This window comes from Crinia signifera, chromosome 6 (assembly GCF_055691185.1).
Source record: "Crinia signifera chromosome 6, ASM5569118v1, whole genome shotgun sequence".
NCBI lineage: Eukaryota > Metazoa > Chordata > Amphibia > Anura > Myobatrachidae > Crinia > Crinia signifera.
The window spans coordinates 208,449,125-208,737,482 of record NC_139222.1 but is presented as its reverse complement, the minus strand read 5'-3'; the positions used below and the strand labels follow the sequence as shown (position 1 = coordinate 208,737,482).

At 44.4% G+C, this 288,358-nt stretch overlaps 3 protein-coding genes and 1 long non-coding RNA gene across 8 annotated transcripts; 3 read left to right on the top strand and 1 right to left on the bottom strand.

Moving 5' to 3' along the window:
* Positions 1-14,615: 14,615 nt before the first annotated feature.
* RPL38 (ribosomal protein L38) lies at positions 14,616-20,196 on the top strand. 2 transcript variants are annotated; one of them, XM_083148743.1, is made up of 5 exons: positions 14,616-14,777; positions 14,949-14,975; positions 15,143-15,203; positions 17,658-17,780; positions 20,130-20,196. In XM_083148743.1, exons 1-5 carry the CDS (start codon positions 14,631-14,633, stop codon positions 20,153-20,155), a joined length of 384 nt encoding a protein of 127 aa, XP_083004869.1. In that variant the 5' UTR covers positions 14,616-14,630; the 3' UTR covers positions 20,156-20,196. The 2 variants fall into 2 exon arrangements, with proteins under 2 accessions (XP_083004869.1, XP_083004870.1); XM_083148744.1 differs by lacking the exon at positions 14,616-14,777 and adding an exon at positions 14,790-14,814.
* Positions 20,197-62,473: 42,277 nt separating this feature from the next.
* TTYH2 (tweety family member 2) lies at positions 62,474-191,346 on the top strand. The gene is made up of 14 exons (XM_083148742.1): positions 62,474-62,814; positions 93,238-93,410; positions 122,135-122,246; positions 140,861-141,081; positions 143,677-143,772; positions 161,693-161,765; positions 174,900-174,969; positions 179,242-179,297; positions 180,358-180,450; positions 183,657-183,749; positions 184,157-184,299; positions 184,432-184,617; positions 185,316-185,394; positions 190,134-191,346. Exons 1-14 carry the CDS (start codon positions 62,686-62,688, stop codon positions 190,212-190,214), a joined length of 1,605 nt encoding a protein of 534 aa, XP_083004868.1. The 5' UTR covers positions 62,474-62,685; the 3' UTR covers positions 190,215-191,346.
* LOC146008918 (uncharacterized) lies at positions 103,947-222,526 on the bottom strand. The gene is made up of 3 exons (XR_014444585.1): positions 222,443-222,526; positions 221,963-222,078; positions 103,947-104,311 (listed from the first exon to the last, which is right to left on the bottom strand). It is a non-coding gene; the product is annotated as an uncharacterized LOC146008918 (long non-coding RNA).
* A 930-nt stretch (positions 222,527-223,456) lies between these two features.
* On the top strand, positions 223,457-277,424 carry DNAI2 (dynein axonemal intermediate chain 2). 4 transcript variants are annotated; one of them, XM_083148738.1, is made up of 15 exons: positions 223,457-223,605; positions 228,159-228,346; positions 233,832-233,993; positions 236,297-236,418; positions 236,568-236,710; positions 237,213-237,326; positions 244,872-245,011; positions 248,031-248,153; positions 249,407-249,630; positions 253,542-253,677; positions 263,800-263,946; positions 265,103-265,339; positions 270,410-270,448; positions 270,702-270,908; positions 277,289-277,424. In XM_083148738.1, exons 2-15 carry the CDS (start codon positions 228,164-228,166, stop codon positions 277,292-277,294), a joined length of 1,983 nt encoding a protein of 660 aa, XP_083004864.1. In that variant the 5' UTR covers positions 223,457-223,605; positions 228,159-228,163; the 3' UTR covers positions 277,295-277,424. The 4 variants fall into 4 exon arrangements, with proteins under 4 accessions (XP_083004864.1, XP_083004863.1, XP_083004865.1 ...); XM_083148737.1 differs by lacking the exon at positions 277,289-277,424 and having other exon boundaries at positions 270,702-271,173; XM_083148739.1 differs by lacking the exon at positions 270,702-270,908 and having other exon boundaries at positions 223,458-223,605.
* Positions 277,425-288,358: the final 10,934 nt, after the last annotated feature.

The window sequence follows — 288,358 nt, the reverse complement described above, 5'->3', positions numbered from 1 at the left end:
ATTTTAATTGGTCGCGACCGACCGATTGACCCGATTTCTGTCAATCAAACGGAAAAAATTGTAAAAAATCGGCCACATCGTGAGGATCGTGTCCCTTAATTAAGAGCCACGATCACTCACGATTGTGGCCGTTCTAGGAAACAAGTACCAAAACAAAACCTACTGTGCAGATCTAAACTACGTAATTGTGCAAAATATGAGCTTATTTGTTTCATAATCAAATACACATTCTGCATTGGGTAACAGAGCAGTATTTTAATTAAAAAATATATTTCTAATTAGTCCTACAAATTCCTACATTCCTTCTTTATGGCATCTAAACGTATTACACTATGCACAGAAATTCTTTTGCTTCTAAATCTCCACTCAAAGATTCCCATCTGCACAACAGGGCCCTGTCTAATAAGCACTCCAGACAATTACTCATTCAATTTTTGTACATATGAATTAATCATTTTGTATATATGTAGCTGCATAAGAACATGTCTGAGAGCAAGGCATTAATGATATGTTGAAGCCAAATGATATAGTATACTTTCGTCACGTCTGTCCACCACAGTTAAAAAGCTGTATTGATTTCATTTTATAATTGCATTGTACTCTATGAATAAATTTGAATAATTGGTATTATATTTAGTTTCGCACCAGAACAGACTTAATAATATGCTCTTTGAAAAATATTGAGGCTATGATAATTTTCGACTGGAAAAAAAATCTGCTTTGTGTTCTTGCATCGGTTCATTTTTAATGTATACTAAAGTGTAAACCGCTATTTGAAATTTGCATTACAAAGGTCAATAATGTGAAAAACGAGACAAAAAGCTGTTGCTTTCAAGTTCTTTTATTTAAAAAAAAAAAGAGTTGCTTTATATTAGCAATTTTCTCTTGCAAATTTTTCTGTAATTATTTTCAAATGTCAAAAAGGGCAGATGATTACGTATAGACAGTCTTTGCTACCTATCTTTCACATTCATATTATAATCATACTGTCTTTTCTCAAACTGTAATCAGTGTTCCGTGAGAGTGATTTGATATAGGAAAGGTACATTTTTTTATATTATATGCCTGTGAAAAAAAAAAAAAAAACATAATTCTTTTTTTTATTGTGTTAGAATTTTTCAGGATTACACAAATACTTGATTCTTTTTACGATAGAAAATGAAGAAAAATGAAGGAAATCATCAAAGAAAATGCATCCAAGCGTGCAAGGAAGTGAACAGGCACAGTCTGCTAGATAAAAGGTTTAGGTGATATTTAAAGTAAACAGTAGTGTTAATTTGGCATGTCAAGAGTTTTACAGTTTTCATGCATGATAATGTAGTAGTAGTAGTACTTTTATTTATAAGGTGCCGCAAAGTGTCCGCAGCGCCATACATAGCAAACAAAAAACAAATTACAAGGTAACGTACAGGGTGTGTTGAAAAATACAATATAAATAGGGGTATAGCTGGTAGAACTAAAATCAGCATCAGTTCAGAAGTAGGTGTCAAAATTGTCGAGGAGACTGAAGATGAAGTAGAGGAAGGGAAGAACAGGACAGGAGCACAGGTGAGGTAAAGAGGTAGGGTGAGTACGTGAGGAAGGAGGACCCTACTCATAAGAGTTAACATACTAAAAATAGGTGGGTGGACGAACGAAAAACAATAGGATAAGTAGGAACGGAGGGGAACGGAGGCAGGATAGGAGGATCAAAAGAGGCTAGGAGGAGGGATAGGCTAGTCGAAAAAAGTGGGTTTTGAGGGAGCGCTTGAAGGAGGTAAGGGAATCAGAAAGCCTGATGGGTGGCGGGAGGTTGTTCCAGTGCAGGGGGGCAGCGCGAGAGAAGTCTTGGACACGGGAGTGGGAGGAGGTGATTAGGTGAGAGGTCAGTCGGCGGTCAGCAATGGAGCGAAGAGGACGGGAGGGAGTGTGGATAGAGATCAGTGAAGAGAGGTAAGGAGCGGTGGAGGAGGAGAGAGCCTTGTAGGTGGTGGTGAGGAGTTTAAAGAGAACTCGGAAAGGAATGGGGAGTAAGTGAAGAGATAGACAGAGGGGGGAGGCGGAGGTAGAGCGGTGGGAGAGGAAGATGAGCCTAGCAGCAGCGTTAAGAATGGATTGGAGAGGTGCGAGGTAATCATCTGCCCTTTTTGACATTTGAAAATAATTACAGAAAAATTTGCAAGAGAAAATTGCTAATATAAAGCAACTCTTTTTTTTTTTAAATAATGTGCACCCAAATAATGTGCACCCAAATAAAGCCAGTGGCCATCCAATGGTGGGAAAGAAGGCTAATGATTAATTAAAAATTTAGCAACAGATTAGATTCATCAATGGATTATAAAGGTGTAAATGAAGTGCCCAAAATAAACCAATTATTAAACAGTCTAACTGCTGCTGTGAAACAATGAGCAATCATTGGAAGACGTACAGCTACTCCAGTGAGTGTGGCTGCTATAAGGCCAGCAGGCAAGGGTGGGCAGCAATGCCTGGCCACTTTCCCAATTACTATTAGGTTTTTCTCAGCATATGTAGGGGAGATTGCTTGTCTTAAGGAATCACGGCACTGATATGTGTCTCTTACCGGCGATGCCAGCAATTTTGCTCACTGGCATGATGTCCCTGTGCCACTTCTGTCACCTCCTTTCCACAGCCCAGCATTCAATGCTGGCACCATTCTGTATGGGTGCCGCCATGCAGGTGAGGACCCACCTGACCTGCAACACTAATCCCAGTTTCCAGAAGCTGTCACATAACTCAGGGTACATTCTCTACAGTATGAGCCCTGCTATCCAATCCGGGACCCATCTGCAGTCATGTGCACAGCTACCCAACCAGCAGCCCCTGAGGGGGATATAAGGGGAGAGCTCATAAGTCCTCAGTGCCTTCAACAAGTGTCTTCCTTCCGAGAGACTTCCAATAGTCTGCATTCTAGGCTCCAGGCTTACTAACTGCTACCTGTGACTACCTAAGTCCTACTGATGCATTCTGCACCTGGATAACTCTACACTGCTGCTATTTCCATCACCATATTTCCCTGAGTTATCTGCTGTCTAGCCCAGGAATACCATCACTGGACAACCATCATCATCGGTTTCTAGACCAACCATTGGATCCCAGACCTAATCCCAGCACCACGGGTTCCCAGACCAACCATCAGTTCCCAGACTGAATACCAGCACCATCAATTCCCATACCAACCATCGTTTCCCAGACTGAATACCTGCATCATATGTTCCCAGACAACCATCGGTTACCAGACCGAATACCAGCATCATCGGTAACCAGACCGAATACCAGCACCCAATAGTTCTAAGACCAACACTTCAGATTCCTAGCTGATATTATCTCCACTATCAGTTCACAAACTGACTCCATCCACTCAGTGGTACACAGCTATAGGTACCTGTCTACTCTTCCAGTTGTCCAGTGTGCAATGACCTCAGAGAATCACAGTCTGGTGTAGGGTGACTCATACAGAGGTCTGCGACCTGCCTGTCAAGCGCAGCAAAACCCAAATCCCATTGAGTGGTTCCCTGGACAAGACCACCAGCGGATTAGACTCTGCGACTCTGTCTTGTAAATTCGTCAACACTCTCCCCAGCTGTGCCCTTCGTGTCCATTTGCCAGCTCATCCAGTGTATCTTCCATTAAAAAGTTTCCACCACTGACACATTGCTATGCTCTACCTGATTTTAGAGAAATCTTCTTTCTACCATTTGACCTCTATTGGGTCATTGACACAACATTTTCATTAGGAAATTCCTTGTACTGACCTTGGATATGATTACATATAATAGTTCTACAATTAACCAATTCAGATTTTGTATCTCATAATGTAACCATCCCATTTCTTTTATAAATGATGTTCTCTACTTCTGAATACTCTTTAAATCTCCTATTTACATCTTATAGTGAGGTATCCATATTCAAGGATTATATTACCTGGCCAAAGGAGCTGCTCGCCATGTACGCTGTTACTTATTCTTCCAACTAATATTCTTAAATCCATTTCCATCTAATTTTTCACACTTTATTTCGTATCACGAATAATTCTTTAAAAAGGGGTATGGCTGTAAAAAGAGAAACATTAAAAGTCACATGAAATTAGCTTCAATCCATTTTAATTTAATTTTAAACAACCTTAATATTTTGCGAAAACCTAAAGAAAAACATGAAGTAGCTCAGTAATTAAATGCCATTTTGAACTAATTGTGGTAACTTTGATCAGAGCAGAAACTGAGCTTAAACTTAACTATTAATATTTGAAGAAACTACACAAGCTGATTATACGGTATCAAGGGATCCAGATTTTAAGTCTGGATATTAAATAATGAGAACTTTATTGAATGCGAGTTGCATTGATAATAACACAGCATGGAGCACAATTAAAGAACAGAAGTGACATTGTGACTAATAAACTACAGGATACTAGATAAAGTCCCTCCTCATAACTGACAATGATAATGCTTCAATTTCATAAAAGGATTTAAAATATGGCAGCTGGTATCATGTCAGTTATGTCAATGTGCATAAGGTATGCATGGAAATGTTTAAATGGTCGAAATGAGGACAATTGGCACCCGAACCTGCCCTGCATACTTACAATTGGTATTCCCACAGTTGGGATTACTGGCATTGGTATCGCCATCGAATGAGTTTGAAATCTTAATATTTGTATGCAGAATCAAAAAGAGCAATGAATAGGGTGTTTGTCCAGAATACAACAGGTTATGGTTTCCAATCCTGGGTATGGCAGAATATTTAAATGTGTTATTTACTAAAGGGAATTGTAATAAAAAAAAAGCAGTGCATGCATATGGGATTAGTAATAAGAGTATTTGTGTCCGAATCCATTTTCTTGCGGTGTTCTACAAATGTGTGTGTAATATATGAGGGAATGGGCATCATAGCAGGGCCTTTTCTGTGATCAATTGTCATGTGCCACCACAAGGGCATGCTCCTTATGTCTTTATTGGCAGGGCCGGACTTAAGTAACAGGCCGCCCATAGGCAAAACATTGTGCACCCGACCCACCCCTCCGCCCGTACCTGCTAATGTAGCTGTCACAGTCCCAGTCGCAGGTCTGGAAGAGGTGCCCTGTCCTCTTCTCCTCCCCAGTGCTGGAGATGTCGCTGCTGTCACTGCAGCTGATGCTCCAGTCACTTCCACAGCTGCTGCCATAGTGCTGCTGGCAAATGGAACAGCAGCCCCCCCCCCCCCAAACACACGCACACACATTTTGCGGTCCCCCACGACCCCTCCTCCCATGTTTTGCGGAACCCCCTCCCGCTATTCACAAAACACACACACCCGTGACCCCCTACCTTGATTCACAGACCCCCCGCGATTCACGGACACCCCCCCCCCCGCAACCCTCCCTCCCACGATTCGCAGATCCCCCACAAGAAGGGGGATGCCGTGCTGCCCCCAGCAGGTGCCGCCCATATGCACGTGCCTCACGTGCATGGTGGGAAATCCGGTCCTGTCTATTGGAAAAAATGTTGGGAAGGGGGCGCCAATTTTCTTTTTAGTACAGTGTACCAAAAAGTCTAGTTATGGCTCTTGCTACTTGTCATATATAACTGGTGTTACACTTTTGTAAAAATTAGATTTGACAAACAAAACATTGTCCCTTATTCAGATCTGATCGCAGTACAAATTTGTTCTCTAAATGGGCAAAACCAAGTGCACTGCAGGTGGGGCAGATGTAACATGTCCAGAGAGAGTTAAATTTGGGTGGGTGTGTTGAAACTGAAATCTAAGTTGCAGTGTAAAAATAATACAGACAGTATTTACCCTGCACAGAAACAAAATAACTCACACAAATCTAATTCTCTCTATACATATTACATCTGCCCCCCTGCAGTGCACATGTTTTTGCCCATTTGAGAACAAATTTGGGTACTTGCTTCCCAGCACGGCGCCCATCGCATACCATAAGGCTTACTATGCGATGCGATGTGACGCGATGGCACCCGATGTTATACAATTTAAAATCGTATACCATTGTATATGGCATAGAATGCGATGGTATACGATTTTAAATTGTATAAGCACCCTAATGGGTGTTTTCAATGTTAAATGGCACCCCTATAAGATTATTAATTGTATAAGCACCGTAATGGGTGCTTACAATGTTAAAAGCACCCCCAGGCCATCCCCAGTATCAACGCCAACGCGGAGTGGAGTTGACTTTAGATAGTGTGGCGAGCCCAAAGCGCACACTATATAAAGACGACTCCACGCCGATGTGGATACTGGGGGTAGGAAAAGGTCGGAGGACGCATACCGCCGCCCCTCGCGGGCGCTCTGCGCTCGCCACGCTTCGGGTTGGCGTTCATAGTGGGGCTGCCGTGGGGGTGCATTTAACATTGTAAGCACCCATTAGGGTGCTTATACAATTAGAAATCGTATAGGGGGGCCATTTAACTTTGAAAACACCCATTAGGGTGCTTATACAATTTAAAATCACATTGCATGCGGCTATATGGCATGCGATGCGATACAATGCATAAGATGCCATACAATCTAAAATCGTGGGTGCCGTGCTAGGAAACAAGTATCCAAATTTGTACTGCGATCAGATTTGAATAAGGGCCATGGTGTATTAGTCAGTAAATTTGTATATGGTCACTAGTAAAAAAATATATATTTATAAGGGTTGGTAAATTTATCTCTGCACCTTTAGGAGTTATAGGGGTGTAGATATACTTTTTACAACATGAATGATATACAAAAAAAAAGGATAAATATGTATTACAGATGCACTGCATTTTATCTTCTGAGTAACTTTCCACTTAGCTTGTGTGAATGCTTCATTTTGCCGTAGATTTTCTGCCTCTGATAGATTACAATAGAGGCTGATTTATACAAAAATCACACAATTAGAAAACATGTCATGCTAGAATATGGATGAACATGAAAAAAAAGCTAAAATGCTTTATCCTTTCAAAGTTTGCTGTTGGTAAATGGAAGTGTATTTAACTTTGAATAATGATAATAGATGAAATCTTCTATGACGTTATTTTTTTTCCCAGAGGCACAGCAGAGAATAACAAGCAATGAAATGAGAACAAACATGGTTTGATGGAACGAACTGAACTTGTAGCTGCATTCTATTAACATCTTCCACAATAAATAGAAGAAATGTGTTGCTGTGCATTTTATCATCAAAATGTTACAGAATTATTTTATATAAAAGATTATATTTTTAACTAATTTTATTTAAAGAAAAAAAATTCTTAAGCATTTATCAAAATAATTTGTATTCTCCTTACCTTAATCTTGCAGCACCAAGGGGGTTATTTTGGTTCACTCTTATTCTGATTGAGTCAGATGGCTCCGAATGCAGACAGACGGATGATGGTTGGTGTTTGCGCATGTGCAGAGGTGTATCTGCGCATGTGCGAACGCCTCACACGTACAAACACGCGTGAGGTCCGTGCAGAAAATGATCGTACGGAACCATCCGAGCAGGGGATGGAGAGGGGCATGAAGGGCTGTTTGGGCTCATTACCATATGCGTACGCCCGCATTTCATGGGCGTTCCCATGAAAATGCTGGGCGTACGTATGGTAATGCGGCCGTGGTGCACGTGTGGGGGGGCAGACAGCTGACATATCCCTGCTTTCATTCGGAAAAATGTCCGAGTGGTCTGGAGCACTCGGTGCTGCCTGACCACTCGGTCCATAATTCGATGGTCAGCGACCATCGGAGGATGGAGGAGGTTCCCACAGATGGAGGAGGTGTTCACATGAAACATCCATTTGGTCGGCGTCTTACCGCATTCGGACAGTGTGAGCGATCCGTACGGTAGGCGGGGCTAAGAGCACTCGGTTCCTGTCCGAAATACGCATCCGTCCGATTCAACTAGAATAAGGGCCCATGTGCACTGCAGGTGGAGCAGATATTACTTGTGCAGAGAGAGTTAGATTTGGGTGGGGTTTTACTTCAAAGTGATATCTATAAATAAAGGAGTCAGTATTTTCCCTGAACAGAAACAAAATAACTCACCCAAATCTAATTATCTATGCACATGTTACATCTGCCTCACCTGCAGTGCACATGGTTTTGTCCTTCTAAGAAGGAATTTGTCAGAATGAGTGAACCAAAATAACCCCCCAAATCACAGGCTATGACTTCTGGTGACTTGGAGGCAAAAACCTACTAACCCATTACATTTTGCTCATTGTCTGACATATAAGGACGAACCTTTTAGCGTCCATGCCGCTTCGGTTGATAAAAATGGCTGGACAAAGCGATTAATGATGGATGGTATCCATTTAGCGCCTGGGAGAAAACAAGTGGGATCAGGGATAATATCCTCATCAAGGGAGCCGAGAGAGGGGGGGAGCGGGTACTAATTACCCGGGCCCACACTTGCTGAAGGGGCCCCGCAGGGGCCCTGGTCTGACCCCTCCCTTCCCCCTCCATCCCTCCCGGGTAGCAACAGTAGCACACACTTCTACAGCATGTGCTGTGCTGACAGCAGGCTCAGCATGAGTGTCTCACTGACAGCGTGAGAGGTCATGCTGAGCCTGCAGTCAGCACATCACATGCTGTAGGTGTGTGCTGCTTCTGAGATTAATGGGGCAGATTTATTAAGCTTGGAGAAGAGATAAACTGGAGATAAAGCGGAGATAAGGTAAAAGGAGATAAAGCACCAGCCAATCAACTCCCAACTGTCTTTTTCAAACACAGCTGATTGGCTGGCGCATTATCTCCTTTTACCTTTTCTCCGCTTTATCTCCAGTTTATCTCTTCTCCAAGCTTAATAAATCTGCCCAACAGTTTTTAGAGTTTTCTTTCACCCTCCTCTAAACATTTTGGGGGCGTGGCCTAAGTGTGGGAGGTTCCCACAACACACACTTAGGCCACGCCCCCAAAATTTTACCGGGGCCCGGCATTCCTCTCGGCTGCCCTGATCCTCATCCCATGTGTCATCACGGGTCCGGGGAGCTGCTTATCAGGGATTGTGCTTTGCGTGCCTGTGGATATAAGGACTAAGTGACTCTGGCATCGAGGCTAATAGCATACATCTGTACAATTTTGTTCTGCCGTGCGGTAGTATGCCACACCCCACTCTGCACATGTATGTAAGGGGTATTAGTAGCTTTTTGGAGCCAGGTCCTGAAGTTACCATCATTCAAAGATGGTGGCAGCAGCATAATGCCTATGGAATCATTTTTAGAGAGGGACCTTAAATCTCCTGCAGTCTCCATTCTATAAAACCATTCCATGGTTTTCAGAATCTGACACGTCGCATGCATAATGGCAGATATTGTGGAGGAGTATTTCGGAAACATGAAGGATTCCTTTAATTTGCATGGAAAATAAATTCACAGGATCAATTTGAAAGCACTTTGGGGTTATTCACATTCCTTCACCGATGTTGCGCGCCTGCATGGCGGCGTGCGGGGGGTGGAGAAGTGCGAGGGGTGACGGGTGGCCCCATTACCATATGGGAATGCCCAGCGTTCCATGGGCGTTCCCATGAGAATGCTGGGCGTTCTCATGGTAATGAGGCGTTGACGCTGGTGTGGGGGGCGGGCTGCTGACATCACCGAATGTCAGCTGCACGCCCACATCCGTGACAGTGTGCACGCATATACAAGTGACTTAGAAGTCACTTTTATATGCGTTCATGCACTACATCTTTTAAAGATGTGGGCAGTTTTCTTTCACCCTCCTCTAAACATTTTGGGGGCGTGGCCTAAGTGTGGGAGGTTCCCACAACACACACTTAGGCCACGCCCCCAAAATTTTACCGGGGCCCGGCATTCCTCTCGGCTGCCCTGATCCTCATCCCATGTGTCATCACGGGTCCGGGGAGCTGCTTATCAGGGATTGTGCTTTGCGTGCCTGTGGATATAAGGACTAAGTGACTCTGGCATCGAGGCTAATAGCATACATCTGTACAATTTTGTTCTGCCGTGCGGTAGTATGCCACACCCCACTCTGCACATGTATGTAAGGGGTATTAGTAGCTTTTTGGAGCCAGGTCCTGAAGTTACCATCATTCAAAGATGGTGGCAGCAGCATAATGCCTATGGAATCATTTTTAGAGAGGGACCTTAAATCTCCTGCAGTCTCCATTCTATAAAACCATTCCATGGTTTTCAGAATCTGACACGTCGCATGCATAATGGCAGATATTGTGGAGGAGTATTTCGGAAACATGAAGGATTCCTTTAATTTGCATGGAAAATAAATTCACAGGATCAATTTGAAAGCACTTTGGGGTTATTCACATTCCTTCACCGATGTTGCGCGCCTGCATGGCGGCGTGCGGGGGGTGGAGAAGTGCGAGGGGTGACGGGTGGCCCCATTACCATATGGGAATGCCCAGCGTTCCATGGGCGTTCCCATGAGAATGCTGGGCGTTCTCATGGTAATGAGGCGTTGACGCTGGTGTGGGGGGCGGGCTGCTGACATCACCGAATGTCAGCTGCACGCCCACATCCGTGACAGTGTGCACGCATATACAAGTGACTTAGAAGTCACTTTTATATGCGTTCATGCACTACATCTTTTAAAGATGTGGGCAGTTACCCGAGGCATACAAATGGATGTTTATGCAAAACATCCATTCGCAGCCTGTGCGGGTGAACCCGCACTTCGAGGGGGGCGCGGGTGAGCGTTCTTTTGTGTTCATCATATCATTCAGTTTGTATGCACAATATCCATAGGCGTGTGCAGCCCATTTCTTAGGGGGGCACCATTGGTGGGGTGTGTCCATCACCACTACTGGGCGTGTCCATCACAGCCTACTGGGCGTGTCCATTGCTGCATCAATGCAAACTCTAAATAGAGGGTGATTTATTTATGTATATGCACATCAGAATGAATCATCCCCCCCACACACACACACATACTAGATACAGGGCAGTACGCACCGAAGGCGCACTGCAAAAATGTACACTGTAATGCCCATTACACATAATGGTAAATACTGTAATGCCCATTCCACATAATGCCACACACCATAATGTGCATCACACATGCCACACACAGTAATGCCCATTTCACATAATGCAACACACTGTATGGTATTACGGACATTACATATTTTGCCAGAGCTTGACAAATGTTTGTAAAATAGGGACATTAGGGAAAGTGCACACAAAAGCCACGCCAAAAATTTACACCGTAATACCTATTACACATCACACACCCATTACATAGTATAACACATGCCATAATGCCTATTACACGTTATACCACACACTGTAATGCCCATTATAAATTACGCCTCACACTGTAATGCCCATTACATATTACGCCACGCACTGTAATGTTCATTACACCACACACCGTAATGCCCATTACACGTTGCTCCTCACATTGAGATGCCCATTACACATTGCGCCTCACACTGTGATGCCCATTACGCCTCACACTGTGAAGCCCCTTAAACAGTACGCCTCAGACAATGATGCCCAATACACATTACACACACCGTAATTCCCATTACACATTATGCCACACGCCGTTAGTGTTGCATCAACATGTAATGGGCATTACGGTGTGTGGCATAATGTGTAATGGACATTACGGTGTAGTGTTCATTCTAGCACCCGCTATGAAAACACATGCAGTTCCTCTTCCCTGCCTGGGGTGTCGCTGTCTGCTGTAGTGCACAGTGTGGTCTGGATATCGGCACTGATATGCAAACCAGACCTGTGCTAGAAACACCACAGCAGACAGCGACACCCCAGGCAGGGAACAGGAACTGCATGGGTTTTCAAAGATAGCGGGTGCTAGAATGAACACTACACCGTAATGCCCATTACACAATATGCCACACACCGTAATACCCATTACATGTTGCTCCTAACATGTAATGCTCATTACATGTGCTTCAGACTGTGATGCTCATTACACGTTGCGCCTCACACTGTGATGCCCATTAAGCCTCAGACCATGATGCCCCTTACACGTTACGTCTCAGACCATGATGCCCATTACGCCTCAGACTGTGATGCCCATTACACATTACACCTCACACCGTGATGCCCATTACACATTATGCCTCCCACCATGATGCACATTACACATTATTTGACAAACATGATGCCCATTTCACATTATGCCACACGCTGTAATGGCTATTACATATGATTCCACATAAGTGTCGCTTACCTACATGTTAATTGCTAGAAGTTTTATGGTTGTTGCCAGGGCTTTCATGCTCGATGCCATGGAGGATTACATGCTCAGAGGCCTCAGGTAGACTCTGGGACAGCACACACAGGGCTGGAGCCTGGAGCACAGTAGCACTGCACTTGCCATTGACTTACTGGGGCAGCGGTCTGGGCACACTGGGACTGGCTGGACATTGACAGCGCAGCCAGATGTCAGCCAGCCTTGTAAATTTAATGATGGTTGTAGCCCAAGTGTCTTCCAGTACCTTCTGCACATGCGCCGGACACACAGTGGATGGGGACAGAGTGCTATGGAGAGGAAGGCAGAGTACCATGGAGAAGGGGGAACATAAAGTCAGGGAGAGGGGGGGGCAGTGTCAGAGGGGGCAGAGTGAAAGAGAGAGAGGGAGAGTGTGTTATGGAGAGTGGGCAGAAGGATAAGCACACTACCTGATCCAGCCGAGGTATCAGATGGGGGTGGGCATTTCACAGCACTCTGCTCCGTCACCATAATACATTGAGCACCCGTTCAAATACGCACAGGTGCGCAATGTTTTACAACTGCGTATGCGCATTTCTGCGCATACACTGTGTGTGAATGAACGCGGCGAACACAGTGTTTGCCGGGAGCTCGCATACAACACTGATGGTGGAGGGCATGGTTAGGAGGGCCGGGGCATGCGACCATGGGAATGCCCAGTGTTTCATGGGCGATCCCATGAAAATGCTGGGAGTTCCAATGTTAATGACCCAGTGACGCGGGTGCCGGGGCAAGCAGCTGACGTAGCCGGGTGTCAGCTGCCCGCCATGTTACCCTCCAGAACACATGCAAAGCTAAGACACCTGAGAGTGTCCTAGATTTGTGTGTAGCTTCCACATCATTCGATGGTCGGCGACCATCGATTGATGTGGGTTTGGCCCCGTAGGCTGTGAATAGACGTTTATGCAAACATCTAAGTTTATGCAGAACATCCATTTACAGCAGTGTGGACAAATTTGCCCTGTGAAGGGGGTGGCGTCCTTGCGAGCAACGGGTGGGCTTAAAATGGTACACTTCATGTCAACTAGAATAACATCCATTATCTAGTGTGTATGCACTTTTACAGCTCTCTCTACCCTCCTTTCCTCTGCTGGTCTGGTAGCACATGAAACATAATACAACTGTGTTTTTGCCATGCATTGCATAGATAGATAGATAGTCAGGTAGGCAAGTATGTGTATACTTGCGTTTACTAGGAAATTGATTTTGATTTCTGTGCAACAGCAAGTTAGGTACAGTTAAACAGTGATATACAAACACATACAGGTATACGCTAGATGTACCGCTGAAAGTCGCTCAAAACAGCAGGATTGAGCGGCTTTCAGCTCAAAGCTGCCCAGTGTGTGTGCCCCGGCGATGAGCGCTGAGCGCTGCTGCATGCTCCCGCATCATCGCTGGGAAAGCCGCTCATCTGCTGGTTATACCAGCAGATGAGCAGCATTGAGGACGGCTTTGCATAGCACTGCGCTATGCATACCTCCAAACATGACCCTATCCAGGAGGGACACAATGCTCTGCTCCTGGACTTTCCTCTTAATGTATATAAAGGAGCCCATACACGCTCCATTCCTGCTCTGTCCATTCTGTACTATGAGATGCGCGCTCCCGCGCATCTTATAGTACAGTACAAAAAGTATGTGCTGCACATACTTTTTGTACTAGCTTAACATTAGGGATGGCCATCGACCATCAATGATTCAAAATCATCGATGGTTCATGGCCGATGTCGAATACTTTAGCCATCGATGGGGGAAAACCAGATGGTTTCCCTCCATCGATGGAACAGCAAAACGATGTTTTGCTTTTTTTTTTTTTTTAAGTGCCGGGACACTGAGCATAGCTCCGCCCCTGACACCCGCGAAGCCCCGCCCCCGTGTTTTGATTGGCCCACAGGCCAATCAAACAAACACAATGGATGACCATCTATATGTAAAAATATCGATGGTCATCCATAGCATAGTTTAGCACTATCGATGGCAACCATCGATGGCAATGGCAACGATGGCCATCCCTACTTTACATCATATCGCATCCCATTTCATGCACAATGCATGCGATGCCATTGCATTGCATGCACAATGCATGCAATGCGATACGATGTGTACTTTCAAAGTACAGAACGGACGCCCAGAACGGAGCGTGCATGGGCTCCTTTACCTTTATCTGTGTTGAACAGGTTGATTGATAAGAAAGGTGCTTCAATACAAGTGATGGCAATCATACATTAAGAGGAAAGTGCAGGAGCAGAGCAATATGTCCCTCCTGGAGAGGTTAATGTTGGGAGGTATGGTTTAAGGTGCTCAGATACGTAACGTACTATGTGGTTGTAAAGGAGAGTCATACTCTAATTGTTATATAGTAGTATGTAACTGACTGTATAGACACACGATGCTACCAGGGGGCGCTCGATTACTATACTAACTGATAGTCTGATCTACTCATAGGAGGCGGAACTTGATTCATGCTTCATGCACGAGGGAAAGAAACACTTCCGGGTTAAGCGCATTCCGTTTTGTTTTTTAATATACTTGATCTGTGGCGGCCACCGTCTTGCCTTTAAGTTCCGGAAGCCGGAAGTGACGCTCCTTTCTGTTCTGATTTCCAGAGCCTGCACGGTGAGTGTTCGGTGCGGGGAATCCGTCTGCATCCTCGGTTAGTGTCGCGGCCGACGGGTGGGTAGTTGTGTTGGGGTTGGTATCGGCTGCCGGTGGTGCCCTGTAGGTGGTTATTTGGGTGTTGGTGATCGTAGATCCCAATAATTGACTGTTCTGTGTTCACCCCCACAGGTCCCTGGAAAACAACGCTGCAGCATGGTGAGTTTCTCCCGGGGTTTTGACCCTTCTCTGCATGTTTTGTCCCACTTGTCTGGTAAAGGTTGTGCTGGGCCTTGTAGTTCCTCTGCCCGGTGATAATAACTTTCGATTGCTACAGGCCACTGTGCCTGTTCTCATGCCTTAATGCTGTCTCCTTATTATCTTAGCCTCGCAAAATTGAAGAGATCAAGGACTTCCTGCTGACAGCCAGGAGAAAGGATGCAAAATGTAAGTACTGCAATAGGCCCACACCTAGTGTATGTAGGAGAAGCAGCAGTCCTCTGCCCCATGTATCTCTGCAATAATTATGGTATGGTATAGAATCAGATGATAGAAAATGTCTAGGCTGGCAGTCATTAGGTTGACCACTAATGGTCGGCATTGACTAGATTGACACCTAAGAATGATTGACATACCACAGGTCGATGTTGAGAAGGTTGACACAAGCTTCAGGTTAACTTGAATAAGGTTTAACATGAGGTTTTCTGGTATCTGTTGCCCTAGACACTGTATGAGTGTCATCTAACATGGCTCACTTCGCTTGGCACATTGTAGTGTGAAAACCACTTGATGATGGCTGTACTTTTAGGATACTCTCCTGAGTCATAGGTCTTCAAATGAATTGCTTTAATTTTACATTTTTGTTATTGCAGAATGGTTATGTGAAGGAAACTTGACTACTCCTAACTGCATTAATATTTGTTTTTGTGGGGGTTTTTTGTTGGTATATTAGGGGTCAGTATAGACAACTGTCAAATCAATGAATGCAGTCTTTTGATGTCCTAGTTGCATTGTGATACTTTTTATGCAAAAGTGCAATTGTAGTAGTCTCTTGACTGGTCCTGGCATACTGAAAAGGGCTGCATGACACAACTGCAGCAATGTGTGGTTTTTTGTATTTTTCACGGGCACTGGACTAGGGCCCTTCAGAGTGATATATTTTTTACTTGTCTAGTGTGTGAGGTTTAAGATTTTATACACTTATGGTTCTAGTTAAGTAATCAAACTTATTTTTCTTGAGTCAGCTGTATAAAAATTGTTTAAATGATTACTGGATTTGGTTAGGTCTAGCTATATCAAAACTTTTTGTAAAAGTTTGGTAAGTTTTTATGGTGAGCCCTAAGTGGCAGACAACTACACATTTGCCATATGATGTGAAATGCATAGAAGTGTTGTAATATCTACTTATCTGCATAATTTATATGTAAAATGACCCTTCTTACAATCTTAAGGGCAGGGCTCCATGAATCCTTTTTAAAATCTAGGAGCCAGGATGAAAGTGTAGGATCCAGACAAACTAAAAACAGGTTGAAGGAGCGCCACAAAAAAATTAGTTACGCCACACACCAGAATGTCAATTACACATTATGCCATACAGGGGCATTACACCTGTTCTCCCTCCCCACCAATACTATGCAAGTGCAGAGCAGTGAACAATATAGAACAGACATGAGCGTTGTAGTTTGAGGTAAGTTCTTGATAAATAAGGAAGAATAAATTTAACAAAAATAATGCATATATTTTTAAATTAAGGGCGCCTGTGGGAAGAAATAAGTTCCAAAAATGTATACATCTCTCGAGATAGGAGGATGAGTCCTTGAGGCCGGGACAGTACTGCGTTTCCCTACCTCCTAAACTTGTCAGGTGCTGTAACGTCTCATGTCGTTCGTGCCTCCACATGCTGAAAAGGACAGCCGTGTGGCTGAGTGCGAGGTTGTGCCTGGCGAGTAAGATGTCAAACGCTGGAGCGGCTCTGTAAGATGACCACTCACCCGGCTGCCGCTGTATCAAATCAGGTGTGCAGCTATTCAAAATTCATGGCTTCTTGTGAGTATTGGAGCTCGCTGCTGAACCATGAGCTCTCCGATTGGCTCAAATTTTGAAGTAGCTGTGCCACGGTCCTGCTCGGATACAGCAGCCGAGTGGGTTGTCCACCGCTCTGCTGGCTGGTGCCATCAACACAAGCCACCATCTGCTTCCTGGCTAATCTGGTTGCCGTGGCAACCTGGCCCTGTCATGCCCTACTTTTGGTGAATCTGTATTTGATGCAATAGGATAAAAATGCTACATATTACTGTCCCAGTCTGATGGCTAGTGAGCACTTGTAGTCTTCACTTGTGCGTGTGCAGAAATTTCTGTGAATAAGCTACATTGCTGAAGGCAGTAGTGTACCTCATATGTCCATTTTCAGAGTTTAACAAATTGCTGCATTACTGTATGTTTAGCCCAGTGATTTTCAACCTTTTTACCTTGCGGCACACTAAATAGGACTTTAAAATTGCCAAGGCACACCATGAGATCCCCACGGGGCAAAACACATTTCCATCACAGGAAAAAAACAACCTATTGGCCCCCACATTAAAAACAATCACACTGATCCCCACAGGTAACAAAAATAAAATACATTGGCCCTTTACATGAAAAGAAGAGACCAGTAAATAACATTTGAACTGGTGGTGGCTGTAAACTGGTTTGGGCATCTCTAGATCTGGGGGCACACTTGAGAACAGCTCAAGGCACACTAGTGTGCCACGGCACACTGGTTGAAAAACACTGGTTTAGCCTATTCCTGGGAAATACAAGTCCAGTGTCTGCAATAATGATTGCTTATATATGTGCTATGCAGACGACTTCCAGATCCATTTATTGTGTATAAATTTATTGGTAACCTTTCTAATGCAGCCGTCAAGATTAAGAAGAACAAGGATAATGTCAAGTTCAAGGTGCGCTGCAGCAAGTACCTGTACACTTTAGTCATCACAGACAAAGAGAAGGCAGAAAAGCTCAAACAGTCTCTTCCCCCTGGTAAGTGACTATTCAAACATTGGTTTAGCTCTAATTTCTGATTTTATAAAAATGTGGTGGAGTCACTTATTCTAAATGTCTTGCAAAAGATCACCTGGCTATCTGTAATCTTGCGTGAACAGGTTACTGCTTACACTAGAAGTCAAACACGTAATTTTGTACCACAAGGTTATAGCAGAGGTTGGCCAAAGGTGTATATACATTGTTGGCCAAAGGTGACTTAATACCGCAGTCAATTAGTTTTACTAGTTTGCTGCACCATGGATATACTACTTAAATCCTGGACTGTTTTGGATCATGCTGTCAGTCACTCACTGAAATGCTCCGGACACTTGCTAAATATACTCCCAGTCTGGTATGCATTATTTTTAATCCAAAATACCACTAATGCATTTAACTGATAAACTACCACTCCTATTCTTCTTAGTTAATGGACGAGGTAGTGGATGGATCTATCTCTATAAGCAGTGATATCACAATGGTCTTTCCTGAGACCCAAACTTCACTCCCTCCATAGCCTCAACTCCCTATATTTGCCTGTATTTCATCCTGAATGTGCTTTCATTACTTCAAACACCCTCCAATCTTTCGTGGAAGACTCTACATAAGTGACATGCTTCACTCTGAATTGGCCTTTATGCTTTACATCCTAACTATCTTAATCCGTTTCTGTACCATAAAGCCCATTACAGAGAACTTGCTGCAAAACTTTTCCTAACTCCTACTAGATTGATTGATGTGATTCCATTGTCATACCCTGTACACACTATATTTGGCACCGCTGATATTATCTATAGCAGTAGTGCCTTGAAGGGTACCCCGCTGAACATGCAGTCACTGACTACAGTAACAGTTTTGGCTGCATGTTCAGATGATAGGTTTTATCTTTTAATGATTAGTGCTCCTGTGGGTAGGTAAGTATATAGTGGGAACACACTGTTATGCATGGTATTGTTAATGACATTATCATGCATTAACAAAATAGATTATCTGCCTTTCTACTGTAACACCTCAAATCTGTTTGTAATGCGGTAGTTGGTCAATTCTTCTAACTGTTCTGTAGCATTATGAAGTATAAATCCTTTTTAACCTGTGAGTAAGCTGTATCTAAAAGATTCACTCTAATGTAAAGGGGGCCATACACACTCAGATTTATCTTCAGATCTGGCTGGTTGGAACAAAAACATGGTTATGGATGACAGTTGACCATTTGCTTGGAAATGCTGGTAAACTGACAAACTGTCACTCATCCATAACTATATTTTTGTTCCAACCAGCCTGATCTGAAGATAAATCTTACTAGTGTATGGGCACCTTAAGCCTATTGATATGGCTCAAGTCAAATAGGTTGAACTGGGACTATGTAAAAACCGGAACGGACTACACGCCGGACAGGACATCACAATCTGCAGTCCGGAGCTTGTAGGGTCCAGTCCGGGGGTTGTCCTGTCCCGGGGGTGTCTTGTCCGGGGGGTCCCTGTGATAGCTATCACCAGTGACATGGGGAAGGGGTGATTACAGCCTCCCTGTGTGGTCCGGACCGTCCGGTTTTTGCTACATGCCCGGACCATACAGGGAGGCTTTATTCACCCCCTGCTCCTCTCCCTGGTGACAGGTGTGACAGGCAGCCCCCCCCCCCCCCCCCCCCGGCGGTCCGGGGGTTTTGTCCTGGTCTGGTTTTCACCCATACCCGGTTGAACTCGATGGACTATTATTTTTTCAGCCTTAATTAGTATGTTAACAGAAAACAGAGGGGGTGAAATACTGCGCTCACTTCAGTGTTAATCTGGTTTTTAAACACTGCTGAGCCTTAAGGGTTTCCCAATTCCTTCTTGGTTCATCTGTGATACAACTGGGTGGGCTTCAGCGCTGCCTTTTATGTTGGATAGATTCCTAGGTTTTTTTTTTTGTGTATAAGAATTGGAATAGAAAAAATGTGGAATTTTAAGGTTTTATTAACAAACTAATTGAGTGGGGGTAAAAATTTATAACTTTTACTTGGTGTTGCTAGGTACACCTATTTGGGGTCCCTCATTGGGGATTTTCAATGTCTTGTCACTCCAGGGGGATTCCCGACAGGGATTCAGGTGATCCTTTTATAGGATTCCTTTATAGTCCCTTATGTGGGATCTACGGTCTCTGGGTGATGTACAATGAAAATTGTTCAAAAGTATGTGTAGCTTCTGCTTGCGGGTCAGAAAGGAGCCTTGGTGGGTTTAAGGCAGTTCAGACACCATAGCTCTTAATTCTAGCTTGCAAGAATTGTTGCCACTAACATAAAGTATAAGTAATACTAGCATTCCAGTTTTCTTGTGGTTTATTGAAAATACTTTGTTTTTTCTTTCACAGGTCTTTCGGTCAAGGAACTGAAGTAAATGTGGTCTGATCTCTTGTACAATAAAAACATTAAAATATATGAATTTGTCATCTGTTTCCTGAGGACTACTATATTCATAAATGTTACTACATGGCAGGCTATGTAGGTATATATCACATGCAATGGCATATGGATTAGATTTTAGCTCTAAAGATGATTGATCTTATTCACATTAGGATTCAATCAGTTGTATCAATGTGGATCCCTTACTTTAAGATGTTTGTCTTAAACTAGAAGGTTGTTCATTGGGCCTAAAAGTAAATGGTGCCATGTACTTTTCAGTCCTTATAAAATGTTTAATCACTGGTAGCATACAGTATTCGGTGACATCAGTATTTCACACTAGCATGCAGGGGCTGAAGGACACTTTCTTATACCTGAAACTCCATAATCGACTAAAGATCACCCAGGAACCTTACAACATGGGTCTTCAAACTGTGCCCCTTCAGATGTTGTGAAACTACAAATCCTAGCATGCCTTGCCACAGTTTTAACACTCCCTTGTAGCAAAACTGGCAAGGCATGCTGGGATTTGTAGTTTCACAACATATGGAGGGGCACAGTTTGAAGACCGATACCTTACAAGTATAAGCGCAAAGGAATATGCTGCGCTAGATAAACTTCCACAGCGCTGTACAGAGAATATTTGAACATTCACATCAGTTCCTGCCCAAGTGGCGCTTACCATCTATATTTCCTACCACCTGTACATGCAAACAGACATTCTAGGGTTAGTTTTGTTGGGAGACCATTTACCTACCAGTATATCTTTGGATTGTGGGAGGAAACCCACGCAAGCACGGGGAGAATATACAAACTCTGCAGTTAGAGCTATGGTGGAAATCCATCCCAAGACCTCAGTGCTGTGAGGCTGTAATGCTAACCATTACAGTTTGTAGTGCCATTTATACCTGAAACTGTAATCAGTACATGCTGCCAGTAGGGCTGTATCCTTTGCGGTCAGCATGAAACATTCTCTAGAGTGGTGCTGGATCTTGTGCTTTTGGTTTCACAAATTGCCTTCTGGCTGCGCTGTCACATTCAATGGCACAATTTGCTTGTATTTGATTAAGTATAATAGAGGGTACACATGTTGTGATATGAACTAATTTATTTTTTTAATTTCAATTTTGCTTATAGATGCAAAATAAAATATTGAATGGTTTTTCTACATTCGATACTAATGTTGCGCGCCAGTGTAATAAATCTGAGTCTTGGCAGGCAAAACTATATAGTGCAGATCTGTACTCTAATCAGATTGTATGCATACCATTTGATCCCAGTTGAATCCCAAGCAATATTGCACCTTGTGCACTCATTATAACACTTGTGAAGATTAATCAACTTTACCATCCGTCCAGAAGACTAGTTAACATAGCGGCCCTGTCAGAATCAGCATAGTGTTCACGCGGCCAGCGTAGTCAGTCAGAAGTAGTGTTCCCGCGGTCAGCGTCCCCCGACCTGTTCATACCTCCACTATCCACATCAGTGTGGCGTTTAGGTACTTGTTTCCTAGCACGGCCACAATCGCGGCCATCGAGTGTAATTTCTAGTGGCCTGCGACCGACGCGATGCCCCCGATTTTGCCATTGAAAACAGTGAAAATCGCGTCGGTCGTGTGCGGCTAAAAATGCTTAAATGGTCCACACGCGATGGCCGCGATTTCCCTATAGGGAACAATGTTAAATGGGTAACTTTACCCGCGATGACCGCGATTTCCCATAGGAAACAATGTTAAATGGGTCAATTTACCCAAATCATCATAGGGAACAATGGTAAATGGGCCAGAAACTCCCAAAAAAACCCCTGACCAGTGAAATGTCCCCCCAAAAGTAGTTTACGCCACCCCGCGATCAACGTGAACCCGAAGCGTGGCGAGCGGCGGCGGTACGCGTCCTCTGACCTTTTCATACTCCCACTATCCACGTCGGCGTGGAGTTGAGAATAGTGTGGCGAGCGCAGCAAGGGGACGCGGATACCTTCACAGGTAAACGCGTCCCTTCGCGGGCTTCACAGGTATCCGCGTCCCCTTGCGGGGCGCGCTGCGCTCGCCACGCTTCGGGCTCGCTGCGCTCGCCACACTATTCCATTCTCAACTCCACGCCGACGTGGATAGTGGGGGTATGAAAAGGTCGGAGGACGCGTACCGCTGCCCCTCGCGGGCTCGCCACGCTTCGGGATCGCGGGGTGGCGTAAACTACTTTTGGGGGACATTTCAATGTTCAGGGGTGTTTTTGGCCCATTTACCATTATTCCCTATTTACCATTATTCCCTATGATAATTTGGGTAAATTGAGCCATTTCACATTGTTTCCTATGGGAAATCGGGGTCATCGCAGGTAAATTGAGGCATTTAACATTGTTCTCTATGGGGAAATCGCGGGCATCGCGTCTGGCCCATCGCACCCGATTTTTTTTTTTTTTTTTTTTTTAGTGCATGCGATGCCCCCGATTTTACACCCGATGACCGCGATCATGATCGTTGTGGCCGTGCTAGGAAACAAGTACCGGCGTTTATTTTATAAAGTGGCGAGGAATACATGTAATGTAATCCGCGGCCCCTCACGGGGCTTGCCGCGCTTCAGGCTTGGTGGCTCGAACAATATATTTAGAATTAGACCTTGTGCGGGCTTGTTTCTCCACAATGCCTCGCCACACTTTATAGTGAGGGTATGAACAGATCGGGGGGGAAGCGTAATGCACTGCACTCGCCACACTTTGGGCTGGTGTGGATAGTGGGGGTTTGAAAAGGAGGCTCTCCCTGAAGCGGACACGGGCAGGGTTGCTGTACCCTGCCACAATAATAACTGACACGCACCTGCGTCTCATACAGCTGGATTGCCTCTCCACTGGTGCCTGCATGATCCCCCTCAACGCCAGTGTCCGCCAGTGCTGTGTGAGGCGCTCACTAGGTTTGCCATGGACGCCAGGGACAGAGCCGTGCTGCCGTGGAGACGCTACGTACGCTAGGCAGCTGTTGGGCTGCTGCGGAGACACTACACTGCAGCCGTTGGGCTACGCTGAAAACGTAGTGAAGCCGGACGCCATGCTATTACACAAGTACCAAATCTTTTCCCACTGTGCCCCTAATGCGTTCACTTGCATTTGGGTGGGTGACACCCCCCCACACACACACACACACTATATCACCAACAATATGTTTGGAGGGGACACTATATCACCAATGCCACCAGCGTCTATGCACATACGGACTCCTGAGTCACAAAGAAGAACCTTCTCTTGCGTTGCTGTACATATGCGACGAGCATCGGCACTATGGGCGGTGAGATGTACTTTTGCTGCTTGGTACATCCCGCCCCTTGTGCATTTGCACGTCTGATTACCACGTTGCCCACTGCCATTCTGGATCAATGAGGAAGAGAAGGGACTGTTATTTGGGAACGCACTGGACACAAGATATATATCTATATCATGGAAAGTATTGTGGCACTCTCGGACTTGTTCCAATAAATACTCTTAACTCGAGTTACTTCAACGTTTCGGTCTTTATTTTAGAAGACCTTCATCAGGAATAAAAATAACATGTACCAACACCTCTTAAATACTTTTACAAACTAACAAAAAACTGTGTCTAGCAGCTGTGACCTCCCACTTCCGGTGATGACGTGTTCACAAAAAAACACGCCCAGTACTGACGAGCATAATCCGGAGTCAGACTCACAAAAAGAGAAAAAAAAAAGGAAAAATGTGTGGTGACCATCACCATGGTAACCTCCTTAATATACACAAAGGTGGATCACAGCAGCTGCAAAATAAAGTATATTACATAATATATAAGCTTTCAAATATGAGTGGTCCATTTAACAAAAATAGTTTTTTGTTAGTTTGTAAAAGTATTTAAGAGGTGTTGGTACATGTTATTTTTATTGTTGATGAAGGTCTTCTAAAATAAAGACCGAAACGTTGAAGTAACTTGAGTTAAGAGTATTTATTGGAACTAGTCCGAGAGTGCCACAATACTTTCCACTAATACAGATGGTGTATTAGTGATCTAATGGAAAAATAAAGGTGGTGCTTTTAAAATGGTACAATTATTAAACTGAACATGTCTAATTTAATTCAGCATGATGCGGTATGTGAGAGGGTTTACAAGTTGAATGTATCGAATTTCAGGCAGGTGGTGGGTTTTATTGACACAACAGTGTTCCCTTGTTGGAGAACGGATCTGTATGTTTTTTTTTTTTATGATTATTTAGGGTGAATTTATTAATCTCAGATGGACACAAATTGGTCCTAAAGCAAATTCCTATATAGGAGCCGGGTGTACTTGAATAGATCTCTCCTGTTATGTGATTTTGGTGCACACAGGTATATCTAGATTCTAGTATATTGTTATAGATGGCGACAGAACGAAATACTGACTCCATTCTGGCAAGATATGCCTCTGTTGTCATTGAGTAGTTCGTTTTTTTTTTTTTACTTTCACTTGCTGCTCTTTTCATAAATCGCGCTAGCTTCCTTTCTTCCTCACTCTCCATGGCAGCCATTACTCTGGGTTATTCCCTCTCTCTCCAGGTTTAGACAGGTAGACTTGTAACTCCTCCCACCTAGGGTATATCTCCGCCTCCTCCCCTTCCTCTCCAGTCTTTTTTCCTGTCTCTAAGTTAGATTAGGTAGGATAGGTTTGTTTGTTTGTTCTATATAGGGCTTACCTCAGGCTATGCAGCAATTCAGTCCTGCGTGTCTGAGCTGATACGGAAGGCATTTGGGGATAATGGGGTTCTCATCAGGCAGCGTCCTGCACTGAGTTCTCCTTGGAAGCCGACGGAGCGTGCACAGTAATGTCGCCGTGACCGGCGGATAAACATGGAGCCTGAGATGCGGGCAGACGGCCGGGCTTAGAGACGCGAGTCTCAGACGCGGCGGAAGTGACGCGTACGGCAGTGACGCGTACGGCAGTCGGCTGAGGGGGATACTAACAGCCGGAGGAGGCTGTCTGCTAGAAGCACTTCTCCGCATGGACGGAAGTGGACGCGCGGCGTCCGGAAGCGCATACTGCGCATGCGCAGGTGCTCGGCGCTGAATACAAAAGGAGTGTCAGATGGCTAAGTGATTACTCGTTTTCTGAGTACAACACTGCTATCGTTCAGGATGGATCCAGAGACCAATGTTGCTCCCCCCATGCCAGAATCTGCCGTGGAGAGGTAAGCCCTCATAGAGGTGCTGTGTTTTACTTGGATTGAAGTAAAGTCTAGTTAGTGACAGGCTTTTTCTGTTTATCATAGTGTGTCTAAAGGTCCCCTTAAGAAGAAAGCTAAAACCAAGCATGCCTCTAATAATTGCATGTCATGTGACAAAGTTTTCCCTGTGGAAAAGGGCATTAACCTATGCAAGGAGTGTAGACAACCTGCAGAGGCTCAGCCTGTGGATCTAGCACAGTTGATGCAATGGATGAAGGAGTCCTTGGTTACCAAGGAGGAATTAAGGGAGGTGCAAGGAGCCAAAAGAACCAGGGCTCAAACTAGCCTGGACTGTGATGCAGAATCTGATTCACCTGTAGTTAACGCAGATGACACAGATACTTCAGAACCTGAGTCGGGTGAAGTGATTGAGAAAGAAAGAGCATTTAATTTGGAATTGGTTGAGAGTTTACTCAAGTATATATATAAAGCTATGGATTATAAGGAAAAGGAGGATGAGACCCCTGATTCCTTGTTTGAAGATAGAGTGGCTAAAGGGAGAAATTTTCCTGTGCACAAGGTGCTAAAGGATTTGATGATTGATCAGTGGAAGAATGTGGATAAGAAATTCAGTAATTTCAAGCGGATTGAAAGGATGTTTCCTTTTAAAGATGAGCTGTTCGAGAAATATTGTAAGGTGCCGAAGGTTGATGCTGCTGTCTCTGAGGTTGTTTCAAAAACTACCATATTGTTGGAGGACGGCGCAAACCTTAAAGATAGTATGGATAAGAAGGTTGAGATGGCACTTAAGAAAGTACACAACACATCCACAGTAGCATTAAAGGCAGGAGTAGCCATGGCTTCAACCTCGAGAGCCCTGAGGGTTTGGGGTACCAATATGACAACCGACATAGAAGAAAAGATTTCTAGACAGTATCTCCTGAAAAATTTGAACGTCATGATGAAAGCAATAGAATTTCTATGCGAAGCGTCATTGGACGTAGTTGAATATTCTGCTAAAACTATGGCAGCTGGTGTGGCAGCGAGACGTGCTGTCTGGTTGCGGAGCTGGTCAGCAGACTCCAATTCTAAGAATCGTCTTATTACTTTGCCTTATGAAGGGGAGCTGTTATTCGGCAGCAAACTAGACTCCATAATACACAGAATGTCTGGTGGGAAGTCAGCTAAACTCCCGCAAGACAAGAAACAAAGATTCAGTGGTCTGTCACCTAGGCAACACTTTAAGGAAGCCAAAAGTTATAGGCCAGGGAGACAGTATGGAAGATTCAATTCAGGAACCACAAGGCAGTCATTTCGCCAGTCGGCGAGACGAGGATACAGAAGATTCTGACAATTACGGCACGGAGGTAGAGATCCCAGTAGGAGGAAGGTTGACCAATTTTGTACACAAGTGGAGAGAATCTATCCAAGACAGATGGGTTCTGTCAATCCTCACTCAGGGATACAGCCTCGAATTTCAAAGAAGACCAACCAGAGGAAGGTTTGTAAGATCCAGAGTACCCACAACAGCGGAGGAGTCAGGAGCATTAAGCCTAATAATTCAGGAAATGTTGGAATCAGGAGCCGTGGAACCAGTACCCGTCAGGGAAAGGGAAAGAGGTTTCTACTCCAAATTGTTTCTGGTAAAAAAGGCTTCCGGAGCTTATCGGGCAATTCTGGATCTAAGGGAACTAAATCTGAACATCCAAGTAAAGAAGTTCCACATGGACACTCTGCAAGTCATTCTTCTAGGCATAAATCAGATGGACTTTATGTGTTCAGTAGATCTGAAGGATGCTTATTTCCACGTGCCAATTGCCATGAGAGATCGAAAATTCCTCAGACTAGAGGTTATGAATCAGCATCTGCAGTTCAAATGCCTTCCCTTCGGGCTTTCAACCTCCCCGAGAATCTTTACAAAGATACTAACAAGTTTGATCGCGTTCATAAGATTACAAAAAATAGCAATATGGTCCTATCTGGACGATTTATTGATATGCGGAGGAACAGCAGAAGAAGCAAGACAAGCTTTACAAGTCACGATGAAAATATTAAAGGACCACGGCTGGTTAATAAACAAAGCAAAGAGCCAACTGGAGCCGGTGCAGAGAATTCAGTTTCTAGGTGTGATGATAGATACGATAGACCACGCAGTGTATTTGTCAGAGGACCGATGCGGAAGAATTCAAAATCTTGCCCTAATACTACAGTCACAAAGGACAACTTCTCTGAGACAAACGCTCCGAATATTGGGGATGATGTCATCAACCATAGGGGTCATCCCATGGGCAAGGTGGCATATGAGAACCCTTCAAAGGGAGATGTTGCCTCTCACAAAAGGAACAACAGAGCTGGAGTCGAAAAGTAAGGTTAACTTTAAGGTCCAGAAGATCTCTAGACTGGTGGTTGAATCCTCAGTTAAAGCAAAGACACACATCCCTGAGCCAGTTGCACTACCAAGTAATAACCACGGATGCAAGCGCGTCTGGATGGGGAGCGCACCTACAAGACGAAAATCGTCAGGGCCTGTGGTCACAGCAAGAGCGAGTGATGTCATCAAATCAGAGAGAAATGAGAGCAGTGGCGAGGGCACTAGAGTGCTTTCAAGATTCCATCAAAGATACCCACGTGAGAATAAGATCGGACAACATGACAGTGGTGGCTTATGTCAACCATCAGGGAGGGACAAGAAGCGTAAGATTATGGGAAGAGATCTCCAATATCATACCATGGGCAGAATCAAACCTAAGCTCAATATCTGCGTTACACGTCCCAGGGAAGGACAACAAGTTGGCGGATCTTCTAAGCAGAAAGAGAGTCGTTCCGGGCGAATGGGAACTGAACCAGGAGGTTTTCCTGGAAGTCACGGAAAGGTTCGGATATCCGCAGATAGATTTAATGGCGACGGGCCACAACAAGAAAGTGAATCGCTTCATGTCCAGAAAACAAGTACTGGGGACAGAAGGTGTGGATACGTTTGTCCAGAAGTGGAGATTCAGTCTCGGGTATGTGTTCCCACCGTTCCCGATGATTGCACGAATACTGAAGAAAATAAGGGAGGAAAGAGTCACTGTGATTGTTGTAATTCCGTTTTGGCCGAGACTAAGTTGGTTCCCAACAGTACTGAGAATGTCAGACGGACATCATTGGAGACTGCCTCTCCTTCCCAATCTCCTTCAGCAGGGCCCACTGTTACATCCAGACTCTAAATTTGACGGCGTGGTTGTTGAACGGGCGATGCTAGTTAAAAAGGGTTTATCCCAGCAGGTGGCGCAATTCCTTTTGAAGGCAAGGAAGGATGTGTCCTCAAGAATTTACTACAGAACATGAAACAAATTTACTGAATGGGCCAAGTCATATCCAGAAGATATACGCTTCAGTGTCCCGTGTGTACTACAGTTCCTGTATGAAGGCTTTTCAAAGGGTCTGGCGGCATCAACGTTAAGAGTGCAAATCTCAGCCTTATCCGTCTTATTGGACATAAGATTGTCCGAAGATCCGCTTGTCAGAAAATTTGGCCAAGCACTAAAGAGACAGCGTCCTAGAATCAAGGAACCCATAGCACCATGGGACCTGAATCTTATTCTGAACGCCATGATGACAGCACCGTTTGAACCGTTGGAAGAGGCACATATGAAATTAGTGACATGGAAGGTTGTCTTCCTCACAGCGGTCACATCGGCTCGTAGGGTCAGTGAATTACAGGCTCTTTGGGCAGAACAACCCTACCTCAATATTCTTCATGACAGAGTATTGTTAAGAACAAATCCCAGTTTTCTTCCTAAAAGTCGTTTCCAATGTTAATATAAATCAGGAAATTATTCTTCCAGCCTTTTTTCCAGACCCAAAGACAGAGGAAGAAAGAAGAATGCACATGCTCGATATGCCCAGGGCAATTTCCTTATACTTGAAAAGATCAGAAGAGATACGTAAGACCAAACAGTTATTTGTTCTGCATTCAGGGTCAAGAAAGGGCGAAGCAGCCTCCAAAATCACTATAGCCCGCTGGTTTACGGAAGCAATAACTTTCGTCTATAAAGAAGGAGGCCTGGAAATTCCGAAGGAGCTGAGGGCACACTCTACCAGGGCCATATCTACTTCTTGGGCGAATAGAGCAAATCTCTCAGCTAAGGACATCTGTGCCGCTGCCACATGGAACTCCATTCATACCTTTGCTAAGCACTACAATGTAAATGTATCTCCTACCCACTTGGGGAAGGTGGTGCTACAACATGCTGTTTTGTGAGCTATTCAAAATATATATATTAAGCATCACCCTGACTATGTCGTTATTGAGTCCCCCCCTGTTTTTATGCTTTGGTACATCCCAGAGTAATGGCTGCCATGGAGAGTGAGGAAGAAAGGATTCAATTATACTTACGATAATTCCGTTTCTTCTGAACTTCTCCATGGCAGCCTACAGTTTCCCTCCCTGTCTATGGTATTAAGAATAGAGACACTCAAAAGACTGGAGAGGAAGGGGAGGAGGCGGAGATATACCCTAGGTGGGAGGAGTTACAAGTCTACCTGTCTAAACCTGGAGAGAGAGGGAATAACCCAGAGTAATGGCTGCCATGGAGAAGTTCAGAAGAAACGGAATTATCGTAAGTATAATTGAATCCTTTTCCGGTTTCTTTTCAAACCTTTGATACAAATGTGTGTTGCTTTTAGTATGGCATTTTATGTTTTGCTTGTGTATCTTTTATTCCTATCTGTAGCCACATAACCTAATCAGTATGTATACAAATCATCAATGTTCAGCATACTACTGTGGAAATCCCAATGGGTCAGGTAAGTATTCATACACCCCAACTAGCCCCTCCAAAATTATGGGGGACAAAAAACATAGGGGTCACCTGTATTTTGGAACAAAAAAATTGCACCCTAGCAGTTGTAGTTGACTGACACTGAAACTGATATACCGGTAATCCCATTTAATACTGTACTGCAAATGTTAACCCTTAATAAGAGAGCGCGTAATCATTAATTCTTAGGGTTAACTTTTGAATGACTGTTTGGACACTGAAGTAATTACTCCTTGGGAGCAGCACTTTTAGTATTCAGGGATATTTTTGTTGATGGCCTTAGCATGACTTATGTGTAACGTAATTATGTGACTGCTGCTTCTGATTAAATCCATTCTGCTTGTCATATGAAAGTGGTTAAATGAAACCTGATTTCCCTAGAAAATTGTGTCTTGTGTTACTTACAGAAAATTTTCTTTTAAAAATACACATCTAGTAAATGCGTAACCAAATACTTATAATATTTATTTTTGTTGAAGGAACTGAATCTTGATCTAAGCCTGAAATCACATCCCCTTGATTTTAGAAGATGGATCATACTGATAAGAAGGTAAATGCTGGGTATGCACTGGCCAATATATTGTTGGTTTATTGGGCAGTGTGCGACAGCGCAACTGGGCAGGTGCATGTAAATGCTCACCCAGTTATTACATCAGTCATGACTGATCAGGCAGTGTGTATGCATAACATGCTGCCGATCCGGCTAGAGCAGAGGTTTTCATATGCAATCCTCAAGGCACACCAACGTTCCAGGTTTTAAGTATATCTGTGGTTCAGCACAGATGGTTAACCCAAATTCACTGAGGTACTAATTAAGTCACCTGTGGCTTAGCATGGATATCCTTAAAACCTGCACTGTTGGGGTACCTTGAGAATTGCATTTGGGAAGGACTGGTTTAGCTGTAGCTATAGGTGTGTACTCCGCAAAAGACCTACCCTTTTCTATCAGACCTGAACAATCTGTGGCTCTCCAAACATTGTGAAACGACTCATTCCAGCTTGGCCAATCACAGTTTTAGCATCCTGTAATATCCAAACTGTCAGGGCAACTTGTAGTTTTACAGCGACTGGAGGCCAGATTTTCCTATCCTATTGGGGCAGATGTACTAAGCTGTGGAAAGTACCAACCAATGAGCTCCTAACTGTAATGTTACAGGCTGTATTTGAAAAAGTGTCAGTCAAGAGCTGATTGGTTTGGTACTTTATTCTCCCCATGGCTTAGTACATCTCCCCATAGTCATTTGTTTGAGTAGTTTCTACTGCTTCATGGAGTCAAAATATTCAGAGATACTGAATAACAGGTCATATAGTAACTACTTTATTGGAATTTATATTTCGCTGCATGTGACTAATTTGGGCCACAGCACTGTTTTATGTGTAAATTATAAGGAACCTTGTGATTATGATTTTAATTTAGGAGTACTTCCTTCTCTCAATTTGTAATTTCCACAGTACTTACAAGTGGAGTGGAAGTGAGCATTATGCATACCCTTTTGTGTGTCCTAATGTTGAGGAGTAGTGTGCAGTCAGGAATTGTTCCCTCTGTGTCTGGCTGCTGTCTCCGGGTTTCCTGCTAACACCTGTAGGCGTGGGGCTTACAATTGCTGGCGTCTGAGGGCAGCGAGAGTAGCACCCAGTGGATTGCTGCTTGGAAAAAAGCATTGAGGAGATGCTGATGCTGCTGCAGACAGAACTGGAACTGATGCAACGTGATGCGTCTCTATGGCAATATGAGACTTCTGCAATTAAGAGACTTATTTTTCTTCTTCTGCCATTACCAATATCAGAATCCGCTTTATTGGCCAGGTATACTTGTGTATACTAGGAATTTGATTTGGATTGCTGTGCAACAGCCATTTAGGTAACAGTGACCATACAGATATACATAACACATACAGGTATATGCTCGATGTGCCCTGGGGATTGTGGACACAGGGAACATATTTGCTGAGCTGCACAGCACCTAGGCATCCATCAGTGGTGCCATTGGTCATTGCAACAGCCGGGTAGGTAACAATGGGGCAGATTTATTAAGCTTGGAGAAGAGATAAACTGGAGATAAAGCACCAGCCAATCAGCTGTGTTTGAAAAAGACAGTTGGGAGTTGATTGGCTGTGCTTTATCTCCTTTTACCTTTTCTCCGCTTTATCTCCAGTTTATCTCTTCTCCAAGCTTAATAAATCTGCCCCAATATAAGCAGAGACAGTGCAGTTATCACACAGGGAACAACAGCCACCGAGCTGCACAGTGCCTTGGCAGCCAACAACGGCGCCACTGGTCATTGCAAACAGCCAGGTAGGTAACCGTTAAGCAGGGGCAGTACTGTTTTAGGTTGCTATGCAGTGTGGGAGACAGGGATACATATGGAAGAGTGGCACAGTTCCTAGGCAGCCATTTGCGGCGCCATCTTGATCATGCAGCTCAAAGGCAGCAGTAAAAATAATAACAATATTATTTTCAACTACCCCCAACAGGTCTGTCGAGTACCCCAGATTGGGAACCGCTGAACTAGAGCAATGGTTGTCTATACTTGCCTGCTCTCCTGGAGCCTGTGGGAGACTCATTATTTTTAGGGTAGTTCCCTGCACCTCCGGAAGAGTGGTTATTCCTAAAACTTCAAACCTACAAACTTGGAATTGTATGTGAAGAGGCGGTGGGGCCTAGTGAAACTTTTATGCTAATTGTCATTTTGGTCCCATTCCCTCTTCATTTTTGAGGTGCTAGGACCTAATGATAGATAGTCCTGCCCTGTCCCCATCACCAACCACCTTATCCTCTCAGAGTTTCCACCAGAGATTTTTATTTTTAAGCTCAGTGTGCCTGTGTTTCTAGTATCAATGAGGAATCATTAACAATGTGACATATATACAACATTAACAGACATATATAATGCATATTTTAAATAGAGAAACCTAATACATATCAAATTACACAACATTAAAGTAAGAAATGTGCAAGTATGTTTGCAATTAAAGAACCTGCACTAATGGAGTTCTTCAGTAAATCAGCTGATTTAAATTTAGTGGTATTGTGTTTATTTGTAACTGAATAAATAATTGCTCTTCATTCTAAAATAACAAACTTTTCATAAACTTTAGGCAGGCATACATCAGATGACCACTAATTTTGCCAATGGTCAAGATTAATTATTTTATTCCTGGATCATGCATGACTAGTGGTACACACTGCCTGATGTAATCAAAATCATCTCGTTCCATTCTAGTTACAATGCACCCAGTCACATACAATATATTTTGGTTGGCTGTGCAGTAAGGCCAAACAAGATGTTTAGTGAAAAAGGGAAGGGGACAGGGGGATATTGAGAATTGTCTCCGCACTGGTCAGTTGTCACACCCCACTGTGGTTAATTTGGTGGGTATTTAATCTGTGTTGTCTGCAAGAAAACTGGTGAAGAATCCTATATTGGATGCATTGGTCCTAGACATCTAATAAGTTAGAGATGTCTGTCTTTCGGACCTCCAGTGGTGCCCCCTAAGTATGGGTAGTATTATGTAAATACTGTTTCCAAGGGAGGAGGGAGAAGAAAGATATACTCTGGGTGGGGGCACTCTTATCTTACAGACTGCGGTTTAGGGTTATTGTTACACCTGTTTAAAACATGGTCTTTATTTTGAACATCATTAAAAATTATATACGTTTACACCGATACTAGATATTCCTTATCTTGTCTCAGCGCTGTGCAAGATTATGGTTGGTATTAATCAGGTTAGTACCTGGTAGCTGCAGACAGAGTCGCCGCTTTTATTATTTTAGTATGGACCCAGTGTGATCCTCATATTCCCCAAGGTTACTACCAATAAATAGGTTATGATTGTGGGAGTTTTAATTATTGGTCACATACAAAAAATAAATAAAAATATTAATAGATGAAAAAAACGGTGTTTTGCTTCACTGCAATGGAAAAGACCAGTATGTGAGCAGATAGGTGCTCAGGCAGCGATAAGTGTTGGTTGCAAAAAGTTAGTTCAAACAAAGCTGTACAATAGCATGTAGCATGGTTTGCTGTCAGCACAAAATAGAAATGAGGGGTGGGGGTCCGCTGGACACGTCCAGCGGTTACCTTAGTCCCTGGGATCTCGTGCGCTGAGAGCCGCAAGTAGCTGCCGTGTTGCTGGTTTCCTGGACTGTCCCCGTCTGTCAGCTGTGCGCCGGTCACGTGTGTACACCACGTGATCGGCAAGTCCCGACGTACGTTTCGCTGGGCGCTTGATCGCGGGAGGTGTGGCTGTCTGTAGGGGAACCCTGTGTCATATTGGAGTCTGCATCCTATCTAGTGATAGATTGAGTGACTGGTGGCTGTTTCCTCCAATGTATTGGGCTGCCATACAGGGATGGGGGCTTGGCTGTATTGGCCAATGATTTGTTTAGCTGTTACGATGTGTGATAGCGTTCCTGTTGCTGGGGGTAGAAAAAACAACTTGGATGTAGCAGCGCTGTAAATTGTTATATGTTTTAGAAAAATGAAAATAAAATTATAATAATAATGATAAATAATAAGGATTGGACTGATTGTACAATTAAAAACAATAATACATTTATTAATAAAGTGACCAGGTGCTGGTATGGTAAATTTAGGGGGCGGGGATAAAATCAACTTGCAGAACTGTCCATTCCTATTGTGCCGAAGACAATATTGAGTGCAAATGCATGAAAAATGGATAGGGGTTACCGTCCACCTGTAGACACACCGGGGTGTAACTTGTGCTCCCTGGGACTCAAGGCCCGGGTTGTTGATAGGGCCGAGTCACCGTCCAGAGTAGGGGAGACACCCGGAGATGGTACTCCCAAAAGATGGTACTGGGGTCCTTTTTGGTGTTGAGTGTCCACGGTTAGGTAAAGTAATCCAACGAGGTCCACGGCTGGTCTGGAACAGTTCAGGGATAAGATAAGGAACACCTGACGCGTTTCGCCGGCTCAGCGGCTTTATCAAAGGTCGACCTTTGATAAAGCCGCTGAGCCGGCGAAACGCGTCAGGTGTTCCTTATCTTATCCCTGAACTGTTCCAGACCAGCCGTGGACCTCGTTGGATTACTTTACCTAACCGTGGACACTCAACACCGAAAAGGACCCCAGTACCATCTTTTGGGAGTACCATCTCCGGGTGTCTCCCCTACTCTGGACGGTGACTCGGCCCTATCAACAACCCGGGCCTTGAGTCCCAGGGAGCACAAGTTACACCCCGGTGTGTCTACAGGTGGACGGTAACCCCTATCCATTTTTCATGCATTTGCACTCAATATTGTCTTCGGCACAATAGGAATGGACAGTTCTGCAAGTTGATTTTATCCCCGCCCCCTAAATTTACCATACCAGCACCTGGTCACTTTATTAATAAATGTATTATTGTTTTTAATTGTACAATCAGTCCAATCCTTATTATTTATCATTATTATTATAATTTTATTTTCATTTTTCTAAAACATATAACAATTTACAGCGCTGCTACATCCAAGTTGTTTTTTCTATCCAGTTCGGGCCCAACTAACCCGACAAATCAGCAGCTGCTAGTGACACAACCCAGGTCACAGCGCCACCTACCACCCCCTCCCCCTGTGGAGGTACTTTTTCTTTCTGTTGCTGGGGGTAATGCTTTTGATGCAGCTTTGTAGAAATGCTTTTTATTAAACAGTGATTGTTTATCCCGTATATATTGCCTTAATTAGGGATCCTGCTAGTCTGTGGTACGGCTATTGTAAGCTCCGTAATCTTTGGCTGGATTCTTGTAGATATGGGATTTTTTGGGGGGTTATTAGCTTGCCGTTTATCATATCTGAGATATTATTAAAAGCCCTATGATATATCCATTAGTTTGCACTAGTGCAGATTATAAATAGACTTAATTTTGATTTTAACAGCTTATTGGCAGGGTTCCTTCTTGTGATTGGCCACACTGATAATCGGTAGATGGGGGAAAGGGGAGGGGGGGCGGGGAAAGGGAGGAAAAAAAGAGGGGGGGGGTATTTGGATGAGATGAAAAGTTCTGTGGGCAAAAAAAAAAAAAAAACAAGATGTTGCAAGCGACCCATGGGAGCATGCCATTGAGCATACACATTGCGCCTTATTCTGATTGACTCGCAAGGCTGTGAAATTTGCAGCCTTGCAAGTCCATCAGACGCTGCACTCTGCCCGCAGTGCCGCCCCCCCCCCCCTTGCACGCCTTGCCCCCCGTATGGCTGCGAATGGATGATTTACATAATCATCCATTCGCAGGCAGGGAAAAATCATTCAATGGTCGCCTACCATCGAATGGTTTCTCATGTGCACGCAGTTCAGAGTGACCTATATGGTGCAAGGACAGGGCAGGCTGCTGACATCCGGTGATGTCAGCTGTCTGCCCCCCGCATGTCCGTCACGGCCTCATTACCATGAGCCCAGCGTTCTCATGGGAACGCCCATGGAATGCTGGGCATTTCCATATGGTAATCAATGGTATAATATCAATCTAGCGTAGTGGTCCACATACTAGCTGCCTCTGGGTCCTTTCAGGGGTGTCCTGGGTTGGCACGGACCACATCATTATTTATGGTGCATGCAATAAGTAAAAACAGTGCCCCCCCAACTGCCCCCCCCCCCTTAATTTCTCAATAAGAAAACTACTCTATTCCAGGGTGCCGTGATTCAAAAGCAAACTCCTTCTTTAACCCCTTGAGTGGTAGGTTTTGCTGGGGCAGGACAAACCTACCAGGGCAGGTTTGTCCTGCCCCAGCAAAACCCACCACATTTGGAAGCCCCCCTCCCTCACCTCTGCTCTGGTGTTCGTACGCCAGAGCTTCCCTGCCGCCGCTGTCCCCGCTGCCTTAGCCGCCAGCCTGTCACATTCAGCAGTGACGTCGGCAGCAGGATGGGGGATGCTCACGGTGGCTTGGGAGGACTCGGGGGCCCCCCGAGCCGCCCCAAACATCCCCGAGCCTGCCGCCTACATCATTGCTACTAAAAGTATGGCGGCTGGGGGATCCCTCCAGCCACATCGCAAGGGACAGCTCTTATCGGAAGATATTATTATGGTTATTAATAATGTGATGCCCGGCGACACAGGACAGCGGATGTTAGAACATCCCACCCATCGTCTGCTGATCAGCTCTGCCAGTCCCTCCTGTATCTTACCGTATTCAATATAAAACACTTCTACTCGCATATAAAGCTATTAACCATACTGCACCAGCATATATATCTCTACTTATCACAAAATATCTCCCATCTCGACCACTCCGCTCTGCACAAGATCTGCGTCTCTCTTCTGCCCGGATCACTAGCTCCCATTCACTATTACAGGACTTTCATTGGGCTGCTCCCATCCTATGAAATGCCCTTCCACGCACAATAAGACTCTCCACAAGCCTCCAAACTTTCAAGCGTTCCCTGAAAACTCACCTCTTCAGGCAAGCCTATCATATTTAAGTTCTACACGCATAACCCTCTGAGGCATGTATTATATAGCTTCCCTTCTGGACTTGTAACTTTGTGGGACTGCTATGCTACTACTGGTTCCTGTCCTTGTGTTTCCATCCTATATCCCTATAGATTGTAAGTTTGCATCAGGGCTCTCCTACCTCCAAGTCTGACTGTTGTTACCCAGTTTGTTTTATCACTGTCTACTATTGTAAAGCGCGAAGGAATTTGCTGCACTATATAAGAAACTGTAAATAAATAAATATATAAAGGGGGTGAAACTGACTACGTTCACACAGGGGAGGGATGTTTCAGGACTGCGCATGTGCATAAACATTTATGCCCCATATCCTGCAACTGCACCAGCTCTTTCTGGCGAGAGGACCAGAAGGGAGCGCTGGCAGTGTGTATTTGCAGATGTGTGTGTGCGATGAACCAGGGCAATATGGAAGAGCGTAAGGCACAAAAACAGCTGATGGCTAGGCTGTGGGACTTTGAGCTGCTGCCATCCTGTTTTTGCCTCTGATATTGACTGCTGTTGAGTTAAATGCGTGAAAAAGATTTTAAGAATTTTTTAAATTTTTTGATGAAAAAACAAAAAAATGAAAAAACAAAACAGGGGCGGGCCACTCAAAATTAATAACGTATTTTTATCAGCATAGAGGCAAATTGCCATGAATTAATATCGATAGGGTGGCCAATAAGTGGTGTTATTTAGTAATCATATGTTGTTAACAAATGATTAAATAGGGTCCAACATAGGCCCAGCTGATGGTGTGTCCAGCATCTGTGAGAAATCTGTACTACTGGTATTTTACGTTTTGTCAAAAAGTAATTTTACACAAAAATATATATGTGAATTAACCAGGTACAGATACTTAATCACAAATAATACCCGTTGGTGGTAAAAAATAGTATTAATACACAAGCATAAATGCTAGCATAAAAAATGTCAGGTATCCTTATGGGGTGGAAAAAGTTAAAGTACAGTGGATTAGATTTCAACTCTTTCTGCTGCCCACTGTCTTCACAAATAGGAGCGGACAGAGGGTGAGAGAAGAGGTTGATGCACTGATGGAAAGGGAGCAAATGACAGGAGGACACTAATGTGAGTGGCTTGCAGGTGATCAAGCCCACGTGGTGAAACGCGTTCTGTAGCCCCTGAGCTAGCTGCAGCAGCTCCCCGAACATCGGGACGCTGACAGCTTTACTCTGCTCCAGTTTCCCGTCAACTTGTCAGGTATCCTCCTTTCCTTACTGTGACTCTCTGGTGCGCGAAGGACACGCTGGCAGCGCATCTCTGGTCCTGCTCTGCTGCGGTACCAGGACAGACCTAACACTGCATACAGCGTCTGTCCACGCACACCACCTCTCACCTTTCTGCCACAGTGTGCTGGCCTCATTCTCAGTACCTCCCGTCCGCTCGTGGAAGACGGGTTGTATGTGTTTGATCCCTGCAAACCAACACTGTCTCTTTTCTTTTGTACTCTCTTATTTGTCCACTTTTTTCTGTCTCCCTCTCCTTTATCTCTTTCAGCTCTGTGCCAATCAAGTGTCTTACTCGTTAATATCGTGCCATTTCTTTGGGGGCTGCGTCTCTTACTCTCAAAAGCATTTATTGAGTATACAGTCATATTCCCTGTCACCCGCTGCAGCTCACAATTACTAGCACATAATATGTATCACTTGGTCCACTGCACAATTATTATGCTTATTGATTGTTTGACCTCCATCTTATAGATATTTGCCACTTGGTTCCATTAATATTGCTACCTGCTATACGGTCTTTGTTTGTCTGCCACAAAACTGACTACACACATTAGTGTGTCGACATATCTATCATACCTGGCTTTATAGATGTTACCTAAAACTTCCATCACTGTCTTGTATAATTTCTCTTAAAAATTGCACTGCAAGGGATCAGTTTGGACTTTTGGTCTCAGTGGTATACTCTCTACGTATTCAAGAACATACAGTGATGTCGATATAGTAGCAGACTTATGCAACAAGAGATTTTGGTTTACAAGTGGTTAAACAACGCAGTTTAAGTATCTACACTTACTCAAAATTGTGCCTGGCTCTTTATATACTCCCCTTTTTTCTCTCCCTTTCTCTCTCTCTTGTTCTCTCTCTTTCTCTTTCTCTCTCTCTTTTTCTTTCTCTCCCTTTTTCTCTTTCTTTTTGTCTTATTTTCCATGAAGGAGAGACTTTCTGGTGGCGCATCTCCTCCCTGCAATACGCGGGCATCAGGGCGGACCTAACACCACTCACATTAGTGTCCTCCTGTCATTTGCTCCCTTTCCATCAGTGCATCAACCTCTTCTCTCACCCTCTGTCCGCTCCTATTTGTGAAGACAGTGGGCAGCAGAAAGAGTTGAAATCTAATCCACTGTACTTTAACTTTTTCCACCCCATAAGGATACCTGACATTTTTTATGCTAGCATTTATGCTTGTGTATTAATACTATTTTTTACCACCAACGGGTATTATTTGTGATTAAGTATCTGTACCTGGTTAATTCACATATATATTTTTGTGTAAAATTACTTTTTGACAAAACGTAAAATACCAGTAGTACAGATTTCTCACAGATGCCTATGTTGGACCCTATTTAATCATTTGTTAACAACATATGATTACTAAATAACACCACTTATCGGCCACCCTATCGATATTAATTCATGGCAATTTGCCTTTATGCTGATAAAAATACGTTATTAATTTTGAGTGGCCCGCCCCTGTTTTGTTTTTTCATTTTTTTGTTTTTTCATCAAAAAGTTTAAAAAATTCTTAAAATCTTTTTCACGCATTTAACTCTCTATGGCAAACTATGCACTATATGTAAACATAGAGTTAGCATCATTTTAAAAAAATAATAGGAAATAAAAGTTAAGTTTTACTTCACTCATTCAACACCATCATTTATTCAAAAGTGTGCCTCCAAAAAGGAATCCTTTCTGTGAACAGTGGCCCTCTACTTGTGGACCACTGTTTCCCTGTGTTTAAGTAGACTAGTACTTTATTCCTGGGGGCACCTCCAACACTTAATACTGTCTATATTTGTTAAGACTCAATAGTATTGAAGTTGGTTCTATAACTACATTGTATTAAATTTTTTGTCCTGTGCGGGGTACCATCTCCATTCGCTACCTGGGATTACATACCCTAGCAGCTAGTGCACACTTGGTGATACACTTTACCTTCTTCTACATATGCTCTGCCAGGGGTTAACATGCTCGTTGCCATGGAGTTACAGTACATGCTCTGCCAGGGGTTACATGTTGACTTCCAGAGTTGGATCTCAGCCCCAGCAGCATGCACTGCAGGGAGGCAGCAGACACAGAGCACCCAGCCACCCACCTTCCACTTTGGAACACAATGACCTGGACATTGGTGGGGAACCAAGTCTGGGACTGCTAGGTTGGAGACATGGCACTGGCACCTGCTGCTGGTGGTGGCTGGGATGGGAATGTGGGGCGCGGGGCGAGATGGATGCTGCGGAGTGGGTGATACTCTCACAGAAGGAGGCCTCTCTCTGTCCCAGCTCCTCCCAGCACCCAGGGACTACCTACCCAAAGTATCCTCCTATCGCCGAGCCACGGTAACCTCCAGAGTCGTGTGCGGAACGGTGCTCAGAAGGACCTTTGTGATGCTGCCGCCCATGTCTGCACTCCTGCCGCCCATGTCTGCACTCCTGCCGCCCCCAGTAAACAGCTGACTCCAGTGCACTCAGTCCCACTGATGACTCCTGTGCACTTGCCACCAAATTAAAAAAAATCTGTGTATGTGTGTGTGTCAGGACCCGGGCCCCACTGACAGGCCTGGGCCCGGGTAGACTGTAGCGCCCCCCCTCTCGGCGGCCCTTGGTGTGTGACAGTGAGGATCTGTGTGCAGCTGTGCTGATGTGTGCATGGGGCATGTGGCCATCTGTACGGTGCCCATAATTGCTGACGTAGCAGACACTTGGCTGTTGCCCATGTGTGGTGGGGAGAGCACTCGCTGCTCTGGACATCTGTGTCCCTGTTTGCTTCCACTTGCTGTGCAAATTAATGTAGAGCCCAGCTGTGATGTCACTTATGATAAACTCATAACTCCCCCATATGGGATGGTGAATATACATTGGGGTGGGCAACATACGGCCTACCTTGCCCGCTGCCCCCCACCAGGCAGCAATGACAAGCGGCCCGACACGACTTGTCATTGGGCTACAGAATGCGGCAGAAGCTGCAACCTGCCAGTGGGGAAATTCCAGCGGCCGCATCTCAGTCCATCAGATGCGGCCAGAAACATTACTGCTGACGGCTGCCCATGGCTAGAGGTAGGGATAGAGACTGTTTTTCCCTAACAAAAAAGGGCTATTTTGAGCTGTAAACATGGTTTTAATAATCAAGTTTTATTTCGATAAAAGGTGCATTATTCATTAATTTTATTTAATTAACTTTCTCACCTTGTTGATTTATTATATAACACAAACTGGATTCGACTAATTCAAAGTGTGTTTGTAATATATTCAACTATCACTAGATGGTGCTGCATTTTGTAGTATCATTTAATGGATTGCCGAATGTTTTCATCTTTACATACACTGAGTTAAGGTTTATTTTTTGTTTTGTTTTCTTTCAATGGCAAAATGTTAATATTATACCCCTTTCACACCGCACTTGTTAAACGGTATATTGCCGTTTATTTATTTATTTATTTATTTCATTTTAAAAGGTTTAAGGCTGCAGTGGGAAAGCACCAGAGTTCATTTACCTTTTAACCCCTTCCCGACATTTGACGTACATTTACGTCATGGCCGGGAGGTACTTCCCGACACATGGCATAAATGTACGTCATGAGTTTAAACTGTCACTGCGTCTCGAGACGCAGTGACAGAGGGACGATGTCTGCTGTCCCTGACAGCAGACATGTCCCTGCATGCCCAGGGGGGGCTGCGATGTCGCCCCCCCGTCGGCGATCGCTGTGATTGGCTGTTCAGTGTGAACAGCCATTCACAGCGTTTTCCTGTGTTACCAGCGAATCGGACGCTCGGTAACACAGGTGTCAATCACCGCCGGGCGTCAGGGGGCATGAGGGGGTCATCGGTGACGATGACACCTCACCCCACCCTCACCCCACCTGCCCCCAAGGCTGTGATTGGTCCGTGGGACCCACGGACCAATCACAGCCAAGGCGCGACATTTAAACTGACGGTGACTGCGCTGCAGACGCCATTCCGGTCTGGAATAGCGTGCAGAACGGTCACCGTGCCTGCCTGCCGTGAATACCGACCTGATCCTTGCTAATACTTACCTGATCCTTGCAAATACCTTACCTGATCACCTTATCACTGCTTGTAGCGTGCTGGACGCTTCCTGGATCTGACTTCCTGAGACTTCCTGCTGCTGCTGCAGTGTGATAGAGAGATAGAGAGAGAGATAGAGAGAGATAGAGAGAGATAGAGAGATAGTGACAGAGAGAGCTATATTTTGTGTCTGCTACCCCCCCTTTTTGGGGGTGCAGGGGTTTTCTATATATATATAACTGTCAGTGCTGCTGCTGCAGTGTCATACAGTGATAGATAGTGATAGATAGTGATAGATAGTGAGAGGTAGAGAGATAGAGAGATTTGTGTCTGCTACCCCCCCTTTTTGGGGGTGCAGGGGTTTTATTTTATATATATAACTGTCAGTGCTGCTGCTGCAGTGTCATAGAGTGATAGATAGTGATAGATAGTGAGAGATAGAGAGATAGAGAGAGATAGTGATAGAGAGTGTATATTTTGTGTCTGCTACCCCCCCTTTTTGGGGGTGCAGTTTTTTTTTATACATATAACTGTCAGTGCTGCTGCTGCAGTGTCCTAGAGTGATAGATAGTGAGAGATAGTGAGAGATAGAGAGATAGAGAGAGATAGTGACAGAGAGTGATAGAGAGTGTATATTTTGTGTCTGCTACCCCCCCTTTTGTGCTGATCAGTATATCTGTGCTGATCAGCAACTTTTTGGGGGCGCAGAGGTTTTTTTTTTATATATATACCTGTCAGTTGCTGCCAGTTGCACTGTCAGTTGCACCAAAGGTTGTGCACCTGCTGTCCCTCACTGGTAATCAGTGTCGCATCACTGATCACCTTTTTTTTTTTTTTGTGAGTGCTGTGGGGTCTTTTTTTAATTTTTTTTTTACACACACTGATTTTGTGGGTGTCCTGTGGCCACTGTGCGCCGATCAGTGACGTACATCACTGATCAGCTTTTTCGGCACAGGGTTGATCAATTTTTTTTTTTTTTTTTTGATCAGATTCCTGTTGCCTTTGAGCGCTGTTCAGTGACAGACGTTACTGACCAACATCTGTGCTCAATTTTTGGCGCAGGACCTTTTTTTTTTTTTTTTTTAACCCCTTCAATTTTTTATTTTTAACCCCTTCATTTTTTTTTTTTTTATTGGTATAAAGTATTTTTTTTTTACTGCACCACATACACACTACATACCCCCCGGATTGAAATAAAGTTTGTACCCCCCCCTACACTATACACGTGTTGAAACATTTCACTACCAGTAACACAAAAATAAAAATGGCATCCCAAATGTCCTCCCAAATGTCCTCCCAAATGTCCTCCCAGTCATCCAGGAGAATGTATTCAGTGGAGGAGGCATATGCCATGCTTGCCTCTGACTCTGACACAGGCAGTGATGCAAGCGGGGAATTTGAAGGATTCGTCTTAAGCTCCTCTTCCTCCTCTGGTGATGAGGGACCCCCTCAAAGACGCCCCCGTAGATCAGCTGAGATTCCCCCCCCAATAATTGATCTAGTATGGACCCCACCACCAGACAATTTTGAGCCCCAGGTTCCTGAGTTTTTGGCCATGCCAGGAATCCAATTTGATTCCACAGGTCTCAGAGAAATTGACTTTTTCAAATTATTTTTCTCTGATGATTTTATAAATTTAATGGTGGACCAAACTAATTTATATGCCCAGCAGTTTATTGCTCAAAACCCCACGTCATCATTTGCTAGGTGGACCCCTGTAGATGCAGTAGAGATGATGACGTTTTGGGGTCTGGTGTTTCATATGGGCATAGTAAAAAAGCCAGAAATTAGGCAATATTGGAGTACAGATGTTCTGTACAGTACTCCATTTTACCGTATGGCCATGCCCCGGACTCGATTTGAGACAATTCTTAAATTTATACATTACACCGATAATGCACAGTGCCCACCCAGAGATGATCCCACCTTTGACCGGCTATTCAAAGTCAGGCCGGTCATTGATCATTTCAGTGCCAAATTTGAAGAGGTGTACATCCCTGAAAAATGTATTTGTATCGACGAGTCCCTTATACATTTTAAAGGAAGGGTTAAATTCCGCCAGTACCTTCCCAGTAAGAGGGCAAGGTATGGCATAAAAATGTATAAACTGTGTGAAAGCACCTCAGGGTACACCCACAGGTTTAGGGTTTATGAAGGGAAGGATTCAAGAATTCAACCGCCAGAATGCCCCCCCTCCCTCGTAGGTGTTAGTGGGAAAATTGTCTGGGATTTAGTGCACCCCTTCCTGGATAAAGGTTATCACCTCTATGTGGATAACTTTTACACTAGCATCCCCCTGTTTAAGGCCCTTGGTTCAAGAGGTACAGCAGCTTGCGGTACTGTGCGCAAGAACCAAAGAGGCCTCCCAAAAACGCACATTGCCCAAGTAATGAGAAGGGGTGAAAGCAGGGGAATATGCAACGAAAATATGTTGTTGGTCAAATATAAGGACAAGAGGGATGTCCTTATACTGACAACAATTCACGGAGACAGTACCACCTCCGTCCCTGTACGAGGTACCAGTACCCACACCTCCAAACCTAATTGTATCCTGGATTACAATAGGTACATGGGCGGAGTGGATCTTTCAGATCAGGTACTGAAGCCGTACAGTGCCCTGCGGAAAACAAAAATCTGGTACAAGAAGGTGGCCGTGTATATCATCCAGATGGCACTGTATAACGCTTACGTGCTATTCCGTTCTACCGGCCAGAGGGGGACATTTATGCACTTTCAAGAGGAAGTCATAAAGGGCCTAATATTTGGGAACCAGCAGGCAGAGGGCCCCAGTACTTCTAGTACTGGCCCCCGTATTGTACCAGGGCAGCATTTTCCTGATGAAATCCCCTCCACTGGAAAAAAGGGCAGGACACAAAAAAGGTGCAAAGTTTGCTATAAAAAGGGAATAAGAAAGCAAACTATTTTCCAGTGTGACACTTGCCCCGACAAACCCGGCCTATGTATAAAGGAGTGTTTTAAAATATACCACACATCTATGGAATATTAGGTTCATAATTTCACCGTGCTTCGGGGGTCTTGCTAATGCCACATAGCACCCACCATTCATTCCACCAGAATCTGAGCCGCAAAATCCAAAAATCACTCCTTCCCTTCTGAGTCCTGCCATGCACCCAACTGGTATTTTTTGGTCACATGTGAGGCATTGCCGTACTCGGGAGAAATTGGGGCACAGATTTTGGGGTGCTTTGTCTCCTTCATTCCTTGTGAAAATGAAAAATTTTGAGCCAGAACTGCATTTTTGTGTAAAAAAATGTAATTTTTCATGTTCACTGCCCAGTTTTATCAAAATTGGTGAAACCCCTGGGGGTTTGAAATGTACACTATACCCCTAGATGAATTCCCTGAGGGGTGTAGTTTGCAAAATGGGGTCACTTGTGGGGGGGTTCCTAACTTTTAGCATCTTATGGTGCCTAGAAACCTACATGGTGCCTAAAAAATAATCTCATAAAAAGGAGGCTCCAAAATCAAGTAGGTGCTCCTTCTATTATGAAGCCTGTGGTTTGGTCACCGTGCACACTAGGGCCACATATAGGATATTTATGAAAACAAAAGAATTGGGGGAATCAATTTTCAGTCACATTTCTCTAGTAAAATGTACTGTGTTCCTTAGAAAAATGTATTAAAATTGCAAATCTGCAAAAAAAAAGAAATTTTGAAATTTCACCTACACTTTGTTTTAATTCCTGTGAAACACCTAAAGGGTTAACAAACTTCCAAAATGCTGTTTTGAATACTGTGAGGGGTGCAGTTTTTGAAATGGCATCATTTATGGGGGTGTCTCACATACAAGTCCCTCAAAGTCACATCAGAATTGAACTGGTCCCTAAAAAAATCAGTGTTTGAAATTTTCTTGAAAATTTGAGAATTTGCTATTCATATTGTAAGCCTCCTAGTGTCCCAAAAAATTAAAAGGAAGTTGAAATAATGATGTCAACATAAAGTAGACATATGGTCTATGTTAGTTATTCACTATTTTGAGTGGTAAGATTATTTGTCTCACAAGCAGAAAATTTAACATTTTGCAAATCGCTAAATTTTCCATTTTTTCACGATATTTTGGTATTTTTCACAAAAAAACACAGACTGTATCGACCCAAATTTACCACTAATTTGAAGTACAATGTGTCACGAAAAAACAATCTCAAAATCACTGGGATAAGTAAAAGCAAAAAAAAGTTATCCCCACTTAAGTGAGACATGTCAGATTTGAAAAAAAGGGCTCTGTCAGGAACGCAAAAACTGGCTCTGTCAGGAAGGGGTTAAAGATAACCGGTATTTCAATACGTTTAAAAAGCAGAGTCCTACACATTTTAGAGAGGTTTTTTATGCAGTGAAAATGGCTCTGAAACGGTATTTAGTAAAAACAACAGATTACAGACCTGTGATAGGCTGTCCCCTGCATTCTGCCTTGAAACGTGTTCAGGGTATTAAACGGGTTGACTGATGTGAATGGTATTTAAACGGTATTTAAAACGGTAATCTACTGCAATGTGAAGGTTCAGACCGGTTTTAAATACAGTATAAACAGAGCAAGGGTTTGTACCAGTCGCACAGGGAAATATAGTATCGTTTTCATTCAGGTGGACCCTTGTATAGGTTATTTCGTGTGGGATTCACTTGAGTCAACCTGTAAGGGTGTGCTACCATGGGACATAAATTTTGAGCATACAGAGAAAGAGAAAGCACAGAATGTCCAGTATGGTGCACCTTTGAAAGGAATGTACGATAAAATGTAACTTTTAATAAAGGATGCTTTTAAAAGATTGCGAACATAAAAACACACTAACACACAGATAAACACAAATAGTGATTTAAAAGAGGAAGAATTCCTCATGCAGTGTGCCCCGGATTTGTAATACAAATGACAAATTGGAAATTTTTATTATAGATGTCTCCTGGTGTGTATGCACCACGGAGAACCCCACTTAAAGGTTTGCTGTTAAATTCAAGAACAGTTGTACTTCATGTGTAACCCTGAAAATGAGATCTACCATGAGATCGGGTTCACATGTATCGACTTTGTGTGTGCTGAAGGGAGATTGACTACTAAGTCCTATTATTCGTGTGATGCGAAATCCCTGTCAGCGCAACCGTTGTATCAATCACTGGTATAGATCGATTGACTTGATATTTACACAGACAATAATTCGTGAATGATTGCAACCTTTTGATAACCCTTCTTAGACAATGAGATCCACTGTGGGATCGGGTTCAGGATTTTGCGCTCAAATGGTTTTACAGAGAGGCTTTGAGACTAATACTGGAAATTACTCCCGGTGCAGGGTGTGGAGAGCGTCTCCGTTACCTGCCCTGGTGGCGGTCACCGTAGCCGTGTCTCAAAGAGTCGCCTAAACTCTGTCAGTGAGACGCATCTGAGGTATGTGCCCTTGCACGGCCTCAGAAAAATCAGAGTGCTGCTGAAGTCAGGTGACGGCCGTCACAACCTGATCAGTAAGCAGCTGGGTTCCGTCTGCGGCGGAAAACCCGTTAGGCGCAACCAAACATAATCAAAATACAATGGTAAGTGGGGAGAGGGTAGGGGGGACACACTGCGAGCGGTCGGCGCACGCTTCGCAGAGCTTCTTCAGGACCACGCTTCGGGCTCGGTGGCTCGCTGCGCTCGCACACTATATTAAATCAACTCCATGCGTAGTTGGATAGTGGGGGTATAAAATCACCCATGGCTGACTATACAATTAAAAACCAGGTCTTTACAATAGAAAATCACATTGCATCGCATCGCATGCCTTAAGCAGTGGCATGCAATGAAAAAATCGGGTGCCAGATAATACACAAGTACCAAAAAATGGCACTTACGTAATGTAACAAGTTGATTTTATGTTTACTTCCATAATGCTGAGTATATTGATAAAAAGAACACTGTGTTGTTGTTGTTGTTGTTTTTTTTGTTTTTTTGGGGTGGGGGGGTGGTTTAGAACCATGTTTCCTTTGTACAGCATGCATCTCCATAATTTATATATATAATCTAGGTCATTGCTCAGAGCACATGAGATATCCTTTTATGTAAGTTCTGTGTAACACTTATTATTTGCGGTTGGCTGTATAAAGTTTATATTTCTCATAGAAATATTGGAAATAATGGAAATATTCAAATTCCTTAAATAATATTTAGCACGGTTTTATAAGGAGAAGTACAGGACTAATTAGCAATTGTCCCTTACAGTCTAGTTCCAATACATTTTACTTTAAAACATATGTATTGTAATGTATAGAAACAAGTCACATCCTATATTAATCCTTCCTAATACCCTAATGCTAACACCCTGACCCACACCAATAATTCTACCATACTATTAATACCTTAATCTTCACCCTTTAGCGTCTTGAGTCCTATTGGAGAAAGTCATACTTACCTACCATAGTGGAATGGCTGGGAGGGTCCCAAAAATCAGCTCCCCCTCCATCTGACTGTCAAATACCTCTTTAGAGAGAAGGCGGGGCTAAAATGACATAAATATCATCATTTAGTACTAAAATGGGGGTGGTACTTAATGGGGGTGGGGCTTAATGATGGCAAGCCTCACCCCATGGAAAAGCTGCAGAGTCTGCTCTCCGAGAGAAGCCGAGAGATTCTTAAGATAGGCAAGTATGGAGAAAGTGTACTATAGAAATATTTTTTACTATTCCTAACACAAACATTGATACACTATCAGTAAACACCCTAACCCCCGCCTTAATCTTAAACCCTAATACAAATACCCTAAATGCTTACAATTAGTCCTACTACCCAGAAGTGGATTTAAACCTCATGGGGCCCTAGTCATCCGAATGGTGCCTGCATCCACTGCAAGGAATAATGAAGGTGAATCTCAGATGCATGTAGGAGAGTCCAATAAATCTCTATTTATATGGCCCTAACGCGGTTCCCCACCTGCTGTGAGCATCAGCTGCTTCCTCAGAGAGTAAGTAGGTATCTAGAAAATGGAGAAAGCTGCACCACTAAGGTGAACCAAGCACCAACAGCTGGGAGACACAGAACGGCAGAGGCTTGAAAAAGGTAAGGTATTTTTAATTGTCTGGCCAGACAGGACATTATGATCTACTATACGCATAAGACCACTAACCCCTGGTTTGTGATTACTAATAACGCACTAACAAGAGTAGACAGAATTAATCATATGCTTAAACTAAAAAAAGGACATGAATTTTTTTTTTTTTTTAAGCAAATTTGGCCTATAAATAGCACACTATACAAAGGACATACTGTAGAGCAATCCTATGGCCAAGTGGCAGATCTAATTTAATTGGAGCTATTTTAAATTAATTTGGTATTGTTATTGTTGTGCCATTTAATTTTATAGTTTGGTATATTTATGTGGTTTTTTTCTTCTGGTTAATGAAAAAATCCGCTTTTCTCACTTTTTTAATAAATACTAACAAGCATTCATCCATCACTGAACCTTTGCACAGTTTGTTGTTCAATATTGTTCAAACTGTCTTGAACTTAAAAGCACATTACAGGCATTTCAATGTAGCCAGAACTGATGTAGAGACATTTTATTATCCATCGTTAATTTAAAAAAAATAAACATGACCACTTTGACACATTTTAACAACCTGAAATACTTGTCGGTGAACAGCTTTCTATACTACCCCGCTCTTATTTACTACTAATTGAGGGTTGACATTGCCGCAAACCATGCAACGTGAATGAGGTCAATTTTACAGAACTCGTGGCTAGAGTAAGTAAGTTTTATTTATATAGCGCACTTTCTCCATCAGGACTCAAGGCGCTTTACAGACATTAAAAACAATGCACATACTGTAATACAAAGGGTTATCAGAATCAGCTTCATTGGCCAGACAGACCCACATACACTAGGAGCTTGACCCGGATCGCTGTGCAACAGCCAGGGCAAGAACAGGCAACAATGGCAGTACAGATATGCATTAGGCATTCTAATGAGGGACATGGGACGCATATATTTAACGAGCTGTGCAGCACCCAGGCAGCCATTCAGTGGCGCCACATGGTGATTTCACCAGATAGGTAGCAAGTAAAACAGTACAGATATAGGACACGTACAGATATGCACTAGATGTGCATATCTGTACGTGTCCTATATCTGTACTGTAATAAGGGAAACAGACATGGAGATGTGCATATCTGTACGTGTCCTATATCTGTACTGTAATAAGGGAAACAGACATGGAGATGTGCATATCTGTACTGTAATAAGGGAAACGGACATGGAGAACATATATTTACTGAGCAGTACAGCACCCAGGCAGCCATGCAGCGGTGCCACTTGGGGATTACACCAGCCAGATCGGTAGCAAGTAAAAACAGTACAGATATTGAACACTACAGGGGTGAAACAGGGTACATATTTGGATAGCGGCACAGATCCTAGCCAGCCATCCACGCGCCATCTTAATGTTGCTGCTCCCAGGGATGGATCCAGAGGCTGTGGTGCTTGGAATTCAGCCCTTGGCAATCACTACGATTTGGGTGATAACTCATGATTCCTATGTGCAATCATCCGCCAATGCTTTCAGCTCTACTGTTCATTCATAGATATATAGAGAAACTATGACACATTTTCCTGCAATGCCGAATGGTGCTACCAGACAGCTGCTTTTCTTGTATTATTATTTGCTGAAACAATCCCAGCTACAACAGTTGGACTAACCATAGCTGTTATTTCTGTTTTGGTTTTCCCGCAGTAGTACTGTAAATGCCTCCACACATTTGTCCAATTCGGCCTCCTTTCACCCGATTCCGACAAATTGCATGGTGCTGTGCGCATCGGAGTCGGAGGTTAGACCTGCGACCTCCGACTCGGGCCCCCCCAGCTGCAGCAGGGAACGGGATTGCATACAATATATCATATGCAGATAGGATATATCCTATAGGACTGCATATAATATAACCCAGTGGTCGCCAACCCATAGCTCGCGAGCTACCGGTAGCTCGCCTGAGCGAAACGGGTGGCTCGACCACTGCTGCCTGCCCGGTCCGCCCGCTGTTGCCGCTGGCTTGCGGCACTATAGCCGCTGCTGCAGCCGCCGTCACCTTCTCCCGCTGTAGTCCTCCTTGTTACGGGGACCAGAGGAGACAGCAGGCGCTAGAAGTCATATTTGACCTCTAGCGTCTGACAGGGAGCACCGCGCTAAGTGCTCGCGGCACTTCCGGGTAACGCTGCAGCAGCGCAGCTCTGTGTTCCCAGTCATAGGCTAGAAGTCAAATATGACTTCTAGCATGGTGTGGGGGGAAGAACGGACGGACTCCAATTGCCAGCAGGGTGATGATGGAGCTGAGCTCCGAACGCACCAGCAGCCAGCAGCAATGACTAATTTATTATGCCCATGTGAAGACGGGCATAGTGGAGGGGGCAAGCAGTGACCCCCTTGTCAATGAGCATTAACCCCTGGCAACAAAAATGACTCTTCTTCTCTGCCTCCAGTGTTGGGAGGTATGTTTTGGGGCATTGCAGTGTGTGGCATTATGTCAGGGGCATTACAGTTTGTGGCATTATGTGTAAAGGGCATTTTTTGGGATATTATGCAGATTTTTTATTTTTTTTTTACTTTAGTAGCTCTTCGGGCGGTTTATTTTGTCGCGAGTAGCTCCCGACCCAAAAAAGGTTGGAGACCACTGATATAACCTATGTGTCTCTACCACCCAGGAAGCTGCCGGCTGATTTAAGGTGCATCATTATATGCGACTTCTCCCCTCAACCGTCTAAATGGCCTGGGGTGTTTGAACTAGAGGATATTCCTATTTGCTAAACAGGGATAGTGGGTTGTCGGATTTGGACTCTATTGGCATTTTTACAGGGACTGAAGAGGACTGAAAAGAAGAAGCTATGCAAAAGCTATGAGCTATGAAAAATAGGTTCTTGGAATGCTAATAAAAAGACTCTAGATCACTGCAAGCAGCAAAGTTATTTTATATCTACAAAGAATTTCTAAGTAGATAATGGGCTAAATGTAATAGCAATTGCAAACCCCGGGAGTGTATGGTAAGGCAGGAAGGGGACAGCCAGGGGGCGGAAGCAGGGCAACACCCATCCATTTATGGGTATGCCCATAAAACCGTTGGGCGCTAGAATTTGGACATCTGCGGCCATAATAAAAGTCCATCTAGACTGGGTTATTCCCGGGGGTTGGCTCCTTTAACGTATAACCTATTTTAACCCTGCAAAACAGTGTATTCATCAAAGGGGACATCACAGGCCAATGAATAATGAGTCAGTGCTCCTGATCGTCTAATAAACTCTATTGAGTAGGGATGGCAATGGACCATCGATATTCCATCATCATCAATACTTTTGCCATCGATGGGGGCAAACCAGATGGTTTACCTACATCAATAGCACAGGTTCTGATTGGCATATGGGACAGTTGTGCCAAGTGCCTGGTAATTGATTGATTGCCACTTGCACCATCATCATCGATGTTCACCATTGATCGTGACCACAATGATCGCCTTCCCTACCTGGAAGTAGAACCTTTCACAAAGAAAAATAACCTGTCTCTAAAAGGGGTTTTAATGGTCTCTGTGTTCTGTTTGCTAAACTTGACCTCTGAGCAATGTTCCAGACTGCCATGGTTCTAAACTCACTGGCTTCCTCCATACCTTACTAGCACTTGTTAAGAGAAATTAGCTTTAGGTTATTGAGAAAACAGACAGGTAGCATAGAGAAGTCTACTATGGAGCACTCTAGTGCTCAGACTCCACAATGCAACGCTGCTTTGAAAATCTCACTGCATTTTATTTTCTGAAGGTACGTGCATGCGCAGTAGGATCTGATTACTCTACTGCTCCCAGCAGAGAGGAGAGGGCCTGACCAGAGGAGGCTGCACACTGGCCTCCTCTTCTCTAAGATGCCCCTGGAACTGTCATTTTACAAACATAGCCCACGACATGGTAGTTAGGAGCTGATTGGTTGGTACTTTATCACTGTCCAACACTTAGAACATCCCCCCATGGTAATTAGATTTTAAGCTGTCATGAAGATGGGTCCTATTCACTATATATATGTATATATATATATATATATATATATATATATATATATATATATAAAGATGTGGGATAACGGCACTCCTAGATGCTGTGCTGGATATGAATTGCCCCGGTGCCTTCCTGACACGGAAGGTGCGTGTATACGGGGAAACAGAGAGGCAGCACTCGGAGACGGTAGTAAAAGGTGGTTTAATGTGACATTTCAGCAACGTTTCGGGGCTGCGCCCCTTTCTCAAGCAAAGTCAAACAGTACAAACAGTGCATAAATACCTGTACCAAGCTCCCGCCGCCTCCTCCTCCCCGTCGATCCATGCTGCACGCCGCACCGTGCTTCCGTATAGTCCCCAGCCTTCTCTCACTAGGCGAGTGACGTCAGCAGAAGCTCTACGGCTCAGGTGCTCCGGGCGCCTAGGGTTAGACACGGCGTCTCTGTTACCTAGGTGACAGAGACAAAACGTAAACAAGACAATTCTACACAACGGAACAATCAACATTACGGTGCATTACATTGCTGAGGTGTGTGTGGACAATTCCAAGCTGGAACTGTACAAATCCATGGCGTCTGCCCAATACGGAGGGGACGCAGTGTGAGATGTGTCGGTACTTATGTAATATCTGGGCTCCCGTTTTTCTTATGAGACCGCGTCCCCTCGCGGGGCTCGCTGCGCTCGCCACGCTTCGGGCACGGTGGCTCGATGCGCTCGCCACACTATATAGAATCAACTCCATGAGTAATTGGATAGTAGGGGTATGAAAAAATGGGGTGCATTTAACATGGGAGCCCAGATAATACTTAAGTACCGATGTGTCATTATGAGTGTTGTGTGCACTAATCTAATGCGCTGTCGGGCTAATCTTACAAAGCGGAGTATACAAATAAATGTGCTAGTCATGCCTCAACACACATGCGTGTGAGCATATTGTGCCTTAGTGGATGTGACTCACATGAAAGTGAGCAGGATCCATGCTGTGACATATAAATGTGGCTCTATGTGCCTAAAGAGGCTGTGTGGTGCATGATGTGCTTGTGTGTGGATACTATCCACCCAGGTTATGTGATGTCTGCTGCATGCGACCCAGCTGGTCCTGGACTGCGCCGGCTAGCGTGTCTCATGTGTATGAAATGCAGACTTGACCGTACCCCATCCCATGGGTGGATGTGTAAAGTACCTGTGCTTTGTATGCCAGGAGGATTAATGTTATGACTGAAGTGGCAATGGACTGGGCTTGTCCAGTTAATGGGCCAAGGACCCCCCTGTTTGTGTATATATATATATATATATATATATATATATATATATATATATATATATATATATAAAATAGCAGTGGTACTAGCGCCAAGATATTCAAGCTGTAAGTTCTGATCACAGATGTATATTATGGATAAGTTCCAAAACATGCACAGTTCCTCTTTTCCTATAGAGTGGCAGCTCCTTCTCCTATTGGTTCCTGTCCCAAGGAACCTTTTAGTGAGAAATCTGGAAAAAAGAATGAGAAGGGCGCCTCCTAGTGCAGTATGTTGAAAATTCAAGAAACAGATCCCTTCTCCTTCAGTGAATGAAAACACCCCAATAATTGCAAGTGTACCGTTTCTTGACGTCTTTAACCACTGTGTTATGAGCTTGATCACAAATGCCCTCAGTATATCAGAAAACCTGGATCCTTTTCTTAAGTTCTCATTTTTTCAGATGGTCATATATATAAAGGAAAAATAAGAATGGACTAGCGTGATATCGCTAAAACAATTTATTACAACGCCAATAAAGACAAAAATTGCCCATACAATGTATTAAAAAACATGTGCTTATCTGGTGTATAATTGCAGTCCATCAGTCATCACCATAGAACAGAGTCTGCACTCTCACCTTCATATATAGGTAGCCGCTGGGGTGCCGTATAAATACCAGTGTCGCCAAAACTCACACTGCTATATAGATACAGAGACTCCCCAATGGGGAAAACAGCACTCACCAGATTTGTTGAATGGAGTCACCAGGGTTAATGTCCCAATCAATTAAGAAGCTTGCCGACGTTTCTGTCCCTACGGCAGGGGCGTAACTATAGCACCGCAGCCCCCGCCACCGCGGGGGGGCGCTGTGCATGTGGGGGCGCCGGGGGCTGCGGTGCTATAGTTACCTACCCCCCAATCCCCCGCAGACTTACGTATCTTGCTGGTCCCGGCGGCTCCGTTCTTCTGATGAGGACCACAACAAAATGGCCGCCCCCATATAGCAAACAGTTCTCTGAAACTGTCTGCTGTACGGGGGCGGCCATTTTTTGGTGGTCCTCAGCAGATGAACGGACGGAGCCGCCAGGACCAGCGCGATAGGTAAGACTGCGGGGGAGGGGGTTAGCATAGGCGGCGGGGCGACTGGGCGGCCGGGGGGGGTGCTCGACGGGGCGGCGGCGGGGGGGTGGGGCGCCCAAAACGTAGCTACGCCACTGCCCTACGGACCATTCTCAAGGCATCACAGCAAATCAAGCAATATGTCCAAAGTGTCTAAGGGTAACAAGGGCCCATGTTACCCCTTAGACACTTTGGACAGCAGATAGACAATGTTTTTTTTTTTTAATTTGGAATAAAAACATATACATTTTTCAGTTGCCAACTCGGGAGCAAGCCACATACAACTGGCCATGTGAAAAACATGAATTTTCCAAATATAAGCCAGCAATAGTCAACGATTGGCCTTGTGCTTTGTTGATGGTAATAGCAAAGGCAAGGCGCGAAGGGAACTGGAGCTGCTTGAATTCGAATGGTAAATTGTTGGAAATTATCGGTATGCGTGGAATCAGTACATCTTCGCTTTTGAATTTGCCACCGATGATTGTTGCCTCGATTAAATATGGTGACAATTTTTTGATGGTCAATCTGGTTCCGTTGCACAACTTTGGTTAAAATTGCCCTCCAAAAAATAAAAAAAATTCTGTGGTACTTGTTTCCTAGCACGGCCACCACGATTTCTATCGTGGTGGTCGTGTCGGAAAAAATCGCGTCAGTCGCGTCGGGTGCATACCAAAACGCACACGACGCGACCGACGCGATGTACCCGATTTCTCCATAGGCTTCAATGTTAAAATAATTTAACATTGAAGCCTATGGAGAAATCGGGTACATCGTGTCCATAGGCTTCAATGTTAAATTTTTTTAACATTGAAACTGAGTCCATTTAACATAGTAAAAAATGGTAAAAGGGCCAATATGGGCCATTTCTCATTGGGTATGGCCCCGTCATGTGTGTAAAAAAATATGGCCCCCCATTGTGGCCGCCACCCCCACGATTGACGCGAACCCGAAGCGTGGCGAGCGCAGCGAGCCTGCGAGGGGCGGTGGTGCGTGTCCTCCGACCTTTTCATTCCCCTACTATCCACGTCGGCGTGGAGTTGAGAATAGATTAGTGTGGCGAGCCACCGAGCCCGAAGCGTGGCGAGGGGATGCTGATACCTTCACAGATCCCTGCGTCCCCTCGCGGGCTTCACAGGTATCAGCGTCCCCTCGTGGGGCTCGCTGCGCTCGCCACGCTTCGGGCTCGCTGCGCTCGCCACACTAATCTATTCTCAACTCCACGCCGACGTGGATAGTAGGGGAATGAAAAGGTCGGAGGACGCGCACCGCCGCCCCCCCGCGGGCTCGCTGCGCTCGCCACGCTTCGGGTTCGCGTTAATCGTGGGCGTGGCGGCCACAATGGGGGGCCATTATTTTTTACACACATGACGGGGCCATAGCCAATGAGAAATGGCCCTTATTCGACCTTTTCCCATTTTTTACTATGTTAAATGGACTCAGTTTCAATGTTAAAATAATTTAACATTAAAGCCTATGGACAAATCGGGTCCATCGCATAGGCTTCAATGTTAAATATTTTAACATTGAAGCCTATGGGGAAATCGTGGGCATCGCGTCGCATCGTGTGCCTTAAAGTTAAGGCACACGACAAATCGGGTCCATCGCATAGGCTTCAATGTTAAATATTTTAACATTGAAGCCTATGGGGAAATCGTGGGCATCGTGTCGCATCGTGTGCCTTAAAGTTAAGGCACACGATGCCCGCGATTGTGGCCGTGATAAGAAACAAGTACCAATTCTGTTGGTCCGATTGCTACCAAACTTCACAGGATCACCCGCTGAGCTAATCTGAAGATTGCGTGAAAATTTCATCAAAATCGGTCACTCCGTTTAAGAGTCCATAGGGAGCATACACACATTGATTTTTATGTATAGAGATATATAGATAGAGATATATATATATATCTCTATATAGTGTCTGTGTATCTCCAAAACACTGCCATCTGTTGGCAGTGAGTGAGACTACATCTCTTTCACTTATGCACAAACACAGAGGCACAAGGTAGCAGACTAGCTTTTGAAGCTTTTGCTTTGAGCTGGCTTACAAGTAATGGATAATTATAATAATGGTTTTGTTGCAATGTTCAGTAAATTCCTGTTTTTTCAACATGGAACACAGTAATTGCTATTTCTTTGGTGTTCTCTTTTTACCATCCTAAATGCCCATACACACTTTGTGATTTTGAGCTAAAAGCATCTCAGTTTTACCACTTGAGCAGCTTTCAGCTCAAAAAGCCGCCCAGTGGTGAGCACTGATGCACGCTCCCGCATCATTGCCAGCCACCGCCACTCTGCTGGTATTAAGAGCAGATGAGCGACGGGGTGGATGGCATACATTATATATGTGCCCGCTGCTGTCTGGCTTCCCCTATGCTCCTCATCCTCTGTTCCCCTTGCGGTGGTCACTGCCCGGCCCAGTGCACCCACTGCCTCCCCTGCTCGGCTCTCTACTTGCAATTTATCACATGCAAAAATGTTCACACCAAGTGCCAAATTGTGTGTGACAACCCCCCTCCCCCCCACACACACACCCCTTCCGGGAGCTATCAGTATGATTAAGTCCGACTTGTCCTTAGGACAAGTTTGCCTAATGTATGGGGACCATTAGAGTCCAGAGTGAGTCACAGAAGTGACTGTACCAAGAATGTAGTATAATATTGTGGAGCTAAGCGGATGCTTGCCCATTTATTTGGTTGCTAAGTCTGGAGTACTAAAGGAAATGGTTAATATATAATTAGAAGCTTAATTATAATCCTGTGACTTTGCTTTAGCATGTTGACTACAGCTACATGTGACTACAGAAACCAAAGATGCATACAGGCTTTGTAAGACCACAAAGGAGCACTTGATAGAATATGGTGACCCAACTAATGATAGGGAAGAAGGCCTGTCCATATCTCTTACCAGTAATGGGTTTCATCAACGCTAATAGACCACCTAAGGCAGTTAGTCCTGTCCCTATTTGAACGATGGTTTCACAGAAGCCAGCTGCACCACATTTCAAGAAACTAGTCCAGAATGAGTTTGTGGCTAGTACGTATAATACCACTTCATGACTCTGCTGCTAGTAATCACTGTACAGTTGATATTTATAAGATATTTCTTAACCATTTCATGGTCAAGGATTTTTATTATTTTTGTGCCTTATCTTACATTTGTTTTTCTGCACTTATGTTGCAATTTTTGTTTGTTTTTGTTAATAACTTTACATATTTTCGTCTGCCTTTATCCATCAATATGGGTTTTTATTGGATTTCTATGCATATATCTCATCATTAAAAGCATACCTCCCAACTGTCCCGTTTACCGCGTGAACATAATGATTTTCGAGGACATTCCCGAGGCCCGCCCAGGGCCAGCAGTGTCCCTCGGCGGAGGGCAGTTGGGAGTCCCCGCTACCACCCGCTTGTCAGCGCACACCGTCTATTCCCAACAGTCAGACGGGCAGCAGCTACAAAACGGGGACATGGCCTCACACACGTGATGTGAATTTTTAAGGTCATTCCCCCACACCGCGAGGCCACGCCCCTCCCGCTGGACCACCAATGAAAGTTGGGAGGTATGCTAAAACCAAGGACGGTCTCACATTTGATTCTGAAACTTCTAACAATTAAATGTATATAGCACATATGTTCTTTGCCTTGGGGTCAGAAAGAATTAGATTTGGGTGGGGTTTGTACTTCAAACTGATCTATATTGCAGTATAAAAATAAAGCAGCCAGTATTTACTCTGCACAGAAAAAAATAACACCCAAATCTATCTCTCTCTGCACACGTTACATCTGCGAGTGAACCGGAATCGGTGTGTGTGTGTGTGTGTGTGTATGTATGTATGTGTGTATATATATATATATATATATATATATATATATACACACACACACACATATAGGAACCTGTAGGAACCTGCTGTGTGGTCCACGCTGTGCCTATCCTTTGACAGATGTCATTGATGTGCGAGTGAACCAGAATCGGTGTGTGTGTGTGTGTGTGTATGTATGTATGTACAGTAAGTATGTAATTATGTATATATATATATATATATATATATATATATATATATATCCTGTGCTGGCTCCGGCACTCTGCTGTCCCCTAGGACTCACTTGCTCTGGTGCCTTCAGGTGTGACCGCTTGGGTCCACTTGTACAAACCCCTGATATATCGAGCGGCACTCAGAGTCTTGACAAACGAGGATACACTGTAAAAACGTGTTTAATGCAACTTCAACGTTTCGGGGCGCTGGTCCCCTTCGTCAGGATCCTGACGAAGGGGACCAGCGTCCCGAAACGTTGAAGTTGCATTAAACACGTTTTTACAGTGTATCCTCGTTTGTCAAGACTCTGAGTGCCGCTCGATATATCAGGGGTTTATATATATATATATATATATATATATATATATATATATAGGAACCTGCTGTGTGGTCCACACTGTGCCTATCCTTTGACAGATGCGATTGATGTCTATCTCCTGATGAAGGTCCTTATTGGACTGAAACGCTAATGTTGAGTATCAATTTTTTCTTGTTGCATATGAATTATCAAATACACAGCCGATTTTATCTGCATTTATAAAACACTGGAGAGTGCGTCCTTTTTGTCTATGTATATACATATATATATATACACTGAGTGGCCAAATTATTATGACCACTTGACACTTATATGCAGATCGGCCCTAACTTTACGTTGGTGCCGCTAGAGGGCGAGATAGCTATTAAAAGGGAATGCAGGACAAGTGAAGCATCAATTGCACTGTGTTGCTTGCAAATAAATGGGAAAAAAAATGTGATTTAACTGAGTTTGGACGCGGGATGATTGTAGGCGCTCGAACCATCAGAACCAGTAACAGCAAAACGGCTGCACTTGTGAAGTGTTCGAGAGCAGCACTTATTAATGTTTACAGAGAGTGGACTACCAAGCAGAAAACCTGGTCTCAACCAGGCTTCCCTCTAAGCTGTGCGCACGTGATCGCGCACACAACTCGACGAGCGTGCGCACGGACATTACAACAGAGCGCACAAAGCAGCAGTGGTCCCTTTTTGCAGTTGTGGACTCAATTAATGTGTGTTTCACCCATTAACTACATTGTGTGCTGTGTTTTGAATGATTAAATGTTTAATATCATTTTGAAGTAAAGTTAACACAAATGCTAAACGTCATTTTCCAGTTATATATGTGACGCACAAAAATTTAAATTTCCTTCCAGAGTTGCACAGCCAAAATATTTTGCTGCACACAGACTTTGTAAAATTAGAGGGAACATTGGTCTCAACGTCAGGCTTGTGGTCGTCACAGGCTACTGAATGCTCAATCTGAAAGGAGACTTGCCAGAGTTGTCCAGTCCAACAGAAGACCAAATTGTGGGGAATCTTATCAAGGAGCAACTGCGAAGGTAGTATTTTATAGTGTGGGATAGGCCATTTTTGCAGTCTTTGCATACCATACACTAGCCTGAACCATGTCCCCATGCTGTCCGCAAGCCACCCACCTCGCTGCTCCTGGCTAGGCTGCTCATGAAAAGACCACTTGAATTATCAGAGTTTGAATGGGGCATGATAGTTTGGCCAGGATGTAATATCAGCCAATTTTTGTCCAATTTTGAGGAATGATGGATATTTAACAAAAAAATCTGACATTTTACAGTCAGGCAATGTAATACAATCCAAGTTTACTAAAAGCCCACATCCACTAGTGCGATATGTGCACTTTTCATGTTATTGAGATTCATTTTTGCGACGGATCGCATGAAAAGTGTCACTGCATGTTCTTCTCTTGCGATTGCAATGTGAAGCAAGTTCCTGTGAAAATCACAATCGCAGATCTCACGGGATGCCACATGGATTTGTCAGATCCCGCAGCCATGACTGTGATTCTATACAATACATCGTATGCAAAAGGACCGCATATGTGATGTATGGCATGTAGTCCAGCAGCATGGGAGCTGCCTGGTGAGTTGGCGAGATACCCAAATACAAGCTGTCAGTAGAAAATCAGATCCAGATGTTTTGGCAATGTCAAACATACAATTTGCCCAATGTAATGGAAGTTTGAAAGTCTGAAACAAAACAAGATAGAATGTGTCATAAGTATTTTGTTTATAAATATTGTAATGTTTTAATGATTAGCAAATACCATAAAAAATTCATTTTTTAAAATCAATGTGCTAATCTTCATGAATGAATGCCGTAGGGGAGCGCGCTGAGACTTGCAGTCCCTCCCCGCTGACCTACTATCTTTATGGAACTAGAATGAGCAGCAGCAGCGGGAGCAGCAGCAGCCGGCAGCAGCCAGCATGGCATTACAACCACAGCGCCCGTAAATGACTGACGGCACCATTCATACAGACTGCACAGTTCTCAGTGCGCGCCCCCAGCCCTGCTGCCTCTATGGACGCGCTGCGCGCTCCCGTCGCCGTCTCTCACATTCACTGTAGTCCCTCACTCCTGCTGCCGCTGCTAGACTAGTCCGGGGAATGAATGCTACTTGGTCCTGAGCCCGGGTGCTGAGAGAGGGGGATGGCGGCGGCACGCGTGGAATACATCACTCCTTGGTGGGTTTATTGGCTCCATAACATCCCGCACCTGGAGCTGTCCCTGACTCCGACGAGCAGCGACTTTAACCCTGCGGACTCCGGTTACAAGCAGGTCAGTGGGAAGTGGGTCTGAGTGTCCGTGTGTACAGGGCAGGATGTAAAGGACTCGCGAATGGCCATTTATGTTTGATTGCATGCATTTATGTATCTCTATCTAAGTTGTATCTATGAATGCATGCATCTTGCAAGTATGTATGTATAGTGTCTGTATGTATGTATGTAAGATTGAGTGAGTAGTCTTTGTCCTGATTCATGAGAACGTTGTATACCGTACGTGTGCTGTGTCTCATTCAGTTGATGCCAGATCTCTGCCCATTCTGTTCTATTGTTGGCATTAAAGTTTCTTTATGCACCCCTCGTATCCCAAATGACTGCTGCAGTTCCCTTCATTGCCTACGCCCTCCTTGTTTGTTCTCCTTTGCACTTAATTAACTGTACAGTGGGGTTTTGTCCCACTTGCAGACCTGTATTGCTCTTATCTAGCAGCAGTATACTATAGCATCTTATCAGCTGCCTATCCTGTTACTAGTTTACCCACAACCCACTTCCTGTGTAAGGTGACTTATGTTATATACAGTACATTTCCAGGAACTCAGAATCACATGGACATCCTATGGCATCACTGCTAGGGTTAATATATTTTCATGTATTTTTGGGTTGGAAAATATGTGCATTAATAATGTTTTGGGCGTGCACATGGAGACCTACATCAATCAGAAACTATGACCATAGCAAGAAAAGCACAACTGCCACTCTAGGGGTATGGGTGAAAACCGGACCAACACAAAACCTCCGGACCGCCGGACCGGACATCAAACTCTGCATTTTGTAGCTTGTAGCCTCCGGTCCGGGGGGGGGGGGGGTCCTGTCCGGGGGGGCTGCCTGTCACACCTGTCACCAGGTAGAGGAGGGGGGGGTAGAATAAAGCCTCCCTGTATGGTCCGGGCATGTAGCAAAAACCGGACGGTCCGGACCAGCCGGGGAGGCTGTAATATCCCCTCCCCCATGTCCCTGGTGATAGCTATCACAGGGACCCCCCCGGACAAGACACCCCTGGACAGGACACCCCTCCGGACCGGACCCTACAAGCTCCGGACTGCAGATTTTGATGTCCTGTCCGGCAGTCCGGGGTTTAGTCCGGTCCGGTTTTTACATAGTCCCCCACTCTAGCGCTATCTGCTTGCTTCCAGGAACCAGGCATTTTAATTGTTCCAGATTTTAAGTGGGTAATCCTAATTTATTTATTTAATTTATTGTTCTATATGTGTGCAAGTAAAAGGCTGCATTGTAGCATACAGCTGTGTGTGGATGTAAAGGGGTCAAGAACTGAAAACCAGATTTTACACTCAGGGCACAGCGGCTGTTGTATCCTGGCTTTGTGCCAGAGACAATCCCTGTCAGTCCTTGTGCTACCCTCTGGCTTTTCATATCCATCACTGAGGATTTGCTAGTTATGTAGGACACTGTTTTTCAGCATCTCACATTTCTATAGTTGTCAGTTGACTACTCTCTGCTCTGATTTTGTACCCTGTGCTAGGAATCGGTCTTGGATACAGTATATATTTTCCATCCAAAGCAAAAGCTAACATTTTTCACTGGTTAATTAATGATGAATTGTATTGCAGCACTTTATCATAGGTAAAATGTAATATAAAACTGTGGTTTGATTTCAAGTATTCACTGAAGTATTAAATAGCAGTCAAATAGGTGCTTCTCAAAGCTGGATAACTTTAGTGTATTGCTTATCATGTGACTTTTACTAAATTTACCGCTTTGGTTTTCTGTGTTTTTAGTACTTTGTTTAAATCAATAAGACAATATCGTTAACTCTTGGGCGAACTGTATAGTGCATACACACTGAACAATACTGTTAACAACAATGTTAAGCATTTTCATCGTTTCCACCTCCATACATTATTTATTTACAGTTTCTTATATAGGGCCAGATTCTCTAATGGTGTGTACACACGGTCAGGTATGCCGCGCTATGTGAGTCCCGATACGATCGGTTCGTATCGGGACTCTCATAGCACGGCATGTATGGAGTGGCACAATTTAGACTATATAGTGCAGATCTGCACTATATAGTCTTGGCTCACACGGGAGCGCGCATCGGCAGCACATCGGGCTCGCAAGCCCTAAAAATACATGCAATATGGCTTCCGATGTTCACTATATCGGCAACATCGGAAGCCATAACATCCCGTGTGTACACACCATAAGCTTCAAAAGTGATAAAATGGAGAGTGATAAACAGCCGGCCAATCAGCTCCTGCCTGACATTTTTCAAACACAGTCTGTGCATGGCCGGTAGGAGCTGATTGGTTGACTGTTTATCACTTTTGAAGCTTAGAGAATCTGGCCCATAGTGCATACATATTCCGCAGCGCTTTACAGAGAAAATTTTGCACATTCAGTCCCTGCCCCAGTGGAGCTTACAATCTATATTCCCTACCACATGTACATGCACACACAGACATTCTAGGGTTAATTTGTTGGGAGCCAATTAGCCTACCAGTATATTTTTGGCCTATGGGAGGAAACCAGAGTACCCGGAGAAAACCCACGCAAGTACGTGGAGAATATACAAACTCCGCACAGTTAGAGCCATACTGGGAATGGAACCCATGACCTCAGCGCTGTGAGGCAGTAATGCTAACCATTACCCCATACGTACTGCCCATACATGCAGTTTTTGACGATCTAGCTGCATGTACAGACGACGGAGGACATTGTTAAACCAAGGAAGTGCATATCATTAACAATACACACTAGACGATATGAACGCTATATAATTAACAATATCGTTCATATTTTAATAATAGATCATCTAGAGTGTAATAGGCTTTAAGCTCGATCATATCTAAGAGCAACAACCCTAACAAAAAAAATACAGAAGAAGATATAGCATAGCTGCCTACCCTCCTGCATTCTGCAGGAGACTCCCTGAAAAAGCAGCAATCTCTCCCTCATTAGTCTTCCAATCTCCCTCATTTCACCTAGCCCACATTACACTGTTACATTTTTTGGGGAAAAGGGAATGAGAGACAGACACATATACATTGAATCATCAGCACCATTTCCCAGCACTTTAGCAAGTATAGTAGCTCATACTAACTGCTTTGGGGGCTCATCTACATTTGTATATAAGTAATTTTAAATTACACCCCCACGCTTCTAGGTGCCACGTTCACAATCGCTTTTCACAATCTCTCCATATATGGAACTAGACACAACCTTTAGGTGGAGCATGACACGCATACTCAATAGGGCGCTGTGCAAATTTCTATTAACAACTACAATCTCCCTGAAACTAGTTTTCAAAAGTAGGCAAATATGAGATATAGCAAGATATTAGTGAATGTTGTAGGTGGGCAAATACAGTACAAGCAACACAAATTAGTTACCTGATGGTAGACAATTACTTTAAATGACAGCTGTGATCTCATAAAGATCCCAGTACACTAGTCCGATTTGGGCCGATTTCATCCAATACCAATGGATCGGCCCAAATCGGATGTGTTCGACTTCCCTCTCGGGTCAGTGGTGGGGAAGGGGTTAGGATTACACTGCTGCGATACATCGCGGTAGTGTATGGCCACCTTTTATATTCTAGCTACGGAGAGACTTGTCAGTCTTAAATATCCCATGTAATGACACCTTTACTAATTTTTTTTTTTTTTTGGGGGGGGGGGGGGGGGGGGGGGGGGGGGGGGGAGAGGATATCTGTGGATTGGTAGCTGTAGCTGTGGAGGGATCTCCATCTGACTGCAAGTGTGTGGTGATCCCCCTTTAACTGCTAGATACTTATTTTAAAAAAATATATATACTACTTCTATGAGATAAAGTCACTAACCACTAAAAGGCCACTCAACAGACCAAATGACTCCTTTTGTGTTAAAAGATCTAAAAGATGTCATAACAGAAAGTGAAAGCTATTTTTGCAGGGATACTGATCTGTTTCAAACTTGCTAGATATGGAAAGAGGGAGCTCTGAAGACAGAGTTTGGGGGTAGGAGCAGATGGGGACTGGGGGTGGGTTCTGGAGTGGAGAGTTTGTGGTTTCAAAACTAGCACAGCTCAAAGTGAAAGAACATTGCAGAAGCCATCATTTTGACAGGCGTTTAACTATTCTTTAGTAATAGTTGAAGTAAAAATCTGCCAAAGGGGGTAGAATGCCAACATTTCTGTTACTCTGCATGCAGGAGATATTTATAAAATCATTCCAGCTTATTGTTCTTGTAACAAAGACCGGTACTATGCGGGAACATCCTGGCTATGGATTTATAACTAAATAGTTACCTCACTCTGTGGTGGCTGGGAATGATGATGTATCGGCTGTGAGGCGGCTCGCATTAGATTACGTCATCACCTGGCGGGGCAGGCCCCCTCCACAAGTTGAACACTGTATATAAAGCACCTTGAACTGTATATATGTATTTCTGATGACTGTTTATTGAAATAAAACGAAACATAGAAATTTGCACTTAGAAAAGTGTCTCTTTCAAATCCTGGGACTGCCGCTCGCCAAACATCTATATACCAATATTAAGAGAAGGCACCTGGTGAAGTACTGTCATGCTGTGTACACACGGGGGCGATGGGGGCTGAAATCGCGTGAAATATGGTCGCTGGCGACCATATTGCCAGTGATTGGGAGTGTGCCCAGGCGATAAATCGCCGGGTGCACGCTCCCGTTTTCAGCCCCTTTCCAATCGCTGGTCGCAGGAGCTTGCTCCTGCGACCAGCTATTTACCTCTGCGGCACCGCCAGCAGAGGTTCCTTTTCATCAGCGACCATCTCTGGTCGCTGATGAAAAGGAGACACTGGGCAATATATTGCTTAGTATTATATTGCTAAGCAATATATCTCTCCCGTGTGTACGGGGCTTTACTACTACTACTAGTCTCTCCGGTCATAACGAACTACCACTACGTCTGCTGTGTCGTTTATTTGAACTGAGTGCCGCCGCCCCCCGCTACATTGTGTGTGTGTGTGTGTGTGTGTGTGTGTATGTGTATATATATATATATATATATATATATATATATATATATATATATATATATATATATATATATATATATATATATATATATATATATATATATATATATATATATATATGCATGCAAAAAGAGGGGTTGACCTTGATTGCGCTTCCAATAGTTGGGAGCTTCGACCTCTACAAAATCTCCCCTGTTAGTGGGAGATGAGACTGAAACATGCAGTAGAAACGTAGAGGGAGCTGTTGAAAGTACCACCACCTTCAGTATTACAATAAAGGTGAACAATGATACAATGGATGTATAAATAACATTTATTAAAAATCAGAAGACATCTGCTTGATGAATCACCGCAAGAAACAGAACCCAACGCGTTTCGTCTCCGAAGAGACTTCTTCAGGGGTATACAAGAAGAGCGGTATTCTAAAACAATCTTTAAAAATTCATGAAGAGATAAGGTGTCTCTATAGAGATCCGATATTGAATAACCTCGATATCGGCACTTTGATTGGGTGGGGGATTATTTTGAACCAGCATCAAAAACAGAGCCAAGTGAGTCCTCCAGCTTCCAAACAGAAGTGCCTGTGTTTGGAAGCTGGAGGACTCACTTGGCTCTGTTTTTGATGCTGGTTCAAAATAATCCCCCACCCAATCAAAGTGCCGATATCGAGGTTATTCAATATCGGATCTCTATAGAGACACCTTATCTCTTCATGAATTTTTAAAGATTGTTTTAGAATACCGCTCTTCTTGTATACCCCTGAAGAAGTCTATTCGGAGACGAAACGCGTTGGGTTCTGTTTCTTGCGGTGATTCATCAAGCAGATGTCTTCTGATTTTTAATAAATGTTATTTATACATCCATTGTATCATTGTTCACCTTTATTGTAATACTGAAGGTGGTGGTACTTTCAACAGCTCCCTCTACGTTTCTACTGCATATATATATATATATATGAAGATGGTAGTGCCGCCTCGTGATTCCACAGTTGTGGATCCAAAGCTACATATATATATATATATATATATATATATATATATATATATATATATATATATATATATATATATATATATATATATATATATATATATTAGAAGTTCCGTTTTAGCCATGTTCAGTTTCAGGAAGCATTGGGTCATCCAGGCTGAGATGGCCGTGAGGCATTCGGAGACCTTGGACAGGAGTGATGGGGATAGGTCGGGGGAGGAGAGATAGATTAGGGTATCATCAGCATCAACGTGGTAAAGGAAACCATAGGAGCTGATGAGGGTGCCCAGAGAGGTGGTGAAGAGGAGAGGGCCAAGGACTGACCCTTGGGGAACACCGACTGGCTGCGGGGTAGTAGGAGAGGAGGAGCTCGGAGTGGAGACGGAGAAGGAGCGATCGGAGAGGTATGAGGTAATCCATTAGAAGACCGTGCCAGTGATGCCAAAGGAGCGGAGGGTGTTGAGCAGGAGAGGGTGGTCAACAGTGTCAAAGTCAGCCGACAGATCAAGCTGGATGAGGATAGAGAAGAGGCCTTTCGATTTAGCCGATAGTAGATCATTAGTGACTTTGGTCAGGGCAGTTTCAGTGGAATGTAAAGGGCGGAACCCGGATTGGAGGGGGTCTAGAATGGAGTTAGCAGTAAGGTGGCTTAGGAGACGATTATAGGTCAGACGTTCTAGGAGCTTGGAGGCAAAAGGGAGGAGGGAGATGGGCCTGTAGTTGGATGGAGAGTTGGGGTCCAGATTTTTTTTTTTTTTTTGAGAATTGGGGAGACAAGAGCGTGTTTGAAGGAAGAAGGGAAGATCCCATAGGATAGGGAAAGATTAAAGAGGTGAGCCAGGTGAGAGCAGACTGATGGACTGAGACGATGGATAATATTGGAGGGGATGGATCGAGCGGGCAGGTGGAGGGAGAAGCGGATTGAAGGATAGAGTGGACTTCAGCGGCAGTGGTGGGGTAAAATGAGGACAGGGGTGGGAACGAGGGGAGTGGAGATGGAGGAGGGGAGGAGGGAGAGGGTGAGGTCATGGCAGCAGTGATGGCAGTACTGAGAGAGGAGATTTTGTTTGAAAAGTAGGTAGCAAAATCAGCGGCTACGATGGAGGATGGAAGAGCTGGAGGAGGGGGGGGGGGAGAGCAAGGAGCTGAAGGTGGCGAAGAGCCTGCGGGGGTTGCAGTGGTGTAACTATAAATTTTGCTCCCCCAAGCCAAAATATTTTTAGTCGCCCCCCCCCCTCCCCCAATAATGCCCCATACATATTACCTCTCTGTCTTTTCTCTGAGACAAGTTTATTCCATTCTGCAATGCGTGCAGCCACGCTGGGGGATCCGATTCTTGCAAGGAGAAGCCAACATCACAAGACACTTTTATAGGAGGCATAATGCATAGCTGCTCCCAGTGCCATGGAGTTACTGCTACCCTGTACTTATATCCAGCAGCTGGCAGGCAAGAAAGCTGCAACAAGTCCACTGGAAAACTGGTTGTCCACCACTGCTGCCATTGCCGATGGGTCCCGCTGATGGTGCTCAGTGGAAGAGAGCTCTTCATTACTCTCGTCCTAGGGAGCCACAGCGTAGGCTTGTGAAAAGCTGCCTGCCGGGTACTCGGAAGCAGCTGCAGCAATCACAAAAATATAAGCTTGGCCACGCCACAGCAGCGGACAGCAGCATTGTAGCGCTATGTGCCGCCGGGGCGGGAGGCGCTGCTGATTTCAAAAGACCGGCCGGACGCTGATTGGTTTACAGAATTCAACCAGTCAGTGTCCGGACGGTCTTTTCAAATCAGCAGCGCTTCCCGCCCCGACAGCACATAGCGCTACAATGCAAGCTGTCCGCCGCTGTCTGGATAATCCTTGCTGTCGCACATAGGTGAGGGCCGGGGCAGGGTAGACCTGCGGAAGCCTAATGTCATGGACGGGCGCCGCTGACACATGACTGGACACAGTGGCGGTAGCTATCCTGTGCCGGGTGCCCACCGCTGGCCCTGCTCCGCCAAGCCGCTGCGGGGGCTGCCACACAATAGCTACGCCACTAGGGGGGTTGGATGATTGGGAAAGGATAAGGGACTTAAAGTAGGATTCCTTGGCCAGAGCAAGGGCAGAGCTGAAGGAGGAAAGAATGAATTTGAAATGGAGATAATCCGCGAGGGAGCGTGATTTCTTCCAGCAGCGCTCAGCTTGTGAAATTTGTCTGTTATGTCTGTCATTTTGTGAAATTTGTCTGTTATGTATTGATTTCTAATTGTGGGAAGTCATATGTAGTTGTCCTAGCATAAATTAAGTATAAGGTCATCCCCGTATTGCTGTGGCCTCGAGTGGTCCTTGGTTTCTCCCATTCTACAGTCCTCTAAGCAATTGTTAGAATTGTATTCTTTACTAATCAATCTGCAGTTTGGAAGGGGAATGCTCACACATAAAGGGGGGGTTGCAGATAATATACAAGCACATGTAGTACATATAATTTACAACAATATATAGGCAGTACTAGAGACCAATCTTCAGGAATGTATATAATCAAAACTGTATGATCAAATAAGAATGTATTTATAATTTTTCGTATACCTCTTTTCCACTCCTGCAATAACCGTGGTGCAAAAGGGTCTTAAAAAAAAATAAAATAACTGAAGTTAAGTGATCCAGGAATCCATCTCTGGTAGCTACTGGGTTCAGACCTGGGTAGTGGTACAGTTTTATACCCCATTTCCAAAAGCCTAAATCTCCCGGGTATTTGCATGGGAGCGTGCAAAACCCGGGATTTCAGCCAGGTGGAAACGCTTCCAAATGAAATGACCCAGGTCGTGAGACCCAGTATTTCACTACAGTGCAAAAGCCGTCGCTGGGAGATGCTCTCATCTCCCAGCGCCTCTCCGACCCCACCTCCCGAAGACGTCACCCGCCCAGCATTATGCCGGGTGGGGTGTCCAATGTGAATGGTTTCACAAGCCGGGTCGCACTTAGGTTGGAGCCTAGTACAAAATCCCAGGTGCAACCCGGCTTGCAGATGGAAAAGGGGTATAAATGGTGCGACCCTGGTTATCTGACACAGGTAATGCCTATGTGCGATATAGCCTAGTGTGTACGCACCTGCTGATGCGCGCTACTTCAGCATGTACAGACAAGGATGCGGATCATCCCCTAAGCAGCGGTATTATATCTTAGACAGGTGAAAATCGCTCAGTGTGTATGCATTGAGCTATTTTCCCCATCATCACTGTGCATGCACGCTGGTCGAAAAAACGCCCAGTGTGTTTGCACCTTTAGTATATTGGGGGAGATGCACAAAGCCTTGTAGAAAGATATAATACCTGCCAATAAACTTTTAATTGCCATGTTACAGATTTTGTTGGAAAATGACTGAAGGGGATAGGTACTTTATTTTTCTTCACTATAACACTCTCCAAGACTTTGGGCAGTATTCAATCCGGGATTCCAACTGTCGGGACTTTCAGACAGTCGGAATCCGTGAGTTTTGCCCAGCTCGTGAGGTGGAATTCGATGTTCCACCTGTCGACTGTCAAAAAGGGGGCATGACAGCAAAAACGGCCGTGGATTGTCGAAAAGCATCAGTGAATTCATCAATCTGTGTCCGTTTTTTAAAACAAAACAGAGCCAACTGGTTTTAAAAGTATATGGATATGTTTTGTTGAATTCCTCCTTCAATGCTGTCGGAAACTACAGCATTGAATTGGCTCCTGTTGTCAAAGCCCACTTCTCTTCACATTTCACTCACAGCTCTCCTATACTCAAACTCTGTGACCCTCTTCCTCTGCATTCTCATCTCCATCATTGGCCTCAAGCCTCTAGTTGTATGTTGATTGAGTCCTCACTACTTATATTTAAGCTGTAATGTGTATTGAACTGTGGCGCTCTTTATTTGTACTCTATTTTTGTTATTTACTCAATGTTATGCCAAGTTTTGTTTCCCTGTATTGTTCCTTTGTACGGCGCTGCGAAACACTTGTAGCGCCTTATAAATAAAATTATCATAATCATAATAATAATTGGCAGCGGGCACTATTTCCCCTGTTGGAAATAGTGCCGACATTAAATATCCCCATAAACTGTGTACATTTGACAACTTGTAAACGATACGTCATTGTTAACAATTTCCCTTGAACTCACCTGAGCTCCAAGACAAATGATATAGGGCTTGTTTCAGATCCAAACTCCCAATATTGGAAACTGCAATGCGGTCCTGACAATGTAGGCATGCACGAGCCACTCGGGAGGTGGGCAGTGGCTGCAAAACATTACAGGCAGCCAAAGCAACCTGGGGGCAACTGCGTGGCAGTGGCAGTGGCTGCGTAACATTACAGGCAGCCAAAGCAACCTGGGGGCAACCGATATTGTAAAAGCTCTTCACCCTGTGCTGGATGTTCCACAAAACTGCAACTCAGTCTGAATTAGACCCAAACAATACAGCTCAGTGGCCACATCCAGGAGTATGCTGCTTTTTATTGTTTGGTTTTCATTTTATTCTTATTGCGGTACTTGTTTCCTAGCACGACACCCACGTCTTTCAATCGTATGGCATCTTTGCATTGTATTGCATCGCATGCCATATAGCCGCATGCGATGTGATGCGATTTTGGCCCCCCCTATACGATTTTTAATTGTATAAGCACCCTAATGGGTTCTTACAATGTTAAATGCACCCCCACGCCACCCCCAGTATGAACGCCAACCCGAAGCGTGGCGAGCGCAGCGGTATGTGTCCTCCGGCCTTTTCGTACCCCCACTATCCACATCAGTGTGGAGTTGATTTTAGATAGTGTGGCGAGGGGAGGCATATTCCGCGTCCCCTCGCGGGGCACGCTGCGCTCGCCACGCTTCAGGCTCAGTTTTTTGCTGTGCTCGCCACACTATCTAAAATCAACTCCACGCCGACGTGGATAGTGGGGGTATGAAAAGGTTGGAGGACCATTAGGGTGCTTATACAATTTAAAATCGTATACCATTGTATATGGCATACAAGGCATACAATGCGATGGTATACAATTTTAAATCGTATAACATCGGGTGGTATTGCATCGCATACCATTGTAAGGCTTATGGTATGCGATGGGCGCCGTGCTAGGAAACAAGTACCCTTGTTGCTACTACTTGTACCATGGCATTTGTGTTAAGCAGGCATGGTAAAACAATATGGCTATCTTAAATAAAAAATAACAATGTAATGTGCCTATAGGAGCTAAAATAATTCACTCTATGGGTGTGATTTTAGTTGTTTTGTGGTCACCCACTCATACCTCCCAACTTCTAGGGTCTTTGAAGTGGGACATAGGTGCGCACCCAAAATTAGGGGGCGTGGCTTGCAAAAGGGGTGTGTCCTATAATCGCATCTCCACATGAGGCCATGCCCCCTTGCTGTTGTGGGGCATGACCCAGAGGCTCTATGAGCCTCTAGCCATGCCCCCAGCCCCTCTGGCTGTGGGAATAGACGCTATTTAGCGCTGCTCATCAGCCCCGGGAGGGATGGGAGAACGTCCTCGAAAACCGTGATGTTCCCACGGGAATCGGGACTGTTGGGAGGTATGCCCACTGGAGGTCAGTTGGGCATGGCAATTATTACCGGTTCAAACTGCAGTATTCTCCCACATTACAGCTTAAGAGGCCAGCTGAAATGTGTCCCACCCAGCTGCATGTGCGCCCGAACTAAGCAACAATGACATTTCTCTGTTGTGCAACCTCTTGGTGTTTTTTTTTTTTGGTAAATTAAATACATCCATACCTGGTGTAGATTTACAAAAGCTTCTAAATCAGGCAAGTAGGGATGTTAAAAAAATGCAAAGTAGCAGCGCTGGAACTACAATGAATAAAAGGACCCAATTAATAAAGGAATATTTGTTATATGTAAAATAAAAGGGATATCAATTCATTAACATTAATATACATACATATAACAAAATACACTTAAATAAACTGTTAAAAAATGTAAACCTCACTCGCAGGATGGATGGTGATGCCAAAGCGATCCTATGGCTCTTTAGTGATCAGTCCAATTGGAGGGAAGTACACTTTGCCAAGACTGCTGATTCTGGTACCACTGGTTTTAGATGGTAAATTGGTTAGGGAAGAAATCACAGGTCCTCTCTATTTGTACGTTATACCAATACGGTGCCACTGTGGGAATCTGTTTGAAGCTGTTCAGTGACGCATAATTTATCGGACTGTGGCAACTACCAGCTTTACCTATCTGTACTCTATTGTCTGTTTTAGTAAATATACCTCAGAGCAGCGAAATGGACTGAAAATGTCCCATTCAGATCTTCATGTGTTAAAACAACTGAAACATGAGGCTTTAAATCGTCATTGTTAAAAGCATTGCAGGAACAGTTAACATAACACACAGGTAATGGCTGTCTAATGTGCAAACGGCCAGCTCAGCTCTGGTAATGGACTCTAATGAGCAGAGCGAGAGAGACCTTGTACAATGAAATTAATATTTATCAGTTCTCTTGTCGATGAGATAAAGGCGAGTCAGAGCAGTGGGTAATGGGCTTGTAGTAGTTTGTATAATATAAGTGGCTTTATGCTTAATTTGCATTTGCCTGAACAGCAGTAGAATGAAAAATTCTATAGAATACACTTTTTTATATACTACGTATTTTGACTCCGTTATGATTTTATTCATACTTGCCGACCCTCCCAGAATGGCTGGGATGCTCTGGAAAGTCAGATGGCGCTCCCGGCTCCCTTGGAAAGGAAGGCAAGTATCCCTTCTTTCCCGCAGCCTTCAGACCTCCCCACACCCTTGTGCTGACTACAGCAGAATACAGGTGGGCAGTCTGAGAGGAACTCAATGGCATCATTTGCCTTAAATCGTGACATTGTAGCCACACCCTCTACTATACATTCCTGCATTTTATAGCAGACCAGAGCCACAATGATGTGATTGTGATGCTACCCTCATTACAGCCCAACTTCCTGACATCCATGCACCCTGTACTCCTATCATGCTGCCCCCTCCTGGTGAAGGGGGGCAGTAAAGTAGGGAAGTATGATTTTATTATGTGAGGAGGATTTGTAAATTTGTTCTTACTGAATTTGTGGTACTTGTGTATTATCACGGCTCCCACGATTTCCATCTTATGGGATCTTATACAATTTAAAATTGTATATGGCATACGATGAGATGAGATTTTAAATTGTATAAGCACAGTAATGGGTGCTTTCAAGGTCAATTGGCCCCCCTATAAGATTTTTAATTGTATAAGCACCCTAATGGGTGCTTACAATGTTAAATGCACCCCCACGCCACCCCCACTATCAACGCCAACCCGAAGCGTGGCGAGCGGCGGCGGTACGTGTCCTCCGACCTTTTCATACCCCCACTTTCCATGTCGGCGTGGAGTTGATTCTATATAGTGTGGCGAGCGCAGCGAGCCACTGAGCCCGAAGCGTGGCGAGCGGACGCGTAATACTTTACATGTATTACGCGTCCGCTCGCCACGATTCGGGCTCGGTGGCTCGCTACGCTCGCCACACTATATAAAGTCAACTCCACGCCGACATGGATAGTGGGGGTATGAAAAGATTGGAGGACACGTACCGCCAGTGTGTATGCACCTTTTAGATTATGAAATTGCATGAGCTGCATTACACTGATTGTTGTTGCTTTTATTATTATTATTATTATAATTTTATTTATAAGGCACCACAAGTGTTTCGCAGCGCCGTACAAAGGAACAGTACAGGGAGACAAAACTTGTCATAACATTGAATACTTCCTGTATTAAGTTTTTTTGTTCGCTATTTGTTTGGGGTAGACTGATAAAAACAAATCCAGTAAAGAGCATGAATAAAATGCATGACAGTGACCCATCACATGACTACAATTCTTAAATACAAGAATTGCAGTAAAACCACAGGCACAGTAATGATTACAAAAAAAAAGGTAAGGCATCTTATAGGAACAGGCACTATAGGTTGCTGGGACATTATTCTGTACCCATGTACCCATCATATGAATAAGGGACTGGGTCTGAATCTGTGAAGTAGTGATGAAGGCAGAGGACTAGTGGTAAGGATAGTGCAAAGGGAAGAATTGGATGTTAAGGGGGGGGATAGTGAGCCAGTAAAGGAGCTCGCAGAGGAAAAGCTGTACGGCCAGAGAGGAAAAGAAGACAAATATTAACAATCAAGGGGCATAGAGATGTGCTCAGCTATTTAGGGTAGGTGATTTCCTGGTGTCCAGATCTCCCATGGGGGCACATACACATGCAGAGATTTGTGCTAAGCAATTTTGCTTTAGCAAAAAAAGGCCGGGTAGAGGTTCAGAATGAGAGATCTCGATCACTATCTCTCATTATCTCTCATTCTGTACACACAGAGAGATTTGCAGTCACCTGCTAAGCAATTTGACTAGATTTTGACTGCATGCACTGACTCCTGAGCAGGAGATAATTAATCACTCAGGGCATACACACGGAGAGATCAGATTGCTTAGAAAAGAGCACAAAATCGCTCCTTGTGAATGCCTCTTAAGGATAGATTGAAGTGGGCAACATTTGAGGCTGACCAGGTATGAGAAGATTACAGTAATCCAAGCGGGAAATGGAGAAGACTTAAGCTGTGTACACACAGTGCAATATCGCTGGCAAAATGGTCACTGAGCGACCATATTGCCGGTGATTAATCGCCGGGTGCACTGTGATTTTTTCAAGAAACCAGGACTAGCTCAGAGAGCCAGGGGCTGGTCATGCTCGGGGGGTGCGGTGGGAGGGGCCATACCAATTAATTTTTTTTTTTTTTACATTATTTATTTTTCGATTATAGACAAAGAAAATTACACTCTCCCAGGTTTTATTCCAATCCATTATTTAAATTAGAAGACTTTTTTTTATTATTCCCCTGAAGTCGCCTAAACACTTTCTGTGAGAGATTAGAAACCTCTCATGCTGAATCTCTTTGACACAAATTTCTCATGTGTAGGGCCCATTAGTGTGCTTGAAACATCAGGCAGCTGCAGGATGGGGGTGTGACACAAGTAGCTCTGCAGTTGCTCCGTTGCGATCGGAGGTCTCTGTTAAAGTTTGTTTGGGCAGTTACATTTTCACCTGAGCCAATAGCAGGAGCTGGGAGCAGTGAATAGGTCATTGGACAGTAATAAAAATGGCTACTGGATTAGGTTGCTTGCACGTGCCCAACCACAGCAGCTCCTCCTCCTACGAAAGACTACACTGCGCCACAATCCACAGGCATTCAGCTTTGAAAAGTAAGTATTATAAAAAAAATATTGTCAGCTCTGCATGTGTGAGGAATCCACTCTTAGCTGGGATGGTGGTTACCATTGGTGGGATTCAATTCACTCTGGTACGACAAGACATATCTATATAAAAAAAAGGCTTTATTATGACTTCACAACCCCATAAGTAGCTCACATGATCAAGGATGATTGGTAGAATAGATCCTGTTACTTTGCTGGGAAAAGACTTGTTGAACAAGGTCATAATGGTGGTGTGGATGGCAGATGCTGTCTCCATGGAATTGGGAACTTCCATAATCTGTAATTGCTGGGTACATCCTGCAATGTAAATTTGTAACCGCTTCTGTCTCTCTTTCAATATCTACAGCATCCAGGCACAGTTGTTCTTTGGGGGCCAGGCTAGTAGTGTGTGTGTGTGTGTGTGTGTGTGTGTGTGTGTGTGTGAGAGACAGGGAATGGTGGATAGTAATACAGTGTTCACGCTAGGCTGTTTTAATGGGGTACCATGCCCTGCCCTTAAGCAGCGCCCTGCTAAAACAGCCTAACAGTGCTGCGTGAATAGATGCCATAAGCATGGCATTTGTTCATATAAAGTGGAGAGTTTGAGGGATGCCCAGCACCTCTGTAGGTAACACTCCTTCCCAGCGAGACCTTGACCCTTGCTGGTATGGCGCACACGGTTTGTTAAAAGTGGGGGGGGGGTTTGGGTGGAGGTTCCAGTGGTCTTACTGGCACAAGGCACCAACATGTGTAATGATGGCCCTATGGATAAGAATTGCTATGTGTTAGGGGTAATGGGTGTTGCTTCTGCTATGATCTATACTGCTGGGTAATGGTGCTATGCTGGAAGAGAGGTACTGGGTCAGAGGCAAAATTAGTGCAGGTGCAAAATCTTGGTTAGGTCATCAAATTGATTAGAGACCTGTCTGGCAATAGGACTTCCAGGTCATAAACCTGGGAGTCCTTTTTTGCAATGGACAGCTGTTATCAGAGGAGCTGTCTTAGGAGGTAGCAATATGTCCATAACGGCATTATGAAATGCTGGTATGCATGGATAGAGGGCGGGATGTGTTGCATAATATATGCGATGCATAATATATCCCACCCTGGTGGATGTGAAAGTACCCTGGACGGAAAGAAAACAATGGTTTTAGGTAGTGTGATACAGATACCCTTCCCTCCTCAGAAGAGAGTTGATTATATGATGCAGAGTGCTGCTGTGAGGCACACCGATGGCTCATATGATGCAGGGGGCTGCTGTGAGGCTCCCAGAGATGGCTCGTATGATGCAGAGTGCTCCTGTGAGGTACACAGAAGGCTCCTATGATTCAGGGAGCTGCTGTGAGGCACACCTAGGTGGCTCCTATGATGCAGAGTGCTCCAGTGAGGTACACAGATGGCTCCTATGATGCAGGGAGCTGCTGTGAGGCACACCTAGGTGGCTCCTATGATGCAGAGTGCTCCAGTGAGGTACACAGATGGCTCCTATGATGCAGGGAGCTGATGTGAGGCACACCTAGGTGGCTCCTATGATGCAGAGTGCTCCAGTGAGGTACACAGATGGCTCCTATGATGCAGGGAGCTGATGTGAGGCACACCTAGGTGGCTCCTATGATGCAGAGTGCTCCAGTGTGGACACAGATGGCTGATAGGATGCAGGGAGCTGCTAGAAGGTGACTCCTGTGATGCAATGAGTTGTTCAGATAAATCGAATGGTTTTTTTTGTTACTATTATTGTTAGCAGCTACTACTGAAGATGTGTCCTCATACATCTACTGTAGCTTAGGAATGGTGTGACCGCATCAGCTGTGCGGTTCCTTGCATTAACATGATAATATACTGAACTTGTGAACTCCTTTGATGTCAGCCTTTTACTTTCTAGTAGTACCAATCATTTCACAGGCAACATCCTCCATTCTTTCCTAGAGGCCACATTTTGGGGTTAATGACAGACCACACAGTGGTTACCCCTGCAGGTGCTGAGATGCAGAAGTAACTCAGGGAATGTAGGTGGAATGGATCATTATTTAGAAATGTTCTTAAGCTAATAGGTCAGTTTCCCAGTAGAGGTAATGAATTAATAATGTGAGTGCAGTTTACAGCTTTGATATATATCCTATTATCAAAAATATACCAGGATTATATAGGCTGTATATGTTCCTTATATTTGTGTAATTTTAAAAGTAAAAGTTTGACATATATGAATAATACGTTATTGAAGTTGTGCTATATTGCAGTAAGTAGGAATGGTTATATCCTTTATATATTGAACCTATTTTTGTATTATCCAGACAGTGATCACTATAATGTTCAATTCTCAATGGGCTTTATTTTGGGAATGGTTGCAAGAATGATACCCATTATTAAACCCATCAGTTTTGTGAGGAAGAAAGTATCTTGATAAAAAATAAATTAGGATTAACCCGGTTTAAAGTGGGGTGTGTCAGAAAGCCAGCTTGCTGGCGTTATAGATAGATATATCTATAATATAATATACAGGGTGCTGCAGAAATAACTCCCACATTTCGAAAAATAACTTTGGGGGTCTCCAAAGCAGGTAGAGAGGTGCCGTTCCGTTAGGTAGGGTACTTAATAAAGTTTTGGTACTTGTGTATTTTGGCGGCGCCCGTCGTGGGCATCGTGTGCCTTAACTTTAAGGCACAGGACGTGACGCGATGGACGCGATTTCTCCATAGGCTTCAATGTTAAAATATTTTTTACATTGAAATACTGTCGGTCGCGTCGGTCTTGTGCCATTATAATGGCACAAGATGAAATGTAGTTGATAAAGTCCATCTAACATAGAAAACAATGGGAAATGGGCCAATATGGCCCATTTCTCATTGTATATGGCCCCGTCATGTCCAAATATAAATGCCCCCCATTGTCAGCGGCACCCCAGTATTGACGCCAACCCGAAGCGTGGCGAGCGGCGGCGGTACGCGTCCTACGACCTTTTTTATACCCCTACTATCCACGTCGGCGTGGAGTTGAGAATAGAATAGTGTGACGAGCGCAGCGAGCCACCGAGCCCGAAGCGTGGCGAGCGGACGCGGATACCTTCACAGGTATCCGCGTCCCCACGCGGGCTTCACAGGTGTCCGCGTCCCCTCGCGGGGCTCGCTGTGCTCGCCACGCTTCGGGCTCGGTGGCTCGCTGCGCTCGCCACACTATTCTATTCTCAGCTCCACGCCGACGTGGATAGTAGGGGTATGAAAAGGTCGGAGAACGCGCACCGCCGCCCCTCGCGGGCTCGCTACGCTCGCCACGCTTCGGGTTGACGTCAATACTGGGGTGTGCCGCTCACAATGGGGGGTCAGTTATATTTGGACATGACGGGGACATATACAATGAAAAATGGGCCATATTGGCCCATTTCCCATTTTATTACATGTAAAATGGACTTTATCAAGTCCATCTTATCTTGTGCCATTATAATGGCACAAGACCGATGCGACCGACACGATTTCAATGTTAAAATATTTTAACATTGAAGCCTATGGAGAAATCGCGTCCGTCGCGTCGGTCGCGTCGTGTGCCATGTTAATGCACACGACGCGATGGACCCGATTTTTCACACACGATGGACGCGATCCTCATCGTGGGCGCCGCCAAAATACACAAGTACCAAAGTTTTCAGTTGTCACCATGCCATGGTCGGGTGAGCATCGATGATTTGTAGTTGAGGCTTTTTTCAATAATGGCGAATCTGTAACTGTGATGCAGAGGGCTTTTCGCATGCAGCTTGGTTTACGTGCTAATTAAAATGTTTCAGACCCGAAAACGATTTTGCTGTCGGTTCAAAGAGTATGGGCAACAGGATCTGCACTGAAGAGTAAGCCACCTGGATGTCCCAAAAATGTGAGAATGCACAAAAACCTTGCTGCAGTGAGGGCTTCGATTGAGCTGTCTCCAGCGCGTTCAGCATGGAAACAAGCCTCAGCACTTTTAATTTTGGAAAGAACTGTAAGGTGAATTTGCATTCATTTACACCCATACAAGATTATGATTGGTCAGGAATTGTCTCCAGCAGACTGGGGAAGATGTATGGATTGCTGTAATGGGATACTCGCAGCTGTGCCTCCCACTGGCATTCTGTGGAGTAGCGATGAAGCCCATTTCTACCTTTCTGGCACAGTGAACAAACAAAATATTCACTACTGGGCTGCTGAAAACCCTCGAGCACTCCATGCACGACCTCTTCATAGCCCAAAAGTTACCATTTGGTGTGCTGTGTCATTGGGCCTTACTATTTTGAAGAGGGTGGAGTCCAGTTACTGTGAATTCCAATCGATACTGCGACATGTTGGATAATTTTTTGCGCATGAAAATTGAAGAGTATGGGGAAGAACACAACCTAGAGGACTTCTGGTTCCAACAGGATGGAGCTACGGCCCATACAGCACGTCATCCTCATAAAATTTTGCAGGAGATGTTCCTGGTTCGAGTGGTCTCCTTATGCAAGGCAGTTCCGTGGCCACCGCGCTCGCCTGATTTGAAGTCTGTGTGACTTTTTTCTCTGGGGGTACCTCAAGGCTAAGGTTTTCAAACATCGTCCACAGTCCTTGGACCAACTAAAGGAGGCCATTCAAGAAGAAATTGAAGGAACTTCACCCAATATGATAGTGAAAGTGGTGGAAAACTTCCAAGAACGGCTCCAAATGTGTATCAGCCATCAAGGCCACCATTTGGACAATATGATTTTTCAACGTAAAGTAAAACTTTTTTTTAATATCTACATTTGGGATATAATACTTTTTTTGGTACCTTGTACCATTTTCTTTTCAATCCCCCTTTGAAATGTGGGAGTTATTTCTGCCGCACCCTGTATATTACAGAGCATGTAGCACTCCTAAGGTCTTATGTAAAAGATCACTCCATTGGCAAACATAACGGCCTTTATACTTGCCAATGGAGTGATCTTTCACGTAAGACCTCAGGCGTGCTGTATTCTCTGCAATCTATATTTCTTTCACCTTTTGGATCTGACTCTGTGTGGGCAGCCAGTGCCTCAATTCCTCCAAGATATACACCATTTGGGTCATTCGGTGTCATTCAAGGTTCAGATTGCAGCTTTGAGTATTCTACTTAATAAAAGATTAGCGGAAGATAAGTTGATGAAGCAATTTTGCAGATCCATCAGAAGCTTGCTTCCTCCCATAAGATCCTTGCCGGCTTCCTGGGATTTGAACCTTGTGCTGACTTCCCTTATGAAACTTCCTTTTGAGCCTCTGTCTGAAGCATCCCTTAAATTCCTTACATGGAAATTGGCTTTTTGGTGGTGGCGACTTCTGCCAGAAGAATCAGTGAAATCGAGGCTCTATGGATAAAGGAGCCATATCTGAACATTGGAGGTTTTGGCCTTCCATCTAAATCGGGAGATTGTAGTGCCAACATTCTATCTGCCTCCCGAGACTAAGGAAGAAGACTGGCATACCCTGGACTACTCTGGTATTATATAGGATATCAGGAATTCTAAGCACTTATTCATCATCCCAAAGGGGTCTAGGAAAGGTCTAATGCCAAATGGATACAAGACCTCACTATGTTTTTTTGTACGAGAAAGAAGGGCATGAAGTTCCTGTCATTATTAAGGCACACTCAACTAGGACTATGGCTGCTTTGTGGTCCAGGAGGGCAAAAGCGACAGTGAAGGACATATGTGAGGCAGAAAACTGGTCCTTTAGTCATACCTTCTCAGGTCATTATACTTTTGGATGTCTTTAACACTCACTTTGGGGAATATGTCCTGAAAGGGTCTCTTGACAAATTCATGGCTCCACTTCTGTTTTGTGACCAGGAGGTGACGTTAGGTGAGGGCAGAAGTTGTTAGATGCCATAATAGTGTTTTGTATCTAATCTGTAATTTACTTAGGTGTATTTCTGCTGGATTGTACCCTCGCTGGCTTGCTTCATTCGCCACAGACCTATATATTCCCCCTCCCAGGTATATGTGTACCCAGTGCATGCTGGGAAAAGTAAAAAACAAAACAAAAAAACAACAACACAGAAGCCGATCTAGCCACAACCATTTCTTTATGCTGACAGGAAGAGGTCAGCACATTTATAATTAGTTAAACAGCAAGCAGGAAATGATGGAGGAACAAATACAGAGGGGCGTATTTAGTTCTATTTGCTAGAGACTGAGAAGACTTTGCAGGCATGTCAAATGGCTGTTTCAGGAATTGCTATGTAGTTCTGTGCACTTTCATTTATCCCTTAATGTAATGTCCCTGCATTTCATGTATGCTGGCTGCACAGAACTGCTTCTAGTTCTGTATGCTACATTCAATTCTCAGCATGTGGAAGTTTGTAATATACATTTACTTTGAACATGTACAATATTTCACACTGACCAGACTCTGACCTAGGATGATGATGGGCAAACCAAGTCGTGTGTCCCTGATCCGGTAAAGACATGTGCCACAGCAGAGAGCCAGAACACCAGTGCTTGGAGATGGTGCCCTCTACAGGTGCTGGCAAAGGGGCAAGCTGCTTGAAACAGTGTGCAATGACCCAGGTTTCCCAACATTGCCAAACTTTCCTGAATAACCGCGCCCTACAGTATCAGCATTGGTTTCAACTGCACCCTGCACCCCTAGGATATATGGTTTATGTTTTTTTTTATTTTTGATATTTTTTGACTAAAAATAATGAAGTAAATTGAGCCTCCAGTCATCCTTGATCATCCACATAAGTTATGACAGCCACTAGCACTGTCTTGTCTATCACTTTGACCATAAATAATTTGATTTGGATCCCTGCACCTGACACGTTAGATGTACTAAGCCTTGAACAGTGATAAAATGAAGAGTGGTAAACTATTAATCGGTCATCTCCTAACTGTTATTTTTCAAACCCATCCGGTGACATGAAAGTTGGGAGCTGATTGGCTTGTTCTTTATCACTTTTCAAGCTTAGTACATCTGGACCTGGTCGATTTTGTGCTGAAAGCAGCTCCATTTGTCCATTTTGTGTACGGGCCATGGATGAGCACTAGTGCGCACTCCTGCATCATTGCAACGCTCATCTGCTGGTGTTACCAGTAGTTAAGTGACAGGGCGGATGGCTTTCCATAGCATCCTGCTATGGAAAGCTGTCCACCCCCAGGAAAATTGCCTAGACGGGTGAAAATCGCTCGGTGTGTATGCACTTTAACACGGAAAGCTTAGTAATTTGTACTCTGATATGGTAATACTGCAGTGCTCAGCATGAAAATTACTTCTCATCACTTTGCATCAGATCATCTTACTTAGCGTATTGATTATTGGTGTATGTTGACGCATTCTAAAAGCCTGGAAATATTCACTGTCAATAGATAACATTACTGTTCAAACAAATCTTTACAATACAAATACTTATTTTAAATCTCAATCAACCCAGCAACTTCTTGTTCATGTAAAAAATATTAATAAATAATATTTATTCAACTTCCTGTATGTACTACAATCAGATATTCTGCTGACAAAAAGCAAACATGCCTCTTGTGGATTGTACCCAGGAGTTTACATGCGAACAGAAGAAAAACTCCACTTGCCACTCACTCCCATCTTTGACTAAGCACCCGTGTGAGTTTGCATTCACACACTGACAGTCTCCATTGCTCTTCTGACCTATATAACTGGCCTGTCATGGAGTATTGCATCAACATAACAGCAGCAGCTAGGTTACATTTCTCCTTGTGTGTTGGATAAACAGGGCAGTAATGGAAACGTTTTAGGAAGGGGTATTTGTATACAATTTATCATTTAAGGGCCCTACACAGGGAGAGTTTTGTGCCAAAGATTCATAACTGGACATTCAGCATGAGAGGTTTCCCTTAAACTGAATCTCTCAGATAATGAGCCCACACACAAAGAGATGTGTGCCAGAGATTCATAATGGGAGATACAGCATGAGAGATTTCAAATCTCTCACAGAAAGTGTTTCAGCGACTTCAGGGGAATAAAAAAAAATTAAAAATTCACACGCCCCCCCCCCCCCCCCCCCCCGTCCCGGCTTTGTACCTTTGTATTCAGACCGTTTCTGAGCGAGTTAGGAAAATTATGTAAAATCGCTCAGAAAGTGTCTAAATATCGCTCCATGTGTAGGGCCCAGTGATCCTTTTAATCTTGAGAACACAATGGGTACTGATAAGTAGACCTTTGCGTTGGCTCTGAAAATGATCATCCGGAAGAGATTGTACAAAGTCCAGTGTAATATGCATTTCTGCTATATAGTAATCAGAAGAAATCATTTCTCTACTTACTGTATACTGGGTATTGTATATTGTATCAATTTATTGACAACTTTCAAACAGTATAAACTAAAAATTGTCATCCTAGGAGGCTGGGTAATCCCATACATATCTGACAGTGGGGACCTGCAACAGTTATGGGGACCTGCATACGTAGTGATAAAGGCCTATTTTCTATGTTATCTGACTAGATCACTTAGAAATGAAGCACTCATGGGTGTGTGTGTGTGTGTGTGTGTGTGTGTGTGTGTGTGTGTGTGTGTGTGTGGGGTCCATAGCGATGCATGGCTTGTTTTTTCTAAAGTAAGCGAGTAGCTCACCCCTCAAAATGGGATAGTATATATAGGGTTTAACACACGGCACACTATGGGGTGTATTCAATTGGCGAGGATTGCCAAAAACAAGCCATCCTGGCTGTTTAACTCCCTCGCTGGCCACTCGCCGTATTCTATGTTCCAGGGGAACATAGAACGGCGAGGTTGGCGGCTAATGCAGCAAGCCCGCTGCATATACACATGAACCCTGCCGTTTTGATGGCCGCACTCGCCATTTCCACCTCACTTTTTTTAGAACTATCGAGGTGGAATACTCGGGGCGGGCTATGACCGCGAGCAATAGGCACTGCTTGCCATCATAGCTCCCCTGACCAGCATTGAATATACCCCTATGACATTCACTTTTAGTAATGAAGGGTATTCATGCTGAATAGATTTGCTACAGTTATAGCACATGTGCTTATTGCGATACTTTGCTGGTTAGTATATGGTCGTTAGGTCAACAGATGAAATAGGTCGACAGGGTTGGACCTTCCCAACCTTAGCCATGTCGACCTATTTCTATGTGTGTGACCTAATGAGCCATTCTCTGCTGGTTTCCCATGCAGTCCAGTGGTGTCAAACTCATGGCCCTCTAGATGTTGTGGAACTACATATCCCAGCATGCCCTGCCACAGATTTTATTTAATGGACTGCTAAAACTGTGGCAGGGCATGCTGGGATGTATAGTTCCACAACAGCTGAAGGGCCATGAGTTTGACACCAATGCGTATACTTGATGCCCTTGATAGCATATGTACTTGTACTGGTGTTTGTTGTATGCCTGTACTGGTTTTTGTTGTCCCTGTAAGGTTAGGGGTTAAATGTAGTGTATTATTATAACGCTTGATCTTTATTATCTACTTGTTGTTCTCTACATCTATAAGGGTTTCCTGGTTGAAATCTGAAATGCACTGGAATTTCATTAGGAACAGTAGAGGAAGCAATGAGTGCAGGAAGCGGGGGGGGTGGTGACGGAAATTCTCACAAAACATAAAGGCCCATATGTATCATCGCCCTCCCTCTTCTTGATTCCCACAGACATCACAAGGTTTGGATATTTCATGTCACGAGGGGGAGGGAGGCTGAAACAAGGTCACAGGACCAAATCCTTACACTGAAGCAACACAAATCCGAAAACAGAAAAAAAAAAAAAGTCAAGCAACCAGGGATGTTTAATTGTGTACAACTTGCTATTGTATAAGCAGAATCATTTTTCTCTTTACATTAAAGAATGACATTAGTAAGCAAATAAAAGCACGTGCGTAAATGTGCTCTCGTTCCCTTTTTAGAAAAGTCTTGGAATTCTGTGCAGCTGTTTGGTGGTTTTGAAATCAGAATTTTACAAACATCATTAAAAAATGTTCCCAAGTTTGGTTTCTGTTTGCCAGCTGGTGAGGAGACCCCCAAAAGCAGGAATATGACTGGCTTGGAGTCACTGATTGCCATTCATATTTAGGTATGAATGGAATAGGCCGAATGTTCCTGGAGCTTTATCCGCTTCAAACACTGTAACGCTCCTGTACACATGCGATACAATTATCACCCATATTCATCTGATCAGACAGTTCATTAGATAGTGGGTACCCAGCTTACAAACGACAGCTTTTTAGTAATCACACTAATGAGAGCTACACTATGGGTGGTATTCAGTGCAGCCAGCGAGGGGGTTTGTACGGCGAGGATGGCTTTCCCTTGCCGAAAATCAAGCAAAAGCATGCAGACCATGCAGTGGCGGGGGCTGCGGTGCTATAGTTACGCCCCTGAGACCATGTGGGATGGCACGCAGGGTAGGTGGTATGGTGATTACAGGCTATGTGGGATGGCAGTCTAATGCCGGGCAGCTTCTGAGCACCCGCTCAGAAGCTGCCCGGCTGTTCCCGACCCCGGCGTGCGGCCTGTGCAGCGTGACCTCTGACTGACACGCTGCGCAGGCCGCAGCGTCCTGCTACAGAGGACCGCTCCTCGCCGACTCCTAGCCTCCCCTCCTGCCCAGCTGGTGCCGCCGCTACCTGCCCGGAGGCAGGCAAGCATCAGCGCAGCACCGCTGTCTGCCCCGCTCCCGCCAGCCTGTAAGTAAATCTGCTGGGCGGCACCAGACACCCCCCGCAGCGCTGCTCTGCCCCGCTCCCGGCTGCCACGCACCTGCCCGCCCATGTAGGGGTGTACAGGGTGTGTTTTTCTTTTAGGGATGCCAATCCCGGGATTGAGCATTTTTCAATTCCGGGATTGAAAAAATGCCCCGGGATTGGCATCCCTATTCAGAAGGGCCTTTCTGATCAGTATTGTTTAAAAAAAACACTTAAGGCCAGATGTATCAAGCTTCAAGAAGTGATAAAGTGGAGTGATAAACAACCAGCCAATCAGCTCCTACCCACCATTTTTAAAACCCAGCCTGTAACATGACAGGTAGGAGCTGATTGGATGGCCGTTTATCACTCTCCACTTTATCACTTTGTGATGCTTGATACATCTTGCCCTTAGCATTGTTAATGACCCCCCACCCCCATCATCTGTACATACAGTCAATGATGCCTGTGTGGAGCAGAGATCCCGTTTAGGTCACTAACCAATATCGTTAATGATTTATGTCAGTGTGTATACACTATATCATTAGCCCATGGCACCTCCAATACAGTGAGCAATGTCGTCCACTAATCACCTAGTATGTACCAAGCTTAACTAATTTATAATCTAAATGAGATTTTGATGTTTTTCTATTCCATGATTTCCAATGAAAATCCTTTAAACTGTAATAGAGAATATTTGGCAACAACTGTGGACCGTAATCTCACTTACCAAAGTAATGCAAACCACAGCAGACCTTAATGACCAATACAGCTAACGTAACATTCAGGGGGTAGACAAATAATACAGGCCTGAAGGTTCTTAATAATATCTGTACTCTACTTGACTTAAAGAGCCACTATGCCCATTTTAAACATTTTCACAGTAATTTTCAAGTGGAGTCATTAAAAAGACAAATGTAGTATACAGTACTTACTGCTGCAAGATTATTTCTGTATTTGTAAATAGGTACTTATTTTCCGTAGTCTATTCAGAACTCGCTCCATTAGTTCCCACAAATATAGCATGTTTTTTTTTCTCACTATGTAGTTAGAATTGCTTTCTTTTTTTGTACCCTTTCTTGGTTGTGGTTAACGTTGCAGTATTACTTCCTAATACAAATCGTGTTTTCGTAATAGGTTTCCCTGTAATTGCTAGGATACAGATGTTTATGTCCCAGCCTAGGAGCAATTTGGTTTGGTTAGAAGATATTTCCTTGGGTGCTCCACATTATGGGGGCTATTCAGACCCGATCGGCTTGTGCCAAATTTGCTTCCCCGACCGGTTTGTTGCAAACCCCCAGAGCGAACGCCTTTGCGAGTTTCACACTGGCCGGGGCGTTCACTCCAGGTTGAACGGGCAGAGAATGGACACAGGGGACCACCCATCATTTCATGGGCATGCCCGCAGAAACACTGGGCATACCTTTGCGATCATGCAGGCGTATCTCACTGGCCTATCACGCGACGTCAGCGCCTGCCCCAAATTCGCCCATCTCCGGTCAGAATAAAAGTAATCTAGCCTTACTTATATTTGCGAAGGGAAGATAAATAATTCGATGGTGAGCGACCAATGAATGATTTTTCTTCCATGCGGCCGCATGAGATCGGATGTGTATGCGAACGCATCCGCTCGCATGCTAGTGAGAGGATTTGGGCAGGGGGGATGGGCATTCAGCGGGGCAGCATTTACCTGCTCGCTAGGCATTGAATATATGCAGCCTAGCGAGCAAGTCTGAATCAAGCCCTATATTTGATACTATGGTAACATCCATTTCATTCATTCATAATCCATTTCATAATGGATTTCTTAAAGTCAGGAAAAATGAGCTTGGTTTAAAGAGTTAGGCTAATGTTAGGGCGGTGATTCGGTTTAACGACGCCGATACAGTGATATGATTTTACCCTTTTCTACACAATATTGATGCAAATGGTGTGAAAAGGGTTAAATAGTTTGTCATTTACTTACGATTCCCATCCAAAAGCGCGGTCCTGTGCACATCGGATCCAGAGATTCACCGCTGTTGGATTTGGTCTATTTTTCTATCCGAATTTGCTTTATATAAGCAGAATCAAATGGAAGACTGAGCTGGCAAGACTATATAGTACAGATCTGTACTAAGGCCCTGATTCTTATTCATACGCTCGCGATGTTTAGCTAGTTCGCAAGCGCATAAACACTTATACACATGTGAAGCCTCTTTGTGTGAGTGGGGGGCGTGGGGAGGCATACACGGGTAATTCGCTGGTGAAGCGGGTGCCAGGGGCGGGCAGCTGCCATCACCGGATGTCACCTGCCCGCCCTCTTCCTGTACAAGGGTGCCGCAGATCTAAGTTAGCAGAGACCATAGAATGATTTCTGCCCAGCATGCAATCTGTGAATAGTTGTTTATGCAAAAAATTCATAGGAATTCAGCAGGCATTCGTGTGGGTGGTGGGCGGCGTTTAATTGACTTGCAAAGATGCGAAACCGCAGCTTTGCGCGTCAACCACAGTGAGGGCCTATATACACTACCGTTCAAAAGTTTGGGGTCACCCAGAGAATTTTGTGTTTTACATGAAAACTGACTTTTATTTATCAAATGAGTTGCAAAATGAATAGAACATATAGTCGAGACATTGCCAAGGTTAAAAAATTATGATTTTTATTTGAAATAATAATTTTGTCCTTCAAACTTTGCTTTAGTCAAAGAATGCTCCTTTTGTAGCAATTACAGCAGTGCAGCCCTTTTGCATTCTAGCTGCTAATTTGTTGAGGTAATCTGAAGAAATTTCACCCCACGCTGAAGCACCTCCCACAAGTTAAATTGGCTTGATGGGCATTTCTTGCATACCATACGGTCTCGCTGTTCCCGCAACAGCTCACTGTGGTTGAGATCTTTTGACTGCGCTGGCCACTCCATTACAGACAATACCAACTGCCCTCTTCTCTAAATAGTTCTTGCGTAATTTCAAGGTGTGCTTAGTCCTGTTGGAGGAGGAAATTGGCTGTCCACAGGTTATGGCAATTCTTTGCAAAATGGAGTGATGGCCTTCCTTATTCAAAATCCCTTTCACCTTGTACAAATCTCTTACTTTACCAGCACCAAAGCAGCCCCAGACCATCACATTGCCTCTACCATGCTAGACAGATGGTGTCAGGCACTCTTTCAGCATCTTTTCACTTGTTCTGCATCCCACAAATGTTCTTCTGTGTGATCCAAACATCTCAAACTTCAATTAGTCTGTCCATAACACTTTTATCCAATCTGCCTCTGTCCAATGTCTGTGTTCTTTTGCCCATATTAATCTTTTCCTTTTATTGGCCAGTCTGAGATATAGCTTTTTCTTTGCCACTTGCCTAGAAGGCCAGCATCTCGAATCGTCTCTCCACTGTAGATTTTGATACTGGTGTTTTGCAGGTGCCATTTATTGAAGCTGCCAGTTGAGGACCTATATAATGCGTCTATTTTTCAAATTAGAGACTCTACTGTACTTGTATTCTTGCTTAGTTGTGCACTGGGGCCTTCCACTTCTTTTTCTGCTCTGTTTGTGCTGTTCTCTGAAGGGAATAGTACACACCGTTGTAGGAAATGATCAGTTACTTGGCAATTTCTCACATAGGATAGCTTTCATTTTGAAGTATAGACTGTTGAGTTTCACATAAAAGTTCTCTTTTTATTGCCAAGAATTGAGAATCTAATCTAACCCACAAATGTGATGCTCCAGATACTCAAATAGCTCGAAGGTTTTTTTTAGCTTTTCCAATGAGCAAACCCATTTTCAGCTGTGCTAACATAAGTGCACAAGGGTTTTCTAAACATCCATTAGTCTTCTAACGTGATTAGCAAACACAATGTACCATTAGAACAATGGAGTGATGGTTCCTGGAATTGGGCCTCTTTACACCCATGTAGATATTCCTTTAAAAACCAGACGTTTAAAAGCTAGTATAGTCATTTACCACATTAACAATGTATAGAGTGTATTTCTGATTCATTTAATGTTATCTTCATTGAAAAAAACATCTGGAAAAATGTAAATGGAGAAATGTAAATGAATACATGCAATGACTTTATTAAGACTGATTATTCCAACCACCCATAAGAGCTGTATTTATGCAAAATTAAGGTCCCCATATGCTGCAGCGACTTCTCCCCTCGAATATGTCGCAAGCAGTGCTCCCTTGAGCCGCCCAAGACCTTCCTGTGTGGCAAGATCTCATGCAATATATCGCATGCGATACTTTGCATGCAATCTCTGCTGAGCCCGCCCGTCTCCGGCCGGGTGACTCAGAGGGTCCGGTGTGATGCGCACTGTACCGTGCATCATATCGGACCTGCTGTCATTTACCTGAAATTTGTTTATATTCCTGCATTTCAGGTTGTAGATTCTTGACGTATAGATTGTCCCAGACTGGAGATCTATACAATTCTTTTACTTTATCACTTCATTAACAAATAGGATGTTTGCAGATAAGAAGATCCAAAACACAATACAATTTTCATATGACAATTTCAATTTTAAAATGGCTCTGTAAGAGGACAGAGCCATTTTTCCCCCATTTTACAATTGGCTGTAAATAGTTTGTGTGATGCTGAAACGTTATACAGTATATGTAATGCTTGTAACTTTAGTATTAACTCTTTCTCTCTCTCTCTCTTTCTCCCCTTCAGTCATTGCTGTTTTGGGCCCTAGTCATTGCCATCTGTGCTTTTCTGAATCTCCTTTTTGTGACTATTTATCTCATCTGCTTCTGCTGCTGCAAGAAAGAGGATGATACAGAAACAAAGAAAACTGGTTCCTGCTGCGTTACATGGACCGCCACTGTCTCGGGCCTGCTATGCTGGTGAGAGCCTCCACCATACCACATTTGTCAATTCTCTAGTATTATACACTTTTGCTAACTAAATTGTGTTGCCAGTGGTGGTATATCTATAGGTGTAACCAGGGCCATTACTACAGGGTTTGTGTAACATGTGCTACCTCACAGGATGCTGCACGGCTGGTGGCGCTGTCCAGTACATGTTAATATTTTGTTTTGATCAATTTCACTTGCAACGTTTAAAGACACAAGTAAGGTATCGGACTGCAATATGGAAGGTCATGGGTTAAATCCTGGGTATGACCGTATTTACTAATGTGCGCTTTAAATAAAGAAACATGTGACTAAAGTTGCTGGGTACGACTGCTAAGAAATGTGTAAAGAATAATGTAACCAAATTACAAAGAGCAGAAATGTATAAAGGATAATGTAACCAAATTACAAAGTGCGCTCAAATTAAGTGCATGAGATCGCCACTCCATATTGCTAACCATCAGGCTGATGTCTTCTCTAATCTCTCAATCAGTGATCCAAAGGGTCCAAAAACTAATTAGCATTATTTGTTCATTCAGACTTCTTGCATCATTTTGTGCCTCCGCAATGCTGCCATGCATGTGCGGTCTGCTGACCACACACGTGTGGCAGCCATTCTGTTGTAACTTGCTGGGGCTCTGTAATAATTGTTATTGTTTGACAGGATCCCAGAGCAAAATGGTTTGAGAACCCCTGAATTAGAGGATTGGTGTCCAAATGTATTTTCTTGGGAGTGTTCCTTAAGTATTGGTGTTATATAAATGTGTGTGTTTGCTTGTGGGTGGTGTGTGCAGCTGCTGTTTACCACTTCTTTGCTGGTTATTCTGACTGGATTCTGTACAAAATTCTGGTAGTTGGCATATTGTCCGAATACCGACAGCGGGATCCCGCTTTTCAAAATCCATGCGTATCATGGTAAGTATTTAAATAGAATTTAACAAAAGAATACCAATACAGCAACCCCTCATGTCAAACCCCCAAATGCACACACATACCATTTTACTTTACCATGATAACACCCTGTCATATTCTCAGCCACACCTTTGAGAAAACCTTGTGTCTGAAAACCCTCAGAAGCCCCAGATCCCACATGATCTACCATGTAGCTGATTTTTACCAACATATTCCACGCATGCCAATCAGCTATCCACCCACACTATTGACACCTGCCACCCATGCCAATCACATCTCCCTATTCTTCTCACACCTCCCCTGCACATGCTTATTCTCTGTTTTATAATAATAAAGATATGGAGCCAGAATAAAGAGTACAGAGCTGGCAGCATCAGATATCTTTATGGGAAGGGTTACCATAATATATCTAATATGTTATGTATCAAATTATATGTATGTATGTGTATATATATATATATATATATATATATATATATATATATATATATATATATATATATATATATATATATATATATATATATATATATATATATATATATATATATATATGTGTGTGTGTATATATATATATATATATATATATATATATATATATATATATATATATATATATATATATATATATATATATAGGCGCCAACCCAACCCTTATTGCAACGTTTAAAGACACAAGTAAGGTATCGGACTGCAATATGGAAGGTCATGGGTTAAATCCTGGGTATGACCGTATTTACTAATGTGCGCTTTAAATAAAGAAACATGTGACTAAAGTTGCTGGGTACGACTGCTAAGAAATGTGTAAAGAATAATGTAACCAAATTACAAAGAGCAGAAATGTATAAAGGATAATGTAACCAAATTACAAAGTGCGCTCAAATTAAGTGCATGAGATCGCCACTCCATATTGCTAACCATCAGGCTGATGTCTTCTCTAATCTCTCAATCAGTGATCCAAAGGGTCCAAAAACTAATTAGCATTATTTGTTCATTCAGACTTCTTGCATCATTTTGTGCCTCCGCAATGCTGCCATGCATGTGCGGTCTGCTGACCACACACGTGTGGCAGCCATTCTGTTGTAACTTGCTGGGGCTCTGTAATAATTGTTATTGTTTGACAGGATCCCAGAGCAAAATGGTTTGAGAACCCCTGAATTAGAGGATTGGTGTCCAAATGTATTTTCTTGGGAGTGTTCCTTAAGTATTGGTGTTATATAAATGTGTGTGTTTGCTTGTGGGTGGTGTGTGCAGCTGCTGTTTACCACTTCTTTGCTGGTTATTCTGACTGGATTCTGTACAAAATTCTGGTAGTTGGCATATTGTCCGAATACCGACAGCGGGATCCCGCTTTTCAAAATCCATGCGTATCATGGTAAGTATTTAAATAGAATTTAACAAAAGAATACCAATACAGCAACCCCTCATGTCAAACCCCCAAATGCACACACATACCATTTTACTTTACCATGATAACACCCTGTCATATTCTCAGCCACACCTTTGAGAAAACCTTGTGTCTGAAAACCCTCAGAAGCCCCAGATCCCACATGATCTACCATGTAGCTGATTTTTACCAACATATTCCACGCATGCCAATCAGCTATCCACCCACACTATTGACACCTGCCACCCATGCCAATCACATCTCCCTATTCTTCTCACACCTCCCCTGCACATGCTTATTCTCTGTTTTATAATAATAAAGATATGGAGCCAGAATAAAGAGTACAGAGCTGGCAGCATCAGATATCTTTATGGGAAGGGTTACCATAATATATCTAATATGTTATGTATCAAATTATATGTATGTATGTGTATATATATATATATATATATATATATATATATATATATATATATATATATATATATATATATATATATATATATATATATATATATATATAGGCGCCAACCCAACCCTTATCGCCTCAATACCGGATCTTCCACATCAGCATCAGATAACGAGCAATCAGGGCCACAATCTGATTTTTTAGGATCAGACCCTGGCAACAGTTCCAAAGCCAGAAAACCGCCAAGAGGGCGAGGACGGGGCATAGACCACACCCTCGGTGTGGCCGAACTAGGAAAAAGGGTCAGGAAACCAGTACTGACCTAGTATTCAATTTGTCCAATACACCCCTCACCCCGGCAATGAATTCGCTTCTAGCCAGGGGGTTGTCCTTTGTCCCCACTTGTCCACATGACAACTTTGATACCACCGTCGATATTTATAAGTTCAGCCGAAAATTACGGCTACAAGAACAATTTGCAGGTGCTACCAACACTGCTCCCCGTTCTAGTTTCCACAAACCCTCAGTGTTTGACCCTATCTCACTCAACCCCAGCATCAAAACTTTTACACGACTGGTCGAGAATGATATTCTACAATCATCGCCTAAACCTAGATTTGACAATTTAACCCAAGCTGAACGTACGGCCCTCAAAACCCTGAGAGATGACCCCAATTTGGTCATCCGCCCAGCTGACAAGGGTGGGGCGGTGGTTGTACAAAACTGGTCTGACTATCATACCGAAATACAGCGCCAATTGGCTGACAACAATACCTACCAGACGGTACCACAGAACCCTATCCCAGAATTCAAAAAACGCATCGATAGACTGCTCACAGACGGCTTGACTCACCAGTGGATCACTAAAGAGACCTTTGAATACTTGACAGTAGACTTCCCTTTGTGCCCCATCATATACACTCTACCCAAGATCCATAAATCCCACTCTCACCCACCTGGAAGACCCATTATTTCCGCCAGACTCTCCCTACTACAACCCCTAGCCATCTATGTGGACAATTTTTTGCAACCCCTGGTGACCTCCGGCAATACATATGTCCGGGATACCACTGACTTTATCGGAAAACTAAAGTCCATCGAATTCCCACCAAACTCGGTATTATTGGCCACTATGGACGTGTGCTCGCTGTACACAGTGATCCCGCATACGGACGGCCTGCGGGTATTGAAATCCAGGCTGGATGTCCGACCCACCCTCGAACCACCTACTAACTTTTTGGTCGACTTATCTGAGGCAATTCTCACATGCAATCACTTCCTTTACCAACGCAAGTACTACATACAGGTGTCTGGGACTGCGATGGGGTCTAATTTGGCCCCGTCGTACGCCTGCCTGTACATGGCTGACTTTGAGGAGACCCACATCATGCCAAAATATGGCCAGCAGATACTCTTCTACAAGCGCTACATCGACGATGTGTTCTTAATCTGGTCAGACACAACAGCAGCATTTAATCTAATGGTTCAATCCCTGAATGATCTCAATTGTCCCATAAAATTCACTCATCTTAGTGACCAGCAGTCCATAAACTTTCTGGACATCAACATCTCCATCAAGGATGGCACTCTGCATACCTGCCTATTCAGGAAACCTACGGACCGCAACACATTACTCTCAACAACCAGTCAACATCCTCCAGCCCTCAAAGAACACCTACCCATCTCCCAATACATGCGGGTCATCCGAAACAACTCAGACCAAGCCACGATGGAAGTTCAACTCCAAGAAATGACCCACCGCTTCTCTGAACGAGGTTACTCATCCAGCACCCTGAAACGCTGCCTTGTCAAAGCCAGATCCAACCTACTGCAACCACGGCCTAATGCCCCGACGACACCTACAAAACCCCCAAGAATGGTGTTTGTAAACCAGTACGACCATGTATCATCTAACGTCCAGAAGAGCTTAAGAAAGCATTGGCCCATCATCGCCACCGATAAAAACCTTAAACTACAACAATATGGACCTCCAATGATTGCCCATAAGAGAGGACCCAACCTGAAACAATTGCTCATGCGCCCGATGGTGAACCCCACACCCGACAGCAGCATTACTTGGCTACACACTAAACGTCCCGGATGTTTCCGATGCACTGGATGCACAACTTGCAGCAGCATGACCCCTGGCCCTACCTTCCCGCACCCCCACTCGGGTAAACCGATAAAAATTAAATACCGCCTCCATTGCCAAATGGACCATATTATTTATCTCCTGAACTGCCCTTGTGGACTGGCCTATGTAGGCATGACCTCCAGGAAATTTAGAGAGAGGATGGCAAACCACAGGAACTCTATCCGTAATGCACTTGAATCTAAGAAAGCAGATTTGCCCATCCCCAGACATTTCCTTGCAGCAGGTCATCAGAACGCCAACCTCCGGTGCCGACTCATTGACTGGGTACCCCCATCACCCCGCGGAGGTGACAGGGGCCTGAGACTAAAAAAACTTGAAAGTCGCTGGATTCACAGACTCGACACCATCGCACCGAGAGGTCTTAATGAAAACAACCCCCTGTCTATTTTCCTGAGACCATCCTGATGAATCCATCTCCTACCTATATGTCTATGTCTTTATACATTATCCGCTGTTCTTGAGACACTTATGTAAACATTGTCTATCCCGTTGTACCATCATGTATTCATGCTTTATCCTATTCCTATGTATGCTCTGTATTTACAGCATAATTGTCTCTATAACCTATATATGTGTAGCCACGCCCTCTTGTTTGTGTAATTATTCACCTTTGTAATAACATCTGTCATCCCCAATGTACCCTCCTTATGCACATTACCACCTCCTCCTGTCTAGTTTTAGAATAACTTTCACATCGTTTATCTCTCTCTCCTTTAGCACTCCCGGACATTTATGATTTATTTTCATTTAATTTTCACCAATTTAGCTTGGTTACTCGTCAGACTACTATACAGTGCCCTCTGGCACTCGCTCTGGCCCCTCAGTATTATTTGTAACCATTATCCCTTCTATCTGCCTCTCCAGCACTTTCCTGCTTCTGGCTCCGGCTCTCGCTATCTACCCTGTCATGCGCGATCCCTCATAATCCCATCTGACTAATTGTCTCCTTAATGGGTCCTGATTGACCCTTGATCATCCATTCACATTGTTTAATAAGTACGCTTCAGCGCAGTTCTTTCATCCACCGCTCCGTACTCCTATAACTATGACACAGCTCCCGGCTACCCGGAAGCTATGCGTGTCAAGTGCGTTCCACAGACCACTTGACTTCCGGTATTTCCGGAAATCGCCTTGCGCTCCAACAGCCTGACACGCAGGCTATTATGGCGCAATCTCCTGCTCCTTAACCCCTTCCTATGGGTATATATAGCGGGACCCGGACTGCACTCACTAGGTAGCTGATTTTGTCCTGTCCTACATGGCAGAGATTACCTCATCGCTGACTACCTGTATACTTTGATGACAATGTAAGACTTTACTTTTACTTTGCTGTTTTCTTGCACATTTTTGCTGTAATGTTAATGTGTATATGACCAATGTTTTTCTGTATGCCTTAGGCTCCTTGATAATGGTCCTTGATTTGGACCGAAACGTCGGGGCTGTCATACTAATATATCACCTTTTACCTCCAAGGATTGTGATGTCTCTTTATTTCATTATTTAACTCATTTGGATTTTCACAAAATTATATTTGTGATTGGAGAGTGCTCCCCATTCTACACCTTGTGTGTGGATTTCTGGACTATTTTTGAGTACCTGCCCTTTGGCCGGTGCTTTTGGTTGGGCACCCCACTGTTGCTTTCTTGGGTGAGAGTGCGGTCATCTGTATTTGTGTGTATATGTATATATATATATATATATATATATATATATATATATATATATATATATATATATATATATATATATATATATATATATATATATATATATATATATATATATATCTTAGGCATGGTGAAACAGTGGTTAGCAGTGCTCCCTCAAAGCATTAGGGTTGAATAGGCTTCATGTTTGGAGTTTGTATTTCTCTCGGGGGGTTATCCTATTAGCAGAAGTACTACACTGCTGCTGATAGCTTGCTGGAGGCTATCCTATTAGCCCTGTTGTTGCCATCCTTTCCCCCTGGTACCCACTCTTATCAAGTATTATGTCTGAGGTATGCAAAGCATTATCCCTGATAAGCAGCTACCCTGACCCACAATAACACATGGGCTCGGGGACTTATACCCAATCCTATTTCCAGCTGATAAAATTGGGCGCTAATTGGATAGCACCATAATGATCATTGGTCAGTAATTGTGATATCCATCAATAAATGTCTTTAGACAAAATAGGCATGAATGTTAGTTAATATAGGCATATTGTTAATTATAACAGGATATCTATATAGTACTGCATATCTTGATCAAAGATCTAAAATGAAACCAGAATAAATAAATGTCATATACCGACGTAAGAAAACATGTCAATGTAATGTATTATAGGTGTGTATTGTGGTGCACAGTGTCATGTTTAAATCTTTGAAAAGTGATATTGCCATGCATGGTGGCATTACCTGTGTTTTCCTGGATTCCATGACACCACATTGTAAGACTGTTGCTGGGACAACCAATCATATTTCATCTCGTTCTCCTATTCTATTGCATCGCAGTTGCTTGAATCTCTTCCACAGCTCAGCAGGGGTTTCTGGCCCAGGTCTCTGAATCACTTTGATTAGATTTCGCTCTTTCCTAGAGCTTAGCATGAGGATTGTGTCTATAATCTGGGCCAGCCTGTGAAGCACTGATCTGCACGTTTGGTTCAGGGGGTGTGGAGGGGAAAGTGACAGGTCAGCAACAGTCCCATAATAATTGCATTACACTGGTGCATGAATTAATCAGTACTAGCTGTGCTAGACCAGCAGACCTGCAGTATGCTGTCTATGTCAGTGTGACCATTCCGTACTGCTATTGCTATATTACATTCACTGCTTATTTCACTTCACACAACAGAAATCTGTCATTTCTTCACTGCCTACTCTGGTAATCTCTACTGCCTGCTTGGTGCCAGCAGCTGGCATGGGAAACAATTGCCTCTTTACAGCAGAGGACACTAGAGGAAAACACCTGCCATACAGTCACTCTAACCACAAATGTACCCATGTGGCATGGAAGTATGAATAGCCATATCTAACACATCAGACTAAGGATTCTGACTATGATAAATAGGGTAAGACGAAGATTGCCAATAAATTACTGTAGTTTTACAGTGATGGATTAATGCTTCTGTTGTCTCTCCGGCCATGTTGTAACACAGCTGGCAGCACAGAAATGGCAGTAACTAATGATTTCCTTATTGGCATCTGTTAACAGTTATACAGTAGTCAAATGGGGGGTATTCAATGCAGGTTTACGACTGTCAGCCTTGACCCTGTCCTGTTCTTGGCTGGCTCAACACTGAAACGGCAGGCATCAGTGTCCCGCCTGCCGGATGCCGAAAAGGGGGCTTGGCCGTGAGATGTGGCCGGAAAACATTGAGCTGCGGCCGGGAGCTCGTCAATTCCCGGCCGTTCTCGGCAGAATGTGCCCGACTGCTTGTGAAGTCGGGCACGTTCAGCCGAAATCCCTGTTCAGTGCTGTTGGGGAAGACGGCATTGAATAGGGCTCCGCCGCTATTTCCCCCATCGGGAATAGCGGCGGGAGATTGAGTAGCCCTTAATGACCTTCCCCACCAGCAGCTACACTTGTTATTTGGCTCATTTGTAGAGGCCAATCCATACCTTATGTATTTGGGGGAATTCTGTTGTTCTTTAGATGGTAGTACAGTAAGTAATGGGCTCCCATCTGACCTATTAACCGGTTTCTGAATCCGCCTATAAATAAATTCTAACAATAAAGAAATGAATGATGAGCAACACAATACGTTTAATTTTTTTTATTGTATGACACATTACAGGCAGATCAATTATATATCCTTTACTGTTGTTTATATGAATTGTTCTTTCAGGATAATACAGCAATGCAAATATCATATAAACAAAGGATAGCAGGATAACCGATACATATCAAATACACATCCCAAATAGTCCAAAAGTTGTCATGTCCTTTAAATACTCTAGGGGATTTTTCAGTGGGGATGGGACTGTTAGCAGAATAACTGCACCTGTCCCAGGGCATCTTCTGGAACATCATTCCTCATTATGTCCTAGTTAACGAGGGGATCAGGGACAGCGTTACTGATTTTGAGGATCTCTCACAGCAAAGTTGGCACTCAAAGGGTTAATATCTTCTATGTTATATGTCACTGACATATTACACCGCTTTGCAAAGCATATTTTTATCATTTGCAGTACTGTTCACCACATTATACTGTTCATTTTCACACTGTTCTTTTATTCCCTGAGATTTCATCTATGAGGTTTACTGAAATACCAAGTGATTTATTTAATTGTCACAGCTGAGTTCCATTGATGAAGGAGAAATATATACAGAAATTTTAAATTGTTTTAAGAATAACTGGTTTATTACATGCCAATGGCCAAAAGTTTTGTGAATGACACAAGTATTGATTTTCACAAAGTTTGCTCAAGTGTCAAATGCCCCATACACATGATAGTATATGGGGCAACCATATCGGCCCCGCAAAACAAATGGCCGCTAGGCACACACGTAACAATATTGTTCAATGACATTACTGGGGACCCCCATTGAAAAAGTAGTCCCTGACAATATCGTAAGATTTGACAGACGATAGGGGTTACAGTTAACCATCATCGGGAGCGAGTATAGTTAACCATATAGTGCAGTGGTTCCCAACCCTGGTCCTCAAGTACCCCCAACAGTGCATGTTTTGCAGGTCTCCACACAGGATCACAAGTGCTATAATTAGCTCCACCTGTGGATCTTTTCAAATGTGCCTGAATAATGCGTGTACCTGCCGGGTGACTTGGAAAACGTGCACTGTTGAGGGTACTTGAGGACCAGGGTTGGGAACCACTGATATAGTGGATACACACTTAACAATATGCACAATGATATAATTATTTATTAACAGTTTTTATACAGCAGGTTCAGTTGCGCTTATCATTATCGTGCCTATCATTAACGTAAATCGTATAATGTGTAACCACCTAAGTTTATGCAAAGAGTCAATATTTGAAGTGTTTTTTTAAGACTTCTGCAATTCGCAATGGCATGCTGTCAATCAGCTTCTGGGCCGCATACTGACTGATGGCTGACCATTGTTGCCTAATCAATGCTAGGAGTTTGTCAGAATTTGTTTTTTGTTTGTCAACACATCTCTTGAGGTTTGACCAAATGTAGCCAATGGGAATAAGGTCTGGGGAGTTTCCTGGCCATGGACCCAAAATGTCAATGTTTTTTGTTCCCTTTTGCCTTATGGCAAAGTACTTCATCTTACTGGAAATGATATGGTTACCAAATGGTTCTTGGATGGTTGAAAGAATTTGCTCTTGACGGATGTTTTGGTACTATTCTTTATTCTTGGCTGTAAGACCAGTCCCTTGGTTGAGAAGCCACCCCACACATGAAAGATCTCAAGATGCTTAACTGTTGGCTTGATACATGACTGATACTGATGTTGATACATGACTTATCACGTGTTCTTCTCTAGTGTTTGGCCAGATGCACCAAACAATCTGAAAGGGGATTATTTAGAGAAAATTACTTTATCCCAGTCCTCCCAGTGGTGCACTGCTCACTGTCTTTTGCCGCAGATCCGTTACACAGTGGAGGGGTGCAGCATCACCGAACGGGCAGGGTCGGGGACACAGTGAGTGGCAGCATGCGGGGGGGGGGGGGGGGGGGGGTGGCGGCTGCAGCGTGCAGAGCGGAGCAGGCAGCGACTGCTGCAGCGGGGACTTAAGGACAAACATTTGATCCTGCTGCCGGGGCTGTGCACTCACCAGGGCAGTCCCAGTTCCCAGGCCACTGGCACTCTGTCTCTCGTGACCCGGCTGTCAGCTTCTCCTGTTGGAAGGTAAGCTGTGCTCCCTCCAGTGGACAGGCAACGACCCCCTCTGTCTCCTTCCATTGTCGGTGCAGCATGCGTGCCAGCTTAGCCGCTTCCCTTGCGCACTTCCGGGTTTTCACTCTCCGCACACCGGTAGGTCAGACGCGTGCCGGTCAAAGTGCCTTGGCGTGTCACAGGTTAGCTATCACGGGCATACACAGTGCTCTGATGAGAAACTAAAAAGAAAGGTAAAAAATTGGAGTTAGATATTTCATGTGGAACAAAGTTGAAAACCTTGGAAAATCCAAATATCACATAATTCCTCAGTAAGAAAATATTAATTAAAAGTCGGTACTTATGTATTATCTGGGCTCCCATGTTAAATGCACCCCATTTTTTCATACCCCTACTATCCAACTACGCATGGAGTTGATTTTATATAGTGTGGCGAGCGCAGCGAGCAACCGTGCCCGAAGCGTGGCGAGCGCAGCGAGCTCCGCGAGGGGACGCGGTCTCATAAGAAAAACGGGAGCCCAGATATTACATAAGTACCTAAAAGTCTACTTATTTGTTTTTAATTTTCATCAGAATGTGCTTGTAGCCTCAGATTTTTATGCTAGGAGCTTTTTATTACAAGCCCCTTTCCTTGTGCGGCAGATCCACAGCTAGCATACAGTATGTTTACTATGCGCTCCAGCATAAGTGCCTGGAGCTATAGGTTAATACATTTTGCATTTGTTAAGGGTAGAAAGCCCTACCTTCCATGGATTTCTGTTTCAGCTTCCTGATGCTTGAAGAGAAATCTCTGTTAAGTGCATTCTGCGGGTTGCAATTGCGTATCCCCAATCACAGATAAAAGACCACTGTAATTAATGTGGCTAATTGAATCCAGCCCTTTATTGATTCATAGAGATTGTTTTCACTATAAATGTATCATATCTTCCAACCTGGCCCATTCCATTATTTATAAAATGCAGAGGGACTCAAACTGACATTGAGTCCCATACATCAATGTTTGTCAGTAATTGGGTGGCAGTTGGTGCGGTCCTGATTTTTGATTTTGGACTGAACTAGCACTGACACAGAAGTCCGGGGCAAAGCATTTTGTACCTAATGAAATCGGTCAATTTGGTGCAGGGCCAAAACTAGGATTTTTGTCACCCTGGACAAAGCAGTAATTTAGCGCCCCCACCCCTGGGTATAGCCAGGGTATAACAGCTGGGGGCACTGTGTTATTGCTGTCACACAATGTACCATTGTATAGGAGGCTTACAGTGATAATATAACAGTCCTTACATGTCACCCTGGCAGAGTGTGCACCCATATCTAAACCTGCTGTATATGTATATATATATATATATATATATATATATATATATATATATATATATATATATATATATATATATATATATATATATATATATATATATATATATATATATATAGACATTGGATGGGCTCTGCACACACTAAATTAACTGATAATAAATAGTGGAGATTTGGTTCATGAATTGATCAATGCATTTAAGCCTGCAGCCCCCGTCAAGGGACCCCACTGTTCTGCAGGTCCTACCACTATCGCTGAAAATGGCTGCAATACACATAGCTATCACATAATTAGATTAATTTTTTTTAATTAGTCTTATTGTGGTCACATTCTCTCATGCACCCTGTTTTTAACTAAGATTCCATAGCTTGTGTTAGCCATTTCCCTAGATGATTAGTGACAGGTGTGTTGGTAGCTGCTCACCTATAAAAGCAAAGTCTGCTGTGAGCTTCAGACCAGGATTTTCAACACTTCACTAGAAATGTGCAAGGTCCCCACCTGCTTCAAAGCCTCAATTATCGTCCCGGTTCCCAAGAGCTCAACTGCGAAAGACCTCAATGACTACAGGCCGATTGCACTAACATCGGTGGTCATGAAAGTGCTTGAACGTATGGTGCTGAACCACCTGAGAGTTGTTACAAATGCTCACCTCGACCCCCTGCAGTTTGCCTACCGAGCAAACAGAAGTGTCGAGGATGCAGTCAACCTAGGGCTGCACCACATTCTACAGCACCTGGACAGTCCAGGCACCTATGCAAGGATACTATTTGTTGATTTCAGCTCGGCATTCAACACTATCATCCCTCACATCCTGGAGCCAAAACTCCGTTCACTAGGAGTCCCAGAACCTACATGCTCCTGGATCACTGACTTCCTGACTGAAAGGAAACAGGCGGTGAAAGCAGGCGCATTCATTTCAAACACATGCACAATTAGCACCGGTGCCCCTCAAGGATGTGTCCTCTCCCCCCTGCTCTTCTCCCTCTACACAAACGACTGCACCTCAGCAGAACAGTCAGTAAAAATTATAAAATTTGCAGACGACACAACGGTTATCGGCCTAATCATGGATGGAAACGAGTCGGCATACAGACGGGAGGTGGATCGGCTAACTAAATGGTGTAGCGGAAACAACCTTGACCTCAACCCCCTCAAAACGGTGGAGATGGTGGTGGACTTCAGAAGGAAACCAAATGCCATGCACCCACTCATAATATCTGACAGAGTAGTGTCGAGGGTCGACTCCTTCAAATTCCTAGGAACAAAGATTTCCTGCGACCTCAAATGGGGTCCCAACATCATTACAACTGTCAAGAAGGCTCAGCAGCGGTTGTTCTTCCTGAGGCAACTCAAGAAATTCAACATCCCGCAGGAGCTGCTGCTCATCTTCTACACTGCCATAGTAGAGTCTGTCCTTTGCTCCTCAATCACAATCTGGTTCGGAGGAGCAAACGAGAATGACAGACGAAAGTTGCAAAGAGTGGTGAGGATGGCAGAAAAGATCATTGGGGCGGAGCTCCCCACTGTCCAAGAACTATACCTATCCAGGGTCAATAAGCGTGCAGGAAAGATCTTGGCGGACAAGCTACACCCTGGCCACAACCTGTTTGAACCCCTTCCGTCAGGCAGACGTTTTAGGTCCATCCCAGCAAAGACGACAAGAACTACAAAAGGCTTCTTCCCAATAGCTGTCCACCAACTAAACCGTAATTGAACATACCAAATACTAACTCGAACTTTTCTAGATACATGTGAAATGTATGTGATGTATGTTTATGCCTCTCTTCCCACCCCCTTTGTGTTCCCTGATTGATGCTGCACTGTTACCACAAAAAATTCCAAGCATACGCAAGTATACCTGGCCAATAAAGATGATTCTGATTCTGATTCTGATTACATGCCTGGTATCAAACATTGATGTGATAGCTATGTGTATTGCAGCCATTTTCAGCGATAGTGGTAGGACCTGCAGAACAGTGGGGTCCCTTGACGGGGGCTGCAGGCTTAAATGCATTGATCAATTCATGACCCAAATCTCCATTATTTATTATCAGTTAATTTAGTGTGTGCAGAGCCCATCCAATGTCTGTTTAAACAATGTGGTCACAAGCCATAGGGCACCCCAAAACTAGGAAAGGTGAGTGCTGATGTTTAGTGTATATATTATATATATATATATATATATATATATATATATATATATATATATATATATATATATATATATATATATATAACTGATTTATAGGAGTGTGTGTTATAATAGGCTGACAGTGAAAAAAGGTCAACAGTGTGTTGGACCATGTTGAACTTTGCATGTTGACCCTAAAAGGTCAACTTTTTGGTTTCAGCTCGATTTCATCTCATAATCCCCAAATTAGAGTCCCGCATCCCCCCTCATTTCGCCTGCCATGCTTCGTGGACTTTACTGTTCCCAGTCGGAGTCCACATAATTAGTAAATTATGAAAAAGTAAATAATAAAACTTATGTCCACCATATCATTTGTAAACCAATTAACCATATTCTGTCAACCTATTGATTGTCGATCTGTCATCAAGATACTGATCTAGGAGCCCAGCGCTTTTTACTGTAGCACACTAGTACAGTCAGGTCCATTAATATTGGGACATTAACACAATTCTTATATTTTGGGCTCTATACACCTCCACCACACCACAATGGATTTGAAATAAACCAAACAGTGCTTCAACTGCAGACTTTCAGCTTTAAATTGAGGGTATTTACATCCAAATCAGTTGAACGTTATATAGGAATTTCAATGGTTTGTATATGTGCCTCCCACTTTTTAAGGTACCAAAAGTAATGGGACAAACTAAACAACCCTTAATCAAACTTTCACTTTGTAATACTTTGCTGCAAATCCTTTGCAGTCAATTACAGCCTGATGCTCTGCCAGGCCTCTACTGCGAATGTCTTCAGTTCCTGCTTGTTCTTGGGGCATTTTTCCTTCAGTTTTGTCTTCATCAAGTGAAATGCATGCTCAATCGGATTCAGCTCAGCCATTGCATAACATTCCACTTATTTGCCATAAACAAAATTTCCTCTACCTCCCCCATGGCAGCCATTACATATGGGTTTTTCCCTGATTGGGTAGCTTTTGGAAAGGAAAAAAAGACTCCTCCTGTATAAAAGGCTCCTCCTCCTTCCTGCTTGTGTCTTTTTTTTCCTTTCCCTAAAAACATGGGTAGCAGAAAGGTGGTGGCTTGCCCTGCGAAGTTTGGCTAAAAAACCTCCCCTCATTCCCTCCGGGGTTATTGAGGGGAGAATGGGTACCTGAGAGTGCCCGGGTCTCACGAGCCGCATGCCGTCCTCAGGTGTGGGCGGCTACAGGCGGTGGCGTCCTAGGTGACCGAGGGAGCGGTCATCTGTCCGGGTCCATCAAACAGTGAAGCCGGGCGGACGTCGGGGACACTCGCAGCAACATGGAGCTGCGAGTGAGAAGGCGTGCGCGCACGGAGGCGCCGGAAGATGACGATGTGCGCTTCAGCGTCACCTGCGTGGGAGCGCGCATCAGTGAGTGCTGGACGCGGGCACGCAGCGCGCGGCTGGATGACGCGGCCGGCTCCGATTTGGAGGGGGGCCGGCGCGCCAGTATATGAGCAGCAGCGCTAGGCAGCTATGCCACCAACGGAGCTCCCAGCTGAGGTGTGTAAGCGGCGGCAGACGGAGGTGTCGTTTGGCGGAAAGTTACCACTGGGTGGTGAGTGTGCGCTCATAATGTGAGTGTTTATGTCTTTTTTGCCGCTTGACACTAAGGTATCATGTCTTTTTAGACTAGACTACCTAAAAATGGAGGAAGAAAAGAGACAAGCCATACAAAAGTCGGGGTAAGCCACCATGAAAATAGAGCAGAAAGGTTAAAAGGTATACATGGAAATAGAAATTTTAAATTCCAGAGTCAGGAATATAGAGAGGCGAGAAGCTACAGGCCGGGCAGAGGGTACAGAAGAGGTACCTGGCTTTCAAGGGCGAATTTTCGTGCCCAAAGAGGCAGAGACAGCAAATTCGCCACAAAACAAAATACACAATGACGCCGAACCCCAGGCGGTTGGGGCCAGGTTGCTCGAATTTCAGAGCACCTGGGAGGTGTCCACTTCAGACAAGTGGGTACTGGAGATTGTACGACAAGGCTACAAAATAGAGTTCAAAAAACGTCCAGGGTCATTCTTCACGGAATCTCCAATACCAAGGGATCCGGTGGAAAAGGAAGCCTTGTTGTCCAGCCTAAAAGAGATGATACAGCAGAAAGTGGTGGTGGAAACACCACAGTCACAAATAGAAGAGGGCTGGTATTCACGGTTCTTTGTGGTTCAAAAACCGTCTGGGGGATTTAGGACGATACTGGATCTAAGAAAACTGAACTAGCTAGTAGAAGTGAGAACGTTCAGGATGGAGTCGGTAAGAAGCATATTACCAGACCTCAAGAAGGACGCGTACATGACTTCTATAGACCTCAAAGACGCGTACCTCCACGTGCCCATTTGTGTCAGCCATCAGAAGTACCTAAGGTTTTCTATCCAGGGGGTAAGTTACCAATTCAGGGCGCTACCGTTTGGCCTAGCAACATCACCAAGAACATTCACCAAAGTGTTAGTGGTATTGGTGGCAAAGTTAAGACAAAAGGGCATAGTGATATGGCCGTACTTAGACGACTTGCTAATCATGGCAGAAACAAGGGAACTGGCAGTGAAACACACCAAGGAGGTGTTACAATTCTTGACAATGCACGGGTGACTGATAAACAAAAGCAAAAGTCAATTAGAACCGTCGGTACTTATGTAGTATCTGGGCTGCCGATTTTTTGATTGTATGCCTTAAGTTAAGGCATACAATCAGATGCGATATCGCATCGCATGCGACCATCGGATGCGATGACCCGATTTTTCCATAGGAATCAATGTTAAAATGGACTGAGTCCATTTTAACATGGAATTCAATGGGAAAAAGGGGTCCTTTTCATACCCCTACTATCCAAGTGGGCATGGAGTTGGATATAAACCTGTGGCGAGCGTAGCGAGCCACCGAGCCCGAAGCGTGGCGAGCGAAGCGAGCCCCGCGAGGGGACGGTATTCGTCCCCTCGCGGGGCTCGCTTCGCTCGCCACGCTTCGGGCTCGGTGGCTCGCTACGCTCGCCACAGGTTTATATCCAACTCCATGCCCACTTGGATAGTAGGGGTATGAAAAGGACCCATTTTTTCCATTGAATTCCATGTTAAAATGAACTCAGTCCATTTTAACATTGATTCCTATGGAAAAATCGGGTCATCGCATCGCGTCGCATGCGATGCGATGCGATCTCCCGATCCGACCCGATTTAGAAATCGGCAGCCCAGATACTACATAAGTACCGAACCGTCAAACAAGATAAAGTACTTGGGAGTAATTCTGGACACTCAGGCGCTCCGGGTCACTTTGACGCCAGAAAGACAGGAAAAATTAATTCAATCAATAAAACCCTTACTAGGGAAATCAGTGACTACAGCGGAAGCATGTATGAAGGTGTTGGGACTGATGGCCTCGGCGTTGGAAACCTTACAGTGGGCAAGGTTCCATACGAGAAAATTGCAGAGGTGCTATCTGACGCAGTGGAATGGCAACAACAAGGATCTGACCCAGCGAATTCGACTAACGCAAAGGGCGAAAGAAGATCTGAGGTGGTGGTCAGACAGAAGCAGATTGCAGGCAGGAAGACTGTTTCATTTGCACGACCAGGTGGTGATAACGACAGATGCGAGTGGAACCGGCTGGGGAGCAGTCTGCGAGGGTCAGTCGTCCCAAGGGGTCTGGTCAACAGACGAGAAAAAAATGCACTCGAATCTCAAAGAGATGAGGGCAGTAGTGTGCGCATGCAGAGTTTTTCAGAAAATACTGAAGAACAAGGAGCTGGTGGTCAGATCGGACAACCAAGTAGTTGTGTCATACATAAACAGACAAGGAGGAACACGGAGTGTAGGCATGATGCAGGAGGCCGAGAAACTGCTGACCTGGGCAGAGGTACAAACACTAAGTGTAAAAGCAGTTTACTTGGCAGGCAAGGACAACCAGGTGGCGGACGGCCTAAGCAGGACTCTGTGTGTATCAGGAGAGTGGGGACTGAACAGAGAAGTCTTTGCAATGCTAGTGGAGAACTGGGGCAACCCGTGTGTCGACCTTATGGCATCAAGGCAAAACAGGAAAGTAGAGAGGTACTTTTCAAGGTTCCAGGACCCACAGGCCGAGCAGTGGGACGCGCCAAAGCAACTTCTCTATGCATTCCCACCGTTCCCAATAATCCCAAGGTTCCTAAGAAAGGTGCAAAGGGAGAAGGCGACCGTGATCGCAATCTTGCCAAATTGGCCCAGGAGACCGTGGTTTCCCCAACTACTTCGTATGACAATAGAGGGACCGATACAACTCCCAAGGAGGGCGGATCTGCTGATACAGGGCAGAGTGCAGCAGGATCAGCCATCAGCCTGGAATCTGAAGGCGTGGTTGTTGAGACCAGGACACTGCTAAAGAAAGGCTTCTCTAGTAAGGTGGTAGAAACGTTACTTAAGGCAAGAAAGAAAAATACGTCGAAAGTGTATTATAAAACTTGGTTAAAGTACACATCATGGTGCAGGGACAAAAACAGAAGCCCGGAACAGATTCCAGTGATATTAGATTTCCTACAAGAAGGCCTGGATAGGGGGCTGGTAGTTAGCACTCTGAAAGTACAGGTGTCAGCACTAGCAGCGATGCTGGACAAAAATATAGCAGAGGATAGATATATCCAGAGGTTCTTTCAAGCGGCGAAAAAGATAAGGCCAAGGTTTCATCAGCCGTTAGCACCATGGGACTTGAATTTAGTGCTCAATGCACTCACTAAAGAGCCGTTTGAACAGTTACAAGAAGTCTCGCTTAAAATACTTACCTGGAAAGTGGCTTTCCTGGTGGCCATAACGTCGGCCCGAAGAGTGTCGGAGATACAGGCGCTGTGGTCAGAGGAGCCATTCATGAATGAATTTCAAGATAAAATAGTATTACGGACAAATCCGCAATTCTTGCCCAAAGTAGTATCGAATTTTCATGTAAATCAGGAGATCATACTCCCGTCGTTCTGTGGGAATCCTAAAAATGATAAGGAAGTTCGATTAAACAAACTTGATGTAGTTAGGGCCCTGACAATATATAAACAAAGAACGGAAGAAATCAGAAAGGATAAAAACCTATTCATACTTACAGAGGGTAAGAACAAAGGGCAGAAGGTGTCGAAAATGACAATTGCCCGATGGATTCGGTGCTGTATTCTAGAAGCCTATAAAGTGATGGAAGCAGAACCACCCAAAGGGTTGAAGGCGCATTCAACCCGAGCAATGGCAACTTCATGGGCGGAAAAGGGTGAAGCATCCATACTAGAACTATGTAAAGCCGCGGGGTGGGCTTTGGTGCACACCTTTGCTAAACATTATAGGCTAGACGTGATGGCGTCGGCAGACGCAAAGTTTGGACGTAAGGTATTGTCTGCAGTGATATAAGGTGTAAAAAAAATAAAAAAGAAACACAAAAAATAAAAAAATAAAAAAAAGAATCATCATGTAAAGTTATCGTTATGTTATAATATGATTTGCCCAGCCCTGAAACGTGGAAGTGCTTGGGTATTACCCATATGTAATGGCTGCCATGGGGGAGGTAGAGGAAATATCAGATTCTTACCTGATAATATGCTTTCCTCTACTCCACCATGGCAGCATAGTTCCCTACCCTGTATTTCTGTGCAACTAATTGTTTGTGTTTGAGAGCTAGAAACAAAGACACAAGCAGGAAGGAGGAGGAGCCTTTTATACAGGAGGAGTCTTTTTTTCCTTTCCAAAAGCTACCCAATCAGGGAAAAACCCATATGTAATGGCTGCCATGGTGGAGTAGAGGAAAGCATATTATCAGGTAAGAATCTGATATTTTGTTGCTCAGTTGCTTTTGCAGTATGCTGTGGGTCATTGTCCATCTGCACTGTGAAGCGCTGTCCAGTGAGTTCTGAAGCATTTGACTGAATATGAGCAGATAATATTGTCCAAAACACTTCATCTTGCTGCTTTTGTCAGCAGTCATATTATCAATAAATACTAGGGAACCAGTTTCATTGGCAGCCATACATGCCTACACCATGCTTCCCAGATGAGTTGGTATGTTTTGGAGCATAAGCAGTTTCATTCCTTCTCCATATTCTTCTCTTCCTATCACTCTATTACAAGTTGATAGGTGTCTCATCTGTCCATAGTATGTTTTTCCAGAACTGTAAAGGCTTTTTTAGATGTTGTTTGGCAAACTCTAAACTGGTCTACCTATGTTTGAGGCTCACCAATGGTTTACATCTTGTGGTGAACCCTCTATATTCACTCTTGTGAAGTCTTCTCTTGATTGTTGACTTTGACACATATAAAACTACCTCCTAGAACAGGGGTGGCCAATTCCAGTCCGTGAGAGCTACCAACAGTTCACTTTTTCCATGTCTCCTCACAGAATCACAAGTGAAGTATTTAGCTCCACCTGTGGATATTTTTAAATGTGTCAGTCAGTAATGAGTGTACCTGTGAGGTGACCTGGAAAACGTGAACTGTTGGTAGCTCTTGAGGACTGGAGTTGGCTACCCCTGTCCTAGAGAATGTTTTTGATCTGACCAACTGTTGTGAAGGGGTTTTCCTTCACCAGGGAAGTAATTCTTCTGTCATCCACCACAGTTGTTTTCCATGGACTTTTGGGTCTTTGGTGTTGCTAAGCTCTCCGGTGTGTTCTTTTATTTTTAAGAATGTTCCAAACAGTTGATTTGGCCACACCTATGTTTTTGCTATCTCTCCTAATGGGTTTGTTTAGATTTTTCAGCCTAATGATGGCTTGCTTCACTGATAGTAACAGCTCTTTGGATCTCATATTGAGAGTCAACAGCAACAGATTCCAAATGCAAATGTCACAACTGGAATCAACTACAGACCTTTAACCTGATTAATTGATGATGAAATAACAAGGGAATAGCCCACACCTGTCCATGAAATAGCTTTTGAGTCGATTGTCCCGTTACTTTTGGTTGCTTAAAAATTGGGGGCACATATAGAAACCATTGTAATTCCTACACCATTGACCTGATTTGGATGTAAATACCCCCAAATTAAAGCTGAAAGTCTGCAGTTTAAAGCACATCATGTTTGGTTAATTTAAAATCCATTGTGGTGGTGTATAGAGCCCAAAATATGAAAATTGCTTAAAAATTGTCCCAATATTTATGGACTTGACTGTATTCAGTGGAGTTCCATGTTACAAGTATATAAGGAGAAACTAAATGTTTATATGGTTTTATTTTTCCAGCAAAGGTAAGCTAATGACTATAATGCCTTCTTTTTTTTTTTTGTTGGAGTAGAAAAATTCCCAAGATAGTGCTAAACCGCCGTCTGTTAACTCTGCTTTATTAGCTGCCAACTCTGTACCATGTTTCACCTGCAGCAATTCTGCAAGGTCTTTCATCATCAAAGTCACTGCTGATTCATATTCCTCTGCTCACTGTGTCCTGACATGGCTGTTACACTGCCTGTCTAGCTGACAATACCAACTGGTCAGCATCTACACTGTGTCTAGACAAATAGTGCAAGAGAAACCTCAGCTTATTTTCTTATTTTATGTTATGTTCTTGTTTACCTATTACATGGTTGGCTGGTACTTTATCGATGCCGAAGGCTTAGTAAATAGACCACGAAATCGCTACACTATGTTTATTTAGTTCATTTAGGAGAACAACCACAGATTCAAATGCACACAAAATAAGAGTGCAAGTTTTGGAGAGAGGGTTATTTTAACTAAAGCCACATGGGTAAGTGAGGTGTCTTCTATAGTTGAAAATTAAGTAGAAAGAAGTCTAGTTTAAGCAAGGTCAGGAAGAGACTTATGCGGTATTATTTTGGAGGATGGTAATATATAGCACTTTAGATACGATCCTGTCCAATTTAACCCCTTGAGTGGTATGCCTCAAATATGAAATAGGTGTGCGCCAGTGGTGTCTAGGTGTGCACCACCTCTTGAGCCCCCGTTACATCCCCCAAACCCCCCCCCCCCCCAATCACCTGTGCTCCTGCGATCATACGCCGGAGCTCTTCTAACCCCTGCTGCTCCCCCAGCCTCTAGCCGCCTGCCGCCATTCATTTTTGACATAGGCGGCAGGCTCGGGGATGTTCACCATTACAGGATCATGAATGAGGGAGGATGAGATGGGCAGGGAGAGCTGGCAGCAGCCTCTGGTGTCTGGTGCCTCTGCGTAAGCATTGGGTTCCCGTGGCTGGTTATCCTATCAGGAGCACTTACAGCAGCCTTGGGTGCCCCTGTTATCTGACACGTAAGCAGCTGGCCCCACGGTGGGTTATAATGTTCAATATAACACAACTCTCCCGGCTGCCGCTGTATCAGAGCAGATCCGCGGCGCGACTATTACAAAAATCAAGGTGGCTCTTGAGCTAATCAGGAGGAACCACTGCAGCTCCGTGCTTGAGTTTTGAAATAGGCACGCTGCTGACCTGCTCTGATGCAGTGGTAGCCGGGAGAGTTGTGCACCGGTCTGCCAGGCTGCCGCCTTACTGGCTGTTAAATTGAACAGTATAACTCACCGCTGGGCCAGCTGCTTATGTGTCTGGTAACTGGGGCACCCAAGGCTGTTGTAAGCGCTCCTGATAGGATCCATGGGGACCGCCTGCTTATGCAGAGGCTGCTGCCAGTTCTCCCTGTCTATCTCCCGGCAGCCAGGAGAGCTGTGCACTGCTCTGCCGTGTGCTACCCCGCTGGCTGTTATATCTACCAGTATAACCCACAGCAGGGCCCGCTGATGTCAATAATTTAAGCCACCACTCTGCCCGGAGGTTCTGCTTACTGGCAAATCTGGTCGCCAGGAAGCAGAAACTGGTCACCATGGCGACCTGGCCCCTGGGTTTTGTCGAGCCCCGCCCTAATCCGTCCTGGAATACTTACGTTCAGGGTGCCATCCTGATCCATTTTGACTTTCTGGCATCAGCATTTATCCAAAAACTCGGGAACGCCCACAAACGACTGTGACCGACGTACGTCCAGGTGCGGGAGTCGACGCGATGTGATGTCCTCTGCAGTGCTGTGACCCTACGTCTCTTCACTGATCCCCTCCCCAGCTCAGAGCTTTTTATCTGGTGGAGCATGTGGCATGGCCCCTGCGCATTTTCCTGTCAGCGTGTGTCTGTGGCCTCATGCCCTGGGGGACCCATGCAGGCACTGCTGACCTGACTGGCGGGAACCAGATACACGTTTATAGCACTGGACGGCACCTGTCGCTCACACCCCTGCAGGACACCCAATATATCCTGGGAGCACTTCAGGGGATGGTACTGGACTGCAGGTGCCCTTACACATATCCTCTAAACTGAGGCAACTATGTGTCCGGGCGAAGCATGGGTGGGTTGCTAGTGTAAAATAAGGTGCATACATGTTTTATTTGTTAAAAGATTGCTGTGAATGTGAAATCTCTTTTCATTGCTGCAACTACACCAACACAGGTCTCTGGAATGATGAGGCCCAAAGCTTGAGGAGGAATAGCAGTGCTGAACGGAAGATCTTTCAGTAGCCAAAAACCTCAGTGTATGCACTAGCCTTCTTTCAGCAGTGCCGACTCTTTAAAAAATAAACAAACCAAGAGTTACCCTATAGAAGAAAATGAACTTCCTTCCAAATTTTCTCCAGAGAGGGATTTAGTCAGGTCCCTACCAGCACCCCTTGAGACCGCTATGTAAATCCCAGGCCCAAATGTCCTAAGGATCAGCTCTAATTGGGAGAGCTGTTCCTTGCAGTTCAAATCGCATATGTAAGTACATAAGCGATCAGTGTAGATACGGTAAGTGGCATACCACATCGCAGTAGCAATACCTAGTACATCCTGCCCATGTTCTGCATAACTATCCATATAAATGTGTTCTGTGAGTGCATTCTTAATAGGGATAAATGAGCCCTAGTCAGATTAATGTCGCATAGATGCAAAAATAACTGCTAATCTACAAACTCTGGGCCTGATTCAGAGGTGAACATAAGCCTGATGGTTTACACACAACGCTGGCATTTAATGATCAGTGCATGCGCAGATGCCACACTTCACGTGCCAGTATTGTATTGTGAGATTGCTCACAGTGTCTCCTAAGCCACAGAAAGATAAACATCGGTCAGTTATGGCCAGGGTCTTCACACTTATGCCACCATACATTTATGCAATTTGGTCTGATCACAACCAAGTCCGATGGATTGGGCTGAGAAATTACGTGAAATCGGACAAAATTGCATGTGTCTGACATCTCATCTGATCCGGTGTGTGGTCCCGTGCGCATCGGATCAGAGGTCAGACCTGCCTGCACTTCCAACCTGTGACTGGCCTCCTCCCAATGGTGGGCAATGGGGGTCACATGCAGAACGACCGTGTGTAATGTATCATATGTGATCCTGCCACCCGAAAATGTCCCGGGCGGCTCAATGGGAATTGGATGGCCATATACTGCTGCGACTTCTCGCAGCAGTATATGGCCGCCTTTCCAGAGCAGATGCCCTGACCACGGAAGGGTGACATGCACGGCCACCCTGATAAAATGAACGTTGTTTTCACAGACAATGCACGCTCCCTTGCGTCGTCAGTGACATCCTTTGTTGTCTGTCCATGCAAGATGACAGAGGACATCTCAACTTAGCACCAGTTTGCGGAATGCAGCATGACTGTATCGTAAAGTGTGCATGCACTTGCCAAGGTCCAGTCACTGGCTATTATGCGCTGGGTACACATCATTAGGATGCAGTAGTTGATCACACAAGCTGGCAGGGGGCAACAATATACAAAAGATGCCCCCTCTGGTATTGGCTTAATTTTGCAGTTGTGGCTGCAGCAACTGACGCAGCTGCTACTGAATCAGGCTCTTCAGCTATCATTTGGTACAGCAAACTTCCTTTTGAACATTTTATTTGAACCTGGAAGGACCATGCAGTTATAATTTGTTTGGGCTGAAATGTTTGATAACAGAACAATAACCCGTCCTCTGATATACATCAAATATAACTACAATGTCAAATATCTGAAGCTCTGTCATAGTGTGGGAGATTTTACACATGCTTATGAAAGTTAATACCTATCCTATTCATGCCAATCTGTTGGTGTTCTAGGTTTAGTCAGTTTTCCCTACCTTCATCTTTTGCTGGTACAATAGTAAAGCACCAAACAGTATGTACATCTTCATATAAAGGTCATTTCAAGCAGAGTGGCTTAACCACATTAACAACAAATGTTTGAAAAAGATTCAGAGAAGATTCTAAAATATACCCTAAAAATATCAGAAACTAAATACCGGTACGTAATGAGAGCTCAGAGTTTGGCTGTCGGGGATTATATTTGACGATCATCAATATTTTTCTGTTCTGTCCAACCCCTGTTACCTTCACAGTGAGGTATTGATGTGCTGTTTAACAGAGAACCTGGGAAATGTTGGGAATGAAGAATCCGAGCAATTGCTTTATGTCACTTTGAGATGGCAGGCATGTATCAGTGGGAGCTGAAGGGGGGGCGTGCATCTTTGGCATTGGGTAGTCAGACGGATCTAGTTATATAACAAAACCTCAGAGCGGTTTTTAACAGGCAAACCTTAAAATAGCATCATACGTTATCTCCTCTCTACCAAAGACTCACATTAGGCTGTTCAGGCAGCGGAGTGACAAAATGGACAGAGGCAGGGAGACTAGAACGATACATTGGTGCTTTTGGGTGAACCTGACACAATAAATCTTAATAGTAGGATTAGCATCTCATCTGTTTTTTTTTTCTTTTCTTTTTTTTCAGTAAATATATATTTTTAAATATAATGCCACGTGTTCATGTTATATTGCTTTCAATGCACAATACAACATGAACACATGGCATTTGTTCCTTACAAGTCGGGATCATATACAGAGAGCTTGAGAAGGAAACACATAGAAATCAGGCATCAGTGTTCAGTAAATATTTTTAATCTAATTTTTGTAGATTTTCAACATGTATTAGTGAAATATGAAATATACTACTATGCTAGTGTGTGTATATATAGAAAATAATAACACACATATATTTCCTAAAAAATTATATATTGTACTGTTAACTGTCCCGGGCAGGAAATACCTATTCGTGCAAACCATATTGGTTACATCTGCTTGAAATCACATGCAAAAATTCAGACACACACGGCCAGTAACGGGATGCAGTTGGAATACTGACGCCGAAATCCTGACACTTTCTCCCTCCGTGGGTGTCCAGGACACCCATAGAGGGAGAATAAATTAGTATGCCGAGCATAGCGAGGCACCGGGTGGTGATCCATATTCCCCCCCTTGTCGGGATTTCGGCGGTCGGGATTCCGGCATCGGGATTTTGAACGCCGGGATTTCATACCAATCCCCCAGTAACAAATGGTCATGAATAATTATTCAGTCCGGGAGACCGAAGTAAAATGATTTCTTCCAATAAGTTGTAATAATGATTTTTTACTGAATCATAAATTGTATGCCCATCATTTAATGTAGGTCCACTCCAATATTAACCCTTTGAGCGCCAAGGGAATTTGGCAAAATTGGTGTGAAAATTGCCAAGCAAACCTTTTTTATTAACCCTTTGAGTGCCAACGTTGCTTTTCCTTTTTTTTTGGGTGCAATATTTAACTAAAATTCTATTCATTGACGTAAAGTGCCCATAGACGGTCCGTTCCCGGACCATCCGTTCTGTACTATGAGATGCGCGCTCCTGCGCATCTCATCATACGGTACAAAAAGTATGTGCTGCACATACTTTTTGTACTAGCTGGTTATCGCATCGCATTGCATGCACCCTGCCTGCACAAGGCATGCAATGCGATGCGATGTGTACTATATAAGTCCCAAACGGATCCGTTAAACGGACCATGTATGGGCAGCCTTAGTTGTATTTGTATTTATTTATACTAAAAGAACAGTCGCTGTGAGCAAGCAACATTAGCACTCAAAGGCTTAAGTGTATGATGAAATTAATTACAATTACTACCTGGAAGTATAATGTATTTACAGATAAACACAAATAATATTGAAACTGGTGTTCTTTTAAGATATATTATGGTATATTTTGTAGGATGAAACAACGTCTAGATTGTGACTGCATGTGCTCAAGATCTGAGGCAGCAATGGTGACGCATGGCACTGTGGTACACTCTGAGACCACCATAATCAGGTTATTAGTTGAATCAACTCAGTGCCATTTACTCTGTCAGCATTATCGGAATATTCGGTAGCCATCATAACCTGCTCAGATCCTAAATTGTAAACCAGTAGACAACTAGATCACATTAACCGAAGTAAAATGCCTACCATTTGGCTGTACTTTAGAAGTCCTAAAATATAGAATCCCATTTCCATCCCAAATACTGTACAAGTGCTGCCAAGCATCCCCTTAGCCCAACCCTAGTCTTGTCCTCCTGTACCTAAGCTCTGCCTTACTATGGATTTCCTTACTATTATTATGATATAAAAAAAAAACAAGCTGTGTTCTTTTATTATTGAAAGCTGTTCAGAAAAGCACAAGGGGCCGCCTGAATCTGTGTCACATGCCTCTACGACCACTTTAGTGTCTGCGACTATACGCTGATGCTTGTCTCTGCCCTTCTGGTGTACAAGCATTCATAGTTACACAGTTTGTAAGGTTGAAAAAAAGACATAAGTCCATCTAGTTGAACCTATATTTAAAATGGTACCAAAATGTCCTGCAGCTAAAACCCTCCTACATGCCCAACATATATGGTCAGAATCCCTTCTATGGTTCTTAATGACCTTACCAGATCTCCCAATAAGCATTGCAATTAACAGATATTTTTCTCTGGTTAAAATGTGTCTAGCCCACAGGTTCAAAAACTCTGTCCTCTGTCATGTTTTGCAGGTCTCCTCACAGTATTAAAGTTCCATTAGATTTATGATAAAATGTTCCTCAGATGCATCTCCATGCGTACACAACGTGAGACGAACATCAGCATTAAGCTGGGTACACATATGTACAATTTCATTTTTCTTGCGACCGTTCGATCGACCGAATACACGTTCGGCCGTCCAAAACATACGACCGATCTGCGTGTACACATATGTACAATTTTACTTGCGACGTCCGATGTACTCCCTTCCAAACAATCATGGGCGTGCTGCTTTTGGGAGGAATGATCGCAGGAACGGGCTGCATATCGATCGAACGTGCGTACACATGTCACTTTTCTTTCAATATGGAGCCGTCCTGTCGGAAGAATATTAAGCAGCAAAGAACCTTCGACCGACCGTGGACGGCCAAGAGCGTTTTTGGCCGTTTATCGATCGCAACGAAGGGATCGGGACTGCGTACACATATATACAATCGAACGGCCGTTCGTCCGCAGAACGGAAGAACGGCCCGACGATTGTACATATGTGTACCCAGCTTTACTTGTGACCCAGATTAGGTCCAAGATATGTTCATTCAGTTCTAACACTTTGCTAAATTGCTGCATCAGAGAAAATTGTGGTGTGTTGTGTAAATGTTATTAACCATTCTTTAATCCTTACTTTTTCTTTCCTTTTGTACGAAGGACAGTCTGTTTACAACTTTGTATAGCTAGTATACTGTTCTTACTCCACATTACTATAGTCTATATTGTTTTAACATAAAAAAAAAATTGAGCCCTTCTTATCTTTCTTTTACAGTGCTGCAGTTGGCATCGGTTTCTATGGTAACAGTGAGACCAATGATGGCGTGTACCAGCTGACCTACTCCCTGGATGATGCCAATCATACCCTCGCTGGGATTGATTCGTTGGTAAGGACCAAGAAGAATATTTATGGTACTTTACGTACTGGCTATATTTTGCTGAGAAGTACAGTATGTGTGTGTGTGTGTGTGTGTGTGTGTGTGTGTGTGTGTGTGTATAGCATATATCCTTAGAGGTAACAATATGTTGTTTTGTCATGTAACAATCATGTCTGGAATAGAGGCACAACTGTGCCAAACACCATAGCATAGATTGCACAGAACAATCCCTAATCTCACTGCTGTGGAATTCCTGCGGACTGTGACTAATGTACAGGCAGAATATGTTGGGAGCTGCTGAGTGGTCTATTCAGTGCCATCTGTTTGAAAGATGGAAACCAGAACGAGACAGTGAAAACAAATACGACACAAGTAAAGGAGGCCTGTGAGACATCGAGGCCTAACGCAGCAAAAATGAGTTGTGGTGGTCAGAAAAATAATCCTTCCTTTTGCAAAGGCAGCATTAGAGCTGAATTTACCACCAAGCAAAATGACTAATGTGCCTGCTAACGAGAGTCCTGTTGCATAGTAACATCTCCAATCTGCCCCACAGTAATGCATACTGTCCAACATTTTCAAGCAGGAGAGTCCCAGTATGAGGTAATCCATCTGTGGCTACCTTTACCCCATTGATCGGAAAGTTTGGAGGTACAGTTGCAAGAAAAAGTATGTGAACCCTTTGGAATTACCTTGATTTCTGCATAAATTGGTCATAAAATGTGTTCTGATCTTCATCTAAGTTACAACAATAGACAAACTGTCTGCTTATATATATTATTATTATTAGCCTTTATTTATATGGCGCCACAAGGGTTCCGCAGCTCCCAATTACAGAGTACACATAGTCAAAACAGGAAAACAGTGACTTACAGTTGGAGACAATACAGGACAAGTTCAGGGTAAATGATTATAGGAATAACAGCCGATTACTGCAAAATAAGTATCCAGGTGGCAGCAAACAGCGTGCTTTGGTGCTGTCGAAGACTGCTGAAGTAAGCAAGGATAAGCACGTGAGGTAAGAGGTCCCTGCTTGTGAGGGCTTACATTCTAAAGGAGGGGCGGACAGATAGGGGTAACAGGAGGGGTAGACAGGGCAAGGAACATAAGGTTAGGAGGACAGTTTGCTGGGTTTGGTGCAGAAGTGGGTCTTAAGAGCCCGTTTGAAGTTCTGTATAGAAGTGGAGAATCTGAGAGGGAGAGGTAGAGAATTCCAGAGTAAGGGAGCAGCACTTGAAAAATCTTGGAGGTAGGTGTGGGAGGAGGTAATAAGTCAGCAGGAGAGCCGATGGGCGTTAGCAGAGTGAAGAGGACGAGTGGGAGTGTAAAGGGAGGTCAGAGATGTAAATGGGAGAGGAGTGGGCTTTGTAAGTGAGTGTGAGAAGTTTGAATTAAATCCTGAAAGGAAAGCAAGTGAAGGGCTTGTAGAAGAGGGGAGTTGGAGGTAGTACGTTGGGTGAGGAAGATGAGCTGGGCTGCAGCATTGAGGATAGATTGAAATGGAGACAGGCGTTTGTCAGGGATACCAGTTAGGAGGAGATTGCAGTAGTTCAGCCTGGATATGATCAGTGAGTGGATGATGGTCTTAGTGGCATCCTGAGTGAGAAAAAGGTCTAATTCTGGAAATATTTTTGAGATGAAAATGGCTGGTTTGTGGGAGGTGCTGAATATGTGGTTTGAAGGAGAGCGAGGAGTCAAGGATTATTCCAAGACAGCGTAATTGGGGGATAGATAATGCCATCAATAGGTAATGAGATTGTAGGTTGTGCGGGAGGGTGGGAAGATGATCATCTCAGTCTTGGACATGTTAAGTTTGAGAAAGCACTGCGACATCCAGGAAGAGATAGCAGAGAGACAGTTGGAGATATGAGTAAGGAGAACAAAAGAACTAATGAGCTCACCTTAAGAGGATGTATATAGAGAGAAAAGGAGAGGAACAAGAACAGAACCTTGTGGGACACCAACGGTTAGTGGAAGTGGGTGGGAGTTAGTGTCATGAAAGGAGACAGAGAAGGAACGATCAGAGAGGTAGGAGGTCAGCCAGGAGAGAGCAGTGTCATGCAGACCAAGGCAGTGAAGGATTTGGAGAAGGAGCGTGTGGTCCATCGTGTCAAAAGCAGCAGAGAGGTCAATAAGCATAAGCAGAGAGTAGTGGCCCTTAGATTTGGCTGCATGGAGGTCATTGCAGACTTTTGTGAGGGCAGTTTCAGTGGAGTGAAGAGAATGGAAGCCAGATTGGAATGGGTCAAGCAGAGAATGGGAGGATAGAAAGTCAGTGAGGCGATTGCAGACAATATGCTCGAGGAGTTTAGAGGTAAAAGGGAGGAGAAAGATGGGTCGGTAGTTGGAGAGGGTGTAGAACAAACTGTTCTATGTTCTCATGTTTTTATTGAACACACCATGTAAATATTCACAGTGCAGGGTGGACAAAGTATGTGAACCCTTGGATTTAATAACTGGTTTACCCTCCTTTGGCAATAATAACCTCAATCAAACATTTCCTGTACTGTAGTTGCATATCAGACCTGCACAACGGTCAGGAGGAATTTCGGACCATTCCTCTTTACCAAACTGTTTCAATTCAGCAATATTCTTGGGATGTCTAGTGTGAATCACTCTCTTCAGGTCATGCCACAGCATGCATGCTGTATCGGCCGGTACAGATAAACTATTAAAAGTGATTACATCGCTTGTTCTTTTTATCTATATTTTATCAAGGAAATATTATAAATGTTATATTAACTATAACTCATATTGACTGGCTCTTATTATTATTTATTTTCACTTTTTAATATTACCTATACCGAGTGGTTCCTAGCGCTACTTCCATTGGTTCTATCTTCTTGAGAATAGCAAACTCAAAACTGGTGTGTGATTTTTATAGGGCAGGTTTAACCAACACCTCTAATCTCGTATGATTGATTGGACTCCAGGTTGGCTGACCCCTGACACCAAATAGCTCATGGACAAGTTATTAGCCTAGGGCAGGCTATTGCCCTCCAGCTGTTGTGTAACTACACATCCCAGCATGCCTTGCCATCATTTTAGCATTCCCTAATAGCAAAACTGTGGCATGGCATGATAGGGCTTGTAGTTTCACAACAGCTTGAGAGCCATAGTTTGTACATGCCTGGCCTAAGGGTTCACTTACTTTGTCCACCCTGTACTGTGAATGCTTACATGGTGTGTTCAGTAAAAACATGAGAACATATTGTTTGTGTGGTATTAGTTTAAGCAGACTGTGTCTGTCTATTGTTGGGACTTAGAACACATTTTATGACCAATTTATGCAGAAATCCAGGTAATTCCAAAGGGTTCACATACTTTTTCTTGCAACTGTATATAATGCTGCTGCAGTCAATGAGTGATGTACACTGCAAATCATGTGTGTGGAAATGAATGGTGTTTTAAAGGGTTAAACACAGTGGGGGAAATTTACTAAGCTGGGAGTTCTATTTCACATGGGATGTTGCTATTGGAAACCAATGAGAGCCTGTCTATAATCTTCTAGAACGTGCTAAATAAATAAGTAGATTCTGATAGGTTACCCATAGCAACAGCCAATCTTGGTAAACTTCCCTCAGTGCCTCTATTGTGTTGTGGTCACATTTCCATATATCTCTTTTAACCCTTTGAGTGCAAACATCTCTGTGAGAAATGTACACAATATCCGCAAAAAATGCCAGCATCACTCACATTTGTTATATAAATTAAAATAAAAAATGTTGAGTGAAAAAAAGATTATATTTTCTATAAAAGGTAAACATTACAGGTCATTATGATGTATAAAAATGTTTGCTTGGCAATGGTCACACCTATTTTGAAAAATTCACTTGGTATTCAAAGGGTTAATATACGCCTTTTGGGATACTGTATGTATCACTGTGTGACATAGAAACAAAACCGTATGGATGCATTTGTACATGTACGCAAGAGTCACATTTTTATAATTAACTTTAAATATTGGCCAAACTGTTCGCTTATTTCACAAGTTTTTTGTTCAAGCATGTGATGTAAATTGCATGTGAGACATTTACAGAAACAGCATGTGTTACAAATCTGACTGCATTAGTCGTGTTTTATAAATCTCCCTCAGTCCTTCTGACTTAAATTATTGATGTACTACTTCTCTTCTAGATGTAACCCTCGTTGTGGATGTCATTCTGTATTCAGCATGGAAGTAGAAGCAGATTATTTATAAGAGCCGAATATCTGTGAAATTTAAAATTTGCATGCCTAAGGCAAGCAAAACTTATTTCCTGAAAGCGGACACATTTTTAGGGGCCGAAAACTCAGGTTTCTCGCGACTAAATGTGTTTTTTATCGGGCAATCTAATTGGATAGCCTGCTAAAAAAAAAAAAAAATCAGACATTTTTTTGCTACCTTTGGTACTTGGATACCACCCATTGAATTGCATTGATACACACATATGTGCCAGATCTGCCATCTGCCATTTTTGCATACACATTCATCATCACAGGCAGTTCATATTCTGTCTATCCTAGAACACATGCTTACTGTAACATGTGTATCATGAATACATATAGCAACTATGCATATGAATTCCTTATATAAAAACGAGGTGATTCATCGCACGCTACGGGTCTCTTCACACCGTCATAAGGGGCTCCGCCCCCTTAAACTGTGATGGCCTTTATTGGGGCATTACGATGGTGTAATGGTTAGCATTACTGCCTCACAGCACTGAGGTCATGGGTTCGATTCCCACCATGGCTCTAACTGTGCAGAGTTTGTATGTTCTCCCCGTACTTTCCTCCGGGTACTCCGGTTTCCTTCCACACTCCAAAAATATACTGGTAAGTTAATTAGCTCCCAACTGGGGCAGGGGCTGATGTGAATGTTCAAATATTCTCTGTAAAGCGCTGCGGAATATGTGTGCGCTATATAAGACACTTAATAAATAAATAATTAAAAATTGCAGAAATTATGAAAACCTAATAAACAGGTCAATAGTTAATTTAGATTACAAATATTTCTTTACATTCCTTACTCTGTTGTAACTTGGCATAATTGGTAATACGTTCTAAAGATGCATACACACTGCATGATAAATTGTTTACTAGGTTCACGATATTGTTAACTATATATTGTGCATATTGTGTAGTGTGTACACCTAAAACACCACATACAAGGTCTGTCAATAGTTTGTAAGAACTGCAAAAAGTACAACACAGCATTACTCATATGGTTCAATAACATGCGTAGTCCAATTGTATAGAAATGTGATTGTATAGAAATGCAATTTGAATGCAGTTTATACATTTGAGGCCAGGTTAGGAAACACGTAAGTTGTGCAGTTGCATTGCAATATTTTCTTACTGGATTATGCATTGTACAATCTTTTATCATAAGATTAAGTAGTGTAATATTTTATACAAAACACAAGAGGGTTGGAGTAAAGTGCGCTGCTGTTTAAATGATTTTAGTAACTGTAACACATTGGCTGTCTGAAGAGGAATGAATTATGGACACACTGTTGCTTTTAGAAAATATTTATCACAAGTAAAAAATATATATATATATAAAACATACAAATAAATACACAGCATATACAAAACAAGACGATTTTAAAATAAAGAGAATGGGATCCCAATCAATTAATTAATGATAGCTTTGATGTAGTATCAGTAGTAATTTCTTTACTGAGAAGATTAGTACTCTCCTGCCAATTGATGGAGGTTTAAATATAGGTAATCAGGTAATGAAACAAAGTTCCAGTTTAAGCAAAGTGGTGTAGCTTAGAAAGCTAGTTGGTAACTTTATAATAGATATAGTCACAATTTAGATGGTATGCTCACCCATATGGTGGACCTCAATCCCCTGGATGTATTTGCGGGGAGAGGAAGGTGGTGTATACTGGCTGATGTCCGGCAGCTCAGATGGACGGAGAGCTGCACTTCAGCTAGAATGTATAGAAGCACCTTGCAGTAAGCTGGAATGGATTTAGCCCGGTGGAAGGTGGTCCCACTGCAGAGGTCTCCGTCCCCTTGATGTAATCTGGGGAGAGGGGCAGGGTACAGCTGCTGATGTCCGGCGGCTCCGAATAGGGAAATGCCGCGCTTCAGCAGGAAGAAAGGTGGGTGCCTGTCAGGTACCTGGTTGCGGTGAACCGCGAAGAGTTCAATCCCCTTGATGTAGCTTGGGGAGAGGGACGGGGTGCAATCGCTGATGTCCGGCGGCTTCAGGAGAGGTGAAAGCCGCGCTTCAGCAAGATCGTGGTGTGCACCTGTCCTAGTGCGCGGCAGTGCTTGTATGCAATCGGGCAGCGTAGAGCAGCTAATTGCCGGCTGCTGGAGAAGGCTCACGCTTGTACAGGGAGGCAGGAAGGAAGGTTGGTGTTAGATGATGGGATCACCGTTGACGCAATTCATTCACCTGAGACGGTGATCCCATCATCTAACACCAACCTTCCTTCCTGCCTCCCTGTACAAGCGTGAGCCTTCTCCAGCAGCCGGCAATTAGCTGCTCTACGCTGCCCGATTGCATACAAGCACTGCCGCGCACTAGGACAGGTGCACACCACGATCTTGCTGAAGCGCGGCTTTCACCTCTCCTGAAGCCGCCGGACATCAGCGATTGCACCCCGTCCCTCTCCCCAAGCTACATCAAGGGGATTGAACTCTTCGCGGTTCACCGCAACCAGGTACCTGACAGGCACCCACCTTTCTTCCTGCTGAAGCGCGGCATTTCCCTATTCGGAGCCGCCGGACATCAGCAGCTGTACCCTGCCCCTCTCCCCAGATTACATCAAGGGGACGGAGACCTCTGCAGTGGGACCACCTTCCACCGGGCTAAATCCATTCCAGCTTACTGCAAGGTGCTTCTATACATTCTAGCTGAAGTGCAGCTCTCCGTCCATCTGAGCTGCCGGACATCAGCCAGTATACACCACCTTCCTCTCCCCGCAAATACATCCAGGGGATTGAGGTCCACCATATGGGTGAGCATACCATCTAAATTGTGACTATATCTATTATAAAGTTACCAACTAGCTTTCTAAGCTACACCCAGGGGCGGATTGGACCACCGGGAAACCGGGCCATTTCCCGGTGGGCCGGCCCCTAATAGTCACTAAAAGGCCGCTCACCCCATTGGCGGGGCCGCAGACCGCCATCTCTGCGGTTAACGGGCGGCCGTGGCCGCAGCACTGTGCCCCAAACAAATATGGCTGCGGGCAGCCTCGGCTATTACAGAAATAAAAATGGCCGCGGGAGTGCTGGTGCGCATGTGCGACCACACGCAGCTGCTCCCGCGGTTCTGTGTGTGGCAAGCACTCACTGTGAGGATGGTTGCGCAGGGAGGCTCTCTCCCTGCTGTACATCCCCGGCCGCTTCTGTCCTCAGACTCTGTAGCTGCCGGCTGTCACACTACATTATAGGCAGCAGCGCCGGCAGCACAGAGCTCTCTCCCTGGCTTCCAACCCACTTTCATGTGTCATCAGTCATGACAGCAGGGACTGGAAAGGGGGCGGAGCAACACGGAGTTGAGGGGCGGGGCTACACGAGTGGAAGGGGGCGGAGCTACACGGGAGCACACATCTAATGAAAGGAAGAAGTAGATGAAGTGCCAGCCAGCTTGATTTTAAGGTAACTAAAGTGTGAGAGAGAGGTTCATACTGTGAGGCATATGTATAATGGACATCACGGTGTGGGGCATATGTATAATGGACATCACCGTGTGGGCATATGTATAATGGGCATCAGGGTGTGCGGCATATGTATAATGGGCATCACGGCGTGTGGCATATGTATAATGGAGCATCACGGTGTGGCATATGTATAATGGGCATCACAGTGTGCGGCATATGTATAATGGGCATCACGGCGTGTGGCATATGTATAATGGAGTATCACGGTGTGTGGCATATGTATAATGGACATCTCTGTGTGGGGCATATGTATAATGGACATCACGGTGTGGGGCATATGTATAATGGACATCACGGTGTGGGCATATGTATAATGGGCATCAGGGTGTGCGGCATATGTATAATGGGCATCACGGCGTGTGGCATATGTATAATGGAGCATCACGGTGTGGCATATGTATAATGGGCATCACAGTGTGCGGCATATGTATAATGGGCATCACGGCGTGTGGCATATGTATAATGGAGTATCACGGTGTGTGGCATATGTATAATGGACATCACGGTGTGAGGCATATGTATAATGGGCATCACGTGTGTGTGGCATATGTATAATGGGCATCACGGTGTGCGGCACAAGTATAATGGGCATCACGGTGTGCATCATATGTATAATGGCATCAGGGTGTGCGGCATATGTATAATGGGCATCACGGTGTGCGACATATGTATAATGGCATCAGGGTGTGCGGCATATGTATAATGGCATCAGGGTGTGCGGCATATGTATAATGGCATCAGGGTGTGCGGCATATGTATAATGGCATCAGGGTGTGTGGCATATGTATAATGGCATCAGGGTGTGCGGCATATGTATAACGGAGCATCACGGTGTGTGGCATATGTATAACGGAGTATCACGGTGTGTGGCATATGTATAATGGAGCATCACGGTGTGGGGCATATGTATAATGGAGCATCACGGTGTGGGGCATATGTATAATGGAGCATCACGGTGTGCGGCATATGTATAATGGGCATCACGGTGTGCGGCATATGTATAATGGGCATCACGGTGTGCGGCATATGTATAATGGAGCATCACGGTGTGCGGCATATGTATAATGGAGTATCACGGTGTGCGGCATATGTATAATGGGCATCACGGTGTGCGGCACAAGTATAATGGGCATCACGGTGTGCGGCATATGTATAATGGCATCAGGGTGTGCGGCATATGTATAATGGGTATCACGGTGTGAGGCATATGTATAATGGCATCAGGGTGTGCGGCATATGTATAATGGGCATCACGGTGTGCGACATATGTATAATGGCATCAGGGTGTGCGGCATATGTATAATGGCATCAGGGTGTGCGGCATATGTATAATGGCATCAGGGTGTGCGGCATATGTATAATGGCATCAGGGTGTGTGGCATATGTATAATGGCATCAGGGTGTGCGGCATATGTATAATGGAGCATCACGGTGTGTGGCATATGTATAATGGAGCATCACGGTGTGTGGCATATGTATAATGGAGCATCACGGTGTGTGGCATATGTATAATGGCATCAGGGTGTGCGGCATATGTATAACGGAGCATCACGGTGTGTGGCATATGTATAACGGAGTATCACGGTGTGTGGCATATGTATAATGGAGCATCACGGTGTGGGGCATATGTATAATGGAGCATCACGGTGTGGGGCATATGTATAATGGAGCATCACGGTGTGCGGCATATGTATAATGGCATCAGGGTGTGCGGCATATGTATAATGGGTATCACGGTGTGAGGCATATGTATAATGGCATCAGGGTGTGCGGCATATGTATAATGGGCATCACGGTGTGCGACATATGTATAATGGCATCAGGGTGTGCGGCATATGTATAATGGCATCAGGGTGTGCGGCATATGTATAATGGCATCAGGGTGTGCGGCATATGTATAATGGCATCAGGGTGTGTGGCATATGTATAATGGCATCAGGGTGTGCGGCATATGTATAATGGAGCATCACGGTGTGTGGCATATGTATAATGGAGCATCACGGTGTGTGGCATATGTATAATGGAGCATCACGGTGTGGGGCATATGTATAATGGAGCATCACGGTGTGGGGCATATGTATAATGGAGCATCACGGTGTGCGGCATATGTATAATGGGCATCACGGTGTGCGGCATATGTATAATGGGCATCACGGTGTGCGACATATGTATAATGGCATCACGGTGTGCGGCATATGTATAATGGAGCATCACGGTGTGCGGCATATGTATAATGGAGTATCACGGTGTGCGGCATATGTATAATGGGCATCACGGTGTGCGGCACAAGTATAATGGGCATCACGGTGTGCGGCATATGTATAATGGCATCAGGGTGTGCGGCATATGTATAATGGGCATCACGGTGTGAGGCATATGTGTAATGGGCATCACGGTGTGTGGCATATGTATAATGGGCATCACGGTGTGTGGCATATGTATAATGGGCATCACGGTGTGAGGCATATGTATAATGGCATCACGGTGTGTGGCATATGTATAATGGGCATCACGGTGTGCGGCATATGTATAATGGCATCAGGGTGTGCGGCATATGTATAATGGCATCAGGGTGTGCGGCATATGTATAATGGGCATCACGGTGTGAGGCATATGTATAATGGGCATCACGGTGTGCGGCATATGTATAATGGGCATCACGGTGTGCGGCACAAGTATAATGGGCATCACGGTGTGCGGCATATGTATAATGGCATCAGGGTGTGTGGCATATGTATAATGGGCATCACGGTGTGAGGCATATGTGTAATGGGCATCACGGTGTGTGGCATATGTATAATGGGCATCACGGTGTGTGGCATATGTATAATGGGCATCACGGTGTGAGGCATATGTATAATGGCATCACGGTGTGTGGCATATGTATAATGGGCATCACGGTGTGCGGCATATGTATAATGGCATCAGGGTGTGCGGCATATGTATAATGGCATCAGGGTGTGCGGCATATGTATAATGGCATCAGGGTGTGCGGCATATCTATAATGGGCATCACGGTGTGAGGCATATGTATAATGGGCATCACGGTGTGCGGCATATGTATAATGGGCATCACGGTGTGCGACATATGTATAATGGCATCACGGTGTGCGGCATATGTATAATGGCATCACGGTGTGCGGCATATGTATAATGGCATCAGGGTGTGCGGCATATGTATAATGGGCATCACGGTGTGAGGCATATGTATAATGGGCATCACGGTGTGCGGCATATGTATAATGGGCATCACGGTGTGCGGCATATGTATAATGGGCATCACGGTGTGCGACATATGTATAATGGCATCCGGGTGTGCGGCATATCTATAATGGGCATCAGGGTGTGCGGCATATGTATAATGGGCATCACGGTGTGCGGCATATGTATAATGGCATCAGGGTGTGCGGCATATGTATAATGGGCATCACGGTGTGTGGCATATGTATAATGGCATCACAGTGTGTGGCATATGTATAATGGGCATCACGGTGTATGGCATATCTATAATGGGCATCACTGTCTCCTCCACCACTTTGTGACTCCCCTCCCTGCATCCCCTGCCACTCTGCATCCCCCCTCCTACCCTGCATCCTGTGCCACCATGCCCCCTCACACTCTGCGTCCTGTGCCACCCTGTGTAAGTCCTCACTCCCTTCGTTCTCAGCCACTCTGCATCTCCCCTCCCAGCATTCTACGGCACCCTCCATCCCCCCCTCCCTCCCTGCATCCTCTTCCACCCTGCCACTCTACTGTGTTGGGAGACCCCCTGTCACCCCCCCCCCCCCCCATCTCTATCTCCCCAGCCCCACAGGCTGTAGAATAAACGCTGTACGCATGCGCCTATTCTGCAGCCTGAGGGGCTGGGGACATAGCCAGCAGCTAAGAGAGCCACTAGCCATGCCCTCACAGCGGCAAAAATTGGGCGTGGCCTTGTTGGAATAGGCCACACCCCCATATTGATAGGCCACACCCCCTAAAAATTTGAACGCGCCTCCGGCGCGCAACAACACTCCCCCCCCCCCCCCCCCCCCCCTCTTAGGGCTGCTTCAAGATTTTTCCCGGGCTGGTTTTAATTCCCAATCCGCCCCTGGCTACACCACTTTGCTTAAACTGGAACTTTGTTTCATTACCTGATTACCTATATTTAAACCTCCATCAATTGGCAGGAGAGTACTAATCTTCTCAGTAAAGAAATTACTACTGATACTACATCAAAGCTATCATTAATTAATTGATTGGGATCCCATTCTCTTTATTTTAAAATCGTCTTGTTTTGTATATGCTGTGTATTTATTTGTATGTTTTATATATATATATATTTTTTACTTGTGATAAATATTTTCTAAAAGCAACAGTGTGTCCATAATTCATTCCTCTTCAGACAGCCAATGTGTTACAGTTACTAAAATCATTTAAACAGCAGCGCACTTTACTCCAACCCTCTTGTGTTTAGTCTTTTCTTTTTGTGGGTCTGACGGGCCCACAGGAGTTACTGCAGCAGCTGTAGCAAATTTTGCTAATAATCTCTATATTTGTATTTATTTAACTTCAAAACCAATTAGAACTGTAGAGCGCCAGGAATTGTGCACCAGAGAACACTGTTTTCAGTGCCACTCTGTCACACAAAAATCCATTGTAATATTTTATACACTTGTACTTTTGGTGTACTACATATATTTGGCCCTCATTCAGATTGACACGCTCGCATGCAAATTCGCATTTATCTACAGAATGAAACCATTGCGCATGCGCAAGGTGCCACCAACCTATTCGCAAGCACCCTTCCGAGCAGCTTTAGCCTTGCAAACAAATGTATGGAAAGTAGGCGTGATGTGGGCATTTGTATGGGCGCATCCAGAATAATGAGCAAAACAGGGCGTACACATGGGCGTGGATTACAAGTGCTGGGGTTTGGCTTCGCGTGTGTGCAAGAGCGCTTGTACGCCTCAGCCTCAAAAACATTCGCAAAGAAAAAGCAGGTGATAAGTTTCGCAGCCCATCCTTTTCCCGGCTCAACATTCCCAACCCCAATCAACATGCACTAAATGGCAAAATCAATCTCACCTGCACACCATCTACACCCATACATCCCTCAATTTGTTAGGCAATTAACTCACAACAACAACTCAATGCATACCCATGGCAAACACATTTGTGTAGGGATGTGCATGCAAACTGTTTACTGTGCGTGCACTGTCAGTCCATTCCCCTTTTGTTGTATTTTCGAACTAATGATTTTGCAACCACAATAGGCGTGATTATGCCGGATGCATGCGTGCGTGTGTATTAATCTTGTAAGGGTGCTTGCGAATGTGCATGCGAGCGACTGAATCTGAATGAGGGCCATTGTATGCAATATGTAATTTATAGATGTTTTACTGGAAGTCTCCTACAAGATAGTCTATCCTATACAGTAATTGAGTGTTATCTACCAAATCATATCACTCAATAACACTGCTTATGGCTTTGTCAGTTTACTTATTATGTAGACGGAATGGCTTTCAGCAAAGAGCCTATTTATTTTCTGATTTGTGAAATGCTCTATCCAGTACAGACCTCAGAACCTATTATTCTCTGTATAATCAACCTCACTGCTCTCATTTCCGCTCACCAGACCACAGTATGCTCACTCAGTGCTCTGTTCCCGTCCTCCCTGCCTCCTCTCCTATGCCAAACACTTTAACCCAACAGATGGGCATCTTGGCTCCCTCCCCCATCACATTCTGGCCCTCAGATTTTAATCCTCAGACCCAGGGGATATTTCCTTAGCTGCAGTCTGTGAACTAACCACTGAGATTGGCATAGAGAGCGGGTATGAGGTTGTCAGAAATTTTGGCAGTGTATGTTAATATGAACGGTGGCATATTGCAACAATTTACATTACATACAATGTTTAATTATCGGTAAAATGCCACTGGCTTAAGCACAATTCTGCAGTTTGCATTATGTGCACACAAAAGTAAGACCTATTAAAACAATTCTGTTGTATGCTGTTCTCTTGGCGACATGCGCTATAGAATATACCAAGACAGCCCAATAAGTGTACTTTATTGCTATCTAATATTTATAATGTACGTGCAGTATTATGACACAGGTGCTTAAATGAGCTTACAGTCAAAGAACTGTGATACATAAATTAGCAGACTAAGTCCCCAAAAGACCAGGGCGGGAGGCACTATCGCAAAAATGCACATTTGCAGTACAGAAGACAGTTCTTTTGTTAAAATCTACTTTGTGTATCCTCCAAATCTACTTTGTGATCCTCCAAATATGGGGTTAACACAGAGCTTAGGAGGTTATTCTGGTTGATACGTTCGCATGCAAATTTGCACGCAAAGTGGCATTTAGCTCATTACGCATGCGCAACTGCCGCAGTGCACATGTGCAGGTTTCATAGTCCGTGCATGCTCGCACCTTTGCGCCCAGAAATTTGCTTGCAAACCAGTCCTAAAATGAAGGCGTGATGTGGGTGTTTCTCTGGGCGTGGCCTCATAAAAGGGTAAAAATGGGCAGAAACCTGGGCGAATACAAGGAAATTTGACCACAAGTGCTGGGTGGTGGCTTCACAACCTTGCGTGCACACTTGCCGTTTGCAGTGCTCGGGCTGAAAAACATTCGCAAGAAAAAAGTGACTCTCGGGTCTCACAGGGCTGCAGCTTAGCGGACAAACGTTATACAATAGCAAAAATACATGCACCTTCAAACAATACCCTCCCATTCACCATACAAGTTTTTCTCATTAAACAATTAACTAACCACATCTACTCAATGCAGGCCCACGGTAAGCACACTATTGCACTTTAAACATTTCTACCTATGTAACACCTTAATACCATTCACTTTACAATGAATCACTCTAATGACTGACAATCACGTAAGCACAGTGCATGATCTTGCACTCATGTGAATGTTCCTACGAGCGCGCAAGTGTGCGGGTAGTTTGAGTACGCTCCCCTTTTGTGTATGTTTCGAATGCTCGCATGTGGTATGGACGTCGCTTCGCATGACTGCATGCGTACGACTGCCATTCTCTTGTTTGTACAAATACTGCCCTCCAACTTTCTGTCATATCACCTCTGTCCCTTCCTTCTTCCATATCGGCTGTACTTCCCATATAAGTTTCCTATGCAGCCATTATACCATATTTTTTATTTGTTAACTTGTTTATTAACCACTTGCCTGGCATCTGTTTGCATTTATACTGACCTGTCCTTACCTCTGATTACGTTAATTTGCCCTTCTCTGGTGGGGTGTGGTATGTTTCACCGACAGTCGGGATCGCGACTGGCCGATGTCAGACAGTCTGAACAGTGCATCAAAGCCCCTTGCTGGCTCGGTGGCGAGCTAAGCTCGCCGCCTATTCTATTCTCCCTCTATGGGGGTCGTGGACCCCCATGAGGGAAAATGGCCAACAGCCGTCGGGAACCCGGCCGTCTGTGTTTTAACAGTCGGGATCCCGACGTCGGGTTAATGACTGTCGGGATTCCGACGGTGCATTTCATTTTCCAAGTGCTATGAGGCAAGTTATGCTCTTTACACACGGATCGATTGGTCGCTGAGCGATTATATTACTCTGCAACCATATTGTCCCGCTTTCATCAAGGACTAGCGATGGTTGCTGATGAAAACGAGACACTCTGCTGGGGGAAGTCGCTGGTGCTCCTGCTATCAGCGACCACTGCAGGGCTAGTCGCGAGAGCGCCCTCTCGGTGACCGTTGCCCCATACACATGGGGATATGGGTGCTCAGCGACCATATTCCAGCGTGTACGGGGATTTAGATCTAAGCAAGTCTGCATGTGCACATATATGTACAGTCATCATTATGGACATGTACACAGCAATTTTACATATGTTATGGTATGCAATCTAGTGGAGTGTCATAAACACTAAACGATGTGTTCGGTGAACAATATTGCTGAATAATTTAACTTGACCTGGACAAACAATGTTGTGCACTGAACAATATGAGGAATCTATTGGATTTTGTCATTTATTCCACTATAAATACTTAGCATTTAATTTTGTCCTACTGGCTTTTGTTGTAGTTTCCATTCTCCACTCCCCTGGAATTAACATATCCAAACACCTGTCTGCAGTGACTGGTTGTAAAGTTAAAGAACAAAATGACACTAGGCGCTTGTATATTAGTGTGGGCAATGTGTCCGTATGGGAGGGTACGGGTGAAAAGAGAGAAGATCTAGATAAAATGCAAATAGAATGAGAATAGAAATAAATGCAAAATAAAAATTTAAATTAAAAATAATAAACCGTGCAGAAATTGTTTACACTCTTTTGGAGGGTTGGGAGGGCAACAGTCCAGTTGTGGGACGTTTTCTAGCTCACCCTAACTGCTAACCTAGTTTTCAGATGAAGACGGCAGCATTCTGCCCGTCAGCGTCTTTCTTGTGCAGCGAGCGGCTTGGGGTGACGTCACCCGATTCTCCGGCTTTTGCTCACAATGTGCGGCGCTTGGCTGGAGCTAGTGGCAGCGTCTCCCCTTGTTGTCTTGGTATCTCTCTTATCTACCAACGCGTTTCACATCCAAGAGGATGCTTTTTCAAGGATATTTTCTTAAAAACTGATTTTTTTATTTATAGCAACTTTATTGTTAAAACCGGAAGTGCTCATCATCAGATGGCTTCCGTTTTTTGGCGGTAACCGCATGGTTATGCAGTTGTGTGTTAAAACAGGAATTATTCCTTTCATTTTTGCACAAAGGAATTAAAAATAAATGATAAATAAAGAAATAAAAATAAATATAACAGTAACAAGTAAATAAAAATAATGAAAATAGAAAAAAAATAAGAATAAAATATGAAAGAAGATAGGAGTAGAAGGACAGAAAAAAAAAGGTTGGCTGTGTAATAACAGATAGAATTGGAGGAAGGATCGGGTGACGTCACCCCAAGCCGCTCGCTGCACAAGAAAGACGCTGACTGGCAGAACGCTGCCGTCTTCACCTAAAAACCAGGTTAGCAGTTAGGGTGAGCTAGAAAACGTCCCACAACTGGACTGTTACCCTCCCAACCCTCCAAAAGAGTGTAAACAATTTCTGCACGGTTTATTATTTTTTATTTTTATCTTATTATTTTTCAGTTATTTTTATTATTTTTTCTTTTGCATTTATTTCTATTCTCATTCTATTTGCATTTTATCTATATCTTCTCTCTTTTCACTCCCATACTAACACATTGCCCAGCTCTTAGTGTAATTTTGTTCTTTAGCAAAACTCCGGAGTACACGTTTTCTACCATTGGGCTGCTCCAACATTAAGTGCAAATTCATTTTGGAATTTATTTCCTTAACCCTATACGTCTGGTTGAAAAGTTAGTTTTTATGGTACCACACACAGTGCGATTCTCTGATGCATTCTGACCTTTTTAGTTCAAAACGCATCGCTTGTAGTTCATGTCCCAAGCCAAAAAAGTGTGCAAGCAGTACTTTTTGTACTAGATCGCATCTGAACTAGATGTGATCTAGTACAAAACGCATCTAGCACAAAACGTACCGTGTGTGGGCACCTTTAGTTTTACTATTACTCTTTATTACTTTGACTGAGCCTTCCAAATAATAACTGGAATATCTTATTCTGATTTTTAAGTGCTTGTTTTACCTTATAATATTTGTGTCTGTCTCTGCTTTTTATATGCCGTTTTCTTTACACCTGTAACAACTGACACTTATTTGGAGACCTATGTTAGATTTCTCTCTTTTGCAATTACTAAATATAACAAAGTTATTTTATATTTAATAATGTATACTGTTCATTCAGGAAACCTTTCCATTTCCACTCTGTCAGAGATTCACATAATTGATTTCTCGTGTGTGTGTTACATGTAGGAACCCACTGAATGAACAGCCTATTAACTGGTTATCTTGGGAAATGAATAAATAAAATTTGGCAGCATAGCCAAGCCGCACCCAACACCACCACCACCACCCCACACCCACCCCATTACCACCACCAATCCCCAACTGACTTCAACACTATACTATACAGCCTAGCTTGATTTACACTAAAGCAGGAAGATGAGCTTGTGGTCCCTCTCCTCATCTGGGTACACATCTAAAAATGTATATTTCCAATCTATCTGGTGGGAACAAAAGTCTGGTAATGTATTGGAACACATAAGAAGTGAACATTTGCTACCAACCACTGGAAAACAGAAAATGGTCATTCAGACAAATTAATTAAATCCATTTAATTTAACAAATTTATCCAAACAATTGTTTTACCCATTTTTCAGTATTTGAGAGAGAATGGCTGATTTGTCATATGCTAATATATATTACCAGATTTTTATTCCCACCAAAGAGATTGGACAGATAAATCTGTAGGTGCGTACCCAGCTTTAGGGCAGTATTCAATCCCGGATTCTGAGCGTCTGAATGTCCAGACAGTCAGAAACCTGGCTGTTTTTTATTCCTTCTAACAGGAACTCCACAGTCCATATTCAATGTACTTATTGTCACATGAAGAAAAGTCTGCAAAATGGCCACGGATTGTCAAAAACCATCTGTGAATTCAACAATATGTGGTGGTTTCTGACCAAACGGATCCGTTTTTTTTGTCGGAAAATGCCTTCAATGCTGCCAGTAATGGCGGCAGCCGCTATTTCCGCCGTTATATTGGGAAAACCCTTGGCATGTCCCTGTAGACATTATGCTATTTCTTGGTGGTGAGGGAATTCCAAGGTTGCCCCTGTTTCGATCACTCATTAATGAAAGCTATATGAGTGTATTCAATTCCCGCAACTGATTAAATACCGGCAGAGTAATTGCCTTTGAACATTGTATCTTAAATTAACTTTTTTTTCAATGGCATTTTACATATGTGTAATGAAATGTAGCAACTACATTTTAACATAGTTAATCTATTGTTAATTGTTCTTCATTGTAAATTGTGCTTTGAGTGCCTATTTTGTTTTGATTTGTGTTTTATTGCCAACAGGTGTCTGGCACAAACTACAAGTTGAAGGAAAGTCTGGATCAGCACCTGTTGCGGCTCAATGAGATCTTTGCAACACATGGAGATTATGTACAGACCCTGCGTTTCATGCAGATAATGGCTAATAATGTAGTCTCACAGCTCTCTAGCCTGCCCAACTGGCAGGCAACTAGTGGCAACCTTTCTATGATCGCCAGGCAGGCCAGCTTCATCGAGTATTACAGGTAGAGAGAAACACTTTATAAAATATATACAACTGTGGGCAGTACTCTCTATGCAAAGATTTACACAGCTAGATGCACTCAACGGATTTGCTGGAGCAATCCTAAAGCTGGGTACACACCTACAGATTTATATGTCCAATCTGTCTGGTGGGAACAAAAATCTTGTAATGTGTGGGAGCACATGACAATCAACCATTTTCACCTAAATGCTGGAAAACAAACAATTGTTGTTCAGACAAACTGGTTAAATACACTTGATTTAACAAATTGATCCAAACAATCATTTTTATCCATTTTCCAGCATTTGGGAGTGAATGGTTGAATATGGTTTGCTTCCATACATTGCCAGATGTTTGTTCCCACCAGAAGGATTGGACAGATAAATCTTTGTGTATGCAGCTTAACAGCTAGGACTGTCCATGTGCTTAAACTACCTGGTTGTGGTCACAAATATAGAAGGATTTAATACTAACTCTGAGAAATCACCTGTGGCAACAGCAGCCATGTACTATTACACAGTGCATTCTACCAATTCAAGGAACAGCAGAAGTTGACTCTGCATTGTAGTAACTGGCTTCATATGACATTGTTCTGATGTGCCAGTCTTCTAATTAATGGGTACTTGTGTATTATCACGGCGCCCGGTTTGATATAAATCGCATACGATTTGCGGCCGATTTGATCCGCAAGTCAATTTTGCGGCCGATCCAAGTCAGCCTGAAGCGTGGCGAGTGGACGTGGTACGCGTCCTCCCGACCTGTTCATCCCCCACTATCCACGTCGGCGTGGAGTTGATTTTATAAAGCGTGGCGAGTGCAGCGAGCCACCGAGCCCCAAGCGTGGCGAGCCCCGCGAGGGGACGCGGAAAGCTATCCCGAAGCGCGGCGAGAGGACGCGGAATACACGTCAAGTAATCAGTGTCCCCTCACGGGGCTCGCTGCTCTCGCCACGCTTCGGGATAATTTTCCACGTCCCCTCACGGGGCTCGGTGGCTCGCTGCGCTCACCACGCTTTATAAAAATCAACTTCACGCCGACGTGGATAGTGGGGGTATGAACAGGTCCGGAGGACACGTAAAGCGTGCGCTCACCACACTTCGGGATGACTTGGATAGTGGGGGTGTGCAAGGATGGAATAGCATGAAAATCGGCCGCTAAATCGCATACGATTTTTGCATGCGATTTGCGCCCGATTTCACGGGCGCCGTGATAATACACAAGTGCCAATTAATGTTTACATCACCATTTACAGTATGATCTTATTTTTGTTTCACCAAAGACCAGATTCATCTGATGGTTAAGGAACATGTACATACTATTTAGTAGCATATGTAATTAACTAATGTAAGCAGTATTAGAGATAAATACAGTGGAAGCGATTAAAGGCAATCTGAATGGGCAGGTGCTTTGCCTCAGTAATAGCAACGTCATGAAGAGAGAAGAGGGTACTTGTGTAATAACTGGGCGCCCGATTTTATGATCGGGTTGGAAAAATCGCATCGCATGCAACCAAATCGCATGCGATGTGATGGACGCAATTTTCCTATAGGATTCAATGTTAAATGGTCCTGTTCATATCCCCACTATCCAAGTGGGCATGGAGTTGATTTTATATAGCATGGAGAGCCTGAAGCGTGGCGAGCGGACGCGGAATGCATTTTAAGTAATCCGCGTGCGCTCGCCACGCTATATAAAATCAACTCCATGCCCACTTCGATAGTGGGGGTATGAACAGGACCATTTAACATTGAATCCTATGGAAAACCGCCTCGATCGCATCGCATGCGATTTGGTCGCGATGCGTTTTTTGCCGAAAATCGCGTTGCATCGCATCTGATTGTATGCCTTAAGTTAAGGCATACAATCAAATAATCGGGCGCCCAGATATTACACAAGTACCCCGAAGAGGCTGAGGGTGTATGCAACAAATCTACTAGATCTAAAATAAACTTAGAATCCACCTATTAGGTCTGAAGATAAATAGACAAGGGTAATCCGTTCCGATGTATTAAAGTTTGGATTATAATATACAGTATAAATGGTTCTTTTCATTGTTATTAAAAGTCTAACTTAAACATTACAAGTTTTAAATAGACTACAATAGCAAAGGTTTTGTATCACTGCTGGTAATTCATAGATGAAGATAATATAATAGTGTATAATGCAAAACCGCATGCAAGTGCAGTGTCTCCATTTAGAACAATATAGACCAAAACTTGGATATACTGTACTACAAAGGATATAAAGGTGCCTCTATAAATGTATTAGAAAAACCGCAAGAAGATATGAAAAACTTTTGGTGTAGATGTTGTTATATAGTATAATTATATTCTCCAGACAGGATGTAATAGTAGACGGTGAGTAGCCAGCTCTCCATTGTGGTGCTAGAGTATTATTGTAATTGGCAAAGCACTTCAAAAGGCAGAGGAAATAAAGGTGTGTGGTTGAGTAAGGTAATCTCTACTTTGCACTTAGAAAATCAACTCTTTTCCCTGATGTCACATGACACATTCTGATAGTCTTCAAAATCATTGTGAACGCAAATGAACCCTAAATATGAGGACCACCTTAGACAATTGTGTTTCTCTCTTTGCAGATGGCTTTCCTATCTCTTACTCTTCATCCTTGACCTGGTCATCTGCCTTGCAACATGCTTAGGATTAGCCAAACGCTCCAAGTGTCTGCTCATAACGTGAGTGAATTTGTGGTATAACTTCTTATATTTATTTTTTTAAAGCATAAGCTATGGGTGCCAGTAATGCAGCTATATTCTATATACATTGTATCTTCTAACTTGCAGAGAGATTAATGGAAATGCAAGTTATCATTGTACGCACTGCCTTTCCCCATAAGACATTAAACATCATAGATAAAGTACTGCTTTTTTTTTTTTTACAACGTTTTTACATACTTGTAAAATGAGTAAAACCATCTTCTGACTAAACACATAATCCCTGGGAGTTCTCTCTGCCATTTACTATGTTTCAGTCATCCTTTACCATGACTGTCAAGCTTAATGGGTTCCCAACTTTTTATCTGATTGCCAGCAATTCGACTTGGGGGGGGGGGGGGGGGAAAGGTAATGGAAACATTTGTCAAAGCAATTCCTGTGCCTTTATTACCAGTAAGATAAAATTGCGCTTAATTTGCTTTAAGCATTTGCAGATGCATGAGTAGCCATTTGTTTCACATGTAATCATATAGCACTGGTTTGGATATAATAGTTCAACTTTTTTTTTTTATTACACACTTTAGAATTACCTCCCGTAATTGGACTGTAAAAATGGAGTTGAATAAAACGTAACACTGTTGGCCACTTACTTGCACACAGGATTACTCATTGACTTGTCAGAGATTTAGGCAAGTTAACTGGTGTTTAAAAAATAAATAAATAAAATGTTGCCTGACGACAACTGTGTTTTCTATGTGGTGTCTACCCAGCACATTTGCCTGTAGGGAAGCAATGCAAAACATTTGTTTTGACCCCTTTGGCATTCACCGTGCAGAGTCTAAAAAGCACTGCTTCTTCCAACTACAAGCAGAGATGATATGGGGTCATAGGGACCAATAGGCGATGTTCACTTTGGGAGACAGTCCTTGAAAGTTCAGAGGGAGTGCCTTGGCTGATAGTTACTAGGCCCTACCCCCAAAATTATGAGATACACGAGAGGGGCTGAATACCACAAATTTACAATATTTTACAACATTTAGTTCCACACAGCACCACAATTCTATGTATAATCTCTTCATCCTGCTCACTTCTAGATGTGGGAGATCTGGCAATTCTTCCATGGGTGTGGGGGACTGACTAAAAAATCGTGAGGGCCTTACCCATATACAGGCTTTTACAGTGTTGACAAACAGTAGGTAACCAAAGATATGTATCTTTACCCAAAGTCAGAGCTATTTATTAATGATTGTTCACAGTGCAGTTACCCACTACTGCAGTGAATAAAAAAAATCAAAGTACAAAGTGTGCATTATGTCAGTTGCTTGTGAGTTAGCATTCAAATACTTGTGTTCTTGCGCCTACAGAGTAACATAGTAGTAACATGTATGTGTACTTGGAGTATACATTTTGTGATGAGAAGCACAGGACAGCTTGTACAGTAATAGCTGTTTTCTGTACAATGCGTTGCTCTGAACCGGTTAAAGAAACGTTTAAAATACCGGGTCAGAGCAGGTTTGCCAATGTGAAAGCAGCATTACTGACACCATAAATACTGTGTTGTGAGCTTCTCTGTAGCAGTCGATATTATTTATTTATTTCTTCTAGTTATTATATGAAAAAATCCTTAACTTTGTATATAGGGTATCATATAATATATGATATATTGATAGATTGACGTTATAATACCACCCATTCACCACAGACCAAATTTTGACAATTTCATTTTTTTATATAGTAATTTTTCTTAAGTTTTGCAAAAACAAATTTTAGACATATTACTGTTAATGTCGATATGTTATGACCAAAGAACAATAAGTGAAAAGCGTATGTTACGTATTATGTTCGTAACCTGCATACCTCTTATACCTAGCTACGTGCGAACAAAACGTAGCGCAGTCGTAGCGTACCTTTACTGTGTGTAATACACTGAAGAACCAATACCTTAAGAGATCCCTTCGCAGTACTTTGTCTCTAATCTGCGACTACACCTTTGAGGACAGTGTCCGTAATATACCTTGTCGCTATATGCGAAATAACAGACGAGACCACAGTATAGAAGCAAGGAGATAGAAACTCCGTAAATGATGTATTAAAGTCCCTAATGGACAAAAGGGGTTTACAGGAATAGAAAATAACAGGTATAACAAGTAATGCAATAGGCTAACAATGAGTATAATAATCAAGCTCTACTAGGGGAAGAAAAACAGACACAGGATACAATCAGCCAACAATACAATAAAAGAAAGTACAGTGAATGCAACCGTTTACCGTCTCATCAAATATGCGCAGCGCAGTCCGGTCGGAGCTCACTATGTTCAGGTTTGAACTATAGTCCGGTCAATGGTCAGGGAAAGGAAGATGTGCCGAAGTGACCAAGGCCGCCCTGGGTCACCTATCTTATAGGGTCAGAAAGGGGAGGTTAAAGGCCATTCCTATTGGTCAGGGTTCGTATGTCAAGTCCTCTGTGATTGGGGTAAAATGAGGCACCTGGTTTGGATAGGTGCAGGGGAGTGACCTTTGGAGTCCTTTGTCTGTTGGTATCGTCGTCAGGGGTTGTAAATAGCAGTAAGAACCGGTTACAACTAGATGCTTTTGTTATACACTTTTTAACAGAAACCGTCTTGGGAATATGGATTTTGTCCATAACTATCGGACCGTATGAATTGCGAAATATTCGCAATGACCGGAATACTGCGCATAAGAAACGGAACGGTACTAAACATTATACAGACGGATGTATGTAATGCTAACTAAGCTATGTGTGGTGCTCTAAACCTTTAACTATATACATATTTAGTGTAAGTATGAATTTATGTGTAATAGTATGGCTGCGCTTCTGGTCCACTTTGTCACACAGACTCGGGTATGGAAACTTTATTTGCGCAACTCTGCGAACCAAAATGGCGGCCATACTATCCTAAAATGGCGTGTGTGCAACTCGACTTTAACAGTCCACCCTTTGACAGTAAATATAAAACTGTCACAGTACAAACATTTTACATAACAAAACAGAAATTCATAATCCTGGAGCAGATGGAGTAAACCATCTGCTCTTTGGCCGATCCAGGATCATGGATAAACGATGGGCTGCATTTATCGAACAATCTACTCAGGGTGACGAAGGATAATGTACAATTTTTTTGGATAAAAATAAAAACAAGGGAGGTTACAACATATACACTTTCACAAATATGGTTTCTTTAAAGGGGGGTGGTTTCAATTCTAGGGTCATATACCAAACCCTGGTCTTCCTCTGCATCTCTCGTTCTTACACTCATGATTTCAGTACGTTTTGTCTTTCCCCGGGTCACCACTTTTAAACATTTGAACAATAACACAAAGACTATGATTGCACCACCGATACAGAGGAGAAGTTTTCTGATGTTAGCTATAATTCCTTGCGCCCATTCTCCTAAACCGGAGAACCAGTGCATTGGGTTCAACCAGGAGGTCCATTCACTGACCTTATCACCTATTTCTGCCAGGCTGATATTGTGTTCCCTTCTAAATTCCCATTTAAGCTGAAGAATCTCATCCATCCGATGATCGATTATTTCTTCTGGGTCTTCAGTATTGTTGGTGATGTATGTACAACATTTCACCCCAAACTGTGTAGAGAGGGTGACACAATATCCTCCTGTCATGGCTGTCAGTTCAACACCATCCGATGTTGAACTAGCTCTCTTTTATATGCTTGTAACTCTCTCCCAGTGTATCTAAAGGTGTCATCGTAAATCTCAGTGATGTTATCTACCAAGCTGGCTAATGCTTGGATATACTTAAAATTTATGACTCCTCTGGCGGTATGGGTGATATCTAATGCAATGAGGAGTTGGATACCGAATGATTTGTGTATCAATTCAGAAGCTAGGGGTTCTTTCTTGATTGTTAAATCCCTTTTATGGATTTGGTCATAATGGGTATGAGTGTAAGGAGGAGGTATACCTTTGTGTATGCTTACCATTTCATCATGTGTAAGGGTCATCACTTCAGGTAACACTCTACCTAAATAACAAATTCCCACGTTCATGGAGAGCCATTTGTACGCCCTTCTACCACAAATATAATAAACATCGTCAGGGAGAAAATAAGGGACAGAATATTTCATGATTTTGTCACACATTATCCATAAGAACATTCCTGTCCCCTGCTCCCTGACTTGTTCCTCACAGGTTTATGGCTGTAGGGTCATTTTACAGTAACCGGCTGATACTCTGCCGGCCATCATTTTACTTTTCTTCACAGTGTAGACATATTTATAGTGTCTCCCACTGGTGCGGATTTTTAACAATAATTCTTTATCAATAGGCTCTCCATCTGGACGCTGGGAGTAAGTTATCGTCTGGTTGTGCCATGTCACTTCCCAAGTACCAATCATTCTGGAACTAGAGAAGTTCATACATACCAGGGACTTATCCACTTGGTATGGGTGTAATCTAAGACTAGGGTGCCTGGTATACAGGTATCTCTTATCCAGTGGCCTCCCTTTATTTAATACGCTTATCTCAGAGCTATTAAGCGGGTATGGGACTAGGCCTACGCTACTTCTTTTATGTAGTACTTGTGAACACACCCAGCATTCTGTTTGGTTTAAGACCTTACCCACTAGTGAGTGGTAATCACTCAAAGGATGTCTGCCCGTAGTTGCCTTACTCATCGACTGACATCGCTGGATGCATTTTCTTCCATTTTCGGCTGACAATATCTACAGACACAGTACTCACCAGACAATAATTCATCACATAGCCCTTGAACTACGTTTTTCTCATACCTTTTACCTTCTCCTGTTATGGGTAAAGTATCAAGCTGGTTTAGGGATTCTACTTCACCCATATCTGGGTCCATTATTACACTTTCAGAACTCCGCTCCGATCGCTCTAGAATGTGGCAGCCACCGAGTATCCTTGGATGAAGAAGAGGAAACAGGAAGAAAACAAAGAAATAGATACATAACTGTGAACCTGTTGCTTGGAGTCCTTCCATCATCTCTACCAGGGGACGTTTATTTGCTCTGCTCTTTGACCTTTGCTTGCTCAGGTTGCTTGACCTTGGCTGCCTTTCAGTCTTCCCGGAACAATGCTTCTAGCTATACTTCTTCTCTTTCGCTCTCTGCACACGGGAACTCTGGGTTACTGGCTTTCTTGCAGTGGGACTAATGTATCCAAGTCTCTCTCTTTCTGCGACTTTAATTGATGTAGTGCTGGTCAACAAAACTTGGTACGGTCCTTCCCAACGGTCTATCAAACAACCTGAGCGTAAAAAATTTCGGATCATAACAAAGTCTCCTGGTTTAAGATTATGACAGTTCTCGATAGGCATATCAGGTGTCAATAAATTCAGCTCCTTTTGTTGTTTCATTAGCTGTTTGTTTAGCTTTAGGATATACTGTACAGTTAGCTCATTGTTACACTTGAGATCATCCTGTGGGTCTATCATGATGTGTGGCTGCCGACCAAACAATATCTCGAAGGGGGACAAGTTGAGCGGAGCCCTGGGAGTGGTCCTAATGCTATACAGCACAATAGGCAGTGCCTCTGGGCATAACAACCCTGTTTCAGCCATAACTTTACCCAATTTGTTCTTAATAGTACCATTCATTCTCTCAACTTTGGCGCTCGCCTGGGGACAATATGGAGTATGAAGTTTACTATTAATCCCCAGGAGTTTACACATGATTTGGAAGACCTCTCCTGTGAAATGAGTGCCTCTGTCACTCTCAATGACCTTTGGGATACCATATCTACAGACAACTCTTGACATATTTTCTTGGCTGTAAAGGTAGCAGTGTTGGAGGCAGCGGGGAAAGCCTCCACCCAGCTGGAAAACATGTCAACACATACTAACACATACTTCAAATTTCTACAGGGTGGTAACTGTATGAAGTCGATTTGTATTACCTGGAAAGGGCCTTCTGTAGGAGGGATGTGGGATGGCTCTGTTGGGATGGCTTTTCCAATGTTCTTCCTCAAACAGGTGAGGCATGACATTGCCACTCTACCTGCTTGAGAAGCGAACCCTGGTGCACACCAGTAGGCCTTTACCAGCTTGCACATACCTTCCTTCCCAAGATGTGTCAGCCCATGGGCCGCCTCGGCTAGACTAGGAAGGTATGCCCTGGGGGCCACTGGTTTCCCGTGTCCATCTCTCCAAAGTCCGGTGGACTCTTGGCCACATCCCTTCGACTTCCATACTGCTCTTTCCTGTGGGGAACACAAATTCTGCATGTCTATCAATTTAGATGTGGATACCATGTTCAGTGTACAGAGGTTTGTAGGATGAGTGGGAATATTTACAGGTAACAAGAAAAAAAGGGGGGGGGGTGGGCTGCGCTAATAAAGTGCTGTTAATATGCAATAATTAGCAGATGAAAAAATAAATGGGAGATTGGTTAGATCTAGCACAATTTAATACAATTTCTAAAATGCAAAGCCAGAAAGTACCGGCTAAAAACAATTGACAATAATAAATGGGAACATTAAAATCATCATCTCACCAGACCGAACCACATGGAGGTGAAACCCGGAGAGTCCCAAGTGTCCAGAGGAAATGCACTGGTAGCATCCACTTAGTGGTGGGGGTAATCCGGAATGTCCACATGCTATTGCTGGTAAAGTTGCCAAGCTGCAATATGGAGGGAGGGCACAAAGATGTAAAAGCCAGGAGTGGTCCAAGATGGCACGAATCACCAACTCCTGTTGCCGGATGTTAAAGGCGTGGTGTCCTCAACCTCTACTATTGTTGCAGAAATATTTGTAATCCGATGGATAAGTTGGCCGGAGGGCCAGAAAAGCTGATGGTGGTTCTTCCGGGCAATATAGAGGATAGTTTCCTCAAAGTGGTTCACCTATAGAAGTGGTAGGGTTAGGTGAGGCAGAAATCCTGACCGGTTTCGCTGCTCCAGGCAGCTTTATCAAAGGATAACTGACACATGGTACATTCTGGTTTAAATACCCTATCACATGGGTCATGTGACCAAACCGGTCAGGATTTCTGCCTCACCTAACCCTACCACTTCTATAGGTGAACCACTTTGAGGAAACTATCCTCTATATTGCCCGGAAGAACCACCATCAGCTTTTCTGGCCCTCCGGCCAACTTATCCATCGGATTACAAATATTTCTGCAACAATAGTAGAGGTTGAGGACACCACGCCTTTAACATCCGGCAACAGGAGTTGGTGATTCGTGCCATCTTGGACCACTCCTGGCTTTTACATCTTTGTGCCCTCCCTCCATATTGCAGCTTGGCAACTTTACCAGCAATAGCATTTGGACATTCCGGATTACCCCCACCACTAAGTGGATGCTACCAGTGCATTTCCTCTGGACACTTGGGACTCTCCGGGTTTCACCTCCATGTGGTTCGGTCTGGTGAGATGATGATTTTAATGTTCCCATTTATTATTGTCAATTGTTTTTAGCCGGTACTTTCTGGCTTTGCATTTTAGAAATTGTATTAAATTGTGCTAGATCTAACCAATCTCCCATTTATTTTTTCATCTGCTAATTATTGCATATTAACAGCACTTTATTAGCGCAGCCCACCCCCCCCCTTTTTTTCTTGTTACCATATTGAACAGGACTAACTACCCTGTCCCAGGGCAGCTGCTTAGGAAAAACAACTCAGGTCAGGCGCACCTGACCCCGAGCCACCCAGTGTGACCCGGGTTCATTTTTCTTTCTCCATGGAATATTTACAGGGCATGCGGCCCTTTTCGCTGCCTCATCAGCGCGGCTGTTACCAAGGGACACCGGGTCCTTCTCTGATGTGTGAGCTTTGCACTTGATAACAGCCACTCTGTCTGGAAGCTGGATAGCTCCCAGAAGTCTTCTAATGTATGTCGCATGCGCCACTGGTGTGCCAGCCGCCGTCATGAAATTTCGGAGGCGCCATAGGGCTCCAAAATCATGTACTACTCCGAAAGCATATCTGGAGTCGGTATATATGTTAACTGATTTTCCTTTGGCCAGTTCACATGCTCTGGTCAGTGCCACCAGTTCCGCTACTTGTGCTGAGTGAGGTGGTCCTAAGGGTTCAGCTTCCACAATACCTTCTCCATCTACTACCGCGTAGCCTGTGCACAGCTCTCCCGTCTCCGTTTGTCTATGACAGCTACCATCAGTGAATAAGGTTATGTCTACCTCACTTAATGGGCTGTCGCTTATGTCAGGACGTGCTGTAAAGGTCTGATTCAGGTAGGTCATGCAATCATGTTTGTCCCCACCTTCACCAAACTCTGCCTTACCATATTCAGCAACATTCCCATCACCCTCCACCCTTTGTGCCTTGGAGGGCACATGAGGAAGGAATGTGGCTGGGTTTAGTGTGTTGCATCGTTTGATGGTAATATTTACTGGGGCCATCAGCGCCAGTTCCCACTTGGTAAACCGTGCTGAGGACACATGACGTGTTTGGGCAGAATTTAGGAGGGCAGAGACAGCATGGGGAGCATGAACAGTTAAATCGTGTCCCAATACCACATCCTCACTCTTGTTTACTAGTTGTGCTATCGCAGCCACACTTCGTAAGCAAGTTGGGAGTGAGCGTGCTACTGTGTCCAGCTGGCCACTGTAGTACGCTACTGGTCGATTGGCATCACCATGCTTTTGAACAAGTACTCCTGCCGCACACCCCGCTGATTCAGTTCCGTACAGTTCAAAGGGTTTCCCATAATTTGGCATTCCCAGTGCTGGGGCCTTTGTTAGGCTCACCTTTAGTTCCTCGAAAGCCAGCTCAGATTCCTCAGTATGAGAGACCCGGTCTGGCTTAGTTGAGGAAACCATCTCTTGTAGTGGTAATGCCAGAATAGAGAATCCTGGGATCCAATTGCGACAGTATCCACACATGCCTAGGAACGTACGGATCTGGTGCTGGGTCTGTGGCAGTACCATGTTTTGAATCGCTTGGATTCGGTCGTCGGTGAGGTGTCTCAGCCCTTGGGTAAGGCAGTGGCCCAGGTACTTAACCCTGGTCTGGCATAATTGTAGCTTATCCTTTGATACTTTATGTCCTGTCTCTGAGAGATGCATCAGCAGCTGTCTAGTGTCATCCACTGATGACTCCAGTGACTCAGAACACAACAATAAGTCATCGACATATTGTATTAGTATCGAACCACTCATGGGTTGAAAGGATTGTAAACAATCATGCAAGGCCTGGGAGAAGATGCTGGGGCTGTCTATGAATCCCTGGGGGAGTTGTGTCCAGGTATACTGTACTCCTCTGTAGGTGAAGGCGAACAGATACTGGCTGTCAGGGTGTAAAGGGACAGAGAAAAACGCAGAACACAAATCAATGACTGTGAAATGGGTACAGTGAGGTGGTATTTGCATCAGGATGACAGCTGGGTTTGGCACTACGGGGAATTGGCTCTCAACTACTTTGTTTACCCCTCTTAGATCCTGCACTAGTCTGTAGCCCCTCCCCCCGCTCTTTTTCACAGGAAAGATGGGACTATTGGCCGTGCTGGAAGTTCTAACTAGGATTTCTTGTTGGAGCAATCGCTGGATCACTGGGTATACTCCTAGTTCAACTTCAGGTTTTAAAGGGTATTGCGGTATTTTTGGGGCTATCCTGCCTTCTTTTAAGCGGATCTCTACTGGAGCTACATTTGCCATCAGCCCAGCATCCTGTCCATCTTTAGTCTAAAGGGTACTCGGTATTTGTGCTGTAATTTCAGCTACCCTAGATGGATTTGACTCTACAACAGTTAAATACAACATTAGCCTCTGAGGACTGTCCAGCATATCTTGCACTTCTTGTGTAAGATTTCTAGGAGTGTCCAGAAATACCCCATCAGGGGTGCAATAGATGACACATCCCATTTTACATAGTAAATCTCTACCCAGGAGGTTAGTCGGGGGCCGCTGCAGCCAACAGGAAAGAATGTTTGGTATGCAGAGGCCCGATTGTAACCTCCGCTGGTTTCGTCAGTGGGTAATGTTGTATTTTTCCTGTTACCCCGATTGCTGCTACTGATTGGTCAGTGAAACCCAAGTGAAGAGGTGTGTTGAGAACAGATCTGGCCGCCCCTGTATCAACCAAAAAGGTTTGCCTTACTCCAGCTATATCAACCTTTACCTGAGGTTCCTCTCTAAGGTGTTGTGTTAATCTAACTGGCTGTAGGATACAGGTATGACCTGTTTCCTATTGTCTTACCTGGGTTGCCCTTAGTACAGTGTCAGCCATCAGATGGGGAGGAGGCATGTTGCGTGACCTGTCTGTCTCCTCCCATTGTCTAGGGGTTGGGTATCTCCGTGTCTCACCCTGGTGAGGCTCCCAGTCTCGCCTATGTGTTTTGTAACTCCTGGGGTTTCCTGACTTGCATTGTGCTGAGTAGTGTCCCTCCTTGTTGCAGTTGAAGCAAATTATTTGCTTTCTACCTGTGTCTCTGGTGTTCTGGTGGTATGAGGTCTTGTTAGGGGCCTTACTGAAAGCTTGGATGCTAACCATCATTAATTTATCGGCTTGCAGCTCTCTGTGTTTCCTAATGTTACGGTCGTGGTCCATGGCAGATTCCCGTAGGGCATCCACTGTCATTCCACGCCAATTTGGGAAAGATGTTTGGACTCTGGCTCTCAGATTTTCTCTAAGCCCTTCCACTAGCACAGAGACAATCATCTCCCTCAGGTGGGGGTCGTCCTTAGGCTCGGAGACACCAGTGTATTTTGATACCGATAGCAAGGCCTTAGCGAAATAATCAGCAGCAGATTCACCATCCTTTTGTTTGATGGTGAATATCTTGCTATATTCCACTGCCGCAGGAAAATATACTCCCAATTGTAAGTTGATTAGGCGTATATTTTCCTGGTTGATCTCATCATTTATTTCCTTGTCCCCTCTCAACCCACTATCCTGAATGAATTTCGGGATGTCTATGTGGGTAGGGAGACAGGCCCTCAACATGATTCTCCAATCCTTGTTGGTGGGTTCATCAGAGTTTCCCAGATCCCTTACAAATTTCCGGCTCAATGCCAGATCTTTCCTAGGATCAGGGAAATCTGTAATGATGGACCGCAGCTCTAACCGTGTCCATGGGTTTAGCATGGTCATCTTTCTGGTAGGTATCACACCCTCTCTGTCTGCCTTACCATAGGGAACCTCCAGTGTGCGTACAGGGTATGTTTGTACCACATCCGCATTACTGGGACCTGGTGGGGAGTCGTCTGTGTCTGTGCTGTGTGGTGCTATCTTACCTGAGTCCATGACTATGCTGTTGGCATCAGCCGTCTCCTCTCCCTGTGCAGGGGCCCCAGCAGCAGGTTTTGCCGGTTCAGCTTTTCCCTCAAGCATATTAATTGCATGGGAGACGGCCAGTGCCAACAGCTGCTCGTTTTCTTCTCGGGTTTCCTTATAAGGGGATAAGACAGGGTACAAGTTAGCAACGGTTACATTATTACTCATGTCTTGCTTATTAGTTCTTAACCCCTTCGGCACATATGGGGGTGGGGGAGCTGTAGCGGTTGCGGTTGCATTCTTATTGTGGCTGATTGTATCTGGTATTGCCAGACATCTGATTCCCCATTGTTCCTGTCCTTCCTTCTGCCACAATTTAAGAATTTCTATGTGCTTCACTCTCTTCTTACGACTGGAGAGTAGACATATTTCATCTTTTACTGCCGATAAGATTTCTGGATCAAAGCTACCAACACTGGGAAATTCTAACTTGCTGCCTTGTGTCATCTTTTTCCATTTCTTTTGGTAAACAACTGCTCGTTCACCGTGCTTACAGCACATAATGAAGGCTGCCGACCCTTTAGGTCGACTAGCTTCCTCCCTAACTGACATGTTATCACTGCGTGACCCGTTATTACCCATAATTACAGGAATAAACGTTCACAGCTAGTAGACACCGGTGGGTTGTTACTTGTCTGAGAGCTCCTCAAACACTCACTTCTCAGCGACCTAGAACACTCCCACAACCAAGTGAGGTGCGAAGGCTACGAGGCAATATTACTCAATCACCAAGTCTTTCAACTAATAGCGAACTACTAGTCAACTTGCAAGGTGCGGCCAAATTTTTCCAGGACACAACAAAACTTGTTTTTCCTGTATCCCCAAAAACTGGTTTTTCTAAAGCAGCTGATCGGATCACTGGGTTCCGATTTAGCTTCTTGTACCCTCCTAGTGGATCAAAATAGGTAGTTCCACGGAAGGGGCAGTTCCTATGGGCACGTCGTCACGTGCACCCTGTCCTACCCCGGACTGTCCTACACTGGACTACACTGCGCTTGAGTCGTGCCGTCACACACCCGTTCACCTCAGTTTTGTTTCACACTGGGTGCTAGTTACACTTTGGTCTTATGCTTAAACTTGAAATATTTCTGTACAGAAAAATCTTCCCAGGCTGGTAGCTTCTCACTAGGTACTTATGCAGGTATAAATCCCTTTTAAATGGCTATAGGAATCTATTAAAATAATGCTTGAGTTGCTTGTTTTTGAGAAAATGAACAAAAAGAAAAACTTATTTTCTCTTATTAATCACCGCCTTATCCACAGTATATTACTATACTGTTTTAAATAAAGCTAGTGATTCAATACTGTTCACCTTTGAGTTCCTATGTGTGCTGCATGTGCAGTGCCAGTGAACAGCCACGTGTGTATGTGTGTTTTGTTAAACCTGTTCACAGGCCGCCGATGAATCGGCCACCCACGTGTTCTATAGTGTATTTTCAAGGTTGCGCTCGGGTTTCACTATACGCAGTAATTGCGCCTAAATGTGGAATAAATCCCTTAACTTTGTCCGAAAGTTACGTATCAAGATGCAAAATAAATCCCGCACTTAATCCGTAAATAACGTACAAAGATGCGAAAATTTCCCTGATGTGAGCACGTGCGCGCGCACCTTGCGTAATACACAATAGACACTTTACGTTACTGTAAAAGGCCCAGAACTTATCGCCACGTGGTGGAGTCCCTGGCCCTGCAGTAACTAACACTAAAAGTTATAGTTTTGCACAGAGGGGATCCTCTATGTACTATAATAAAACACAGGCCTTTGTCTCCACGTGTGCGAACCTTATCGCATGTGGCACATATACCGTGATGAACAAACAACTCAAGACACTATACCCCGTTAAACTACTTGTGGCAGGCAGAAGTACAGTTTACTAAACACTTAAATATGCTTTAAAACACGTGGCTTAATGTTTCCTCGGATTTCACTTATTGTACTTCGAGTTCAACGCTAGCACCTCTCGAACCCCGCACCGCCGCGGACCTGGCCTATCCAGCAATGGATAATAAATACTTCCACCCTTTTGCTGGTATAGGTCAAGCCGCGCGCCTGGTACTGAGCTCTAGAGTGTGAAACGGCCGGACGCAGCCCCCAATTGTTAATGTCGATATGTTATGACCAAAGAACAATAAGTGAAAAGCGTATGTTACGTATTATGTTCGTAACCTGCGTACCTCTTATACCTAGCTACGTGCGAACAAAACGTAGCGCAGTCGTAGCGTACCTTTACTGTGTGTAATACACTGAAGAACCAATACGTTAATAAGAGATCCCTTCGCAGTACTTTGTCTCTAATCTGCGAATACACCTTTGAGGACAGTGTCCGTAATATACCTTGTCGCTATATACGAAATAACCGACGAGACCACAGTATAGAAGCAAGGAGATAGAAACTCCGTAAATGATGTATTAAAGTCCCTAATGGACAAAAGGGGTTTACAGGAATAGAAAATAACAGGTATAACAAGTAATGCAATAGGCTAACAATGAGTATAATAATCAAGCTCTACTAGGGGAAGAAAAACAGACACAGGATACAATCAGCCAACAATACAATAAAAGAAAGTACAGTGAATGCAACCATTTACCGTCTCATCAAATATGCGCAGCGCAGTCCGGTCGGAGTTCACTATGTTCAGGTTTGAACTATAGTCCGGTCAATGGTCAGGGAAAGGAAGATGTGCCGAAGTGACCAAAGCCGCCCTGGGTCACCTATCTTATAGGGTCAGAAAGGGGAGGTCAAAGGCCATTCCTATTGGTCAGGGTTCGTATGTCAAGTCCTCTGTGATTGGGGTAAAATGAGGCACCTGGTTTGGATAGGTGCAGGGGAGTGACCTTTGGAGTCCTTTGTCTGTTGGTATCGTCGTCAGGGGTTGTAAATAGCAGTAAGAACCGGTTACAACTAGATTCTTTTGTTATACACTTTTTAACAGAAACCGTCTTGGGAATATGGATTTTGTCCATAACTATCGGACCGTATGAATTGCGAAATATTCGCAATGACCGGAATACTGCGCATAAGAAACGGAACGTAACGGTACTAAACATTATACAGACGGATGTATGTAATGCTAACTAAGCTATGTGTGGTGCTCTAAACCTTTAACTATATACATATTTAGTGTAAGTATGTTATTATGAATTTATGTGTAATAGTATGGCTGCGCTTCTGGTCCACTTTGTCACACAGACTCGGGTATGGAAACTTTATTTGCGCAACTCTGCGAACCAAAATGGCGGTCATACTATCCTAAAATGGCGTGTGTGCAACTCGACTTTAACATTACACATTAGTGATATGCAACCACCCACCATTGTATGTCAACGCACATAATGTAGTCTAAAGACATATATTACAATTAGGATATACAGAATACCTCCAACACAGGAAAATAATAGTCCATCCACCTGAAGGCACCATTCAGGATGGACAGGGTAAAGATATACAGAGGATTATAGTTGGGGATCATCTTGTGCAAAAAACAGCTCGTGTTAAATTCAGGTAGGATAGCAGGAAATCAAATCATAGTTTAACAATATGGAAATAATGATGTCCATCTAATAAAACAAAACAAACACAACAGAACCCCAAAACAAACCACCCCTAAAATGTTCCCAAAGCAAACCACCTCATAACCCCCTACCCTGTGTAACCTAACCCCAACCTAGGAAATACCTGGATCCGACCATTTCATTTTTAAACAGATTTAGATTATACACACCAAATTATACCCCACCCACAGTATCCAAAGCTCCAACTCTTGGACGGGGGACTGTCTATTTTGTCAATGGGCTCCATAATTGTTGATGGTAGCCCTGTGCTCAGTGCTGCATTATTTCCTGATGGCAATTTCCCCTTCAGCTTAGTGTCTCATAAATGTGCCGCAGAGTAAGATTTCTTATTACTTCTGTATTGCCCTCAGTGGAGGAAATATCAGGCTGTGCCACAGCAGTTACAAATGCCCTTTACTGTGACACAGTTGTAGTGAAAATGCCACATGCTCAAAGCCAAGAGCGTTTCGTGGTGCTGGCTGCAGTGTTTCACTGACCTAAAAATCCCAGGTTTTTTCACATGTATGCTCTTGGAAATGGTGACAAGGTAAAAATCCCGGTTTTAGTGACCCAGGATTCTTACCTGGGAATCAAGCAGGGTTTTTAGCGGGTCTTTCTCGAGTAGGCTGTAGTGGAAACAGCTCTTACCTGGGATTTTTCAGAAGTCACTGATAGGTCCCGACTGGGCGTTGGCTGCTGATGTCATCACCCAGGGACCAGAGAGGAGAAGACACTGAACGCTCCACATGCTGCCGCTGTTTGGCGACTCCTGCTTTTGGGCGACAGTGTTTGGAGAGGTGGCCAGAGCTTGGCACATGCCGCTGGAATTCTGCATAGGCTGTTTAGAGAGGTGGCCAGAGCCTCCACTTCTCTTGCTTCCCTTCCTTTGTCCCCTTTTAGTAACCTCATTTTTTGGTGCCAAAATCAAGGCCATTTAATATGATAACATTCAGTGGAAACGGTGTTGACCTGGGAAGAACAAGTGTCCAGTGGAAATGGAGACATTGGAGAGGGAGACCTGGCAAAATCCCATGTAAAAAAACCAGGTCAGACCAGGCAATGCGGTGGGAAAACTGTTATTTCAGGGTCTGGTTAATCAGTGATGAACATTGAAGAGGGGAAAACGCAAAATCCTATAGATTTAGTCGAGGGTTATTGTGTTTTGTTTTTTTTCCAAAGCAGATAACAGCTACAGCTATGTAAAATGTGCACATACAGTTGATATATCATTTTCATCACGTGTAGATGTTGACCAGCGCAACAGTCATATCCTGGTTGGGTGTGGTATGGGGCTTCGACAGTCAGTATCTCGACTGCCGGTGCGACAGGGGGGCGAGCACAAGAAGCCCTTTACAGGCACACTGCGGGCCCGGTGGCCTGCTACGCTCACCACAGGTTCTATTCCCCCTCTATGGGGGTCATGGACCCCCACAAAGGAGAATAGCCCCTGTGAGTCAGGATCCCCCTTGTCGGAGCACCGGCAGTCGGGATCCCAACATCAGGATACTGACTGTCAAACCCCACTGTCAGAGCGTCATCCAGCACCCATCCTGGTTACCCAGAGACTATAATAACCTTTTGGCTGCATATATAATACTAGTTTCTCTTTTACAGTCTCAGGTTCACAAATAAATATGTGGCAACAGACCATTACAAATGATATAAATATGGATTGGCAGCTTAGATCTGTTATGGCCGTCCTGTCTTTTGATTAGTCTGGTCATCTTACCTGTATTAGAGTTTGGATAAGGATTCCTTTCCGTATTACATTATTCTGTGAGCTCTATATAGGTGCAACAGTTTATTTTCTTTTTCCATCTATAATCATATTTACAAAGACAAATATCTAAATATAGATGTTTAAGCCAGTTAAAGCGTCACTTCTGGAGTAAGCTTGCTCCGTAATGTGTTGTAGTTAAGTAATTGCATTGGATAGGCCAACAGTGTGTGATAATAATTGCCTTGTTAGAGGCATTCTGAGAGCCATGTTTGTCTCTGAGAAAGGGGAATAAGTAATCAGACAATGAGATAAAGGGATAGATATTTTCCATCTGCTCAGAGGAAGCCTCTGGGAATCTCTGATTACAGGTTTCTGTGTCTTTGCCGCCGCCTCCTCTCACTGGTGCACCCATTGATTTTAGATAGTCTTGTTTGGGATGTAGAGTTGAGAACCATAGAGGATAAAATAAGTAATTGCAAAGGAGCCAGAGATCTGCAGTGCACATGAATAATACAGCAGAGGAATAGGACAGGTCTGCAGATGCTGGACTCAGACCACAGAGATTAGATCAGACTCCAACAGACCAGTCAGATTTGGACCCCATGGGTGCTAGGTAGTAACACTGGTTCCTAAATAATATGTGAATGCCAGAATATTGAGGAAAGGTCTCTGTATTATTGGGATAAAAAAGGGTTATGGTAACCCAAGTGGTTCATGTTCACCCTAGGGTAATAAGCTGGCAACCCAGCACTGCATTAGACTACACTGAAGCCCATGCACTGCTCATCCCCACATAATCTCTCATAGAAGCTATGTGGAGCTGTGGAATATAAACATGCAATATCCTTGTTTGTTTTTTTAACAACCTGAATAATGCAGCACGGAAGGTGTAATGGTTAGCATTACTGCCTCACAGCGCTGATCATGGGATCATTTCCCACCATGGCCCTAACTGTGCAGAGTTTGTATATTCTCCCCGTGCTTGCGCAGGTTTACTCCAGTTTCTCATGTTTCCTCACACGATCCAAAAATATACTGGTAGGTTAATTTGCTCCCAACAAAAGTAACCCCCATAGATTGTAAGCTCCATTGGGTCAGGGACTGATGTGAATGTTTAAATCTGTAGAGCGCTGCAGGATATGTGTGCGCTATATAAATAACTGTTAATAAATAAATAATATTGCGTTGTAGTGACTGCTGTCTATAGGACGCACTTAGCCACCATCTCTTTATCTCTCCTGACCGGTAAAATACATAAAATCTGGGCCTTTAATATTAACAAATAGACTACCTTATATTTAAAAGGACAGAACAAAGCATTTGGCACGCTATGGTGATTTTTTAAAAGATAGAATATAGTGAGAAATGACATTGAGTTTTTATTGATTTTTGTTAGCTAATGTGATTACTTACAATTGGTGTTTCATTTCAGGATGCTGGGTTTCGGTTTGATGACAATATTATTAAGCTGGACATCTTTGGCACTTGATACGTCTTCTGCTGTGGTAAGTTTCCCCACTCTATATGACCTATGCAGCATTCTGCCTACACTGCTACATCACATGCACTCACTCATGTATTACTATAAAGCAGAGCAGTGTGATAATCGCTGGGAAAAAAATGCGAGGTCGCAAAAATAAAGAATTGCTTTATGGGACTCTACTTATGTTCAATCTATGTAAATAGATAAAACATAACTTTTATTATACTGTACGTGATAAGAGACAAAAAAAACCCATATAGGGTGAGATTTAATAAACCAGGTTCATATTGCAGTGTAAATGATTGCCGCTTTAAAAAATTCACTTCCTGAATCTCTCATCCTATTAAATCTCACCCTTAGTTTCACACATGAGTACCGGTATATATCGCAAATTAAAGAATAATACATTTTAACAAGAATAATGGAGTAAAAAGAGAATCAAATATTATAGGGAACATCCTCTATTGGTTATGGCGAAATTATAATAATCCCAGTTTGCGGAGTATATTATCAGTGTATAATATCACAAAATATATTATAGTTGAGAATCATCCATCTGAGTCTTAATCTACCCCCAAGAAATAAAGACTATTGTATTGATGTTATTAAAAGCATTGGGTCACTTGATACAAGAATTTGTCAATGTATGTTATATACTGGTCTCTTAGGTGATAGAGCAGTCCTCCAGTTATCTCCAAATATGAAAATTCTGTTATCAGGGCTGAATCGGCCTCATAGGTTTTCAGCAGTTTTTTGTAGATACGGACCCAAATGATCAGTGTGCCCACCAGCCACTGTTACTTCTGCTCCTGTTTTCTCCCACTGATGATAGGAGTGGGAAAAGTCCAGCGATCTCTGCCATACTCCCCTTGCTAACGCCAACTTAATTTTTTTTTCAGTGCAGGTATTGTGCTGTCCTTAACAGCTAAGAAGCATGCTCAGTATGTTAATAGTGCACCTGGGTACTGCTCTATCCATTACCAGCCAGAGCAAGTGGCCACAATAAGTTAATATTTCTCTACTTGATTAATTGGGGGGGTTGGTGCGTGTATTTAAAAGTCACAGCTGCTTCAAATGTAGCCCCTTTTAACATCAGCTCTGAGTGCTCTGTCCCATTACAGGGTGTCATAGGATCAAGGTCTGTGTAGGAAATTAATTTTGTCTTCTCTGGGGTCCTCCTTGGGGCATTGTAACCAGATTACCATGTGTCCATTTAGTTCCTCTAATTCCATTAGTACTGTGATGCTATTTTCTCGATGACCATGTTGGCATAGCACTTCCTTTTGTGTTGTATACAGATGTGTCGGTACTTATGTATTATCTGGGCTCCCATGTTAAATGCACCCCATTTTTTCATACCCCTACTATCCAACTACGCATGGAGTTGATTTTATATAGTGTGGCGAGCGCAGCGAGCCACCGTGCCCGAAGCGTGGCGAGCGGACGCGGTCTCATAAGAAAAACGGGAGCCCAGATATTACATAAGTACCGATGTGTCCTCATACATCTAGCCTCAATACTTCATGCATCAGGAGATTTGTGACGTGAATGAGTTGGCAATTTCCTTTCAACATAATGCCATGTTAGAGTTTTCATGGAAAACACTGTAACATACAGTAGCATAGCACTTAGTATGATGATATCATTTTAAACAGCAGAAGCTGCTTGTGTCTGCATAGAATAAATATTAAATGGGGGAGGAGGCTAGATGTATGTTGGCACACCTGTAAATGTTAGTCTAAATACTTAAGTGTGATTACAGATTACATCAGCAATGTTATTTACATAACAAAAAAAAGCCCATGCCAGTGGGAGTCTGCTTACCCCTTCCCCTGTCCCCCCTCTTTTTTTCCTTTTTAAAAACATAGTTGAAACTCTGCTACGTGTAATCTATCCTTCGTTTATGAAAATGATATTACAAAATATAAACCATTTCTACAATGCCGTAAAGCACAATTTGATATTATATATTAAACATACAAAAATGCATTTGTAGTAACTTTGGTGTCTCCTCTTACTCATCCATCACGTCTCCCACTAGATTGTAAGCTCTTTGTTTTACTCTTTGTCTGCATTTTTTTAGGTTTGCCTGTTATGTCCCTAGTTTAAGCATGTTTCCCAACTGTCCTTAGCTGCAGCCTTAAGGCCCCCATACACTATCCGATTTTGGGACGATTTCATCCGATTTCGGCACTTTGTGCCGATAATCGGGTGAAATCGGCCCAAAATCGCAGGTGTGTGATATCTGATCCGATGCGCGGTCCCGTGCGCATCGGACCGGATCAGGGAGGTCGGACGGTCAGTACATACGATCACGTCCGACCTCCCTGCCCACCTGACAGGCATATGCATGCAGACACCGGGGGAGCAGTGGGGCGGGTAGTGGGTCCCTGAGCGCCGGGGAGTGCTGACCTGGCCGGGCGGTGATGTTCATATATATCAGCAGCGCTGCGGGAGTCGGGAGGGGACGTGGTGCCGGGTGCGGCGAGTGCTGCTGGCTAACCTGGCCGGGCATGTGAGAGAGCTCTCAGCCAATCAGAGAACGGCCGGTCATTTGACAGGTATTTTAAAAATCGAATAGCCGCCACTGCGCGTCCCGTCCCCGCTGCTGCTATTTGTTATCACATGCCCGGCCAGGTCAGCCAGCAGCACTTGCCGCACCCGGCACCACGTCCCCTCCCGACTCCCGCAGCGCTGCTGATCTATATGAACATCACCGCCCGGCCAGGTCAGCACTCCCCAGCGCTCAGGGACCGCTGCCCGCCCCACTGCTCCCCCTGATGAGAGCACCGCTGCCCCCTGCCCCTCATCGCCCGCCCCCTGCGCCCCGACGTGATAAATCGCAAGCGATTTATCACATGTCAAATTTGGCTCATCAAGTGCCAAATTGTGTGTGAGCCTCCTGGGGAGCTCCCGGGCGGCTCACAGGAGAATTGGGTCCGACTTGTCTTAAAGACAAGTCGGCCTAATGTATGGGGGCCTTTACACATGAACAAGATAGTATCCTGTGCGTCTCTATTGACCTCCAGAGATGGAAAAGATTCTGCTCATGAAAGTTGCACCATTTTAAGGCACTTTGGTACAGATTTAATCATTTCATGAAAATTCCAAACAAAGCAAATTTAAAAGATTCAAACGTTTGCAAGTCTTAAAGGTGCCCATACATTGTGCGATGAACTCCGTGCTTTTTGTACTAGATATGATGCAATCTATCACTAAAAGCATGGGTATCGCATACTTTATGTGCTGTGCTATGGGATGTGCACGGGACCGTGCATCTTATCGCACTGCTCTGTCGCACCGAGTATGGGCACCTTAACACAATGACCAGATGTTCTGCGAGTCCTCTATAATGTGTGCTAGTATCAAACTCCACTCATCCTGACAGTTACTGCCATGTAGGCAGTCACACATCTGAAATATTGTGCAGGATAATGCAGCTCCAATGCTGGTACAGTACACAGGGGTAGATGTATGAAGCAATGGTAAGGGAGGAGAAGTGATAAAGTGCCTCATACTTTATCACCGGCCAATCAGCTTTGACTGTTTAAGTTACAGGCTGGGTTAAAAAAGGGACAGTTAGGAGCTGATTGGCCAGTGATAAAGTACTGCTTCATACATCTACCACACAGTCCCCAATTTTCAAAACACTTGGGAGACATGCAGGAGAAGGTGATTTCATGATTTTAATTTTTTATTTCTTAAGTCCATTAAAACAATAGAAAAACAAGAACATCTTACTCATATACAGCCCAGTATAGTCACACCTTCAAATTCTATCAATGAGTTATGTTACTGTTAGATAACATGCATTACAAAACATCCCAGATTAACCTACCACTATTAACCGTTTTGATCATATTAAAACTGTGGCAGGGTCAAAGCTACTTTAAACGGCTAATGCCTGGCGCAAGAATGTGGCACTTAAGACTAGCGCAGGGCTGGGTCCAACAACCTTATAGCTAGCTCCAATCCCTTTAGGCAGGAGCACAGTGCACAGTACTGGCTAGATCATCCGTAAGTGTGATCTCTGATAGCGGCACACACGAGCAGATTGCAGTCAGTGGCTAATCATTTTTCCAACAAGTAGAATAAACATCAGTTTGTATGATCATTTTTGATAATCATTGCTAGCTTGTGTGTGTGTGTGTGTGTGTGTGTATGTATGTATGTATATATATTATATATACGGTATGTGTGTGTATGAATTCATGTAAGATATATTTCTCATGAAATGCTAACAAATTTCTGTTGCAATTCTGTAAATAGTTACCATTCTAGCAGTTGATTATGCTCCAATAAAACTTTGTTCTTATATTTTCACATTTATCACTTCCATTTTGGAAAAGTATCCAAAAACACTAAGGGGGGTATGCAATGTCTTTCGAGCTCCCGCAGCCATCTCCCGACGGGGGACATGGCTGTGGGGCCCTATTCAATGCTGTCTTCCCCGACAGCATTGAACAGGGGTTTTGCGCAGAACGAGCCCGACATCACAAGCTGTCGGGCTCGTTCTGCCGAGAAAAGCCGGAAATAGGCGAGCTCCCGGCCGGAGCTTGTCTATTTCCGTCATCAACTCGCGGCCACGCCCCCTTCTCGCCGCTCGGCGGCTGGGACATTGAATCCCGACTGCCGAGCTCCAGGTGAGCTAACCGAGAACGGGACAGGGGCACGGCTGTCGCGCTAGCTCGACAGCCGTGCCACTGACATTGAATACCCCCCTAAATCTCTGAATGTCAGTACAATTCTGCACACTGAGACAATATTAGGGCTGTATTTCTTAATTTAGCGCATTCTATAAAGCCCATTTATCCTGGCCAAGTCACAGAACTTACTGTACAAGAGTATAACAATATATAGAATGGATTTTCCCTTTAAAATAAATGTAGTGGTTTTCTGAGCTCATTCTCCATCTGTGTCAATAAAAGGCAAGATGATATCTGCAAATTATAAATGATACTATCCATTTTTATATCCTGCCTCCTGCACTTATGAGTATTTATGGTTCCTCGTTATGTGACTGGAGGTAGATAAATGAGATTTACATTCCTTCCCATCTGCGGTAGGATCTCTCGCTCATGTGTATAAGTGGCTTGTGTCACCCCAGAGCTAAATATCACAGGCATTAATTTTATGAGCGAGTGTGTGTCATATACCCCCTGGGGAGACAGTAAGGACCATCTGGGTGAGAAACCTGGAGACATATTGATTGCACATAAAACCTTTAGCCTGTAAGACATTAGTTAGATTATCAATTAACTGATTAGGGTAACAAGGACATTCCCATGGTGTCACTTGGTGTCATTTGTCATTTAAATCATTGATTATATCCCTTTTGTTTACCAACAATGGGCTGAATTGCACATTGAAAAGTTACCCATATAAATGAGCAGAAAATGCAGGGTAACGTGTGCATTTTGAGAAATAAAAATTTTAGGATACATGTACCTTAAAGTCTCAACATATGAATGCAGCAGTTCTCTCCGGTTACATGATGCAACCATTGACAGGGATTTCAGTAAATGGTTAGTCGCATAAGATGAGTCTAGTACAGGTGAGTGACAGGAATCTACCAGAGGCGAGGATCAGGTCAGAGATACATCAAGTACAAGCAGGAGAATATTTGGGACGAGATCTGAAATGTTGAAAGGGATGGTGTTGAAGGCTTTGTAGGCAAGAGAGCAGAATTTGAAATTGGTCTGGGGGACACAGGGAGCCAGTGTAGGGATTTGCAGAGTGGTGCAGCATAGAAGCGACTGTAGACCACACAGCCTGACCGCTGACCGCATACCCACTACAGGTAAATCCTCTCTCATCGGCCTGGCTCCCCTGATGCCACCCTGCGATTTGTGCCGACGAATGGCTGTAGTGGTTCAGCTGCTGTCAGTAGAAGCAGTACCTAATCTATCTTTTTTGGCAGAGCAACCAGCAGCTCTCTCATTGGGCCGGAAAAAATGCAATACTGTCAATAGGAACGTTAATACAGGCCACTGCTTGGGGATTAGACTCAAAGAGCTGCAGATATGATATAGGGGTAGTGGAAAGAAATGAGTGAGTGCAATAGCGCTCAGAGGTAACCAAGTATAGGAATAGTTTTAACCATATAATAAAATATAGTCAATATAATACAATACATAACCCTATACATTACACATCTGAGGTCAACAGGTAAGTAAGTATTAGGATGGATGGTCCAACTTCATCGAATTCTCCCCTTATTCTGTGTGAGGGGGAGAGATAATGATAGGCAGCATAGTGCAGGTCAATCGAGTAAAAAAGGTTTTAATAAAGACCGCACACTTACAAAGTGGTGACTTTCATAAAAGCATGTAACAGAGTGTTCCCGGCAAACAGCAGGCATACAGGTGTCTGTGTGAAGTCCTCTAGTCTGGGTCCCTTGTGTCCGGAAAGCAAGGGGGGCTCAGTCCACGGTACTCCACTGCCACGATCCTTTAGCCAGGAGCCACACTGTCCAGATACACGCTTAACGCGTTTCGGAATTAACTTCCTTCGTCAGAAGCGTATGATTAAAATGTCCATACACAGGCATATATATACCCAGAAACATTAAACATGATACAGATCAGCTGCCGCTAGGGTGGCCAATCCCGGGATCGGGATCGGCGGGATCCCGGTATTTGGCCTAAAAAAGTCCGGGATTTCAATCCCGGGATTGGATTAACCAATCCCGGGATTTTCAGGGTTTAGACTGCGCATGCGCAGTCTAATGCCGGGCAGCGTCTGAGCACTAGCTCAGACGCTGCCCGGCTCCCGAATCCTGACCCCTGCGTGCGGCGATGTGTAGCGTGACAGTAGAGTTCACGCTGCGCAGCCTTCTGCTGTACACGCCCCCTTCCAGTCTCCTCCGCACGTCGCCCGCCTGCCTCTGCCCGCCCGCATCCTTTCCGGCCTGTGGCCTGGATGCTAAGAAGGAGGTGCACGAGCCTGGAGGCACCGTGCACCTCCGAACCCACTCCCGGCCGGCCGGCCGCCCGCTAATGTAAGTAAATGTGCGGGTCGGCCGGTGTGGGGGTGGGTATGTGTGGAGCAGAACTGTATTAGGGATGCCAATCCCGAGAATCCCGGGATTGAGCATTTTTCAATCCCGGATCCCGGGATTGAAAAAATGCCCCGGGATTGGCATCCCTAGCTGCCGCTAATCGGCATCCAGCATCCGGTTTCCCCGTGAAACCAATATGGAGGTGCGTTCCATTCAACGGAAATACGTCACCTCGTGTGTTCCATTCCCCGGCACAAGGGACCCAGACTAGAGGACTTCACACAGACACCTGTATGCCTGCTGTTTGCCGGGAACACTCTGTTACATGCTTTTATGAAAGTCACCACTTTGTAAGTGTGCTGTCTTTATTAAAACCTTTTTTACTCGATTGACCTGCACTATGCTGCCTATCATTATCTCTCCCCCTCACACAGAATAAGGGGAGAATTCAATGAAGTTGGACCATCCATCCTAATACTTACTTACCTGTTGACCTCAGATGTGTAATGTATAGGGTTATGTATGGTATTATATTGACTATATTTTATTATATGGTTAAAACTATTTCTATACTTGGTTACCTCTGAGCGCTATTGCACTCACTCATTCCTTTCCACAGCTGCTGTATATTTTGAGTAGTCTAAGGTGTTTTCTACTCATTGAGTGTGTGTATAGCTGCACTTTGGTTTTATAGCGCACCCATTAGCCTTACCTTCTTTTCTTGCATGATATAGGGGTAGTCAGTCCCTTAAAGCAGTGGTTCCCAACCCTGGTCCTCAAGTACCTCCAACAGTGCACGTTTTCCAGGTCACCCGGCAGGTGCACTCATTATTCAGACACATTTTAAAAGATCCACAGGAGGAGCTAATTATGTCACTTGTGATTCTGTGTGGAGACCTGGAAAACTTGCACTGTTGGGGGTACTTTAGGACCAGGGTTGGGAACCACTGCCTTAAACAAACAAATGCAATGGAAAGAAATAGGATACCTGAGCTTTGAGGATGGATTAATATTTTAATCACAGAGTGTGTTTGCTAATATATCATTATTATACTTTCATGTAAATTCATAAAACACTGTATTGTTGATACATGATTTACATTTTTATTTTTAAATATGAGTACATAAAAAATAAAAAAATAAAAAACAATGAAAAAAGAGAGATTAGTTCACTTTGATTTGTGATAGGGGAAAAAAGGCACCTCTCACACTCCTCTTTGTGGGGATTCTGTTCCTATGGATGGAACTGTATTTGTACCAATAATTTGAAGCAGTTTTTGATAAACCACTCACGACAGTTGGGAAATTGAGTCCTGCGCTGAATTGCAGAAGATGATGTGGCCCTTTGGAGTGGTACTGGCGGCTCTTTGTCCTGTTTTGCAGACAGAGTTTTCCCAGTGGTACAGGTGCAATCCTGGTTCAGGAATCCAATCTCTCACTATGCTGTGGAAAATGGTGCAGCAGTAGTAGCTGAAGCATCCCTGCATCTTCCTTCTAGCATTGCATATGACTCATATGATGTGCGGTTAATTTCTAAGCGATCTAGACAGATCGCTTAGGAAAGTGCCAAATTTTGCTCCGTGAGTATGCCCCCTTACTAACCCTCCTAATGTAGGTAGGCACAGAAAATACACGTTTTTAGCGCAAGTTATATTTTTATTTTTGCATTGTTCGATCTTGCAGAAACACCAGTAACTAACACATTGGACATCTGCGAATTAGACCCAGATCACCTCAGGGGTTATAATATCTCAGTTTTAAAAGTACGGTTCTCAGATTCCCTTGCGGTCTAATCTCTGCTTATACCCTTCTCTGATTCCTCCAATCAATGCTAATTGAATTTTCTGGTTCTGTGTAGCTCAGTTACATCCTCCAGGTTTGTCTGCTTTGCACATTATTTCTCTCCACGGTGTTGGAGCAGGTAGGACATTTGCTTAGTTCAGAGTGGATAGAAATGAATAGTGTCATTGATTCTCATTAAAGTGATGCACACCCCACTGGCCACAGCTTCTGAAGGAAAATAGAACCCTTTGCCAGATTTCATGAAGAGAAGTACACAGGAAACAGCATAATGTGCCATAGCCACAGTCCCGTCAGTAATGAAATAACGGTCTAGTCCATTAAACACAAATATCATTTGCCAAGTGACTGTCATAGGGCAGAGATGGCACACCCTTGTACAGTACATGCAGGTATTTCCCTTCTCTGTGCTAATGGGGGGCACAATGCAAACCAGATGACTGCAGATAACCTGGCATAGCTCAGTGGGCAGAAGTGTAAATATGACCTCAAAAGTACACAACTACCCTTTACATTGAATTAACCATTTTAGTTTTTACTTTTAAAATACTGGGTGGCTTAAACTCCTGTGGGCCAGATGCACTAAGCATAAAATGGAGAGTGATAAACAGCCAGCCAATCAGCTCCTACCTGCCATGTCACAGACTGTGTTTGAAAAACGTTTGGCAGGAGCTGATGGGCTGGATATTTTTCACTTTCCATTTTATCACTTTTGAAGCTCTGGCCCTTTATATCTTAAATTAATTTGGAGACTGAAGTGATATCCAGACTTAGGGGCATATTCAGGGTCCGTCGTTAGCTGATGTAGTTCCGCCTGTTCTAGCTTTTACATCAGCTAGACAGGCGTATTTGGTTTCAGCTTTTCACCAATTAGTGTATTCACAATGAATACAGGGCGGAATGCCTCCAGGCGTTAAAACACCTATGAGGCGAAAGGGGCTATCTCCAATTCGCCTGCAGGCCAGTCACACCCACACTCCTCTGTCATTATCTTTATGGAGAGGTGCTGTGCAGTGGTCTGGTGCTGGGTGAGTGTAAAACTTTATATTTTTCTTCAAACTCCCCTGCTTCGTTCATGTAAATGCAGGGAGTTAACTGGGCACCAGCTGTTTTTATTTTACTGTGTTCCCCCCTCCCTGCTGGGTAAAGACCTGTCCCCGGAGTGAAACTCCGTCTGCCCTGCATGATTTACGCTCACACGCTGGCAGCCAGCCCCCCGGCTGCTGACACAGCGTGACCCGGTCCCGGAGCTCTTATGCGGCTCACCCCAGACACTTGTAGTGCGCTCGGCTGTGTGCTCCCCCTCCCTGCTGGGTACAGGTTTGCCCTGCATGATTTATGCTCACACGCTGGCAGCCAGCCCCCCGGCTGCTGACACAGCGTGACCCGGTCCCGGAGCTCTGATGCGGGCATGGATCTCACCTCAGGCTCTCCCATGGTCCAACTTTGCTCCGGGCTGTGTCAGCAGCCGGGGGGCTGGCGGCCAGCGTGTGAGCATAAATCATGCAGGGCAGACAAACCCCGTGCGCGCACCAGCAAGACAGACTGCACCGGCCGGGACTAGCAAAACAGGGCGGGCGGCAGTAACCCATAGAGGGAACAAATGTTGTGTGCGCACAATCAGCGCTCATTACTTATGCAGCTGTCAGTGCCGCTATCCTGGCAGCTCTGGAGCGGGGACCGGCAAGCACACGACGCAGGTATGCAGGGCGGGGGGCTGGCGGAGAGCGGGCGGCTGGCAGGACAGCGCTATGACATTCCAGCTGGCTGTGACAATCCTCCGGCGGCCGGGCAGCGGGCTGTTAGTGTGCGCACAATGAGCGCTCATTACTTATGCAGCTGTCAGTGCCGCTATCCCGGCAGCTCTGGAGCGGGGACCGGCAAGCACACGCAGGTATGCAGAGGGGGGGGGGTTTGACTGGGTTGACTTTAAGCTGCCCCACCTGATGCCCACCTGCATCCCACTGCTGCCCCCCTGCATCATCCCCCCCACTGCTGCCCACCTGTAACCCCCCGCTGCACGCCTACACCCCTCTGCTGCTACCTGTGCTCACCTGCACCCCCTGCTAGCCACCTACACCCCCTACTGCCACCTGTGCCCACCTGCTGACCACCTTCTGCACTCCTGCCCCCTCCTTCACCCCCACCTGCTGTCTTGCTGCACCCCCCTGCAACCCCCCCTGCTGCCCACCTGCGCCCTCTGCTGCCACCTGCAGCCACTTGTGCCCACCTGCACCCCCTGCTACCCACCTACACCCCCTGCTGCCTCCTGTGCTTACCTGCACCCCCTGATGCCCACCTTCTGCCCTCCTTCAATCCCCATGCTGCCTTGCTGCACCCCCCTGCTGTCCACCTGCACTCACCCCTGCTGGCCACCTGCACCCACATTTGGTCGACATTGGGGAAGGTCGACATTGGGGAAGGTCGACATTGGGGAAGGTCGACATTGGGGAAGGTTGACATCGGGGAAGGTTGATAGGGTAATTAGGACGACAAGGGGATCTCCGACATGACTGAAGGTCGACAGGGTTATTAGGTCGACATGGGGATGGTCAACGTGGTCATTAGGTCAACATGTTCATTAGGTCGACATGGGGAAGGCCAACTGGGTTATTAGATTGACATGGTCATTAGGTCGACATGGGGAAGGTCGACATGACTGAAGGTCCACAGGGTTATTAGGTCGACAAGGGGAAGGTCGACAGTCTCAAAATGGGAGTTAGGGATAACAGAACCATGGGTAAAAACTGTATCATATGGGTACAACACTGCATGCTGGGAAAGACTGCATGCTGGGAAAGACAATGCAACATGGGTAGAGTAAAAAATAATAATGATAAAAATCAAAATATATTCATATGGGCAATAATAAACATACAAAATATATTTAAAAACCAATTGACAATAAATTACATCGATTCATGTCAAAAACGACATAAATAAAATAATATTTAAGGTTTTGCACAGCAGTCCCGACAGAAGAAATTGTCTAGTTCACTTTGTCTAAAGCCTGCCTGAAAACTGTAGAATCCATTTAGACAATCACACACTGAATAGGCTAAATCAGATTAACATGACAGAGTTTAGACAAAGTGAAAAAAAAAGTCTAAATGACTCATTTAGACAGGCGAGGCAAACGAAAAGAGTTGACAGGTGAAATGCTTTAGACTGTCTAGAAAAAATTATAGTGAATACTACAATTCATCTAGACTTTTTTTCCAGGCGTAAAATATGCTGTTTTAGACAGAATGGACCTAACGACCAACAGTGAATACACCCCTTAGAGCTTACAGTCTACCTTATCTTACAAACACACAATAGAGCCCATTTCTGTCTGCAGCTAATAGACCCCAGTCATTTTTGGGGGGTTAATTGGAGCATCCAGAAAAAAGTTGCACAAATATTGGGAGAACATACAGCCCTTGTTGGAATCAATGCTATGGCCCTGGCATATTAACCTTGTCTCTCAGACAAAATCCTGCAGAGAAGGAAGGAGACCATATGGTGCAGACTGCACAGTGCACTGCTCTGCATGACCTCTCCTCCTTGTGCTAAGGAAGGCACAATGTAGAATCCAGCTGCTCCCATTACCTTCAGTCTCTTATGTCCTCAAGCAGAGAAGAGCTCAGAGGCCCATCACTGTCTCTAGCTATGTGTTCCGGTGTGCATTGCTATTGCCATATGGTCAGACCAATAGAAAAAATAATTAGTAATATTAGAGATATAAAGCTGGTGACCACAGGTAAATGCAAGGCCGCTTCATGTCACCTGTTGCCCAGTGACTATAGTGACACATTAAACAGTGCATTGTTAATGGATTGTTTTCTGCCACGTGATAGTTCTTATACATTCAGATATGCACAAGACTTATCTTGGAGTGCCAGTGTATTGCAGGCAGGACAGATGGGTCTATGATACATTATGATATTGTATTATATGCACATTTGTTCAGATAACATTTTATTAAAACATACACTTGACATATGTAGCTGAATTATACGCTGGCAGTTTGGCCCTATAATACTTGCTGGATATTTGGGACTGCATTATATCGGACTTGTGACTGGAGGTTATTAATGAGGTGGTCACATGGAATGTTTAACCTAACCTTGTTGGAAGCTTCCCAACGTGGTTGTATACTAACGTGATGGGTGTTGTCAGCTGTAGGAGACATGGTGTAAACAGCCAACATCAAACCAGTCACTTCTACAGGAACCCCATGAATATAATTATAATGTTTTGTGAGGCAAAGTATTTGTTTCATCATAATTATTAGAATTAGCTGATGTAACATTGTATGCAGAACAATTGCTGATACAATAACTTGTCTTACATTGCATATCTTATGTCTTGTAGGGTACCAGTGATTTCTGTGTGGCTCCTGACAAATTCATTATGAACATGACACAGGATCAAGTCAGTGCAGGTAAAAATTGGTTCCATTAGTATGTCCGCTGGCTTCACCTAGGAGCTCATTTTGGCAGTGTCACATCTTACATATAGAACCCTAATCTGCTTGTAGATATTCTTGTTATCCCCACTACTCTAGGTACTTGACAGTGACAAGAGCTGCATTCTTACTATTAATAATATTCTAATTCTGTAATGATTTAATTGGGTGCCCGAATACCTTGTATGTATAAATGAGGGCACAATCACAGACAGTGCATTTCGTCTTACAATTTTGACTATCTAGTATGAAAAGTTAGTCAGAATCTCAGTGTTTCCCCTGCTTGTGATACTGATGCAGGGCATTTTGACTAAGCGATTTTGGATAGAAGCACTGGAGATTTTGACTAAGCGGTTTTGTCTAATTAATGGTACTCTATGATCTAATCAAAATTGCCGTGCCTGCACACTCCATCTATGCTAGGAAATACTGACTTACACCCCTTTTCAACTAGCCTAAATATCCTGGGCGCAAAACCCGGGATTTTAGGCAGGTGGAAACGCTCCCTGTAGAAATAACTCAGGTCGTGAGACCCGGCATTTCTACCCAGGTAGCGCCCAGGGTTGAACACGGGTTCAACCTGGGTCACTGTGTAGTGTAAACGGGTAACCGGGGTCGATGCGACCCGGGTCTCGTTCACTACAGTGCAAAAGCCGGCACTGGGAGATGCTTTCATCTCCCAGCGCCTCCCTGACCCCACCTCCCGATGACGTGGGGACTCTAGTGTTGGGTTTGCAAGCCGGGTCGCACCCAGGTTGTAGCCAGGTACAAAATCCCTGGTGCGACCCGGCTTGCAGATGGTAAAGGGGTATTAGCGTTGTTATCTAAGCAAGAGGAACACTGTGAGATTTTCGCTATCTAGTCATCCCTCTAGTATACAAAAGCAGCAACAAAAGTGAAAAGGGAAAACAATTGTATTATACAGCCTAATTTTCCCATTGATTAATAAATCAATGAAGAATACATGATCAATACACTGTGTGTGACAAATATATGTATTGATAAAAAAAAAAAAAATTAAGAAGTACATGTAAAGTAAGGGTTGTTAGACCAATACTCCAGGAGCCACCAGAGGGCAAATGGAGGTTTAGAGACTGAGATAGTCTCCTGTGGAGGTTTTTAGAGAACTCCGTCTCAAGCCACATCGCTCAGATATTATTGAATTCAGACTCTGCATTTTTAACCAGGTGAGTATACTTTTTGTGCCCTGATTCTTTAGGAATGTCATTGTCTATAGTCTGGACCCATAGAAGCCATCCAATTGCGGGCAATACACAACCTTAGCTACAATACAAATATTTAACACATATTGTTTAGTGACTCTATTGATTATGTCCTCCTCAGTTATACACAGTATGCAAGCAGTCAGGATAAGAACAATGTAGGGTTTATTCGTGGATCATACCATTCCTATCACCTAATTCCAAAACAATTAATTCTGTGGGCAAGATCATAATAAATGCCAAAATGTACCCCCTGAATCCCAGCACTTAACACAATGAGAAGTTTCCTTGCTGGGGTAAGGTAACTGCCTGTATCAAGGTGAATGCGAGAAACCACCATAACATTCCAGACTGCTGCACAAGGTTGTCGTAAAACTGTAGTTCTGTACAAAGAAAAGCACCTGAAGCAATCATAGACCTATTCCTTCTATAGACTTAGGAACTCATAAGTGATTATACTGGACACCATAACAGTTGGGTATTGGGGTATAAAAACAGCATAGGTCATACATTCGTATATGATGTTACTTCTATATAATAATGAAAGTCCTGTCCCAAAAGAGTCTAGAACTGGGGTAGCCAATCCTAGTCCTCGAGAGCTACCAACAGTGCATGTTTTGCAGGTCTCCTCACAGAATCACATGTGAGCTAATTAGCTCCATCTGTGGATCTTTTAAATGTGTCAGTGATTAATGAGTGCAGCTGTGCAGCAGCTAGGTTGTCTGGAAAACGTGAACTGTTGGTAGCTCTCGAGGGCTAGGGTTGGCTACCACTGGTCTAGAACATGCATACAGTGGAGATACCCTGCATAATACTTAACCATATACAGTATATAAGTTATTAGTCTACACATTGGAATAAGGTTGTTCCCTATTTTTGTTTACTTAGTATCTATATAGATTGTAAGCATGCGAGCAGGGCCCTTCTACCTCTATATCGGTCTGTTACTACCCAGTATGTTTTATTGTTTCTGATTGTAAAGCGCAACGGAATATGCTCCACTATATAAAAAAAAACAAAATAAATAAGGTACTTATGTAGTATCTGGGCTGCCGATTTTTTGATTGTATGCCTTAAGTTAAGGCATACAATCAGATGCGATGCGATGCGATATCGCATCGCATCGCATACGACCATGCGATGCGATGCGATGACCCGATTTTTCCATAGGATTCAATGTTAAAATGGACTGAGTCCATTTTAACATGGAATTCAATGGGAAAAAGGGGTCCTTTTCATACCCCTACTATCCAAGTGGGCATGGAGTTGGATATAAACCTGTGGCGAGCGTAGCGAGCCACCGAGCCCGAAGCGTGGCGAGCGAAGCGAGCCCCGCGAGGGGAGGGTATTCTGTGTCCCCTCGCGGGGCTCGCTACGCTCGCCACGCTTCGGGCTCGGTGGCTCGCTACGCTCGCCACAGGTTTATATCCAACTCCATGCCCACTTGGATAGTAGGGGTATGAAAAGGACCCATTTTCCCATTGAATTCTATGTTAAAATGGACTCAGTCCATTTTAACATTGAATCCTATGGAAAAATCGGGTCCATCGCATCGCATCGCATGCGATATGGTCGGGTGCGATGCGATGCGATGGACCCGATTTCAAAATCGGCAGCCCAGTTACTACATAAGTACCATAAATAATAAAGTAGTATAAATTGGCTGTATTGTCTAGTTCAACAATAAAATGTTAAAGCGCTGCAGAATGTGTACGCTATATAAATAATTGTAAATAAATAATATTTCGGTCACCTTCATTTAAAAAAAGTTGGTCAGCAAGGAGATGCAGCTTAATTGAATTCAGGAATCGTGAAAAGATAAGCAAACTGTTACTAATGATAACTAATACAAATCATTATGTCCCCTCTCTTATAAAACATTGGATATGTTGCATTAATTTATATATTGGGGCTAATTCTGGTACTCTTTACCTAGCACGGCGCCCACGATGTCCATCGCGGTCATCGGGGGTAAAAAATCGCGGGCCCGCGATTTCCCATAGGGATCAATGTTAAAAGTGTGATTGGACGCGATTTTACTGTTCAATGCCTCAATACCCGCGATTTTTCCATAGGAAACAATGTTAAATGGGCCACAGAGCCCTAATAGTCCCCCTGAAGTCTTAAATGGCCCCCACAATTGTTAACGCCACCCCACTATGAACGTGAACCCGAAGCGTGGCGAGCGCAGCGGTACGCGTCCTCCGACCTTTTCATACCCCCACTATCCACGTCGGCGTGGAGTTGAGAATAGAATAGTGTGGCGAGCGCAGCGAGGCCCGCGAGGTGACACGGATACCTGTGAAGCCCGCAAAGGGACGCGTTTACCTGTGAAGGTATCCGCGTCCGCTCGCCACGCTTCAGGCTCGGTGGCTCGCTGCGCTCGCCACACTATTCTATTCTCAACTCCACGTGGATAGTGGGGGTATGAAAAGGTCGGAGGACGCGTACCGCTGCGCTCGCCACGCTTCGGGTTCACGTTGATCGTGGGGTGGCGTTAACAATTGTGGGGGCCATTTCAGACTTCAGGGGGACTATTTGGGCTCTGTGGCCCATTTAACATTGTTTCCTATGGAAAAATCGCGGGCATTGAACAGTAAAATCGCGTCCAATCACACTTTTAACATTGTTCCCTATGGGAAATCGCGGGCATCGCGTCGCACCCGTTTTTTTGTGCATTTGATGGCCGAGATGCCCGCGATGGGCGCCGTGCTAGGTAAAGAGTACCCTAATTCTTATATGTGAGCAAAGCAAAAAAAAGCCAGTAACTTTGCAAAACCATGTTAACTTCAGTGTGTGCAGATTTATAATGTGTGGAGAGATGGGGCCAAACTCAAATCTAAATTGCAGTGTAAATAAATATTCACAGCATTTGTGTGCTACATCCAAAATAAGTCCTTATTTACCCTGCATGCAAATACAGGTATTTGCAGCACCTCCTTCATTGCAACATGGTTTGCTCCATATTAGAATCAGCCCAATTGGGAGTAGCTAAAATAATCATATGTTGTGTTTGTCTTTTCAGAAGTTATTCATTATTACCTATACTGCAGCCAAAGTCTTAGGAATCCTTTCCAGCAGGTACATATATCCCAGACTCTCAACGTCATTCTTAGTTTTGTATAATTACAGTATGTCCCATTTAACTTATTTTGAATAATTTTCTCTCAGTACATTTGCACATAATGGGCAGCATCCATTTACATTAATTGGCCAGATGCACTAAGCTTCAAAAAGTGATAAAGTGGATTGTGATAAACATCCAGCCAATGAGTTCCTAACTGCCATGCTACCGGCTGTTTTTATGGCAGTTAGGAGCTGCTTGGTTGGTTGTTTATCACTCTATACTTTCTCACTTTTTGCAGTTTAGTGCATCTGGCTCTTTGTTTTTTGTTGTGGTTTCTTTCACTGTTATTTTAGTGAGGATTGTTGTACCCTAATGGGGCATATACATGTGCAACTAGTTATGGCAATTTCCTGTTTTGATGTTGATTTGGGGAGGACGCCCAGCAGGTCCGACGACCGGCACGGGACTGTGCTTCGGACCTGAGGGGACATCAAACTTAGCAGATTTGGGCCTCAGTGTATGGGCACCTTTTACATCTTTTGTATGTCTGGCCCGTGGGACGAATGCCTCTGTTGCCTCGACTTAATCTGTTTCTGCCAGTAGGAATATAGAGGGCCCAAACTCCTCTATAGCCATAGTCCGTCCCCGCCCCCACCTATGGACTGATGAAAAAATGGATTTAGTTTAAATACAAAAATCAAAATTTTCATACAGTTAAAAGAAAAAAAAAATCACCACTCTTACATCACTGCGTTTTCCAGTGTCATTATGGGATCCGCAACTTCTTTTCTTTTTGTGCTAGTCTCCAGACTAGCACAGAGGGGGGGCCACCTCTGGTCACCAGACTCCCCATTTGCAGATTAAATTAAAATGAGAATTTTGATGTCAATAGGAAACTTGTGCATCATAAGGTATAACTAGTTTAAATGAGTTCATATATTAAGTCATCTTGGATTCATTCAATTTGCCTACAAGTCTTGTGATTTCAATATTAATTAGGATAGCGACAGCCCTTTTGAAGTGACATGAAACCATCTCTATGATTACATGTTAAGCTCTCCTATTTCTCTCCAGGCTCTCACTGTTTTCCAGAAGTCACTCACCACCATGCAAGTACAAGTTCAAGGCTTACTTCAGTTTGCGGTACCCATATTCCCCACTGCCAAGGTGAGACTTAGAGGCAAAAAGGTTGGTTTTTGTATACAGCAGGGCTGGCCAAACCGGACCACGAGATCTACCAACAGTTCATGTATTCTGTGGGTCTGTAGAATGTGTCAGTTAGGAATACATACAGCATGTTTAAAAATAGGACAGTTGGTACTGGCTTAAGCTGGCCATACATCTACAGATTGAATGTCAGATTGGGCTGGTTGGAACAAAATCCTGGTAATGGATGAGAGCAAATGACATTTGACCATTTGCTTTGAAATGCTGGAAAACTGCCAAAAACTGTCAATCAGAAAATACCAGGTTTTTGTTCCCACCAGCCCAATCTGACAATCCATCTGTAGATGTATGGCCACCTTTACACCTGCAGAAGCTAGGTGGATTGTTGGTAGATCTTGAGGACCAGTTTGGCCACCTTTAGTATTATCTATAAATGCAGATAATGGGCCTAATTCTGAGACCGATGTTTCATGGTCACTGCAGGTGGATCTCCCATATTTCAGCATACGGCCATGCATCTATAGTCTGTGGCTGCTCATGTGCTGGATCAGCCGTACACAGCGACTTTGATTGTTACCGCATACAGATTGATCCATCCGTTGAGATATCACGACATCCATGAAATTATTTTTAACAGTTTCTTATATAGCACAACAAATTCCGTGCACTTCACATTTGGAAACGGTGATAAAACAAACTGGGTAGTTAGACAGTCAAAAAAGTAGGAAGGCCCTGCTCGCAATCTTACAATCTATATATGGCATAATTGGGCAAATATATGGAACTGTACTGTGCTGTGGGTGTTTAGCTGCTACCAGCAGGCTAGCAGGCAGATGGAAATTGGACACCTCTTTTCAATGGATCTTTGAACCAATAATTTGGGGGGGTTGCACATCCTGATACTACTGATAGCGGTTTCAGCTGCAGATGGCAAGTGATCAGGGTGGACCTGCAAACGCGCAGAGATTTGGTACTAGTAAGGAGCCTGCCGCTGCCGCATGGAACTCAAAGTCAGGTTCTTTGTCTAAGGCTTGTGAGCTTTATTTTTTGCAGGATTTTAAGAGAATTACTCATACTTTTGTATTCTAAGTAGGAATGTATGTAATCTAGAAATTATTTTGGAATGCACCTATAGTGCAAACAGATCTTTGATCAAGTTCATTATTCCGTTTAAACTTTTAATAACATATCACAGTTATTCCAAATTTTAAAGCTAGTTTGTATGTCGAAATTTCAGAAATAAAATACATCCAGCCACAGTTCATAGGGAGCTCTTGGAACTGAAAGCTATTGGCTGCTGTTTGGGCACATAACTCCTCAGCGGCTTGCAATTGCAATATTTATAATGTTTCATTCAGTGTACATGGTTACTTCTGAGTTTGATAGAAAATATAGAATATAATTAGAAAGCCAACCCTGGTAGCGACCTGGGTTTGACTCCAGAAAACGCAATGCATTGCAGCAGTGGATTCAGTGTGATCTGGGTCCTGTTTACAGTATAGGAAGAGCTGAATCAAGAATGAGAATCAAACAAGAATTAATACTCCGCTTATATGTGAAAGTTCTTGAATGTCTTTCATATCTTCAATCATCTTAGAAGAAGCCATCGCCACTTCTATGATGTCCAAAATAAAGTCATTCATTGCAGAAATATATATAAGTAGAGACACATTTTTCATGGCTTTCTGTCTTCATGGAATCCCAATTAAGCAAAGGGACTCGGGAACTCTCCCTTCATATACATATGCTCTGCTTACAGATATTTTCCCCCATATCCTGTTGTTTTCTGTTATGTGGACCAAAAGGTCTATGCCCAGTGTGTATGGACAGCGATGATCGCGTTCATCGCTGCGGGGAAAGACGCCCAGTGCATAAACACTGAGCGGCTTTCCCCCTGCCCGGCGCCGATGGAGGGGGGGGGGGGCATTGCATAACGAAGTGCTATGCAAAGCTGTCCTGAAAGCCGCTCATCTGCTGGTATAACCAGCAGATGAACTGCTTTCCCGGCGATGTTGCGGGAGCGCGCAGCAGCGTTCATTGCTGTACCATAAACACTGGGCAGCTTTGAGCTGAAAGCCGCTCAAACCTGCTGTTTTGAGCGACTGTCGGCTCAAAGTCGCCCAGTGTGTATGGGCCTTAATACTCAGTATACTTACTTTGTTACAACACCAGCTTATCTACATGGTCTATCTTCTGTCTGAAGTGTGTGTACTGACTCCTTCTGAGGACACAATTGATTTAAAACACTGGTTAACAGCACGAGAAAGAAACCCGATAACTGCTGTTTGTCTCATGGCTGCGATCATCCCTGTGTTATCCCACTAAAATGGACATAAAAAAACATGGGGTAATCAAATCGCCCCAAACAAAAATCGCAGTAAATACCTTATATTTTTGTATGCATTACATTATAACCAGTATCCTATAACTGGGTAAAAAAGAAGGGGTAGGGTTCTGGAAAAAGTGGCGCTGAATGAAGAATATCTCTATACTTATCCTTATATGGTGGGTCTTCTGGTTGATGGTATTTTTTCTTGAGAGTTCGTCTCCAGAGCAATGGAAATATGAAAAAAAAGAAAAAAATACCATCAACCAGAAGACCCACCATATAAATAGAAGTATAGAGATATTCTTCATTCAGCGCCACTTTTTTCCACTTTTTCCAGAACCCTACCCCTTCTTTTTTACCCATACATTTATTGGATCAATAGGGATTGATCCACGGGTTTTGGAAATACAGGCAGCAGAATTATAGGAGCGCCACACTTATTTCCATTTTCTAGAAAAATAGTATCCTATAACTGTCTCTACCCAGCCATGTTTTGTGCTACTGCTCTCATCTCATAATTACATGACCCTCATAAAAGTAATGTGCTGCCACTTTGTGACCAACTGTGACGTCACAAAATACATTTTGTTGCCATGTTTATGAAGATATTTAGACTTTTGGCTTGGTGCGCTGAGCGATTTTGAGTGTGTGTGTGTGTATCTGACCATAGGAGAAATACACACAGATGTACGGCTAATCAAAATGTACTTGCCTGCACTGTCTATCGGGCACTGTGTACACAGTGTGATTTTGGCTAACCTTCAGGCCAAATTTCACCCCATGTGTACACGGCTTTAGTGTAATTGTGTGATATATGCAATAGTATTTCCAGTGTATGTATTGGTTTTACTTTAACCCTTCATCTTGTGTTTATCAGAAAGACCTCCAGGGCATACAACTGCTGCTGAACTCATCCGAGTCTAACCTGCACCAGATCACAGCACTGCTGGACTGTAGAGGGCTCCATAAGGTGAGCTGCACAAAACAAAAATAACCCATTCCTTTCATTAACTGTGACCCTATTATATATATATGTATACAAATATGATTGGACACAACAGCAAATTAGATCAATGATATGTTATTGACATCAGTATTTTGTTAGCCCACTACTTGCAGTGATTACTGCGGACACCCTTCTTGGCAAACTGTCCACAAGTATCTGGATAACAACAGCACGTGGTATGTTTGCCATTCCACCTTAGGTACAGTGACCAACTGTGACACCGAAGGTCAAATCAGCCTAGAACAAACCCATCACTCCAATTCACCCCAGATGTTCTCAATAGGGTTAACATCTGGATTCAGTTGGTAGATGACCAGCGGCTATAAAATGTATTGTAATACATAATTGTATGCTATGTTACCATTTTTCAGGATTACGTAGAAGCGCTTATCGGCATCTGTTATGACGGGGTTGAAGGACTTCTCTATCTGGGCCTATTTTCTCTCCTGGGGGCATTCGCATTCACTGCCATGGTATGTGCAGTGCCTCGAGCGTGGAAGCATTTGGTTGCAAGGTAATAGTTCTGTGCATTTCTAACTGACTGGTATCCTGAAGACGGCAGCAGAAATCTGTACCTTACAACAAGTACTTGTTGGGAAATAAGTCTTGGCCGGTTATCTTCATGACACAGATGTTTGTGTTTCAGGGACAGAGACTACAATGACATTGACGAGGAAGATCCATTTAACCCACAAGCTCGCCGTATAGCGGTGCATAACCCTAACCGGGCACAGCTGAGAAGTTTCTGCAGCTTCAGCAGCAGTTTAGGCAGCCAGGCCAGCCTACAGCCACCTACACAGACTGTATCCAATGCACCGGTTGCAGAGTACATGTGAGTAATTGCTATAAACAGCTGAAAAAGATCAGGACATGTGTAATAAAATAACATGGCTATTTACCAATGGTCTATTATGTTCTAGATTCTACATTATCTATACAGTTATGCGGCGGTTGAAATGTGCATATGGCTGTGTTTACCATGTAGGAAACCTGGGTACTGATCCGCCACTTGGTTACAAAGTCGCACACTCTCGGACCTCTGAGCAAAGCACTATGGATGCTCAGAATGTCCATTGAATGGCTAGTGCAGCTGTGACCAGTTTGCCATCCCTGGTTACACAGGTGTTTGACTAGCCCCCGTTCCCTTCCTCACTACTCATCTCTCACATTGCAAATAAACCATTCCTTTATCCATCCTCACTAATCTTTTGTCCCATGTGTGCACAGTACAGCTATTCAGAAAACATTACTGAGTTGTGTTCACCTCTAAATCAGATGCAAAGGGCATTTATTTATTTTAAATAGAGAAATAAGAATTGTGTTGCATTGATATGCTATGGAATTATATATGGTTCATATTCGTTTTTAGAACCCAGATATAGAACCCTTCCCCTTTTAATGCAACAATGTTGTGTTGGGCCTGTTAGTTTACTATTCAATCAGGGTTGCTTAATGCCTTAAAGCTCTTTTAAATATCTGTGATTTTGTTTCCTCTAACACCAATGAACTGTCTCCTGCTCTTTTCTTTAGGAACCAGGCCGCCTTATTCGGCGGAAATCCTCGTTATGAGAATGTGCCATTGATTGGGAGAGGATCACCTCCACCCACGGTACGCTGGGCCTATGAATCAAAATCTTTTTTGTAGCAGAATCTTTCTTACATGCAAAAATTTAGAACTGTTTTATTTAAAAAAATTTTTTTTTTTTTACTCAAACCTACTCCTTTGTCAGGTTTTCGAAGTTCTTTCTTCTCAAAACTTTGTTTCTTCCACTGTTGCCAAGTTTGAACATTCTCATTTCTCTGCTCCTTTTTTTTTTTCCAAGCAAGTTGTGAGAGATGATTTCTGTAGAGAAGGGGGCATGATCTGGACTAGTTAAAGTATCTAAGTATTGCCACTAGCAGGTAAAAATACTTATTGCAGAATTTCCCAACTCCAGCCCTCAGGGACCCCCAACAAATCCCTTCAGTATCATAATTGAATTAATAATCTTCACCTGTGGATCTTTTAAAATGTGTCAGCCAGTGATGAATACACCTGTGCACCCACTGGGAGATCTCTGCAGCATGCACTGTTAGGGCTATTTCACACGCTCTGGCTCCAGCCGGGCGGCGAAACCCCACGCGGCCAGGAAGCCGTTCTGCACACAGCAGTTTACAAAGGTGGGGATGGCCACAGCCTGGCAGCCATCTCTTCCAGTGGTGGGATCCGGCTGCAACTGGACGGACGTGTCGTGGCCGTCCATGTGAATGGACACAGTTGTGTACATTATTAACTACGGTGTGCTTTTTGCCCTGATTACTGGAACTGGGAAACATTGACTTAATAACTCACAGTTGATGCTTCAGCTGCAATTTAAACACAAACACATTTTTAAGAAAACTGCATTTAGAATCATGCCAATTCCCTAAAAAATCAGCCAATTGTGATGGTGCCAACATCTCAAGTTCTTGTCACCTCCTATGTGCCACACCCTTCGTTATGTTGATGCCTTCAGTAACCAGACTCTGGCATTACCTCCCAGATTTTGCAGAATCTTTGTCTTGGTTACAGGGTTGAAACTCTTTCTAGTCCTAGCATATGAGGTTCAAAAACATCTCTGCTAATAGCAACAATAATACTCCTATAACTGAGGGCAAAGCCTGAAGATGTGAAGAGGTATGAAGCTGTGCTATCATTTGCATAATTAAAGATAATCTGACCAGCCAAACGGTATAAGAAGATAATTATGCATCGGCAGATTGCCAACATAAGGCACAGGGTAGATTTTGGTATGCTGACTTGTCTGCGGTCTAGAGAGGGTGACAGCGTGGTGGTGTTACTAAATAGAAGGTGGCAGGCTGACAATGTGGGCGTGTAGGGGGGCCACTTTTTGGACATTATTCCAGGGACACTTTTAATTACCAACCTGCCCATGACACAAGGGAAGGGCATTGTAGTGGACTTAGCATATAGTCACAGGGAATGACACAATGAGGACTGCAACTAACTCCAACTCTGAATTAGGCCCTATGAAGTGGGATCCAGCCACTTTAACAGACCCCACCCCCACAACAGACCCCGCTTCCATAAGGGCTGCTGTTAGACCTTTCCCAGGCTAGTCTTCCATCCCAATCTGCCCTTGACATTGGTATTGTTGCATGTAGTGGTCACATGAAGGGTTGATGGATTCTAGTGCAGGGGTTCTTAAACTCGGTCCTCAGGACCCCACACAGTTCACGTTTTCCCATTCCAATGGCAGGTGCACTCATTACTGACTGCCACATTTTAAAAGATCCACAGGTGGAGCTAATTATTTGACTTGTAATTCTGTGAGGAGACCTGCAAAACATGCACTGTGTGGGGTCCTGAGGATTGAATTTGAGAACCTGTGTTCTATTGGATTAATCTGTAATAGGCTTGGGTAACTTGTGGTTCTTCAGTTGTGAAACTAGACATTCCAGAGTGTTCTGGCATACTTGGAATTTTGGTTCCACAACAGCTGGAAACCCCATAGGCTGTCAGCTTGCTGATTTATCAACAATAGACTTTACAATAGATATTCACATTATGCATGTGGCCTCTCTATGTAAATACTTTAACATCACACACAGGTAGCAGTATGTAAGCAATTATTATATGGCATCCAGCTGCTTGTCCTAAGCGCGAGTCTCTGAATCATGGCGATCTACAAAACAGTCAATCTGCCATGGTTTCCAGCATAAAGACTAATCAAAGCTGCAATATATTAGGACTTACAGGCAACTGGGCAGTTGTGGTCTCTGACAGAATCTTCTCCAGCTCTTACTGTAAGGCCCACATTGCTCTAGCCATCAATCCCTGCCCATAGTCTGCAAACCCTCTCCACATTCAACAGACACCCCAAATCCATTTTTTGTAGTCTTCCACTATTAACAGAATGTTTATTGAGAATCTTAACTATTTGTTTTACACATTTTGCTATATGTCATTTTCAGTGGTGGCTCAAGAGGGGGGCTGCAGCACAGTCAAAATTCAAATAGGGGAGCCACACCCTCTGCTACCAACTGCCATCCCAAACTGACTCACTGGCAGTTGGTGCGACTCTCCTATTTGAATTTTTGAAGTGTGCCGCAGCCCCTCCTCTGGCACTGCCACTGGTCATTTTATATGCTTAACATATTTGTTATATGTTCTAATTTATATTTCACTTCTGCCCTAATCCTATATGGCAAATCTGGAAAATTGCATGTAATACATCTATGATGCCCGTATAAAAAGTGGAAAGGCAGGGCTTTGCTTTTGGTAGCCTGCATACTGTAGGGTTGTGGTATTTTAGATCTACATTGTCTAGGTCTAAGGTCTAATGGTTGACGGTCAAAAGGCTGACCGGGTCCAAAGGTCGACAGTCAAATGGTCGACATCGAAAACGTTGACATGAGTTTTTCATTTTTTTGGTGTCTGTCAAAATTTGGGGAAAAAACTGTATGTCCACATTTTTAATGTTGTCCTTTTTCATGTCAACCTTTTCACTGTCGACCGTTTGACCCTGTCGACATTTTGACTGTCGACCAATAGTGGTCGACCTTATGACTTGACCTTGAGTCAATCTACCATGAGTCCGGATACCATACTGTAACTCTGCCCATTGGGTTATGGTGCTAGAACAGTTGGGAAGGGGCCGAGTAGCTACAAGTATGAAAATATTAACATGACTCCTCTCCTCTCCTAGTTGTGTTATGTTATGAAATGATTTTTGTTCAAGACCTTACAAAAGCTGTATCTGATATTACACAGTAGCAATATGTTGTGTAGTAAAGCTTACACGGCAATGACACACATTCTGCTAATTCATCTTTTGTTTTTGCATACATATTTTGGAGCTATATAGTGTAAAAAGTAAGTGTTTTTTTTGTCTGTGATGTGCCTTGAGAACCTATTCCCTGTCTACCTCTGTCCATCCAACCCGCGAGGTCTTCCCAGATGCAGAACATGTTTTAATATATGGAAGCCAAGGAATACACATGGGGAGACCCTTTCCACATCATTCACTGTACAGTATGTAGAGGCCCAGGAATTACTGTAGCCATTTTCTGCACCGCAGTAATTCCAGGACTTGCTCGGTATACAGTATGACCAGCCCCCTATTTGCAAAAAGATACTTGTTGTTCAACAAAAGTCACAGGGATGTTCTATTGACCCCTTGACTGGTGGGTTTTGCTGGGGCAGGACACGTTTGTCTTGCCCCAGCAAAACCCACCACAGAATGTAGGGCCATCCCCCCCATGTACACTCTGGCGATCGTAAGCTGGAGTTCTCCTGCTGTGCCCCAGCCACCATTCACAGCAGGTGGCAGGTTCGGGGAGGCTAAGGAGGATTCAGGCACCCGAACTCCCGAGCGCTACTGAGTCCCCCCGAGCCACGAGGGGAACTCCGGCATACGAGCAGAGGGTCGAGGGGGAGAGACAGGAGGGAAGAGCGACCACTGTGGGGGGGGGGGGGGTGCCCACAGCTGCAGGCACCACTGGCGCACACCTTCATATTGGTATCCCTGGAAATTTTCCGGGACAGTGTTGCCTCAGACTCTGCTACTCTGTATTATGTTCTCATTTCATCAGCTGGGTCCTCACAACAAGCAGAGTACATTGGTAACTCCAGTTACATAGAACAGTGCAAGTGAACAGTAGGACAGGTTGTTTGCTAAAAAATACAGTTTTTCTAAAAGGAATTTTTCAATTTTTTTCTTTTTTTGGTGAAAGCTTTAGTAACAGCTACGTGTTCCAGCTGCAATTCAAATGACTGCTTTGGATGTAGTGTTTGAGAGCCCAATATGATATATCAGAAGGAGTCACAATCAGTGGAAAACTGACCATATATAGTTCCATTAGCGAACCACAAAGAATCAGTCCCATAAGACGTAGCCATTCTGCTTGAGAGAATAGATATTCTGGTGTGTCAGCAGGTTGGACGTGATTACCCAAATTATACTTATATGGAAGACAGACAGGGGTAAGGTGTTTTCTAGATAATTTTAACGTCATTATTGAACTTTTAAAGTAGACCGGGTAGGCCAATGTATATTATAATTGTGTTGCAATTACTGTTTATCAGTATGGAGGCTTTTGTTTTAAAAATTCTAAATGCCAACATTTTTGCTAACTACGAGACCGTTTATGTGTCCATGAGTTACTGCGGTGTAAACACTTCCAGCCTAGAGATGAAAGTGTAGTGAAAACATTAATGCTCCATGTTGTTACACACTCACAAAACATTATCTCCTATTTATAAGTAACTGTCCCTGTGTACATTCCTCCTATACTTATATGTTCTATGTTATGTACATTATACATCACAAAAATTCATTCAGTCATGGTTTTTATGTCTTCTTCTAGTACTCTCCGAGTATGAGGGCTACATATCTATCAGTAAATGAAGAGCCAACCAGCATATATGGGAATGAATATCCAGCTTAATGCTACTTGTCTGGACCCTCTCCTCTACCACTGTACTGCATTCATCTTGTGGTGAGGCCTGTGGACATCTCATCTGCTGCAAAGAGTTAATAATTTGTGGCTGACGGGGCTATTGAGACAGGCCTATTGGATTAAGAGGAACCCGCATTCCATGATTTGGTGGAGAATGCACAGGAAACTGAAATGAATTGAAGGGGATCACACTACATTTGCGCTTGTGACCTACTTGGGAAGAAATGCAACAAACTGAGTGGACTTGATTTTCATGGGTGAAATTCCACCTACCCAATTTTTAAAACAAAAATGTCAGCATTACAATATTTATATAAAGTATGCATAGCATACGTATACTACAAACCTATAAATACCAAAACATATACTGTGTACGCTAATGTCGCTGTAATACTGTTTGCAGTTCACAACAGTCTTGCAAATAAACACTGGAAGAATGGTTTGGCTCTAGGTGGCCACCTGTTGGCCACCAGTGGTAGCAGCTGCTGGAGTTGTATATTATTATTATTATTATTATTTTAATTTTTTATTTTATTTTTAATTTCCAGCTTTCCAATCAATTTGCTTTACCTGACAGGGAAAAAACAGAACTTGTAATATTGCCATATACCTAGGTATGGAACTGACATTTATCATACATGTAGGATTGCAACCATATCAACTTTAGTACGGTCTGTTTTTTTATGTACAATAATTATCTTTTGCTATATTTTGCTACATTGTCTTACACCCAAGGTGTTGATGTCATTTATTTTAATTAAAAGGTGATGTCCAATTTATTTGGGGGGAGTGATTATTTTATTTTTAAATAAATGCAACCTGTCTCTCCTCTAGCTTAGAGGTTTTTAAACGTGGTCCTCAGGCACCCTAAAGGTCCAGGTTTTAAGGATAACCACGCTTGGACACAGGTGACTTCATTATTTTCTGAATCAATGTGATCTAACTCTTTGAATGCCAACATCTCTGTGAGGGATGTTTAGAATATCCGCTAAAAATACCAGCGTCGCTCACATTTGTTATATAAATTCAAATACAAAATGTTGTGTAAAAATAGATTAATTCACTTTTAATGTACACATTACAGGTCATTATGATGAATAAAAATGCTTTGCAGTTTTTACACTGATTTTGACATTCACTTTGCACTCAAAGGATTAATCATCTGTGCTCAGCCACCAGGACCGTTATGGTGTCATGAGGACCATGTTTGGGAACCTCTGTTCTAGCCCAAACATTCCCAACCTCAGTCCTCAGGTACACACATAAAGATGTATCTGTCCAATCTGTCTCATGGAAACAATAAAATCTGGTAATAAATGGGAGCACATGACAGTCAACCATTTGCTCCCAAATGCTGGAAAATGGAACAAACATTTTAGATAAATTTGTTCAATGGATTTAACCAATTTGTCCGAACATCCATGTTTGGGAGCATATAGTTGATTGTCATACGCTCCCATATATTACAAATTGTTGTTCCCACCAGACAGATTAAACATATAAATCTTTGGATGTGTACCTAGCTTAACAGTCCAGGTTTGAGGGATATCCAGGCATGGGCACAGGTGACTTTTTTAGTACCTCAGTTTTTTTAAATCAGGCATCTGGGATGCATTCAGGCACACGGGACTCAGCCCCTGGTGATTTCGGCTGAGCCCCGTGTGTATCAAAATGTAGTTACACAATTCGAGAAATGGCTACATACATCTTCCAGCCCCGGGAGCCGCGGCCAGTAAAACAGTGTTACAGAAATATTCTTGCCTGCCCTGACTATTTGGCTGGGTGACCACGCATCACTATCGCCCGTTGTGTACACACGGGATAATTCGGGGAAATCAACTAAGGGATTTTGATAATGTAGTCGTCCATGTAAGAATCACCCTGTGTGTACACCCCTTAATACCTGGACTGTTAAGCTAGGTACACGTCTAAAGATTTATCTGTCCAAACTGTCTGGTGGGAACAAAAACCTTTACTGAGCAAACAATTATGTCTTTAGATATTCATGAATACCTCATTTAATCTGCTTTGAATGTTCTTTTTTCATGACTAATATATTAAACTGCTGTTTTGGAGTGGTACGTACCCCTGGAATGTGTCTGAGGTAGGTACATGTAAAATGTGTTTTCAATCCCATACTGTTACCTAAACTGCTAATTGGTACATAATCCTCTTTAAGGTATCGGTCCTTTTAACCCCAAGGGTGTGAGTTGCCGATCAGGTGCCATTTTAACAATGAAAAAGGCACCAGAGTTAACCTTAACTCGCACCCTTCACAGGGCCAAATTCACTGCGGAGGTGCAAGCACTTTTCAGCGAGTTCGGCCCGCCGTAAAATGCGCGCGGTATTGTGAAGATTCGCAAACCCTGAGCGCATCCGCACCCTTCGGGTGTAATAGGATCGACCCCTAAGTGCTAAATGTTGTCCTAGCGGTCTGTGTGTTTTGTACACATACAACAGAGTATTTTGTGTTTTATCCTCTGTTTATGAGGGATTACTACACAATTTAGATTTGATCAGAATCTTGCACTTTTTATACTATTTGTGTGCTAATTATGTACTTACACACTTCCATTATTATTGTGAGACAATGATGAGTCACAGGGATATATATGAATATGCCGTTTAACCCTCTTTTCTTTGTACAAGCAGATATGGTAAGGCACAGACAGAATAATCTTTCACTAATAGGTTTTTGGCAAGGCATTGATAAGTACTAACTGCCGTTACTACAGAAGCCCATGGAACTCGATGAAAGATTATGCAAAGCCGTTTTATAGGGTGTGGTTCATAAACTTTCTGCAGATCTTTTAAACTTGTTTTCTAATGAAATCTGTTTTCTACAAAACCTTATTTTGATAGATACTACGCAGTGAAAAAATTATAATTTGGGACCCCCTCCTCCACTCCAACACAGGTTCACAATATGCAACACGGCAGTGGGTGACAGGGGCAGTAGTGGCTCCCTTAGTCCTCAGGAGCCCCGGTGCACTGCACCTGTTACACCAATGGTAGCTTAGCAAATGTAACTATGTGATAGACTTCTGAACCTTGCATTGAGGTGCATGGCTTGTTATAAACCATAGCTACGAATCGGACAGAATCCGTGGATTGGATTAGGTAATGTGGAAATTGATGCCAGGCTTTAAATTAACCTTCATAAAAAAAATGGTACATGTGTATTAGCCAGGCGCCCAGTCTGTAGTTAGCGTAGCGGCGGTTTCAGAATCAGAGTAGTGTTCCAGCGTAGTTAGCGTAGTCAGTCAGAAGTAGCGTAGTGTTCCCGTGAGCGTCCCTGTCAGAATCAGCATAGTGTTCCCGCGGCCGCGTAGCCAGCGTCTCTGTCAGAATCAGTTTAGTGTTCCCGCTGTGATCTTTTCTCATTAACTAAAATCCAGTTAACATATGTCATTACTGTCTCAGATGTATGATATGGCAGGTGTGAATGTGTTCCTGAAACACCCCCACTATACACGCCAGCCCGAAGCGTGGCGAGCACACGCATTACGCGTCCTCCCAACCTGTTCATACCTCCACTATCCACGTTGGCGTGGAGTTGATCTTAAAAAGTGTGGCAAGCGCAGCGAGCCACCGAGCCCGAAGCGTGGGGAGCGCAGCGACATGTGTTCCGCGTCCCCTCGTGTCGCTTGCTGCGCTCGCCACACTTTATAAAATCAACTCCTCGCTGACGTGGATAGTGGGGGTATGAACAGGTTGGGAGGAAAAGTAACGTGTCTGCTTGCCACGCTTCGGGCTGGCGTGGATAGTGGGGGTTTGAAAATGCCTCCTTCATGGTGCATAGGACGCACTATAACCCGCATACCCCCTTTATGCATGAGGCGCACGTGCTAATAATTACTGAGATGCAGGAGCGTTGGAGACGCACCTGCTTCTCAGACAGCTGCAGCGCCTCTCCGCCAGCACAAGGGATCTGGCGGTTACCGGCGCTGTGTGAGAGGCTCAGCTAGACTTGGCATGGACGCCGGGGACAGAGCCGGGCTGCCGTGCAGTGACTACGCTAACTACACTAGGCAGCTGTTGGGCTGCAACTGAGTCACTACGCTAGGCAGCCGTTGGACTACGCTGACTTCGTACGTACGTATGCTAATTGGGCGCCCGGCTAATACACCAAATAAACTTGTAAGCCTTAACAAAAACAATCTTTGGTGTCTTTAAAACATACTCAAATAAGTAATTGACTATTGAAATATATACTGTATGTGCTAATTACATACTTATTGTATATTGTATAACTTGTAAATGTCCACTTTTCTCTAAAGTAAAAGTTACAGGTTTGCCTTATGTTACAGTAAAACTGGACTTTTGAGAAGAGCAACACAATAGAGAGGAGTAGTTTGTGGTGTGTCTTGCACTGCTCCATATTAGATTGTAAGATCTCATGTTATAACCTCATGCCCTCTCTCCTATTTTCACCTCTGCAATCTCTCTGCTCATTATAGTAAACTGTCATTTCCCTTTTAAATAATAAACGTGCTTTTGATGTATTTTGGAGAAAATCCCACTTTAGGAGCTCATGCACAGGGGCGTAAAAACATTACTAGGGAATTGTAAATTAAACTTTTACTTTATCATTACTTCAGTACAACATTTATAACTTCTCAAAGCTTTCTTGCACAGTACTTAAAATGATTATACTTGAAACAAAAAATAGGCAAACATGACGCGTGTCCCTGAAATGTTTTACTAGTTCTAATAAAACATTCAGAGAATTTGCTCATTCCGCATTTAAACAGTTTAAATATAATACAATGGTGCCGATACAAACATGAATGACCTGTAAGCCCCTTTCCTTAAGCTGTGTTCACACAGGATACGGTCACTGGGTTCACCAGCAAGTAGTTCCACAAGCATTAGGTCGACATGGGGAAGGTCGACAGGGTCATTAGGTTGACATGTTTTTTGGGGGTTTTTTTACTGTTATTTGAGCCAAAATGTGCCGACAGGCAGTATTTCATGCCCTATCCTCCACTAGGACGTGGCGGGAGAATAACATAGTTTACTGAGCATAGCGAGACACCATGCCAAAAGCATGGCGAGCATAACAGTGCTATGTTTTAGTGTTTGTGTCGACATTCGGGTACATTTTTTTTAAAAAAGTCAACTTTTCAATGTTGACCTTACCCATGTCAACCTTCCTCCATGTCAACCTTACTGCATGTCGACCTAGTGGTGTTGGCCTACTTGCTGGTGACCTAATGATCCATACCTGTTCACACCTATAGATTTATCTGACAATTATTTGTGGTGTGAACAAAAATCTGTTAATGAATAAAAGCCTATGACAATTTGCTTGCAAACACTGGAAAATTAACACAAATTCTTATTTTAACAAATCTGTTAGATCAAATGGAACTAATTTGTCTGAATGACCATTGTCCGTTTTTTTTAGCAATTGTGAGCAAATGGCGGATTGTCATTTTCTCCAATACATTATCAGATTTTTGTTCACACCAGATAGATTGGATAGATAACTCTTTAGGTGTGTACCCAGCTTCAGTCTGCTTTGCTTGAATTCACACTACACATGCTCAGAACACAAGCGCATGCAGTTCCAGCCATGCCCTCATGCACAATATTGAAATATTGACACACACACAACCAAACAGACAGAACTGGGGTGAGAAGAGACACGCTCATGCAAATGCAGACCAGTATGTGTAAGTGTATATACACTTGACGGGGATGCTGAGGTTTGACCTTAAATGCTAAACTATTGAAGATTTGTCATTTTGTACACCTGCAGAAAAATATGTTTGTCCACGCACCATACGCCTGCACATGCGCAGATACCCGCCTGCGCAAGCGCAGACGCGCAACATCGGTACTGCGTGCGAATGCACGCAGTACCGAAAGGATTTGAATCAGGCTCTACATCTTTTGCGTCCAATGTCCCTCTTTTTTTTTAATCACATTATTGATTAATTTTAAATTAAACCATAGTGTTCCATTTCTGGTTTTATCCAGCACCGGGCAGACTTGTCATTTTGTTGTAATTTTTGGATATTCAGTTCTTCCATTTACTGGAGAAGAAAGAAAACACAAAGTCTCTCTGTTACACGGGGCACACTAACAGGTTGAGACAGACTGTCAGATGCATTTATTGGTGCACACTCACAGTCCCTTCCTGGCCCCATCACAACAAAACATCAAGGAAGGAGGGAATTAATCAAAGATACAATTCATGCAGAATCACATCATTATTACAATGCGAGAAATGGCAGCATAGAATAGCAGGGGATGGGCACATAATGACATAAAAACTACAGCTACGGTTGCCACCTCTCCTGGATCTGTTGGCAACCCTCAAGGAGGCTTTTCCTGTCAACGGGATTCTGGTATTCTCCCGGAATTCATGTGACTGGAATAGCCTGCCCGGTTAAACCTGCCTGTGCCAGCATATTACCCCCACACTGTGGCCACTGTCAAGTGGCTCTCCGCCGCCGCTAGTAATAGCACTGTCCTGCCTGCCCAGCAGGCTGGGGTGGAGGAGGAGGAGGTCCTTTCTCCACCTAGAGGAGGAGCAGCAGCCAGCCCAGTGCTGCAGAATTTGAAACAGGCAGCATGATGTGTGAATCTCGTATATGGGGAGGTGGCAGCATTTGGGGGTAAGTGGCTGTCCCCACAGTCTTGTCACTGCATCAGGGGTCTGCAACCCACAGCGGGCTGCAGGTACATTCTGTCATGGCAGCCCCTTCAAAATGGCATAATTGATGGTTTAATTTGCAATGGGCATTACGTTAGGTGGCATGTGTAGTGGGCATTATGGTGTGTGGAATAATGTGTAAAGGGCATTATGGTGTAGGGCATTATATGTAATGGGCATTTTTTGTCTGATCGCGAGTCGCGATAGTAGCCCTGCCCACTTAATTAGGCCCCACGCACCCACTTGGGGGGGTTGGATCAGCAGGAATCGATGATGCATGAGGTGGCAACCCTAACTACAGCACACGGTTCACTGGGCCTCCTCCTGCACCACCAACCTAGCTACCCACTCCCTGAGGTGGCAGATATGATTAAGTACGGTATGTTATAACTATTGTTAATGGCGATTAAATATGACCAAAGTAACAATAAGTGAAAAGCGTAGGTTACGTATTATTTCCGTAACCTGCATACCCTTTATACCTAACTACGTGCGAACAAACAGTAGCGCAGCGTAGCGTACCTTTTATTGTATATTATACACCAAGAACCAATACCTTAATAAGAGATCCCTTCGCAGTACTTTGTCTCTAATCTGCGAATATACCTTTAAGGACAGAGTCCGTAATATACCTTATCGCTATGCGAATAAACAGACACAACCACTGTATAGAAGTAAGGAGATAAGAACTCCGTAAAAAGTTGTATTTAAGTCCCTAATGGACAAAAGGGGGTTACAGAAATAAGAAAATACAGGTATAACAAGTGATACAATATACTAACAATGAATACTCTAATCAGGCTCTGCTAGGGGGTAGGAAACAGATACAAGACACAATCAGCCAACAATACAATAAGAATAAATACCGTGAATGCAACCGTTTACCGTCTCATCAAATATGCGAAGCGCAGTCCGGTCAGAGCTCGCTATCGTTCAGGGATGAACTATAGCCCGGTAGAAAGTCAGGGAAAGGTAGATGTGCCGAAGTGACTGTGGCTGCTCTGGGTCGCCTATCTTATAGGGTCAGAAAGGGGAGGTCAAAGGCCATTCTCATTGGTCAGAGATCGTATGTCAGGTCCACTGTGATTGGGGGTAAGACGATGCACCTGGTTTGAATAGGTGCAGGGGAGTGAACTTTAAGAGTCCTTTGTTTGATGGTTTCGTTGTCAGCAGTTGTGAATAAAGATAAGAATCCGGTTTCGTCTAGATTCCTTTGTTACATACTTTCAACAGAAACTGTCTCTGGAATATGGATTATGTCCATAACTATCGGGCCGTGTATATTGCGAAATATTCGCAATGACCGGAATACTGCGCATAAGGAACGGAACGGAACGGTACTAATCATGATAAAGACAGATGTGTGCAGGGCTAACTAAGATATGTGTGGCGTTCTAAACCTTTAACTATATTTTACTTAGTGTCAGTATGTCTTTATGAATTTATGTGTGATAGTATGGCTACTCTTTTGGTCCACTTTGTCACACATACTCGGGTATGGAAACTTTATTTGCGCAACTCTGCGAACCAAAATGGCGGCCATACTATCCTAAAATGGCGTGTGTGCAACTCGACTTCCACAGTCCACCCTTTAACAGTAAATATAAAACTGTTACAATACAAAACATTTTACACGACAATACAGAAATTCATAATCCTAACAAAGAAATTGGGATCCATGAAATAAACATATAAGGGGAGTAAACCATCTGCTCTTGGCCGATCCAGGATCACGGATAAACGATGGGCCGCATTTATCGAACAATCTACTCAGGGTCACGAAGGATAATGTACAATTTTGGGATAAAAATAAAAACCGGGGTGGTTACAACATATACACGTTCACAAATATGGTTTCTTTAAAGGGAGGTGGTTTCGATTCTAGGGTCATATACCAAACCCTGGTCTTCCTCTGTATCTCTCGTTCTTACACTCATGATTTCGGTACGTTTTGCTTTTCCCCGGGTCACCACCTTTAAACATTTGAACAATAACACAAAGACTAGGATGGCACCACCGATACAGAGAAGGAGTTTTCCTATGCTAGCTATAATCCCTTGCGCCCATTCTCCTAAACCAGAGAACCAGTGCATTGGATTCAACCAGGAGGTCCATTCGCTAACTTTGTTACCTATTTCTGCCAGGCTGATATTATGTTCCCTTCTAAATTCCCATTTAAGCTGAAGAATCTCATCCATCCGATGATCGATGATTTCTTCTGGGTCTTCAGTATTGTTGGTGATATATGTACAACATTTCACCCCAAACTGTGTAGAGAGGGTGACACAATATCCTCCTGTCATAGCTGTCAGATAGTTCAACACCATCCGATGTTGGACTAGCTCTCTTTTATACGCTTGCAACTCCTTCCCAGTGTATCTAAAAGTGTCATCATAAATCTCAGTGATGTTATCTACCAAGCTGGCTAATGCTTGTATATATTTAAAATTTATGACTCCTCTGGCGGTATGGGTGATATCTAATGCAATGAGGAGTTGGATACCGAACGACTCGTGTATCATTTCAGAAGCTAGGGGTTCTTTCCTGATTGTTAAATCCCTTTTATGGATTTGGTCATAATGGGTATGAGTGTAAGGAGGAGGTATACCTCTGTGTATGCTCACCATCTCATCATGTGTAAGGGTCATCACTTCGGGTAATACTCTGCCTAAATAACAAATTCCAACGTAGTTCATGGAGAGACATTTGTACGCCCTTCTACCACAAATATAATAAACGTCGTCAGGGAGAAAATAAGGGACAGAGTATTTCATGATCTTGTCACACATTATCCATAAGAACATTCCCATCCCCTGCTCCCTGACTTGTTCCTCACAAGTTTCTGGCTGTAGGGTCATATTACAGTAGCCGGCTGATACTCTGCCGGCCATCATTTTACTTTTCTTCACCGTGTAAACATATTTATAGTGTCTCCCACTGGTTCGGATCTTTAACAACAATTCTTTATCAATAGGCTCTCCATCTGGACGCTGGGAGTAAGTTATTGTCTGGTTATGCCATGTCACTTCCCAAGTACCAATCGCTCTGGAACTCGAGAAGTTCATACATACCAGGGATTTATCCACTTGGTATGGGTGTAATCTAAGACTAGGGGACCTGGTATACAGGTATCTCTTATCCAATGGCCTCCCCTTATTTAATACGCTTATCTCTGAAATATTAAGCGGGTATGGGACTAGGCCTACACTACTCCTTTTATGTAACACTTGTGAACACACCCAGCATTCTGTTTGGTTTAAGACCTTACCCACTAACGAGTGGTAATCACTCAAAGGATGTCGGCCTGTAGTTGCCTTACTTGTCGACTGACATCGCTGGATGCATTCTTCCATTTTAGGTTGACAATATCTACAGACACAGTACTCACCAGACAATAACTCATCACATAGCCCTTGAACTACGTTCTCCTCATACCTTTTACCTTCTCCTGTTATGGGCAAAGTGTCAAGCTGGTTTAGGGATTCTACCTCACCCATATCTGGGTCCATTATTACACTGTCAGAACTCCGCTCCGATCGCTCTAGAATGTGGCAGCCACCGAGTATCTTTGGATGAAGAAAAGAACACAGAAAGAAAACAAAGAAATATATGCATAACTGTGAACCTGTTGCTTGGAGTCCTTCCATCATCTCTACCAGGGGACTTTTATTTTGCTCTGCTCTTGGACCTTTGTTCGCTCAGGTTGCTCGACCTTGGCTGCCTTTCAGTCTTCCCGGAATAATGCTTCTAGCGACACTTCTTCTCTTTCGCTCTCTGCACACTGGGACTCTGGGTTACTGGCTTTCTTGCAGTGGGACGAATGTATCCAAGTCTCTCTCTCTGCGACTTTAATCGATGTAGTGCTGGTCAACAAAACTTGGTACGGTCCTTCCCAACGGTCTATCAAACAACCTGAGCGTAAAAAATTTCGGATCATAACAAAGTCTCCTGGTTTAAGATTATGACAATTCTCGGTAGGCATATCAGGGTTCAGTAAATTCAGCTGCTTTTGTTGTTTCCTTAGCTGTTTGTTTATCTTTAGGATATACTGTACAGTTAGCTCATTGTTACATTTGAGATCATCCTGTGGGTCTATCATGATGTGTGGCTGCCGACCAAACAGTATCTCGAAGGGGGACAAGTTGAGCGGAGTCCTGGGAGTGGTCCTAATGCTATACAACACAATAGGCAGTGCCTCTGGCCATAACAACCCTGTTTCAGCCATAACTTTACCCAATTTGTTCTTAATAGTACCATTCATTCTCTCGACTTTGGCGCTCGCCTGGGGACGATATGGAGTATGAAGTTTACTATTAATCCCAAGGAGTTTACACATGATTTGGAAGACCTCTCCTGTGAAATGAGTGCCTCTGTCACTCTCAATGACCTTTGGGATACCATATATACAGACAAACTCCTGACATATTTTCTTTGCTGTAAAGGTAGCAGTGTTGGAGGCAGCGGGGAAAGCCTCCACCCAGCTGGAAAACATGTCAACACAAACTAATACATATTTCAAATTTCTACAGGGTGGTAACTGTATGAAGTCGATTTGTATTACCTGGAAAGGGCCTTCTGTAGGAGGGATGTGGGATGGCTCTGTTGGGATGGCTTTTCCAACGTTCTTCCTCAAACAGGTGAGGCATGACATTGCCACTCTACCTGCTTGAGAAGCGAACCCTGGTGCACACCAGTAGGCCTTTACCAGCTTGCACATACCTTCCTTCCCAAGATGTGTCAGCCCATGGGCCGCCTCGGCTAGACTAGGAAGGTATGCCCTGGGGGCCACTGGTTTCCCGTGTCCATCTCTCCAAAGTCCGGTGGACTCTTGGCCACATCCCTTCGACTTCCATACTGCTCTTTCCTGTGGGGAACACAAATTCTGCATGTCTATCAGTTTGGATGTGGATACCATGTTCAGTGTACAAAGGTTGGTAGGATGGGTGAAAATATTTACAGGGCATGCGGCCCTTTTCGCTGCCTCATCAGCGCGGCTGTTACCAAGTGACACCGGGTCCTTCTCTGATGTGTGAGCTTTGCACTTGATAACAGCCACTCTGTCTGGAAGCTGGATAGCTCCCAGAAGTCTCCTAATGTATGTCGCATGCGCCACTGGTGTGCCAGCCGCCGTCATGAAATTTCGGAGGCGCCATAGGGCTCCAAAATCATGCACTACTCCGAAAGCATATCTGGAGTCGGTATATATGTTAACTGATTTTCCCTGGGCCAGTTCACATGCTCTGGTCAGTGCCACCAGTTCCGCTACTTGTGCTGAGTGAGGTGGTCCCAAGGGTTCAGCTTCCACAATACCTTCTCCATCTACTACCGCGTAGCCTGTGCACAGCTCTCCCGTCTCCGTCTGTCTATGACAGCTACCATCTGTGAATAAGGTTATGTCTACCTCACTTAATGGGCTGTCGCTTATGTCAGGACGTGCTGTGAAGGTCTGATTCAGGTAGGTCATGCAATCATGTTTGTCCTCACTCTCACTAAACTCTGCTTTACCATATTCAGCAACATTCCCATCACCCTCCACCCTTTGTGCCTTGGAGGGCACATGAGGAAGGAATGTGGCTGGGTTTAGTGTGTTGCATCTTTTGATGGTTATATTTACTGGGGCCATCAGCGCCAGTTCCCACTTGGTGAACCGTGCTGAGGACACATGACGTGTTTGGGCAGAATTTAGGAGGGCAGAGACAGCATGAACAGTTAAATCGTGTCCCAACACCACGTCCTCACTCTTACTTACTAGTTGTGCTATTGCGGCCACACTTCGTAAGCAAGTTGGGAGTGAGCGTGCTACTGTGTCCAGCTGGCCACTGTAGTACGCTATTGGTCGGTTGGCATCACCATGTTTTTGTACAAGTACTCCTGCCGCACACCCAGCTGATTCAGTTCCGTACAGTTCAAAGGGTTTCCCATAATCTGGCATTCCCAGTGCTGGGGCCTTTGTTAGGCTCACCTTTAATTCCTCGAAAGCCAGCTCAGATTCCTCCGTATGAGAGACCCGATCTGGCTTAGTTGAGGAAACCATCTCTTGTAGTGGTAATGCCAGAATAGAGAATCCTGGGATCCAATTGCGACAGTATCCACACATGCCTAGGAACGTACGGATCTGGTGCTGGGTCTGTGGCAGTACCATGTTCTGAATCGCTTGGATTCTGTCGTCGGTGAGGTGTCTCAGCCCTTGGGTAAGGCAGTGGCCCAGATACTTAACCCTGGTCTGGCATAATTGCAGCTTATCCTTTGATACTTTATGTCCTGTCTCTGAGAGATGCATCAGCAGCTGTCTAGTGTCATCCACTGATGACTCCAGTGACTCAGAACACAATAATAAGTCATCAACATATTGTATCAGTATCGAACCACTCATGGGTTGAAAGGACTGTAAACAATCATGCAAGGCCTGGGAGAAGATGCTGGGGCTGTCTATGAATCCCTGGGGAAGTCGTGTCCAGGTATACTGTACTCCTCTGTAAGTAAAGGCGAACAGATACTGGCTGTCAGGGTGCAAAGGGACGGAGAAGAACGCTGAACACAAATCAATGACTGTGAAATGAGTACAGTGAGGTGGGATTTGCATTAGGATGACAGCTGGGTTTGGCACTACGGGGAATTGGCTCTCAACTACTTTGTTTACCCCTCTTAAATCCTGCACTAGTCTGTAGCCCCTCCCCCCGCTCTTTTTCACAGGAAAGATGGGACTATTGGCCGTGCTGGAAGTTCTAACTAGGATTTCCTGTTGGAGCAATCTTTGGATCACTGGGTATACTCCTAGCTCAACTTCAGGTTTTAAAGGGTATTGCGGTATTTTTGGGGCTATCCTGCCTTCTTTTAAGCGGATTTCTACTGGAGCTACATTTGCCATCAGCCCAGCATCCTGTCCATCTTTAGCTACCCTAGATGGATTTGATTCTACAACAGTGGAATACAACATTAGCCTCTGAGGACTGTCCAGCATATCTTGCACTTCTTGTGTAAGATTTCTAGGAGTGTCCAGAAATACCCCATCGGGGGTGCAATAGATGACACATCCCATTTTGCATAGTAAATCTCTACCCAGGAGGTTAGTCGGGGCCGCTGCAGCCAACAGGAAAGAATATTTGGTATGCAAAGGCCCGATTGTAACCTCCGCTGGTTTCGTCAGTGGGTAATGTTGTATTTTTCCTGTTACCCCAATTGCTGCTACTGATTGGTCAGTGAAACCCAAGTGAAGAGGAGTGTTGAGAACAGATCTGGCCGCCCCTGTATCAACCAAAAAGGTTTGCCTTACTCCAGCTATATCAACCTTCACCTGAGGTTCCTCTCTAAGGTGTTGAGTTAACCTAACTGGCTGTAGGATACAGGTATGACCTGTTTCCTATTGTCTGACCTGGGTTGCCCTTAGCACAGTGTCAGCCATCAGATGGGGAGGAGGCATGTTGCGTGACCTGTCTGTCTCCTCCCATTGTCTAGGGGCTGGGTATCTTCGTGTCTCACCCTGGTGAGATTCCCATTCTCGCCTATGTGTTTTGTAACTCCTGGGGTTTCCTGACCTACATTGTGTTGCAATGTGTCCCTCCTTATTGCAGTTGTAGCAAATAATGGGCTTTCTGCCTGTGTCCCTGGTGTTTCATTGGTATGCAGCTTTATTTGGGGCATGTGTAAGGGCTTGGATGCTAACTACCATTAGTTTATCAGCTTGCAGTTCTCTGCGTTTCTTGATGTTACGGTCGTGGTCTACAGCAGATTCCCGTAGGGCATCCACTGTCATTCCACGCCAATTTGGAAAAGAAGTTTGGACTCTGGCTCTCAGGTTTTCGCTAAGCCCTTCCACCAGCACAGAGACAATCATCTCCCTCAGGTGGGGGTCGTCCTTAGGCTCGGAGACACCAGTGTATCTTGATACCGCTAGCAAGGCCTTCGCGAAATAATCAGCAGCAGATTCGCCATCCTTTTGTTTGATGGTAAACATCCTGCTATATTCCACTGTCGCAGGAAAATATACTCCCAATTGTAAGTTAATCAGGCGTATATTTTCCTGGTTGATCTCATCATTTATCTCCTTGTCCACTTTCAATCCACTATCCTGAATGAATTTCGGGATGTCTATGTGGGCAGGGAGACAGGCCCTCAACATGATTCTCCAATCCTTGTTGGTGGGCTCATCAGAGTTTCCCAGATCCCTTACAAATTTCCGGCTCAGAGCCAGATCTTTCCTAGGATCAGGGAAATCTGAAATGATGGACCGCAGCTCTAGCCGTGTCCATGGGTTTAGCATGGTCATCTTTCTGGTAGGTATCACACCCTCTCTGTCTGCCTTACCATAGGGAACCTCCAGTGTGCGAACAGGGTATGTTTGTACCACATCCGCATGACTGGGACCTGCTTGGGAGTCGTCCGTGTCTGTGCTGTGTAGTGCATCCTTACCTGAGTCCAATACTATGCTGTTGGCATCAGCCGTCTCCTCCTCCTGTGCTGGGGCCCCAACAGCGGGTTGAGCTTTTCCCTCAAGCATGTTAATTGCATGAGAGACGACCAGTGCCAACAGCTGCTCGTTTTCCTCTCGGGTTTCCTTATAAGGGGATAAGACAGGGTACAAGTTAGCAACGGATACATTATTACTTATGTCTTTCTTATGAGTCATTAACCCCTTCGGCACATATGGGGGTGGGGGAGCTGATTCTATTGCGGCAGCGGTTGCATTTTGATTGTGGCTGATTGTATCAGGTATTGCCAGACCTCTGATTCCCCATTGTTCCTGTCCTTCTTTCTGCCACAATTTAAGAATATCTATATGCTTCACTCTCTCCTTACGACTGGAGAGCAGACATATTTCATCTTTTACTGCCGATAAGATTTCTGGATCAAAGCTGCCAACACTGGGAAATTCTAATTTGCTGCCTTGTGTCATCTTCTTCCATTTCTTTTGGTAAACAACTGCGCGTTCACCGTGCTTACAGCACATAATAAAAGCCGCCGATCCTTTTGGTCGGCTTGCTTCCTCCCTAACGTGCACGTTATCACATCGTGACCCGTTATTACCCATAATTACAGGAATAAACGTTCACAGCTTAATAGATACCGGTGGGTTATTACTTGTCTGAGAGCTCCCCAAACACTCACTTCTCAGCGACCTAGAACAGTCCCACAATCAAGCGGGTGCGAAGGCTACGAGGCAATGATACTCAATCGCCAAGCTCTCAACTAGCAGCGAACTTCTAGTTGACCTACAAGGCGCGGCCAATCTCTCCAGGGCACAACAAACTTGTTTTCCTGTGCCCCCAGAAACCGGATTTTCTAAAGTAGCTAATCGGATCGCTGGGTTCCGATGTATCTTCTTGTACCCTCCTAGCGGATCAGTTCCGCTGAAGGGGCAGTTCCTATGTGCACGTCGCCACGTACACCCTGTCCTAACTGGACTGTCCTACACTGGACTACACTGCGCTTGAGTCGTGCCGTCACACACCCGTTCGCCTCAGTTATTTTTCACACTGGGCGCTATTTACACCTTGGTCTTATGCTTATATTTGAAATATTTCTGTACAGAAAATCTTCCCAGGCTGGTAGCTTTTCACTAGATACTTATGCAGGTATAAATCCCTTATAATAAGCTATAGGAATCTATTAAAATAATGCTTGAGTTGCTTTTTTTTTTTTTTTTTAAATGAACAAAAAGAAAAAAAAAACTTATTTTCTTTTATTAATCACCGCCTTATTCGCAGTATATTACTATACTGTTTAAATAAAGGAGGAAAAAACTGCGCAATGGGAAACACTATAAATCAATAAAATTTATTATAAACAGTAATTGATTATACATAAGGTATGTGGCCACAACCTAAATATGATTAAAACATAAAACACATACATAAAAAATTATACTTTAAATAGCACCAATAGACTATACTGATTCTTAAGTTAAAGAGTAGCAAAAATTAGTATAAGCCTCAGCGGGTTAGTATTGCAGGTTTAATGGATTAGTTGGAATTGTATACTTGTATCCATAAAGTCCATGCATTCAAACTATAAATATAGTTTTGCTTACGTATAGTTAGTAGATAGCAGCATGCAAAGTTGTCATTAGTGAACCATTAGGATTAGTTGTATACGGTTGTCTGGCCAGACAAAAAATATATATATAAAAAAAATTGTGTATAGGAATATACCTTTGGAGATTTGTAGCAAGTTGCAGTTTCTGGTGCCTCCCAGTTGCTGGGAGGCACCAGAAACTGCAACTTGCTACAAATCTCCAAAGGTATATTCCTATACACAATTTTTTTTATATATATATTTTTTGTCTGGCCAGACAACCGTATACAACTAATCCTAATGGTTCACTAATGACAACTTTGCATGCTGCTATCTACTAACTATACGTAAGCAAAACTATATTTATAGTTTGAATGCATGGACTTTATGGATACAAGTATACAATTCCAACTAATCCATTAAACCTGCAATACTAACCCGCTGAGGCTTATACTAATTTTTGCTACTCTTTAACTTAAGAATCAGTATAGTCTATTGGTGCTATTTAAAGTATTATTTTTATATGTATGTGTTTTATGTTTTAATCATATTTAGGTTGTGGCCACATACCTTATGTATAATCAATTACTGTTTATAATAAATTTTATTGATTTATAGTGTTTCCCATTGCGCAGTTTTTTCCTCCTTTCTGTCTCTTCCTATTGGGACCAGTTGAGCAGTCCCACTAAACAGCAGCATCTGTGGAAACACTATTATTATATTTCTAGGTTGAATTACGTCTGATTGTTTAGCGCTGGTCTTGTCTGTTTTTCTGTTTAAATAAAGCTAGTGGTTTAATACTGTTCACCTTTGAGTTCCTATGTGTGCTGCATGTGCAGTACCAATGAACAGCCACGTGTGTACGTGCGTTGTTCACAGGCCGCCGATGAATCGGCCACCCACGTGTTCTATAGTGTATTTGCAAGGTTGCGCTCGGGTTTCGCTATACGCAGTAATTGCGCCTAAATGTGGAATAAATCCCTTAACTCCGTCCGAAAGTTACGTATCAAGATGCGAAATAAATCCCGCACTTAATCCGTAAATCACGTACAAAGATGCGAAACTTTCCCGATATGGGCACGTGCGCGCGCACCTTGCGTAATACACAATAGACGCTTTACGTTACTGCAAAAGGCCCAGGACTTGTCGCCACGTGGCGGAGTCCCTGGTTTTGCAGTAACTAACAATAAAAGTTATAGTTTTGCACAGAGGGGATCCTCTATGTACTATAATAAACACAGACTCCACGTGTGCGAACCTTATCGCACGTGGTACATATACTGTAATGAACAAGCAACTCAAGACACTATACCCCGTTAAACTACTTGTGGCAGGCAGAAGTACAGTTTACTAAACACTTAATATATGCTTTAAACACTTGGCTTTCACTTATTGTACTCCGGGTTCAACGCTAGCACTTCTCAAACCCCGCACCGCCGCGGACCTGGCCTATCCAGCAATGGATAATAATACTTCCACCCTTTTGCTGGTATAGGTCGGGCCGCGCGCCTGGTACTGAGTTCTAGAATGTGAAACGGCCGGACGACAGCCCCCAATTGTTAATGGCGATTAAATATGACCAAAGTAACAATAAGTGAAAAGCGTAGGTTACGTATTATTTCCGTAACCTGCGTACCCTTTATACCTAACTACGTGCGAACAAACAGTAGCGCAGCGTAGCGTACCTTTTATTGTATATTATACACCAAGAACCAATACCTTAATAAGAGATCCCTTCGCAGTACTTTGTCTCTAATCTGCGAATATACCTTTAAGGACAGAGTCCGTAATATACCTTATCGCTATGCGAATAAACAGACACAACCACTGTATAGAAGTAAGGAGATAAGAACTCCGTAAAAAGTTGTATTTAAGTCCCTAATGGACAAAAGGGGGTTACAGAAATAAGAAAATACAGGTATAACAAGTGATACAATATACTAACAATGAATACTCTAATCAGGCTCTGCTAGGGGGAAGGAAACAGATACAAGACACAATCAGCCAACAATACAATAAGAATAAATACCGTGAATGCAACCGTTTTCCGTCTCATCAAATATGCGAAGCGCAGTCCGGTCAGAGCTCGCTATCGTTCAGGGATGAACTATAGCCCGGTAGAAAGTCAGGGAAAGGTAGATGTGCCGAAGTGACTGTGGCTGCTCTGGGTCGCCTATCTTATAGGGTCAGAAAGGGGAGGTCAAAGGCCATTCTCATTGGTCAGAGATCGTATGTCAGGTCCACTGTGATTGGGGGTAAGACGATGCACCTGGTTTGAATAGGTGCAGGGGAGTGAACTTTAAGAGTCCTTTGTTTGATGGTTTCGTTGTCAGCAGTTGTGAATAAAGATAAGAATCCGGTTTCGTCTAGATTCCTTTGTTACATACTTTCAACAGAAACTGTCTCTGGAATATGGATTATGTCCATAACTATCGGGCCGTGTATATTGCGAAATATTCGCAATGACCGGAATACTGCGCATAAGGAACGGAACGGTACTAATCATGATAAAGACAGATGTGTGCAGGGCTAACTAAGATATGTGTGGCGTTCTAAACCTTTAACTATATTTTACTTAGTGTCAGTATGTCTTTATGAATTTATGTGTGATAGTATGGCTACTCTTTTGGTCCACTTTGTCACACATACTCGGGTATGGAAACTTTATTTGCGCAACTCTGCGAACCAAAATGGCGGCCATACTATCCTAAAATGGCGTGTGTGCAACTCGACTTCCACACTATTGCATTTAACATTTTAATTTTGCTTTTATTATAGCACAAGACTGCTGTCTATTATGTTTCAATTATTTATACTATGCCAATATTATGATTTAAGTATACTTATTCACAGGCAAACCTAGATTTGGGCATTATTTTTGACAGATAAATCTCTTCCATGCCGCTTAAACATTATAAGTATGCCGTTTTCCAACACCAGAGGAATAGAGTGTAGGTGTTGCACCCGCAGCACATGCTTGCAATGTCGACACCCCCTCCTTTCCACCCAAAGTGTGCATATGGGCTTAAATTAAAGGGGAACAACAATAAATAATGGGGGCATTATCAAACTGAGGCTATTTATTCTAGGGGCAGAAGCACACTTGGGGAGGTGGCAGAGGAACACATGGGGAGGGGGCAGTGGCAGAGACATACATGGGGAGGGGCGGTGACAGAGGCACACATGGGGAGGGAAGGTCACCTTTTTAAACCTCAAACACGGTTTAAACAATTGTAGCAGTCCCCCATCTGCCTCTCGGTTTCATCTGACTAGTCCCCGTGGCAAGTTCTGCATGTCAGGCCCCAGTTAGGGTGTGCTTTGGGGCTGTGACATATGACATGTGGCCGCTGATGAGTCAATGGACATGTGGGGCCACGCAATGCTGCTCAGTCTCAGCTAAAGGGTCACTGACAGAGGGACCCACTGGTGCTGATTATCCCAGCCCAGAACTGCTTCTTCCACTCACACTTGAGAAGCAGCCTCAGCGGGCCCCTCTGTCAGTGACCCTTTAGTGAGGCTGAGCAGCATTGCGTGGCCCCACATGTCCATTCGCTCATCAGCGGCCACATGTCATATGTCACAGCCCCAAAGCACACCCTAACTGGGGCCTGACATGCAGAACTTGCCACGGGAACTAGTCAGATGAAACAGAGAGGCAGATGGGGAACTGCTACAATTGTTTAAACTGACCATAACGTTGAAGGTGTCTGTCACTAGTGGCGTCACTTAGAGATGGTTAGGGAAGATTCCACTTCCCATGAACAGATACAATGGAGGATATTAGAAATGGCATTTTGGAAGTCACTGCTGCACAAGTCCTGCAAGCAGCTAAGGCCAAGGAGCAGACTTCAAATATACCGGCACTGTCTCTAAAACCGGTGAAATTGCAGGGTGTTCATACTACACTGAGGCATATCTGGTGCTGTTTGAATGTACCGCAAATGTGTTTTTTACATTAACTACAGCTTTTAAAAAAATTACAAGAGGTGATATTGCCCATAGCAACCAATCAGATTCGTCCAATCATTTTCTGGGATGCAACAGAGGATAGAATCTTAATAGTTGCCATGGGCTTTACTATATTTACGCCTTAAAGTGGAAAATTTTTGGCTCACGCTGGAGTCAAAACTGGAGTGAAAACATGACAATGTCATGGCTGCTGCTTTGAAAGAAAGGATACATTTAAGGTGCTCGCCATCGCTGTGGACAGGGTTGAGACTATGCGATAGGTGCCTAAGAATCTCTCAGATATACCAGAATTATGTGTACCGGGAAGCCTGACTCTGAAGCTGTGTACACACTGGCCAATATATCAGCTGTTCGATTGACCAGCCGATATATTGATGGAACATTGGCTAGTGTGTACAGGCAATACACCTGTGAACAACTTCATTCACAGTCATATCGCACCGGCTATATAAAAAATTAATTATAAAGGTGAGATGACACACCAAGCTGATCAAAAAGAGGGTGCAAGGTCCAAAAAGTAATCACTCAACTCCCCACAGATTGAGCAGATGACCAGCACTCACAAGTATGAAGAAAAACGGTGGTATAATTCAACAGTATATTATATGAGTTGCTAGTAGCAGTACCAGACAGCTGTTTCAACACCAGTTTTCTTCAGAAGTGTTATACACAACGGCAGGCAGAAATATTTAACAGTGAACACGGCACCAATCCCGCCCCATTGTCAGCCTGTTTAAGGCTAAAGTAAAAGCATAGAGTTTACTCAATGCGAGCACATCAATCAGCTGGAGGCGGCGTCATGGGTATCTGCCTAATTGAAGGATTCCCGGTACTTATGTAATATCTGGGCTCCCGTTTTTCTTATGAGACCACGTCCACTCGCCACGCTTCGGGCCCGGTGGCTCGCTGCGCTCGCCACACTATATAAAATCAACTCAATGCGTAGTTGGATAGTAGGGGTATGAAAAAATGGGGTGCATTTAACATGGGAGCCCAGATAATACATAAGTACCGGATTCCCCAATATTGTTTGCAGATTGGTGGTGTGTAGGCAGCTGGGCATCAACCCTGAAAGTTGTAATCGTATCAAGATTGGGGGACAGAAACATAAGCATATACAATATTGGGCTTAAATCCACATGCACCATTAAATATAACTCCACAGATTGAATATATAAAATCTAAAATAGAACCATGGGGCAGACTCCCGCTTACAGTTACTGGGAAGGTAAATCTTGTAAAAATGATTGTGCAGCCGAAGGTTCTGTATGTGCTACAGCACTCCCCCGTCTACCTTCCACGATGAATATTCCGCCAGATAGAGGGGTTAATCTCCTCTTTAATTTGGTCCAATAAGACACCTAGATTGAAATTAAAAACCCTCACTAGGCCAAAGGGTGAGGGAGGGCTGGCACTGCCGAATTTTTGGCTTTACTATCTCACAGTCCAAATAGCTTGTATAAAGAATATGGTCCAAGGGGAGTTTAGAGATGATAATATCATAGAAATGGTCAAAATCCTATCCTCAGGGCATACACCTTTACAGCTACTTCTGAGCGGTAATATGAAACGTAGCTGGCCACCAATAGTAAAACAGATGATCTTAGTATGGAAGCAAGTAGAAGAATTACTGGGGAGAAAGGGCTTAGATCCAGAAACACCTCTTAATAACGCTAAAACATTAATAGAATTAAAGAAACTGCAAGTCAGGAAAATCTGGGGAGAGAAAGGAATAAGTACTCTTGGACAGCTTTATGAGAATAAGGAATTGAGATCATTCCAGTCACTAAAGCTGGCATTTTTCCTCCCCAATAAATATCTTTTTAGATATATACAATTGCGACACGCCTGTAATGTCCAATTTAGTAAAGAGGTTCCTAATTTGGAACCTTCGCGGACTAAAAAGCTATTAATGAGATGTCCCAGGAGACATGAAGTATCCTTCCTTTATAGAGCCCTATGCCAGGAACTCCAAGATGAGGGCTTAATCGAGTTGAAATCTAAATGGGAGGTAGACAAAGGACCCAACTCAGGGGATGAATGGCAGGGGGCCTTAGCAGATATACGCTTAGCTACTAACCAGGCTAGTTTACAACAGATTCAGCTCTACATAGTCCATAGAACCTATATGACCTTAGAACTATTATATAGGATAGGAGGGAGGGAAAATGCTAACTGCCCCAAATGCGTAGGCAATATAGGCTCATTTTGGCATCTGATATGGACATGAACGGAAGTAGCAGGGTTTTGGGAAGCAGTAATTAAGGAATTGATTGCTATAGGAATCCCCAAAGAGAGCTGTACGCCCTCAGCCTGTATACTATCCATCATCGAAAGAGGCCATATGGATAGGTATTTAAAACAATTCTTTGTCATACATAGGCAAATCTAGAATTATGGTAATGGCTGGTCCCAGATCTAGACATAACAGCAGGGGGACCTTTGCGCGGCTAAGCCATGCAGCAAAAAAAGGGGTGTGGCCTCATGGGAAGGAGGCGTGGCATCACAAAAAGGGGTGTGGTATTATACTTTAGACCATACACAGTAATGCCCATTACACATTTTAGCAAACTCCGTAATACCCATTGCACATAAAGCCACACGCCATAATGCCAATTACACATAAGGCCACACACCATAATGCCCATTATAGATTGTGCCACACATCATAATGCCCATTACATACTATATTACAAACCATAATGCCCATTACATATTTGCCACATAAGTGCTGATTACCTACATGCTCATTGCTAGGGGGTTCATGCTTGATGGCACCATAGTACCCATTACACATGATTCCGCACACCATAGTACCCATTACACATGATGTCGCACACCATAGTACCCATTACACATGTTGCCGCGCACCATAGTACCCATTACACATGATGCTGGACACATAATGTCCCTTACACATGATGCTGCACACATAATGCCCCTTACACATGATGTTGCACACATAATGCCCCTTCCACATGATGCTGCACACCGTAATCCCCCTTACACATTTAGCCACACATTATGCGTAATGCCCCCACATACCACCACTTGAAGCGTCCCTTAAGCAATGCCCACAAAAGTGGCACTTACTGTAAATTTTCATATGAGTCTTCGCTGCTGCTGCACGGAGAGATGGAGAGGGGTGCAGCTGCATCTATGGGGAGAGGAGCAGAGCGCAGCGCAGAGCACGCTCCCACTCCCATCCTGGTGTCCCCTCTAGCCGAGTGGACATTTGAAATATTGTGCGCACTGTTGTTGTGCTTGACGTCGGGGGAGCACGCCCGGACATCGGCACCACATGATTAAGGGGGAAGGGGGGGCTAAGGTGAAAGCGGGGAGAAGAATTGGAGTGGAAGCAGCAAGGGAGACAGTCATTGACAGCTGGGCAGAGAGCAGGAGGCTGCCCGGCTGTATTCAGAGTACTGCAGGTCACGGCTGTTTGAAATAATACCCCTTTCACAACAGAAAATGCAGGGATTTACCCGGGAATATGGTCCCAGGATCATGCAGGGACATTCCCAGGCTGACCCCTTATACACCAGCCTAGTCCCTGCGTTTTCTGGTGTGAGGGGGAGAGACAACCACTCCCCTCTCCCTACGCCCCTTTAACCAACCAGCTATATCTTCGGAACCAACTGACACATTTACATGAGACCAGTATCATATTGAAGAACTTTTGAGTTGGCTTCGAATTATTTTGGTCCCGTGAAGCTGGGCTGTTTGGGTCCAGAGAAATCTGCCCTCAGAGAACATAAACAGTCATGAAATTACATTTAAGAAATGAAAAAAAAAAACGGTTTAACCTCAATATCCCTGGAACCAATTAACCCATATGGATCCAGCCTGGTATCAGATTGAAGGCCCAGCGATTTGGGTTCGACTGAGATCAACCTCGAGCTTCAGTGATGCCAAAGGGGGAACTGGCAGTCAATGAACTGGGTGGGGGTCGGAATTAGCGGGTCCCATGTTATCCTATAGGGAAAAATTTCCAGCTTTGCCTGGCAGTATCTCCGGTTCCCAGGGGGCTAGAGACACGGGGCCGGGCTCATTGGAAAGCCCCATCCCTCAGCTACAAAATCGGCTAATGGGTGGTCCTGTGCACCCCCGGACCACCCCCTAGATTCGCCTATGTTGTCATAGCCTCTACTCTGGCCAAGACTTGTATAGCAAGAAAATGGCTAGTTGAAGAAGGCCCAGATATAGGTACATGGAAAGCTTTGGTAAAGACTACCATGGAACATGAAACATTTACACACTTAGCAAGAGGTACAGAATCTACTTTCCGTAGGGTATGGAAAAACTTCAGGACCTGGCAGGAAAACTCCCCTTAGAAGTATATTGCAGATAGGATGAAATAAGGAAACCTAGAGATAGAGCAACTGAGAACAGGAAAACAGAAATCAACCTAACAAGGGAGGGAATGGGGGAGGGGGGGGGGATGGGAGGAAATAGAGTACTGTCATTGTTTTTTTTTTGTTCGGGTAGAAAGCTTTATTGAGTAGTTGACGTAGAGCGATAATCATGGAACCTTGATTGAATATCTGGATACTGAGATGGGAAGATATGAATTAGTCAAGATGAATTAAATCTTTCTGACGCTATGTTATGCCCTGTATTGATTAACATAAGATGGAAATCGTATGGTGAACTCCACGGTCCTCAAATAGAATGTAGGAAAAGTACATAGCACTAAAAGATGAAACACTGTAATCACGTAACAAATTCACAGAGACACTGTAATATAAGTAAATATAATTCTAAGTATGTATACAGGGACACAATTGTATAGTATTGCCCTTCTGTTTTGGCAATGAGTAACTTAAAATTAGAAACAAAAGTAAATGTTACTTCAAGCACTGATCAGAATAATGAAAAATCGCACAAATTATGGAAATCACGAGAATGGATTAAATGTAAGATATCAGTGAATAAACACAAAGTAGGATATAACTAAATTATAAAGTATATAGTGAAGAGAGAAGGTGGAGCTCACTATGCGATATAGCGGGAATCTGTATAACAAGAAACACAGTAAATGTCAAACCATCTACGGATAGATAACAATATGTCAATACTCGATAAAATACTGTTTTAAATTATGATGTTTAAAAGGAAAATTTTAAATAAATAAAGTATGAATAAAAAAAAAAATCCACATGCACCTTGACGAAAAAGCAGGTGACAGCCGAGGAATAAAATGAAGGCCTAATTTATTCCATGCTTGTTATCTATTATCCAACCCGATATACTGTGGGGGTAAAGATCTTAAGGCGACTGCCAGATGGCTGTGCCAATGTAACTTACTGATGGAACCATTACATATATCTATATTCCTAGGTATGGCGAGTGTGTTGGTACTTCTGTATCTATATATATATATATATACAGGGCTATTTTTCAGCAGGAACGCACCGGAACGCCGTTCCTGAAGTTCAAATTAAAAATGACGTCATCAGGAACGGCGTTCCGGAACCTGCTCAGTACTCGGGTCGCGGTGGGGGGCTCATCGCGCGCAAAGGGGAAAGAGCGACTGAATAGCCAGTGAGTGTGCCTGGCTGTGGTGGGCGGCGTGCGTCTGGCAGTCGCAGCGGTCTCTACTTCAAGCCGGCCGCTGCGGGACTCTGTGGGTAGCGCTGTCCACAGCAGCTACACACTACGCAGCGGCGGCAGGCGGGCAGTCCAGCACGAATAGGGGGAGCGGCCACGACCTCTGAAGCAGCCGCGGGAGAAGCGGCAGAGATGAATTGGTGAGTGTGGTCACGGTGCGGTGCTCCTAGCAACAGCGCGTCAATCTCACCTGCTCCCGCTCCCCGTGCTGCGCTGCCTGCTGCTGTGTAGTTCTTATTCTGCAGTGCAGTCATCACAGCAGGAGGCAGCGCAGAATGGGGAGCGGGTGAGATTGACTCTGTGCTGAGCTTGTGCAGCCTTCAGTACATATTAAAAATTACTTATGTCCCTCTGCTGATATTTTAGAAGGGTTCCTCGCTCAGGTGCTGTCTCCCACCTCCAGGCCTCCACGCTCCTGCAGCAGTGCACCTTTTACTATAAAAATTGTTCCTCTCCCCCTGTCCCGCAGTTGCTTTTGGTGCCTTGAAATGATGATGTAACATGTAAGGGACATCCGTGTGTGATGTAACATGTAAGGGGCATCCGTGTGTGATGTAACATGTAAGGGGCATCCGTGTGCGATGTAACATGTAAGGGGCATCAGTGTGTGATGTAACATGTAAGGGGCATCCGTGTGCGATGTAACATGCAAGGGGCATCCGTGTGTGATGTAACATGTAAGGGGCATCAGTGTGTGATGTAACATGTAAGGGGCATCCGTGTGCGATGTAACATGTAAGGGGCATCAGTGTGCGATGTAACATGTAAGGGGCATCCGTGTGCGATGTAACATGTAAGGGGCATCCGTGTGCGATGTAACATGTAAGGGGCATCCGTGTGCGATGTAATGTGTAAGGGGCATCTGTGTGTGATGTAACGTGTAAGGGGCATCAGTGTGTGATGTAACGTGTAAGGGGCGTCAGTGTGTGATGTAACGTGTAAGGGGCATCACGGTGTGCGATGTAACGTGTAAGGGGCATCAGTGTGTGATGTAACGTGTAAGGGGCATCACGGTGTGTGATGTAACATGTAAGGGGCATCACGGTGTGCGATGTAACGTGTAAGGGGCATCACGGTGTGCGATGTAACGTGTAAGGGGCATCACGGTGTGCGATGTAACGTGTAAGGGGCATCACGGTGTCCAGAATAGAATTGAAGCAAGGGTTAAAAAAAACCATGATAAGGCAGACCAAGGGGCGGGGCTGTGGGTGGGTCAAGGGGCAGGCTGTGGGCAGGCCAATGTCTAGGAATCTCTCAACACAAAGTTGGCAACCCTAGCTCTGCAACAGGGGTCCTCAGACAAGAGGCCCAGCATACCGGTGGAGGCCCACGCTGGAGAGAGGGAGAGATGCCTGAGGTACACTCGCCACTGAGGGGGAAGAGAGGATTAGGAGGCGCAAAGTAATTTCTGTAACTTTCAAACACCTGTGTGCTCTCCCTTCTCTACCACCACCACCCTCTCCACCTCTACCATCCCCCTTTCCTCCTCTTTTAAACCCCCCTCTCCTCCTCTAACCCGTTTCTTCCCCTACACCCCCTCTCCTCCTATGCAACCTCCTCTCCTCTTTTACCACCCCCTTTTCCTCCTCTAACCTCTGTCTTCTCCTCTATAACCCCGTCTCCTGCTCTTTCAAGGAGTTGCAGTCCTCTGCTGCCAGTGCCACGGATCAGGAGGAAACACGTTGCTGTGGATGGCGGGAGGAAGTCGTCACCGTGGATTGGAAGGAGGAGGCCTGGGTGCCGCAGATAGGAGATTGAGGCTCTATACCAGGGGATCGCAGACAAGAGGTCCCGGCACGTGGTGAGCGGGAGGAGGAGGCCCTGGAGAGAGGGAGAGCTGCCTGAGGTACACTCGCCACTTTGATAGTTACAGAAATTATTTTGCACCTCCTAATCCTTACTCCCCCCTCAATCAAACACCTGCCTGCTCTCCCTTCTCTACCACCCTCCTCTCCTCCTCTACCACCACCTCACCTCCTCTACTCCCCCCTCTCCCCTATACCACCCCTATTCACCTCTACCACCCCGTCTCCTCCTATACCATCCCCTCTCCCCCCATAGCACCCCTCTCCCCATATACCACCCCACTCCTCCTCTACCACCCCCTTCTCCTCCTATACCATCCTCTCTCCACCCCTCTTCTCCTCCTCTACCACCCCCCATCTCCTCCTCTTCCATCCAATCTCCTCCTCTACTACCTCCCATCTCCTCCTCTACTACCCCCCATCTCCTCCTCTACTACCCCCCGTCTCCTCCTCTACTCCCCCCCGTCTCCTCCTCTACTACCCCCCATCTCCTCTTCTACTACCCCCATCTCCTCATCTACCAACCCCCTTCTCCTCCTCTACACTCCCTCTCCTCCTATACCACCACCTCTTCTCCTCTACCACTCCCATATCATCCTCTACACCCCCTTTACTCCTATACTACTCCTTCTCTTCATCTACCTCCAATCTCCCCCTCTACCACCCCCATCTCCTCTAACCCCTGTTTCCACCCCTAAACCCCTCTCTCCTTCTCTACCCCCTCTCCTATACAACCCCCTCTCCTCCTCTGTCCCCTCTCCTCCTCTACCACTTCCTCTCCTCTTTTACCACACCCTCTCCTCCTCTAACCCCTGTCTCCTCCTCTACAACCCCATCTCCTGCTCTACCACCTCCTTTCCTCCTTTAACCCCAGTCTCTTGGAGTATTGGTGTGTGTATGTGGAAATATGGGGGGGGGGGGAGTAGGCAGATACCTTGCACCGGCCCTGCGGTCCCTCCCTCTCTCCTCCCATCTCTCTTTCGCTCCCCATCTCACATACTCCTTATCTCCCTTTCCTCTCAACCCACTCTCCCTTCCCCCACTCTCTTTCCCTCTGTCACTTACTCTCACCCTCCTCTCCCTCTCTCTCCCCCTCACGCTCTCTTTATTTTCTCATTCTGCCCATCTCTCTCTCCCCTCCCCCTATCCTCCCATCACTCACTTTCCCCTTTCACCCAATCCCTCTCTCCCCCTCTCTTTCTCTCCTCCTCTACCCCCTCCATCTACCCCCTCGTTCTCTTGCCCCCTCTCTCATCCCCTCTCACTTACTCTCCCCTCTCATGCATCCTCTCGTTCTCTACATTCTCTCTGTCTTCGCTCTCTCCCCCCCTATTTTTATGTCTCACTTACTCACTCCCTCTCTTTGTCTCTCACTCACACCCTCCCTGTCCCCTCTCTGCCCATTTCTCACCCCCCTCTCTCTATTCCACTCACCTCCTCTCTCCCCTCGCTCTCTGTGCCTCACTCCTCTCCCCTCTCACTGTCCCCGTCTCCCGTACCTCTCACTCCCATCCCTCTCTCCACCTTCCCTAGCTCCCTATGTCTCTCCCTGTAGCCACCCACTGCATCACCATCTACCTCTCCATTGTAGCACTATCTCATCATTTTCCTCTCTCTCCTGTCACTCCGTCTTGCCTGGACATTACCCTCTGCCTACATTACATTAGGAGGAGGGAGAGTGCAACATGCAGTGTATAAATAGTGCCAGGCTTCCATGCACCCTCTAGCTAGCGGAAGTCTAGCTTCCCCAAACATATATATATATATATATCTGTGTGGGCCATATGTATAACGGGCATCTCTCTGTGTGGCATATGTTTAATGGGCATCTCTGTATGTGGCATATGTATAACGGGCATCTCTGTGTGGCATATTATAATGGGCTTCTCTGTGTGTGGCAAAGGTATAATGGGCTTCTCTGTGTGTGGCATATGTATAATTTGCATCACTGTGTGTTGCATATGTATAATAGGCATCACGGTGTGTGGCAAAGGTATAATGGGCATCTCTGTGTGTGGCATATGTATAATTTGCATCACTGTGTGTTGCATATGTATAATAGGCATCACGGTGTGTGGCAAAGGTATAATGTGCATCTCTGTGTGTGGCATATGTATAATGGGCATCAGGGTGTGTGGCATATGTATAATGAGCATCACGAAGTGGGGCATATGTATAATGGGCATCTCTGTGTGTGGCATATGTATAATGGGCATCTCTGTGTGTGTCATATGTATAATAAGCGTTACGGAGTGGGTGGGGCATATGTATAATGGGCCAATTCTCGGCGTGCAGGTTGCAAAACTGCGGTATAAAGTAGTCTTTTCCTGCAATGCTGTGCCCCTTGCAGTGAGGCTACACCCTTGTGCGCCTAAGGCGTGCGCATATTCTCCACTTTGCTGCTGGGGATTGTTATGTTACTGCCACTGTTGGGAGGAATTATATGTTGTTTTTTTTTATGTAATACCCCGCCCCTTTTGTAGCTCCTCCCATATCACCGCCCACTTTCTGCCCCGCCCACAGTTCCTGAACCTATTTTCCTACAAAAATAGCACTGTATATATATATATATATATATATATATATATATATATATTGGTGGTTCAGCCCGGCACTCGCTAATGAAAAATTTTGTAGTCCTCAGCAGCAATAAAGGCAGCGGCACTCCACGGGATTTGAAACACTGATTTGGAGAACCTAGATTCTAATTGTTCATCCCATAGGAGAAGGTGGTTCCCACAGGAGCTCTAAACCATTGACACCATAGCAGGACCTTCAATGGTTAATTAAGAAGCCCTGAGGATAACGATTAGAAATTTTTGCACTCTACACTAGCAGGGTTATTGCATTTTACTTTAAGTCTATTGATAATGGATTATCGGCCCTAGGGCCATCCTCAAATAACGGACTAACTATCACCTCAATGCCGACCAATAGGTTCCAAGACCGATTGTCTTTGAAAAAGGGTTCTATAGGATCATAAGACCTGTGACACAACATAAAGACTGCTAATTATTCCCCTGATGAAGTCTTTGTAAGACGAAACGCGTTGGGATTTTTGTCATACTGCTATTGAAGAACGAAATAAAACACATTATTGGAAACTCAACACTTTATTGATTATTTGGATTCTGATGGAACGTGTGGACTATTGAATTTATCTGGGCGCTGTACCACTGTTGGGGAGCAATATATATATATATATATATATATATATATATATATATATATATAGGCGTTCCCATGAGAATGCTGGGCGTTCTCATGGTAATGAGGCGGTGACGCGGGTGCGGGGGGCAGGCAGCTGACATCACCGAAAGTCAGCTGCCCGCCCATATCTGTCCCAGCTTACACTCATGGACGTGATTTGAAAATCACTTTTATATGCGTGTACCTTCCACATCGATGGTCGAAAGATGTGTGAGGTAAACATCCATTTGCAGCCTGTGCGGGCAAACCCGCGCTGCGAGGGGTGGGGGTGATCATTCGCAGGGTGGGGTTTGGGCGAATTCGCAGTCTTGTGATTCAACCAGAATAACCCCCTAAGAGTCTTTATGCCAGAATGGAAATCAGCTACATGCATGAAAATAATGGCACTCTGGGTTCATAAAGAATATGAAATTATTTCAAAGCAAACAAGCTTTTTCATCAGGATCACAAAGAGAATAGGCACTTACCCACCGCCCATGTTACAGTGTGAAATCCATCTGGGAGGCATAGTCTGTCTGTCCATACCACCCATACAGCTTCCACTCAAAGGGATCAACACCAGCGCTCCAGGAGTGCAGCTGGTCTGTGTCAGGAAAAGATGAATCAAATGAAATTTGGATACCTCCACACACATAAATTAATATCCAAGTAAAAACAAATAATCTGTAAAAATAAATAATCTGTGAAAAATGTAAATAATGCCAGCATAGTAGGGCAATACAAAAATAGATTATATAACACAAGTCCAGCTGATTGTATCGTTAATAATACCCACAGGGGCAATGGTATACAACCATAAAATCCACTTGGATTCTTTGTCAGTAAAGTACTGTATCTCCTTCACTTATGGTCACAAGGACATAATCACACATTTAACGTAACGATCTAGTTCTAAAAATTAAAACAATATACTAAACAATTACACTATTACAAAAAAAAGCACCCACAAGATCACTGGCAAGGGACAGCAAGAAGCATCCTACAATGGAGAATATGGAGGGAGTCCAAGTGGAACAACTTCCACTACTCAAGACAGGCTGTACAGTATATTCCTTTTAAAATCTTATTTACAATAAACATGCCCTAAGTCAGGGGTTCCCAATCTTTTTTGACTCACGGCACCCTAGAGTATCAGAATCTTTCCACGGCACCCCTAGGCCCCCCAAAAAATATATACAATTAAGTAGATTGTGTTTATATGTGCTTATTAGGTTCAGTTATATGGTAAAGGGCAGGATTTGATTCTGATTGTACACATATTTTATGATTGGCAGCCACCAGCACTGGATTTGTCCATAAATAATTGATCATAAATTATTTAAATTGGTCCTAGGCCACCAACCCATGGCACCCCTGTAAGTGTCCCGAGGCACCCCAGGGAGCCACGGCACACAGGGCCTTATTTTGGTTCATTCTTTCTGACAAAATCCTTCTTAGATGGACAAAACCATGTGCACTGCAGGGGGGCAGATGTAACATGTGCAGAGAGAATTAGATTTGGGTGAGTAATTTTGTTTCTGTGCAGGGAAAATACTGACTGCATGATTTTACACTGCAATATAGATCTCACTTTGAAGTAAAACCCCACCCAAATCTAATTCTCTCTGCACAAGTAACACCTGCCCCACCTGCAATGCACATGGTTTTGCCCATCTAAGAAGGATTTTGTCAGAAAGAATGAACCAAAATAAGGCCCACAGTTTGGGAACCACTGCCGTAAGTACTAGTAGTCTACATGCCCTAAGTACTAGTAGTCTGCATACACTGCCACCTTGTGGCGCTCGACAAAACTACATACATGTGAAGTTGCTGCGTGTCGTCAACACTAACATTTCGAGGCAGCAACTCAGGCAGAAGAAGCACCGCTAAGGCTTCTGTCTACTAATATTTTACTGAATAAGATCTTAAGCTTTGGCGACGTTATCAACATTATAGATTCCTTGATGCCACACTAAAAATGGCGCACATCGACGTGACAGTGCCTTGTACGCATGCGCGCTAATAGCTAATGCTGCCAAGGTAGTTCCGGAGTCCCTATGTTGCTAAGGATACAATAAACAGTCTGTCACCTGGAGTGTGTTATCTCGGAAGCACAGCGGCCACTATACAGGTAATGAATATTCACCCCCTCTAAATCATATATACAGCTTCTTAGTGAGATTAATTAAGGTTTCGTAGCTGTTGTGTATCTACAGGTAGTAGAAAGAATCGGCAGCTGCTTGCTGGAACTTGTAGTTCCACACATGCTTAAGACCAGTGGTCTTTCCCCCTTTTGCGCTAAAGTTATTGTACAAACTTAAATTAACCATACAAATTGAGAATGACAATATATATAAACAAGAGATTTGTCTAATATTACATAATATCTCTCTATGCCACATACACACTGTGCGATATCGGCGGTGCCGCAAAAATGAACATTCTGTAGGTAAACACTGAATGATATTTTTAACAATATCATTTAGTGACATCACCCAGAGCCACCAGGAACATTCAGTTACTGACAATATCCTCATATTGGTCTGCATGTTCAGATGATTGTGCTTATCGTTAAGGATCCGCGGGAGCATGCATCGATTCATTAACGATATAGTGGTTACACACTGAACTATATGCACTGAATTATATTGTTAACAATATTGTTATCGTACATATTGTTCATTAAAATCAGATAGTGTGTTCCCAGTTTTACAATCTGCTCCCATACGCTACACGTGATTTGCAGATTTTTTTGGATCTTCACTTTGGATCTTGAAATCTGAAAATACTCTTAAACTGGCCATACATCTACAGATTGATTGTCAGATCTGGCTAGTTGGAACAGAAACCTGGTGTAATATGAATGACAGTTTGTCAGTTTTGCATCATTTCAAAGCAAATGGTCAACTGTCATTTGCTTTTATCCATTACCAGGTTTTTGTTCCAACCAGCCAGATCTGACAATAAATACACCACCTAACAGTGATTGTCAGCAGTGGAAGAATTATGATTGTCAAATCGGTCACACAAAAGACTAATCACTTTTTTGATTGCAATGGACAATTGGAAAGGCCGCACATCAGCAATGGTTTAGGGCCTTGATGGCTAACCTTGACACTCCAGCTGTTGTTGAACTACACATCCCAACATGCTCTGCTTCAGTTTTGCTATTTGGCCATGCTAAACCTGATGCAGAGCATGCTGAGATGTGTAGTTCAACAACAGCTGGAGTGTCAATGTTAGCCATCAAGGGTTTAGGACAATCATCACAACATTGTCAACTTGCCCAAATCCATTGCTGATGTATTGCTAGCTTAACACCACCAGCCTGGTGTTACTCAGGGCTGCCTACCTGACCTCTCCTTCAGGGAGAAAATGTTCTGTTCCTGGACTTGCCTGGTAATGTATGATTGCCATCACCTGTGGTAAAACACCTTTCTTATCAATTACCTAGCTCACCACAGGTGCTGGCAATCATACATTACCAGGGAAGTCCAGGAACAGAGCATTTTTTCCCTCATGGAGAGGGTCAGGTAGGCAACCCTGGTGTTACTATACTGTTGAGTATTCTGCAGGTAAAATGGCTTTTCTGCAGGTGAAGTTAAGGCATACCTCCCAATATGACCCTCTCCAGGAAGGACACAATTTTCTGCTCCAGGACTTCCCTCTTAATGTATCATTGCCATCACCTGTGTTAAACAGGTTAATTGTTGAGAAAGGCGTTTTACCACAGGTGATGGCAGAGGGTCATGTTGTGAGGTATAGTTTAGGGGCCTACACATGGGGACATTTTGCTGAGGGTTCTGAGTGATGCTAGAATGCTCAGCACCATAGGCGAATCTAGGGGGTGGTCCGGGGGTGCACAGGACCACCCATTAGCTGAGTGATGGGGCTTTCCAACGAGCCCAGCCCCGTGTCGCTAGCCCCCTGGGAACCGGAGATACGACCAGGCAAAGCTGGAACGTTTTCCCTATAGCAGGGGTTCCCAATCTTTTTTGATTCACGGCACCCTAGAGAATCAGAATTTTTTTCACGGCACCCCTAGGTCCCAAAAAAATTAAGTAGATTGGGTTTATATGCGATTCTTAGTGGCAGTTATGTGGTAAAGGGCAGGATTTGCTTCTGTTTGTACACATTCTATGATTGGCAGCCACCAGCACTGGTTTTGCTCATAAATAATTAACCATTAATAATTTGAGTTGGTCCTGGACCACCAACCCGCGGCACCCCTTCATGTGTCCCGAGGCAAACCAGGGAGCCACGGCACACAGTTTGGGAACCACTGCCCTATAGGATAACATGGGACCCGCTAATTCCGACCCCCACCCAGTTCAACGGCTGCCAGTTCCCCCTTCGGCATCACTGAAGCTCGAGGTTGATCTCAGTCTAACCCAAATCGCTGGGCCTTCAATCTGATACCAGGCTGGATCCATATGGGTTAATTGGTTCCAGGGATATTGAGGTTAAACCGCTTTTTTTTTTTAAATTTCTTAAATGTAATTTCATGACTGATTATGTTCTTTGAGGGCAGATTTCTCTGGAACAAAACAGCCCAGTTTCACGAGACCAAAATCATTTGAAGCCAACTCAAAAGTTCTTCAATATAATACTGGTCTCATGTAAATGGGTCAGTTGGTTCCGAAGATATAGCTGGTTAGTTAAAGGGGGGTAGGGGGGGAGTGGTTGTCTCTTCCCCTCACACCAGAAAATGCAGGGACTAGGCTGGTGTATAAGGGGTCAGCCTGGGAATGTCCCTGCATGATCCTGGGACCATATTCCCGGGTAAATCCCTGCATTTTCTGTTGTGAAAGGGGTAGTATTTCAAACAGCCGTGACCTGCAGTGCTCTGAATACAGCCAGGCAGCCCCCTGCTCTCTGCCCAGCTGTCAATGACTGTCACCCCTGCAGCTTCAATTCTTCTCCACGCCTTCACCTCAGCCCGCCCCCCCTTTAATTATGTGGTGCCGACGCCCGGCATGCTCCCCCGACACCAAGCATAACAACAGCGCGCACAATATTTCAAATGTCCACTCAGCTAGAGGGGACACCAGGAGGGGAGTGGTAGCGTGCTCTGCGCTGCGCTCTGCTCCTCTCCCCATAGAAGCAGCTGCACCGCTCTCCATCTCTCCCTGCAGCAGTAAATGGCACTTTTTTGGGGCATTGCTTAAGGGACGCTACAAGTGGCGGTATGTGGGGGCTTTACGCATAATGTGTGGCTTAATGTGTAAGGGGAATTACGGTGTGCAGCATCATGTGTAAGCGGCATTATGTGTGCAGCATCATGTGTAAGGGACATTATGTGTGCAGCATCATGTGTTATGAGTACTATGGTGTGCGGCATCATGTGTAATGTGTACTATGGTGTGCGGCATCATGTGTAATGGGTACTATGGTGTGCGGCATCATGTGTAATGGGTACTATGGTGTGCGGCATCATGTGTAATGGGTACTATGGTGCCATCAAGCAAGAACCCCCTAGCAATGAGCACGTAGGTAATCAGCACTTATGTGGCAAAAATGTAATGGGCATTACGGTTTGTTATATAGTATGTAATGGGCATCATGATGTGTGGCACAATGTGTAATGGGCATTATGGTGTGTGGCCTTATGTGTAATTGGCATTACGGCGTGTGGCTTTATGTGTAATGGGTATTACGGAGTTTGCTAAAATGTGTAATGGGCATTACTGTGTATGGTCTAAAGTGTAATACCACACCCCTTTTTGTGATGCCACGCCTCCTTCCCATGAGGCCATGACTCCTTCCCATGCCCCCTTTTTTGGCACGCGGCTACGCCGCGCAAAGGTCCCCCTGCTATTATGTCTAGATCTGGGACCATCCATTACCATAATTCTAGATTCACCTATGCTCAGCACACAGCACTGACCGATCTGTCAGGGCAAGTGTTCTCCGGTGAAAACATTGGCCCTGACCAGCAATGTAACTAGATATATCCAGCATGCTAATTGCCGGGTGATAGGGACACGCAGGGCTATCGCTATGGCCCCTACACATGGAGCGATGTACAGTAGGGGCATTTTCTAAGTGATCTAGTGAGATCGCTTAGAAAATGCCCTGAAATCGCTCGACGTGTGTAGGTCCCATTAGATATCATTGATTACATTTTCCAGTAGCAGTAGTCAGCAACAGCAGATTTCTATTGTAAAATCACTGATGTAACAATAGACAACTTTAAATTATTGCTGAGCAGGTCCACCATCAAGGGGGTGCTGTGGGCACAGCTGTCCCAGGCCCTGCCACTCTAACAGGGAGGGAAGGGCCCAGGCCATTCATTCAGCCCATCGCACCCCCCAACTGCATCTGCTGAGCTGCTGCCCCCGCCGAAGCCCATTGCTTCTGGAGCGCAGGCTTCCGTTCTCATTCACTTCCGGACCCTGGCGGCCATTTAAAATGTGACACGTCTGGTGAGTGAGCCAATCAGAGCTCGCGTACCGGCAGCCGCTCTGATTGACTACATTGGGCAGTTGTTCTTTAATTTTCAAAAAGTTTTTATTTAAATGTTATTTGTGTGACATTCAATACCATGCTTCAATAAATATTCACTTTATAAACTCCTATTTGTCAGTGTCTATAATTCATACATGCTAGGTTTAGTTTTGAGAAATGTATTATCCTATTATTTAAGCTGTAACAAACTACTAATCTCTCTCTCACACTCTCTAGGGACAATGGAGATTGTGTATGTGTACACGCGAAAACGCAGTGAGTTTGGACGACAATGCAACTTTTCCGACCGGCCAGCAGAACTACATGTAGACATACTGCCGGATCCTTCACAGGCATTAAACTTCATTGAGAGAAACCCATGTGACACAGGCATCCAGTGTGCCAATGACATGTCTGAGCATGAGGTAATCCTATTTTATTTCATGAGGTATCAGGGTTAGACTGACCATTAAGGGTACAGTGGAATCCCCTGGTCGGCCGTTCTGCCTGTGGGCCCACACTCTCTAGGGATTAGGCTCCAGACTGTGCATTGGAATTATTCTCATGTTAGTTACCCTATACTGCACAGGACCATGGTGTATGTTCTACAGTGCTTTGGCTAAACCTCTAAGCATGAGCCCCTACTACCACTGTTCCTCTGGTGGCTTGTACATGCCTTTCTCTGCCACTGTGGGGCATAACCATTGATTTTATTCCACATGGACTTGATTCATAATTGCAAGCAGTTTTCCAGATGGATCTTATGCTTTTTAGCAAAGCCAGAGCCAAGTGCACACATCTATGGATGATTCAGGGCCATACACATACCATTTGCATGTACCCGCAGCTGGTGTGGAGCTTACAATATATAGTCTATGTCATATGTAAACACACAGAAATATACAAGGGATCATATTTGATGCTACCAGTATGTGTTTGCATTGTGAGAGGGAGCACCCACAGGAATTCCATGAATAAATGGAGAAAACATTTAAACTTTCCCACAGATAGAGCCTTGGCATCAAACCCAACACGTCAGTGCTGTGAGGCAGTAATGATAACCACTACACAATAGCAATAGTGGCATTAAAAAGTATATTCCAAAACCAACAAAATGCCAACTAGCTTTGTCACAATTTTTCAACTGCGAATGTATCAGCCAGTGACATTAGCTTTGACACTGCAAGTTTTCCTGTGCAGGTCTATGGGTGCAAAGTTGTGATGTGAATGGGCATGAACGGCACCACACATTGCGCACATCACCTGTATTTGAAGGGCCCTTAGATAGGATGTTAAATTGAAATATCTGGCCTAAAATAATAAAGAGAAGAAGCGGCTGTACGTTATATACAGTAAATATAATCAAAACACCCCACCTTATTCACATTATATAGCTGTGCATACTGTTGTAGTACAGCAACAGCTGCAGGCTGAATATTGCGCGAGAAGCTCTACTAGAGGGACAGAGGGTGGTGCCGTGTCTTACGTTGTCACTTTTGTAGTTTCTGTGTGGTGTAGCAGCATACTCACTTGTAGAATCTGTATGCGTCTATGCTAGGTGATGCAGTTTATGGTCCTTATTCAGATCTGATTGCAGTCCAAATTTGTTCTCAAAATGGGCAAAAACATGTGCACTGCAGGTGGAGCAGATGCCCCACCTGCAGTGCACATGGTTTTGCCCATTTTGAGAACAAATTTGTACTGCGATCAGATCTGAATAAGGGCCTATGTGTACTGGGCACAGTAAAGTTAATCCCATAACTTTGCAATGTATGTATACAAATTAGCATATTCGACTATTATCAACGGCACTGCGGACATCTTGTTTTGCCCTGCAATTAAAAGTTATGGTATAATAATTAGAGATGTGCAGGATCTGATTTACTCTGATTTCAAAGCAGGATCTTATTGGCTATCAACTGTCAACACCTGTCATGTGATTAATAATGATACTTCATCATAACATGCATGCGAGTAAAAATAAGTTATTTTTCATACATTTCATGCGTTACAAGCCCATTTATAAACAGAATGGAAATTACCATTCTTAGGATGCATGGTGGGGACCACAACCAGTTGATATATTTGACAATCTAATTGCATTCATTTGTGTGATCATCCAGAGGGATCAGCAAAAATAGGGCAAACCTATCCGGGCCAAAGGGAGGGATATCAGTTCCAGAAATGGTTTTAATTGGGATTCATTGTGAATAGCAATAGAACAGAAGGACCAGCGCCAAATGCGTCTTTTATCCTAGGACCCCCTTACCACAATGATAATCTCTTTACTGAGGAAAAACTGATTGCTTAGTATTCAATATTGCAATACCATATACACAATATAGTAGTGCTGTGCATTACATTTTGGTTGCTATACAGAACTCTAGTTAATGCCCATTACATATTAGACAACACACCGTAATGCCCATTACATATTACGCCACACACAGTAATGCCCATTACATATTATACAAAAAACTGTAATGCCCATTACATATAACACAACACACCGTAATGCCCATTACATATTATACAACACACCATAATGTTCATTACATATTATACAACACACTGTAATGCCCATTACATATTATACAACACACAGAAATGCCCATTACATATTATACAACACACAGAAATGCCCATTACATATTATACAACACACCATAATGTTCATTACATATTATACAACACACTGTAATGCCCATTACATATTATACAACACACAGAAATGCCCATTACATATTATACAACACACCGTAATGCCCATTACATATTATACTACACACCGTAATGCCCATTGCATAAACACAACACACCGTAATGCTCATTACATATTATACAACACACTGTAATGGCCATTACATATTATACAACACACAGAAATGGCATTACATATTATACAACACACTGTAATGCCCATTACATATTACACAACACACCGTAATGCCCATTACATATTACGCCACACACAGGAATGCCCATTACATATTATACAACACACTGTATTGCCCATTACATATTACACAACACACCATAATGTTCATTACATATTATACAACACACCGTAATGCTCATTAATTATTATACAACACACCGTAATGCCCATTACATATTATACAACACCCCATAATGCCCATTACATAAACACAACACACCGTAATGCTCATTACATATTATACAACACACTGTAATGCCCATTACATATTATACAACACACAGAAATGGCCATTACATATTATACAACACACCGTAATGCCCATTACATATCATACAACACACCATAATGCTCATTACATATTATACAACACACCATAATGCTCATTACATATTATACAACACACTGTAATGTCCATTACATATTATACAACACACTGTAATGCCCATTACATATTATACAACACACCATAATTCTTATTACATATTATACAACACACCGTAATGTCCATTACATACAGTATTACACCGCACACAGTAATGCTCCTAACATACAAAACACAATAATGCCCACTATATTTTGTCACACACCGTAATGCCCATTACATATTACGTTGCACACCGTAATGACAATTACATATCATGCTACATAACTGCCGCTTACCTACTGCTTGTTGCCAGGAGTCTCTTGCTCACTGTCAGTGGTTACATGCTTGTTGCCAACAAAATGAAACCCCCACCTCAGCTCTGCCCTGTTCCTATTTCAGTGTCAGTACATTTTGTTTTCATGGGGTGATTCAGACCCGCTCGCTGCAGGCCTAATTTGCTCCCCCGTCCGATGTTTTGGGTTTGAGCATGCTCGAATAGGCACATGTGCAACCCCCTAGAGCTAACACCTTTTGCGAGTGTCACACTCACCGGGACGTTCACTCCCGGAGGGGCAGGCAGGGGGCGGACATAGGCGACCGCCCAACATTTCATGTGCGTGTCCACACAGAAATGCTGGGCATACCCCGGCGAATGCAGGCATGTTGATGCCTGCTTGAAGTGGGCAGCTGATGTCAATGCCCGTCCTGAATACAGACAGAATGAAAGTCAGTCTAGACTTATTTTTTTTTTCAAAGGGGAAAACAATTATTTGATGGAGAGCGACCATCAAATAATTTTTTCCCCCCATTTGGCTGCATGCGAACAAGTGTCACTGTCTATGTGAATGCATCTGCTCGCATGCTAGTAGTAGTAGTTTGTTTATTTATATACAAAGTGTCCGCAGCGCCGTACATAGCAACCAAGAAAACAAATTACAAGGTAACGTACAGGGTGTGTTGATAAAACTAATAATAAATAATAAAATAATGCTACTGAGCGGATTCGGGGGGCGGGCATTCGGTGGAGGGGCGGTCAGTGTTTACCTGCTTGATAGGCTGCAAATATATACGCAGCCTAGCTAACCGGTCTGAATCAGGCCCCATGTCTTTATTTATTTTGTTTTACTTTGTGCCTTCCTGTTTTATGTTTGCCCTGTTCTTCAGACACTGCCAAATACTGTGTTCCATTGCAGATCAACAACAAGTAATCATAACAAGTTTGATCGTTTATAATAAGCTTTATCGCTCATGTCTTCCATTTTGAGCATCTGCCAGCCTTGATGTAACGTATGCCAGGGGACAGGATTGCTATAAGGGTGTAAGACGTGTGCAAATTATGCAAGAGGAAGCATCTACTAGATTGGCAAATGGCAATTATCCTTTAAAACTAATTAGTGATGGTAATAACTTAATCATATTCCTTTAATTAAATAGTAAGTGCTAATTATTATGCCCAGAATTTTGGCATTAGTTCAGATAGATGAGACTGAATACTGTCTAAGGGCCTAGTTCAGCGTGGATCGTTAATGTGAGAATTCGCAGTGGACTGCGAGGAGAAAGCCGCCACCGAGACAGAAAGAGAAAACGCCCCCAACTAAATTGCAAAAGAATTTCTAATGTAACACTAATCGCAATTGATTTGCAAATCCATATGAGGTGTTATATATGAAAAAGAAATGGGGTTTCAGAGGGAGAGTAACACACCAACTTTGATAAATGAATTGTATTTAATACAAAAAAGGTTAAAATGTAAATTAACATAAAAATCACCCTATTCGGGTGTAGCAAATTGTCACAAGTATTCACAAATAAATACACAACTCTGGTGGGTTGATAGATTTGTTCAGAGCGGAAAGCCCAGTATTCACAAATAGATACACAACTCTGGTGGGTTGATAGATTTGTTCAGAGCGGAAAGCGCAGTATTCACAAATAGGAATTTGCGGGAGTCTCCCGAAAATCGGGTCACCCCTCCCGGCCCCCGGAAGGGTGGGCAACCCTCCCGGAATCAGGGGACCCCCACTGAGCCCCCCCCCCCCCCCGATTGCGGGCTTCACCCGGAGAGGATTTTGTGCAAGTCGGCAACCCTGAAATAGATACACAACTCTGGTGGGTTGATAGATTTGTTCAGACCGGATATCCTTAGCTATATATTGGGAAGGCACTTACAAAGATTAAACCAATGTGGTACTTTAGTTTAAAATACAACGGTAATACAGTTGTAGTAGAGTTGAATGATCCTTTTGTGGAAATAGATTATAGGCTTGAAAATCCTGACCCAAATGTCGGCTCTGTGCAGTCACTACAGTGTGTGGTGCTGGCCAGACTGCTAGGTGCAATGAGCATAGCAGGAGGAACTACCCGGTGGCTCTGTGCAGTGAGCACTGCAGGTGCTGCTGGCCAGGCTTCTAGGTGCAGAGAGCACAGCAGGTAGTGCAAAGATGCAACTGCTGTATGAACTGCTTCCATTGCTGTATCAGGACCTGAATCCAGTGCGTGGTAAATTTAATGCCCATTATTGGCCGGGCTGTCATAGAGGTCTTCTATTTTAGGATTCAAGAAATATTTGAATAGTATATATATTATGATTGTTTTATATCTCTAGGTTAACACAGAAAGGTTTGAAATGGAAGCTCGAGGGGTAAATCATGTGGAAGGTGGCTGGCCTAAGGACATCAATCCTCAGGAATTGGAGCAAACCACCCGTTACCGGAAGAAAGTGGAAAAGGATGACCATTATATTGCCACAATCACGCAACTGGGAAGTGTAAGTAGATTATACTAATGCATATATATTCTAAGGCCTGTCACAGTCTCCCGACAACAATATAGCTTCCATTGTAGCAGGCATGGCCTGATGTAGATGTCATCTACACACCCCCTGCCCCCGAAAAGCCATGAATCGCGGTAATTTAAAGAGGCGACCAGGTGGCAGCCGTGGGAGATGCGGAATCCAGGAGGCTTGCCCTTTCCGGTGGGCTGTGAGGGGGACCCGATTTCCAGGGTAGGCAACCCTGGTGTAGCAATCTCCCTGATTTCACCTTGCCACATTATGTAGCTTGTGGTAAGGTGAAATTATTGTGGGGTAAAGAAATCAGAGATATATAAATTGAAAAAGGGATCATAAGTGCCCATTCCCTGCATTGGTTTTTAGCTTTCAAAATGTCAATGTATTCTATGAAATTCAAACAAAACCATGCAACATATCATTATGTTTGGTAAAATTTACTAAGACCTCTACTGAAGATGGGATGTTGCCCATAACAACCGATTTAATTCTATCTATTATCTTCTAGAACATGGCTGGGCAACAGCGGCCCTCCAGATGTTTATGAACTACACATACCAGCATGCCTTGCATCAGTTTCAGCATGGCCACATAGCAAAACTAATGCAAAGCATCCTGGGATGTGTAGTTCATCAACATCTGGAGGGCCACTGTTGCCCAGCCCTGTTCTAGAAGGTGCTAGATAAATAAGAAGTAGAATATATTCTCGTATGAAAATGAGGTCGCGGCTAATTAGCATAAGCCGCGTCCTCATTTGCATACGCCCCGCCCCCTTTTCGGGCGCGAGTGTCCCTATTTCCTCCGGACGAAAGTTGGGAGGTATGCATTTTCAATAGAACCCCCATCTTAGTAAATTTACCCCATTGCTATTGTTATTACAGATGTGCAGTGGCATCAATTGCCCCTTCCACACTAAAAAAATAGAGCGTGGCTTCTAGGAACGGGGATATGTCTTTGTGAGAGGGGGAGTGGCTAAGTGTCCTGACTCTGTTTCCATCACTTTGTTTTTGTGGGAACGCCCAGGAAACACTGGGTGTCCCCATGCTTCTGCTCCCTGTCCGGCTCCTGCCCCCTGCCTGCCTCCACCCCCCACCCCCTCCCCTGTGCGAAAACCTTGGCGACTGTGCAAGTCGTCAAAGGCGTCCGCACAGTGGCCCTGCACATGTGCATGTGGGAATATACCCCCTATTTCGTTTTATAGCAGGTAAATACTGGCTGCTATTGCAGGTAGTCAACAAATGAGGGGGGTGCTCTATTTTTACATTGCAATATAGGTTTAGATTTCAGTTTGGACATGCATCTCCCAAATCAGAATCTCTCTGCACATTCTAGACCTCCCTTACCTGAAGTGCAACAGGAGAAGTTATTCCCCTTTCACACAGAGCAGAGAACTTGGGATATAACCAGGGTAAGCCAGCACAACCGTAGACCCGGCTTGGTGAGAAAGGGTTGACCTGGGTCATGCATCCTTAGTTGCGATCAGGGTTGTTATCTGGTCAATCTAAGGTCAGCTACAGTGTGCAAAGCAGACTTGGATCATGCCTAAAAAGCTGACGATTGACGCTGGGAGATGATGTCATCTTCAAGCATCCTGTGCGAGTGGCGATGACCCTGGTCCCAGAGGCAGTGTGAAAAGTATATCTAAAGCTCCGGCTCTAACCCGTGTTCAGTATCCAGGATTGGACATGTGTCACAGACCGGGATTCAGTGTGAAAGGTGTATTACTTGTTCCTGGTAATTAGGCTACACTCCCATAGTTGTTTAGATCAAAGAATAAACAGTAATTATGATGAGCTGTTCTATAGAAAGCCACCTGCATTATAGACACATTTTATTTGCTTAAGAAGACAAGAAAACCATGTATTTGCAAAGTATACACCACCAAGCTCATTTTAGCCCATTTAGAATTTCACTAGGTGTTTTTTAGGTTTCTGATTGGAGTGTTAGATTCAATATCACTGACATAGCAGGAAATCTGCTAACGTATGCTTTCATTCTTAGGGGCAGATTTATTAAGCTTGGAGAAGAGATAAACTGGAGATAAAGCGGAGAAAAGGTAAAAGGAGATAAAGCACCAGCCAATCAGCTGTGTTTGAAAAAGACAGTTGGGAGTTGATTGGCTGGTGCTTTGTCTCCTTTTACCTTTTCTCCGCTTTATCTCCAGTTTATCTCTTCTCCAAGCTTAATAAATCTGCCCCTTAGCCACAACTTGCAGCAATAGGTAGAGCACACAGCAGTGGTTTCTCATTAAAAGATTAATATCTATTATCTTGTCATACAAGGTGATGGAGCACTGCATCAAACAAAACAATGCTATCAATATTTACGAGGAGTACTTTGAAGAAGAGGAAGAGCTAGAGGGGATGGATGAAGCGCCTTCTGCAAAGACCATTAATGTATTCAGGTACAATACATAATGTAGACAGCTGACAAATACAGGCTTGTATTTAGAGCATTGTATGACAGCTGACAAACCAGCTTTCAAACAATTCCCCTATAAGTGTGTAAGACAATCCCTAGGCCCCTGGTAACATGACATTGTTATTTCAACAGAGATCCCAATGAAATCAAGCGCACGGCTACACATCTCTCCTGGCACCCAGATGGCAGCAGAAAGCTGGCCGTTGCTTATTCCTGCCTCGAGTTCCAGCGGGCCCCCAAAGACATGAGCTACGATTCCTATATTTGGGACATTGGTGATTACATTTTTTATGTTACAGGAATTATGAGGCCTCACGAAGTAGAGGTTAATAGAACTGTCTCTAAAGTGTCTTTGCATGGCAATATTGAAATATAGTGAGTGCAGCTGTTGTCAGACATTCACAGGGCTGCCATTAGAAATTGTGGGGTCCGAAACTGACAAAATAGACAGGAGCACCCTTCTTAGATCGACCTTTTGACCTCATCTGCCTATTTACTGTCAATCATCTGGGGTCAATTTATTGACTGTCTATTCCTTGTTGATCTTTTAATCCACACCCAATTCAAGAAAGTTTGGGAACCGTTACATAATAGGATGGGTTGAAAAACATGAAAGTGACGGTGCCCTTAGTGACCGAGATTTTTCATTCAGAGTCAATAACATCTGCAAATTTCAACCCCCCATATTATATAATTGAGCAGCAAAATGACCATACAATGTACCAACTCTGAAAACCTATGTATTCATGTTTATTCGCACATCCTTCTTTTACTTAGAAAACCCCAACAAGCCGGAACTGACTCTGAAGCCTGTGTCCCCACTTGTCAGCTTGGAATACAACCCCAAAGATTCACACATCCTGGTTGGAGGTTGCTACAATGGACAGATCAGTAAGGAGAGGGGGATTTCTCCATAGCCCAATAAACCTATTTAGTCTGGTAAAACTGTTGATATGTAAAGGTTGTTTACATTTTTTTTCTTTAGTGAAAATTACTTAATTATAGACTAATTATTGGGAGAATGTATAAAAAAAATGTCATGCATCGACACTAGCTCTGATAGGAGCCTATCTCTGCAATATGTAAAATGAGTGTTGCTGAAGCGATGACTTTAACTACGAGTAGTATCCTAGCATGCATTAAGTCCATACACACTGGGCGACTATACAAAATCACAAGAAAATTTGGAACTTTTAAACAGTGAGGCGCAAAGTATGGACATCGTGTATGGACAGCGATGATCACTATCATCGCTGCGGGGAAAGCCGTTCAGCGCATACACACTGAGCAGCTTTTCCCCTGCCTGGCGCCGACGGAGGGTTGAGGACGGTGTTGCATAGGAGAGCACTATGCAAAGCCGTCCTGAAACCCTCTCATCTTCTGGTATAACCAGCAGATGAACGGCTTTCCTGACGATGTTGCGGGAGCGCGCAGCAGTGCTCATCGCTGGGCCATACACACTGGGCGGCTTTAAGCTAAAATCCGCTCAAACCTGCTGTTTTGAGCGACTTTCAGCTCAAAGTCGCCCAGTGTGTATGGGCCTTTACATACTATGCGTATGCAGTCACTGAATCCTAGTGGAGAAGGATATATTAAATCCCTATCCTTCAGAAATGTAGCCTATAGACTACATTGGCTAGCACCCTGCTACCGGGTCTTCAACATTGTGTTCACCCTGCAATTGAGAGGCGCCCAGCACAGCGCATATGCAGCACCTGCAACTATACTGTGCATGCGCATACCTCCGGCTTCTATGGGCTACATCAGCTGCCTATAAATTACTCTGGTTCTGTGGCTGATTCTGTGATAAAATGGAGCAGTATGGATCATAGGATAGACAGCAACTAGGTTGACAAGCCTTAGGTCGACACCACTAAGTCGACATGCATGAAGGTCGACTTTTATTCTGCCACCACGCCCTAGTGGATGGTAGGGCATGAAATACCGACTTTTGGCACACGTTGGCCCAAAATAAAAGTGAAAACCCCATGTCGACCTTTTGACTGTCGACCTTCCCCATGTTGACTTAATGTTTGTGTCGACCTTATGACTCATGTCGACCTTCCTGCATGCCGACCTAGTGGTGTCAACCTAATGCTTGTCGACCTAATGCTTGTAGACCTAGTGACCGTATCCCAAATGGAGAGTGATAAACAACCAACCAATCAACTCCTGCCTGACATATTTCAAACAAGGTCTGTGACATGGCAGGTAGGAGTTGATTGGTTGGTCCTTTATCACTCTCCGTTTTATCACTTTTGAAGCTTAGTGCATCTGGCCCTAAATACAGTTGAAATGCAGGCTTGAATTTAGTCAGTTACAGAACCTGTGTAATTCATAGAATGTCCTGGTTTAAAGGGATATTATACGTAGCATGCCTAATAATACATACGCTTTTATACAGACTATGAATGACATTCAATTAGTTAATTCATTTCATAACACTGCTTTTCTATGTCATGTCTGGGTTTATGTTGCTAATTAGGAAATGATTTCCACAGTGTAATTAAATCTAGTGTTAGAAGAACGTTGAGTAATTATAACAAGCTTTGTCTCTCCTCTGGGGAGAAACAGAAATAATTTTATTTAATTGACATTTCATTCTTCTTTCACATTAATTTTACCATTGTGTGTCTTTAGTCCCTAAAGAATTTATTATTCCTGTTGTAAACATTACTGCTAAGTTAGACATACTCCTAAACCATGATGCAAGATAGACATCTCATACTGTATATAGTACTGCCAGAGAGATAGCCCTCTCCTAAACAGTGCTGCCAGAGAGATAGCCCTCTCCTAAACAGTGCTGCCAGAGAGATAGCCCTCTCCTAAACAGTGCTGCCAGAGATAGCCCTCTCCTAAATAGTGCTGCCAGAGAGATAGTCCTCTCCTAAATAGTACTGCCAGAGAAAAAGCCTTCTCCTAAACAGTGCTGCCAAAGATAGCCCTCTCCTAAACAGTGCTGCCAAAGATAGCCCTCTCCTAAACAGTGCCGCCAGAGATAGCCCTCTCCTAAACAGTGCTGCCAGATAGATAGCCCTCTCCTAAACAGTGCTGCCATAGATAGCCCTCTCCTAAATAGTGCTGCCAGAGAGATAGTCCTCTCCTAAATAGTACTGCCAGAGAGATAGCCTTCTCCTAAACAGTGCTGCCAAAGATAGCCCTCTCCTAAACAGTGCTGCCAAAGATAGCCCTCTCCTAAACAGTGCCGCCAGAGATAGCCCTCTCCTAAACAGTGCTGACAGAGAGATAGCCCTCTCCTAAACAGTGCTGCCAAAGATAGCCCTTTCCTTAACAGTGCTGCCAGAGATATAGCCCTCTCCTAAACAGTGCTGCCAGAGAGATAGCCGTCTCCTAAACAGTGCTGCCAGAGAGATAGCCGTCTCCTAAACAGTGCTGCCAGAGAGATAGCCTTCTCCTAAACAGTGCTGCCAGAGAGATAGCCTTCTCCTAAACAGTGCTGCCAGAGAGATAGCCATCTCCTAAACAGTGCTGCCAGAGATAGCCCTCTCCTAAACAATGCTGCCAGAGAGATAGCCCTCTCCTAAACAGTGCTGCCAAAGATAGCCCTTTCCTAAATAGTGCTGCCAGAGAGATAGCCCTCTCCTAAACAGTGCTGCCAAAGATAGCCCTCTCCTAAACAGTGCTGCCAGAGAAATAGCCCTCTCCTAAACAGTGCTGCCAGAGAGATAGCCCTCTCCTAAATAGTGTTGGTAGAGAAATAGCCCTCTCCTAAATAGTGCTGCCAGAGAGATAGTCCTCTCCTAAATAGTACTGCCAGAGAGATAGCCCTCTCCTAAACAGTGCTGCCAGAGAGATAGCCCTCTCCTAAACAGTGCTGCCAGAGAGATAGCCCTCTCCTAAACAGTGCTGCCAGAGAGATAGCCCTCTCCTAAACAGTGCTGCCAGAGAGATAGCCCTCTCCTAAACAGTGCCGCCAGAGAGATAGCCTTCTCCTAAACAGTGCTGCCAGAGAGATAGCCTTCTCCTAAACAGTGCTGCCAGAGAGATAGCCGTCTCCTAAACAGTGCTGCCAGAGAAAGCCCTCTCCTAAACAATGCTGCCAGAGAGATAGCCCTCTCCTAAACAGTGCTGCCAAAGATAGCCCTTTCCTAAATAGTGCTGCCAGAGAGATAGCCCTCTCCTAAACAGTGCTGCCAAAGATAGCCCTCTCCTAAACAGTACTGCCAGAGAGATAGCCGTCTCCTAAACAGTGCTGCCAGAGAGATAGCCGTCTCCTAAACAGTGCTGCCAGAGAGATAGCCCTCTCCTAAATAGTGCTGCCAGAGAGATAGTCCTCTCCTAAACAGTGCTGCCAGAGAGATAGCCATCTCCTAAACAGTGCTGCCAGAGATAGCCCTCTCCTAAACAATGCTGCCAGAGAGATAGCCCTCTCCTAAACAGTGCTGCCAAAGATAGCCCTTTCCTAAATAGTGCTGCCAGAGAGATAGCCCTCTCCTAAACAGTGCTGCCAAAGATAGCCCTCTCCTAAACAGTGCTGCCAGAGAAATAGCCCTCTCCTAAACAGTGCTGCCAGAAAGATAGCCCTCTCCTAAATAGTGTTGGTAGAGAAATAGCCCTCTCCTAAATAGTGCTGCCAGAGAGATAGTCCTCTCCTAAATAGTACTGCCAGAGAGATAGCCCTCTCCTAAACAGTGCTGCCAGAGAGATAGCCCTCTCCTAAACAGTGCTGCCAGAGAGATAGCCCTCTCCTAAACAGTGCTGCCAGAGAGATAGCCCTCTCCTAAACAGTGCTGCCAGAGAGATAGCCCTCTCCTAAACAGTGCCGCCAGAGATAGCCTTCTCCTAAACAGTGCTGCCAGAGAGATAGCCTTCTCCTAAACAGTGCTGCCAGAGAGATAGCCGTCTCCTAAACAGTGCTGCCAGAGAAAGCCCTCTCCTAAACAATGCTGCCAGAGAGATAGCCCTCTCCTAAACAGTGCTGCCAAAGATAGCCCTTTCCTAAATAGTGCTGCCAGAGAGATAGCCCTCTCCTAAACAGTGCTGCCAAAGATAGCCCTCTCCTAAACAGTGCTGCCAGAGAGATAGCCCTCTCCTAAACAGTGCTGCCAGAGAGATAGCCCTCTCCTAAATAGTGTTGGTAGAGAAATAGCCCTCTCCTAAATAGTGCTGCCAGAGAGATAGTCCTCTCCTAAATAGTACTGCCAGAGAGATAGCCCTCTCCTAAACAGTGCTGCCAGAGAGATAGCCCTCTCCTAAACAGTGCTGCCAGAGAGGATAGCCCTCTCCTAAACAGTGCTGCCAGAGAGATAGCCCTCTCCTAAACAGTGCCGCCAGAGAGATAGCCCTCTCCTAAACAGTGCTGCCAGAGAGATAGCCCTCTCCTAAATAGTGTTGGTAGAGAAATAGCCCTCTCCTAAACAGCGCTGCCAGAGAGATAGCCCTCTCCTAAACAGTGTTGCCAGAGAGATAGCCCTCTCCTAAACAGTGTTGCCAGAGAGATAGCCCTCTCCTAAACAGTGCTGCCAGAGAGATAGCCCTCTCCTAAACAGTGCTGCCAGAGAGATAGCCCTCTCCTAAACAGTGCTGCCAGAGAGATAGCCCTCTCCTAAACAGTGCTGCCAGAGAGATAGCCCTCTCCTAAACAGTGCTGCCAGAGACATAGCCCTCTCCTAAACAGTGCTGCCAGAGAGATAGCCCTCTCCTAAACAGTGCTGCCAGAGAGATAGCCCTCTCCTAAACAGTGCTGCCAGAGAGATAGCCCTCTCCTAAACAGTGCTGCCAGAGAGATAGCCCTCTCCTAAACAGTGCTGCCAGAGAGATAGCCCTCTCCTAAACAGTGCTGCCAGAGAGATAGCCCTCTCCTAAACAGTGCTGCCAGAGAGATAGCCCTATCCTAAACAGTGCTGCCAGAGAGATAGCCCTCTCCTAAACAGTGCTGCCAGAGAGATAGCCCTCTCCTAAACAGTGCTGCAGAGAGATAGCCCTCTCCTAAACAGTGCTGCAGAGAGATAGCCCTCTCCTAAACATTGATGCTAGAGTGATAGCCCTCTCCAGTGGCGTAACTATAGAGGGTGCAGTTGATGCCACTGCTGTGGGGCATGGTTGTTGGGGTGAAGGCTGAGAGTCACTAAACAGTGCTGCCAGAGAGATAGTTGTACCCCCCTCACAGTGCTGCAAGATATACAGTCATACCCCACATACAGATGTAGCAGGCTACATCTTTGCAGGGGCTGGTGAAAAATCACTTTCAGGTGAAAACACACAATATTCACAATTGTGACCATGAAAATGTGTCAGTTATCAGGCATTTTTTCTCCCACCAAAGTCAGTAACTTTGTACTAGGACAAGCTCATACTCTTTTCTACTATGTTAAAGTATATTAATGAACCAATCTAAGATGTCCTGACATAATTTTAACTAGATCAGAGCTTCTTCATATGTTTCATTATTTTCATCTAAAAAGCAAAACTTTAGGTGTGTTGCCAGGACAGAAGATGTTGACTTAGAGCAAAACGCTTTTGCATGTTTCTTATTCAGGTCAAGTCACAACTTTTCCACACTAGCCGATTTTAAATATCTCAATTTCAACTTTTTCACTCCACCCTAATAGATAGTCATACCCCACACAGTAGTGCAGGATAGGTAGTGAAGCCCCACACAGTAGTGCAGGATAGGTAGTCCTGCCCCACACAGTGCTTCAGGACAGATAGTCATACCCTATATAGTAGTGCAGGATATACAGTCATACCCCACACAGTGGTGCAGGATAGATAGTCATACCCCACACAGTAGTGCAGGATAGGTAGTCCTGCCCCACACAGTGCTTCAGGACAGATAGTCATACCCAATGTAGAACTGCAGGATATACAGTCATACCCCACACAGTAGTGCAGGATAGATAGTCATACCCCACACAGTAGTGCAGGATAGATAGTCATACCCCAACACAGTAGTAGTACAGGATGGGTAGTCCTACCCCACCCAGTGCTGCAGGACAGATAGTCATACCCCACACAGTAGTGCAGAATAGACAGTCACACCACACTACTATGAGGGGTATGACTGTCTACCCTACACTACTGTGTGGGGTATGACTGTCTATTCTGCACTGCTGTGTATGACTGTCTATCCTGCAGCACTGTGTGGGGGAATGACTGCACTGCTGATAGACTGTCATAACCACACAGTAGTGAAGAATAGATAGTCATACCCTAAACAGTGCTGCAGGATAGGCAGTCATTCCCCACACAGTAGTGTCGGATAGATAGTCATACCCTAAACCAGTGGTCACCAACCCGTCGTTTGTGAGCTACTGGTAGCTTGCAGTGGCTTGGCTTCTCTGCAGCCGCCCTTCCCTCCATCACCCACCGCTTTCCTTCAGAGGGGAGTACATCGCTTTGCACGTCTCTCCTTCGCCTCACTGTATCCCTGTGACCGGGCCATCAACCAATCAGAGCTCACGGACTGTCAGGCAATCAGGAGCTGTCATGCGGTCTTTGATTGGCTGATGGCCCAGTCACAGAGACACAGTGAGGGGAAGTAGAGACACGCAATGTGCCATGCTCTCCTCCCTTCAGAAGGGAAGCGACGGAGGAGAAGACAAACAGCAGGGGGACACCTGACTCCTCGGCAGCAACAGGAGCAACAATGGTGAGTTGTGCTGCTGCTGGGAAATTCTGGCACACTGGAAGCCTATGTGTTTCTGGCACTGTGGTGGCATACCTGGCACTGTGCGGGCATACCTATATCACACCCCCATTTTCATTGGTTGCACCCCATGTGGCTATACCCATCACTAGGGTGTTTCTTTAGAGTGGCACCACAATCCGGCAGGCATTGTTTATCTGGCACTGCTGTGGGGCATTGTGTTTATGCAATTATTGCGGGTATTGGGGGCATTGTGTAACTGGCACTGCTGGTGGCATGTGTATAAATGGCACAGCGTCTATTCAGAGAGGCTGGGGGCATGGCCAGCAACTCTCAGAGTGCTAGCCATGCCCCCATAGAGGAAAGAATGGGGGATGTGGCCTCGCAGGAGTACCACGATAGTAGGTCATGCCCCCTAATTTCATATTAATCAAACTTGGAATCTCTTCGGTAAATTTTCAAAATATCAGTTTGGGCACATTGGTCCAATTGCAGCATTTTCCCAGTGGGACTGCATCCTATAATTTGATTAAATTCACAACTGCTATAATCCCAATGAGAAACCATGCTTCAGAACCAAATTCACTATTCCAAATGTCTCCCATTAAATAAACCTCAGAATTACACTGTCAGATTTGCCGGATTTTTATCTGGGGGTATCAGTGTCTGGTAGCATCAAATTGGATGCGTTCTCAACACAAAATCTATTGGCGACGCCCATTGGTGAGCAACCTGACGCTTAGAAATTTTGATCTGCTTGTATATTGATTTACTCTTTCTCAGTGAAAAAATGATTGGAAACACAATGTCCTGTCCTCCTTTTCAAGCATACTGGGACACCAGGAAAGGTGGACAGCCAGTGGAACTGTCTGTGATTGAACATAGCCACCGTGATCCTGTCTACAAGGTCATATGGCTGCAGTCAAAAACTGGCACCGAGTGTTTCTCAACTTCCACAGATGGGCAGGTGAATATAAGTATTCTTTATAGTGGAATTATTTAAGTTGATTCAATTTGGAGGCCTTTTGTAATGGCTATATGTATTAATTTTATATTGCATGTATTGTATAATTATTATTAACCTCTACAGGGTAAGTCAAAATGAGGTTCCCAATTTCAACTCAGGTTTATCGTAATGCAAGTAAATTTAATAAGCACTGATGAAAAAGAAAACACATCAAGTTACAAATGTTCAATGGCCCTTATTCAGATCTGATCGCAGTACAAGTTTGTTCTCAAAATGGGCAAAACCATGTGCACTGCAGGTGGGGCAGATGTAACATGTGCAGAGAGAGTTAGATTTGTGAGAGTTATTTTGTTTCTGTGCAGGGTAAATACTGGCTGCATTATTTTTACACTGCAATTTAGATTTCAGTTTCAATACACCCCACCCAAATGTAACTCTCTCTGCACGTTACATCTGCTATAATGAACTTAAATAATCGGGTGGTGCCTGTTGTGCATAAACAAATAAGCCGGACATACTGATCAAGTTAATACTTTTATATATAATCAAAAATAAATAAACATCAATATAAAAGATACAGCTTATGATATACACGGTAAATAATGCACAATAAAAAATACACAATAAAAATGGCTAGATGTCACTTCTTAATAGGGGGGAGCGCAATGAAGCCCCTTGCGTGCTCGTGCGCTCGCCACGCTGCGGGCACGGTGGCGAGCACTCGCCACCTATTTTATTCTCCCTCTATGGGGGTCGTGGACCCCCACGAGGGAGCAGTCAGGATTCCGACGTCGGAGTATTGACTGTCGGAATCCCGACTGTCGGGGAGCCATCCGGCACCCATTTGGACTTACTCTGTATAATTAGCCATTTAGGCTCAGATTTACTTTCTAAAGCTTTTTTATTTGCCTTGCTGATAACAAGGGGTTTATTTAATAAGATGGGAGTTCTAATGAAGATGGGATGTTGGATTCTATTATCTTCTAGAAGGTTCTAAATAAATAAGAAGTAGATTCTGATTGGTTGCTATGGGCAATATCACATCTTCAATAGAACTTTCATCTCTGTAAATAAACGCCCAAGGGGTAAATTTACTAAGATGACAGTTCTATTGAAGATGTGATATTGCCCATAGCAACCATTGAGATTCTATCTATTATAATCTAGAAGGTGCAAAATAAATAAGACGTAGATTCTGATTGGTTGCTATGGGCAACATCCCATCTTCAATAGAACCTTACCCCTAAGTTCTGGAAGGAAGGCTTTAGTGGACCAAAACTAATGTAGCAATGAAAAATCATGTATCCCAATTTGTACACTAAGGGGGGTATGCAATCTGGGATCACGGCTGTCGATCCCCGCCAACAGCCGTGATCCTGGCCCGTTTGCGGTCAGATTAACTGCATAACGACAGACGGGATTCAATGTCCCGCCTGCCGATGGGCGCAAAGGGGAAACGGTCGTGGATTGTCGATATGCGGCACGAATAACGACAATCCACGGCCGTTATCGGCAGAACGGGCCCGACTTCAGAAGCTGTCGGGCCCGTTCTGCCGATAACGGCCGTGGATCCTGCATCAATGCTGTCGTTAATGACAGCAATGAATATGGAGCCGCTGCTATTTCCTACGTCGGAAATAGCGGCGGCACATTGCATACCTTCTAAAGCTGCCCAAACAATATTAGGACGTACACATAGTTTGATGTAGTCTATTTTTATATTAAATTTTGCTTATATAAGCAAAATCTAATTAAAATAAAACGGAAATCGAACGCATTCGATTTCGATTTGATCCCGATGCACGGCTCTGCGACATAGAAATCGAATAGAAAAATACTAATAATAATAATAATAGACTGTGCAGGCAAGACTATATAGTACAGATTTGTATTATATAGTCTAAATTGAATGAGTACACTGCATCGGGCGAGTTGATCCCAATTCAAACTGGATAGCATCGGGATTGAATAGAAAATACCTGGCACCATGTGTACACTATTTCAAAGATTTTTTTTCAAGATCATTATACACGCAGTATGAGCTACATGTTACAAACATGATAAATGAAGTACAATCTGGAAAGAGATTGCTTATTGACAGGGACGGTGCAAACCCTGTCTGCGCCCCAGGAAACCCGCCATACGTGCCCGGGGGGGGGGGGGTGTTTGCGGGCAGCACATGGGGGGGTTGTCGGGCACTTGAGTTCCACGTGGGGGTTGGATCTGGGCGGGAGGGGGGGTAGGGATGCTCACTGACTCACCTGCTCCCCGCTTTCTATGGTACCTCTCCGCGGTGGCTCAGTACCGCCCTCCAGTGGCCGGCACCCTAGACAAATGCCTATAGCTGCCTAGTGGTCACGGTGGCCCTGCTTATTGAGGATCAATGCACTTGCCCAATTACCTGGAAAAATAGATTATTTTTTTTCACACTATGCAATTTGGTCACTTCTGCATAAAATGTAGCATGACAAAACACAGGTTCAATGAGACATTTCTGTTTCGCCGGTCACAGATTCCTTTTTACAGGAAAACGAGGCTGCTTTTGGGTATTTGGTTTCATCTGTCTGAGGCAAGTGAAACAAAATTCCTGATAAGCCACGGCATGCACCAGTTTATCGGGGCTCATTAGATAGCCCCAGGCAAAAGCAATTACCTGTGATCAATGGAGCAATTACCTGTGATAATTAGATTATCCTACAGTATAGTTGTTTTAAAGATGTAGGTAGATTAATTAGGAATAATGTAGTGATAATTGTAAGATCTCATCTGATAAGCAAAAGAGATTGGGGTAAAACTTACTAAAGGTTCTAAAAGTGATGATGTTGCCAACAGCAACCAATCAAATTTTGTCTATCATTTTCTCGGATGCTAAAGAGAACTGATAGACAAAATCTAAATGGTTGCTATGAGCAACATCACCTCTTTCATTTTTAGAACCTTTAGAACCTTTACTATATTTACCCTAATGTGTGTGTTTTGAGGTTGCCTTCATTTCTATATTTATGATTTTTATCTGCAGGTCTTGTGGTGGGACATCCGAAAAATGAGTGAACCAACAGAAAAATTAGTTCTGGATATCACAAAGAAAGGAAACCTTGATTTGGCATTGGGAGGCATCTCTTTGGAGTTTGAGCCTACTATAGTGAGTGTCTTTTTATATTCTATTCTATTATTTTATTAAGGATGTGATGTTCTATTCAAGGTGATTTCTAATGTAAGTATAAGTCCATAAACTAGTATTGCTGCATGAGAGTCACTAGCAAGACCAGTACTAGGGTAATGGGCACCCTAGGCTGTGCCACCTCTCCATGACACCAAGGTGATCAGCCATCTGCTCAAAGCAAGAAGCACCTCATTATTCTAACTAAGTCTTGTAGTCTGTCCATAATTACTCAAGGAACATGTTACCAATATGGGCAGCATGACTTACTTAGGGGGCTACTAAGCCTTGGAGAGAGATTAAGTGGATAGTAATACAAGACCAGCCAATCAGCTCCTAGCTGTTATTGCACAGGCTGCATTTGAAAAATGACAGGAGCTGGTTGGTTGGTTGGTACTACATCTCTTTCTACTTTATTTATCTAACAAAGGGAAGTAGAGAAAGTTTTGCTCTGCGGATGCGCTCCAAAAGGACAGAAATTGATTAGTACATTAAAAACTTTAAGTCATTATTTCAAAAATTATTAAAAACCTTTTAATAATTTTTGAAATAAAGACTTAAAGTTTTTAATGTACTAAACAATTTCTGTCCTTTTGGAGTGCATCCGCAGAGCAAATCTTTCTCTACTTCCCTTTGTTCTATACGACATTTGCCTGGATGGCACCCCCGCCAGAATGAATAAGGCGGCATCCTGTGAACCCCTGAAAGAATTGAATATATAGGGGCACTAGTTTGTGTGCGGAATACCCATATCCCCAACTCCCCCATTTCCCCTACATGTACGATACTTTATTTATCTCCAAGGCTTAGTAGGTAGACCCCTAAGGCAGGGCATTTCATAATGGAATACCTAATTGGAACCTTGGAGGTAAAATACATGGATATTTGATGTCAGTGTCATATTAAAAACAAGTTTCTAGTTCAATTTGCGTATGGAATAATGAGATGCTCAAGGATGACGTGCTTGAAATGAGATCTGATCATAAGTAGACATTGCCAGTAAATGCAGCAAGCATGTGACCACTCACATATGAATCAAACAGTAATTATGTCAATGTCTGATCAGATATTGTGGTAGAAAAATGTTATGGCTAGATGTGTATGGCTCCTATATTCTATACATGTGTGATGTCCGGATGAACTGAAGTCAGAATATAGATGACAGATAGAACTCTATAAGCCGGATAGTCATATTATAATACAATGTGCTGCAACTGTTCTGTCGTTTCCTTTAGCCAACCAAGTTTATGGTAGGAACAGAACAGGGCATGGTGATATCCTGCAACCGAAAGGCCAAGACACCAGCTGAAAAGATTGTCTGTACTTACAGTAGCCATCACGGGCCCATATATGCTGTGCAGAGAAATCCTTTTTTTCCCAAAAATTTCCTCACAGTTGGAGATTGGACAGCCCGAATCTGGTCGGAAGACTCACGGGAATCCTCTATCATGTGGACAAAGTAAGTTGCTAGATAGAAGTGTGGGTGGGAGGAGTACAAATATTCACTGTGATATTGAGAGTGTGAGCTAAAAGAGAAGTAGGAGCAAGGTCGTACAGGAGTATTCCGGGTGGGCCCCGGCCCGGGCTCAACCCTTCCTCCAATATCAGTTTCCAGACAGTGCACTCAAATCATACATTGTTACCCTATTAGAGGGTTAGAAACATTCAAAGTCTTGGAGAGAGAGAAACTACCAACCAGTCAGCTCCTGTCATACACAGACTGTAACATGAGAGTTAGAAGCTGATTGGTTGCTACTTCATCTCTCCATTTTATCTCTTTACAATGCTTAGTTCACATTTCCCATGGTCTCTAAGGGCTGTCTAGACTTCTGTAGCTTACTCTTTGGTACATTCTGCATTAGTTTTTGGTCAAAATACCCATTTGTCATGACATGATTCATTAAAATTGTTGGTACTTATGTAGTATCTGGGCTGCCGATTTTTTGATTGTATGCCTTAAGTTAAGGCATACAATCAGATGCGATGCGATGCGATATCGCATCGCATCGCATACGATGCGATGCGATGCGATGCGATTCGATGACCCGATTTTTCCATAGGATTCAATGTTAAAATGGACTGAGTCCATTTTAACATGGAATTCAATGGGAAAAAGGGGTCCTTTTCATACCCCTACTATCCAAGTGGGCATGGAGTTGGATATAAACCTGTGGCGAGCGTAGCGAGCCACCGAGCCCGAAGCGTGGCGAGCGGACGGTATTCTGTGTCCCCTCGCGGGGCTCGCTACGCTCGCCACGCTTCGGGCTCGGTGGCTCGCTACGCTCGCCACAGGTTTATATCCAACTCCATGCCCACTTGGATAGTAGGGGTATGAAAAGGACCCCTTTTTCCCATTGAATTCCATGTTAAAATGGACTCAGTCCATTTTAACATTGAATCCTATGGAAAAATCGGGTCCATCGCATCGCATCGCATGCGATTTGGTCGGGTGCGATGCGATGCGATGGACCCGATTTCAAAATCGGCAGCCCAGTTACTACATAAGTACCAAATTGTTTCATATGAATACACTCAGCACATACAACAGAGAAAGCCATTTGGTGGCATGATCCACTATTTATAATACATAGGGGGAAATTTACTAAGAATACGAATACAACTCAGTCGTATTCACATTTTTAATATGAATGAATATGACTGGCAACGGCTGTATTTTTGCCGAAATACGATTAATAAATAAGGCAGATTTACTAATCTACCATATTTATGGATTCGTATTTGGCCGATGGTGTAGCCAGTCGTATTCTGGCTGATTCGTATTCATATTTAGCGGCTGTATATACGGCCGCTAAATACAAATACAAGTTGGCAGCCTGCACGGAGCAGTCAGATCCGTGCAGGCTGCAGTGTAAATAAATAATTTTAAAAATCGTCATGGGCCACCAGGGACAGCCCCCGGCTTTAGCCTAGACAGGGTTAAACATTGATTGGGGGGGGTCCCCACTCCCCCCAGGGATGCCCCTGCCCCGGATGACCGGTCAGTAGGGGTTACGCTTCGGCCGCAGGACCTTATATAATAAATGTCCCCCGGCTGTGGCATTACCCTGCTGGCTGGTTGGGCCCGGTGCTGGTTCACTAAATGCGGGGGACTCCAACTCGTATTGTCCCCCGTATTTGATGAACCAGGACTGAGCCTTGGGCCTGGTGCTGGTTTTAAAAAATACGGGGAACACCAACAACTTTTGTTCCCTGATTTTTTGACACCAGGACCAGGTCTTTAAGCCCGGGGTTGGTTATGGCCGCGGGAGACGGACCCCGAGCCAATTTTTTAAATTATTTATTTATTTTTCAGGGAGTTTTTTTTACACTGAAGCCTGCACGGATCTGACTGATCCGTGCAGGCTTCTGCCAAATACGCCCGGAAAATTAAGTGTATTTTCCAGGCGTATTTGGCCGACAATTAGCAGCCGTATCCCGCTAATTAGCAGCCGTATTTAAAACACAGCCTCTTAGTAAATTAGGATACATTCATATACATTCGTAAATACGAATACGAATGTGCCATGAATACGAATAGGATTACTCATATTTTTTGGCATAGTAAATGAAGAAAATAGGAATATGCCTAAAATAGGCGTATTTAATTATACAAATACACCTATTTTAATAGCGTGGTGATGGCGGCACTCGAATAAAAGACACAAACTGCCAGGGGTATCCCAACGTTTCAAGCCCTTGCGGGCCCTTTATCAAGGTGCAGAAGACAACTGAAAGCAAGTGACACACATACCTATATGCAGAATCCATCTCCGTTCGCGGGCTCCCTCGGCGTCCCGCCCGGCGCAGTAACATGACGTCATTCCTGACGGAACGACGCTGAAGCCGCGAAGGGCAAACTGGAACTGCCCACACTGTGAAAATACAAACGCAAGTGATTAAGACAATGTAAAGCGGGACCAGCCGCACATTGAAAGTAATAAGACTGAGTCAAACACAACTCAGATGTAATAATGAGAAAAGAAAAAATGAATATTAAAACAGACATAATGCATTTAAAATAGCAAACAATTATAGAGTCCGCCCAAAGTAACCGCCCACATAGTGACGGCTTCAGCATAGTAAATGGTGACAGTCAGCTGCATAATGGGTCACCATGGTAACACAGTTAAATAACGGGCAATTCAAACGTGTGGACATTGCAGGCATGTGTATATATAATACTGATAGCAACACCTCAATTTTAAAATAAAGGCTGGAAAGCAGGCGCCATATACCAATGGACTATATGAACTTGGGGTAATTTCATAAAAAATATGAATACCCAGCATGTTCATTCAGGCCCTTGGGGGCCAATGTGTCGAGCCGGTATATCCACCTGCTTTCCGCACGACACAACAACAGATCTCTATCCCCACCCCTTTTGGGTTTGGGGATCTGTTCAATGATTCTGTACCTCAAAGATGCCAGAGGATGCCTGGCTAAGGCAAAGTGGCGGGACACTGGTTGGTCCCCAACCCCTGAAAGTAGTGCTAATTTAATTGCTGAGCGATGTGCTGCAGCTCTTTCTTTGAATGCCCGTGTGGTTTTACCGACATAATGTCGACCACACGGGCACCCAATCAAATAGACCACATGAGTAGATGTGCAAGATACCCGCTGCCTGATCTTGAAGGGTTTCCCCGAATAAGGGTGACAAAATTGGTCGCCTGTGACCATGTGGCTGCAAGTAGTGCAGCCGCTGCATTTGTAGCAGCCAACTTTGGGGGTCCCAAAGAAATACGAGGGGGTCTGGACTGGGTCCACTATATCATTTTTGACAAGGTAGTCCTTGAGGTTTCTACCTCTGGTGTAAGCGCACATGAGCTTCTTGCGATGTAATGCTTTTAAAGCTTTGTCAGAGCTGACAATTGGCCAATGAGCCTTAGCCATCCGATTCATGGCTGTGCTCTTGGGATGGTAGGCATTGACCCAGACCACCTTCTCCTCGCTGACTCTGGAGGCCGGTGCCAATGCCTGCTCACGAGGAAGTGCGAGAACTCTCTGTTTAGATTTCAATAACTCTGTCAATGGGTAACCACGCTTTAGGCGTATTTTTGTTAGTAAATTTCCCCCATAGTCTATCAAATAAATAGTAAGCAGGGGCAAAAATGGAGTTTCTCATAAGGCACTGGTTTCTGGTAAAATAATAGCCTCCAATCTCATATGTAATGGTTCAGCACACAAAATGGCTGTCTCCACTGTATGGCAATGGTTTTACATTAATCTATTCTTATTAATAAGTACAGTACAGGTAATCAGTTATTTTATAAATATTGGTAAAGTGAAGTATTTAATTAATTGATGATTGTTTCTCAGTATAAAACATATATTGTTTAGAATACCCAGCAGATCTTTGTCATCATCCTTTAGATATCACATGAGTTACTTAACAGATGCTGCCTGGAGTCCAGTACGGCCATCTGTGTTTTTGACCACCAAAATGGATGGGACCCTGGATGTCTGGGACTATCTGTTCAAACAGAACAACCCCACTCTGAGTCTAAAGGTTAGTACTGATGTGTGGTCTGTAACAAATGGGTGAGAGGGATATGACTTTACAGAAACTGATCAAGTTCACCTCAGAGTACCCTGTGTGCCAATAATTTGCAGATCATAAAATCTAGATTTATTTTTACCTCATTGGTTTCTTAAGGTGTGTTCACATGGCAATGTGGGAGGCCACCGATATTGATTTGAAATCAGCGGCTGCCGGGACACAGCAGGAGGGAGAGAAGCATGGATCTCTTTTCGATCTAGCAGACCGAAGCAGAAATAGACTTGCCTGCACAGCCTATTCCTGTTTTCGACCCCAGTGCCACTGGGCCGTGCATCGGGATCAATTCTGGATTGAATGCGGCTGTCTGTACAAACTCTAAACAACAGTCTCATGGAACAATCCATATACTGTCACATACTACTGTGGATTAGGCCCCTTATTATCACAGTCTCCTATGGATTAGTTCCCCTACAGTTACAGACTGCTGTGGAGAAATCCTCTTATTGTCCCAGTCTCCAGATGAATAGTCCCCTACTGTCACAGACTCCATGTCAGGTCTGGGGTCTGTTGTGTTCCCGACTCGGACCGTGGTGGACCAGTGGAGGGCGCTGAGTACCGGAAGGCTGGAGGCCTGATGTATGACATGCACAGGGGAAAGACCTTGCGTACCAGAGTGTTGACGGAGACCAAAAGCAGAGGCGCGGAGTCTAACCTGCCAGCGGTATTCACCAGGGACCCCCGCAAGGGGATATGGACTTGGCTGCGTCTGACAGGCAGGTCACGGCCCCCTGCCCTGGCCCTCTGGACGTAGGCTGGGACTGGAGCTGTGAGAATCGGAGATGACTGTAAGCAATGACACTGGAGACACTGGCAGGTGGAAAAGTCTCTAGATGGCACAGTGTGAAAGTGTCAACACAGGTGTCGGCAGCGAGGTCGTCGGGGATCACTCAACTACAAGATGGGAACTGCAGGAGGCTTCTGGAGATGGTATACCAGGTAAGTATGATTAGCAGGAATCAGTTACTCGACTGCAGAGTGGAATAGCAGGAGTCTTCTGGGGATGACAAACCAGGTAGTAGCTGCAGGAACTGCGAGAGGTACACGGGGAATCCGGATAACCAGGAGCCTTGGAAACAGCTGAACTCAGGAGGTACTGGGATCAGATGAACACAAGTTCAAGGCAATGACTGAGGATTAGAGGCCGGAATATATCCCCCCTGCTGCATGCTGATTGGCTAGCTGCAGCAACACCAATCAGTACAGGGAAAGAGTGAGCATACCTGAGAGGTATGCAGGTGTGTGGGTCAAAGGTTACCCTGGCTGAGCAGCGGGATTGGACCTTCTGGTCAGCTGAGCGCATGTGTCAGGCATGTCGATTACACGGGTCAGCACCAGCCAAACATGGGACATCTCGCCAGACACTAACAGCGACCAGAGGCCTTACTCTCAACGCTGACCCCCGGGAAGGTAATGGACGCGGTCTCAGACGGGGCTGAGACCCACGGTTTGTGACAGTACCCCCCCCCTTTTAGGGTGGGCACCGAACACCCTTTAGGCTTGGACGGGTTCTCTTCGTGAAACATCTTGAGTAATCGGGGGGCATGCACATCTTCTGCATCTGCAAAAAGAAAAGAGAAAAGAAACGAAAGGAAAAGAAACGCATCTGCCCAACTCCTCTCCTCAGGACCATATCCTCTCCAATCAATGAGGTATTGGAGACGCCCATACCTCCGACGAGAATCAATGATTTTGTTTATCTCGAATTCTACTCCCCTGCTGGTTCGGACTTTGGGTAGTGATGGGGAGGAAGTATGGAAGCGATTCAGGATGAGAGGACGTAACAAAGAGATGTGAAACGAGTTGGGAATGCGTAAAAGATTTGGGCAACTTCAACTTATACGCCACAGGATTGATCCTCTGTATAATAGTATAAGGGCCGATAAATCTGGGAGCAAATTTCATAGAAGGAACTCTCAGCCTGAGATTCCGTGTAGAAAGCCAAACTCTATCCCCTGGACACAATTCAGGAACAGCACTTCTCTTGCGATCTGCAAAAAACTTGTACCTTTTTGAAGCTTTCTTGATGTTGGAATGAACCTCGCTCCAGATTTGAGAGAAATGGTTAACAGCGGCTGCGGCTGCAGGTACATCTATCGCAGGTAACTCTTCAAAATTGGGGGCCCGGGGATGTTGACCATAAACTGTAAAGAAAGGGGAATGACCAGTGGTTGTGTGGTACCTGAAGTTATGGGCAAATTCAGCCCATGGAAGGAGTCTAGACCAGTCATCTTGAGAGGATGATACATAAAGACGTAGGAAAGTCTCCAGATCCTGGTTTACCCTTTCTGTCTGGCCGTTGGACTGGGGGTGATAGCCTGAAGAAAACTTTAATTTTATTTGGAATGCATCAGACAGGGCTCTCCAAAACCGTGCTACAAATTGTACCCCACGATCGGATACAATTTCACTAGGCAAACCATGACTTTTGAAGATATGTTGTACAAACAGCTGAGCCAGACTAGGAGCGGATGGTAGCCCGGGCAATGGAATGAATCGGGCCATCTTGGAAAATCTATCAACTATTACCCATATGGTGTTGTACTCTTGAGATTTGGGTAAGTCGCAGATAAAGTCCATCGAAATGTGAGTCCAGGGACGGGATGGAATAGACAAGGGATGGAGCTGACCGGCTGGAGCTTGTCGGGACACTTTGTGCTGTGCACACTCTGGACATGAGGCCACAAACTCCTTCACTTCCTTGCCAATCTGCGGCCACCAGTAGGATCTCTGAAGAATTTTTAATGTCCCCTGGGCGCCAGGATGCCCAGAAAATAATGACTTGTGTGCCCAGGAGAGTAGTTTCTGACGAAGTTCAGTGGGAACGAAGATTTTACCAGGAGGAGGCACAGGCGATACTTGTGTGGGAGCAAAAGCGATGGGATCAAGAATGGGCCGACTCTCCTCCAGATCTGAATCTTCTTCCATGGAACGAGATAAAGCATCAGCTTTTACATTCTGGGTGCCTGGACGGTATAATAATTTGAAAGAGAAACGAGAGAAAAACAAGGACCAACGAGCCTGTCGAGGATTCATACACTGGGCAGACTGGAGGTATAACAGGTTTTTATGATCTGTGAAGATCGTCACGGGGAACTTGGCACCTTCCAATAAATATCTCCATTCTTCGAGGGATAGTTTGATGGCAAGCAATTCTTGATCTCCAATGGAATAATTTCTTTCTGCTGGAAGAAACTTGCGAGAGAAGAACCCACAGGGGTGGAGTTTTTCATCACTGTTTTTCTGGGATAGTACAGCACCTACTCCTATGTTAGAGGCATCCACCTCAAGAAAAAAGGGCTGGTCGACATCGGGCTGAGACAGGATAGGAGCGGTGACAAAGGCTTGCTTTAAAAACTGGAAGGCTGCGACGGCTTCTGGAGGCCAGCTGGCTGGATTAGCCCCTTTCTTGGTGAGTGCGGTAATGGGTGCAATCAGTGTGGAGAAGCCTCGAATGAATTTCCTGTAGTAGTTGGAAAACCCTATAAAGCGTTGGACTGCTTTGAGGGAAGTGGGTTGTGACCACCCATTAATAGCCTCCAATTTCTCTGGATCCATACGTAAATCAAAGCCAGAAATGATGTAACCTAGAAAGGGCACGGAAGGAACTTCAAAGGTACATTTGGAAATCTTGCCGTACAGTCTGTTTCACCGAAGACGAGACAATACCTCTTTGACCTGGGTTCGATGAGAGGATAAGTCCTTTGAAAAAATGAGGATGTCATCGAGGTATACCACAAGGCAAACGTAGAGCATGTCCCTGAAGACCTCATTTACAAATTGCTGGAAGACTGCTGGGGCATTGCAGAGACTGAATGGCATTACCAGGTACTCGTAATGACCATCCCGGGTATTAAATGCTGTCTTCCACTCATCGCCTTCACGGATCCATATCAGATTGTATGCCCCACGGAGATCCAGTTTGGTGAAGACTCGGGCACCCCTCACTCGGTCAAAGAGTTCGGTAATTAAAGGAAGCGGGTAACTGTTCTTGACTGTGATATTGTTTAAACCTCGGTAATCGATGCACGGGCGAAGGCCTCCATCTTTTTTCTTTACGAAAAAGAAACCTGCGCCTGCTGGGGAACTTGAGCGCCGGATAAAACCTTTTTGAAGATTCTCCTGTATGTATGCAGACATGGCTTGAGTTTCAGGAACAGACAAAGGGTAAGTTCGACCTTTAGGAGGAAATTTCCCGGGAAGAAGATCAATTTTACAGTCCCAATTACGATGAGGAGGCAGAGTATCAGCAGACTGCTCGCAGAACACATCAGCGAATTCACTGTAAACTTCAGGGAGCTCAGGAAGAACTTTCGCATTGGCTGAACGAGTGGGCACCACTGACTTGATACACTGCTGTTGGCAATGAGAACTCGATTGCTCGATCTGTAACGTCTTCCAATTGATGTTGGGATTATGAAGACGAAACCAGGGAAGACCAAGGACGATTTCATAAGAAGATTTGGGAATGATGAGAAATTTGATCTGCTCCTGATGCAACATGCCAACTCTAAGGGTGAGGAGGCTGGTACAGAAACGGACCTTACTGCCTGGAATTCTGCTGCCATCAACTGCTGTAACAGCTAGGTGTGGAAATAACGGTTCCATAGGAATCTTCAGTTTAGTAACCAGGTCTTGTGAAATCAAATTCCCGGCTGAACCGGAATCTGCCAAGGCGGTGCTGGAATAGGCACCGGCAGGGGTATCCAACGATACGGGCAAAACAAAGTCATATTCTGGAGGAGACTTAGCCACTTGACCCAACCTGACTCCTCCCTTATAGGTTAGGCTCGGTCGTTTCCCGAACGCTCAGGGCAATTGTTAATGAAATGACTGGGAGCAGCACAATATAGGCACAAACGATTGTGCTGCCTACGGGTACGTTCTTCGGGAGTCAGTCGTTATCTACCCACTTGCATTGGTTCTTCACACGTAGGAGACTCCGAACGAATCTTGGGAGAAACTTTGGGAATTAACTTCTTGTGTTTTTCTAGTCCTCTCTCACGAAGACGTAGATCAATCTTGACACATAGAGATATAAGATCTTCCAATTGGTCAGGAAGATCGCGAGATGCCAACTCATCTTTAATCCGGTCAGAGACTCCTAACCAGAAGGCAGCTGTCAGGGCTTCATTGTTCCACTGTAATTCAGACGCGAGAGTTTGAAAGTGGATTACATACTGCCCCATGGGGCGGGGCCCTTGCTTGATCTGGAGGATGTCGGTAGCTGCTGACACGGGTCGACCTGGCAAATCGAATATGCGGCGAAAGGTCTGGATGAATTGGTCATAGTCCGCCAGCAGTGGATCTGCTCTCTCCCATAAAGGTGACACCCATTTTAATGCAGAACCAGTTAATAATGACACAATATATGCAATTTTAATTCTGGCCGTGGGAAAATTATGAGGAACCAATTTGAACTGGATTTGGCACTGATTGATAAACCCTCTGCAGGTCTTGGGGTCGCCATCGTATTTGGTGGGTGCTGGCAGTTGGAGACGAGAAGGTGGAGCTGGTGATGCTGATCCTCCATGGGAAGTTGACATAGAAGTCGACAAGGACTGCTGCAGGGTGTCCAACCTGCTGGAGACATCCTGCAAGAATTTGATCACCTGCTGCTGAGTGGCTTCTTGGGTCTCCATTCTGGCAGCAACATTTTGGAGAACCGCTGGTCCCACACTTGGGTCTTGAGCCGAGTCCCTCGGCCTTGAACTTACTGTCAGGTCTGGGGTCTGTTGTGTTCCCGACTCGGACCGTGGTGGGCCAGTGGAGGGCGCTGAGTACCGGAAGGCTGGAGGCGTGATGTATGACATGCACAGGGGAAAGACCTTGCGTACCAGAGTGTTGACGGAGACCAAAAGCAGAGTCGCGGAGTCTAACCTGCCAGCGGTATTCACCAGGGACCCCCGCAAGGGGATATGGACTTGGCTGCGTCTGACAGGCAGGTCGCGGCCCCCTGCCCTGGCCCTCTGGACGTAGGCTGGGACTGGAGCTGTGAGAATCGGAGATGACTGTAAGCAATGACACTGGAGACACTGGCAGGTGGAACAGTCTCTAGATGGCACAGTGTGAAAGTGTCAACACAGGTGTCGACAGCGAGGTCGTCGGGGATCACTCAACTACAAGATGGGAACTGCAGGAGGCTTCTGGAGATGGTATACCAGGTAAGTATGATTAGCAGGAATCAGTTACTCGACTGCAGAGTGGAATAGCAGGAGTCTTCTGGGGATGACAAACCAGGTAGTAGCTGCAGGAACTGCGAGAGGTACATGGGGAATCCGGATAACCAGGAGCCTTGGAAACAGCTGAACTCAGGAGGTACTGGGATCAGATGAACACAAGTTCAAGGCAATGACTGAGGATTAGAGGCCGGAATATATCCCCCCTGCTGCGTGCTGATTGGCTAGCTGCAGCAACACCAATCAGTACAGGGAAAGAGTGAGCATACCTGAGAGGTATGCAGGTGTGTGGGTCAAAGGTTACCCTGGCTGAGCAGCGGGATTGGACCTTCTGGTCAGCTGAGCGCATGTGTCATGGCGGCGCCCATGACGCGCGGAGTCCAGCGTGCCGGCATGTCGATTACAGGGGTCAGCACCAGCATAACATGGGACATCTCGCCAGACACTAACAGCGACCAGAGGCCTTACTCTCAACGCTGACCACCGGGAAGGTAATGGACGCGGTCTCAGACGGGGCTGAGACCCACGGTTTGTGACACTCCAGTTGGATAGTCTCCCTACTGTCACTGACTTCAGGTGACTAGTTTCCCTACTGTCACTGACTCCAGGGGAATAGTCTCCCTACTGTCACTGACTCCAGGGGAATAGTCTCCCTACTGTCACAGACTCCAGGGGAATAGTCTCCCCACTGTCACTGACTCCAGGGGAATAGTCTCCCCACTGTCACTGACTCCAGGGGAATAGTCTCCCCACTGTCTCTGACTCCAGGGGAATAGTCTCCCTACTGTCTCTGACTCCAGGGGAATAGTCTCCCTACTGTCACTGACTCCAGGGGAATAGTCTCCCTACTGTCTCTGACTCCAGGGGAATAGTCTCCCTACTGTCACTGACTCCAGGGGAAGAGTCTCCCTACTGTCACTGACTCCAGGGGAAGAGTCTCCCTACTGTCACTGACTCCAGGGGAATGGTCTCCCTACTGTCGCTGACTCCAGGGGAATGGTCTCCCTGCTGTCACTGGCTCCAGGGGAATGGTCCCCTACTGTCACTGACTCCAGGGGAATGGTCTCCCTACTGTCACTGACCCCAGGGGAATGGTCTCCCTACTGTCACTGACCCCAGGGGAATGGTCTCCCTACTGTCACTGACCCCAGGGGAATGGTCTCCCTACTGTCACTGACCCCAGGGGAATGGTCTCCCTACTGTCACTGACTCCAGGGGAATAGTCTCCCTACTGTCAGTGACTCCAGGGGCATAGTCTCCCTACTGTCTCTGACTCCAGGGGAATAGTCTCCCTACTGTCACTGACTCCAGGGGAATAGTCTCCCTACTGTCACTGACTGCAGGGGAATAGTCTCCCTACTGTCACTGACTCCAGGGGAATAGTCTCCCTACTGTCTCTGACTCCAGGGGAATAGTCTCCCTACTGTCACTGACTGCATAGGAATAGTCTCCCTACTGTCACTGACTGCATGGGAATAGTCTCCCTACTGTCACTGACTCTAGAGAAATGGTCTCCCTACTGTCACTGACTCCAGGGGAATAGTCTCCCTACTGTCACTGACTCCAGGGGAATGGTCTCCCTACTGTCACTGACTCCAGGGGAATGGTCTCCCTACTGTCACTGACTCCAGGGGAATGGTCTCCCTGCTGTCACTGGCTCCAGGGGAATGGTCCCCTACTGTCACTGACTCCAGGGGAATGGTCTCCCTACTGTCACTGACCCCAGGGGAATGGTCTCCCTACTGTCACTGACCCCAGGGGAATGGTCTCCCTACTGTCACTGACCCCAGGGGAATGGTCTCCCTACTGTCACTGACCCCAGGGGAATGGTCTCCCTACTGTCACTGACCCCAGGGGAATGGTCTCCCTACTGTCACTGACTCCAGGGGAATGGTCTCCCTACTGTCAGTGACTCCAGGGGCATAGTCTCCCTACTGTCACTGACTGCAGGGGAATAGTCTCCCTACTGTCACTGACTCCAGGGGAAGAGTCTCCCTACTGTCACTGACTCCAGGGGAATAGTCTCCCTACGGTCACTGACTCCAGGGGAATAGTCTCCCTACGGTCACTGACTCCAGGGGAATAGTCTCCCTACGGTCACTGACTCCAGGGGAATAGTCTCCCTACGGTCACTGACTCCAGGGGAATAGTCTCCCTACTGTCACAGACTCCAGGGGAATAGTCTCCCTACTGTCACTGACTCCAGGGGAATAGTCTCCCTACTGTCACTGACTCCAGGGGAATAGTCTCCCTACTGTCACTGACTCCAGGGGAATAGTCTCCCTACGGTCACTGACTCCAGGGGAATAGTCTCCCTACGGTCACTGACTCCAGGGGAATAGTCTCCCTACGGTCACTGACTCCAGGGGAATAGTCTCCCTACTGTCACTGACTCCAGAGGAATAGTCTCCCTACTGTCACTGACTCCAGGGGAATAGTCTCCCTACTATCACTGACTCCAGGGGAATAGTCTCCCTACTGTCACTGACTCCAGGGGAATAGTCTCCCTACTGTCACTGACTCCAGGGGAATAGTCTCCCTACTGTCTCTGACTCCAGGGGAATAGTCTCCCTACGGTCACTGACTCCAGGGGAATAGTCTCCCTACGGTCACTGACTCCAGGGGAATAGTCTCCCTACGGTCACTGACTCCAGGGGAATAGTCTCCCTACTGTCACAGACTCCCGGGGAATAGTCTCCCTACTGTCACTGACTCCAGGGGAATAGTCTCCCTACGGTCACTGACTCCAGGGGAATAGTCTCCCTACTGTCTCTGACTCCAGGGGAATAGTCTCCCTACTGTCACAGACTCCAGGGGAATAGTCTCCCTACTGTCACTGACTCCAGGGGAATAGTCTCCCTACTGTCACTGACTCCAGGGGAATAGTCTCCCTATGGTCACTGACTCCAGGGGAATAGTCTCCCTACTGTCTCTGACTCCAGGGGAATAGTCTCCCTACTGTCACTGACTCCAGGGGAATGGTCTCCCTACTGTCACTGACTCCAGGGGAATGGTCTCCCTACTGTCACTGACTCAAGGGGAATGGTCTCCCTACTGTCACTGACTCCAGGGGAATAGTCTCCCTACTGTCACTGACTCCAGGGGAATAGTCTCCCTACTGTCACTGACTCCAGGGGAATGGTCTCCCTACTGTCACTGACTCCAGGGGAATAGTCTCCCTACTGTCTCTGACTCCAGGGGAATGGTCTCCCTACTGTCACTGACTCCAGGGGAATGGTCTCCCTACTGTCACTGACTCCAGGGGAATGGTCTCCCTACTGTCACTGACTCCAGGGGAATGGTCTCCCTACTGTCTCTGACTCCAGGGGAATAGGCTCCCTACTGTCTCTGACTCCAGGGGAATAGGCTCCCTACTGTCTCTGACCCCAGATGTATAGTCCCCTACCGGTGGGCCGGGGAATTAGCCTATGGGAACGCCAGCGTTTCACTGGGCGTTACAATGGTAATTTCTCGATGGTGCGGGCAGCTGACATCAGAGGATGTCAGCAGCCCGCCCTGCCCTCGCACAGGGCACCCGTAGATCAGAGACACCATAGAGGTGTCTCAGATCTGCGAGCGCTGAAGAAATCAGTCAATGGTCGCTGCCCCGGAGTCTGCGAATGTATAATTATGCAAACCATCCATTCGCATGCCTGCGGAAGGTCAGGGAGGGGCAGACGTGCAGACGGCAGGCAGCGTCTGGATTTCGCAGCATTGCGAGTCAATCAGAAAAAGAACCATAATCTGTTTGAGACTCCTTTTTTTTTTAGAATGTTTTAAACTATTTTACTAGAGTAATAGAATAATTTAGTTTCTTTTTATATTGATACTGGCACTTAAACATATTTTCTGCTCTTGACATTGGCACAGTGTATCTTATATTTTACATCTGTAGGTGTGTGATGATCCCCTCTACAGTCTCCGCTTACAAGATAATGGACGATTTGTAGCCTGCGGCTCTAAAATGGGTTTGACAACTCTGCTGGAGCTGTCATCTGGACTGTGCACAATACAGAGAAATGAGAAGAATCTTGCAACTGCTGTAAGTCTCTGTATAACTGACTGTAATTCACAGTGAAATGTACCACTTTTACTGCCTCACAGCACTGAGGTCATGGGATCAATTTCCTCTATTGTAAAGTTTTATATTCTCCCCGGACTGCAGTTTCCTCAGACAATCCAATTATATATTAATTAGTTTTATTAGGTTAATTGTCTTCCAACAAAAAATAACCCTAGTACAGGGGTGGCCGAACCTGTCCTCAAGATCTACCAACAGTTCATGTTTCTCAGGCAACCTGTGGTTCTATAGTAGGGATGAATGCAGCATGTTTGAAAATGGGACAGTAATGACTCTAGCTGTGCACCAGCTAGGTGGTCGGGAAAACATGGACCATTGGTAGATCTCAAGGACCGTTTGGCCACCCCTGCCCTACTGTGTTTGTGTGGGTATATGTATATGTGGTAGGGAATATAGATTGTAAGCTCCATTAAGTCAAAAACAGCGATGAAGAATATGTCTGCACTATGGGCTTGATTCAGACTGGTACGCTTACTCAGTGGTTAGTGTACAAGTCTGATGGTAGGGACATGGCGCACGTGCAAAAAGGGTCCTGTGTCTTTGCATGCACTGTCCCCTAAGCCCCAACCAGATTGACAGGATCAGAGCACTTGAGAACAGGATAGTGGTGGCGACTGAGTGTGCTCCTTAAAATAGAGGTTTGTCACCTCAATTTTGTGGATGTAGATTTACTGATCCTGACTGCAAATCTGATATACCTGAATAACTTGGCTCTACGCATGTGTAGGACAGGCCCTGTGATCGCATTACTGTATTCCGATCACCTAATTGACAGATAGAGGTGATTGTGAGGAGCGTCGTTGGAGGGGAGGCAACTGTTGATCAAGGAAAAAGGGGAATGGTGTAGCGAGGCCAAATCGCCTTCAACTCTGTATTAGTGTGCTAAGGACGTAAAAAAAGTGTATATTAGGAAGAGAGATGAAAATACAGTATATCAAGCAATCACTTATGATTAAATAATGCATACGGTATACCTGTGTCAGTCAGGAAGCAGATAGTCATGTATTCATCTAGAGAAAGAAATATCCATCTGTCAGTATCTATTAATAAAACTCATACACATTGAAATCTTGGCTTTTACTTACATTTCAGACTTACTATCCCCATTTGTATTCAGATGTTTGAACGTGAAACAAAGCGAGAGAAGATCTTGGAGGCGAGGCACAGAGAGATGCGCCTGAAGGAACGCAGCAAGGCTGAGCCAGGCAAAGAGGAGGAAGCCAAAGATGATAAGCCTGAGGAGAACATAGAGGAGATGATCGCCAAGGCTGAAAAAGAATTCTTTGAAATAATAGAATCTGAGCGCAAGCGACAAGAACAAGAGGAGAAGAAACGTCAAGGAGAGGATAAAGAGGTATTATCACAGGCTGTTTTACCCCTTCCATAAGGGATTATTGTATCAGATCCATAGACAAGTCTAGATACTTGTAGCTCTACTGTGTACAGATGCACTTACTGAATAAAATGCTTTCTGAGCTTACCTTTTTGACATTTTTCACACCACTTAAAACTGCAATACCGTGGCTGCACTTCCAGTCCTATTATAGCTGCAATAATGTGGCTGCACTTTCAGTCCTATCATAGCTGCAATACCGTGGCTGCACTTTCAGTCCTATCATAGCTGCAATACCGTGGCTGCACTTCCAGTCTTGTAATAGCTGCAATACCGTGGCTGCACTTCCAGTCCTATCATAACTGCAATACCGTGGCTGCACTTCCAGTCCTATCATAGCTTCAAAACTATGGCTGCACTTCCGGTCTTATAATATCTGCAATACAGTGGCTGTACTTCCAGTCCTATCATAGCTGCAATACTATGGCTGCACTTCCAGTCTTGTAATAGCTGCAATACTATGGCTGCACTTCCAGTCTTATCATAGCTGCAATACCGTGGCTGCACTTCCAGTCCTATCATAGCTGCAATACCGTGGCTGCACTTCCAGTCCTATCATAGCTTCAATACTATGGCTGCACTTCCGGTCTTATAATATCTGCAATACAGTGGCTGTACTTCCAGTCCTATCATAGCTGCAATACTATGGCTGCACTTCCAGTCTTGTAATAGCTGCAATACTATGGCTGCACTTCCAGTCTTATCATAGCTGCAATACCGTGGCTGAACTTCCAGTCCTATCATAGATGCAATACTATGGCTGCACTACCAGTCTTATAATATCTGCAATACCGTGGCTGTACTTCCAGTCTTATCATAGCTGCAATACCGTGGCTGTACTTCCAGTCTTATCATAGCTGCAATACCGTGGCTGTACTTCCAGTCTTGTAAAAGCTGCAATACCGTGGCTGCACTTCCAGTACTATCATAGCTGCAATACTGTGGCTGCACGTCCAGTCTTATAATAGCTGCAATACCGTGGCTGCACTTCCAGTCTTATCATAGCTGCAATACCGTGGCTGCACTTCCAGTCTTATAATAGCTGCAATACCGTGGCTGCACTTCCAGTCCTATCATAGCTGCAATACTATGGCTGCACTTCCAGTCTTGTAATAGCTGCAATACCGTGGCTGCACTTCCAGTCTTATCATAGCTGCAATACCGTGGCTGAACTTCCAGTCTTATAATAGCTGCAATACAATGGCTGCACTTCCAGTCTTGTAATAGCTGCAATACTATGGCTGCACTTCCAGTCTTATCATAGCTGCAATACCGTGGCTGAACTTCCAGTCCTATCATAGATGCAATACTATGGCTGCACTACCAGTCTTATAATATCTGCAATACTGTGGCTGTACTTCCAGTCTTATCATAGCTGCAATACCGTGGCTGTACTTCCAGTCTTATCATAGCTGCAATACCATGGCTGTACTTCCAGTCTTATCATAGCTGCAATACCGTGGCTGTACTTCCAGTCTTGTAATAGCTGCAATACCGTGGCTGCACTTCCAGTCCTATCATAGCTGCAATACTGTGGCTGCAATTCCAGTCCTATCATAGCTGCAATACCGTGGCTGCAATTCCAGTCCTATCATAGCTGCAATACCGTGGCTGCAATATGGTGGATAGGGGGACATACTCAGGTCTAAAAGTCCTATGTGGTGGATAGGGGGACATACTCAGAGCTCACAGTCCTACGTGGTGGATAGGGGGACATACTTAGAGCGAAGAGTCCTATGTGATGGATAGGGGGACATACTCAGGACTAACAGTCCTATGTGGTGGATAAGGGGACATACTTAAGGCTTAAGGTGCCCATACACTAGTAAGATTTATCTTCAGATCTGGCTGGTTGGAACAAAAACATGGTTATGGATGAGTGACAGTTTGACAGTTTTCCAGCATTTCAACTGTCATTTGCTCTCATCCATAATCATGTTTTTGTTCCAACCAGACAGATCTGCAGATAAATCTGCGTGTGTATGGCCACCTAACAGTCTTCTGTGGTGGATGGAGGGACATATTCAGGGCTTACAGTCTTCTGTGGTGGATGGAGGGACATATTCAGGGCTTACAGTCTTCTGTGGTGGATGGAGGGACATATTCAGGGCTTACAGTCTTCTGTGGTGGATGGAGGGACATATTCAGGGCTTACAGTCTTCTGTGGTGGATGGAGGGACATATTCAGGGCTTACAGTCTTCTGTGGTGGATGGAGGGACATATTCAGGGCTTACAGTCTTCTGTGGTGGATGGAGGGACATATTCAGGGCTTACAGTTTTCTGTGGTGGATGGAGGGACATATTCAGGGCTTACAGTCTACTGTGATGGATCATGGGACATATTCAGGGCTTACAGTCTACTGTGATTGATGGAGGGGTATACTCATGTCTTACAGTACTGTCTACAGTGGTGGATGGAGGAGCATACTCGGGCTTATAGTCTTCCATGAAGGTGAAGACTCTGCATCTGAGTTTGGGCTTCACTGTATGCTATACAGCCCAGGGTGACCTTAAATAGTCTTAACTCAGTTAATAAGATAGTCAATCACTGATTGAATGCTGGAAGTTTTTTTTTTTTTTTTTTAAATGCAGCTTCTCTTTCTCACACATTGCTGAGCAGCCGGTGGCTGGCTGTAACTATAGCTGCAGTCCTCAGTTACAGAAAACCAGACCACACTGTCTGCCGCTGATGCTGGCTGAGGATTACGTGGTCAGGTGCATGTTTCACATTTATTTATTTACCAGCAGTACCTACCCGGCGTTGCCAAGTGTTATTAATTTGATTCACTGTTGCCAAGTGATTGCTAATGTTATTCAGATATACATTTTTTCTTTTCCCATATTTTTAGTTCAGTCATGTGTCTTATTATCTTTTGTCGTATTGTTTACCAAGTCTTTAAATACCTTGTTGTAAACCACATTACATGTTTTATTACTGTGATCAGTTATGATACCCATCGAAACTGGAGCTGACCATGTGAGAAGACCTCTCATCGCAAGTCCACCCGATGGCATTACAGAACCCACCTTTGTTTATTGTCATTGTAAAACATATCCTAATGGGAAATTGGGAGCACTTAATCTCAAATGACAATAGGTGGATTTGGGGGGCACCAAGGCAGTACTACTGCCTTCCCCAAGCAAGGATACGCCCAGTGTTTCTATTGCCCAGCCCACATGTTTAGTGGGCACGCCCATGAAATACTGTGTGGTTGCCTGCATCCACCCCCTGCCCGCCCATCCTGGAGTGAACACCCAGGCAAGTGTGATTCACTCCAGTGATTTACACATGCGCATGAGTAAACCCCAAACGTCGGACGGGGTAGCGAATTCACCCCCTAAAAAAGTATGTATATGTGTGATGTGTGTGTAAAGCCAATTTACACGGTGTGTGTGTGTGTGTGTGTGTGTGTGTGTGTGTGTGTGTGTGTGTGTGTGTGTGTATGTATAAATATATATATATGTATAGGTGTGTGGTATATGTACATGTGTGTGTGATAGCAAGATGTTTCATAGCCTATGTAACTGCGGTGTCTAATTTGCAGCCTAATAGCACTTTTTGAGAGAGAGAGAGAGAGAGAGAGAGATTATTTGAGGAATACCAATGAATTGCATAGAACAGTGGTTCCCAAACTTTTTGAATCACGGCACCCTAAAGTATCAGAATATTTTTCACGGCACCCCTAGGCCAAATGTTGGTTACTAGTTTCAGGAAAGATATTAAATAAGTTGTGATTTAAATGTTATCTTTAGGTCCACTTATGTGGTGAGAAACATGATTCACTTCTGTTTACCCACATATTCTTAATAGGAAGCCACAAGCACTGATTTTGCCTCTTTCATTGGCCATAAATAACTTGAATTGATTCTGGACCACCAACCTGAGGCACCCCTGCAAGTGCTCCAAGGCACCCCAGGGAGCCTAGGCGCACAGTTTGGGAACCACTGGCATAGAAACTTATCCTGATGAAGGTTCTAAATAAACCAAAATGTTGATACATGAAGTTACCTGTGAAGGTCTGACGTTACCGAAAAGCCAGAGAGTGATGCCTTTCTTCTTCTATCCTCTATGCTTGCCATTGGAAGGCACCCAGCAAAAGATATCTACAATTATACATCTATCTATCTATCTATCTATCTATCTATCTATCTGTCTGTCTGTCTGTCTGTCTGTCTGTCTGTCTGTCTGTCTGTCTGTCTATCTGTCGATCAATAAGTACCTGTGTTTGAAGACACTTTCTCTAAAATGAAGGGTGGTTTACATAAAGAAATAATAAAAGTCACACATACAGAATATACAGAATATTGGGAGTTATTCTGATTCACTCGGAAAGGCCCAATCACTTTCTAATGGACAAAACCATATGCACTGCAGGTGGGGCTGATGTAACATGTGCATAGAGAGTTAGATTTGGATGTTTTATTGTTTCTGTGCAGGGTAAATACTGGCTGCTTTATTTTTACACTGCAATATAGATATCAGTTTGAAGTAAACTCCCCACCCAAATCTAACTCTCTCTGCACTTGTTACATCTGCCCCACCTGCAGTGCATATGGTTTTGTCCATTAGAGAGTGATTGTGCCTTTCCGATTGAATGAGAATAACCCCCATAGTGTAGGTAATGACTGGTGCTTACCAGGGCTGAATATATTGAGCAGAAAAGAGTGATTGTGGAAGGTTATTTTAGTAAATATAATCCAATTGAGTAATCCAGTTGAACACCACTGCAGCCAGCCACCTTGGCCCACCTATTCCAGAATAGAACTGATAAAAGAGGTCACTAGCTTGCATACAGTAAATGTGACGTGTATTAGTCAGGAAACCTAGACAACCCAAATATGACAACTGTCTAAACATTGCCAAGTTGTTTGCTCTTCTATAGTGGCTCTGTGGATGACATTTACAGCATATGGAAGATATATGATTTCACTAGATTTCTATGATACAGGTTCCTGCTTATACTTTGGTAACTAGGCAATAAGTGCACAGAAGGAATATTTACATTACTGTATGTCTGTATATTCGGCAGGAAAAAGAAGTGTCGGAGGAGAAGGAAGTGAAATCAGACGTGAGTTTTAATGAACAATTTATATTCAACTCTGTTATAGCCTGCTGACTGCTAGCAATTTAAACAAATGTCTGTAACACGGCCATGTTATTTTATGTATTTTTCATATATATATATATATATATATATATATATATATATGAAAAATACATAAAATAACATGGCCGTGTTACAGACATTTGTTTGCACACTGAGCGCGCCCCAAGATGGCTGCCTCACCTCTTACATGCTCCTGAACATCTCCACAAAACAGCTTAAATTCTACACAACCGACGTCAGAAACATCAAAATATCCAAGGACCTACCTTTAATTTGTACAGCCTTATGTGGACATCTCCTTAAATCCAGTGGATTGCATTCCAACACTGAGATTCACATTGGATTGAAACTCCTGCCTCTTCCCTGGCTCATCTGGGACTCAGAATGGCTCTACAATTGCAGTGATCATCTCCAGATAAAGGTACAGTTCCATGAAAACCAGCTACCCATCCTGGTTCTCCCTTAGACTTCCATTTACTATGTTCTCTATTCAGCAAAGATCTGAACTCTGGCATTAATAATCCATAATTACACTCTTCCCAGTTTCTGAATTTCTGGATGTCTCATTTTAAAACACAGGGAGCTAGCTCATCCCAAAGAGACATGTTGTCTCTTCCCTTGTAAACTATTTGCATTTCAAAAGAAGGGTCTCATGCTGGGATTTGTTGGGATTTCACACCTACACTGAAGGAATGGTCTCTAACACCTTCCTCAGCCTGCTGGAATAAGTTAAATGACTCTTACATCAACCATTGAAAAGAAAAGTTTCCTGTAGGAATATATTTGACTATAGCAATAGCCAAATAAATGCAAACTCTGTTGCTGAATCACACTCCACTGTAATTTATGGATCACTCTCAGTATAGAGGAAAAAAACTGTTCAATCCTCTCTCATCAAATGCAATTCATACTTGCTCTGTCATTGAGGACCCAATGTATTTGTACACCTCCAGCTTTATACTTTCACTCCGCCCACCACGAAAGGCAGTTCCTATTAATCCAGCACAAGCTTCCATCCTTAAATCACTGGGCATTTTTAAGAGAACTCACCGTGGCAGCCGAGGGAATCGAAGCCATAAACCTCCTATCAACTGTAACCATCTAAGTAACCGGTCATCAGTCTCTCCAATTTCAAATAGGAGACAAATAGAAGCAGTACCCAACAGACGACCCTGTGCTTTGAAGTACAGATCTGTAAATTCTCGCTCTGTGAATGACTTCCTAGGTGCCAACACACAAACCTTAAAGAAAATTGCAGGCCCTCTGGTATGTCCCATCAGGTCCGTCCTTTGTAATGCCAGATCTATAAAAAACAAGACTGCTACAATTGCTGACCTTATCGAATCGTCAGATATAGCCTGTATTACTGAGACTTGGCTGGATGAAAATGCAGCACCTATCCTGGAAGCTGCAGTTCCAACAAACTACTCTGTTATTCACAACCCCAGACTGGACCGCAGGGGAGGCGGGGTGGCCATCTGCTTTAAAAAAGAACTAAAACTTAGGGTCTGCCCAATGGAAATGACTCACTCATTTGAGTGTATTGTTGCCCGGAGTTCTGCACAATTAGGTTTCAGAGTACTTCTCATCTATCGCCCCCCTGGAGATGGAAAGATATTTCTACAAGAGTTTGCAGATATTGTTGCTGGGCTAGTTCTGGAGCACCAAAGATGGCTCATCCTCGGGGATTTCAATGCATGGGTCGATGATGAGCTCTCACGCCTTGGCCAAGATCTCATGTGCACAATGAATGCTCTCGGGCTCACTCAAGTCATCCCCTCTGCTACACATAAAAGTGGCCACACTCTTGATCTTGTCTTCCAGATTGGACTAGAAGTATCTGACCTAAAGATAAACCCAGTCACATGGTCAGACCACCACTCAATATGGTTCTCAGTCGCAACCCCTCAAAATAGATCTGTGCCCATGGAATTGACCAAATATCGCCCTAGGAGGGCTATGACTCCTCAGGCCATGGCAGCTAACTTGAACCTCTCAGCAGTGATGGGGACCTGTAAAGATCCATGTTCCCTAGTCCATTTTTATAACAGGGCTGTGACAGAGGCACTGGATACTATAGCCCCATTGCGTATTCGACCCTGCAAACCACACCATCAAGCTCCCTGGTTTGACAACAGTATTCGTGATCTCAAGAAAAGGGGTCGTATACTTGAAAGACGATGGAGGAAGACAAACCTGGCAGAGGATAAATTAAATCTAATCAAACACATTGGAATATACCAATCAACAATCACCCGCAAGAAAACAGTGTTCCTTTCAAATGAGATCATGACAGCAAAAAATAGGCCCGCTCAGCTTTTCCGTACAGTGGAGATGCTTTGCAAACCAGCATGCCTGCAGCCTGATGTAACCCTCTCTCAGTCAAGATGCAATGAGTTTGCCAAATTCTTTGCAGATAAAGTATCTATCATCCGGGCTGGAATCCCCACAGTGACACCAAAGGAGTTCCAACAGACCAAGCCTGCCAGTTTAAGACACTTGCCTTCATGGGACATCTTTGACCAAGTGGATGTACAATACATTGCTGGAATTTCCAGACTGTTGCGTCCCTCCTCCTGTGATCTGGACCCTGCCCCATCCAAGCTTCTTTTAGGGTGTATGGAAATAATCGGCCCTGCATTTGCAAAAATAGTTCAATGCTCTTTGCAGACAGGCGTTTTTCCCGAACCACTAAAGGAAGCATTAGTCAGACCACTTCTTAAAAAATCTAATTTAGACCCTGACTGCATGACCAACTACAGGCCAGTATCAAATCTTCCTTTTCTAGGAAAGGTTATTGGGAAAGTGGTTGCAACTCAACTAGAGACCCACCTGTTAACCCATGACATTTATGATCCATTCCAGTCAGGATTCAGGAGAAGACATAGCACAGAAACAGCTCTGGTATGTGTGCTCAATGATCTTCTAAATGCAAGGGATAGAGGAGACTGTTCAATCCTAATCCTTCTGGACCTCTCTGCAGCATTTGACACCATTGACCATGGGATTCTAATTGAGCGCCTGAAGAATCTCTGTGGCCTGGGTGGCACAGTCCTTAGCTGGTTCAAATCATTTCTCGCTGGCAGGTCACAGAGAGTTGCATCGGGAGTATACTCTTCACCACCAGTGCCGTTGTCTTGTGGTGTCCCACAGGGCTCTATACTATCTCCCATGCTTTTTGCAGTATACATGCTTCCACTTGGTGACATAATCAGACGTCACGGCCTGGTCTACCACTGCTATGCAGATGATACCCAACTGTACCTGTCCTTTGCTCCAGGCACCGATAACACAATAACAACCTTAAATGGCTGCCTAGCTGAGCTCCAGGAGTGGATGAGTGCCAGTTGGCTGAGACTGAACCCAGATAAAACAGAAGTCCTGATGATAAATCACAGGACAAGACGGCAGCATAGCCAACTGACAGGTCTTAAGCTGGGGGGCACAGCACTAAAAAACTCTGATCATGTGCGGAATCTTGGTGTTGTCCTGGATAATGGCCTGACACTTAAACATCAGGTGTCAGCCACAATCAAATCCTCATTCTTTCATCTGAGAAACATAGCCAGAATCAAGCATTTAATTCCCTCAGAAGACCTTCCTAAAGTCATACATGCATTTATATCATCACGACTAGACTACTGCAATGCTCTCTACCTGGGTCTTCCAGCAAAAGAATTGCACCGCTTGCAGCTGGTACAAAATGCAGCCGCCAGACTATTAACTAACCAGCCCCGCTCCTGCCACATAACTCCCATTCTCTACGCCCTTCACTGGCTACCTGTAAAATGGCGAATCGTTTTCAAGATTGGCTTACTCACTTTCAAGGCCCTACATGACCAGGGCCCAAGGTACCTGCAACAGCTGCTGATCCCTTACTGTCCTACTCGATTACTACGATCCACTGAAGAAGGACTACTAACAGTACCCAGAATCTCCCTGAATTCATCTGGGGGTCGAGCTTTCAACTTTGCTGCTCCAACTCTGTGGAACTCTCTTCCTCGCACAGTGCGAGAAGCGCCCACTATAGAATCCTTTAAAAATAGACTAAAGACATACTTATTTACTCAAGCATTTCACTGACATCTACTGTTAAGTTTGTTTTGTATTTCGAGCTGTAAAGACAATGTGTGAAGCACTTTGAGTCCTATTGGGAGAAAAGTGCTATATAAATATCATTATTATTATTATTATTATTATATATATATATATATATATATATATATGAAAAAAAGAAGTGGGGTTTCAGAGGGCGCTTAGGTAATAAACCACTCAAATTGACAAATAATATTTAATACATAAAATAGATAAGAAAACCATAAAAGTCACCCTATTTAGGGTGTGACAGAAATGCAAAATTGATTATACACGTGTTCTTTTTTACAAGTGCATGAATATCACTGGTGGATTGGTAAGTTCGGTCAGAATGGGCTTCCCATATATATTGGGGCCTATGGGCTTACTGTAATATCCAGCGTGACTATATACTGTACAAGTGGACACATTGTGTTTAGTGATTCACTGTAAACTAAATCACACCTACCTTTGTTGTATACTGCTATGCCCTGTGGGCAGTTTTATTAAAAATAAATTTTACTACGACTTGTATTATTATTCTGGCCAATAAGTTAAGGTTTAGCGCACCCTGAATCTCCCCTTTTTTCCATCTCTCAAACCGAGTCCTATCTAACAGGGGACCCAAGCAGCACTTCCATCCACTTTATTGTGCGCATTGTGTGTTTTGTGTGGATTTAATAGGCAACGTTTCGGGGCTGCGCCCCTTTCTCAAGCCACTGCAACAAGTGTTGTTGTAGTGGCTTGAGAAAGGGGAAAAACACTGCCCACGCCACGGTCCGCACAGCCCCACCATATGCGAATGGATGTTTTACATAAACATCCATTCGAAGGGTAGCTTACGGTGGCGAAATCATTCGATGGTGTGGACTATATTTGGTTGTGGACTATATTTGGTGTGGACTATATTTGCGCCATCCAGTCCAAGAATTGGGCAGCAGGTGATGTCCTGCGACGTCAGCCACCTGCCCACCTGCGTTCGCATGCAGAGGCCCAGCATTTTCCTGAGCATGCATACACCCCCTTGCCCGCCTCAATCTGCCACCCTTGTGCGAATGCCTCCGCGACTTTGCAAGTCGCAGCAGGCATCCGCACAGCAGCATTACACATGCGAATATGCGCATGCGCAGGGTGCAAACATCGGTCCCTGTTGCGCTCACGCCGGGGACTGACTAGACTAGATCACTAGAATGACCTCCCATATTTTGTAAATATTTCGATTTCATTACAATTTTTGTCATAACAATATTAATTTATTATACACATTTGTATTTGGAAATGATTGTTGTAAACTATACATTTCAACTTGCCATTTATCATATGTATTTCTTCTACAAAGTTAACAATATAATACAATGCCAAGTTAGCTCATGCTGTATATTAAGAGTTATTACATGCTTCAATACCAAAAGTTTAAAAAAAGTTAAGCAAAATAGAAATTTTTTAAAAGGCTTCATAGAATCATAGAATTTTGATGGCAAATGAGAACTGCCATGTTCATCAGTGACGTGCGGTGAGGACATTGCCTGGGGAGGCACTCAGGGGGGTACATGCGGCAGCCTACTCCCCCCCCCCCGGGCGGACTCACCTGTCCTCCTCTACTCGGCGGTCAGTCCTCTCCTCGGCAGTGGCGGCAGCTTTCTCCCAGCAGCGCCGAACTCCCCGCTGGCCGCGCTGATGCATCTTCACCAGGCGGGCCCTGCATGTGTGTGATTGGATAGCGGATCCAGCACTGGATCCGCTGGCCCAATCACATCTGGGGGCGTGCATTCATACTGGTGCCCCTGTCATTGCAGCATCAGTATAAGTGCCGCTTCCCCATTCATTTTCAATGGGCTTTTACAGCCCATTTCTGCACCCTGCCCTCCCCTACCCGCCCCTACCCGCCCCCCGCTGCCCGGAGTTTTCATGTTAACAGCTAGAGGCACCTCTCCCGCTGCCTCCCACCCTCACATGCAGCAGTGTAAGAGGGTGGGAGGAAGCGGGAGAGGTAGAAATTATGAAAATAATAAAAGAAGATATATAAATATCTTCTTTTTATTATTTTCATCATTATGACAGGGGAGGCACTGCCTCCCCTGACTGCACGTCCCTGATATACATGAACACACTAGGGATATTTTTTTGTTGGAAGCCATTAAAACCTACTGAAACCAGAATACCCTGAGGAAGCTCAGGCAATCTTGGGGAGAATATACAAACTCCACACAGTTAGTACCATGGTGGGAATTTAACCCATGACTTCAGTGCTTTACGGCAGTAATGCTAACCTTGACATCATGCATTACATCATGCAAATTACATCAATCATTCTTAAAATATCTCAAAATTTAAATTTATTAATTTAATATTGTAATTGCAGAAAGCTTGGTTTAAAATATTTATATTGATCATGTGTCCTGGAAATATCATGTATTCTGTCCATGGAAAAGGTTGCACTAGTGTTTGGCACTAAGCTGCTAGAAGCATTTTTGGTGAAGTAAATTAGGGAATATAAGGTTATGAAGGCCATGGCAATGAAACATGATTTTGAGTGTTTCACGAACAGTTCCAAAATGCATTACAAGCTATAATTGTTTAGTTTATATATAAATGTAAATTTATATGTAGAGGTAGAGAGAGAGAGAGAGAGAGAGAGAGAGAGAGACAGACTTATAATTATATTTTGTTCTTCCTTATTACTTTAGCTTAATCAAACATTCTTTTTTTTTCTTCTTTCTATTATAGGATTAACCTCAGACAGTGCTACAGGTGGACAGCAAAAGGCTTATACATTCTATTAATGCATTTTCCTTTCTACCATTGTTACGATATTATGTGTTCTAGTTCCTTTTTTGTAAATTAAAGATACTAATAAATAATTTATAGCAACATGGTAGTGTTTGTATTTCAATGTTTTATAATGATACATCCACATACAACCTAGATCTTATTGGGGAAAGTGTCATTGTCTTTTGTACTCAGAAACTCAATTCTAGATTCCTGCTTTCGGGATGTAGTCAAAATGACGGCACAATGTTGACAGTTATGATGTAATATGACATTTAACGGTACTTGTTTCCTAGAACGGCGCCCACGATATTGATCTTAGGCATCGCAAGGAAAAAAATCGCGTCGGTCGCATCGCATGCGGCCAAAAAATCGCATACGATGCGACCGACGTGATTACTGCGATTTCACATAGGGAACAATGTTAAATGGCCCAATTGACCCGATGTCACTTAGGGAACAATGTTAAATGTCCCACAGACCCCAAATAGCCACCCTGAAGTGTGAAATGGCCCCCCCAATTGTTAACGCCACGCCACGATCAACGCCAACCTTCACAGCTATACGTGTCCCCTCGCGGGCTTCACAGGTATCCGCGTCCCCTCGCGGGGCTCGCTGCACTTGCCACGCTTCGGGCTCGGTGGATAGTGGGGGTAGGAAAAGGTCGGAGGACGCGTACCGCTGCCCCTCGTGGGCTCGCTGCGCTCGCCACGCTTCGGGTTGACGTTGATCGTGCGGTGGCGTTAACAATTGGGGGGCCATTTCACACTTTAGGGTGGCTATTTGGGGTCTGTGGGCCATTTAACATTGTTCCCTATGTGAAATCGGGTCAATTGGGCCATTTAACATTGTTCCCTATCTAAAATCGGTAATCGTGTCGGTCGCATCGCATGCGATTTTTTGGCCACATGCGATGCGACCGACGCGATTTACATTTTACCATGCATTTCTATGTAAAATCGCGGACATCGCATCGGTCGCATCGCATGCCATTATAATGGCATGCGATGTACATGCGATGCCCACGATGGGCGCCGTTCTAGGAAACAAGTACCCATTTAACATATAAAATGTTGACATGTGAAATGCCAACATTCTGCATGGGTTGTCAGCGGAGTTAGGGTTCGGCACTAAAGGAAGGACAGTGGATTAGGCATATTCTCCACCAGAAGCAGTGCTGGATCTGCTGAAAGTCCCCACCTGTTGACCGCTAGACTTGGAAAGACATCGCTGTACCATGTATGACCACAGGGGACATTATTGCCCCTTTCAGACCGCACATATTTCCCGGTATTTTGCCTTTTTTACCGTTTCAAAACAGTAATATGTGCGGTCTGAAAGATCCATAGTGATTTTACTGTTTCCAAAAAAAAGTATTTGGATACGGTAAAAAAGCAGGGTCCTACCCGCTTCAGACTCATTTTTTTTGCAGTCTAAATGAGTCTGAAATGGTATCTCAGGCCCAGCCAATAGTGATCCCGCTCATTGCATATCTAATGAGCGGGACCCAGTGCAGTGAATATTTAATGAGTGGGTGGGGACCCGCTCATTAAATATGCACTGCAGTCATTAGATATGCAGGGAGGTCTTTCCCCCCCACAGAGGCATTTCCAAACCCCCCACCCACTGGAGGCATCCCCCCTACTGAGGCATCCTTCCCCTCCCCCCTACCTGGGCAGCGCAGGCACCCCCCCCCCCCTTAGGCATCCCCCCCCCACTGAGCCACTGAGGCATCCTATCATTTCTTCCCCCCCTACCTGGGCAAGGCAGGGAAGGGATCCGGGCAGCAGGGTCAGGTTGGCAGCGCTGGTTGGCAGGGGGTCCCTACGACATATGTGAGATCATCCGCCGCAGGGACCCCGCCACTGATCTCACTTACGCCGCAGGGACCACCTGCCCGCCAGCGCGATCCCTTCCTGTGGCGTATGTGAGATCAGCAGCAGGGTCCCTGCGGCAGATGGGAACTAGTAGTTCCTATCTGTTGCAATGACCCTGCCACTGATCTCACATACGCCGCAGGGACCCCCTGCCCGCCAGTGCTGCCGGCCTGACCCTGCTGCCCGGATCCCTTCCCTGCCTTGCCCAGGTAGGGGGGGGTAGAAATTATAGGATGCCTCGTGGGGGGGGGATGCCTAAGGAGGGGGGGGGGTTGGAAATGCATTGGCTTTCAGACTACAAAATCTGCTTAGACCCGGTATAAGCCCGGGTAAATGTGCAGTCTAGAAGGGGCATAAAACCTGCTTTGACCCGTTTTAAGAAACATTTTAAATACCGGGTCTAAGCAGGTTTTGCGGTGTGAAAGTCAACATGTTAATCATGCGCGCATTGCACCCATTACAGATATGCCACTAACCCTATCGCAAATACCCTCAACATTAACACAAACCTCTAAACTAACTCAAATACCCTAATCCCAAAGGTATATTTATTTATTTACAGTTTCTTATATAACGCAGCATATTCCATTGCGCTTTACAATTGGAAACAACAGTGATAGTGGGTAGAAACAAACCGACATGGAGGTAGGAGGCCTTAGTGATGCGCAATAAATTCATTTTTTTATCCATTTAGATATGTGTTTATTCCTAGTGACTTCATGAATGCTACATCTCTTTCCAAACATGACCTTTACGTGACACGGTTATAAGTTACTCTAGGACAATCAGCTTTACTGCTCCAAACTCCATCTAACATAACCCCTCTTATCCTGCTAATCCCAGCTCAATGGCATCGGAAGAAGCTAAACAATAACACATCACTTGTTTCACACCATCTGTGTTCTTCCTGTACAGCTAATAAACAATATTACCTTTGTTTTAATGTACCATTTATAGAATATACCATCTTCAGTCTTCCTGTACCAGTTATATGTATTCTGTGTTCTTTATGTACCATCCATCATCCTTTTCATCTACCAGTTATATCATAGTGGCCTACCCTCCTGCATTCTGCAGGAGACTCCCTGAATTAACAGCAATCTCCCTCTCTCCCTCATTATTCTAGTAATCTCCTGCATTACACTGTTACTTTTTTGGGAAAAAAAGGAATGAGAGCTAGATATATTTACATTGAGTCATCAGCACCATTTCCCAGCACTTTAGCAAGTATAGTAGCTCTTACTAACTGCTTTAGGGCTCATCTACATTTGGATATTTCATTTTAAAAGATTCCTCTCAGATGTAGCAGAACACACCCACGCTTCTAGGTGCCACGTTCACAATCTCCAGTGGTTTTTGCTGCAGCCCCCCCCAGGTAAAATCCACCACTGTAGTGAAGCCAAATGCAGTCTGTGAGACTGCACTGGCTTCACTGTGACTGGCACTGTCTTCCTATTGGAAGTCCGACCTGCCAATCACCCAAGGCAGTCCCATTGGAAGGTGTTCCCTCCCTCTGGGATGCCTCTATGGGCTGCTGCATCCCAGCAGCCCATAAAATCCAGGGTCTGCAAATGCGCAGTACCTACATCAGTACTGTCCATGTGCTGGTCCCTATATTGTGCAGGCTCCGGGACTGTGATTTCACTTCTAGGGCTGTTACCAAAGCAGCCCATAGAAGCTGGCTACATGCGCAGTACAGAGGTTGGTACTGGGTATGTGCTAGTCCCGGTGACTGTCAAGCACTAGGAGTCAAGCAGCAGGGACTAGGAGGAGCAGCGGTGGCAGGGGGGAGCCGGCATCGCAGCCAGCGGCAGCCCCCCTCCTACCATAAGGTAGGAGCCACCACTGACAATCTCTATTCACAACAATATCTCCATATATGGAATTAGAGATGCCCTTTGGGTGGAGCATGACACACCCCCTCAATAGAGCAATGTGCAAAATTCTACTACCAACTGTAATCTCCCTGAAACTAGTTTTCAAAAGAAGGCAAGTATGAGTTATACCCATGATATCAGCAATCTTCATGTACCATTTCTATGATATCTGCATTATTTCTGGAATATCTAGGCACAGTGCCATCTACCTTCTTCCTGTACCATTTAAACATAATGCCATCTGCATTATTTGTCTGCAATACATGCACAGTACCAGCTGCGTTCATTATCTACCATTTCTACAAAAAGCCATCCTTGTTCTTGTTCACAGTATAGAGCCACCTATATACAATGCCACCTACATTCTTCCCGTATCACCTATGTAAATGCCACCTACATTCTTCCCGTATCACCTACTGTTGCCAACTGCATTATTCTGGTATCACCTATGTACATTGCTATATGCATTCTTCCTGTATCACTTATGTACAATTCAACCTGCATTCTTCCTGTATCACATATATACATTGCTATATGCATTCTTTCTGTATCACCTATGTACAATGCCACCTGCATTCTTCCTGCATCACCTATGTACATTGCTATATGCATTCTTCCTGTATCACCTATGTACAATTCCACCTGCATTCTTCCTGTATCACATATATACATTGCTATATGCATTCTTTCTGTATCACCTATGTACAATGCCACCTGCATTCTTCCTGCATCACCTATGTACATTGCTATATGCATTCTTCCTGTATCACCTATGTACAATGCCACCTGAATTCTTCCTGTATCACCTATGTACATTGCTATATGCATTCTTCCTGTATCACCTATGTACAATGCCACTGCATTCTTCCTGTATCACATATATACATTGCTATATGCATTCTTCCAGTATCACCTATGTACAATGCCACCTGCATTCTTCCTGTATCACCTATGTACATTGCTATATGCATTCTTCCTGTATCACCTATGTACATTGCTATATGCATTCTTCCTGTATCACCTATGTACAATGCCACTGCATTCTTCCTGTATCACCTATGTACAATGCCACTGCATTCTTCCTGTATTACATATATACTTTGCTATATGCATTCTTCCAGTATCACCTATGTACAATGCCACTGCATTCTTCCTGTATCACATATATACATTGCTATATGCATTCTTCCAGTATCACCTATGTACAATGCCACCTGCATTCTTCCTGTATCACCTATGTACATTGCTATATGCATTCTTCCTGTATCACCTATGTACATTGCTATATGCATTCTTCCTGTATCACCTATGTACAATGCCACTGCATTCTTCCTGTATCACCTATGTACAATGCCACTGCATTCTTCCTGTATTACATATATACTTTGCTATATGCATTCTTCCAGTATCACCTATGTACAATGCCACCTGAATTCTTCCTGTATCACCTATATACATTGCTATATGCATTCTTTATGTATCGCCTATGTACAATGCCACCTGCATTCTTCCTGTATCACCTATATACATTGCTATATGCATTCTTTCTGTATCACCTATGTACAATGCCACCTGCATTCTTCCTGCATCACCTATATACATTGCTATATGCATTCTTTCTGTATCGCCTATGTACAATGCCACCTGCATTCTTCCTGTATCACCTATATACATTGCTATATGCATTCTTTCTGTATCGCCTATGTACAATGCCACCTGCATTCTTCCTGCATCACCTATATACATTGCTATATGCATTCTTTCTGTATCACCTATGTACAATGCCACCTGCATTCTTCCTGCATCACCTATATACATTGCTATATGCATTCTTTCTGTATCACCTATGTACAATGCCACCTGCATTCTTCCTGCATCACCTATGTACATTGCTATATGCATTCTTCCTGTATCACCTATGTACAATGCCACTGCATTCTTCCTGTATCACCTATGTACAATGCCACTGCAGTCTTTCTGCATCACCTATATACATTGCTATATGCATTCTTCCTGTATCACCTATGTACAATGCCACTGAATTCTTCCTGCATCACCTATATACATTGCTATATGCATTCTTTCTGTATCACCTATGTACAATGCCACCTGCATTCTTCCTGCATCACCTATGTACATTGCTATATGCATTCTTCCTGTATCACCTATGTACAATGCCACTGCATTCTTCCTGTATCACCTATGTACAATGCCACTGCAGTCTTTCTGCATCACCTATATACATTGCTATATGCATTCTTCCTGTATCACCTATGTACAATGCCACTGCAGTCTTTCTGCATCACCTATATACATTGCTATATGCATTCTTCCTGTATCACCTATGTACAATGCCACTGAATTCTTCCTGCATCACCTATATACATTGCTATATGCATTCTTCCTGTATCACCTATGTACAATGCCACTGCATTCTTCCTGCATCACCTATATACATTGCTATATGCATTCTTCCTGTATCACCTATGTACAATGCCACTGCATTCTTCCTGCATCACCTATATACATTGCTATATGCATTCTTCCTGTATCACTTATGTAGAATACCATCTGCATTTTGGATTTTTTTTTTACCTCTTTACCTGACTCAGACCTGATTGCATGGGCACAAATTTGCACGGCCAGTGATCAATTTAATCTCCACCCCTCTCCAGTGAAAACCCGCCTTGCAAATTAATGTGTACACTGTTGGAATTGATGTGTACAGCTGCACATGCGTTGGCAACCTAAAATGAACAGGCACACCTGCGCTTTTTCTGTAAAATGAACAGGCACACCTGCGCTTTTTCTGTAAAATGAACAGGCACACCTGCGCTTTTTCTGTAAAATGAACAGGCGCACCTGCGCTTTCTCTGACACACCCAGCTATTTTCTTGGGCACGCTCAGTATTTTTCTTGCCACTGCCAAAAACAGTTTGGTTTCCACCCCACCTGCCCACTCCCTGTCAATCACCGCGTGAAAGGCCAGCGATCAGAACGTGTTGCAGGAGTTCATTGCAGCAGAGATGTGCGATCGGGTCTGAATTGGGCACCATGTGCATTCTTCCTGTATTATCTAGGCACAATAACATATGTATTTTTCCTGAACCTATAAACAACCCATGCTCTTCTTTTTCTTGTAAATATGTTTATTGAAGAATGTATGCAGATCTTAACAAGAATGTTAACAGTTAATTTTTGGATTTGGGACAAAACCGGGGCACCCAGAGGAAACTCACACAACCACAGGGAAAATATACAGACTCTGCTCAGCTCGGGCCATGGTGAGAATTGAACCTATGTCCTCATTGCTGTGAGACAGTGAGACAGTAATACTACCCATTACACCGTCTGTGCTGCCCTTCTGGAATTAGAATACTAATCTTGGTAGCATTAAGGTTAGGGTTAAAGAGACATCTGTCAGGGGCTAGAGCACTACAGTATAGATCCTCTGGCCCAATCACATCACCTTCAGTAACAGGGACGTGCTTTCATATTGGTTGAAAGCACTCCCCTGTCACTGAGTCACTTGTAAAAGTGCCTCTTCCAATAGTTTTTTGATGGGCTTTTACAGCCCTCTGCTTGTTCCAGCCCCCTGCCCGCCCCCTGCTTTTTGTAATGGGCAGCTGGGGGAACAGCTTTCGGTGCCTCCGAAATCAATTTAAACTCTCTACATCAATGAAAAGGATTAGATTAATATAAATAAGATACTTATGACACAGAGTATGAGTCATAAGTATTTTCTTTGTATTATTTTAATCATTAACCCCTTCCCGACATTTGACGTATATATACGTCATGGCCGGGATGTGTGATACGCCGCCGGTGGGGATAGATAAATACCTCGAGTCGCTGGATACTCCTGGTTCCACACCGGTTCTTCACCGCGTCGGCTATTGAGAACGCACCTCCCCAGGAACTCAAGCAAGGCGCCCAGAAGGTACAACCGCTTACGTTTTATTTGGTGAAAAAGGGTGAACAAACAATTGTCATAATATTTCAATGCGGTAACCGGCCTAATCAGCCTAGCACTACAATACTGACCTTACACCCGCCTAGCAGGTTACTATTTCAAATGAATATCAAAATCCCCATTTAAATACACTACGGTCTCCCCGCGTCACTGGAGAGTGGGAGCGTATTTCCCGCAGACCGACAACCTGGGTTGGGGAAATAATGCCCTCACTCGGCAATACTAATAACCCTATGTGATCACAATATACACGGCATATAACACATACAAAATACAAATATTAACAGGACATGCAATATGACCTTACAACGTATTTTACTAGCACTATCTTCAATGTGTCCCTCCTAGGTGTACACCTTAGGCTGATGTCCCTGGGCGAAGGGCGAATACTGTAAACTTAAAGATAGAACCTTGATCCTGGCGATATGAAATTGGGCCACAAGGGGGCAGTGTGTTCCCTTTTTGTGGACCTAATAATAGCAGCGTTTCTACACTTCACATTAACTTTTCAGGTAAGTATCCTGGATGGGAACTAATTCCCCGTATTTACTGGGGCTAACGTGGGGCTCCTCAGTAATGTAGGCAATAGGAAGGGCTGTCCTTACCCTGCAATGGGCCCCCTTTGATGTCCGGAACTCTGGTGCTCCAGGGCTTTACGCCCACTTGTCCTCCTGGTGGGGGCTGAGAGTGGCGTGAGGCACGGGTGCCCGGGAGGGGATGCATAGGGGTAGTGGCACTCTGGGGGAAGTGGTGCAGTGTCCTGCGTGACGTGCGGGGTCAGCCGGGCTGAATGGGCAATGGCGTGAAGGCAGTACCTGATGCAGGAACATGATGCAAGCTCCTGCCCGTCACTCCTCCGTCCACACGTAGTCTGGCCGCCTGTCTGCCGGGTACCAGGTCTCCGTCTCAGGGTCTGCGCAGCTCTCTCCTTCCCCAGCCAGCGGGTGTACTAGTGCGGGCGCCGGAGCGTTGCCGCACTCAGTCACACCTCCGGTCACTGGTTCTTGCCCAGGCGGCGTCTTCTCTCTCCCTTCAGCTATCCCGGGGTGAGTAGCTTCCCCTCTCTGGTCGGGTCAGTCTTCTTCTTGGGCCACGCACGCTGCTCCGTCCTCCGGTCACACACGCTGCTCCCTTCTCCTTCCTTACTTCTGCGCTCCCCACATGCTGGGACCTCTGACCTCTCTCTTCCGCCCTCCTCACTTCCTCCTTTGCTCATTCGTTCCCCAGGCTGTCACTCAGCCTGAGGACACTTTCCTCGCGCCCTCAGTCCTCAGGGTATTAACCCCTTGAAGTCTGCGGTCTGGGCGGCATTATCAAACAGGTCGGGGTGCCACATATCCACCCACTTTAAGGATGCTCGTCCTCGGGCATCGAACTAGGTAACGGGAATGTTCCCAAAAAAAAAGTCTTCTGGGTTTGGGCCCAAATAGTCACATTTACAGTTCTTTACACAAAATGTACATTACACAACATTGGGACATTATGTACAGCATATCTATTCCCTGTACCGCGGGGGTAGCACGCCTTGCGTGCTCCTAACTGAACGCCTCGCTCCAGTCCCAGGGGGTGCGATCCCAGCGGCCTCAGGAGCAGGTTCAACGATCCTTGGACTGGTCTGCGGCGGTATATTCGGAAGGAGTGGCACGGACCACCTGACATTCGGTATCAGTTCAAACCGGTCCTGGGACCACCTTGTGACGGGATCTTCCTTTTCGAGGCTTCCTTCACTACTTGACCTGGAATCTACTGGAGTTTGACTCGGATACGGCTTGCTCCAACTTTGACGGATCCACTGGGAGTGGGTACCGCGAGTGATGCGGTAGGCTGCTACTGTATCCCGTGGTTCTTCTTCTACCATGTAGGGGTCCCCTTCCCACTTCGCATCGAGCTTGCGCTTGGGACGATTGTTTCTTTTGAACACCGGGGTACCAGTAGGTATGCGGTCAGCGTGGGCATTCTGGTCACAGTGAATCTTCTGGCGGTCTCTACTTTGTGCCAACTTTTGGTCGCCCAAGGCTCTTGTGTTAGTCAATCTGGGCTGATGTTCTTGCACCCAGGGTGCACATGGTTCCCAGCGGGACGGTACTGGGTTGGTGAAAGTGGGTGTCTCTATCTGCTCTCTGTTATCCTCCACCTCTCCCTCTGGGTGTAGAGGCAAGCGGGAGGGAGCATCGGCGTTACTGTGGCAGCGCCCACTTCGGCACCGGTGGTAGCGCCTGCGGGCACGACGCCTGTCTGAATCAAACCGGCTTCCTCTTACTGGTACCCCACCTGGGCCCGTCACGTCTATCGCTTGAGCACCCTTTTCTCCTTCTACCACATCGAATTCCACCGTCTCGCCATCTTCGACACCGTGTAGAAACTTCTGCGTGTGGTTTCTCTTTATGGCCGTCCGGTGGACAAAAACATCATCTTTTGTGTCATTTCGGTTAATGAAGCCATATCCCCTTCGGCCGTTAAACCACTTGACAGTTCCTCGTACCCGTGTGGCCAGTGCTTTCTTCACCGCCTGACTCCTCTGGACGCAGATGATGTGCTGCAGGGTTACCTCCTCAGCCTGATCTTGATCAACCAGTTCCTGCTTTAGTGCCGCAATCAGCTCTTCAGGGCAATGTCTTAGGATATTCATGCCCAGGATGATGGGGGAAACCTTTCCTTCCCCACAGGTGATCACCAAATATCCCTGTTTGGGTAAGTGCGTTCGTCCGATCTTCAGGTCGGCCTCCCAGTACCCGTTGCAGGTGACCTCTCGGCCATTGGCAGTGACCACTTTCACCTGCGTGGGGGGCGGTCTAAATGGTACTTCTTGTCCCCAGTATTTTTGGAGGGTGGGTAGTTGTATCATTGATACTTGCGACCCGGTGTCTATCATGGCCACTGTCTCTATCCCATTGATCAGCACTTTGATCCTCGGGCATTGTCCTACGTACTGGGCCCACCATTCCTCCGTGTCTGGGTCTACTCCCGGTGTTCCGGGTCGCTGGCGTATTTCCCCCTGCATATCTGCCATGCTGACGGTGAGGTTCTCGATCTGCTTTTGTAGAACCTTGAACTGGTCGTCCGGTACGTGTTGTGCGGCCCGTATGGCTGTGTCTCTGTTCTTCTTTGCCCCATCTGGGCTGGTAGGGAAGGCTCTCCGTGAGTACGGCTGTTCGTGGAACCCTAGTAATTCAGGGTACTCCTCTCCTGCTTCATCCTGTGTCCCGACCACCCCAATGGCGGCGTCTTTGAAGTCGGCGAAGGTCGCACCCGACATCTGCCTTCGCAACAGCCTCAGTGGTGCCCGTATGCTCTCTCGCCC

Excerpts from the sequence above, each read along its gene's own strand:
- RPL38 (XM_083148743.1), top strand. The coding sequence starts at position 14,631 with ATGCACGAGGGAAAGAAACACTTCCGGGTTAAGCGCATTCCGTTTTGT. Across the intron at positions 14,976-15,142 it reads GAAAACAACGCTGCAGCATG|CCTCGCAAAATTGAAGAGAT; the intron begins GTGAGTTTCTCC and ends TTATTATCTTAG. Across the intron at positions 15,204-17,657 it reads CAGGAGAAAGGATGCAAAAT|CCGTCAAGATTAAGAAGAAC; the intron begins GTAAGTACTGCA and ends TTTCTAATGCAG.
- TTYH2 (XM_083148742.1), top strand. The coding sequence starts at position 62,686 with ATGGCGGCGGCACGCGTGGAATACATCACTCCTTGGTGGGTTTATTGG. Across the intron at positions 141,082-143,676 it reads AGCTTCATCGAGTATTACAG|ATGGCTTTCCTATCTCTTAC; the intron begins GTAGAGAGAAAC and ends CTCTCTTTGCAG. Across the intron at positions 161,766-174,899 it reads TTGATACGTCTTCTGCTGTG|GGTACCAGTGATTTCTGTGT; the intron begins GTAAGTTTCCCC and ends TATGTCTTGTAG.
- DNAI2 (XM_083148737.1), top strand. The coding sequence starts at position 228,164 with ATGGAGATTGTGTATGTGTACACGCGAAAACGCAGTGAGTTTGGACGA. Across the intron at positions 245,012-248,030 it reads CAACTTCCACAGATGGGCAG|GTCTTGTGGTGGGACATCCG; the intron begins GTGAATATAAGT and ends TTTTATCTGCAG. Across the intron at positions 253,678-263,799 it reads ACCCCACTCTGAGTCTAAAG|GTGTGTGATGATCCCCTCTA; the intron begins GTTAGTACTGAT and ends TTACATCTGTAG.